General features: G+C 41.6%; 1 protein-coding gene and 5 long non-coding RNA genes across 8 annotated transcripts in view; 2 read left to right on the top strand and 4 right to left on the bottom strand.

Annotated features, from left to right (window-relative positions):
• Nucleotides 1-228, bottom strand: part of LOC111769751 (uncharacterized) — a 21329-nt gene extending 21101 nt beyond the window's left edge. Inside the window, exon 1 of the long non-coding RNA XR_002802560.2 lies at nt 148-228. This is a non-coding gene — a long non-coding RNA (uncharacterized lncRNA). The remainder of the gene's footprint in view (nt 1-147) is intronic.
• A 3192-nt stretch (nt 229-3420) lies between these two features.
• Nucleotides 3421-19361, top strand: LOC138919949 (uncharacterized). Of its 2 annotated transcripts, none has more exons than XR_011430545.1 (3): nt 3421-3515; nt 12716-12928; nt 18109-19361. It is a non-coding gene; the product is annotated as an uncharacterized lncRNA (long non-coding RNA). The 2 variants fall into 2 exon arrangements; XR_011430544.1 differs by lacking the exon at nt 3421-3515 and adding an exon at nt 11362-11495.
• ANKRD55 (ankyrin repeat domain 55) lies at nt 19280-115839 on the bottom strand. The gene is made up of 12 exons (XM_070246824.1): nt 115656-115839; nt 115267-115357; nt 88805-88927; nt 83258-83388; nt 79145-79254; nt 69187-69247; nt 57149-57277; nt 39577-39761; nt 34208-34375; nt 30398-31059; nt 22083-22175; nt 19280-19859 (listed from the first exon to the last, which is right to left on the bottom strand). The coding sequence occupies exons 2-12, from the start codon at nt 115322-115324 to the stop codon at nt 19738-19740; spliced, it is 1842 nt and encodes a 613-aa protein (XP_070102925.1). The 5' UTR covers nt 115325-115357; nt 115656-115839; the 3' UTR covers nt 19280-19737.
• Nucleotides 87790-141807, top strand: LOC138919950 (uncharacterized). 2 transcript variants are annotated; one of them, XR_011430546.1, is made up of 5 exons: nt 87790-87988; nt 131434-131572; nt 133158-133331; nt 140512-140553; nt 141140-141807. It is a non-coding gene; the product is annotated as an uncharacterized lncRNA (long non-coding RNA). The 2 variants fall into 2 exon arrangements; XR_011430547.1 differs by lacking the exons at nt 87790-87988; nt 131434-131572; nt 133158-133331 and adding exons at nt 136772-136902; nt 136991-137106.
• A 62135-nt stretch (nt 141808-203942) lies between these two features.
• On the bottom strand, nt 203943-207373 carry LOC138919947 (uncharacterized). Its single transcript, XR_011430542.1, has 2 exons — nt 207237-207373; nt 203943-204200 (listed from the first exon to the last, which is right to left on the bottom strand). It is a non-coding gene; the product is annotated as an uncharacterized lncRNA (long non-coding RNA).
• A 34611-nt stretch (nt 207374-241984) lies between these two features.
• LOC138919948 (uncharacterized) overlaps nt 241985-245757 on the bottom strand; it is a 5677-nt gene continuing 1904 nt past the window's right edge. Inside the window, exons 2-3 of the long non-coding RNA XR_011430543.1 lie at nt 243151-243226; nt 241985-242297 (exon numbers count right to left, since the gene is read on the bottom strand). This is a non-coding gene — a long non-coding RNA (uncharacterized lncRNA). The remainder of the gene's footprint in view (nt 242298-243150; nt 243227-245757) is intronic.

The raw sequence follows: 245757 nt of genomic DNA, 5'->3' as shown, positions 1-245757 counted from the left end.
CACATTTAACTTTTAAAAAATCAATTATCTGTACACTAGAAAACGTGAAAGAGGAAAAAGGGCAACTTAGCACGGTGATTCTGTCTGTCGTTGCTCTCCCAGCGATCCTGCCTCCGGGTGGGCGTATCCCAGAAGTCTGGGACTCACCTTCACTGGAGGGGTCTCCATTCTAAGGGCTTCTCAGAGTGATGTACCTGCTCTTTGAATGTGGCTCTGCTGTTTCCTTGTGCTTTTTTTTGGTTTTTGTTTTTTAAATACAACCCAGCCTCTAAATACAAGTTAACTATTTTATCTGGTGTTCAACTGAGGACATTGACCTGGGTTCAATGCTGGAAGATAATTCAACGACATGTCCTACTTTTAGAGAAATTAAGGGATTTTAATTTGAGCATACACAGTTTCTATTTTTGGAACCTAACCCCAATCTGAGATGTGACTACCTTGTACTTACAGTTAAAGGATGGTCCCTAGCCAGAAAAACTTCAGATCCCTCAAGTTTACACACTAACAATGGGGCAAATAAACTTGAAAACTACTTTCCACAGTGAAAAAAGATCTGTTTGTGAAATGGAGTTGTTTTTGTTTGTTTTTTCTGTCTCCAGTACATGATCTCAACTTGCAAACTAACCCTAATCCTAGGTGTGGCCTCTCCTTCAGAGGAAGACAGCAGCACACTCCGATGATGGGTCAATTTAGCGTTAACTTTGAGGTAGGGGGCTCCTGCTGGTTGGAAGACTGAATTAGAAGTTCCCCAACTTTCCTCCCAAACCTCACACTCTATGAAGTATTCCAGCAGCCCTAAGGCCCTGGTTAAAAAGGTCTTTTGAATAATTTATGGCTCTTCTTTCCTTTACCCAGGCACATGAGCTGCTCTCCAGAGGACTGGCTCTTTCGGTCCTTTTGGAAGTGACAGGGTGCTGCATCATTAGCGACACTGGGCTGTGGGGACCACTGCCTGACCCTAACCTGCGAGGACAGACTTAACTTGCTTATTCAGGAGGGGCCCCAGCACTTACTGCTCTTGTCTGCCTCTTGTTAGGTCAATGTATCCACAGGAGTGGATTAGTTAAAGTGAAGGATAGAGTGTTGTTTGAAAATATTTGAACCCTGGAACCCGAAGCAGAGTAAAGATTTACTTTGGAGCCCTCTCTGAAAGCAGAACAGACATCTGGAGCTCAAGAACATGGCCTCTTGGTTAAGAAAGCCAGACACTGGGATGGGTGATGAAGATTTGCTGGGGAAGGCTACCAACCCCTGCCTCGACCCTTGGGGCTGCCTGATAGTCTCTGTGTCCCTTTAAAGCTGTCTTTGCCTTGTCACCCATTTTTGACTTTTCTAAGAAACGGCTTTCTTGGCCTGTGACCCCCTACCTAGAGACCCTCGGTTAAACTTTCTCTCCTCTTCTCAGGGGCGTATTAAGCTAGGTTGCCAGGAATGAGCTTAAAAAGCCGTTTCCTCTAACAACCTCTTCCCTACAGCCCCCCTTTCCACTCACTCTTTCAACCTTACCCCCCAAGTCTTAGAGTGCTTCCCCGCTGGAGGAGGAAGTCCAATCCTGCCACTTCTCCACCCAGTAAGCCTTCACGGTTATCAAGCCTCAGCCCAGGTATCATTTCCTTCGGGAAGCACCCCTCCACCCCCTGCCCCAAGACGGGTCCTCAATTCCCAGTCCACCTGGGACCATACTCCCCCCTTGCTCCCATAGCCCCTGACACATTGCTCTGTTTGGGACACGGTCTGTCTGTTTGTCTGCCTTTCACACTGGGCTGTTACCTCAGCAACTGGATTTTATTCATCTTTGCCCGTTCTCCCACAAACAATGTTTCGGAGAATAATTGATCTGCATGAGGAGTTTTCTCTTCCCACCTTCCTAGACTTTTTTATGCTTTTAAACTTTTTAAATCATCCATTTTCATATACTCAGAAAAATGGAATAATACGTAATGAGCACTCATTTGCCCAGAATTACCTAGATTTACTAATTGCTTACATCTTGCCATAGTTACTTCACCTGTTCCTTTTGCCTAACTATTTCAAAGTAAATTTCAGATATAATAACATTTCACCCTCAAATACTCAGGTATGCATCTCTAAAAATAAGGACATTTTCTGACAGAACCATGATACCATTATCAGACCCATATTCATATTAAAAAACCCAATAAAATAAACCATAGTTCCCAAATATCACCATTGATCCCAGAAGGTTTTTTGCAGCTGGTTTATTCAAACTAGAATCCACTCAGGGATCACACCTTGGTTGGTCCCTGACCAGTCAATTGGAAACATTCGGTTGTCATGACTCTAAATCTCTTTGAACTTAAAACAGTCCCTTCCCTGATTTCCCATCTTATTGACTTGAAGAAATCCTGCCAATTCTGCTGGAAGTCCCACTTTCACGGTGCTGTTTGACTTCCTCAGACTTCTGACATGGAGCTGACCTAAGGAAGACCCACAGCCACCACTGAGGGAGTCTCCTCCTCGTGAGGGGCCCTCCACTTCTCGCTTCTTCTTTGTTTGCGTCATCCAAGCACAAATCCTCAGGGCACTAAGACTCAAGACTTGCCCTGTGCTCTCACATCTTCTGCTTGCATATCCCTTTCCTGGCCTTGCCGTCCACGGGTGTGAAATTTCCAGTAAAGCAGGGACTCGCATAGCTCTCCCTACAGCCGCCAGCAACAACCACATGAAGCCCGAGCACCCTTAAAACACGCTGGGGAGAAAGGCTTTGAATTTGGTGCTCTGAGTCTTCATTGTGGGTGGCAGCAACCAGCAGCCCCCGTTTTTGAATGAAGTTAAAACTCTGTCCTCCTAACTTCCATGGACTCAATAAACCTCTTAAATTTATCCCAGAAAAACAACCTGTTTTCTAAATGATGTCAGATCCAGCAGTGACACCTTGCCCCAGACATAGGATCTATTTCCAGGCAGAAAATCATTCACATTGGATGGTCCTGCAGGCAAAAAAGAAAAAAAAAAACCAAGATGTTTCCATTGATTTGACTGAGAAATGTGAGGGCTTTGGGCCATAATCTCTGCGGTAATGTCAATAGGGAATTGTCTTGGCTGAGATGCTCCAGCAATCAGCCAGGAAGAGCAGAATCTACTTTTCATTTCAGGAGGAGGGGTGGGAGTGGGCACTGGACAGGGAGAGAGCGGAGTTGGCGGGGAGGTTCAGAACAGCCATGAGTTTAGATTGGAGGCCCTGGGGCAAAGGCAGGCAGAGAACATGAAAATTATGGGCACAGAGAGGATTCCTAAAAGTGTTGGTCCCCCTTTAGGTCAAGAGAGAACTGGAGGAATGGAGTCAGGGCAGCAGCGGGTGTGGGCTGGAAACTCTGAGCGGACAGTCTCCCAGCCTGATATGAATATCTAACTGTTGACTTTGGCTCATTGGATTTCTATTTGTGTTTATTTATTTATTTTTATGAGGAAAAAACTCTCCAACAGCTACATTTCTAGTGGTGGAGTAGGCCCTGTTTTTTTCTTGCTGGACGTGGGAAGATGCTCAGAAGGTAATGAAGGGGAGAAAAGAGAGAACTTTACGATTTTACATGAAATTCTCAATGTACGGGTCAGTTAAACCTTTTCACTTTCTGGCTCTTCCTCTTAATAAGTCTGTTTCCTGTTTTCCCTTTTTTCTGTGATGCTGCCCTCCTTCCCCCACCCACTCCACTCTCTTTCCCTACTTTGATTTAAGCGGCTGGCAAAATCAGAACGTTATTTGGTTTTGAAATAGTCACTGCAGAAGTTTATGAAATCTTGTTCTCCAGAGATTTTACTAAAGTAGGTCTTACTGAGCCTCTCTTTTTCACAACAGCTTAAGGAGAGTGTGGCTGTGTTGGGAGTTGGGGTGGGGGTGCTGATGACAGATGGATCCGGTGACCTCTCAAGGACTCCCCTCTTTGTGGTACACAAAACTCCTAGACCGAGTCGGGGCAGAAGGGCGGGGTGGAAGCAGCGTCTGTGTTTCCTCCTCAAGATCCAGTGGGAGGCCTGGCCCTTTCAGCAAATAACTTGGCCACCAGTGTGTTATGTGCTTGATTTGGAAAGCAGATTGCTGAGAATGACAAGGAAAGCCAGAACCTTGAAAACTGCTCTTAAGTGAGGGCCCTCCTAAGGCACACTCTGGGATGGGGTCTGGATCACCTTGCATGCAGAGGTACCTACAGCCTTCTGGTGTCAACTATGTGGGGTGGGCATTCCCCTTCCTGTGTAAAGCCACAATGGGAAGTAGAGCCTGGGAGTCTGAAACAGCTTCAACTTTCTGAGAGTATGTCATGAGGCCAACTAAATAACAGGAAATAATCACTTGGGCTTTAAAGCAGATTAGTGCTTTATTGAAGCCAGTGAATACAGAAACTGGTCTAAAGAATCATAAAACAAACATGCAACTCAGAGAGAGAGAGAGAGGAGATGAGTTAGCATCTTTAAATTCTGGATACCCTGTGGTGGGGGTTTCAGGAAGTTGATTGGGGTCTAAGAGTGGATTCCACTGGCCCTTTCTGGACTTCTACCTTCAGAAGTATCTCTATCTTGTTTCCTTCTCTTTAGCTTTTGCTTTTCTGAGGTCAGCCCCTACATTTTCAATAATCCTTTCCTAGGGCCACCAAATCCTCTTGGGCTTCAGAAAGCCCTCTTCTCTGTCCTTCTCAATGTTCCAGTGATTGAAGTCTCACAGCCATCACACCTATGATCTGGGGTGGCGCCCAAGCTTCATCAAAAGCTGTTGTGGTCCCCACACTGCTCACTGGAGTTTGGCAAAGGCATCTCCGGGGCCTACAATTGGTGGCTGGGAGTTAACACCTACCTTAAAGGAAGAAAAGAGAATAACTGAATGACAAGTTTTGTTTTGTCTTGTTTTCTACTTGTAAGTGAAACCACAATCAGAGAAAACTTGTGACCATAAAATTGGCATCTCTCTCACTCTATTTTTAATCAATCTTCCACTAGGGAATTTTTCTTCTACTTTGTAAGAGAAAAAGCCATCGGAGAGAAACTCCCTCAAATTCTTGCACAAGCTTGCCTGCAGACATGCGCATCCTTTCCTCCTCTCCCTCCATTGTAGTGGAAGAGATTGCTCATTGCCAAGGTCAGCTCTAAGGCTCTGTATTTCTCTTGCAGTCTGATAGACTTTGCTCTGTTGTAGGTCCCTTCTCTCTCCTGCTGCCTCCCTTGATACCACTTCCTTTCATCAACATTTAAACAACCCCAAGTTTCTCTCCTAAAAATAATGCCCTCCCTTGCTTCCACATTCCTTTCCCACGTATTAACTATATTTTCATAATTCTGTATTTTTGATGCTCTGGCATTTGAGGCCTTACTGACCAGCGAGGGACTGCCCCTCCCAGGGTTAGCTAATTCCTAGAGATAAGAAACCACTCACCTGAAAGTCTATCTTTCCTCTGTAAACTAACCAGCAGAGCCCAGACCCCATGCACCACTTAATGGCCTCTCACAGGGCTCTTATATTTGAAGCACTGTCCTCTTGCCCTGATTACCCCAAGGCTGGGTCCCAGATAGCTAGAGACAGCCCCTATGCTCCGCAGCCTGCTGAAATTATTCCAACTAGCCAATCCCAAGCCTGCTTACTCTGCCTTGCCTTGCCTTCCTGTGAAAACCACAATAAGGTCTCTGTCCATGTTTCCCCTCTCTCCCTCTGCCTCCTGAGGGATCATGGCGCTTCCCCCATGTGACCCTGCATGCCCTGGCGTGCCCACTCCTCTGGGGAACTGTGAGTAACAAACTATTTCTTCAATGGCAGTTGTCTCCTGATCTGTTGGCCTCATATTACTAGTGTAATAGTGAAACCTACATTTTAAAACATCCACCCATTTGCTTATCTGGTTCCTTTTGGCTTCAGTCAAGTATATTGAAACAGGTGTCTATATTCACCATCACCACTGCCTCACCTTCCACTCTGAAATTCTCCTGGAAATCTGGTTTCTGTCCCAACATTCCTCTGATACTGCTGCTGCCAAGATCACTAATAATCTTGTTGCTAAATTTTAAGGCTGCTTTTCCAGCATTATCTGATTTGAGCTCTAAGCAGCATCTGACACTGGTGGTCACTGTCTTTTTGAAATTATCTTCCCTTGGTTTTAGTGATTCCATCTTTTTCACCCCAACTTCTTAGAGTCCTTGGTGGGTTTCATTTCTGTTTATCTGTTCATTGTAGAATCCATAGAAAATTCAATCGTGCACTTGTCATCTCCACATGGATATCCTACTGGCATTTTAGAATGGGCACTTCCTAAATTGAGCTCATTATCTCTGTCCCCTGAGCCCACTCCCCCGTTGTATTCCGTTTCTCAGTAAATGGCACCATCATCCCTCTAGGTGTCCTCCTCAGAATCCTGATGTCATCTTTGGCTCCTCCCTCTGCCACATCTAGTCAATCCTCCCTCTGGATTCCCCACATCCAGTCAATCACCAAGACCCATCACTTTTACCTCTTAAATTATTTCAAATTCGTTTGTTTCTCTCTACCCTCATTGCCCCATGTTAGTTCGAGTTACTGTCGTTCTCACCTGGTTAATGCAATAGCCTCCTAACTAGTCTCTGACTCCATTTTTGTCCTTTTCCGTCCATTCTTCACACTGCAGCCAGTGCTCTTTCTACACAATCACATCAGAACCCTCGGCCCCCTTTCCTCACTTTACACCCCTTTGATGGTGTCTCCTTACCTTTAGGACAAAGTTCAGATTTATCCACATGACCTTCAGGGACTTTCCTCTTGTGTTCTTTGCTTGCCTCTCTGTTCTCTTTTCTCATCACCCCTATCCCCACCCCATCATACTGAACTGTTTGCAGTGTCCTGAATGCCCTTTCTCATCTCCTAGTCTTTGTCTGTGCAGTTCCTAGGACTCTCCTCCCTTCTCCTCTTCCTGGATAACTTGAGCTCATTTCTTAGATCCCAGGTGAGAGACATGAATCCTTCCTTAAAGGCTTTTCTGATTTTTAGGTGCTCCCAGAGCCAACGGAGAACCTCCATCAAAAGTCTTACCACACTCTCTTCTCAGTGCCTGCCTCCTTGCTTGTTTTCCTAACAGTTATAAGTCTCTGTAGGGCAGGACTGTGTCTGGTTGACTGTACCATTTCCAACACTTTGCATGGTGCTGGCGCAAATAGTTGCTGACTAAATGACTGTGATGCCAACTAAGGCTTGTGGGCAATAGTGGCTCAATGACATGGCCTGTCCTGAGAACACTAAAATGATTGTCTTCATGCTCCTTTTGTCATCAAGAATAGTATTCGTTGAACACTTACTGTGTGTCATGCTATTTTTCCAGGGGGAGGGAAAGAAGCCAAACCACTTCCTTATTTCTTCCATTAAACGCTATTTAAGTAAAATCACTTTCTTGTTTCTTTTCTTTTATTTCAGTGATGATTAACACTGAGATCATTCTTGCAGGGGTTGGTGTATAAAAGCCCCAAAGACTTATCACTGTCTTTAAGCAATGCTGACCTCAGGGTGATAGATTTCCTGGTTATCCATGATATACACTGACCATATGCATCTAGCCATTCATTAGATATCTGGAAATGTTGATGTCAGAACACCACCGCTTTAATATGTACTTGTTTAGGGATTGTTGTTAAACTTGTTAAGCTGGACCACATGTTTCCCATCTCTGGTAATTAAATGAGTAATAAACTAATGAGCCATCTTTTGGTTTGTTTGTAGGAATGCAATTGCTAATGTGTACTTGGAAAAAGGGGGTCATCATGGGGCACAACAAAGTCATTATTTATGAGTTGGTGGAATTTTTGATGGCTTCCTGAAGCAAACAGATGTTTACATGTCTGAAATTTTGAGCATGTCTGGCAGAGGCTGTAAATAACAATGTATTAACATATATGACATTTGTAGTTACCATCTCAGGACTCCATGCTCACATTTGTTATAAAGTAGTTTACAAAGACTTAGCAGGAACAGCCAGGCACTCCTGGATTAAAGTAATCCATTTCATCTTCATAGAGAAGTTGTACCATTTAATGCTTCCTCAGACCACCATTCAGACTGGGGAGACAAAGCGTTGTCTTAGTCCATTCAGGCTGCTGTGACAAGTACCATAGACTGGGTGGCTTATAACAACAGAAATTTGTTTCTCACAGTTCTGAAGGCTGAGAAGTTCAAGATCAAGGTGCTGGCAGTTTTGGTGTATGGTAAAGCCCTGCTTCCTGGTCATAGACAGCTGTCTTCTTCCTGTGTCCTCATATGATGGATGGGGCAAGGGAGCTCTCTGGAGTCTCTTTTATAAGGGCACTAATCCCTTTAATGAGGGCTCCCCCCTTGACCTAGTAAAAGGAGATGGTTTTAGTAGGTAGGGCCTTTGGGAGGTGATTAGCGATTAGGTCAGGAGAGTGAAGCCCTCAAGAATGGGTTTAGTGTTCTTATAAAAGAGATCCCACAGAGCTTCCTGGCTCCTTCCATCATGTGAGGACACAATGAGAGGTCTGCAGTCTGCAACTCAGAAGAGGGCCCTCACCCAACCATGCTGGCACCCTGATCTCAGACTTCCATCCTCCAGAACTATGAAAAATAAATTTGTTGTTTATAAGCTACCTAGAGTGTGGCATTTTGTTATAGCAGCCCGAACGGACTAAGACAAATGGATCTTGTCCAAGAGAACTGCCTCAAATAGAGAAAGGACCCCAATAGAAAGATGGGCAGTCAGAATCTCAGGGCTGGTGGGAAGACATAAGCTGCCGGCCAGAGGAGAGTTGTTCCCTGCAAGGGAGATTGAGGGAGATCAACCCTAAGAAGTCCCACTGGAGAAAGAGGTATCTATGCCACAGCTAGCACTTGGAGGGCAGAGGCCAGAGTGCAACTCTATTAACCTTGGAAGACTGCATCTTTGCTCCTTCATCCCTCTCTCCAGGGGTCTGACTCTGAGGGGTCTAAAACATTTGCCAGGGAGTTGGAAAAGAGGTGGAGAAAGGAGGAGAGTAAAAGCCAACCACACCCAGTTCTCCACTGCAGGCTTCCAAGCCCAAAGCCAACTCAAGCTAGAAGTTTAGATGAGAATCAGGTTGGAGTTTTGAAATTAAACTGTTCTGAACTTTTAAAACGACAGACTGATCTTGGGCCTGGAAACGCTGTGGGACCTGCCTGAGATTTCATCTAGGGCTTGGAAAACCGGTCTATGTTTGCTCTAAAGTGGTGGGCGAGATTAAAATTGCTTTCATGTTCACACTTTTTTTTTTTTGAGGAAGATTAGCCCTGAGCTAACATCTGTTGCCAATCCTCCTCTTTTTGCTGAGGAAGACTGGTCCTGAGCTAACGTCCGTGTCCATCTTCCTTTACTTTATATGTGGGACGCCTACCACAGCATGGCCTGCCAAGTGGTGCCATGTCTATACCCAGGATCCAAACCGGCAAACCCCAGGCCACCGAAGCAGAATGTGTGCACTTAATCGCTGCACCACCCGGCTGGCTCCTATGTTCACACTCTTTAGAGACTTACTCTTCGAAAAATGGGTCACATATACATTTTGGAATGTTTGCTAAAAAAAATTCAGCTTGACGCTTAATAACCTCTTTTTGTGTGTATCGTATATATATAATTATAGAACTTTAACATTGGAAGAATATTTAAAGATATTCTCGTCTAACATACTTACTTCATAAATGAGGAAAGTTTCTTTAAGATCTCTTCCAGTTCCAAAGTTCTATGATTTTACGGTATTGACAGTTACTCATAGAAGATATTGAAATAAGTCACACTTTTCTCTTAGGGTTATGCATTAGACTACCTTAAAACAGGGTGCAGGAACCTCTGATGTTGAGGAGGCACTCAAGATACTAGTTGGCTCATTGCTTCTTCAGAAGACACAAGATGATTACTTTTGTTTTCTTTTTTCAAAATTAGACTGGGGATCTGCCAGCCTAAACACTGCAGTACTTAACCAAGAGCCAAGCCTGGAAGGCCGAAGACAGAGTCTAAAAATTGCCCTTGTTTTAGACAAGGTCATTTCTATTCACCTTCAGAGAACGTTTGGGTCCTATCCTGTCCAGGGATTTGGGCTTGCAGGCTTCCAAGATGTCAGTTTTTCCATAGAACCTTGGCTCTGCATCCCTGAGTTTTTCTCCCCAACCCAATGACAGAGGCAAATCCAGAAGGATCTTTCAAAGACTTTTAGGCAGGAAAACAGAGGAGTAGGCAATGGCTATACTCCATTAAACTCATTTCCTTCTGAGTTGTCCATTTAACATCACCAAATTGCCTTTCTCTTACGACTCATGAACCACTTATCATGTGTATTATGGTGATCGGCAGGATGTGGGAAGAGAGAAGTATCTCTCTTGCAGCTTGCCGAACATTCCACGGTTGATAGCGTACCAAAGATCCCAATCCCATGCCCCTTCTCTTCTTAGGCCCCCAATGGTCTAGAAATGGCAGCAGTGATTGAGTGGTTCAAATAACAAGGTAAAGAGGCAATTGTCTAGAGCTGCCAGTGTGTCAGGGCCTTGAATAAGTCAGACAAACACTGAAAGCAGTGAGAGAGCGTGTAACTTTCCTGGAGCAATTCCTTGGGTGATATGTAATCCCAGGAGTCCAGTGTCTTAATGACCTGGGAGACTGAAGGAGAAGGAGGCCTGAACACAAAGATCTCTGTTTCAGCCTTGGGGCTTCCCCAGCACGGTTTCAGGTTGACTCTGCTAAGAGACTCAACTTGTACCAGCTCTGGGCTAATAAACCTCCTTGGCCTCCAGGAGTGCACAGGTTCCCAGTTGCCCAGGTTGCTGGTCACTAAGAATTCTGCAGAAGTGTGAGCTCTACAAGCAAAGTCAATAACTACTTTTGCTGAGATTTTCCTATATACTTAGTGGCTATTGTTTCTCCTTTCTCTTGCTGTGACTTCAACCACAAATGTTATTTTCTAATGTTCAAGGTCCTCCACTGACCTGTACCTGCTTCTCCTTTTCTGTCCTGTTCTCTTCTTTGCTGCAAGTTGGATGGCTCTTTCTGTTCCTGATTTTTATTTCCCTCTCCATCATGCACCCTCCAGCTGTAAAAGTCTTCTTTATTTATGCTCCACCCCGTAGCCTCCAGTTCCCGCCCCAGCATCAAATACCTCCTGAAAACTTCCTCCTAATGAAACATTGTCTTTATTGCCCATTTAAAGAATCTATCTATATTAATTGGAATGGTCCCCTCTGGTTTTTTATTTTTTCCTTCTACTATTGCATCAATTCTCACAGGAAATAAAACCCAGAAGAATCAGGGCTATTAGCAGCAGCAATGCCAGTAATTGAGAATCAGATTTTATGGGGTTTCTGCGATATTGATGGGACAGAGTCAGAAAATAGAACCTGAGATAATGAACAGGTTTTTTTTTTTTTTTTTTTTTTGAGGAAGACGAGCCCTGAGCTAACATCTGCCTCCAATTCTCTTTTTGCTGAGGAAGACTGGCCCTGAGCTAACATATGTGCCCGTCTTCCTCGACTTTATATGTGGGACGCCTACCACAGCATGGCTTGACAAATGGTACGTAGGTCTGCACCCGGGATCCGAACCAGAGAACCCCAGGCCACTGAAGCGGAACATGTGAACTTAACCGCTGTGCCATGGGCTGGCCCCTATAGACAGGTTTTGTAATTGCTTTACCTGTATAAATGCAATCTGGAGAATTTGGGTTGGCATCCTTGTAGACAATGAGCTTTATGAGAGTAGGCATTTTGCTTTATTCATAACTGTAGCTCCCTCACCAGGAACAGTGCACATAATGGATGTTCACAACTTTTTTGCTTAAATAATCAATCTTTATCTGGAGAAAGGAGAGTTAGCAGTAAAAGTGAACTGGTAAATGGGAACAAGGGAACATTTATTAAACACTACTTAGTTTCTTCTGATTTTCTCCACTGCTACTTTTTATGGTTTTTTTTTTTTTTTGGGAGGAAGACTAGCCCTGAGCTAACATCTGCTGCCAATCCTCCTCTTTTTGCTGAGGAAGACTGGCCCTGAGCTAACATCCATGCCCATCTTCCTCTACTTTATATGTGGGACGCCTACCACAGCATGGCTTGTCAAGCAGTGCCACGTCCGCACCCGGGATCTGAACCAGCGAACCCCGGGCCACAGAAGGGGAATGTGTGCACTTAACTGCTGTGCCACCACCCGCCCCGGTATTTTTAATTAAAGGATTACAGTCATTATTAACAGTATTTTTCTTTGCATTAAAAAGGACACCAGTGGGGCTGGCCGGTGGTGCAGTGGTTACATGAACACATTCCCTCTTTAGCAGCCCTGGGTTTGCCGGTTCAGATCCTGGTGCAGACCTACGCACCACTTGGCAAGCCATACTGTGGTAGGTGTCCCACATATAAAGTAGAGGAGGATGGGCACGCATGTCAGCTCAGGGCCAGTCTTCCTCAAAAAAAAAAAAAAAAAGGACATTAGCAGTGTTGGAAGGGCTAGCATATTTTATAAAAACATGTGTCTTCAGGATCTAAATGATCGTTCTTATTTATCACATTATTCATTTTCTCTTAAAAATTATCAAGAAGACACATTCTCCAGATTGAGTTTAATTGAAAAAAGACCATTACTCATATGGTCATATTGGTGAAATTTTAAGGTAACGAAAAATCGGAGCAAAGCATTACTTTTTATTAAATTAATCCTGATTTTAAAATGGTCTGTAAAGTTAACTTTCAAATGCCAAAGATAAAATACACTTAAGATGCTTCTTTATGTTTTGTTTTCAGCTTCTTATAAGAACCAGCATTATGCTGAAAACACTGTAAGAGACTGATTCTTTTTCTCTTGTGCTCGATGTCTGTACGTGCACGTATTTGGGTCTGCGTTACATGCAGCCAATTCTCGATCGTCGGGGGACAGCTATGAAAGTTGACAGTTCTTCTAGGCCCCTTTGCTTCCCTCTCCGTCTTCTGGAGTTCGTGAGCACCCCTGCACGATGGGTAAGTGGTTAAGAGAAATGGGAACATGCGAATCAGTTTGTTTTGCTTCTTGTGAGCAGTTGTGTTAAAAGGTTTGAGTGAAGAGAGAGAAAGTAGTAGGTAATCCATTAAAACACTGTGCCTCAGGAGTACCATAAACGCCTCTCTACTTTCTGCTGGGGTGATTACCCTGGAGGGAAATTGCTGGATCGTGCTGCTCCTGCCTCTCCACCCTGAGAAACTTAATCTTGGCTCCTGGGCTGGGCTGAGAATGGCTCCCGCTGGGTGTGGGACTGACTGGCTGGTGAAAGGATTAGTTTGCGCATCCCTCTTCTTCTCTTCCCCGCTTCCTGCAGAGTCCCTGAGATCAGCTCTCCTCTCCCAAATAGATCTACTGATGAAGAAATGAGGTCAAATTAGCATGAAGTATCACTTTGAGAAAGAAGTAGTCAGTGAGGCCCACACTTTTGAGACCAGGGCAGCTTTGTCAAATAGGTTAAGATTTCCTTTTTGTGTAACCAATAGAGTTACCACTTCATAGAACCAGTCCAGATTTCCCCATACTCTGACCTTGAACCAGCTACAAAAAGACTCTGGCTTAGAGCTTTAGGATCTTTGTTCATGTCTAGAGTCTATTTTTTTTTTAGGCTCTGAGACTGTGACTTTGGGAGTCTGTGGACTTATAATGGAAGGGTAAAAGTAGAGAAACAATTTTGAGACTTAATATTTGGTTTTATTAAAAGATAATTTATTGGCTTCAAATCACAAAAAAATAAAGAACCAAACCAGAGTAAATAGCTTAAATAACGAGTTTTTTCCTCTAATAAATATAGAAAGTCCTTATCACTTAACCTCATATAAATTTGTTATATCCTTTATACTGTATATATTCTTTATCCTACAGCACCTACCATAGTGCGAGCAGTCAATAAATGTTTGTTGGAAGAATGAGTGAATGTATAAATGCATTACAATCGTCTGCTGCTGATCCAGAGCAAGCCAAGGCAAGGACAGAAGCAGGTGCCAGAAAAGGAGATAATTTCTAGATCTTGGCATTAGAACTGAATACCTAAGGGGCCGTCCTGCCTATCTGAGTGATGTCTGAGTCCTGGGCCCCGTGCTTTAAACTGACCTTTCTCCTTGGTAACAAATTGTGAAAGGTTATGCATCTAGTTGAATAATTCAGACCCATATACATCCATTTTTGCACAAAATATCTAGACTTTGCCTGGCTTGTAAACAGAAGTAGAACCCTTGTTCGTCTCCTTGATTCCGGGAGAGCTGGCCTAAAGAAAGTTATTGTCATGTCCATTTCCTAACTTTCACCCCTTACCACGAGTTAGTGTTTATTTCTTAGCTCCCAGGGCAGTTAAGGGGGAACATGTGCATTTCCTGAGCGTTATGGGGTGTGAGTGTGGTAACAAGAGCAGACATGAGGTCACAGATAGTGCTGCCTACATTAAAACCGGACTACACATCTTGAAAAGAACTGACTAATAGGCTCAGAAGGTAACAGGGAAAAACACCGTTCACCCATGAATACTCATTAAGCTGTGATTTGGCTCATGAGGAGCTCTGAGGGGAGATCCCATTCTGGGTGCAGTCTTGAGGCATGCAGGCATGCATGCCACCCATACTATGTGCATTTCATTAACCCTTGGATTAAATCATTTCCCATGAAATGTTACAACTTAATACAGTAAAACCTAGGCATGTCATGATTACTCTTGAGACAAGAGTCCTGTTCTCCAGCATCAGTGTTAGCAAAGGCACATTTAAAAGAAAATGTTATTTAATTTAAAGTGTTCTTAATTCTGAAAGACTTCCAAAAAAATTTTATATATGGTGTTAGCTTGTAAACCAGATCCCAAATAAAAGAAAGCCTTGATTTGTAATGTTTGCCAAATTCCATGGTGTAAATATTTCCACCGTGGCTGATTTCAAGCTACCAATGGTTGAACAACCGGTTCACAAAATTCCTGAATGCTGGATTTAACAATCCATTTTTTCAAGTGGCTAAGAGCTGGTTCCAGCACATCCATGGAAACAAACTATTATTCACTTTATAAGCCTTGACTGGAATAATTCAAGGGGCTTTATGGAAGTTTGAATCTTCGTTCTGTGCTGATAGGATGTGGCAAAGAGGAAGTGGTGCTCAATAAACTTCCTGCTGTGGAGATTTGATGGGCTAGATCTCAGGGACTAGAGATTCAAGGGAGGGGAGAGTCCTTAGATATTTTCAATTTGTTTTTTCTTCGTATTTCTGTTTTTTTCTCCTTCAAAGTCACTTGTTCAGAAAACGCTGGGATAGATGTCTTAGAGCAAGCTACTTAGGCACATGAGAACATCGCCTTGGTTTTTAGCTTTTCTCAAATTCAAAGTCTTGCTTGGCTGTCATATGGATCTGAGAAAACTTCTCTAGTAGCCTCCTCCTAACTGTAAAACATAATGCTGATTGGCCTCACCTTCTGTTCGTTGTTTTTCTCTTACATACTTTCAGAAACTCTGCTCTTCTCACCTAGCTCAGCAGCTTGAATAAGTTATACTTTCAAATTCAGTTAATGTTTGGCTTGAAAGTGATGCACCTGAAGTCCAATTATGGTCTTGAGCTCCTTTTTGAACTTGAAGGAGCATAATGCTTGTAGCTCTGCCTCTCATCAATAGGCAGGATTCAATTCAATCTAACTCTTGAGCCCTGATGCAGTAAAGAAGTTATGGTTGGTATCATGGGTGAGCCACGTCTCAAGTGTTAGTCATGGAAAATGGTTCTTAGCCTCTTGAGGGTGAGGCCAGGCCTTGGTTTGCTCATTGCAGAGGAAAATTCTTTGGGCTTTTAGATGTGCCTTTGCTTCCTCATGATCTGTCTTTTTATTATCAGTGTTTATATAGTCTGTAAATATAGTTGTATTTATATAAATATAAAAAAAGCTTTTAAAAAGCTTTTTGGTGTACCTTTATACGTTAGATGAATACAAATGACAGAGATAATTTCTTCCTTCATTCCTTTATGTTAACCTTAGTGCGCCAAATATTGTTCATGGCCACCTGTTTGTATCTGGGCTCAGTTCTGGGATTCCTGCCCATGTGGGGCCACCCACAGTCTCCTCCACCCTCCACCCCACCTTCTCGTCTTACAGCTGGCTCCACATCTCCAAGTCTCCAAAACTTCAGCTTCTTTTTGTTCAAGTCAACAAGTTAGATTCTACCTTGCCCTCCTAAGGGAACTGTCAGTCTTTGTTTTGCTCTCAGTTTTCCTAGTCTGTGGATTACTAGCAATTGCAAGATGATTTACCATTCACCATTAATAAAATTTTTACTGGGGATTTAATAACGAACAAGTTATTTCCTGTTTTTCACATATCGATGTGAAAACTATCTTTGTCCTTCTGTTGACAACTGTGCTAGTATAACATGCTGACTGGAAACTCAATTTTTGAGACAATTTACTCATTGACTTCCCAGATTTGGCCTCTCAGGATGTCTTGGGACTCATTCAACTGCCCAAAAGACCAAGGTTGGACTAAAACAGTGGTCAGAATGGGAAGACATTTGCTTTGGAAAAACAATAGCTTTGATAGAAACATAGTTTGTTGACAATCCTCATCTACCAGTACTAATATTTCTATGTCAACGTCTAGGGAATATGTGGTTCTGATAAAATTTCCTGATTTTAAAATATCATTTCCCCCCGAAAGCAATAAAGTCTAACTGCTACATGTGAGAGCTGCTATCATGTTCCTTTATTAATTTAGTTTTTGGCTTGAGTGAAATATTTCATGCTAAGGTCAAATATGTTCCTTCTTAATTACTCTATTTAAGCCAGAGGTGGATTCCAAAGGGTTGTTGTCAAAAGTCCACCTTCAAAATGCAGGATGCACTTGCTTAGAGGTATGCACCAGTAAATTTCAAAGAGTAGGGGCAAAAGCAAAATCAAGGGTTATGTTTGTCTTTTTGGGAGGCACCGTATGTCAAATCAGTGACTTGGTGGGGTTTTCTAAAATCATATTGTGTGTCAAGCTGTGATCTAGTAGAGCTGGAAGGGACAATAACCTGGAGTTGCAGAAATCTATTTATATTGGCTTAATTCTAGGAAGATGAGAGCATTGGAGTTCAGTGTTTACTGAAAGAAATAACACCTGTGTTAAACCAGGTGACTACCAAAGGGAACCAAGAACTCTGGGGTGGAAAGACCCTAACTTTCAACAACTCTAACAGGTTTAGCACAAATTACTGGGTTGGTTGACTCTTCTCACAAATATTAATAGTAGTTCCACTTTGCCTGGTTAGTGTATAGGCTGAGTAAATAAATTCAGAAAGGAGGCTTTGCCAAAGGTATACCACACCTATGAAATTTCTGGAACAGGAAAATGATGATTTGGGAATTATGTGTGTGGACTAGGGAACAAGAGAGAGACATCACTTCCAAGCCCTGCTCTGTCATTTACTAGGTGTGTGACTTTGGGCAAATTATTTAACTTCTCTCTCTACCTTGCATTCCTTGTCTGTACTTGGAGGTTGATGCAATGATCCAAATGAAATAACGTATGCAAGGTTATGATTTTTATATGTGTAAATAAATATATCCTTAGCAATGAAGGGAAACACAAGTGGTAAAATAAGAAATAAAATCCTTTTAGAAGAAAAAGTTGCTTGAAATTTTTGAAAGTTGGTGATTACCTAATATCTGATTTGGTTAGTAAAATATTTGCTGAAGATGAATTTACCCCAATAAGCAACTTTACCTGGTAGCACAAGGACAATTTCATTTAAAGAAGTGGTAGCGGACAGCATATTGCTTCTCCATAGCTAACAAAAGATTCTTAAATCAACTTGGATGGAAAGGCCCAACATTAGAAAATTCTGTATGTGTGTGTGTGTGTGTGTATAAGTGCAGATGTTGGGGGATGGTGACTTTTTTCCATAGCTGTATACACGTTTTTTAAAAAATTGCTTTGACCTCTTGGCTATCTACTTAGTGGAGGAGCATACCAGTGTAGTTAAATGAGCACTTAGGGCCTGAGGCTTGGTTCATGTGATAATCTTTTGGATAATTCATAAATATTCCAATTCTCTCCTTTCCTGACACATGGAAGGATTGCATTTCTCACCTCCTTTGAAGTTAGGCATATCCATGTGAATTGATTTGGCAAATGAAATGTAAGAGGAAGTGATAAGACTCACCTCTCATTTCCTTTGTTTAGGTCACAAAGGAAGTACATGTTGAAATGGAATCTACATTGCCAACTCTGCCAGCTGCTGTGGGACATGTATTGTGAACGAGAAAAAAATTGTGTTAACCAATGAGATTTTGGGGTTGTTTATTATCGAAGCACACGCTAGCCTATCCTGACTAATCTACTCACTGTAGGGCCAGGTATTCACTCATGGAGGGACATGGATTCAGAAGTAGCCAGCGACACAACTGAACAGCCCAATTGATGCATACAAAGAATGACTCTTCAAAGACAAAAACAGCCCACAAACAAAACAGAAAAGAAAACCCTTCAGAATCTATACTTCTGAGAGTTCTTCCATTTGTACCAGGATTTGTCCTCCCTCTAGGCTCTGTCTAGCTCAGGAGGTTGATCCATACTATCATGTGGATACTATGATCCATATGATAATCTCTGATTCAGACAAGTATCATTGTCCAAATGAGATTGTGGACTAATAACCTCTTTCATTACCACTTCCTGCATCTCTCTACCATGGAACTTCCTCTCTGCTTCCCTACTTCTTTCCCTTCCTTCTTTTCCTGAAAAAAATTAAATGATTGAGTGCCCATTATGTACTGTAACAAATTTCTAGAAGTGCAAAGCCACTGCTTCTATTTGGTTGGTGGCAGAGTCTGACATCATTTAGAGAGCTAAACAATTAATACTGATATAAAATGGTAAATGTTATACTTGAGATATTTACAAAATAACATGCAGGCTTGGAAATAACATGGAGTGACTATGAGCTTATATGGCTAAGCCTTGAACTTTATATCAATCCAAACAACACGCAAACATCTTAGTAAGAAGATCTTTCATTCTTTGCTAAGTCATAAATTTGGGAATGTCTTGAGTAGGCAGAGGCCGTTATTTTGAAACAGGAAAAAGAATGATTACATCCATAGAGTATTTGAGGAATGTGTGAGAAATGTTTATTCTATTCTGTTAGGCCAGGATGTGGACCTTTCCAATTCACATGATCTTCTTACTGTTGGAACAATCAATCGTATCTGAAAATGACAATAGGTGGAAATAATTAAATAACAAGGAAGACAGATAAACACTGTCAAGTGATTTGGGCTGCAGCCAAGAACTGACAATGTTAGAAAGTATTTTGCAGAAGATGGTGCATTTAAAAGACTTAAACGGTGGCTGATTAAAGGAATTTGTTATTTTCATTTTAATTGTTTCATCAATCCACAGCAGAATTACAATAAATGTGAAGAACAAGTACAGAATGTGCTTTTTTTGCTTTTTATTCAGCAAAACATTTTTTGAAAACACAAAATCATTCAGCCAAAAAAAAAAAAAAGGCAAACGTCCCACAAAGCAAACCAAAGAGCTAAGTTTCCCTGCTGATAACACGTTTTGACTTTTTATTTTGGCATGTAGAGGTCACAGAAACTCACAAACTTACAATATATGCACAAAGTTTCTAAGTGCTTATTTGGGCAATATCTTTATTTGGAATACAGAATTTTGAGTTATAAAACTGTGAATGGCTTATAGAATGCAATTTACTAAATTAGTCTTTGTTCTTACAAACCAGAGTAATCTCATCCTTTGACAGTGAAAATATAGATTAAATATATTTCCGCAGTCTGCGACCCATGGTTAATTTTCATCCTTGGTAGGACCGGCAGAGTTGGCGCTCTCCTTGGCTGGTGTGCTGTGCCCCCGTTGGCTTGGAATAGCAGGAAGCACTCGGTTTGTCCGTAGAGGTTCTCCTGATAGAACTGGGGAGAAAGAACAGAATGAGAGACTTTCAGGATGTGCTTCTCTCCCAGTCTCACGAATAATGATGGCAGAACTGTGTTATTTCTTAAGGAATGCAGGCATTTCTGAGAAGCTTGTCTTGGTGAGAGCCAGACTGCAGGAGAGAGCAGTGTCTATAAATCTATTCAGGCTTTCCACATGTAGTCAGGGATGTCAAATATGCACGAATGCAAGATTGGGCCAAGATTGATCAAAACACGATTGGGCTGTGCGTGCCTGGCAGAGCTCTCTCTTCCTTGGGTGGAGTAGCCATTGATGGCCAAGTCAGCACAAGGCTCTAAACAAGTCCCAAGACATTTATACTGTGCTTTTATGCAAACCTCAGAAGGTTCTCAGGTTTCTTATAGGAAAAGCAATGTGTACCTTTCCATTTCTTTTTCATAGAGCTAAAGTTGATCAATGATCTTTATCTTCCCTTCTCTCCTTAACTTTAACTGTGAAAAGCAAAGCTCCTGGGCTCTGCCAAAGAAAATCCTCTCTCTTTGGCTCCCCCCACCCCAGGATGCAAGGCTGAGTGACTCTTTCCTTAACTAGATGTTCTTGTGACTATGTTTCTGCTTAAAGACAGATCAGGCTTGAATTTCACTCAATGACTAAATTCACACCATCCAAAACTCTCACTTTACACAAATCAGTAGAGGCAGAGGCACTGATCTGTCAAGGAAGAGACCTTGGTTTCTGCTACTAACTCTTTGTGTGACTGAATATCTCTTTCCTCCTCTCTGTTTCCTTATCTGCAAAAAGATGGGGTTATACTAAGACGTCATGGTTCATCATGTTTACCTAAAGAGTTCTAGAACTCTTGGTTGGTCTCCTCCAAACCACAGCCTGGGGGAGGAAGACACTGGATATTTACTCTGTGCAAGCAGTTGCCAAGAGTTTTACGTACATTATCTCATTTAATCCTCCCACTAATCTTATCAGGCTGGCGCCACTGTTAGATGCAAACTGAGGAAAAGCAGTATAAAAAGGTTAAGGAAGGGGCCGGCCCGGTGGCGCAGTGGTTAACTTTGCACGTTCTGCTTTGGTGGCCCAGGGTTCACTGGTTTGGATCCCAGGTGCGGACATGGCACTGCTTGGCAAGCCATGCTGTGGCAGGTGTCCCACATATAAAGTAGAGAAAGATGGGCATGGATGTTAGCTCAGGGCCAGTCTTCCTCAGCAAAAAGAGGAGGATTGGCAGCAGATGTAAGCTCAGGGCTAATCTTCCTCGAAAAAAAAAAAAGGTTAAGGAACTTGTCTGAAAAAGTTAGGGCTGCTCCTAAATCATCCAACCTGCAGATAAGAGGATGTGGAGGGTATGTGTGTGTGCGTGCACAAGCATGTGCACGCTTGTGCACATGTTATAAATGTGTGGGGTGGGATAAGAAGAAAAGGAAGGAAGGAAGTTAGAATCCACTTGGTACTGCTTGTTTCATGAAGTAGCTGACTCAGTATCCTGTAGTTTTGCTCCTGGCTCTGCTACTCACTGCCTAAGTGACGTCAGGTAAGTCATATGACCTCTCTGAACTCAGTGTTCTCATCTGTACAACAGGAATAATAATAGAATACGCCTCAGAGTACAGATAGGAGGATATACAAACGCCAAATTTCTGGGTGTGGGACTCAGGAATCTACTTTATAACAAGCATCCCAGGTAATAATGAGGCACACTCAAACTTGAAGATCACTGGCCAAATAGCATATATTAATATTTTATATTGTGAGACATTTTTGTATAAAATACAAAGTGAATCAATAATGCCAAAAGTAATACTAATGAACAGCATCGACTTGATTACTCCTTTCTGCTTAGGAATCTACAGCTTGTGAGCACAGAGGTGGCACACATTTCTATCCATCCGACATCGTAAGGAAACCAATGTCAAGAGGCCAGTCTTAACAGAAGAATTTTTAAAGCACCTTCTTAAAAACATGAAATAGTACATAGCAAAATAAACTTGTTATTGTTTTTATAGTCCAAGCACAAAAATTCCTCAAAGGGGGGGGCTATTTTTTTTAAAACAAACATTACCAAGTTGGATGAAGCTTTAAAGACTTTCTACTCTATTTTCCTGTAATTTTCAAGTTTTGGTGCCTGATGTTCCCTTCAAAAATGAAAGTAAACTGAAAAAATAACATTTAGTTGTGTCTAGACGTGTTAACACTTGCAAAGGAAGCTGAGGAAGATTCCCAATACTTACATTTTTGGTCCGGTAGAGGAGCTAGGTTGTTCCGGGTGAAAGGAAGGTCCCTGATTTTGGGTCTGTTTGGGGAAAGACGCTGAAAACTTTGTCCTGGAGACAAACATATTTGCATCAGTTATTTGAGACTCAAGTGCAAATATAAAATCCAATGGATAAGAGAATCGTAAAAGTCGTTAGAGATTACTAAATTTAAGACACTTACAACAAAAACAATAATAATAGCTGATGCGGGGTCGGTGAGCCGAGGAGTCGAAAGAAAGATTTCTTAGACTCTCAAGATCTGGCAGTAGTGCTCTTTTATTTAGAGAATAGTGTGGAATAGCATGGGGACAGGACCCATGGGCAGTCAGAGCTTCTGCTGTTGCCCCCGCTGGCATGGGGACAGGACCCATGGGCAGTCAGAGCTGGTGCGTGGGGACAAGACCCACGGGCAGTCAGAGCTCCTGCTGCTGCCCCGAGTTGAGGGTTAGGGCTAAATTTAAGGCATAGGTATATGATTCATCTCTTTACAAGACAAAGGAAAGAACATGAAAAAAGTTAAAATGGTATCAGTGCAGGTGGGGTCTGGTCATTGGGTGATCCCATGACTTTTAGACAAGAATCAAATAGGATTAAGTAAAGGTCAGAAGCCACCACCCTAAATCAGTTACATGAGATTGCCAGACAGCAACCAACTTAAGTTCTTGCTTTCCCCATTAAGAGCTTCTAGGGATAAGGTCTTCTCTCCTCTTCTTCCTGGCACAGAGAGGGAGGCATCTTCACAGATAGAGGTTTCTCTTAGAAATGTAAATGTTTCCCAACAAAGGGGTAAACAAATTCCACTCCTTGGAGCCTGAATCTCATCTGTAGTTTTAAAACTAACCAGCCTAAAAATCCTCATCATAAGCCATTTTAAAATTAAGCAGCCTAAAAATCCTCATCAATAGCTACACATTACTATTATTTCTATTATATGGCAGTCACTGTTTAAATGAAGGAAAAGATTTCAGAAGTCATTTCTTGGATGAACTAGTTTAAATAACATTTTATAAACAAGCACAGTTGGCCACCCACTCTATGAAACATAAAAGTTTGAAAAATTAAAATAGGGCATTAATGCATCACATAGTTGTCAAATCTGTGATGAATGAGCAGGTGATGAATAGGATGTATTCTTGCAGAGCAGTGTTTCTCAATCCTGGCTGCACATAGGAATTATGCGACGAGTTAAAAAAAAATGCTGCGCTGGCTAAACCCCAGATCAATTAAATGAGGATCTCCAGGGTTGGGATAGGGCATCAGAGTGTTATGAGCTCTCAGGTGATTCTAATATGCAGCCAGGACTGAGAATCAGTGACCCAGAAGATGGGAGCTGGGTGCAAGCACCTGGTAGATTGCCATTGTCTAATTTAGACTATAAGCCTCGCTGTGCTGGAGCCCCGCGTACCGGCCCTTGGGAGCCGTTGGGTTAAATTTTCAGGGGTTTTGTGAGCTGGTTGACAGCACACTGGTGGCTTGACATTGGCCATGGTGGAAGTATCTACACCATGGGAATCAGCAAGCACTGATTTTCTCCTGGGGAGCCAGCTATTAAATATTTACCAACACACTACTGATTACAAGAGATGAATGTTCCAAATATCTGAAAATAAAAGAGAGTACACAAAAGTGAAGTCCATTTAAAAAAGTGATCGAATGATATAAGGAACAGCTCAGGCTCCGGGATCTGACAGGATTAGGCTCCCGTGATTCTCAGCTCGGCATCAATTTCCTCATATATAAAATGGTGAAAAGAATTGTATCTGTGTTTTTCAGTGGTCATAAAGATTAAATAGGAGAACAAATGTAAAGCATTTAGCTTCCAGGGTAAACACTCAATAAACATTAGCAGTTATAGTTTTATTCTGTGGAGTACTTAACACAATCTCCTGGACATGGGGCAGGTATTCATTTGACCTTTTGCCTAGTCCCCTAGTGGAACCAGAATCACTATAGTAACACTCATTAAGGGTTTTAGTCTTCTGTTTGGGCGAAGGAATTCTTAACATAAGGGAAAATTTTCAAAAAGCATTAGCCAAGATCCACCTTCCACCTGCTTAGGCGAGTCCAACGGTAGACTTGTAGGGGCAGCCACCTGAGCAGCGTCATCTGATGAAGCTGGAGCAAAATTTCCAGTCTCCTTGGTGGACATTTTGCCATTATATTTTTATTCCTTTGAACTCTGAAGGTCAAATAACTTCCTGAGCCATTATTGTAAAAGGAAACATTCCTGAGTAGAATGACAGTAAACCTTTATCAGTTCAGCCCCTTTTCATCCCTGAATACTTGAGCAAAAATTTGCAAAACTAAGAAATGAGATAATGATAATTATGGATAACGTTTATTGAGCACTTACTATTGTCAAGGACACGGCTAAATGCTATAGGCATAATCTCATTGAATCCTAACAATCACCTTCTCTTGTGAATAGATACTGTTATCAGCCCCATTTTACAAATGAGGACACTGTGGTTTGGGGGAGTTCTCAAATGTGCTCCAGGTCACATAATGGGAAGCCCGAGAGCCTAGGCTCCCACTTAGGCCTGTTTGACCTTAACACCCATGTTATCCTGCCTCCCTAAGAGCCAAAGCAATATTGATAGGATGAGAGAAGTGGGCCCAGAGGGGCTGTGGCAGCGATTTGGGAGGTGGGAGGAGAGTTAAACTTCATTCTACATTGCACTTTGCTCAGGTTTGAAGGACAGGGTGGAGCTGTGCACAGCCCAAAGCTCTCTTATCTGCGCTGCAGGCACCTTTACAGTGTGTCCAGCCTGTGGGGACAGAGTTGAGGCCCACTCGCCTGGAATAAAAAGGCAGGAAAGGTTTTCACAGTTATAGGAAGGAACCAGAAGTGAATGAAAGATTAATAATAATAATAACAAATAAATAAATTCAGCATTCATCTACTGCGTACTCACTGTATTCCTGAGCCTAGGATACAAAGAGGAGGAGGCAAGGGGCTCAGGAGGGGCTCCCAGTATATGTTGGAAAGCAGACAGGTAAACTCGTACTTTTGAAACTCAAGAGTAGAGCTGTGAGGGCATCACAGAGGAGAGCGGGGTCCTGAGAGGTCAAGGTGTCTTGATTCCCATACACCTCGCTCCAATGTCTGCTCCACCACTTCCTAACTATCTCTGTGGCCTTAAGTAGGTGGGCTGACCTCTCTAAGCCTCAATTTCTTCATTTCTAGAATGGGGTAAAAACTCCTCTCCAGCAGTGTTGTTGAAGGGGAAGTACCTAGTTCACTGCCCTAGGAGAGGCTCAACGGGGTGGAGCTATTCTTTTATGATGAACGCTAGGAAAGAGCCACACCTCCTACAGAGGTCAGAGTGACTTTCACATAGAAGGTAAGTTTTGAGCTGGTTCTTAAAAGCTTGTAGGACAAGCACAGTGGATAGAACACAAATAACATGGGCAAAGGCGTCATAGAGTGAAAAGGTGTGGGGTTGTCAGGGAATTGAGAGCTATTCCAAGAACTGTTTAAAGGGGATGGGGGAAGAGGATTGAACATGGGAGGTGCAGAAACTGAGAATGGGAAGTGAGGCCAGGCCACGCTGAAGAATCCTGCCTTTGTCCCGGAAAGATGCAAAGCCTCTGCTGGGTTTAAATAGAGGGGTCATGGAATCAGACACACACAGGGAGGAGAGGGCATTGTTCCTAGGATAGTCTAGAAAATTCTGGAGAAGGAAGTTCTCTCTTGAGGGAGAGAGGAAGCCAGCACTTTCTTACTTTCCTTGTGATGGCTTGTAAATAACCAGGCTGGTAGAAAACACCACAGAGCTTTCTGTTCCATTTTCTCTGAAAGCTGCTGGCCATGAATTAAGCTGATGTGCTCCAAATTCCCTCATTAGGATAAGTGCCTCACCCCCCCATCTCTCTCCATCTAGCCCACTGACAGGTCTCAATAAATGTTAAGCAATAATCATTATAGCTAAATGTTCAGGGTTGCTGACGCAAGCACAGGATATCGGCTGCCAGGAATTCAAACAGTAGCACTGCTAGCCCCTATTATTTCTATTAAACCTAGGGCAGGAAAGCAGAAAATACAGAGTTAAGGGGCTATCTAGGTTCCAGTACAATTAACAGTATTCGATTGCTCTACCACGTTAGCTTTCACGTCAAATATGGAAGCTCAGTGTAGAAATCTGCTGAGTTTCAACCCACTTAGACTAACAACTTAAACCACTTAAAGGAACCTTCCCAACTGTGTCCAGAAGCCTCAGTAACTCGAAAAACAATACTTCAAAAAATGTCCACAGAAATAAATCCATAAAGGAGGGCAAATCTTTTTTATTTTTGGAAGGACAATATAGTTTCCAAGAAAATCGCATTGTAAGTAATTGGTAAGCATAGTGACAACTGGACTTTGAGATTTAAAGAGAGAAAGACATTGCCAGGGTGATGCCTTCCTCTTTAGAAGATCTTGATTTAAGTTCTAAATATGTCACTAATTAGCTGGGAGACTTTAAGCAAACCATTTTAACTTCTCTAGGCCACGTGAGCTAGAACTAGAAAGGGCCCCATGAGACAAAATGGTCCCAGCCTCTGTATCCAGAGGGTGAGAAAACTGTGGCCCAGAGAGATGACATGTTTTGCTTTATCAATCAGGGATGCTCCAGGAAAACAGAGACCTCTCTCAGTCTTTGAAACAGAGGGAATTTCATACAGAAAGTTGCTTATACTGGTGATAGAAAAGCAGAGAGGCCAGAGGACAAGGTAGAAGGACAATTTAGAGACAAGCCACAGCAGGAAGATGCAACCACATCTAGCCTGAAAGGATAAGGGGAAGAGGTGGTAAAACCAAGGCCCAGAAGCTGGTGGGAGCCAGAACCAGAGAGTAGGGGCTGTCTAGGAGGAGCTGGTGCCACTCTTGGAGACTCCACAGGAAGCAGAGGGACATTGTGTAGAACTACACCGTTTCCCTCTTTCTCCTGCCCTTACTCTTCTGTGTGCCTCCTAGTACTTGGCCCAAAGCACCTGGAAGCAGCTGCAAGGGAGCCTAGGAAGTGTAGTTCCCTGAGATTCAGCGTAGAGTGGAGGGAAAAGACTAGGTCTGAGAGCAAACAGGCAGTTGACTAGCACATTTACTTAAATTTCATCATCTTCAAAACAAAGGTCATCTCTAGCTTATCTCTAGGGCATAGGGCCTGGCATAGTTTTAAAAAGAAAACCAATGCGTGTGTGTGTGTGTGTGTGTGTGTTTAGTACGATGTTTAAATCACTGTTCTAAGTAGTTCGCCTGTATCAACTCATTTAATCTTAAAAGCAATCCACAGCCCTATGAATTAGGTATTCCCTCCCATTTTTCAGATGAGGAGACAAAGGCTTAGAGAGATTGAGCAACAGCAAGTAAGTGGCGGAGCCAGAATTTAAACCCAGACAGTGGGCTTTAGAACCCATTTCACCCACTGGAGTATGCCGCCTCCTGATAAATTAGGATGACAGACACTCAATAATCATTTAATAAATGAGTGAATGACTAAGGTGCTTTCCATTGAAAAACCCTATGATCTTGTATCTAAACCTGAGAAGAAAATCAATGCAAAGTCAGTTGCACAATCATTTTAGCAAATCCATATCCCTTAAAGCTCCTTTATAGGCTGAAGATTCTTGGGGGAGTTATCTTATCATGACTCAGTTGCCTAGAATGGCTCCTAGTTATTATCAGCACTCAAGAACATTGGCCAAAAAAAATAAATGCTTTGATAAAGACACAGCTGATTATTTAAGTTTCCCCATGGAGAATTTTGTTTCTGCTTTTCTGCCCCCCCCCAGGACCTTTCAAGTTACTTTTCACTGGAAAAGTGAAGCAAATCTTCAAACCAATTTTATTGAATTTCCTTTTATTTCAAATAATATAGGAAGTTTTAGGTGGCTCATGTGACAGAATCTACTAGCTCTCTATCCAATATCTCTTCTCTCCTCTCTCTTAGAAACAAAAATCCAATTTTGGAGGGACAGCCATGTGCCCAGATAAAAGAGTACAATGCTCAGGCTCCCTTGCAGATAGTCATGACCATGTGACTAAAGTTTTGGCCCATGAGATGTAAGCAGACATACGGGACTTATGGGAGATGACTTCTTAATGAGAGCTGATTCAGCTGAGAGCCATTCATCTCATTCCCTCTCTCCACTTCCTTTCTCCTGCTCTGTCAGCCATTATGGACTGTGAAATAACCTGAAGGATGGAAGCCATATGTTAAGCTGTGAAGCACACAGATGGGAGGAACCTGGCTCTTGGGTGATCATGGGGCCACCAAGCACCCGGGAACCAGCTACTTCCGACTTCTTTCATATGAGAGCAATAAACTTCTACATTGCTTAAACCTCTCTTACTTTGGATTTCTGCTACAGGCAGCTGAACCCAATCCTAACTGATAACAGAAATACAGCCAATGGTTGTCTTGGGAACAGAAAAAAACAAGACTTTCAAAAATTTCAAAAGATTTTCAAAAGAGAGGGTATTAGCCAGGACAGGACTAACTCCAGAAAGCAGACTGGGTCAAGGCCCTGGAGGCCACTAAAGTGACAAAAGATGGCAGACCAATATCTTTCCTTCCTTATCCTTCCGCGGAACAAAAGTGAAAACATTACCCATGCCGCCAACGAAATGGTTCAGTGTTTTGTGGAGGAAGTAAAATCTTGAGTGGAGTTTTTCTCAAGCACTAGGAAATAGCCTTCATGTGCTTATCCATATTTATCCTGTGCTTAAATGCATATGAATATGGAGGGAAGCCATACTCTACCTCACAGGCTTGAGACACCAGGCACACATGAGAGAGTGAGGAGAGCCAGACTCGTGCTGCATATTAAACAGGACAGAATGTTTCCTATTTCCAAAGATATATGGCCCTCCTCCACTTCTTAAAATACACATAGCCCTCTTCGTCTTTCATTCTTCTACTTTTGGCAGAAATATGAGTTCAAGAAATGTATCATTTTTTCCTCTTAACCCTAGCATAAGGAAAACAACAACACATTGATAAAGAACTGACACTCCACGGAGAGATGTTAGAGAGTGGTATGGACTGGGCTGGATGGGGGATAGTGATGTCTACGTGGTGTCCAAGGGGATAATGGTCACTCAGATCCGGGCAGTTATTGCCAAGTGGCATTTGGGTCCTGTGGTGCCAAACTTTTCAATTTCTCCAGAGAAGCTGGAATTTTATATTTTTGGGTAAAACTTTATGATTTTTAAATATTAGCAATTAATTCACTTAAAAATAAAGCAAGAGACGCAGTAATGAACTTATTTTGGAAGGCTGTTTTGTAGCCTCTGCTTTAGAACAATGGTTTCCAGTCTCTGGTGTGCATCAGAATCACTTGTGCACCATTTAAAAAAATAAAAATAAATTTTTCAGGGCGATGCATTTATTTTAAAAGGGGAGAAATAGATATATATTGCTTGTATGTGTATAAACATATAAATTCTTTAGTGTGATACATCTATCTAAAAGGGGACTATATATACATATGTATACATATTTCATGTATAGATATGTGTATAAAGTATTTTTGGAAGGATAAACAAAAAATCAATGCCATTGGTAGCTTTGGATGAGGGGCACTGGATAGCTGGGGGAAGAGGCAGGAAGGAGAGTTGCCATGTAGCCCTTTGGTGTGTGTGGAGACTTGAATCCTAAATGCTTGGTTGTCTTCTCTTCCTACACGTAGATAGAAGGCATTGCCATTTTCCCTCCTCCCTCACCAAGATTTTGCTTTGGTAGGTCTGGAGTGGAGATTGAACACCTGATTTAAGAACAAACAATAAAACAGACAAATCAACCCTTCATAGGTAATATTGCCACGCACTCCTGGTTAAGAATCCTTGCTAGTGGAAAAAGTAATATTTCTGCTCTAATCTGCCAGTTATCACACATATTTTCTGGGAAGATAAGGCACATACTTTTACTTGATGATTGCTCTCAGGATGAAAAAGCAGAATGCGTCCATAGCCCGGAAATCTTGAATCCAGTGGATTCAAGGAAAAAAGGGGGCCCATTTTGTTCTGGCCCTGTCATCCAGGCTATTGTCACTCCAGGTCCCAACCCAGAACTGTATGAGACTTTTTTTCCTGAGGAAGATTAGCCCTGATCTAATATTTATTGTCAATCTTCCTCTTTTTTAGCTTGAAGAATATTAGTCCCGAGCTAACATCTGATCCGAACCTGCGAATTCAGGCTGCTGAAGCAGATGCACCGAACATTACCACTATGCCAGGCCACAAGGCCAGCCAGAGACATTTCCTGTCTGGAGCCTGCCAGGAAAGAGGAAGAAGGAAGCAAGAACATTACCTGATGATGGATTATGTAGATAAGGAAGGTGTGGTGGCCCTGAGACCTCCTGGTGACTGGACCTGCTGGCGAGCAATCTGTCTAGCAGCTTATCAGAAGAAGACACAGTCCCAGTTTTGTAGAGCACCTGATTAGAATCACCTTTCCAGGGGTTATCTGGCAATGCCTGGCAGCCAGTTCTGTTATTCAATAAATCCTGCTCACTTCGACTTTTCTGAGATTGCTGGGCCATATGATGAGTACCAGAGCTCAGGCCGACATGGGAAGTGGCCCCCTGGGAGGTTGTTAGGAAGTTATTGCCCATGGTGATGGGTGGGAGACTCTGCGTTCTGATTGGTGGAAGCCCTTTCCGAGCCAAAGGCTTCTTTTCTGGCAAGAGATATTTTGAATTCTCTGAGGTCCTCTTCTTAAAGTCGACCATAGCCACCTGATTACCAGGCCGTTCTTGGCAGTTGGTATCCACGATGCTGTCAAAGGTGGTGATGATGTCATCAACTTCGAAGGTGTGCTCCCCACTGAGTCGGTCCCTGCTATGATCCTTCTGATAGGCTCTCTGCTCTTCTTTTTTGTTCTTGCAGAAGATTTGGTTGAGCATGCTGAACCGACCCTCCTTCTTCTGGGGTCTACCGTTCTCGGAAGGAAGGGGTTGAGCAGACTCTGTTCTGTGGGAATATAAAATAACAAGGATGCTATGTGAGCATAGGAAGTGGAGACAGCACCATGAACCCAACAAAATACTTCCCTCTACTCCATCTGCTTGAGCAAGTTGTCTTAGATCATCCAAAGACACCCCAAAGCCATCTCAAGTCAAAGGTGATGTGCAAGAACTCGCTACACCCTTGGCAATCCCCTTCCTTGCCATGGTCCGTCTCAGCCCAATAAGAACATTTCTTAGCCGGATTCCTCTTGCTTCCTCAGGAACCGTTCTTTCAAAATTTACCCCTAGATAATGTTTTCAGCAGGGGATAAACCAAGCTGAAAGTAGCTTAAAGCATTACTATTCTGACTTCTTAAGGACAATCAGTAGGAATGTAAACTTTAAGCAAAAGAGATGAAGGCCAAGGGTTGAGTTCAGTAGAAATGGTGGAGGTTGCAGAGGTGGGGGAGTGTGGCTTGAGGCTTTCTCTGAAAGGGATCCCAGGAGCCCCGGGCAGAGCGCTGACATTATCCACCTCAGGAAGCCTGCCACTTTAGGCTTCTTGTGTGTTCGTTGTTTCCTTTTCAGTTTTTACTAAATTTTCTATTGAAAAATATTTTAAAAATAGTATACTAAAGGAAGTCAAGGAAAGAAGCTTTTGTCTGGGCTCGAGCTGCAGAAGAGGAAGTGTGTATGCCAGAGGTCGGGTGTGGCTGCCGAAGAGAAGTGAGCGATGCCCAATGGGCAGGCAAATTCTAAAGCAAGAAAGGTCAGCAGTTGTCCGGCTGGCTCTTCTTTTGTGGAGAGTTTCCCTGAGGCACTAATCTGTTTTTGTTCCTTGGAAAATTCTGTTATTCTCTTTTGAGGCCACAATTGACTTAATGCTTTCTGTGGTATGAGTTAATGATGAAACCTGACCCATGTGTATGCCCTAAAAGCCAGACTGCAGCATTACTCTTTGGCGTGAGATATTGTACTCTGTAATTTGAAAAACATCACCACTTATTTTGGTTTCATATAATGAATGTTTTCTCTGCAGGTCACACAGTGCATAATTGAATCTTTATTCCTACGATGTATTTTTATCTTCCTTCTTTCACCTTCCAATAGGCTTTTTGAAATATTCAACAGAGCTTCTGAACTCCTAATACTACCAGACAGAACCCCTGGGGATCTCGAACATTCTGTCACGTTTCTCTACACAGAATACGCCCCTATGCTAATTCATGCTGCTTCAGCATCTTCTACACTCTATCTTCTGCTCTTGTTATAGGTTGTGATTTAGGCCAGTGGGTCTAAAGTGTGGTCCACTAAATCCCAGGGGCAGGGTCCCTGACAGTCTTTCAGGGGTTTCATGAGGTTAAAACTATGTTCATAATAATTACCAGGATGTTATTCATCTTTTTTGCTGAGCTGCCTTTTGTACCAACGTGTGCAATACAGATAGTGGGTGAAACTAGCACCAATCAAGGCAGTAGCATCAATGGACTTGCATTAAAAAATTGTCATTTGACTTAATAATGTCCAATGTTAACTTTATTAAATATTGAGCCTCAAATACACATTTTTTTTTACAAAATAGGAAGTACTCATAAGCAATTCTACTACATACTGAATTATGATGGTTGTCTTGAGGTAAACCACTTGTGCCAGCTGAACTAGATACTTTTTTTCACAGAACACCATTTTTATGACTTACAGACAGACTATGGTTATTTGGAGTTAGGAATTTGAAGAAATTTTCTCAAAAATGAACTAAGTGAGCCTGTCATTTCAAGGTAAACAATTGACAGTAATTGTTGCCAATGACAAAAGTTTAGCTTTCAAGTAAAAATTAGAATTTTATAGGGGCTGGCCCCGTGGCCGAGTGGTTAAGTTCATGCGCTCCGCTGCAGGCGGCCCAGTGTTTCGTTGGTTCGAATCCTGGGCGCGGACATGGCACTGCTCATTGAACCACGCTGAGGCAGTGTCCCACAGGCCACAACTAGAAGGACCCACAACAAAGAATATACAACTATGTACTGGGGGGCTTTGGGGAGAAAAAGGGAAAAAAAAAATTTAAAAAAAATTTGAATTTTACAAAGCTCATATGCACACTGTCAGCTTGACAGCTTCCTGATACACAAAGGTTTTTCTGATAAGATCAGTGGTGATATCAACAAATGTGATTTTTTGATATTGTATAATGAAATGCGTCATTTGGAAGATACTCATGACTAACTGAACCAATATTTTCCTAATGAGCAAAGCAAGATGTTACAAAATCATGCATGGATATAAGACCTATTTAAAGTGCAAGATTGACTAATGAATTTTAATGTAACAGAGTCCAAATATTTCATTGATATGGTGACAGAGTTCACATTGTAACTAACCTTTAGGAAACTACTACTTGTTAAGTTTGGTGTAATATCAAAGGAAAAGTATCACAATTTTCTGAAAAGGCTATTGAAATATTCCCTTTTCAACTACATATTTATGTGAGGCCAGATTGTTTTCATATACTTCAATCAGCACAACATATTACAATAGATTGAACGCAGAAGCAGAGGTGGGAATCCAGCTGTATTCTATTAAGCTTCTATTAAGATATCAAAGAGATTTGCAAACAATGTAGAACAATGCTGCTCTTCTCCTTAAATTTCCTTTCGGTTTTGAAGAATAGGTTATTTTTAACTAAAAATATAGTATTTATGTTAACATGTAAACGTAATGGGTTTATTATTAATTTAAATGAATAACTAAAATATTTTATTAAAAATTTCTTAGTTTTAGTTTCTAATGCCGTAAATATTGATGGGTGTAACTCACATGAACAAAAGGAGTTTGGGGTCCTCAATAATTTTCGAGAGTGTGCAAGAGTCCTGAGAAGAAAAAGTTTGAGAACTGCTGGTTTAGGCAAAAAGAAGATTAAGAGAACATGGTATAAAGGAAAGGGGAAAGGGAGAAAAAGGAAAGAAGGATTAAAATCCAGTAACTGTTAGGCTGATGGATTCAGGCTACTGCTATCATTTTGCTCCACAGAGTTGAGAACACATTACTACGTGTTAAATAATGGCAAACACAATTATTAAGTTATTGCTGGTTTTGCACATCAGCAATTAAAAAAATTTCACCCAATTTTATAAATCTCTGAGAGGAAGAAAAAAATGAGTGCCTCCTGGTGCGCTCACCTGCTCTCTTGGGAGAGGAGTTTGACACAGGCCGTGTGGCCGCAGTACAGGGCGTAGGCCAGGGGCGTGCTCTCATTGATGTCGCGCAGGTTGCTGTCGATGCCCAACTCCAGCAGTGACTGCACACAGTCTGCCTTCCCTGCAGCTGCGGCCCAGTGCAGGGGTGTCCTGGGGGACCATGTGGGAACAACACAAGTCTGAGCACATGAATGGTACAGGCTGCTTAGCTGGCAACAGCTCCTGCTCAAAGTCAGGTCATGGCAGGGAAAACTTGTTGCTATTTATAGCATGGAAAGAGTATAGACTAAATGGGGCTTGAGGGTGATGGTGTACATGTGGAGGGGTCTTTCCTCTAGCTCTGAGTATTCTCTGCCCTTTCGCTTTCTCTGGTCTTTCTGAGAATTTTCTAGAAGAGGAAGTGGTGGTAAAAGGTATGAAAAATTTTAGGTTCTTTATACATAGTGCCAAACCACCTTCTAAGACGATTGACTCCATTCATCCTCCTACCAGCTATGTCCCTATTCCTTTCCTAATATTGAGTGTCATTACCATCTTTAAAAGTCTTTGCCAAGTGGCAGTCAAAATGACACTTCGGTGTTGCTATCTTTTGCATTTCTTTAATTAATAGTGAGGTTGAACTTTTGAAATATATATTTGTTTGACATTTGAGTTTCCTTATTGAAATGACTCTTAATAAAGTGTACTTTCTCCATTTTTCTACTAGACTGATAATTTTTCTTACTAATCTATAGAGCTCTTTATATATTAAAGGTATCAATCTTTTATAGGTTATGTTTACACAAACATTTTCTCTCATTTGTTACTTGACTTTTAATTTTTAGTGATTTTCCATAAAATTAAAAAAAATAATCTCATTTAATTCCCACTTCATTTTTTGTTTCTTTCATGATTTTATGCTTACAAAGTTCTTCATCAGCCAGAGGGTAGATAAATATTCATCAGTATTTAAATCTTTATTACACTGTAAAATCAGTATTTTCTTATGAAAATGGAGGAAAAAAAATCACCAGAGACTGGGAGAAAATATTTGCAAATTGCATATCAAACAAAGGCCTTATGTTCAGAGTATGTAAAATCTTTCAAAATAGAACAATAAGAAAATCAAGCCAACTAAAAAAATTGGCACAAGCTCAGAACATACACTTCATCAAAGAAGATGTATGACTAGTAAATAAGCACATGAAAAGGTGCTCAATAACATTTGTCATCAGGGGAAAGCAAATTGAAACCACACTAAGATAGCACTACATACCTATCAAAGTGGCCAAGACTAAAAAACAAAACAAAGCAAAAATCCTAGCAATATCAAATGCCACTGAGGATAAGGAGCAACTAGAACTTTCATACATGGCTGGTGGGAATGCAAAATGGTATCAGCCACTCTGGAAAACAGTTTATCAGTTCCTTCTATAGTTAAACACATACTTACCATATGACCAAGCAATCTCACTTCTAGATGTTTAACTAGAAAAATGAAAACTTATGTTCACACAAAAAACTGTACATGAATGTTTATAGTAGCATTATTCATAATCACCCCAAAATTGGAAACAACCCAATGCCCTTCAAAAGGTGAATGAATAAACAAACTGTGGTTCATCCATACAGTGGAATACTACTCAGCAATAAAAAAGAACAGGCTACTGATATGTGGAACAACAGAGACGGATCTCAAATGCACTCTGCTAAGTGAAATAATTCAGCCTCAAAAGATTACACACTGCATATTTCCATTTCCATGGCATTCTGGAAAAGGCAAAACTGTAGAGAAGAGAACTAATCAGTGGTTGCCAGATCTTAGAGATGGGAAAGTACTGGACTACAAAGGGACAACCTGAGTTGACACCGGAGTTGATAGAATTGTTCTGAATCTTGTTTGTGGTGGTTACATAAATCTACGCACGTGTTAAAACTCATATAATTGTACACCCCCAAAAAGTAAGTTTTACTGAATGAAATAAAAAGAAAACCAGTGTTTTCTTCTAGATTTATTTGCATCAGAAAAAACCCCTGCATGCACATGTGTCTGTATGTGTATTTTGAAGTGTGTGGTGAGCTGTGGAGCCAAGGGGACTGTTTTTCCGATTACATAGCCAACTTTCTCGACACCATTTATTAACGTGGCAGGGCCATATTTTGAAATCCTGACCTATATGCATATTTTTCTGTCCTTCCTCTTTCCCCGTTTAATGAGGCAGCTGACATCGTGCTCAACCTCAGGGCAGTGATGTAGCAGAGCAGGTAAGAGAAATAGTGTTTTTCTGTCTCCGAAGAAAGCCAAGCCCAGAACCGAGAGCAGATTTGGAGCAAAGTAGTCCGCCAACAGTAGAAAGGGGCCCCTCTCAGCTGTCAAGGCAGACAAGATAAGTGGTGATAAAGGAGCAGAGAAGACCACTCGACGCAAGAGCCAAGGGGCCCAGAACTTTGCTTCCTTGGCAGAGCTGCTGGGAAGTGGGAGGCGGGGATGTCTGCATGATGTGTTTAGGCAATGGGACCAGAGGAAGTTAAGGAGGGGCGCAGGGCAAGATGACATACCTATAAATGGGGTTTCCCTTGAAGGGAATGGCTCTTCCATAGGATCAACACTGGCGTAGGAAAAGAGGACATGGAGGGCCTCTTCTTGGCCTCTTGCTGAGGCCTGAACCCTAGGAAGAAGGGCATTCCTGAGAGAGCCAAGTGGTCTCTCAGACATGGAGGCCACCTGTGGAATGGACAGAGAAGGGCTCAGTTGGGGCTATCTGTGAAGGAGCTTGGGCCTTAGTATTTGGAGTGGAGCCATGTGCACGATATGGCCAGAGTCCCCATGCCTAGATTGTGTCCTCTGTCAATCCAACCTTCTCCTCCTCATGTTATGCCATACGCAGCAATTTGAGAACACTTAATAGGACCATATATTTTTTTCAATCTAGTGATCAATCATATTGCTTCTTTGAATATGTGGCAGATATGATTTATTCCATCCCACATGAGAGAGGCCTTGCCAGACAATATTTATTATGAAACAAGATGAAGCACCAGCCAGATTATGGCCTCCTGTTGAGAAAATAAATTGCCAATAAATTAAGTAGATGGAGGGTTGGACATCAATCTAGTCAGGGTTACTAACACGTGACAATTCATTTTGGAGCATGGTGAAATACTTCTTTACAACGATTGCTAAGACTGTTTTAGTTCTTCTGACCATCAACATGGAAAAACAGGTCCAGAAGAACAGGGAGAAAACTTAAATTATCTTGCCAAGGAGCAAGGAGAGCATATAGATAACTTTTAATAACACACATGGAGCCTTTGTGGGCAATCTGTAGAATCCAGTTTCCAGTTACTGAAGCTGTAGTTCTTTTCTTATCTTTAAGCTCAGGATTTTCCTGCAAACACAGCAGACTGGTCTCAGCTATCACAGTGAGGGCTGGAGGGTCACGACCCATGAGCCGGAAGAATTCATCAGAGATGAGCAATGGTCTGAGGAGGTGATCTCTGGATGTCAGGAGATGATGGGTACCAGAATGCAGTGTTGGTTGAGGTATCAGTAGCCGAGGAATGATTTATGAACATGTAAATATTCCCTAGAGAATTCTCAGAAATATTTCGGGAGGAGAACTTGATAAAAGACTGTCCTTCCTGAAGACAAATGAGTTGGGTATTAAAAGAAAGTGTGTCCTCCTAACTGATGAAATTTGAGACATTTAAGCTGTGTAAGCTACTTCTGGGTTATATGTTCCATGCCATCAATCTTAGGCTTGTACCACCATGTTTTAAATACCACAGATTTACGAAGTGTTGTAATATCTAGGAGGATGATGAGTGCCCCCATATTTTCCCTCTCTCTCTCTCTCTTTTTTTTTTTTTTTAGCATTGCCTTATTTTTCTTCCCTTTCTCTCCACTCGGAAAAAGAAGAAGAAAAGGTAAGTCACAATTATTGTAAATGCTTAAAGCACTAAAATCTATGAAAATTTTGAAAAATTCTACTATAAACACAAGCTTATAGTCTCAACATGAAGGTACAGTTGCATAATGCAGAAAATATGAAACAAAATAGAGGGCGGGATTTGCTCCATGCCTGAAACATACGGGTTGAGCTTTGGAGCAGGAACTAGACTTTCTGTGAGACTTTGCTTCCCTGTGAACCCTCATAAGATCCTATCTTTTGCACTTTTTTTCTCCCCTTGGGTCTTTCTCCCCTGAGGCCTGGGGAACTGGATTTTCTTTGCTAAGTGTGTGATAATACAAAATGAGAAATATTCTATTCAGAGCTGGTTCTAGAAGTATTCTGAAGCAGGCAAACTTTTCTCCAGGCTTCCTTTCTTAAATGTGTTCCTTTCTTCTCTTTTTGGATCATTTACCTTTTCTCCTCATGTAACCGAAGTCCTTCTACTGTCTTACCTGGTCGGGTAACAACATCTGTTCTTTGGAAAAGGTCTGCTTTCAATGACACACTTCCATTTTAATGAAAGTTATCATTAACTGTCTCCAGCTTCTGAAACTTGTGTGGAACCCAAGAATTTTTTCCCATGTGTTACAATGACTTCAGGCATCAGGGAGTAGGAGATGCTTCTTGGGGTATCTAAAATCGTGAGAAGTGGATGGCTAATTTTGTACTTCAATAGAAGAGGGTGAAAAGACCATACATGGTGTACAAGGCTTATACCTATTCTCATTAGTCTTTGTTGTTATATTAGGCCTACATTTCCATTGAGTCAATGCCTAACCCAAGCAAAGGTTAGATAAGCATTGGAATTAAAAAGCTCTCAAAGTTTATTATGGATGAAGGGCATGATATGTGAAAAGCTTGATGTTTGGAAGAAAAGGGTACAAATCTTCCTTTAGTTGCCAACTCCCTCTGAGGTAAGTCTCTTCACCTTTCTGGACCCAGCTTCCTTTTCTATGCCAATACATCTTTAATGATTGAAAAAAACCAAACAAATCGATAAGGTCACATCTAGTTCTGAATACAAAGCCTCTGTTATGCTTTTGTCTGGATAACAAGAACTTGTTGACTTTGTGACATAATCCAGGAATGAAGAAAAAAATAAGACTTACTGTTAAGAACATAAGTGCATATAGCAGGAAGCTGATACACAGAAAGCCTTCTGAGAACCCTGGGGATGTTTAGCAAAAAGTGGAAAATCTGACAGTACTGCACAGTCACAGCGTGTCTCTCTACAACAATGATTTTTCCTGCCCTGACTAAAATAGAGCAGTTTTTATTGTCACAGCACACGTGTAAATATTACTGGCAGTAAGGATATAGTCATATAGGATAACTCCTTAAACATGTTCTTTATTTTGAGATTAACATTTGGAGGAGATATGTGGGAGTTCCCCCCACTTTCTGAGTTGCCATGGATACCTGTCGTCCACATCCAGAGCCTGCAGGTTACACTCAGGGACTCTTGCCAGTTCGTTAATAATGTCACAGAAACCTGCTGCCGCGGCGATGTGCACACATGTCTTCCCACTCTCATCATCGTAGTTGATTATGGCTGGACCCTGGTGATGGCTCAGAATGATGGAACACAGAATTCTATTTCCACTCTGGAAAACAGGGTCAAAGAAAGCTCATTATGTATAACCCAGTGCTCTTCCCTGTCTATGCATGCTAAGATAAAAATACAAAGTAGAACGATGCAAAAAAAAAAAAAAAAAAAAGAAAGAAAGAAAAGAAAATACATTCTCTAGAAATACTCCAACAAATTTCCACTTGTCTCAAGTGCCTGCAGGGATTTCTGTCTTCCATAAGAGCTAAATTGTCTTCTATAATTAGCGAACTAAGGAGGACTTCTATGAAATACAGGTAGAATTGACTGACATCAGAGCCAGCAGGACGCATGAGCCACCTAGACAACAACTTGCTCATTAAGTCTGTTTGTTCTGTTTCCTCTCTTGCTGAGAAACTGGCAGAGTTCATTTTAACGTTAACAAAATGACTATGATGAGTACTGACCGGTGGTGTGGCAACTAAAATGATCCAATAATGCTCATATTGCTATAAATTGCTTTCAATTTAATCACAGAAAATTCTTTGTGAAAGGAAATGGGTCATAATGAAGTAGCTGATCAATAAAGAGATAAAAAAGTATGAGAAGGAAAGAACTTCAGGCAATCATCTAAGTTGGGTCCATCTGTACAGGTCTACAATAAGCCTTTTTTTTTTTTTTGAGGAAGACTGGCCCTGAGCTAACATCCGTGCCCATCTTCCTCTACTTTGTATGTGGGACGCCTACCACAGCATGGCTTGATAAGTGGTGCCATGTCTGCACCCGGCATCCCAATCAGCGAACCCGGGCCGCAGAAGCGGAGTGCACAAACTTAACTGCTATGTCACCAGGCTGGCCCCTATAATAAGCTTTTTATCTTATCTTTGAAGGGAGGCTATTTTACACTCTTTTTGGTAACCTGTCCCAGCCTTAAAAGCCACCAGCTCCTCCCTGAGAGTGTCCTACATCTCTTCAGCGTGTATGAATAAGTAAATACGAAGCATATTATTGGTGTTGAATACCTTTCATTGGACTGAAAAATCAAGAAATGCTGCATAAATATTTGGACTTAAGATGACAATCAGTCTTCAATGGCCCATAAAAAAAATTCTGCCTTTATATTATACAATGGAAAGCCTTATCTTTCAGATTTCTCCTGCTATCTGTGGAAAGATTAGAAAACAATCCAAATAATTCATTAGCATTTTAATTTTCTCAACTTGTCCATAGAGAGACCTTATAACTCCACGAACACGGTCTTATGGGCAGAAAGGAGGTCCCTAGGAGGCTTGACGAGCAGAGTAAGGAAATAAGAGAGACCCTGTCATTCCGGGAACCAGCAGCTGGGCCATGTGCCAGGCTCAGGGACCCTGGGAAAGAGGAGAGAGCTGGATTTTTAAAAAGCTGCAATTCTGATATACTCCAAATGCTGTTCAAAAGTCACTTCATAATAAATTTTCCCATATCAAACTTCCTGTTGGTATGCTTCCCACTGTGTTGTCTCTAGTTGTTTGAGCCCAGGGCTGTCCTAGAACCTCTGAGTCAGTTTTCACAGTTCTGTGGAACAGCACCTGCTAGCTTTCCCTTTCCCTCTTCCTTTCCCTCCCTGCTGTCTGTTTGCACGTACGGCTCTCCGGATATCTCATTACTCAGCCTGCCACTGGATTCACAATGAACGCTTGCACAGTGAGCCCTCGAGTGTGCTCCTACTGTATCAGGGGACAGCAGCTGACGCCAGTCCTGAAACCTCTTGTGGGACCAAGGGCCAGGGGCATTTGAAGTTCTCAACTTTGAGCCCCGGAAGAATGTTGAGTGGGTGTTAAATGCTAAAACCAGGGCCAGCTACCTAATTTGTGGGGTCCAGGGCAAAATGAAAATGTGGAGCCCCCTGTTCATATGACAGGGAAAGAATTTATTCCTTTTTTCTGTGGTATCTCTCTCGACATGTCATGGTGATTTTTATTTGTTATTTAGTGTTGTGCTCCCTTAGGCTGGGGATTCTCACCTTGAACACAAACTCTCACAGGTTCCCAGGGCCCCTTCTTGCAATTTAGTACATGCTCGATCCTGACCCTTTCCCAGTCTGGGCCCAGGCCTCTGCCAGGGTGCAGAGAGTCTGTCCCAGGGAGGCAGGGAGGTGGGACTGTGTGAGCTGAGGCTCCAGTGTCCTAACAGACGTCATTTACAAAACACAAACTCAAAGATACAATTATTGAGAATTTCTGGATGGCAGCCATGGAGCATTATACCCCAAGAACAGGGCTCTCTTCTGAGCATGGGACCCTCTGTACCACTACTGGTTGCTTGCTCATAAAGCAGGCCTGCTACAACCTTTTTCCTTCTTTTCTTCTTACCTTCCCTCTTACCTCCCCTTCCTCTCTCTATCCTTCTCTTGTCTAACAATGACTTTTAAATAATCTGGATCAATTGGTTAAGTTCTATGGCATGCCTGTCAGTAGAAGTTGGCCACACTAAACACATCTAAGCTTTCATGCCTGCTTTATCAACTTTTCCAAGATTCTTTCACCTGGTGTTACTTACACATATTTTGAAGGGGGCTAAAACACATTTGAAGCAATCAACAGACTCCCTCCCTTTTAAAAAGCACTAGCCATTTGAGAAGAAAAGCAGAAGCAAAAAGAGTGTCAGCTCAATGAATTTATTTACAGTTTCCTGGAAGAGTAAAGAAATTCAGGTTGCCAAGGTTATTCAAAGGGCAAAATGCCCTGTCTTGGTTCTCCCTCTGTGGGAAGAAGGAGCATCAAGCACAAATGGAAAAAGCAAAACCCCTCTCCTCACTCTCTCTCTTCCTCTCCTCACTTGAGCCTCAGGGGGACCATTTTGGAAGTGGCAAACCGAGATAGGAGCTGCTGCCCAGGACCCCTGAGCCTGCCTCTTCTGGATCCCGACCAGCCAGTCCAACGGAGCAGTTACCTTGGGAGCTGGAGAATGACACAGCTTCTCTGGATAAATGAAGACACTCCCACCCCTTACACTTTCCCTCCAAAATGCCCTTTGTCCTGAATTTTCCAGACAATTCCTTTGCCTCTATACCTGGCCCTCAATTGTAACATTATCATTGTATCTTATTTTCCTTTCTAAGAAGATTCTCCCAGGAATAATGGTGATAGCTACATCTGCTGAGTGAATGTTCTGTGGCTAGCATCATTCTAAGCATTTCGATGTACTAACTCATTAAATTCTGAGAACAGTCCCAGGAAGTGGGTGTGCTTATCATCCCCATATTGTAGAGGAAAAGAGGGAGGCACAGAGGGATTAAGTAGCTTGCCCAAGATCATAGCCAAGAAGTGGCAGAGTCAGGACTGACCGTCTGCAGAGTCTTTGCATTTCACCACTACACCAATCTGTCTCTGATAAAAGGAATGGTCTATTTGTTGATCCTGCATGTTCATACTGGGGAATGAATGTGAAAACTGCCGTTTAGACCAGCAACATCAGTAGCAATGGTGTGTGTCTTGCCAACTGAGACCTTTAGAGTTAAAACATTAGGTGCTTTAAAAGCCTCTCCTGGGGGGTTGCCATGGTCTACTCCCACAAGAATTTGAGAGAGCTCTAGAGCGCACTAGTTTGCAAGCTGAGGCCCCAGCTCAGTGGTCTCTTGGTAACAGCATTCCCTTCTTGGCAAGCTGGGCTGAGTGTCAGCCAAAGGCAGGATCCAGGCCTGGGAGGCCAGGGAGGGTCACAGAGACCAAGAAGCACCAGAGAGAAGAAATGAGATGCTGCCCAGAAGGGCCCTTAGGAAGAATGGAGAGTGGTTTTCGTTTGGTGGGAATATCATTAATATGGGAAGTAAGAACATTACAAATCCTATTCTTACAGAGTGACGTCAGCAACATGGTGGAGTGAGCAGTTTTCTCTATCTCTCCCCCTTTGAACTACAACTAATTGGACATTCACCGGTCAACTAAGGATATCCACACAGCATCTCAGGATGCCAGAGAGACCCGCGCTGCTATACACTGGAAGGTGGACGGACTTCTCCCTGGGAGGAGGTGGAGATAAGCGAAAACTCTCTGACCCCTGGACAGCCTAGTATCTGCAAGTGACTTTCTACTGGTTGACACACTAATAGCATCATCACAGCACCAAGGGCGGGCATCTGCGCACATCAGTGGCGTGATGGTAGAAACAGGTGACTACAGCCCTACCTAAGTCCCCCGCGATTGCTCCGTACCCCAGTGGGAAAATCCATGGTCCCACGGCAGCTGCAGGGAAAGCCTCTACTCAGCATTAGCAGAGAGGCCCCAACCAGCATTCAGAATGCTGGGAGGCCCTGGGGCAAAAGGAGCCCAGCGTGAGCAGCAACCCACCAGCCAGCCGCCTCTAACACTCAAAGTCCTGCTGTAGCCCTGAGGGGGCAAGGGAGACCCAGAGAGACTGTGTGAGTGGGCAGCGGCAGGTTGGAGTCCCAGTGAATGTGCTCCATGGTCCAGGGGGAATATCCATGGCCCCACAGCAACCGCAGGGAAAGCCCCTACTCGGCATTAGCAGAGAGACCCCACCTGGCAATCACAAAGCTGGAAGGCCCTGGGGCAGAAGCAGCACAGCTGGGTGAGCTAGCCACAGACTGCAGTAGATACCCATAGCTCTGCTGTGGCCCATAGTGGACAAATGAGGTCTTGAGGGCCCTGACGGTGGCAGAGCTGCAAGTCTAGGTGAACCTGCTCTTGGCCACTGTGAAAGCCCATAACACCACTGCAGACCCTAAGGAGGGAGCATGTCTAGCTGGTTTGTGACAGCAGGCACCAGCAACCTGAAGGCCCCCTTGCGACTGTCCCCACAGCTGACGAGAGACCCCACAGGACCACTGTGATCACGAGGAGGGGCCCAGGTCTGGTCAGCAACAGCTGACAGGGATCCTGGTCAGTGCAGACTACACAGCTGCTGCTCTGCTGCTCCCCTCGCCTGCCCCAGTAGAAGCAAGGGGAAGCAGTAACTAAACTCTATCTATATGTGGAGGCACAAGTCCACACCATCAAGCACTGTGAAAAAATATATTAAATCTCCAGAACAGAAGGAAAATGACACGTACCCATAAAAAAAATCCCAAAGACACTGAAATCTATAACCTAAATGACAATGAATTCAAAATAGCCATCATTAAAGAACTCAATGAGATGAAAGAGAATACAGATAGACAACTCAATGAGTTCAGGAGCTGTGTCACAAAAGAGCTTGATACTATAAAGAAGAACCAATCAGAAATGTTGGAGATGAAGAACACAATGGAAGAGATTAAGAAAAATCTGGACTCTTGGAACAGTAGGGTTGATAATATGGAAGACAGAATTAGCAATTTGTAAGATAGGAATATAGAAATGCTGCAGATAGAGGAGGAGAGAGAACTAAGACTAAAAAGAAATGAAGAAACTCTCTGAGAAATATCTGACTCAATTAGGAGATGCAACATAAGGATTATAGGTATCCAAGAGGGCGAAGAGAAGAAGGGGGCAGAAAGCCTGTTCAAATAAAATAATGGCTGAGAAATTCCCAAACCTGGGGAGAGAGATGGAACTCCAGGTGACAGAAGCTAATAGATCTCCAAACTTTATCAATGTAAGAAGACCAACCCCAAGGCATATAGTAGCGAAGCTTGCAAAAGTCAATGACAAAGAGAAAATACTAAGGACAGCAAGGCAGAAGAAAATAACCTATAAAAGAACCCCCATAAAGCTGTCAGCAGATTTCTCAGCAGATACCTTACAGGCTAGAAGCAAGTGGAATGATATATTCAGAACTCTGAAGGACAAAAACTTGTAGCCAAGAATACCCTATCCAGTGAAAATATCCTTCAAATATGACGGAGAAATAGAAACTTTCCCAGATAAACAAAAGTTAAAGGAGTTCATCGCCACAATACCTCCTCTACAAGAAATGCTCAGGAAGACACTCATCCCTGAAAAAACAAACAAAGGAAAGGAGTTACAAAACCCACAGCAAAGGAAATAAGTAGAAAGACAAAATCAGAAAGTTGCAGCTCTCCATCAGAACAGGTTAGCAAAGGCTAAGTATAATATTAAAGATAAAAGGAAAGGAAACACCAAGAATAAATATAATCTTGTCATTTTAACCACAAACTCACAACACAAGAAGGAAAAAAAAAATCTGACAATAACAACCTAGAAGGGGAAGAGGAAAGGGATGGAATGGCTTAATTAAAGGAAATAAGAGGTTATCAGAAAATGGACTATCTCATCTATGAGATGTTTTATGCAAACCACATGGTAGCCACTAAACAAATATCAAGAATAAAGACACAAATTACAAATAAGAAGAAAGCCAATATAGAAAACTACCTACCTGAATTGGTAGTCCAAAAATCATGGGATGAGAAACAAAGGAAATGCAAGTGATAGAATGGCAGCATTAGGCCTCCACGTTTCAATAATCACTCTAAATGTAAATGGACTGAACTCTCCAATCAAAAGACACAGAGTAGCAGGATGGATCAAAGAACGAGACCCAACAATATGCTGCCTCCAGGAAACACACCTCAGCCCCAAAGACAAACACAGACTCAGGGTGAAGGGTTGGAAGACAATACTTGAAGCTAATAACGAACATAAGAAAGCAGGTGTCACTATACTTATATCAGACAAAGTAGACTTCAAAGCAAAACAGATAAAGAGAGACAAAGAGGGGCAGTTTATAATGATAAAAGGGACACTCCACTAAGAAGACATAACACTTATAAATATACATGCACCCAACAGAGGAGCACCAAAGTATTAAAGCAACTATTAACAAAACTAAAATGAGATATCAACAACAATGCAATAATAGTAGGGGACCTCAACACCCCACTAACACCAATGGACAGATTATCCAGACAGAAAGTCAACAAGGAAATTATAGAATTAAATGAAAAACTAGACCAGATGGACTTAATAGATATATTTAGAACACTCCATCCAAAACCAGCAGGTTACACATTCTTCTCAAGTGTGCATGGAACATTCTCAAGGATAGACCATATCTTGGGAAACAAAGCAAGCCTCAACAAATTCAAGAGCGTTGAAATAATATCAAGCATCTTTTCCAACCATTATGCTATGAAACTAGAAATCAACTACAAGAATAAACCTGGGACGGGGCAAAAATGTGGAGACTAAACAACATGCTACTGAAGAAACAATGGATCACTGAAGAAATTAAAGAAGAAATCAAATATTATCTGGAGACAAATGAAAATGAAAGCATGCCACACCAACTCATTTGGGACGCAGCAAAAGTGGTCCTAAGAGGGAAATTCATTGCAATACAGGCTCACCTCAATAAACAAGAAAAATCTCAGATAAGTAATCTCAAATGACACCTAACAGAATTAGAAAAAGAAGAACAAACAAAGCCCAAAGTCAGTAGAAGGAGGGAAATAATAAAAATTAGAGCAGAAATAAATGAAACTGAAACAAAATGATAGTAGAAAAGATCAATGAAACAAAGAGTTGGTTCTTTGAAAAAATAAACAAAATTGACAAACCCTTAGCCAGTCTCACTAAGAAAAAAAGAGAGAAGACTCAAATAAATAAAATTAGAAATGAGAGAGGAGAAATCACACTGGATACTACAAAAATACAAAAGATCATAAGAGAATACTATGAAAAACTACATGCCAACAAATTGGACAACCTACAAGAAATGGATAAATTCTTAGACTCTTACAACCTCCCAAAACTGAAGCAGGAAGAAATAGAGAATCTGAATAGACCAATAACAAGTAAAGACATCGAAACAGTAATCAAAAACCTCCCCAAAAATAAAAGTCCAGGACCAGATGGTTTCTCTGGAGAATTCTACCAAACATTCAAAGATTAATACCTATGCTTCTCAAATTATTCCAGAAAATTGAGGAAGATGGAGCACTCCCTAACACATTCTATGAAGCCAACATCACCCTGATCCCAAAACCAGACAAGGACAACACAAAGAAGGAAAACTACAGGCCATTATCACTGATGAACATAGATGCAAAAATCTTCAACAAAATTTTAGCAAACTGAATGCAGCAATACGTTAAAAAGATTATACACCATGATCAAGTGGGATTTATACCAGGGATACAGGGATGGTTCAACATCCACAAGTCAATCAATGTGATATACTACATTAACAAAATGAGAAACAAAAACCACATGATCATCTCAATAGTTGCAGAGAAAGCATTCGACAAGATCCAACACCCGTTTATGACAAAAACTCTCAATAAAATGGGTATAGAAGGAAAGACCTCAACATAATAAAGGCCATATATGACAAACCCACAGCCAACATCATACTCAATGGGCAAAAACTGAAAGCCATCCCTCTGAGAACAGGAACAAGACAAGGGTGCCCACTCTCACCACTCTTATTCAACATAGTACTGGAGGTTTTGGCCAGAGCAATTCAGCAGGAAAAAGAAATAAAAGGAATCCAAATAAGCAATGAAGCTCTTGCTGTTTGCAGACAACATGATCTTATATATAGAAAACCCCAAAGAATCCATTGGAAAACTATTAGAAATAATCAACAACTACAGCAAAGTTGCAGGGTATAAAATCAACATACATAAATCAGTAGCATTTCTATACTCTAACAATGAACTAACAGAAAAAGAACTCAAGAACTCAATCCCATTCACAATTGCAACAAAAAGAATGAAATAACTTGGGGTAAATTTAACCAAGGTAAGTGAAAAACCTATACAACGAAAGCTACAAGACTTTCCTGAAGGAAATTGATGACGACATAAAGAGACGGAAAGACATTCCATGCACATGGATTGGAAGAATAAACATAGTTAAAATGTCCATACTACCTAAAGTAATCTACAGATTCAACGCCATCCCAATCAGAATCCCAATGACATTCTTTACAGAAATAGAACAAAGAACCCAAAAATTCACATGGGGCAACAAAAGACCCCGAATTGCTAAAGCAATCCTGAGAAAAAACAACAAAGCTGCAGGCATCACAATCCCTGACTTCAAAGCATACTACAAAGCTACAGTAATCAAAACAGCATGGTACTGGTACAAAAACAGGTGCACAGATCAATGGAACAGGATAGAAAGCCCAGAAATAAAACCACACATCTATGGACAGCTAATCTTCGACAAAGGAGCTCAGGGCCTACAATGGAGAAAAGAAAGTCTCTTCAACAAATGGTGCTGGGAAAACTGGAAAGCCACATGTAAAAGAATGAAAATTGACCATTCTTTCTCACTATTCACCAAAATAAACTCAAAATGGATCAAAGACCTAAAGATTAGACCTGAAACCATAAAGCTTCTAGAAGAAAATATAGGCAGTACACACTTTGACGTCAGTATCAAAAGGATCTTTTTGGACACAATGTCTTCTCAGAGAAGGGAAACAATAGAAAGAATAAACAAATGGGACTTCATCAGACTAAAGAGCTTCTTCAAGGCAAGGGAAAACAGGATTGAAACAAAAAAACAACCCACTAACTGGGAAAAAATATTTACAAGTTATATATCTGACAAAGGGTTAATCTCCACAATATATAGAGAACTCACACAACTCAACAACAAAAAAATCAAACAACCCGATCAAAAAATGGGCAGCGGACATGAATAGACATTTCTCCAAAGAAGATATACAGATGGCCAATAGACACATGAAAAGATGCTCATCATCACTAATCATCAGGGAAATGCAAATAAAAACTACACTAAGATATCACCTTGCACCTGTTAGAATGGCAAAAATAAACAAAACAAAAAGTGACAAATGTTGGCGAGGTTGTGGAGAAAAAGGAACCCTCATACACTGTTGGTGGGAATGCAAACTGGTGCAGCCACTATGGAAAACAGTATGGAGATTTCTCAAAAAATTAAAAATAGGAATACCATATGACTCAGGCATCCCACTACTGGGTATTTATCCAAAGAGCTTGAAATCAGCAATTCCAAAAGTCCCATGCACCCCTATGTTCATTGCAGCATTATTTACAATAGCCAAGACGTGGAAGCAACCTAAGTACCCATCAACTGATGATTGGATAAAGAAGATATTGTATATATATAGAATAGAATACTACTCAGCCATAAAAAAGGATAAAATTGTCCCATTCACAACAACATGGATGGACCTTGAGGGTATTATGTTAAGCAAAATAAGCCAGAGAGAGAAAGACGAACTCTGTATGACTCCACTCATAGGGGGAAGTTAAACATGTAGACAAAGAGAACTGATTGGTGGTTACCAGGGGAAGGGGGGGTGGGGCGGTGGGCACAAAGGGTAAAGTGGTGTACCCACAACATGACTGACAATAACGTACAACTGAAATTTCACAAGGTTGTAAACTATCGTAATCTTAATAAAAATTAAAAAACAAAACAAAACAAAAAAACAACAAATCCTATTCTCTACTGGAGCTCTCGAATTCTGCATTGAGTGGCCAGATGAGGAGTGTGGATTTATCTGTTTCTGTTGTACTTGTTTTGTTCTTGTCACGGGTAATCCCCAAAGTTGCCTTCATGTACTCTGAAAACTTCTGGGAAATACTGAGTCATAGTCATTTTCTCTTTATACCTTGTGAGGAAGAGGAGTTCCTAAGAAGCCTTGCTGAGAAGAAAGTGGGATTAAGTACAGTAATTTTGGTATGGGCAGAGTGACAAAAAATGAGATTCCAATATCTTGATTGTGGATCCTCTTTATTCTAGGTGACCTTCCACGGAGTCTCAATGGGAGCTTTTGGACTAGTTGGTTATTTGTTAACATATGTCTGGAGTATTAGTTCTAGGTGGCTTCTTTTTGGAGGGAACTCCAATCTCCTTCCTTCTCTTGGAAGTAGGGGTCTGTTTGCATCACTTGCCCTTTGAAGGTGACTATATAAAGCAGAGGCTAGGGTTTTAGGTCACATGGCCCTCTTAAAGGGCTGGGTGGTTTTGCAACGTGAGAAGAAGAGTGACCCATCTGTTCAGCTGGAGCCAGATGCATTATGCTGGGATAGAGCTGGAGGGGAAGATCTTCTAGTCTACACAGCACGAACACTTGAGGATTGAGAGTTTGGGGCAAGCCAGGAGAGAGAGGTGCCCAATATCCTGGTTTAGAGTCTGGACCATCTTCCTGATTAGTCCCTTTGGACCAGGCTTTCTGCTTAGCCTGACTCCAGAGGCTGCTGTACCCCAAAGCCTGGGCTGACTCCCCTGGAGAGCAAGTGGAAGATAGAAATGGTTGTCGGGGGGCGCAGTGAGGCATGGTGACCCTTAGCTGCTGAACCAGTTCATTTCACGGGTCTTCTAATGTTTATATGAAAAAACAAAACCTTCTTTTCTTGCTGTGTTAGTGTGTAGAAAAGGTGTAGCTTCTGCTTCTAGCTGTCTGGCAAGATGAAGGTCTCCAGGATAACTCTGCCTTGTCCTTACCAAACCTATGACTGGAAATCTTTCTGCTGCAATGGAGCCTAGCAAAGAGTAACTCTTAGTAAATATTGCTGAACAGTGAATAAATAAATAAATGAGTAAAGCAAGCGTTATGAACTATACGCAAAGCCAAACAGAATAGAATTTCACCCATCCCCTTTAGCTTCTCTTTCTTTTTCTCATTATCTCCCTCCTTTCCCTGTCTTTTCACTTCTTTCTTTACTTGTATTTACTCCTTGGTGAGGCGCTGTTTTTCTCTTTCTATTCAACCCCCTTCCTCTCTATAACCAAGCACTGGGAGCTGGGACATGAAGGCCACTTTGACTTAGGTGACCCTTCAAGACTCCAGTTTTCTAAACAGGTCAGTCTTTGCTCCCAGGGTAATGGGGGTTGATGTTGCAAACTTGGCTTTATCTTTGTTTACTTTGGGCTTATGTGGCTTTGTAGCCTTCCTCTTATCAAGCACTGGGAGTCATGTGGCCTGGGTGCCTGCGTGGGCACTGGGTATACTTGGGCAAATGACAACCTCCCTGTGCACTAATTTTCCATCTGTGAACTAAGGGGTTGGACTAAATGACTTACACGGTCCCTTCCAGTTCTAAGCTTCTTTTACCTTGTGAACTGGATCCACTGGTATATGACATTTATAATTATCCTTTGGCATTCTGAATATATTTAGGGCTAAAGTATATTTATATAGTATTTTGACAAAATTCAAATAGTTGACCACAGATCTTGGCCACCACAGGAAGGAAGAGGATTCCATGCTGGACCAAACCAGTCTCAAGTCCTAGGGGCTTGAAGGTTATATTCTAGAGCTCCAAGGGTTTATGTGTGTGTGTGTGTGTGTTTAATTTCCTTAGTCACATAACCACAGACTGAATGAACAAACATGAATTAGTTGTTTTAAATTAGTTATTAGTTGTTTTAAATTAGTTCAGTTCTTTTCTTTCTTCTCTCCCTTGAAAAATGCACTGATAGAAAAATACTGCTGAGGAAGCTTCCAAATAAAGACATTTTCTAGGAAGAGGAGGAAGGGGGTAGTGGTGAGATTTGAGGGGCAGTAGATACTTGCCCCTCTCACTAACCCGCCATCATATCTATCCTAGAATTCCTTTCATTAGAAAAATATCCTTGGTATTAAGGAATTGCATTCCTAGAAGTCTCAGTTAAGCTGAAAATGGTATGCCACAGAAAGAACTCCATAAACCATAATTCCATTGGCTTGACATGGATGAGTTTATTAGACTGAATTCAGTGAACACCTCTTTGAGGACCTAAGATTCACAAAGATCTGTCTGGGTCTTGAGAGACATGTAGATGGATAAGGCACATTGCCCTTAAGCATGTAGTCTAGAAGGGAAGACATGGGCATCACACTGACTGTAACACCAGTCCTAGAAACAAGAAAGTGCTAGACGGACACCATGGAGGGAACAATTCTGAAAGAAGGCTCAACAAAGAGGGTGACATTTAGTTGGGCCTAGAGGAACAAGAAAGTATAAGTAGAAATTCTGCAGTTAGAAGGGATGAGGAGGCGATTGAAGAAGAAAGAAGTATTTCACCAAAAAGGAAGAGTGTGACCAAGGGGGGGACAGAATGAATCTCTATGGTGTATTGGGGGGATTATTAATATTCCAGTGTGATTGCAGTAGATCCTATATATGCTGAAGAGGAAAGGTCAGGGAGTCGGGGGGGAGGAAGGATGGGGAGTGGTTGTTCAAGCAGTAAGTGTTAGCCCAAGGAGTTTCTTCTTTACCACAAATGGAACTCATTGAAGGTTTATGACCCAAGAACTTACAGTGACCATAATTGCTTTGGTGTAATAACAACTACGTTCATACATTTCTTTGTGATTTGTAGAAGGAGGATTGGTGGCAATGTGAGAATAGATTGGAGAAGAAAAAGGCTGAAAGTAGAAAAGCAGATATGGAACTGTTCAGGTGAGTGATGGTGGGAGGTGAATCTAAGGAAGAGATGGTAGGTGTGCTAAATTGTCTCCATTTGTTCTTCCAGGTTTATTCTCCATCTTTTTCCATCCAGCTCTCCACCCTTTAGGATGGATCAATTGCTTCAAATGGGCTCGCTTGCCCTTTGGCTTCATTGGGTTTGGCCAATGAGTGGCACTGACAGGAGACAATGTGGTAAGAAAGAGAGGTCAGAGTATTTATCCTTCAGTTCTCTACCTGCTGGGCCACAGTTTGTTTTTTCCATTAAAGGCTACAGTTTCTGTCCTGGGCCCTTTCCTTGAGATATTGTATTTGCTATGTCTCAATAACCACTCCCTCCCATGACATTTTAGTTCCAGATGCTCAAATGACAACTTGCTGTTGTGTGTAAACAGCCTCTTTATGAATCTCTCCTCACTTACTACCATCTGAGTGAGCTGTTTCCTTCTGGGACCCTGACCTGCCCAGTGAGGACAGAAAGGAGGCAACAGAGAAGTGAGACCTGAGGAGGAAGGAGTGTTCATGGACCACATGGAGGTCTTTGGCTTTGGCTACTGGGAGGATGGGAGTTTGATGGGAAGGAGAGACCAAGGATTCAGTTTCAGTTTGAAGTGTCTGTGCAATATGGGAATAAGCCTAGTAGAGCTGGAAATGTGAGTCTAGTGTTCAAGAGAGAGATCAGAGCTGGAGTTATTGAACTGAGAATCTTCAGAGTAGAATGATAGTTGAAGCCCTAGGCATGGACAGGCTTTCTGAGGAAGAGAGAGAGTGAGGAAAAGATTGCTGACTAAACTCCTGGCAGAGTTGACGACTGAAAGGGAGATGAGGCCCAGAGAGATAGAGCAAGAACATGCCTCTAAGTGACTGAGATGCCATCGAGGGAGATTGTATGGGGGCAGGGCTCTACTCAGTGTTAGCCCACATAGAGACACACACTGGGGTCTCTTGAGCAGATGGGGGAGGGTAATGAGGGCAATGGCCCACTGGAGGCCACCACCAGCTAACAGGCGACCTGAGAAATGGGAGCAAAATTTGAACTTAGTTTACTTCATGTGCCCAGTGTTTCAAATCTTTCCTGCTTTGGTTATGTGGGTCAAATATGGAGGCTTTATGATTTCAAATTCCCATAGCATCTTTTTTTTTTAAGATTGGCACCTGAGCTAACAACTGTTGACAATCTTCTTTTTTTTTTTTTTGCTTTTTCTCTTCAAATCCCCCCAGTACATAGTTGTATATTTTTTAGTTGTGGGTCCTTCTAGTTGTGGCTTGTGGGACGCTGCCTCAACATGGCCTGATGAGCCATGTCTGCACCCAGGATCCGAACCCGCGAAACTCTGGGCGGTGGAAGTGGAGCACGTGAACTTAACCACTTGGCCACAGATGGGGCTGGCCCCCTCGAAGTGCTATAGCTTTAAATGTGGTCTCATATGGTCCAAGAAAAAAGCAGGAAGTTCAGTGAAAGAAATAAATGGCAACGGGAAATATACTCATTCATGTGGAAAAACTCTAAAAGGAGCACAATGCTGGTCCTGTATTATAAATGAGAGAGAAGTCTAAAGGAAGCAAGTGTAATCATGGTTTCAGCTGACATTTGGAATTACCCGTAGTCTTCTTTGTAATGTAAAGGGCAGAACACACCACTTCTGAATTTTACTGCTAACCACAGGCAGGGAGAGTGTGCACAGTTCCCTAGAGTTGTGGTTCTTGACCTTTTGAGGATAGTCACCGATCTTCATTGAAGAATTGAGGAAAGTTGTGGACTCCTTCCTTAGAAAAATGTATACTAACATACACACTTACACATACAACATACAATTGTAGGGGTTCTAGAAGGGACCTATGTTGTTAATTTTTTTACCCCCCGTGCCAGATACACAGTAGGTGCTCCAGAAATATTTATTAAGCAATTGAGTAAATAAATGAGTGAGACATTATGCTTACCCAAAATCATGGTCAAAATGCAAATATCTTAGGTAGGAGTAGATAAGCTTTTAGCACCCATTAATATGAATTCATTTACCATAGTGGTTTTCAACCCTGGCTGCATACAATCTTCTGGAGGAGGGAAAGCTTTAAAAAATGGTGGTGCCTGGGCCCCACCCAAGAACAATTGGCTGAAAACCTAAGGGTGTGGGGCCTGGGTCTCAGTATTGTTTAAAAGCTCTTCAGATGATTCTAAGGTGCAGAGAGGACTAAAGGCAATGTAGCAGGTTAAAAGCTGTATCATTTAGAGAGAGAAAGAATATGAAGATGGAGGGTATAGTAACTAAGCTGTCATGGAGGAATCAGGAACCATAATAAAAATGAAAATCTCTTGCAATTACACAGTACATTACATCTCGCGTCATATGCACGATCTCATTCATTCCCCAAAGATACACTGACTGTTAAGCCAAGCAGGCACTGGGGACCTTTCTGAGATCAAAGCCAGGTTTGTCTATGCAAACTCAGATTTTCTGAGTTGAGTACATTGTTTTTTTAAATTTTGCCAAACTGCCTCATCGAGGAAGAGAACAGGGGTTCCCAGCCGTGAAGAGCACAACGCAGAAGGTCTGGCGTGGGGTCTGGGAGTCTATTCTTTTACAGGCGCTGCTGCTGATTCCATTGCAAGGCCAGGTCTAGAGCAACAGCTCTGAACTGGGGGTGGGGTGGAGGAAGGGGGAGCAGAGGAGGCACCTCAGTCAGAATTACCTGGGGAGATTTTTCAAAAGGGACATACATGAGTCCCACCCCAGACCCATGGAATCAGAAGGCAGGGGTGATGAGAGTGAATACACAGAAAATGCTTGATTCTGATACCACTTTCACCTCCCCTCAGAACCAACACACGTGAAACACTTCTTGGTTGTCCAGCCAGGTTGTCACCGGGGTCATTGCTATGATCGCGACCCTTGACCAGCCAGAGGACTGAGTCCTGCGCAGGGACTGGCTTGAGGGGGACAGGGCGTGGATTAGATACTGAAAGTATGTAGGAGGTTGTTAGGGCAGGTGGAGATGACAAAAACAAGCTTCGCTCGCTTCACAGTTTTGCCCAGGGCTGGCACTGGTACAGAGTTACTAAAGCTAAGCTTGGAGGGACAAAAACAGAGCAGTTTCCAAATCACTTCTGTTTTCCCCTTACCTCAGGCACATATGTCAACCCTGAAAGTGCCAGGTGCCCGTCTCTGCCGTGTGTGGCACGTGAAAACACCTGAGTGAAACCACGGTCAGGGCAGACAGAAACCCCTCTCGCAAGGATGCTGCAGCAGTTCAGCAAGGGGGCCCCTATTGGGCTGATGGGAATAAACAGCAGGGATGTCTGTGTTGGGCATCCAAAGACAGAATGGGCCAGCAAGCTTGTGGAAAGGATGCCCAACACCACTCGCCTCTTAAGGACGGAACAGATCGCTCTGAGTTAATCAGTCCCCTTGAAAAGAGAAAGCACCTAATAAATGAGAGCTACGGTCAATATTTCTCCTTCTTCTCAGCCTCCCCCTCTTTAGACGATCGATTTCTGGGGCCCATTCTGATTTCTTTGTCTGTGTGTGCTGATACAGATTCCTTTTTGGGATCGTGAGGCAGGGTCATGAGCCACTATTTTCACTGTTCGGCGCAGAATTCAGGGTCACCTGCAATTACTCTGCTTTGGAGGATTTAGAAGGAAAAAGAGAGTCATGGTCCAGAGACTTTGAAGGGATTTTCCTAGTAAGTCTTTGAAAGTTTATCCCGGTGCACTGTGAGCCAGTAGCAAGCACTGAGATAGAGAGAGAAAGAGAGAGAGGGGGAGAGGTGTGTCTTTGTGTGTGTGTGTGTGTGTGTGTGTGTGTGTGTGACAGCCAAGGCAGGTTCTCCCTGATATTCTATCACTCCTCCCCCTCTTCATCTTGGCAGGGTTTCTTCTCTACAACTAATGCCCCCAAGTCCTCTGAAGTGACAGTTTTCCTGTTGCCCCTGTGGACGTGAACGTAGGGGAGGAGGGCAGCATGAATCTTACCTGCTCTGTCATACATATAAACCCCTTACCAGTGCTGGGGTTGTACCTTTTTTAATCTCTCCCTTCAGGTCTGACATACTCAGAGAATTGTTAACATTGCTTTACACCATTAAAACTTGAGACAAGTCCTCACCTGGACTGCCCAGTGGAGAGCTGTTTTAAAGTCTTTATCCACCAGGGTGGGGTTTGCCCCCTTCTTCAGCAGCATTTGGGTGTGTTGAGGCCGGTTGTGGAAAGCTGCCCAGTGGAGTGGTGTCATCCCCTACAAAACCATAAGCAGAGGGGGTGGAGATGAGCACGGTCTATTAAAAAGGAAAATGCAGCACACACTTTCTCCTCAGGCCCAAGGGCCACCACCAGATACGTCAGTTGCTGCCTGTCAGTTCATTTATTCCTCAAGCCATTCATTCAACCGACATTTACTGAGCTTCTGCTTTGTGCCGGAAAACAGGTGTTAAGGATACCATAGTGAGTGAGATAAACCAGATCTTTACCCTCATGGGAATTGCACTGTGGTAGAGGAAGACAGACAATAAATGCTCACAAACAAGCCAAAGGATTTTCCAGATTGCTGAATGCTATAATGAACGCACATGGGTGCTGTGAGAAAGTCACCGCCGGGGAGGAACTGTTCCACTTGGGCCTCTGCTAGCCAGGCTGGGGGAAGAGAACAGTAAGTACCAAGTCACAGAGGCAGGCACCTGTGCCTGGAGTCATACCAGGATGCCATCTCCCATCATGAGGGCAGGGACACTGTCTGTTTTAGTGCAGTATCCCCAGTGACTACATCAGAGTCTAGGTAAATAGCTGTTGAATGAATGCATGAATGAATGGACAGAGGAGAGCCATGACTGAAGGGGTTGTAGAGGGAGGCAGGGCTGATCCTTGGGAATGTGGGATGGGGGATACCGACCCTGCATAAGGCATTTAGATCTTATTCTAAAGTCAATGGAAGGACAGTAAAGGTTTTAAGCAGATGCTGACATGATCTGATTTACACTGTTTAGAGGAAATCACTCTGTGGCAGCTCGGAGAGCAGATCTGGATGAGTCAGCCTGTTGAGTCCCAGCTTCTTTCAGAGCTTAACATCACAAAGTTTAGGCACACTTTCATAACAAAATGAGTTTATGCTGGGAAATGGTAGCCAAAAAGAACTGGTATTATTTGGGAGTTACTGTGAAAAGATGGCCTCCTCTGTTGCCCACACCTCTCAGTTACATGAAATGTATCTAAAATGACTCTGGATTAAGACGCCTGGTAAAGGGGCGAAGGGCATAGGCAGCTTTAAAGCTTCTCTTTTTAGAGTCATCTCTGCAGATAACATAAAGATGGGAGTCACTAGCTTGGCCTTCTCTGCTCCATCCATGATGAGCTGAGTGGAGGAGCAGGGCCTCAGCCTAGTTAGGAGAGCACAGCTAATAACAGCCCAGAGCTAATATTTATTAATCAGGAGAACTTTATCAGTTTTTACGTATATTATCTCACTTACTCCTCCAGACAACATGCTGGGTTAAGTATTATGAAGAAGTCTGCTATGTGTTCACCAAACTTTATTTCCTCTTCCTCCAGGGCACATAGCTGGCTACATTCCCCAGCCTCCCAGCAGATAGATGTGGCCACGAGACTGAGTCCTGACCATTGCAACATGGACAGAAAGGACGGAAGGGACGGAAGCCCCCTCCAGGCCTCCTAGAAAAGAAAACCTATGTGGTCTACCACATCTTCTCTCTTTGCTCATCTGAAAATGAACGCAGAAGACAAGGCTTAAGAAGGTGCTGGAACCAGCTGATTCAAAGGCCCAGTACCCTGATTCATGAGGTCCAGCATTGGACTATGTTACAGGCAAGAAATAAGCATCTATTGTGTCAGTCCACTAAGATTTTGAGTTGTTTGCTACGGTAGTTAGTCAACTCTGACAGGTGCCAGTGTCCTTCTCATTTCACAGAAGAGGAAGCTGAGCTCTAGAGAAGTTCCCAAGTCTGTGAGTGAGCATGGAACCGAATCTAGGGTTTGAGGTTTGTGGGGCCCTGGGATTAGAATGCTAAATCCCCTCGACCAGTTCCATATTCTAAATCACTAAATTACGGTCTGCTTCCAAGTTTCAAGTGTCTTATAACACCGAGCATCCAGAGATATTCTTGAAGATATTTCAAAAAATTGATTCCACATGGAAAAGAATGCTAGTCTAAAAGCAGTGGAACTTCCTATTCTTATTCCAACAGCTGAGTATTTACTTGGGATTCAGAATAGCTCAATGCATTTCAGTGGGTCCTTTTCATTTTGAATTTGACCCACTGGAATTTGACATCTGAACTCATGGGAATCAGAATCTTTTTATTATGCATGGACTTCCCCATTCTAGTGCTGAGCCCCCTTTGCTTCAGAGTCATTGACTTCATCATGAAGTGCCAACAGTATCCACGGGTAAAGACATCAAAGACAATTTTGAAGTCACTGGAGTGTAAGCTCCATGAAGGCAGGGCCCTTGTTTGCCTGTCTGAATCCCTGGAGCCTAGAACAGTGCCAGGCATGTTGTAGATGATAAGTAAATACTTGGTGAATAAATGAGTGACTTCTCACTGTTCTTGATTGAATTTTTTTCTTTTGTAAAATTTGGCTTTGCTTTTTTTTTTTTTTTTTTTTTTAAATTTTATTTTTTCCTTTTTCTCCCCAAAGCCCCCCAGTACATAGTTGTGTATTCTTCGTTGTGGGTTCTTCTAGTTGTGGCATGTGGGACGCTGCCTCAGCGTGGTCTGATGAGCAGTGCCATGTCCGCGCCCAGGATTCGAACTGACGAAACACTGGGCCGCCTGCAGCGGAGCGCGCGAACTTAACCACTCGGCCACGAGGCCAGCCCCAATTTGGCTTTGCTTTTTAAAATCATACACACAAGAAAGAAAAGCAGAATGTGACTTCTTTATAGAAAATGAACTTGTCTGATACGGTCATTGTTACCAACTTGACAATTGAAACCTGTTAAAATTCTTGATGAGTGCTCCAAATGAGGTAGGTGGCAATCACCATATGCAGAGATATGATTTAACGATATGATAATTCAGTGTGAAAGTGTAGTTGTGAACTAGACCGTGAGCATGCCATGTTATTCCTTGTCTCCTAAACACAGTTGCTAGGCTTCAGGAGTTATTCTCTTAAAACAAAAACAAGCCTCCCTCCTCCCCCACCAAAAAACACCCTAACACTAGCATGCTTTGGTAAAAGATGGGGTGGGGAGGAGCACTATCATTTTTTGTATACCTACTGGGTGCCAAGAGCTTTATATATGTTACCTTCTCGAATCTTTACAACAATCCTAAGGGGTAGGTATTTTTAGGACCATTTTACAGGTGAGGAAACTGAAACACAGACAGGTTAAGTAATTTGCTTAAGGCCATTGACTGGGGACATGGCAGAGTTGGGAGTCAGATCCAGGTTTCTCCAACTCTGGAGAAAAATGCTCTCCATACATTATGCTGGTAGACTTTCATTTTGGAAATGAGGTCAGGTGCTGGAAAATTCTTTTCTTTGTGATTTTAACTGGATTCAAGGTCTTCTCACTTTCTAGAATGGTGGTTTTCACTAGGGTAAGGGTTGCCACCCTATATTGTTCTTTGTTTCATTTGGCATCACCTCTAGGCTCCTCTTAAAAGAAGAGCTGGCAAGTATTTATTTTTGTAAGGTATTGAAATATATCGACTCCCACCCTGGAGTTTGGAATCACTGTTAGAAATAACTGTTGATCCTCTGAATGACCCCAGATCAAGACTTGAATTGCTCCATTACTTCTCTAAATAATAATATATATTACTATATATATTACATATAAGTATATCATATATTTATATTACAATATAAACATGTTGCAAACATTCAGTCAAATCAAGGGAAACTTCCTGTTGCTATTTTTCTCAATTGGGCTAATGAGGAATAAAAATAAATTCTCTTAGAGTTAGTAATATGAAAACCAAAGTTTCAAAATCAGCTCAAGTGCAGCTCTTGGTATTGCACAACACACTTAGTTTAGGAACTTTTTCCTGCAACTGCCTCCTTCTCCTTCCTGCGGATTCTGTTGGGCCGGCAGTCATTGTAGTTGTGTTATGTTAAGGCTCGTGTGGCCTCTTAAGGGGCAGACTTCAGGCTTGGCACTGAGAGTTGACAGAGATCATGATTAAGCTGTGATGCACTGAAACACAGAGGCTGCGGCTTATTCACTGAGGTATGCCCAATGCGCAGAGCACACAGTAGGTGTTCAAGAAATGTTTACAGGAAGAACTATCTAGTGAATTGCAGGTTGTCAAAGCTCCGTTGGACTCATGGGGAGTATAAAATACCAGAATCTGTCAAATGCAAGCCAGTCCTCTGTGTCCAAACTGTGGTGACCTTTCCTACCAGTTCCTTCTTGAGTTTCATTGAGGGCTCAGTGGGGCCTTCAAAGCATCTTGGGGCTGAAAATCTAGAAGTCACTTGCAGACATATTGCAACAAATATCTAGATGTCCCTGGTGATAGAAGAATTCCCTTTTTTGTTGAAAAACAAGAAGTATTGACTCAAAGACTGAAGTGTAACTCACATTCATTTAAGAACACATCTCTTCAGAATGTTTTGAAGGGAAATGTTTACTTTTAGTTGACTTAGGATCCATTTCTAGACTGCTGATAGGCCCAGCTGTATGTCATAGCTGTTGGGTGCACAGCAGCCTTGCTTTGGAAGAGCGCTCTTGTACAGATGAGTAATTCCTTGCCTTGGGCCCGAGCCACCGAAATTTCAGTTAAGGGCTTACAAGTCCTATCAGCATCTCAGAACTTTTTTTCCAAAACCACTGTAACTTTTGTGTTTTATGAACCAGAAATCTGATTAAGTGCTTAGCAGTTTCTGTGTTTCAGACCGGCACTTGCAGCCCAGATCTAGCAGACCCTGAAAGGCACAGAGAGAAAAATGTGTGATGTGGCTGGGGGGTTGGTGCCTCCTTCGTCTTAGTGCACTGGGGGAGAGAATTATAGCAGGTGGCTGAGAGATCAGCAAAACAATTCTAAATCCTCTGAAGGATCTGGAATTTCGCAGAAGTCCAGTTTGGCTCTGGTGGACATTTTAAACATATGACCACCTCTCACAAAAGTTATAGAGGGTCTCCTGCGGACAAAAAATTGGAATAAATAATGGGCTTTAAAAGATTCTTTAAAAAGTAGAACGTATTAGAAGTGCAATAATGAAAGCCATTTTCTTTAATTTTTATTTGGAAAAAATCTTACAGTTATAGATCACGAAGATTAGTAAATTAACTCATTGTCTTTGTTTTGGAGTTTTCTAACCTGGATAAACAGTGCACATCATAATCATAGCCAAAGGTTTTAGTTAAAGACTACGAATCATCTGAGGTTGGATTTTAAGATACTGGGAATGGCTACTAACAACGACCTTCTTTAAATACTCTCACAGTCTCCTTATAATAATGACAAAAATAACGTACCGACAAAAAATTTAGAAGTGGAGATTTTCATAATTTAAATGAGACACTAATGCAAGAAAAACAATGTAAGTTAACTAGGTCATGGAAGTATGACAGCAAATTCTAACAAGGACAAATTCATAAAACACAGCCTCTAGAATAGAGGCCGAGGTTGTTACACTTATTTTTCAACAAAACAGAGCATCTATATCCTTCTACACCAAATTGTGAACTCTGCTGTGATCAAGCCTGCAATGAGATGTCACAGGTACTTAAGTATTTGTTGAATGAATAAAAGACTGTGCTCCCATTCCAAGCAGATCACCTTGGGAGGCTCTGCAATCATTCCACTTATTGCTCAAAATGTGTTTGGAAGGTCTTTTTTGGAATTACCACTACAGCAGGGATTCTCTCTCTAGATAGAAATCAGGCTTTGTGTGAGCTTAGATTAGAGAAATAAATTATATCTCTATTTCCACTAACTTCTAATTGAAATTTAGCATCTTCTTCAATTATGAATATAGGCAACAATCCACAGTAGTGTCAACCATACCTGTGACTTTGCCAATAATACGAATTGCAGATACTTTTGTATCACATTAGCTATTGCATATATCTCAAAATATCTTTTACATGCATCACAACTTCAAAATTGCAGTAGTCATTGGTCCCACCACTAAATCTTACTTAATGCATTAAAAGAAAAGCTTGCATATTACTATTACCAAGTTGTTCTTTAAAATATTTTGATAACTGTATTGCAATATCATTGGTTTCTTATGCAATCCTGTGTATTTTATTTCACGTAATTTCAAACACTTTTCTGAGAAGGGATCCACAGGTGTCCATGTCATAGAAACAGAGAGGACTCCCGCCCTAGAGTCTACAGAACATTTTTAAAAAGAATTTTTTTTTGAGGAAGATTAGCCCTAAGCTAACTGCTGCCAATCCTCCTCTTTTCACTGAGGAAGGCTGGCCCTGAGCTAACATCCGTGTCCCTCTTCCTCTACTTTATACGTGGGACGCCTGCCCACAGCATGGCTTGACAAGTGGTGCCATGTCCACACCCGGTGTCAGAACTGGTGAACCCTGGGCCCCCAAAGCGGAATGTGCACACTTAACCACTGCACCACCAGGCCAGCCCCTACAGGACATTTTTTGAAGACCTCAAATGATATAAAATCTTAATTTTTGGGGGCTGGCCGCGTGGCTGAGTGGTTAAGTTCGTGCGCTCCACTGCAGGCGGCCCACTGTTTCGTTGGTTTGAATCCTGGGCGCGGACATGGCACTGCTCATCAAACCACGCTGAGGCAGTGTCCCACATGCCACAACTAGAAGGACCCACAACAAAGAATATACAACTATGTACTGGGGGGCTTTGGGGAGAAAAAGGAAAAAAAAATAAAATCCTTTAAAAAAAAAATCTTAATTTTTTTGAAAGTAGATTTTGGAAATAATTAAAAGTCACCTGGAGTCAAGCCTGGTAGATAAATGGTAATTGACTTGGGTCAACAAAACAGAGAGAAAGGGCCATGAAATAAAATAATATGACTTTTTCTTGAGTTTAATTAATTCCTTATCTATCTATTAATTATATATGGATATATATTTTGGGGGGCCTCTACTTTGTGCAAGTTACTGAACTATATTCTAGGGATACAAAGATGAGAAAGACGTGGTCTGCCTCTAGCAACTGATCGGGAGTGGGGATGGGAGAGAGACTGAAGTGAGGGCACCTAAGTAGTAGAGACTCCATTTTTTCAAGGTGTTTGTTTTTAGGGTAAAAATTCTGGTGCATTTAAAAAAAATTTGCTTTATTATTTTACCTTTTGCTAACTGTAGAGTAAAAAGTCTTCTAGAGTTGGGGACTGTTTCTTTGATTTTGCGTTTATAGTGCAAAATGTCTGCTTGTGGTTATATTTTAGGAATGCTGTGAGTAGATTTAGTGCTGAGAATTATACCCAAGGATCACAACTATTTCTGCCACTTGGATTTATTTGCTCAGAATGCTGTTATAATGAAAGTTTGGATTGTCAGGCCACTCACAAAAATCCACTTCAATCAGAACATGCCTTAATCTAGGATGAACAATATATCCTAAATACCACGCATAACAGTGCTTCTCTGGATAAATGCATTAGTTCTAACCCAGATGCCAATAGCTCATAGCCCCTCTTGATGGGGCACTCTTCCTGTCAAAGCTAGAATGAGAGCAGGAGAGGTTAGATTCTAGGCGTTTAGCAACTTGTTAACTCCCTGTAGCTGCAAAAGATAAGTCTTTCTCTGTGTCCATGATTCCCCCAAGGTCCAGAAGAACAAAGGCACAAAGGCCAACCTGACCCATCTTGTCTTTCCCACAGTGTTCAACTCTGCAGGGCGGATAGCTTCTAAATAAGTCACTTTATAATTAGGCAGTGGGGTTAATGAAGCAGGAAAACCAACAGATCATTGGAATGGAACAAAGAGTTCAGAAATGAAACCACATATTAAAAAAAAAAATCTTGTAACAAACTAAAAGAAAATTGAGCAAAATGTAGTTCTGTCCCTGGGAGTAGGGAAGGCCTTTTTTAAGAAGACACCAAAAGCAAAAGCAATAATGGACAAGAATGATCTTTTGACTATATCATATTTTAAATTTTCTGTAAAAGAAAATACGTCATGAACAGTACTAAAATAAGCAAGAGATTGTGAAAAAATATTTGCAATCCAACAGCAGACAGAGGATTAATGTTCAGAATATATAACAAACTCCTCTGAATCCATACAAAAATGACAAGTAATCCAACAGATGAATGGACAAAGGAAGTAAACAGGTAATTCACAAAAGAAGATATAAAAATGAGCATCTACCTATGAAATGGTGCTCAATCTCATTGGTTATCAAGGAAATACAAAGCAAAACAACAAGAAGAAATCCAACTATGGGAAAACAACAAGCACACTTTTATACTGTAGGTAAAGCTATACATTGATATAGCCATTTTAGAGAACAATCAGGCATGTGTATTAAAAATAAAAATGTACACTCTCTACTATCCAGCAATTCTTCTATAGAAACGCTTGTTTAAAACACAAGGCTTGGGGGCTGGCCCCGTGGCCGAGTGGTTAGGTTCGTGCGCTCCGCTGCAGGCGGCCCAGTGTTTCGTTGGTTCGAATCCTGGGCGCGGACATGGCACTGCTCATCGGACCACGCTGAGGCAGCGTCCCACATGCCACAGCTAGAGGGATCCACAACGGAGAATATACAACTATGTACTGGGGGGCTTTGGGGAGAAAGAGGAAAAAATAAAATCTTTAAAAAAAAAAAAAAAAAAAAAAAAAAAAAAAAAAAAAAAAAACACAAGGCTTGTACAAGAGCACTCTTTGGAGTAGTGTTTGCGATAGTGAAAAATTGGAGAAAACCTAAAGATCCATTCATAGAGGAATAGAAAATAAATGGAGGTATTTTCACAGTATAGAACACATTGAAACCATTAAAAGGAATGATGAGCCAGATCTATAAGCATCAACATGGATAGAGCTGTAAGACACTTCTTGAGGGAAAAAACAAAGTTGCAGAACAGCAACATCGAGTGTGACACCTTTTATGTAATACTCCACAGTGTCTATGAATATATATAAAAGATTGGGAAAGAGATACATGAAACAGCGATTGCTTCGGGATAAAGGGGTGAGGTGGATGTAATCAGGGACTTCCTGGTATTACTTGTAATATTTAAATTTTTAATAATAAATGTGTTCGTTATTACTTACACAAGTAAAAACTAATACAAAAAGATTGTTTTAAGTTACTGAGCTCAGATCAGGACAGCCTCTAAAGTGATATTCACCTCGCTAATAGAAAGCAGTATTACGTTTTGTTTTACTTGAGCAGCTACAGAGAGAATTGTCTTCAGAAATGGACTTTTTTCTTCCTCTCTCCACTCTTTAATTTCAGTTTATAACCTAATATATCTCTTAATGAAGTTAGATTTCCACTGATTGATCCTTTAGACTTGAACAATTATTGTGGTAAGCTTGGTAAGCCTTCAGTTATTCTTGGAAAATAAGTTCATTCAAACTATGTAGGGGTACACTTTGCTCTTTCTTGTTGTCATTAGGAAATTGTAATGCGCTAACTTTCCTTTTCCCTCTTTTGTCTTTGCTGTTTTTTGCTTCCCGTTATTTAGCAGACTTAGGTTGTGCATGCACCTATGCTTTAACTGTTACCCCCTCATATATAATGGAGACTGCACTTGCTTGGAGCTCACTGGAAAAATGATTGAGGAGGAGCAAGAGTAGGCGATTGCTTGTTCAGAACACTGAGAAGCCAAATGCCGGAACTCCACCAAGGCAATGAATGAAAAAGAAAGCCTGGCTGCACTTTCCATTTCAGAATTGTCCTTATTTCCCAATGGCAAAGAGCTTCTAGCCCTTGCAAATTTATATGGATTAGCTCACACTAGCAATGACATATATATATATATATATATATATATATATAAAACAAAAACCACCGGCAAGCATTAGCAGGTGGCTTCAGACAGGTTGCAGGCATGCTGCAACATGGCCCAAAGAGGAAGCTGTGACATTGGGTGGGAATGTCCTGTTCGAGCCCCCTACTCTCTGCACTTAAAAGCCAATGGGTCACAATGCTGCTCTAACAGCAGGAGGAACCTTCTCTGAGAGGTCACTTTGCGTGAGAAGGAACCGGAGACTTTTCCAATATTGACCACATCTCATCTGAAAAGTGTTACACTGACCACTGTGTCTATTTTCATTGTCTCCACCAGCCAGGACCCTCCCAGGGTGAGGAAGAATAGAAAGCCATCACTTTGCTGGGGGATATTCGTTCAGCTGAGGGGTAGACACAGTTGGAGTCTACGAGGGGAATTTAGCTTTAGGGCATGAATGACTGAATTTGCCCCCTTTCTAATAAGCCTGAGTTTGGGGGTAGGAGGTGGAGGTGGAGGAAGTGGTTGGCCACTTGCCCAAAGTCTAGAAGTTCATGATCAGCTGACACGAACTGCAACCACTCAAGCTCCCTGCTTTCACAACACGGGCAGAGTGACAGGAGTGTGCTTTCCAGTCGCCGGTTCTTGTTTTTAAAGCAGAAGTTTGAAACAGTGCAATCCTCTTTCTTCTGGGGTTTTGCTTTACACCACTGAAGACATGGGGAGTGAAAGCAGCGTGTGACCACCAAATCTGGGATGTGTCCAACCTCAGACACAGGCTGCGAAGCAGGGGCTTTTTGGTGTGCTCATCAATGCCAAGCCAGCTGGAAGGAGGCCTTTAATCAGAAGGCTCGAAAAGGACAAGGGTGGGGAACCAGGAGAAAAATGTGGTCCCAGCCCTGTCAGGCAGCTCCCTCTCACTCCGTTGTCTATGGCCCCCTGGCTTCCTTGAAAACAACGTAATTTAGCATTTTGGGGCATATGCATTTTCAGTGCTATCAGATTTTCTTACAGACATTCTTAGTAGAATGTAGCCAAACCAAGCATATATTTAGAAAAAAATCCATCAAAAACCAGGTATTAGGGGCCAGCCTGGTTGGCACAGAGGTTAAGTGTGCACATTCTGCTTTGATGGCCTGGGGTTCGCCGGGTTCGGATCCCAGCTGTGGACATGGCACTGCTTGGCAAGCCATGCTGTGGCAGGTGTCCCATGTATAAAGTAGAGGAAGATGGGCATGGATGTTAGCCCAGGGCCAGTCTTCCTCAGCAAAAAAGAAGAGGATTGGCAGTAGTTAGCTCAGGGCTAATCTTCCTCAAAAAAAAAAGGACAAAAAAACCCCAGGTATTTAAATTGATGTTAAGAAGTTTGTTAAAGAAATCAGCCTAGGGCCTGCCCCGTGGCTGAGTGGTTAAGTTCACACGCTGGGCTTTGGCGGTCCAGGGTTTCACTGGTTTGGATCCTGGGCGCAGACATGGCAACACTCATCAAGCCATGCTGGGGTGGCATCCCACATAGCAGGACTAGAAGACCTACAAGTAGAACATATACAACTATGTACTGGGGAGCTTTGGGGAGAAGAAGAAGAAGAAGAAGAAAAAAAGATTGACAACAGATGTTAGCTCAGATGCCAATCTTTAAAAGAAAGATTCAAGCTGGCTTGTGAAAATGTGCTCTGCTTTTTAAAAGAGGTAAGTAGATGATACAACGAGACCCTAAGCTACTCGGGGGCAGCTCTGCCTGGGTCTGATCCACCCTCCCTCAGGAATTTTGCTCAAGAGGGCTGCACCGTCTTCTTAGAAGCCTTGGACAGGACAGCATTTGCAACATGAAGGAAATGGCAATTGTCATCATTGGCATTAATAATGTGGCTGCTGGAGGAGGGAGCCTGGCATTATTATCTGTCATCTTTCACTCAAAGAGAGACCGTCGGCAGCCAGAGCTTGCCATTGAAGTTTCTGGGACTCGAGAAGACAGGAAAGAGTAATATTTATTTCTCAATGTCCAGACGGAAATTACAAAATTTCAGTGGTGTGATAAATGCTTAAGTACTTAAGCAACACATCCTTCCCTATTAGAAGCCATCCACAACCACGTGGTGGGTGGCGGGGTGGGGGTTTATAAATTTCTGCCTGAGGATTAATAGTGGAGATTAATACCTCTTAGGGTAGGAACACAAAAACGTGCTCCATCCCCTCCTTGCACCTTTCTGAGAGGAAGCACAGTGGTTCAGAAAAGCCCTTCCTCGCACCCTAACATGCACAATGGCCAACTCTACCTTGAGAGGGCAAGCTCACCTCATTGTCCTGGTGATTAATCTCGCTGAGATTTGACTGTTGCACCAAAACTGTTAGGAGCCTGTAAAGAAAAACAGGAGAAGTGGCTCAAACGAACAAAATCTGTATGAACACATTGGAAATGTGGTCCGTTGAAGGCTTCCAGATGAAGATGGGTGCTCTCCATCTATCTAGGGGAAAGATCCATGGAAGGAAACCAGCATGATAAGTAAGAAGGTACCGGGGAGGAGGAGTACCTCTGTCTCCTCTTCTCCCACCTCCTCTCCAGCTTAGTGCTTCTGGAGGAGCCAAACGGAGTGGAGAAAGTGAATCTTGGCTCATCTTATTCACCAGATCTGTGTTCCTATGCATACTCTTTAAGAACCAAAGTGATTATTTTTTATTCATTTTACATAAACTTTCATTTTACTCATTTTTATTCATTTTACATAAGCTTTCAGGCTGCCTCACCACTAGGTACACGAGTCATGCCTTTTAAATGTACAGATTATACCAGGAGGAAGTCAGGATTTACAACTTTGCTTATTCTTTGTAAAACATGCAAATATCTAAACATGAAATGACAGCAATCAGTGTGAAACAACTATCAATGATTCTCAAGTTCAAGTTCTTATCCCACTTGGGTCCCATACTTGGTGGACTGAGGTCAACACTCCATCTGTGGAAGAGAGACAGTTGAGTGTAGTGGTTAGGGGCCTAGACTCTGGAGTCAGATGGCCTGGGTTCACATCCCAGTCCCGCCACTGACCAGCTCTGTGATCGCAGGCAAGTAACTTAACCTCTCTGTACCTAAGCTTCCTCATCTATAAAATAAGGGTAATAAAACGTGCCTACCTTACAGGTCAGTGTGAGGAGTAAACGAGTTACTAGGCATACAGCATTTAAAGCATGCCTGGCACACAGGAAGTGTTATTTCTATAAGACTTAACCTGAGAAGTTTTAACCCTGGCTCTATCTCAGAATGCCCTGGGAGAGTTTTTTAAAAACACAGATACCTGGGCACTGTGTTTGGGGTTTCTGACTCAGTACGTCTGGAGGGAAGCCCAACTTCTATAGTTTAAAAAAGCTGTTCAGCAAATTCTGGTGAACAGTCAGGTTTGGAAACCACTGAGAAACTTAGCGACTGAATTAGTCAATGGGCACTCATTGTTATGGACTGAATTGTGTTCCCCCTCCAAATTCGTATGTTGAAGCTCTAATACGCAGTGTCTCAGAAGGTGACTATATTTGGAGAATGGGCCTCTAAAGAGGTAATTAAGTTACAATGAAGCCTTGAGGGCGGGCCCTAATTCAATTCAACTGGTGCTCTTGTAAGAAGAGGAGATTAGGACATACAGAAACCCCAGGGGTGCGTGCTCACAGAGGAAAGACCACTTGAAGAGGCAGCAAGTGGGTGGCCATCTGCCAGCCAGAGAGGCCTCAGAGGACACCAACCCTGCAGGCACCTTGGTCTTGGACTTTCCAGCCTCTGGAACCATGAAAAAATAATTTCTGTTGTATATGCCGCCCAGTCTGTGGCATTTTGTTATGGCAGCCCCAGCAAACTAATATACTCTTTGAGATGACAAAGGATTGTCTACGGGAAGACACTGAAGGAAATTTAGAAATTATTTTTGGGAGAGTTATCTGAAAAACGAAACGATTTAGCCTCCTCCCCAATCAGATTTTCATTTCCTCTCAGCTTAGATGACATCTAAAGTCCTAAGTATTAAATTACTACCTGCAGTGGAAGAAAAGAAAGAGGAACTAAGCATATTGGGTTAGCGGTAAATGTAATACAAGGGGAGCATAAATGGGCATGGCCTTCTAGTTATTTGCTGTGGAAGTGAAATAACCAGGAAGCCTAGGTTTAACTCTAGTCTTATCACTGCCTTTGGGGAGCCAGGATAATGCTGTGGTTTAATTCTGGCCTCACCGCTGCATGAGCTCTCTGAGCTTCTGTAATGGGGACCATAACAGCGGCAGTGGGGAGGACTGAATAAATATCAGATGTAAAGCTGTTCAAACATGGACTGTAAAGGACCAGTGCCTATAACCGCAAGGGGCACATCTCTTTTGTCCTTTCTGAATTCTAGAGTCCTTCCATCTGGTGGAATGATGCTACAAAAATAATTGCAATTTGGGTGACACTGTTTTTAATATTTAATATTTTCCCTTATAGCTGCTTTATGGGGGAAGGGTAATTGGTGACTGTCTTTCTTCTTTCTCTCTTTCCTCCCCCATGTCATCTTTCTCTCTCTTTCTCTGTCTCTATCTCATTACTGGCCATTGTTTCATCCCTACAGCTCATTTGGTCTGATGTGATGGGGGAGAGTGGGAGGGAAAGGCAAGAGGTCAGTTGTGGGCCACTCTGGTTATCCTCAGCTAACCCTGAGCAGACTGAGATCATCTGTAGTTAGACAGGATCTTTTGGGGGAGTTCCAGAGCAGAGTGACCACTCTGAGGGATGCCAGGCTCTGACCAGATACAAATAGGGGTGGGGAGAGCAAGACCTCTTGTCACATTCTGAATGGGCCTCCAAAGGTCATGGGATGAACCCTGTGCAAGATATTTCTCCATTTGTCTCTCAAATCCATTCTCTGCCCTGCAATGTCCTGCTCTGAGGCTGGCCTCCAAGAACATCATCACCCAGGCTTCCTGGCCCTCTGACTTCCCATTGGGTTTGGCCAGTGGGAGAACTGGCAGGAGGAAGGAGGGAAGCTACTTTCCTTTCTGACAATGACTTTTTCCTCCACCAAAGGCCTCGGCTCCTGCCAGGTGGCCGTTCTCTGACAGCTACAGCTACAACTACAGCTATCTCCACAGCTCTCAGCAGGTTCCAATAACAGCACCCTCCTTGACCCTTGTGGCCTAGGGGTGGAACACTTTCCTTCTCGTTGGTGAGGGTGCAGGATTATATTACCATCTCTTGTTGGTTAATTTAAAATGGTCTATCATTCAACTTTCTTTAGTTACTTTTTAAAATATTCCATGTCTTCCCTATTATGACCCTAATTGATATATGCCAATCTATGTATTGCTTGATTCCACTTGATTCTTCAGTCTCTAAGACTCATCGATCTTCAAAGCTGGATACAAATTTATACAGAAATATTCCCTCTCTCTTTCTCTCTTATTTTATGACCACAAACGACCTGAGGTACTGCATTGCTTGCCAAGGCCATCACACATCGCCTTGGTGGTCCAGCCTGGACTAGCAGTCAGGTGTCTGGTTTCCAACCTGGTCCTCCATGCTATTTTGTCGTTTAGAGGTAATCCACAAGACACTTGTCCCACATCTGTCTTAATTACCAGAGGACTTGCAGACCTCTTAGTTTTGTTTTCTCAGAGTTCTTGTTTTGTGCTAAGGTGGCCCAGGAGTATAGTCATGTGTTGCTTAATGACAGTGCTACGTTCTGAAAACTCGTTAGGTGATTTTGCCATTGTATGAACATCATAGAGTATACTGAAGGGTAACAAAATTTGTGAGCTCAAAATCTCTCTCTTTAACAAAAGGATTATTTTAGGCTGATTATTTTTAAGAAACAAAAGCCTCAAAAAGCTTTTCTTGTTACCTCCCCTTTAACTCACTAAAAGAATTCAGACAAAAAAACCTGTCTCAGGAAGTGTCATCACCTTAGCATAACATGAACTAGGTGGTAGACAGGCAGGAACTGAGAAAAGCCTGTCTGTGGGGCTCCCTGTGTTCTTCTGTTTCTATGTGGCCAAACACTTGTTTTCCAAACGTTTGTTCCTTTTCACCTACCTGTGAATTGCCTTCCTTCCCTTTGAAGTCCCTGATTCTCCCCATCCCCAACATTTTCTTTTGTCTTTAGCTGAGGAGGGTATTTAAGGTGAGGGCTTTGGCCATTTTGTTGAGTTACTCAGTTTTCCTGAGTTTATCCCATGTATACATGTTATTAAACTTTTTGTTTGTTTTTCTTCTGTTAATCTATCTCATATCAATTTAATTTTTAGACCAGCCAGAAGAACCTAGAAGGGTGAAGGAAAATTTCTTCCTCTCCTACAGTATTTACACAAACTTGGATGGTATAGCCTACTACACACCTAGGCTATATGGTACCAATCTTACAGACCACCACTGTACATGTGGTCTGTTGTTGATGGAAATGTGATCATGTAGTTCATGACTGTATTTCTCTCAAAACCCCAGCCCAATCTCCTATTAGCACCAGTTCAAACCATCCTGCTCTCAGATGCCCAGGCAGCAGCATAAGGCCCACCTCACCCCTGGTCCCAGGACAGTAGGCACAGCAGGAACATTTCTAGACAGGGAGCGTGGTGAATGAGAAGAACACCGATGCTGGGCCGGACTGCCTCCTTTGGAATCTCTGCTCCATCACCAACCAGCCAGTGACCTTGGGCAAGCTATGAAACTCTAAGTACCTACATTTTCTTATCTGCAAAATAGAGATAACAATAACACCTATTTCTTAAAAGATTCATCATGACTTTGAGTCAATGCATCCAAAGCAGTTAGAATGGACTTTATATGCCATAATAAATTCTATATAATGATTTTTTTAAAAGCTCCTACACTTTATATTTTGGGGTCCCCTGATTGCCATTAGGTGATTGGTAGGTCAGAGAGAGAACAGCTAGATGTATCTTGGCGAGCAGCTTATTTCCTTGAGCTTCTCTGCTTAGCTGGCCCCTTGGGCTCACAGCTCTGGAACTGGCCAGCCCAGGGATGAGTAGGAAAAAGGATCCCCAAGCCAGCCTCCTGTCCTCCTATCCCTGAAGCTGCCTGGATGTGAGAGTACGCTGTAGTGAAACATCCACCCACAGGTTAGAACGCATCACCTAATAACTAGAGAACAGGACCGCAGAGAAATGATTTCCTTCCTCCCTCTGGCTGTAGTCTAGGGTGATAAAAAGAGGCAGAGCTGCTGGCACTCTGGCAGGAAAAAAAAAAAATCTGCTGGTAACCATGGAGACCATGAAAAAGACCTTCAGAGAGCCCTGTGGCTGCTTTCAGAGGAAATCGCTGCTTGCCTTCCAACTCTAGCATGTGCAGCGTTGTACAAACACAACTCTGTGCTCTTTGGAGCTTTGTCTTAATGATTATGCCCCCTCTTTCACACGGGCACACTCTGAATGTTCCAGCCAAGGAAGCAAGAAAACCCATGGGGAGCTGAAAGAGAGAAAATTTGGACCTGCTGAGAAGCTGAGGGATCAAAGCAGGAAGGGGAATCGTGAGATGAAACTGCGCTTCTTTACTTTTGTCCATCCAACTTGCCTTCATGTTTATAATTATAAATCCCTCGTCCCTGCAGCAGCTTGCAGCCCCACTGTGCTGCAGCTTAGCCAAGACTGTATATTGGCACTGATTGGTTTGCTATTGAGTTGTTTCCATCAGAGAACAAAATTCCTCTGGAGACAAAGGGCTAACTGAAGTGTCCCTTTGGCTTATTTATAAGCAGCTTCAGTTTGAGGCTTCCCTCTGAATAGGCTCCAGTGAGCACAAATTGGAAGAAGCATGCTGTTTGGAAACCTAAGGGTTAATGGATTTTACAAGGAGTATGAATACCTGAGCAAAAGGCCAAAAAGCGGTCCAGTCCGTACAAGTGCTTACGATTAGGGGGAAATACAGATGTGTGTGCAAAGATAGGGAAGGGAGTTTCAGGGGAACTGAATGGCTGAGTTTGATGTTCACTGGGTTCTAAAGTCTAGCAGTGCTCTATGTCCCAGGGCCAATACAAAAGGAGCACTGCTCATACCCTGACGACCTTTGCAATAAAGGTGTGCGCAGGTCGGTGGGTGCAGGACTACATGTGCAGGCGCCTGTATGTGTGGACACACTTTTTGTGGACCTGTGTGTTCTAAGGTAAAGAAGGCCAGGGTGAGAGCTGGTGGGGTGGCAGTAGCAGGGTTTCATTCTTCAGCGCTGATCTATGGTGTTTCTTTATTTCTTTCTATCTTCCATCGTCATCACCATCAACACTATCACCAGCACTTACTGAACACTGACAATTGACAGTGTTCAGTGCTCTCTACACATTTTCTCATTTACTTCTATGTAATTGCCAGTGAGGCAAGTGCTGTATTATCCCTACTTTCTAGAAGAGAGAGCTAGCTGAGCCTTGACATGTTAACTTGCCAAAGACAATAAAGTAGGCAAGAGATGGAGCCAAATTCAAACTCAGTCAGTCTGACTCCTGAGCTGGCACTCATGGCCACCCTTTATCACAATCCAAAAGGGATTTTAGGTAGTTTTCAGATACATATAGTAAAACAAGATTACAAGTGAAGAACCTAGGTAAAAAGAAAACAAGGGCAAGGTAAAGAAGGTGTAATCGTGGTCCTACATGTATGCTGGAGGTGGGACACAATTTGTGCTTTGAGTTTTCTAAACATGCAAAGAAAGAAACACAATCATATGCCACACTGTCCACATAGTAAAAATGAAAAATAACTTCTTAGGAGAAGCACAGCATGCCTCCTTTAGAAGTTTTTCTTGTGGTTTCTCATAAAGGATTTTTGGATGCTGTAATGAACAAAATATTTCCTGACAATGAGACAATAAGGAGTTTTGTAAGGCTGTTTCTCATAAGGCCTCTCAGTGTAGGCCAAGGGCTTAATGACAAAATGTAGCCATTAAAATAAATTCTATGAGGTCCACAATGGTGAGAGCACAGCAGACCCATTGGGCAAGTTACTTATCTTCACACATGTATTAGGCAATTAATTATCTTCCTGGTGCCTCCATCTCCTCATCTATAAAATGGAGATAGAAATATTACCTACCACATGGAGGTGTGGTCAGGATTAGATGAGACAGTACATGGAAAGCATGCAGAACACGGTAAATAATCAGCACTGTTTGTCATCATGATTATTTTTGTAAGTGTAGACCTACATGCTTTAGTGGTCAGCAAAGCTGGCCGAAAATTGCGTCCACTTAGGAAAATGAAGCAGTCAAATAGGTTTGCATGGCCTAATAGAAAGTCACTCCCTTCTGCATTGTGGTTGTAAGATTAGGAAGTACCCACAAGTGGGACCAAGATTTTTTTCCCCAGAAAACAATTCTGAGTTCATGCTGACACACAAACCAATGGGCGACTGAAGCCCAACGTCTCTGCTACAGAGTACGACTTGGCTAGTTTCTGCTTGAAACAGTGAATGCAGATGTCGTCAAAGTCTGCCATGGCCATAAAACTTCTCAATCAGGCAATGATAAAATCCCTAATTTTAAGCACTGCAATTCCATAGGGAATCCTTTAAGGTAAGCCAGTTTTGAAATGTTCTCTAAGTAACCAAACCAGATGATTTGCTATATGGTTATTAAGGTTTAACCAATTCACTTTTGGAGAACATTTATCAGAACCAATGATTTTGGTTTTAGAACAGTTAATCTTAACCTTTGGGTTTTACTAGTTACAGCAGCTTGCATTACCGTAACTAAAGCACGATTTTATCTTCCAGAATCAGCTAGGTTTCCTCTCAGGACAATAAAATGATAGCATCAGCACACAGAAGGATGTTTATTTTTCTGGCTCCAGCTCTTCCGAAGGTGGTGTCTGGGTCATTACATACAATTTCTAGAGAAGGAGAAGCCACAACTCTGTTATCTCAGTTACAGTGATGTAATGTAGACACTAGTCTAGTGGCACTGCTGGGCATAATAAGAAATAGACTAAGTCCACAAAAGGGGAAGTACACTTGGATTGGTTTTCAATTTACTACTGCATTGATTTCAGATGATGAGCCTAAGTGACTGACTAAATTGACCTTCAGTGTGATTTTGACTGACAAGGCTTAGTTCACCCTTCAGGTGCAATGGCTTGTTGACAGAGTCAGTTTTCACCAAATTCATGCCCCTCTTTCTTGGATTAGATTCATTGCTAGGAGGCGAATTCTTGGTCATGGACTATATTCCCTAGCGCTCCTTATACCCAAGTGTGGCCAAATGACTAGTGCTTTTTATGGAATGTGAGCAGAAGTGAATTTTGTCATTTGCAGGCTGAGATTTTAAAGAAATAAGTGGGCTTCTCTACACTCTTTCCCCATCTGCAGGCTGAACAAAGAGGATTCTGTGATCCTAGAGGATGGTGGAACCATAATACAGAAGAAGCTTGGGTCCATGAATCACCATATGAAGCAGAGTTCCCATCCAGGACCACCTACATTGGACTAAACTTCTAATGTGTTCAAACATTGAAGTTTTGGGTTTTAATTGTTTTTTGGGGGGGAAGATTAGCCCTGAGATAACTACTGCCAGTCCTCCTCTTTTTGCTGAGGAAGCCTGGTCCTGAGCTAACATCCGTGCCCATCTTCCTCTACTTTATATGTGGGACGCCTACCACAGCATGGCGTGCCAAGCAGTGCCATGTCTGTACCCAGGATCCGAACCGGCAAACTGTGGGCCACCGAGAAGTGGAACGTGTGCATTTAACCACTGTGCCACCAGGTCGGCTCCAAGGGTTTTAATTGTTACAACAGCTATAATTACCCTAGTAACTACAGCAGGCATTTATATTCCAGAATCAGGTAGACTTTGAAATGACCACCGAGGCAGGTAAATCAAGGGAGAACAGTCTTAAAAGGCACATTTTAAACATATTTTCTAAAGATTACTCTTGGGAAACCAGTATGATTTTGTGACTAAATATTTTTGTGGGCTATCTAGAAAAGTCATTCTTTTTTTCCCCTAATACGTCAAAAGAGAGTCATCGCTTTATGATGTCTATTGATTGTTAGCTCTGGGCTTGCTGTTTCTTCTCTAAACTTCCTTGTTTTGTTGGGCTTTGAGTAAATCCTAGCTTTCTATTATTCCTGGATAGGATCCAATGATAATAAGAGGCCACACTCAGCTGGGAACAGTCCTGGAATTTCCCAAGCCCTTTTCTTTTAGTCTGAAACAGAATGAAATGAAGAAACCCTGTTACCTGTCAACCTGAAAGAGGCCCTGGTCTCCTCCAACCCCACAGATCTTTAGTTTTGTCCTGGATGCAGGGTATAGAGGACGAGGCACCAGAATGCACCTCCTGTGGTGCCGGCCTGCAGCCTGGCCCTGGGGAATGCTAAATTCCTGGCCAAGGCATGTTCTGGCCTGGCCCTGGGGAATACTAAATTCCTGTCTGAGGCATGTTCTGTGCAGCAGAGGTTAAGGAAGGGTCCAGAATGTTGCTGATTCCACAGTGGGAAATGCTGTTATCAGTTGCTCTGAGAGGTTTTCAAAAGATTGGAGACTGAGGCCATTTAGACACAGACGCTTGGTCTGGGCAAAACTTTTTCCTTTGTTGCTCAATGGTCTTACAAAAATGTGACCTTCTTGATCATCCAACTTATTTGAATATACTTTTCCCATTGCTTCTTGCAGCACACAGTCCCGGTTTTCCTTCAAACCCACTGGTCTCTCTGTCTCAGTCTTCTTGGTTTGGTCTTTTGCCTCTTTCCAACCCATAAATGTTGGCATGACTCTAGTTCAGACATTAACCATTCTGCCTACTCAGTGGTCTTTTACCTTGTTTGATTTTTCTTCACAGCAATCATCACTCTTTGGAATCATCCAGTTTATTTGTTCACTCGTGTGCCACTTAACTCCTTCACTAGAGTGTTAGCTCTGGGAGGTCAGAGACGCTGTCTTGCTTACTGTTGAACTGCCAGGGCCGAAAACAGTGCTTGGTCCATAATAAACACTCAATAAACAGTTATTGAATTAATAATTGACTGACTAATTGAATGAATGAATATATGAATTTAGATGACAAACAGCATTTCTTCTTAAATCAGAGACTAAGAGAAAACGGTTTTATCAAAGTAGGAAGGGAAAGAGATTAGAGTTTAAGATTCTTCCAGGATATTTTGATTTACTGAGATATGGTCCTGTCTGCTGCAACTTCAAAAAAAATGGATGGGTTTTGTTTTTATTTGCCACCGAGGCTTGGATTAGATGACCTTCTAATCCAAGTTGGGTTCCTCCCAATTTGAGCGTCGTGTGAACCTGGCTCCTTACCTCACATCGGGCTCAGCAGTGGCGGCGTGCAGTGGCAGACGGCCATTTTTATCTGGGATATTGTGCTTGGCACCATTTCTGAGCAGACTCACACAGCCTTCCAGCCAACCCTGAAATACAAGAGCAACTGCGTCATTATGTAACACAAGCTCGTATAACACAGTCCAATAAACTTTCTCCAATTTTCTTTCCCTTTCTTCTTTGGTTTGGCTAAAAACATGTTTTATTTGCCTTGAAATGATTAAGGACCACAACTCCAATTTAGACGCCTCAACAGAGGGTGAAGGTCTTGAGGGGTGGATTCCTGAGTTTTTTTGGGGACATTTACCACGTCCAACGCAGACTAATTCCTAGACTTTCTCTTCTGCTTCTCCCCCTCCCCATGTCTAGGGCCACTTGCTGGTATTCCAGTATCATACTCAGTTCCTAGGGACAAATGTGGCAAATGATAGGGGGTGATTAACAAGCTTTAGCCTCTCATTCTGTGGGTTTTGCTCCAATTCATGCTTGTCAATGGTCTGACCTAGATGCTGTGGTCCAATTTAAAAAATTGGGCTCCTGTGTCACTCTTGAGTCTCAGCCTCCATTCTATGCCTCAGTTTATCTATATCTGATAACCAAAGCCTCATCCTCTTTTTCAAGTTCCCTTTCTAGTAACCACAAGGACAACATCCGGCTTATTCTAGTCAGCCCCCCTCCCAATGCCTAGAATCCTAACCTAAGCCCTACTCCAATGGCTGGGACCCTGCCACCTTGTTGACTTATTTTTCTGATGTTGAATATGAGGTATCACTAGCATCCTCTAAGGGTTCTCCATGGCTGTGTTTTACCCACCTATGAATTCCCCAAGAAACTTTGTGTGGCCTCTCTGCTGTCTAGTAACTCTCCAGATTGAGATTGATATTGCCACATCTCACGTGTGTCCACTCCTTGGTTAACACTTACAGCTGGGTCATTTCTCCCACTCTTTCTCTCATTTCAAAGGGCAGTTACAATTGCAGACTGGTTCTCCCTTTCTGTTCTATATTACTTTAAATAACTGACCCAACCATACTGATAACCACGACGAGAAGAATACCTCCTACATTCATCCAGAACCACTTAAGTTACTCACTCAGTTATAAGTAGACTTATAAATAGATGAAACTAGTATTATGAAGAATATATAACTCTCTCTCCTACCTTCCTCCATTCCTGTATAGGCAAGCCTCAAGATTACTCAGTTAGATGAGAAAGAAGACTGAAGATTTTCCCTCACAATATTGGAACACGGTAAAAATCAAAATGTTACTCAATGCATGCAGAAGAAGAAAGATAATGACAAGAAAAGAACCTTTTGGTCTGAACAGTCTGGAAAAAAATCTTTCAACAAAAGGACATCAAAATTCATAGGTTATAATATTGAATGTGGTTTTGTAGACTTGACCAATAATATCTAAGTCTTAAGTAAAAGGAATTATTTTTCAATCTTGAGTCATAGTTTACTAATGTATTAAATCTAGTTTTAGTTGCTAATAGCTTAGTCATCAAGTTCTCTGATTAAAAGGAAAAATATGACCAGGAGACCCAAAAGTAAGCTATGCTGGACAAATTTCAGAAATGCCAAAGTTTTTACAGTTTTGCAAAAACATATCTTCTGATGGGGGAGGGTTTGAAACATTTTTATCATTTTGCAACATTTCCTGGAACTCTGTGTGTATGTGGTTTTCTTTTTTTCTTCAGAAAAGAAATTGGCAAACCATTGAATACATCTGGAACCCATGGTCACTATTCAGAACCAACGAACACATTTTGTACCTACTAAGTGCTGGGTAATTCCTACTGTGTGCTCTTCTTCTCCTTCAATTGTGATGAACTTAGGGTATTATTTTTATTACATTTTACAAATGAGGAAAGAGGCACAAAGAGGTGAAGAGATTTTCCTAAGTCACACATCTATGGTAAGTTTGTTCATATGAGTTTAGAGCTATGACTGAGACTTAATTTCAAAGTGCTCTCTTTGCCAAGTTTCTCTTTAATACTTGAATTCAAACATTGCCAGAAGGGAGTGGTGGACTTCACAGTGCAATCTCTAGGACACCCTTGCCCCACCCTTCCCAGGGAGACTGGGTGAGCCAGGGAGGGGTGCTGCCTTGGATTGCCACACAGAGGTGGCTCATCACTAAGAGGGTGATGCCACATGCTGTCATGGAGGTGTACTTTCCTCATGTAGCTCCCCAGAATGTGTCCTAGAAAGAGCTATCTGCAAAAATGGCACATCTCCAGGCTTACTATTCACTGCGGTCCAGAGGAGTACTTCCTCCCAGCCCCTCACGCAGCTGTCTAGCCCAAGAAATGTGAAATTGTGAATTTTAGATTTTTTTTCTTTTTGCATTTTAGAATGCCTCCTTTGTTCCAGGCACTGTGTTAGGCATCAAGGCTACAAACGTTTTGGGTTTTTTTTTGTAAAGATTGGCACCTGAGCTAATATTGTTGCCAATCTTCCTCTTTTTTCCCCCTCCTTCTCCCCAAAGCCCCCCAGTACCTAGTCATATATTCTAGTTGTAGGTCCTTCTGGTTGTGGCATGTGGGACGCCGCCTCAGCATGGCTTAACAAGCGGCGCCAGGTCTGCGCCCAGGATCTGAACCGGTGAAAACCTGGGTCACCAAAGCAGAGCATGCGAACTTAACCACTTGGCCATGGTGCCGGCCCCTTGAATTTTAGAATTTTGAAAGAAATACAGCTTGGTTTTACTTTATTCTGCATGCTAGTAGCAGTCAATTTTAGAAATTATCTCTACTCCCTTCCTCCATCTCCTAATCCATATTTTTCTCTTTTCTGCAGCTCAGACACCAAAAAACTCCATAGCAAGAGCAGTTATCAGGGCATGTGCTAGAAAGGAGGGGGCCTGGGAGGGTCCTGTGTCTCTCTGAGATATTGGACTTCATCGAATACTCACAGACCAGTGGTTTTCAAACTGGAGTGGGCCTAAGAATTGCTGGGGAGGTTGGTTCAACACGCAGACACATCCCCGCTCCCACACCACCCCGGCCCTGCTCCAGCGTCTGATTCAGGAGGTCTAGGGTGTACTCCCGGAACCTGCATTTAAAACAAGCACTCCAACACTTGGAACAATTCTTCCCAGATTCAGCTGTGAGTCCCAGAGAAAGAGAGCATGCAAATAGAAATGAAAAAGTAGCTTCTAAAGAAAATCTCTGTGAGAATTGGGCAATGCCCCATTGCAATCTATGCTAGATCTTGGCAGGAAGGTGTGGTGTTTGGGGGAGGGAAGTGTTCTAATTCATGAAGGCAGCTTCAGGTCGTCCTGGGGCCAGCCCAGCGTGAATCCACCACTGTCAATAGGCAGCAACAGCAAATGTGAGCAGCTGCATTGGCAGCAACGGTGGTTATCGTGAAGATTTCCAGGAGCCTCATTGGAGAGGAAAGAGAATGATGACCCTTACATGGCACTAAGGAGGACTTGTTTGACACGGATGCACGGGAGCCGTGGGGTCTCCCAGAAGGGTTGCAGGGAGGATTTGAGAGAAGAGAGGCTTGGAGATTTTCAGTAAGGCCTACCAAACTTGCTCTAATGCTGGGAAATGTGATGAGGTCTGGATGTACACAATTTTTAAACTGAGCACTGATTGTGGGTTGAATCTTATGCTTGGTGGTGTCCCTTAAGAGCCTGGTATTTCTCCCCTACTCCCTAGCCTCCACTCATTCCAGTTCTCATCATTCCCCACCTTCCTCATCCTCCAGCTTCTACTCAACTAATCCTACCCCGTGTTAACTGCAGCTTCAAGTGCTATTACCTGCTCAGGGTGTTAATGGAGGGCATTCCTAGAAGGAGTATCAAGTGTGTCCAGAAATGTCACAAGGAAAATTCTGATGCAGTTGAGATAGAAAAGAATATTTCTCTAATGGTGATATCACCTCTATCTTAGAGAATTGTCAGGAAGAGCCAAATGACTTAAATCCATGAAACCAACTCTAAGTGGTGGCAAAGCTTCCAGTTCTATTTCCACTGGATGGCTGCATAAATCCAAGAACACTCCTCTGCAAGTGAGACCACATAATGATACATTTAGCCCACCCCACTCCCTAATGCCCATGACAGATGCAATTGGTACCAGATAGGTCGCCAGGCATAGACTTGTGCGGCCATATGCATCCTGCATGTTAATATTGGCTCCCATCTTCAACAGCAGCTTCACGGTGTCCACTTGACGCCCAGAAACCGCATGCATCAAGGGTGTACATCCTGGAATGAGATATTTCAACAGTCTTTAAAAATGTTTGACTTGTGAAATTTGTGAGCAGACTTTATTTCCCTGTTCATTTATTACGCTTTTCGCAGATAAATGAACTGCCCTCAACACAAACCCAGCTGTTGAGTTCTACGGGACTGAAGAGACATGAAGATGATCCTTGCTACAGTTATATAAACTATGTATTTTGCTGGCCAGGTTACATCTTCTGTAATTTTGAAGTAATTGGTTGATTAAAACATTTTGTGCTGCTGATAAAACTTGCTTATTACTACTTTGGGAATCAGCATAATTTGGGACACAACAGGCAGGTTTATCCTGACTTGGCTTGAACAATGAAGAATCTAGAAGGGTCTTTGGAAAGCAACTCCAGCCAGGCAGTCAGGTCCACCACACTTTCATTGGAGGTGGTGGGTGATACAGGGCAGTGGTAGTAGCTCAGCCTTGGGTTGCACAAATTCTTGCTAAAAGGAACTAACTTGGCTGAAATACTTCTCTGTTTTTGGAACCAATCTAGGCCAAGGCATTTGGTTTTTCATGTGTTTTCTTCCTGAATAAAAATGGAGATGAAATTACACAATCTGATTAACTTTGCAGAGCTTTTGGAACAAGCCAGCCTGGTGAGGTGGAATCCAGGGGCTTCACACTCCTTCAGGTGAAGAAACCAAACCTCAGACACGACCCCTTGCCCAGCTGAGACTTGTTAAGATGTCTTTTGATTGGAAATTCACATTGAGATTGCGATTCTTCTCCAAGTGAACTGAAGCTATGACTCTCAGAGATCCCTGAGAACGAATAAATTCCAGGGCTGCTGTTCTCACTGAAAGATTGCAGCCAGTGATCCAGTTTCTTGCCAAATTTCTCCTTTCTATTACTCTTTCAGACATCTGTACTGGATAAAAGAAACAATGAAGTGCTGTGTCCAAAATAGTGGCAACATTTCCTTTTTTCTTTCTCCCTCTCTCTCTATCTTCTCCTTGCTTCCTTCCTCCTTCCTCCCTTCCTCCCTCCCTCTCCCTCTTCCTACCTTCCTTCCCTTTTTCTTTCCTTCTTCCTTCCCTCCCTCCCACACTCTCACTCTCTCTCTTTCTTTGTTTTTTGCTTTTGGGCGTTGAATTGCTCCAGCACTTTGATGAAGAGGCTTTCTTTCACTGAGTTACATTCACACCTTTGTCAAAGATAGTTGAGCATATTCATGAGAGTCTATTTCTGAGTTCTCTGTTCTTTTCCATTGATCTGTGTGTCCATAATCCCTCAGCCAACACAACATAGTCTTGATTTCTGTAGCTATATAGTAAGTTTTGAAATTGGGTAGACTGATTCCTCCTACTTCATTCTTCTTTTTCAAAATTGTTTTTAACTATCTTAGTTCCTTTGCCTTTCTATATAAATTTTAGATAATAATCATCTATATCTACAAAAAAATCTTGCTGGGATATGATAGAAATTGCATTAAACCTGTATGTGAATTTGGGGAGCATTGCATATTTACTATATTGAGTCTTCTAATCCATGAACATGGTATGTCTCTCTATTTAGATCTTCTTTGATTTCTTTCACCAGCATTTTATAGTTTTCAGTGTACAAGTCTTGTACATATTTTGTCATATTCACACCTATTTTTTTATTGAGTGATTTTAAATAGCATTGTGGTTTCAATTTTGTTTATCATGTGTTTATTTCTAGTATATAGAAACACAATTTGTTTTTCTGGATTGATCTTGTACACTGTGACCTTGCTGAACTCACTTAGTTGTAGGAGTTTTTTGGTGGTTTTCATAGGATTTTCTATGTAGATAATCAAGCTGTGCAGAACGGGACAGTTTTATTTTTTTCTTTTCAGTAGTATGATTTTTCTTTCTTTCTTTTTTTTTTTTTTTGCCTTTTTGCACTGGCTAGAACTTTCAGCACTATGCTGAATATGAGTGAGAGTGGACATCTTTGCTTTGTTCCTGATCCTGGGGGCAAAGCATTCAGTCTTTCACCATTAAGTAAAATGTTAGCTCTAGGCTCCTTTTTTTTTTCCTCCTAGGGTCTTTTAAAATAGATACTCTTTATCAAACTGAGAAAGTTCCCCTCTATTCCTTTTTTTTTTTTTGAGAGTTTTTAATAATGAATGTGTGTAAAATTTTGTCAGATGTTTTTTCGGCATCAGTTGATATGATCATGCAATTTTTTTCTTTAGCTGTTCAATATAATGGATTACATTGATTGATTTTCAAATATTGAACCACATTTACATTCTTAGAACAAACTCCATTTGGTCATGGTGTATAATTCTTTTTATATATTATTGAATTCTATTTGTTAATATTTTGCTAAGGTTTTCTGTATCTATATTCACAAGGAGTATTGGTCTGTAGGTTTATTTTTTTATATCATCTTTTTCTGGTTTTGATATCAGAGTAACACTAGCTTCCTAAACATAACTGATAAGAGTTTTCTTCTCTTATCTTTTATGGAAGAGATTATATAGAATTGATTTTAATTATTATTTAAAAGTTTGTAGAAGTCTCCAGTAAAACCTTCTAGGCCTGAAGAGTTCTTTTTCTGGAAATTTTAAAATTATGAATTTAGTTTCCTTAATGGTTATAGGACTATTCAGATAATCTATTTCCTTTTGGATGAATTATGATAGTTTCTCTTTTTTGAGGAATTGATTCATTTTATGTAAACAGTCAAATTTGTGTGTGTAGAGTTGTTTGTTGTATTTCCTTATCATGTTTTAGATGTCTGCAGGGTCTACAGTGATATCTTCAGTTTGATTCCTGATAGTGGTAATTTGTGACTTCTTTCATTTTCTGTCACTAGTGCTAGAAGTTTGTCAATTTTATTTATCTTTTCAAAGAATCAGTTCCTTGCTTCATTGATTTTCTCTATTGCTTTTCTGTTCTCGATTTCATTGATTTCTACTCTTCTCTTTATTATTTCTTTCCTTCTGTTTGCCTTGGGTTTATTTTGCTATTCTTTTTCTAGGTTCTTGAGGTAAGAACTTAGATTATTGACTGATACTTTACCTCTTTTCTAATGAATATCTTTAGTGCTATACATTTCCCTCAGTGTTGCTTTAGCTGTGTCCCACAGATTTTGGTATGCTGTATCTTCATTTCCATTCACAGTCAGTCAGTACAAACCAGAATTGAACCCAATCAGTCTGAATCTTTCTTGTGCTTATCATGCAAGTGGTATTTAACCATTGACTCCCCTCATTTCCTTTCCAGCCTCAAGGCAGATGTACAAGTAAATCTGCCTTATTTAATTAATTAATTTATTTTTGAGGAAGATCAGCCCTGGGCTAACTGCTGCCAATCCTCCTCTTTTTGCTGAGGAAGACTGGCCCTGAGCTAACATCTGCGCCCATCTTCCTCCACTTTATACGTGGGACGCCTACCACAGCATGGCGTGCCAAGTGGTGCCATGTCTGCACCTGGGATCCAAACTGGCTAACCCTGGGCTGCCGAAGCGCAAGGTGTGCACTTAAGCACTGCGCCACTGGGCCGACCCTAAATCTGCTTTAAAAACAAACAAACAAACATAGTACATGGATAAATTAGGGAGCAACTACTCACTTCACAAAACATCTTGTAAACATTTACAAAATACTTTGTTGTCATGATAAGGGAATCTCAAGCTCTTCTTGGGACAGGTCGAGTAGTTAAAAATCATTAACGACTTCCCAGAAATACTGGGACAGAGAAACCAGTGAGAGATCTTTTGTTATAGTCCCATAGGTCCCTGAGTCTGTTTTGGCTTTTTTTTTTTAGAGCCTATTTTTTTTCAGTTGTTCAGACTGGCTCATTTCTATTGTTCTATTTTCAAGTTCATTGATCCTTTCCTCTGCTTCCTCATTCTGCTGCTGAGCTTATCCATTGAGTTTTTAATTATGATTCTTGTATTTTTCAGTTTTAATATTTTCCATTTTGGGTCTGGCCCAGTGGTGTAGTGGTTAAGTTCACGTGCTCCACTTCAGCAGTCTGGAGTTCACAATTTTGGACCTGCACACCACTCATCAAGTCATGCTGTGGCAGTGTCCCACGTACAAAAAAAAAGAGGAAGTCTGGCACAGATGTTAGCTCAGTGACAGTCTTCCTCACCAAAAAAAAAAAAAAAATTCCATTTGGTTCTTCTTTATATCTCTATTGGTTTGCTGGGGTTTTCTATTTTTCATTTGTTTCAAGCATGTTTATAATTACTCATTGAAGCATTTTTTTTTCCTGGCTACTTAAAAATATTTGTCAGATAATTCTAACATCTATCTTCTCGGTGTTTGCATCTATTGGTTGACTTTTTTCATTCAATTTGAGATCTTCCTGTTTCTTGGTATGACAAGTGATTTTCTATTGAAACTTGGACATTTGGGGGTTGTGTTATGAGTTGCCTAATCTTACTTCAGCCTTCCATTTTAGCTGGCTTCCTCTGACACTGCTCCACAGGGGAAGTGGGGGGATGCCACCTCTTTATCGCCAGACGGGATTAGAAGTCCAGGTTCCCTACATGGCCTCCATTGACATCTGAGGGAGAAGACTCTTCATCATTGGGTGGTGGTGAAAGTCCTAATTCTCAAGAAGGCCTCCTCTGACGCTACCCCAACAGGTAGGGGGAGGGGGCCTCGTTACCAGATGGGGGTGGAGGTCCAGAGTCACCACTTGGTCCTTGCTGGAATGGGGGATGCTGGGGCCCTAGTATTTTTTGTGGTATTTGGCTGGAGTAGATTCTTCATTGTCTAACAGTTTTCTGTCTTATGTGGTCCCTTTCCTGGTTCTTTGGCTAGAAGGCAGGCTTTTGTTGGGGCTTTTTTTGGTCTGTGCCTGTTGAACTCCAATTCTGGGATATGCAAGGCAAGAAGAATACCCAGGGAATTTACTGCCATGTCATTCCTTGGGTCCCAAGGCCCTAGCCAGTCTGTCCTTTTCTCTCCACCTTCCAGAGTATTCTTATGTTTATTTTACATACAATGTCAGAAGTTTTAGTTGTATTTAGCAGAAGGAATAGAGAAAAAAGCCCGCCTACTCCATCTTCCCAGAAGCAGAAGTCCTTGCTCTCTGGCTTTAACAGTCACACTTTCTCAATATCCATTGCTACCAAAAATAGCCTCCTCTTTCCATACCCTTTTTCTAACTACTTAATCTCTCTACTTAGTCATTCCTACAAAGAAGTTGAAAACAAACCCAAACCAACTGCTTCATTATAAGAGGTGATGTAAAAGAATTTGAATATTTGTCTTCAAGAACCTCATGTAGAGAAATACTGAGGGACCTGCACACAGTCACAGGCAGGGTATTCCTTGTCTGTCCAGTATCAAAGTGACCTGTCAGATACAATTTTGTTAACATCGCTCCCCTCTGAAGACCGTCTCTAAAAGGATAGAGCAGAACATTCTGCAGGATTCAACATGCACAAATAGCTCACCTTCACTGTCACAGCATTCTAGGATGGAGGGGTCTTCCCGAATCACTGAAGTCAGAGCATTGACATCTCCATTAGATGCTGCCTGATAAACCATGGTCAGATCAACTTCCTCTGATGAGTCACCTTCATGAATCAAACAGAGACACACTTAGTGTGTGGAGCAAATTCACTGAGCAAATAGCACTCAAAGCGTCACTCACATACAAGTGAGTCATGAAAACCTGTCTTGTGAATCCAGGCAGAAGGCTGAGTCATCCTGATCACGTGCACCCTCAGCACTTCTGAAGAAAGGTGGATCACTGTGGGCCATGTTGTAATGTCGCCATATACAGTAGTCCACCCTTATCTGGGGGGGATACATTCCAAGACCCCCAAGAGATGCCTGAAACCATGAATAGTACAAAACCCTATATATACTATGTTTTTTCCTTTACATACATACCTATGATGGAGTTTAATTTATAAATTAGGCACAGTAAGAGATTAACAACAATAACTAATAATAAAATAGAACAATTAATACACTGTAATAAAAGTTAACATAGATCTTAGTAATCTCAGCATACGGTTTTTTTCTTATTAAGTAGAGAACTTTCACCTTTTCGCTTAAAAGAAGCACTTTACAACTTCTCTTTGGCATATCTGAATTTACAGCGTCACCACTCTTGTGCTCTGGGGCCATTGTTAAGTAAAATAAGGGTTACTTGACCACAAGCACTGTGATACTGCAGGACAGTCGATCTGATAACCAAGTTGGCTATTAAGTGACTAACAGGCTGGTAGCATATACAGCGTGGATTCGCTGGGCAAACGGATGATTCACACCCCAGGCAGGATGGAGCAGGACGGCAGGAGATTTCATCATGCTCCTCAGAACAGTGTGCAATTTAAAACTTATGAATTATTTCTGGAACTTTCCATTTAATATTTTCAGACCGCAGTTGACCCTGGGTAACTGAAACCATAGAAAGCGAAACTGTGGATAAGGGCTAATTACTGTATAGGGAAGGAGCCTGAGGGATTAGATGTCTTCTAAGATTTTATGATTCTCTCCAGGCATTAGGCTTCTCGAAATCAGTGAGACTAGAGAGGGGAGTGGGGCCCTCATGTTGGCTCTGGGTTTCCCTTTTTGATCTGAAACATGTTACTTTTCCTTTCAATGACCCAGTTTACCCCCCTTCGAAAGAGACATTGTGCTCCTCATTTTCTGTCCTCCAGATGCACTCTTCACCCTTTTCCCCCTCTGCTCTGTACCCTGAAGGCCAACCCTTGCTGACTGCATCTCCCAGGCCGCCTTGTTCTCTGGTTGGGCTGTGGGAGGCACTGGCAGGAGACTGGTGGGAAGAAGAGAGAGATGGGCATTTCTTCTTGCCTTCCCCTGGTGCCGTATCTAGCAGTAGATGCTTCTCTCCCACCAGCAGGTTCCTCCTCGCCAACACCAGTTCTCACTGGGCTCCCTTTGGTAATAAACATTGTTCTTTCAACGCTGCCACATCTCTGTATGTAGTCTCTTCTGAAAGCCCCTTGATTTGAACCATCTGGGGTTTCATAACATGTTGCTTCCAGAAGGAACGGAGCTGTATGCAACTCCTTTGAGTTTGGTAGCACCCTGTATTATACCTCTGTGTGTGATTGAACCCACTAACAGTATTCCTAAAGGTGACAATAACACTTTGGGTCAAGTGAGCCCAGGGGAGCACTGGAAATGCTGGGAGGCAAGTTCTGTTTACAGGGGGCCCCACTGTGAGACACTGTGCCGAGCCCCTCTACCTATACAAATGCTTCAACGCGTGTTTTTTCCCTAAGCATAGCAAGCAATTGTTTAGGGAAAATATATGGATGTAAGAAAAGTTTTTGAAGTTGTGTTTTTCTACTGATGTGGACATTATGCCCGAGATACTTTACAGTTCTAATTAATCTGTGGTTGGCAGTGGTCCTAACACTTTGGCTTGGTTTATGTGTCCCAGTATTTCTGGGAAATCATTAATGATTTTTTAACCAGTTGACCTGTCCCAGAAGAAACTTGTTATTGAAAATGATTCACTTATGACAACAAACTGCTTTGTAAAGTGAGTGGTTGCTCCCTGATTTATTCTCGGTAGGTTTGTTGTTGTTTCCAACACATACTCACCGGTACATTGTCCTGAGGGCTGGAAGTGGGAGGTGAGGGACAACAAGGTCAAATGCCACTTCTGTGGAAGTGCAAGGACTCTGGAGCTGTACCCCTTGGGTTCAAGTCCTGGTTTGTATTAACCAGCTGTATAAATTTGGGCCAATGAGCCCCTCTGGGCCTTAGTTTCCTTGTCTTTAAAATGGAGATGATGCTGATTATGACAGCCACCTCTCTCATAATTTATTGTGAGTAATAAATGAGTTAATATTTTATCCTATGTGCCCTTAGAACAGGGCAAAGCACATAGTAAAGCCTGTATATACTTTGCTACTACTCCTGTTGCTTTTTTTTTTGCATGTTTAGAGAGCATTTGAAATCTGGGGCATGTAGAGAAAAAGGTTTCTCTGATGATGGCCAGATAAAGAATCCACACTTTGAATAGAACACTAACTCTCTATTAGAAACCTTCCCAGGAGTCTAGACATTTTGTTACAATTGCTCACAATATCTTTGGGCACAAGAAATAGGGCCCAGGCTCAAGGACAAAGATGGGCCTGGTATGTGGCTGTATGACCCCATCCAAAGATGCTGGTGGTGTCATCTTAGAAGGAAGATGCTGGTGGATGGCTGAGGAACTCTGTGTTTATAGCCTGTTTATATCTTATATAACCTGTTTATATATGTTATATGTATATAATATATAACATATATATGTTATATAAACATGTTTATAACCTGTCATCACTGGGTGCAATAAAATCTGTAAGGCACATTCATCATACTGTTGAGTACATGCAGCTGAGAGAAACAAGGAATACTGCCTGATAGAATTAGGATCCCCAAATAACTTTGTCAGAAGGATTCTAGTAAGAGTGTGTTTAATAGGGATAAACGTAGGGTAATGTCTCTTAGTCCATAAAATACCCAGTTGAACTAATTAAAGGGTGTTGAACCTGTAGTTTTTGTTGCCTAACATCCCCTCACCCTGCTGGGATCTTAACCTGACTATTCCGTAGGGAACGCCTCCTCTCCACTTTCAGCCTATGGGCTGAATTCAGTGGAGTTGACTACATCCCTGCTCAGGAGCAGAACATGTGACCTAGAACTAAGCCACCCAGCACTAGCGTTATCCTGGCCACAGAGATTGATTCAGGGATGTGCCCCAATCAGAGCCCATGAAAGGTAATGATACTTTGACTGGGATTGCTGAGAGCAATATTCTTTCTTTGTTCTACACCCACGAACTGGGAGCTACTAGGAGACATCTTATGGAGCCTAGGAATGAAGACAATACAAGGAGAAGCAGAGCTGGGCTATGAGAAGGAAATAACTGATACCTGCAGACATCATTTGAACTCCTGAATCAAGCCACACCTTAAACCAGCACCGTCTCTAGAATATTTACATGAGCCATTTAATTCCTTTTTTGCTTAAGTCAGTTTACATAGATTTTATGTGTTTGTTTTTCTTTTTAATCACTGAAAAAGTTCTAATTGATAAAAATTTTTAGCAGTGGCACGTTAGGAAAGAACTCAGGATTTTAGTTAGGCAGTTAGCTCTACAGGAATTAACAGTGTGACAATAAACTAGTAGGAACTCTGGCTGCATTAATAACAGTCTAGTAACCAGATTGAGGGAAGTAATAGATCTGTTCCAATGTTAACTGATCAGGGTCATGTTGAGGTCTATGGCCCATGAATTAAATGGGCTATAGGTGGCTGGAGAACATTCAGAGGAGAGTGACCAGAATGGGGTATGAATGGACTTCATTCATGTCACATGAGCAACAATTGAAGGAAATAGATGTTTACTCTCGAAATTATTACTTGGGGTTATGACAGTAGCCTTCAGATATTTGAAGATTTTTTTAAATTAAAAAATGTGGTAAAAAACATATAAAATTTGCATTTCAACCATTTTTAAGCGTACAGTTCAGTGGCATTATCTGTATTCACATTGTTGTGCAACCATCACCATCAATCATCTCCAGAACTCTTTTCAGCCTTCAAAACTCAAACTCTGACCCATTAAACAATAACTCCCCATTCATCCCTCCCCCCAGACCCTGGAAACCCCCATTCCACTTTCTGTCTCTATGAATCTGACTCCTCTCCGAATCTCATATAAGTGGAATCAACAGTATTTATGCTTTTGTGAGTGGTTTATTTCACTTAGCATAACGTCCTAAAAGGCTCATCCATGTTGTAGCATGTCTCAGAATTTTCTTCTTTTTTAAGGGTGAATAACATTCCATTACATGTATTTACCATATTTTGTTCATCTTTTCATCCAGTGATGAAGACTTGGGTTGTTTCCACCTTTTGGCTATTATGAATAATGCCGCCATGAACATGGGTGTACAAATATCTCTTCCAGATCCTGCTCTCAATTCTTTTGTTGAGAAGAAGAAGTAGTTCTTCTATGTGAGCCACCACCACAGCATGGCTACTGACAGACCAGAGGTGTGGCTCCACGCCCAGGAACTGAACTGGGGCTGCTGAAGCAGAGAGCACTGAACTTTAACCACTAGGCCATCAGGGCTGCCTCTGTGTGTTTGTCTTTTTAATAGTAGCTAGCCTAATGGGTGTGAAGTGAAATCTCATGGTTATTATTTACATTTCTTATAAGTAGTGATGCTGAGCATCTTTTCATATGCTTATTGGCCATTTGTATATATTCTTTGTAGAAATGTCTATTTAGGTCCTTTGCCCATTTTTTAATTGAGTTGTTTTTTTTTTGTTGTTAAGTTGTAGGAATTCTTTATATATTCTGAATATTAACCCTTTACCACATAGATAATTTGCACATATATTCTCCCATTCTGTGGGTTGCCTTTCACTCTGTTGATAGTATTCTTTGATGCACAAAGCTTTTAACTTCAATGTAGTTCAATTTGTCTATTTTTTCTTTTGTTGTCTGTGCTTTTGTCATCATATCCAAGAAATCATTGCCAAATTCAATATTGTAAAGGTTTCTCCCTATGGTTTCTTCTAAGAGTTTTATAGTTTTTGGTCTTATGTTCAGATCTTTGATCCATTTTGAGTTAATTTTTGTATATCATGTTAGGGTAAGGGTCTGAGTTCATTCTTTTGTGTGTGGCTGTCCAGTTGTTCCAGCACTATTTGTTGAAAGGACAATTCTTCCTCTCTGAATAGTTTGGCACCTTTGTTGAAAATCAGTTGACCATAAATATATGGGATTATTTCTAGACTCTCAGCTCTATCTCATGGATCCATAAGTCTGTCTTTATGCCAGTACTACACTGTTTTGTTTACTGTAACTTTATATTTTGAAATCAGGAAGTGTGAGACCTCTGACTTTGTTCTTCTTTTGTAAGATCGTTTTGGCTCACAGGGGTACCTTGAAATTTCATAAGAATTTTAGGATGAATTTTTATATTTCTGCAAAAACATCATTGGAATTTTGATGGGGATTGCATTGAATCTGTAGATTTCTTTAGGTAGTATTAACATCTTAACAATATTTTCTTCTACTCCATGAAACGCAAAATGTCTTTCCATTTATTGGTGTCTTTAATTTTTTTTCAGCAGTACTTTTAGTTTTCAGTGTACAAGTCTTTTGCCTCCTTGGTTAAGTTTATTCCTAAGTATTTTATTTTTTTTGACACAACTGAAAACAGAATCGTTTTTTGAAGAACTTTTAAGCAGACCATTTGATGGTTAAATTGTTCTGTGAAACCCCAGCTGTTAGAAGCAGCAGTGGGTGAGAGCAACAGAGAGACAGGTATTTGAATTGTTAGAACACTGTAAAAATGTCTGGGTCACCTCAAGAGGTAGTGAGCTTCCTGTCATTGAAGATGGCCAATCCTTGTTGGGTGGCCACCAAAGGAGTGTATCATAAAAGGAATTCAGACACAAAGTGAAGCACAAGGTAGCGGGAAGGGAAGATGTGTGAGGCAGAACAGAGTGTATTTCAGAGCTTCTCCCTGCCCTGAGATACCCTACTAAACTACAGAGCCACCAGGAAACAGAAAACATGAAGGGGTTTCTGTAGAAGTTGTGTAGAAACAGCCCATTTAAGTTATGGTCAATGCAAATAACTAGGCCTAAACTTAAGACTACACAAAGAATTTCCATGGAAATGAGGAAGAGGGATGTAGAAACAACAGCTCCAGGAAGGTGACTGATGGTCCCTGCGGAATCTAAAATGAGGTAAGAAAAATTTTGTCTACCAAAGCTCACAGAACCATTTAAGATATGTGAAAGATCTACATAAACAAACAATACACAAATGTTTCCTTCTCTCCTTCCTTCTTTCCTTATGCATCTATCTGTCTGTCTGTCTATCTACATATCTATCTAGTATCATCTATATACTTACCATCTATCTATTTACCACCTATCTATCTTTCTTTCCATTCACCTTAGGGGAGGATCAAGGTTTGAATGGTTCTTGCCTCTCTAACTTTGTGAAAATTAAACAGACTTATGTATAAGCACATAAAGAAAAATTCCAGAATTTACACAAGGGAAAAAGACTGAAAGTAGAGAAAATGGAAAAGAGACATAAAGAAATAGGAAGAAAGAAGCATGTGAACAGAGGTAGATTATATTTTATAAAAAATCATGTATGTATATGTATATATATGAGATATGTATAAGACTAGAAGAACATGCATGAAAAAGTTAATAGAGATGATCTCTGATTTTTTTAGAACTTTCGATATTTTCAAAATCCTCTACAATGAATTAATATTTTTTTATAACCATCAAAGTAAACTGTTCTTTTTTCCTTCAGTGGTGAGAGAGGAGTGTGTCTCACTAGCCTTACATTAATATGCTATTACTAAAAGGATAGAGAGCTTAGTGTGCTCCTAACTGAGAAAACAAGTCCTTAATATCTGACAGAGTTCTGAAAAAGAAAAAATATATTTTTCTAATTCTGACTTTTATAAATAACCTAGATTTTTTTTAAAAAGCTACAATATTTTAAATTTTTAATTACTTTTTACCTAAAAATTAGAAGGATAGACATTCTTGAAATCATCTATTTGCCTTATTTTTCATGGTTAAAACCCCTAGCAGATGTCTGGATGTGTCATAAATCATCCACCTAATCCCAAGGGCCTAGCTCTTTAATAGTGGGATTTCAGACGTAGGACACGAGACTAGAAATGCTTTGCAGTCGAAGACCTTCCTTAGAGCTTCTCACATTGGATACAAATGCAGGTTCCTCTTCTAGGGTTTCATATAGTCACTCTATCCTTGGTTTATTTTCTAGGGAAAGCCCTTGACTGCATCAGTTCCTGGGACCACTTTGTTGAAATTACCCAGAGGTCAGCTTGACGCTTGTTCTGCTTAAGCTGCGACTGCCTTGTGGAAGGGCCAGGTCAATGTAAGGATAGATCATATTGCAGTTGCCAGAGCCCGGACCATCATGGTCTTGAGACGCTTTCTCTGGTTCATTCTATTCTGACGATCCTTGGCTGGCTGAACCCACCCTAGAGTCAGTCCCCCATGAAGTCTGGATTCAGTTTGGTCAACTACAGAGGGCTCTGCAGATCTTTCTTACCTTGTTCCACGGCGTGGGACTGACTGCCTCTGAGGAACTGAAATTTAACTACTCATCCATTTCCTCAACATCTCCCACAGGCGACTGAAATTGCAAGTATAAAGGCTATAGAGTCTCTGTCCCTAAGAAAGACATGCCTTAGCAGGAAGTCACATGTGTAATTTATGACTGAGCTATACCAGGGATATTGTGGCAGGACAGAGGAAGAATCCCTTCGAGGAATCATTTCCTGGGTGTTCTCCTGATTCAGATTCCTCTCGATTCTGAAAGTGTGATCCTGGATGCTTTGCGGATGGTAGAGAAATTGCATTTTGGGGGTTGCCTGGAATGACCTATCCATAAGGCAGCCTTTCCACTTTTACGGAGGGTGCCAGGCCTTCACTGTACCCCAACGGCTCCATGTAACAATATTGCCACCCACTGGTGATAAAGAGTCTCTCTGGGCCTTGACCTCGGCCCTGAACCAGGATGGTGCCAGTTCTGCTGGGTAGAACTAAAAGCCAGTCTGGAACACTCTGGCCATGCAGGAACAAGTTTAAGTTCATTGATACAGATGGCTGGTCTTGAAACAAAATTAGTTTCATGTGACTCATCATATACATCGTGTGACACATAGCATTCACACAGGGAGGCAATATAGAAAAATGGTAAGCGCATAGGCACAGAGACCCAGCCTCCAGAGTTTGATTGCTGGCACTACCACTTACCTGCTAGCTGTGTGACTTGGGCGAGTTGCTTAACCTCTCTATTCTCATTCTTCACTTGTCAAATGGGCATAAGAATAGTATTTACCTCCTAGGGCTGTTGAGAGCTAAATGAATTGATCCATGTAAAGTGCTTAGAGCAATGCCCGGCACAAAGTATTCAGAGCATGTCAGTTATCAATATCACTACTGTGACATAGGTGGGACCCTCTGTCTTCTTTTCCATAATGAGACCCTCTGCCTTGCTCAGCAGGCTGTAGAGGTTTTGTGAGCTCAAACGTTTTGCTATCACTCCTATTTTCCCCTCTAGTCCCTTAGGGTGTATTGGCTGAGGCTTTAAGAGTGTTTTATAACGTGCCAGTCATACGGGAGGAGGAAAAAGTTTTCCTCCTAACATTTTAAAGAGGAAAATAGATTCAAGATTTCTGCATGTACCAGCTGAGAGAATAAATACTCAAAGTCCCCTTCATGCTGTAGGAGTGGAAAAGAAGGGATTTCATTCTGTGGGGAGGAAGTCTTGCAACAATATTATCTCAGGAGTAAATATCTCACCACAATCAGATCTTTCTTCATAACCAGAATTGTGATGCAACACATGTTGCATTTCTTTGAATCTCAGCATCACTGTGTTCCTCGGGGGTGAGTCTTCTGACCCGTGAGTGCCATTTCATGATTAGCATCTCTATTGGCCAGGGGTTCGGGGAGGTGGGGGTGGTGCTGGGAAAGGGAATTTGCTGTTTTAAGCAGCATGTCTGTGTTGAACTGCAGTAATGATGCCTCTCTAGAAGGCATTTTCGCAGAATGTACTTTCATTTTAATACTACTGATTCTTAAAAAGTAAGATCTCAATCTTTAATGCATAGAGCCTTTAGTATGTGTGTCATAAATGGATTGACTGATGTAGCATGCATGTTCAATGGGTTTTCTCACCCACTGGAATCTTGTGGAAATTTCCTTGATATTAAAATATTGTGTCAAGAATTTCCTTGGCAATTAGGCAGGTATAAATCTTATGTGGATTTTATGAAGGATTGTGCTGGCCTACCTGGTCTTTGGAAGTTGAAAAGCAAGCCAAGTATTGTTATTTTGACCACCTTCCCTCCAATCTCCCTTGCTTTCTTCTGAATCAAATGTTTTACTCCACTCACCTCTTTCATTTTCCAGAAATGACAAGTTGTTTGCAGTTTATTTGCCATTTTGTTGGGACTCCATAAGGTAAGGAATATATAAAGAAGCAGAGTTTGTTTAGTTTGGAGAAGAGCAAACTCAGTGGGACATGACAGCTGTTTTCAAATATTGGGAAAGTTAGAAATGAGTTTAGACTTCTTTTCTGTAGTTCCAGAGGGCAGCACTCATTCTGATGGGCGGAAATTGGAATAAATAAAACTTTTAAATGACTAGAGCTATTCCAAACTAGAAGGGGTTACCTTGCGAGCCAGTGTGCTCTTCATCACTACCCATGTTTAAACAGGTTCTGACCAAACATATCTCAGCATGCTCTTGAGGAGACAACCTGTACTGAGTAGAAGGTTGACCTCTAAGGTTTCTTTCATGATTGATAGTCTGTGTGTCTTTCTCATGTCTCTGGAGAACCAAATAATGAATCAACTATTGTTGATGAACAATGGCTATTGGGCTGGAGGAATTTGGAGAAGGGGGTCTTTCCTGGGTTCTTTAAAAGACATCCTCCTCGTGGCCCTCTACTGTGGCCATTCGTAAAACTGCCCCTAATGCCTTGATCTTCTGAAAATAGTTTAAGGAAATAAATGTAATTGGGGTGGTTGGTTGAGGCATCAGAGACTGATTGAGTCTATCTCTGTGTGGTCCTTTAGCTTTTCTTTGCTCCTGAAGCCCTGTTGCTGTCACAATCTGCCAGCTGCCCTTCCGTGGATGTCCTTGCTGTCTTGACTTTGCTTTCTCTCTATCAATAATTCATTCCCAGATTGGACATAATCTCTTCTTTCTTTAACTTTTCTTTAAAATTGCGCTGACCCTGAAACGTGTCCATGTGTGCTTTCTGTTCACAGTCACAGATTGACAGCAGTTCATAAATGACTGTCTCATGGGTTCCTAAATATGCTTGAAGGCAACTGGGGTTGTTGCTGGGTTCCTGCCTTGGCTTCGTTGTTGCTTTATAAACGGTACAGAATAAAACCCAACCTAGTGAATAATCACCCTTCACATGACCCCACTAGAATTTTGGCAGTATGGCTTTGCTTTTTTACAGAACAAACCCCAAAACCCTGAACATCAGATAGTAGAAGCTAGAGTAGTGTTAGATATGTTGTAGATACTTGACAAATATGTTTATTGATTTAATTAACATATTCTTATCCAATTGGCAAATTGAAGAGGTTTCTTCTCCATAATCCTTGGGAAAAGTGTTAGGAGAAGTAATGGAAGAAGGAGTCATCTGGAATTTTTTTTTTTAAAAGATTGTCACCTCAGCTAACAACTGTTGCCAATATTCTTTCTTTTTTCTGCCTTTTCTCCCCAAATCTCCCAAGTACATAGTTGCATATTTTAGTTGTGGGTCCTTCTAGTTGTGGCATGTGGGATGCCGCTTCAGTGTGTCCTGATGAGCGGTGCCATGTTTGTGCCCAGGATCGGAACCGGCGAAACCCTGGGCCGCTGAAGCGGAGCACGTGAGCTTAACCACTTGGCCACGGGGCCGGCCCCGTCTTCTGGAATTTTATGAGGCATATCACTAGCATTTTAAGTAGAGTTGAAGCAAGTGAACAGCTTCCCTCAACTCTCATATGTTATGGATATATGATTTAAGTAAGGCTGATTTAAACCACCAGATCAGGGCTCTGGGCATGTAATATTGTGAGATCTAAAAGAGCGACAATAGAAATGACTAAGAGATTTCACTTCTCAGTTAAATCTGAATCTCATAAAGAACTCTCTTTTTGAACAACAAACATATTGGCCCAGAGTGTTACTGTGAACCACTCTGGGTTCAGCTGTCTATTTTGTAAAATGAGAGGTTGACTACATCCCTGCATCTCAACACCCGCTATGCATTAGAATCACCTTGGAAGCTTAAAACAACTGATGCCTGAGTGCTATCCCCAGATGTTGTGATTCAATTCATCTGTCATTTTATATGTTATTTTACTTATAATACTCACTAATTATAAAAATTATGAAAATACAGATAAGAAGAAGAAAATATATACTCAAAGATAATCACCATTAAAATGTTGGTGTGTTGTGTGTACTTGATTTATGAGGCTGGATGGGCTTGCTTCCCACCCAGCTTCTTTCCTGGAGCCTCCGTTCCCCCCCGCCGGCTGTGTAACGGAATGTGGGAGTGGGGAGAAGTGCTGGCAGGAGGTAAGGCTTGGAAGCCTGAAGGATCCGGTTGCCTCGGAGTGTGCAGTCACGAACCTCTGCCCTTTCCATCTTCCTGCTCAAAATCTGAACTGTCTCCTGCCCCCTCTCCTGCACCCAAAATGGACATGGTGGAATTCGTGATAACTCAACACACTCTCCGTATAAAAGAGAAGGTATGTTCCCAAGAGCAAGGAAGGAGGTTAAAAAGTCCAAACAGCCTCAAGGCTAGGAGGCAAAGAACAGGCAGGAGAAAATTCTGGAAGGTGCTACAGCCTGAGGTGGGTAGCACCCTCAGGGATTACGACAGAGGCCTCATGCCTGTGGCTGAAGCTTGGAGGCAGTGGCTGCTGCTGGGGCAGGACTAGCTGACCCAGCTAGTGATACAAATCCCAGATGGTCCACATTGTGGTCTTTCTATGGATTGGAATACAGTGATGGAAGCTGAAGAGGGTGACTAAAATTTTCTGAGATCTAGTATGAGTTTGGCTAACACTAAAGCCATTTTATTGCTCACTTATTAAGCGGATCTTTGTCCCACTCCCCACTCCAAATTCCCCGTCCACAGTAAGGGACCAGGTCAAGGGTAACACTAAAACGATCCAACAACTGGCTTGTCAAGGCCCCCATCAGAATGGAGGCAGACCTAACAACAGCTGGAGTGGGGTGGAAAACTTTTGAGCTGCTAGATTGTGGGTAGTGTGTGTGTTCCTGGAGAATGGTCTGTGCAGCAAGGATGGGGCAATCCCTACTGATCTGAAGGTATAGAGATGTTTTAAGATTGTAACAGCCAAGGCTAATAGTTCTGAGCATAGTGCTGGAGTTATACATATATATTTGTTCTTTACAAAAATAAGATCATGCTATATATACAATTTTGATTTTTGCTCTTTTTCACTTAGTATTAGATCATAAATATTTTCCCATATCATAAGGTAAGATCTAAAAATGTTGTTTATAAAATGCGGCATTAAGTCCTATTGGCTAAACTTAACAGAACTAATTTAATCAATTTTTTATTATTGGACATTTAAATCATTTCTCTTTTTGGGGGAATTAGAAGATCTGTTGTTATTCCAACTATTGCTATAACATTCTTGCATATATGTCTTTTGTGTATCTTTGATTATTTCCTTTGGATACATTCCTAGAAGTGAACTTGGGAATCAATGGATTTGGCTCTGTCAAATCGCCCTCCAGAAAGGTTGAACCAAGACATCTGCCCCAAGCAGGGCTGGAGAGCAAACATTTCACCCTATTCTTAATGACACTGTGATTATTGTTTTTAAAAAATTAATGCTGGGCCAGCCCCAGTTGCCTAGTGGTTAAATTCGGTGCACACCGCTCCAGCAGACTGGGTTTGGTTCCAGGGTGCAGACCTACACCACTCATCTGTCAGTGGCCATGCTGTGGCAGCGGCTCACATACAAAAAGAGGAAGACTGGCAATAGATGTTAGCTCAGGGCGAATCTCCCTCAGGAAAAAAAAAATTAATGCTGATGTGAAAGAAGGTGAATAGCATATCATTTCCAATGGCCATTTCTTTTATTGTTCCTGAGAGAGAACTTTTTTCATACGTTTATGGCCATTTTATGAATCATTTATGGGTTTCTTTTATATCTTATTAGTGAAGGTCTTTGTCTTTATCTAATTGATTTAAAAGAGCTCTATATGCAGTAAGCACACTTAACTTTTCATCTGTTACCTATGCTGCAGTGACTTTTCCCTCCTGGCCACTTCAGTTCTCACTTTGTTTTTGGAAAATACATTTTTAGTGTTTGTATAGTCAAATCTATAGATATTGCATTTAAAAAATTTATTTCATTGTTTTTATGACTAGAAAAGTCATCCCTGTGGAACCTTATACTTATTTATTTGTTAACATTTAACTATAACTAATATGGAATTTTTAAACTTAGTTTTGTATCCACAATTTTTTTCAAAATAGCCCATTGCTAATTTTCAATGGCAACCTCATCATATACTAAATCATTATGAACACTGTAGGGCTGGCTCCTCCTACAACCCGTTCCCTGACACTGTGGCTTGAGGAGCAGGGACCCCAGAACTACCCTCTCTGCAGTGGTGTACTCATGAACTTGGGGATGCAGCCAAAGGGCACCTCAGTCACATTCCAGAGAGTCTTGTGGTCAGTCCACAGTCAAGGTCCTTAGCTTTTTGGTGTCTCCTGCACACTTTCAACTTCTGGAATTTTTAGTGGCACATTTGAAGGAATTAAAAGACTCAGAACAACCCTAAAGTTAGCAAAAACTGCCACACAATCACTTCCACGGCACCACGGTGTCTCCCAGCAGCTATGAAAGTGTCCACTGTTACTGCATGGTTTACGGGGGTCTCTTCAGCCCCATGTCACTGTCTGAATAACAATCGGTATGATAATCCACACTTAACATCATGCTTACTATGCACTGGGCACTGTGCTAAGCCCTTCCATAAATCAACTCATTTAATTCTATCAGGTAGGTTCTAGAATTGTTCCTATCTTAGGGATGGGGAAACTGAGGGCGAGAAAGTGAGCTTACCCAAACTCACATGGGCAGTAAGTGGTGAAACTCAGATAAGGCTGCAGGCCGTAGGCCTCAGAGGCCCCCTCCAACCAGGTGTGCTGTTGTCTATAACTGCCCGTTCGCTCTGGGAGCAAAGCCCTCACCTAGTCCAGTGAACCTGTGACCTTTCTTTGGTGCTGGACGGACATTCCACATTCCATTCTCTCTTACTCACAGCAGCCTGTACCCCACTCTCCACTCTGTTGCACAAGCTGTGTGACTCAGCATTCTGCCTGACAGACATCACTGTGTGAGAGTTTATACTCATTTGTAGCAAAAACAAAATTTATACACGAATCCAAAATTGGAAACACATCTGTGAAGAGTTGGTTGTACTCCAGGCAGAATTAAAGTCAGTGGTAATAGCATAAAGATTCTAAAGAGAGGTGGAGTGAATGCTTTAAAAATGTTCTTTAAAAAGCATGGGAAAAGAGTGAAGTTTTTCTAAATTATTTTCGAAGGCTAGCATAAATTGTAAAGACACACACACATACACACACAGAGGGACCTATAGACATGTTCAATTTGTGAACACAGAATTCTAAGTTTTAAGTGAAACGCCACCAGGTCACAAGGATGTTTTGATTTGGGGATATCCATTAATAAAATATATCACGACAATAGAACAAAGGGGATATATATGATTATACGAGAAAAGAATAGAAAGACATTTGATAAAATTTGATATCCATTCCTAAAAAAATGCTTAACACCTAATAATAAAAAATTATACTTTTAATATGATTAAGTAAATTTATTTCTAATCAATTGCAAACATCACACCTAGTAGTGGAACAATAGAGAAAGAAATAAGACAAACTTTATCTAATGTAATAAGATTTGAAGCAAAAAAGAAATGAGAGAATAATCATAAAGAAAGAGCAAAATTATCATAATTTAATAATAGTTAACTTTTACAGGTGACATGTTCTTGCACTGTCCTAATGGTTGCATTTGAATTAGGCTATTTACTTTAATAATTTTATGAAGTAGGTAGTATCTTTATCCTTATTTATAGATGAGGAAACTGAAGCACAGAGAGGTTTAATAATTTCCAAAAAGCTGCACAGCTATTAAGTGGCAGAGCAGGATTTGAAACTAGTCCATCTGACCAGGAGGGTACAAGAGAATTAACCACAGAACCATTAGAATTAATAAGATTTGATTAACTTAGTCTGATTTAAAAATAAATATAAAATTAGTTCTTTTATGTTAAATAGTATAAGGAGGAAAATGACATTATAAGGAAAATATAAAATAGTCAAGAATAAATATTCAGAATCTAAATGAGGAAAGCTAAAGCACTTTACTGAGGCATATAACAGAAGAGTTGAAATCAGCAAGATACACACCATGTTTCCAGATAGGAAGACTAAATAGTATAACCAATTTATGTTACTACATAGATTAATTTCTAAGTTGAATGTCATTTCAATCAAAGTTCCAACAATTTTTGAGGGGGAGGGGGTTTCTCAGGAAAATTATATTAACTTTCATTTGTAAAAAGAATGTCTAACTTTATACTTTAAAGAAGAAAAAGAGAATATATTTAAGTATTTGCTTATCTATACATAGACTGTCTCTGGAAGAATGCATAAGAAATTGCTTAAGCAGTTTTGTTTCCAGCGATGGGAACTGGGTGGCTGGAAGGGGTGAGGGGAGAGAGTTTTCATTGTACAGTGTTTTACACCGTGAAAGTGTGTGAATGTATTATCACTCCAAAAGCAGAAACAAACAAGAAGAGGAAACAAAGAATGGGTAAGAATATCCAGTAAAATTTTTTTAAAAAAAGGAGTATTGAAGGAGGTTTCCTTTCTCCATAGTAAAACATTATGAAACTATAATAATTTTAAAAGTGAGGTTCTGCCTCAAAACTAGGTAGATTCCTAGAACAGTGTGGAGAGGCCAGAAGCCTGCCTGGTACCGGCTAGGAAAGTGGAAGCTAACAGGTAGGCTGGCTTTTGAGCAAAGAAAAGAGTTTTATCTAGAAGGCAAGTCGCAGACTCGGGTTAGCGCACAGAAACGGAGGAAAGGGAAAGTAGACGCGCTCCAGGCCTAGGAGCTTCCCTGGACAATTCACTCCCTTCCAATGTGCTTTTCCTGCTCAGGTAAATTCTGCCCTTTCCAGTTTCCAAATAAAACCGTGGTGCCATGACAAGAATTCATAACAGAGGAGGAGCCAGCTCGAGCGGCCGGTGTTCCCTTGACCTGGAAGACCAGCTGTCCTTGCGAGCTTAGGTAGTCATTTATAGACTCACTAGCACTTGCTAAGTCAGGCATGGTTCCAACTGCTTTGTATGGATCACTTCATTAAATCTTTATAACAATCCTCTGAAGATTGGTGTAACCATCTTTATAACAATCCTGTAACTACCACTAGCACTATGGGTCAGGTGCTTTGTATGTATTCATTAATTCAGTCCTTATAAGCGATCCTTTGTGGTAGCACCATCTTAATTTACAAGGCAGGGAAGTGAGGTCTAGAGATGGTAAGCAGCTGGGCCACACAGTAAGTAGCGGCACTGGGACTTGAACCGTAAAGTTCATTATACCACACCACTGCCACACCCTCTGTTTCAGTTTTCACATAGAAAAAGTGAGGGAGTTGGGTTACATATTCACTGAGCTTCCTTCCAATTCTAAAAGTATTACTATTCTAAGGCAAAACACTTCCAGGATCCATCCTTAAATTGGTTTCTGCTGTGACCAGCTGAAACCAGACACCTACGAGTCCGTCTGGATTCCCCTTTATATTCAGTGGTCATGGAGTCAGCTGAGTTGTGGCCAAAACTCTAGGACACCATTTCTGAATAGCACTAAGTAATCAGAAGGGTAAGTGTCAATTGAGATGAATTTCAGGTGCTCTGTTCCTGGTTCTTAAAAATAAGATTTTTTTTTAAACACTTAGTGATTATTTATGTATTTATTTATTTTCAACTATTTTATTGAGGTCATATTGGTTTCTAACACTGTATAATTTCAGGTGTATATTATTACATATCAGTTTCTATATAGACGGCATCGTGCTCACCACCAATAGTCTAGTTTTTATCCATCATCATGCATATGCGTCCCTTTACCCCTTTTGCCCACCCCCCACACCTTCCCCTCTAGTAACCACTAATCTACTCTCTTTATCTATGTGTCTGATTATCTTCCACATGAGTGAAATCATATAGTGTTTGTCTTTCTCTGGCTTCTTTTGCTTAACATAATGCCCTGAAGGTCCATCCATGCTGTTGCAAATAGGACGATTTTCTCTTTCTTTATAGCTGAGTAGTATTCCACTGTATATATATATATACACCACATCTTTATCTAACCATCAGTTGATGGGTACTTGGCTTGCTTCCATGTCTTGGCTATTGTGAATAATGCTGCAATGAACATAGGAGTGCATAAATCTCAATCTCTTTGAGTTGTTTTTTTTTTAAAGATTTTATTTTTCCTTTTTCTCTCCAAAGCCCCCGGTATGTAGTTGTATATTTTTAGTTGTGGGTCCTTCCAGTTGTGGCATGTGGGATGCCACCTCAGCTTGGCTTGATGAGTGGTGCCATGTCCATGCCCAGGATTTGAACAGGCGAAACCCTGGGCCGCCGAAGTGGAGCGCGTGAACTTAACCACTCAGCCTCGGGGCTAGCCCCCAAAACATTTTTTTTCTTTTTTTGAGGAAGATTAGCCCTGACTAACATCTGCTGCCGATCCTCCTCTCTTTTTGTGCCGAGGAAGACTGGCCCTGAACTAACATCTGTGCCCATCTTCCTCTACTTTATATGTGGGATGCCTGCCACAACATGGCTTGACAAGTGTTGCCATGTCTGCACCAGGGATCTGAACTGGTGAATCCTGGGCTGCCGAAGTGGAACATGTGAACTTAACTGCTGCGCCATGGGGCTGGCCCCTGAATTGTTCATTTCATGTTCTTTGGATAAATACCCAGTAGTGGGATAGCTGGATCATATGGTATTTCTATTTAAAAATAAGATTTTTAAAAATAGCAGTCTGTGTGCTGATTTATGGTGGTGAGTTACAGAGCAAAGAAATGATCTCAAAGTTACCCACAATCAAAGCATAGGATGTCAAGGTTAAAATAATTATTTTTTCTTCTTATCCACTGCTGTTTATGTGTGACCTTGTTTACAAGGGCTCCCTGAACTGCCTCTTGGAGAAACATCAACCTGTTGCTGCACAGAACAGATGGGCTGAGTAGGAAAATGATAAGGAACCTGGCTTCAGAAGCTTCTGTGATGGAACCCAAGCTCTGACCTTGCAAATTGCCGGTTTCCATCACATCAGTTCCACAGGTCACATTCCAGTGTAACCCCCTTTAGCCTCTTCCTCCTCTTCTTAGGATGCTGGTGCCTTCTTTGCTCCAAAGGCAGGCAAGCTGCCATGGAGACTGGATCCATCCCTACCCTGGAAGAGGTTGGGCTGTCACACTGAGTTGAGCCCACTGGGCAGAGCTCATTGCAAATGGAAGTCCAGCCCAGGGAGCCACTGTGGTTGGTGGCTGTTGGCTCCTGCTGGCCTAGCTTGAGCAAATCTAAGCACTATTGCCTTTCTTATCCTTCTCGTGCTGGGGGTCACGAAGGGGTGGATGGGGTGGGCTGTCAGAATTCAGAAAGTATAACTTCGTGTTAAAAGGGAGTGTGAGGAGGATGTGGGGCCAGAAGCTGAAGTTAAAATGGCAGCTTTGCCCTTGGACTGTGTGGCCTTGGGCAAGTTGTGTAACCTCAGATGGACTTGAAATGGAACATATCTCTCAAGTTGTGTTGAGGTTCAAGTGAGATAATAGGAATAAAGAGTTTAGCACAGTCCCTGGCACATGGGAACTGCTTAATAAACCAGAGCTATTGCTCTTCTTCTGATTGGTGCTGGTTAATATTCTTGGCTCTGTCTCCTCTGTTTTACTTCCAAAGCTACTCCCCAGGCTCAGGATGGAGGGTGAGTTGACATGGGTCCATCTGGGTGGCTGAGAAGCTGGGAACAGGCTGGGGCTAAGAGACTGAGGAACAGAGACCTTGCTAGTTAAGGGAATACAACACTTTCTATACTGAATTCATTTTTGTATTGCTTGACTATTTTGAAGAAGGTGGTATTAATTGTACAATTAGGAAAAAAATCTCAGTATTTTAAAAACTCTGTGAGAACCAGTTGATATCTAATAGTGCAACACTTGTAACCTCAAATTACCATTTAAAGGATTTAACAACTTAGTGATAACCTGAAATGGATACACCACCCATGTGATATGCTGGCTGGGAATGCACAATCTAAGTCTAGTCGTGAGGGAGCGTCAGACAAACCTAAAAGGAGGAACTCAGTATTAAAAAGAGAGAGACTATAATCTCAAAAATGTCAATGTCATAAAAGAAAAAGAAAGTAACAGAAATGTTCCAGATTAAAAGAGACTAAAGAGACAGGACAGTTAAATGCAATACCTAATCCTAGACTAGATCAAGTACTGGGGGCAAAACAGGCTGAAAGAAATTATTGGGTCAATGCACAAAATTGGAATGCAGACAGATTAGATAAAAGTACACACATGCACATATATGCATATATAGGGAGATAGAGAGACACAGAAAGATAGATGGCGAGAGACAGACACGGTGAAAGTGCTAACAATAAGGCAAATGGGACAAAATGTTAACATTAGGTCAATCTGGGTAAAAAATATACAGGTGTTCTTTATGCTATTCTTACAACAATTCTCTAAGTTTGAAATTATTTTCAAACTAAAAGTTAAAAAAGGATGAGTATGCTATTAAACGTTATATACGTATATTTTAAAATTCTGAGGACATGTTTAGAAATGGAAATACTTCCTGTGTAGACCGGAATGCCTTCCCTTTTCGTCTTCACCCAATCGAACAAGAATAGCCTCACCCATGAGCAAGTGACATTTTAAAGTTTTACAAAGAGAAAAATGAAGGCCTCTTATTAAACACAAAAACTTATTTTTAGTTGAAAGTTAATATTAGGTAAAACCACCATGATTTTGAGATAAATCAGAAAATATGAGATGTAGATCATTCATGATATAAGTGAATTCTCAGAATCAGCAAAGACTTTGCATTGAATGATTGACAGGCTTCCTGAGCAGTACAAGTGTGCTAGACACAGGACTGCTGGTGGGATGTGGGCAGTGTCTAGCCACACATCTTCTACACCAGCCTTGGACCTCAGTGCATCTAGATCCTCACCTTCCCGCCTTGTCCCATATTTGAGGACGAGCGAGACGTTTGTTTCCTACTTGTTTGATAATAAAAACAGCTAGCGGTTTAGTGATTTTTCTTTAGGCTCCATTAAAATATCCTTGCATCGAAATGTTGTATCAAAGGGAAAAGCTATGGATATCAGTTACCCACACAGTTTCTTAATAATTGTTAAGGAAATTGAACATTAATAGAGATGGTAGGATAAATCTCAGTATAGTGACCCAGCTGATTTTTGGACCAGGGGCTGAGTTGAGGGTTTGCCTCCTGAAATTCATCTGGCTCAGCTATGGGACACAATCTCAGGGTTGATTCAGGAGATCTGGCTGACCAGGTGGACCTTGATTCCCCCTGGATACTACTCCGGGATCCTCCTTCTTGGGATACATACGTGGGCAAGAGGCCCCATTCCCCAGGAAAGTAGGGCTGTCCTGTGGCAGAGAATACTGACAATGAGACCACTCCCCTACCCCCCAACCCACTGAATCACTTGCACTTTCATGGCTTTCTAAGACCGTGAATGGTAATTTGGATAAAATCAGTCAAAGGCTTCCCTTCCCTCTAGCTAGGCCCATAGAAGGGGCCAGGAGTGGACTGGTCTGTCGCAACCTTTCCCAGGAGGTGGTTGATGGGAGGGAGGTTCCTGTGTGTGGAGAGGAGAACAAAGAAGGAGGTAGAGAAGGGAGGCGGGTAGGCTTCCAGCAAACATGTTTGCCTCGGCTTGGTCCTGAGTGTGCCAGAACATTGGAAAAAGAATTCTTCTCCTATCTCTTTTTCCCTCTGCTCCTCTTTCCTGCCCAAGAGCGAGAAGGCTGAGCATTTTCCCAGAGGCAACAGACAATCTGCTTCTAAACGTGTGGGTTGTTCATTTGCCAGCTAATCTTCCTTTATCTGGACCATCAATCTGAGAATCAGCACAGAATTCTCCTCAATCTTCCTGGGTTTCATTCCAGGCACTCATTCAAGGTCTGTCAGCCTAAAATCATCAACTGACCCCAAATCATTCCCTGTCTTTCCTGTCTCCTTTGCCTGCCTTTTCTCTGCTCTCATCCCAAACCCCTTTCAAAATTTGCTTATTCTTCCTTTGGAGGCATCTGGTTGTCACATCAGAATTTTAACTTCTGCTTTTTCAGCAAAGTGCAAATCTGTGCACTCTAAATTCTTTTGTTTAGCTTTCCTATTTTGGATGAGAATTTGGAAATAAAAACTAGCACATCTGCATTGGGGGGGGAGGTTTCAAAATCCACCACACAATGAGACAACAGCCTGACTATAAAAATATACGCTTCGTTCATTTGAATTTTCATTAATGTCTTATTTCTTCATTAAAATTTATGGTTGATCCAGGAAGAGTACTGTAGTAGAAAGAATCTGGGTTTTGAAGTCAAGCAGGTTTAGGCTAGAATCTTCGCTTTGCCATTTTGTCTTGAGGTAACTTTGGGTAAGTCACAACCTTTTCGAGATTCCTCATCTGTACAGGGGTGAAAATAATCGTGGGGCTGACGTGAAGATTAAAGGAGCTAATCTAGGTACAGTCCTTGGCACAGAGCCCGGCTTGGCTAAGAGCTCAGTAAACATTTGCCCTTATCCAGATGTAATCTACGCAGGGCGTCTGCACAGAGTCTACACCAAACAGATGCCCTTTCCACCCACCTCCCAAAGGTCAAATTTCCCTTTAGCTTAAATGAGAATGGATTTTACCAAAAACCCGGGCACGAGGCTGCATACTTCCTGAGAAAGGACTTAGGATTTGATATCTTCTCATGGCCCTGAAGATAGATCCACGTCTTAATCCCCAGAAACTGGGAATATTACCTTATGTGGCAAAAGACTGGATATCACCTTAAATGTCAAAAGATGAGATTAAGTTAAGGATCTTGAGAGTAGACGTTTAGCCTGGATTATCTGGATGGGCCCTAAATGTAATCACATGTATTTTATAAGAGAGAGGCAGAGGGAATTCCGAGACGGACGCACAGCAGAGAGACACACGTAAGGAGGCGGTCACGGGACGACGAGGCAGAGATTGGAAGGATGAGGCCGCAAGCAGCTGGAAACTGGAAGAGGCAAGCAAAGGTTCTTCCCCTGACACACCCCCTGCTGACATCTTAATTTCCTGCTCTGGTCTCCAGAACTGTGAGAGAATGTGTTTCTGTTGTTTAAAGCCACCTGGCTTGTGGTAATTTGTTTTGGCAGCCCTAGGCCACCAAGGCCCCGTATTGATCTGGGCAGGAGGGCTGAGGCCCTCCTCTCATTCTCTCAGCAGCTCTACCAGAGGAAAACCTGAGAAGGTGGGCCACAGCACCCACAGGTGCCCACAGACACACTGCTCAGCCTCACCCAATACATTTCCTCACAGAACCTGGGCAGGGCCTGGCGTGGGTAAGGCTCCTGGGACCACACTTCTTGCTCCCATTCTCTCTCTGAGACCTGGGTTCCTCCTTCAGGGATAGCAAAGCTTTCCTTTCCACAATTAGAAATAAAGCTTAAAATGCAAACATCTTCAGTTACATAATCTCTCAACTTCAATAGGAAACTCTGTGTTCTGTAGTAAATGATTCTACTATGGGTCCTTTCTGCTCTGAGAGGGAAGACAGCCAGGAAGAACACGTGGGACGGAAGAGAGGTTGCTATGGTGAAATGGAAAAGCACAAAACAGGAGTGGGGAGCTCCGAAGACCCGGGCTTCCTCCCTTGCAATTTCACGAAGCAGGCCAGAGACGTGGCCCTAATCTCCTTGGCCACTCACATAACCCCATCTTTAGGCCTCGCAGCAACCCCACGAATATATAGTATCATCCACCTTTTACAGATGAGGAGATCAATCAGTTTGTCCAAGTTCATGCAACTGGGAAGAGGACTGAGACAGGACATGAGCAAATGTCCCTCTGTCCCCAAGTCCCTACCACAGGGATGTCTTGTTACCTCTACTAAAGAGAAATGGAGAAAAATGCAGTTGGAGGTCAGACTCACCAAATCCACCTCATCTGAGCTCTGAAGGTCATCATGCATCGTATTTTTCAAGTGCACAATGCTAACCATTCTCTGGGTAAGCTTAAGTCAGAGCTGCTTGAGCCCTACCCTCACCCAGAGTAGCTGTTAGGGCCAGAGATTGCCTGTGAAAAGAGGCTGCCTGTTGTTGCTTCGGGATAGAGAACACCTGGGTCTCAGTCGCCTCTATTACTAATTAGCTGTGTGTTATTATTATAAAAAGGACCCATTTTTTAACCTCTCTGTGCTTCCCTTTTCCCACCTGAGATGTTAGGGGGATGGATTGGATGAGTAGTTTTCAATCTTTGTGCTACATTAGAACTTCCTGGCGAGCTTTTGTCAGGCTATACTCCACACCAATTAAACTGAAATCTCCAAGGGTAAAACGGAGGGATCAGCATTTTCAAAAGCTGTCCAGGGGATTCTTATATGTGGCCAAGTTTGAGAACCAGTGCGTTATGTGACTTCTAAGATCCTTCCAGATGTAATGTCTTTTGTCAACATCTACATATAAAAAGCCAGTGGCCACTAGAGTTTCGATTCCCCAGAAATTGGAATTCATGGAAAACCCTCTACTACAGCCTCACATTCAACTTTTCCAGAGGGAGCCATCTTGTGGTTTGCCCAACAATATCGTATTCAAAAATCTACATAATGGTCTAAACCTATTATGGCCCTTCATGCTTTTAAGAAGGTGGAAGGGTTAGTGAGATAACAGAGCCATTCAGATAACATTTAGTTAATAATTATTCTAGGGGTTGGTCTAAACGGTACCTTGGAGTCTTGAAAAATAATGTTATCCAGTCAACCAGCATTAACTAAACGCTCATTTATTCTGAGGACTGCTAAGTGCAAGCTGGAGATAGACAGGTGAATAGTCTTTCACATTTGAGGAACTTACAGTCCAGGGTGGTAATAATTATAAGAGCAATAACAATAACAAAATCAGGCACAATTTGAAAGTACTCATTGCACATAAGGCAATGTGGCAGGTGCTTTTTATATATTATTTTGGATCCTCACAACAACCTTGCTAGGCAAGCATCATTTCCTCCATTTTATTGCTGAGGAAACTAAGGCCCAGAAAGGCTGGGTAACTTGCTACGGTCACACAGCTAAGAAGTAGTTGATCTGCCATTCCAATCTATGTTGCCCATGCTATTTCCACTAAACCACCTCTAGAGAGAAAGGATTGAGAAATAGAGATAGAGTTGGCAGGGAGAGAGTTAACTTACAGGAGGGAGCATGAGGCCTAGCGTGGAGAAACTGCTGTGAATTGCTCACGTGAAAGGTGCTAGCAGAAAATAAATATTTTCCGTCTTTCTTTCTTTTTTTTTTTGGTGAGGAAGAGCGGCCCTGAGCTAACATCTGTGCCCATCTTCCTCCATTTTATATGTGGGATGCTGCCAGAGCATGGCTTGATGAGCCGTGTGTAGGTCTGCGCCCAGGATCTGAACCCACGAACCCCTGGCTGCTGAAGTGGAGCCTGCAAACTTAACCACTACACCACCAGGCCGGTCCCAAAAATCAATATTATAAATTAATATTTTAACTATGTTTTGGGCTCAGTCCTGTTAGGATACGACACTGGAACAGATGAATTCATTATGAAGGGCTAGTTCTCTGCAGTCAGTTCCAGCTCCCTCAGATTAGTCTTAAAAAATAAACTCATCATGTTCCTCTTTGGAGTGCACAGCTCAACAATATGAGGTCTTTGGATGTAAGCATATTTTCGCTTTTGCTGATTGCCATCAGTGATACAAAATGTACAAAGGGGAGGGGACGGTGGTGAGCACAGCTGTAGCAATCACTTTCTCTATGGTGTTCATATCCAAACGCAGCATGAACCAGCACATACACACACACTTCAAAATGAGTTAGGACGTGGATATCAAACTATATATATATGCACAAGTACACATAGTTATTCAGAAATCTAAACGTCAATCTATTATTTGAGAAAGCACTGAGCTAAGAGAATTCCCCCATGAAACCAGATGTAGCCTGAAGGGTGGTAAACACACTGTGGCCTAGAGCAGGAAAAGGGAAAAAAAAAGAAGCAATGAATTTTCTTAATGAGGCTTTCACAAACCACCATTTTTACATTGTAGCCAAAACAAGTAAATGACCAAAGGATCTTAGGATTCTGAAGAAAATTCAGAGACTAGAAAGACTATAGAAAGTGGTTTAGATGTCAGATATTTAAAAAAAAATCCTAAAAAAAATATTTATTACATTTACAAAGTGGGAAATTTCCTAAGCATACATAGAAAAGATGCCTAATTACACTTAGGTATTCCGTGTACGTATATATACACACTTCATAAACAAAATGTACACACATAGACCGTATGGCTGAATAAGTGTTTTTAATGAGGATGGGTTGTTTTCACAGCAATCTTTTCATGTGGAAAATTACCTCCACTCTGGAAATTATGAGTAAGAAAGATATATCCTGTCACTGCAAATAATAACATAGTGAGAAGTCATTACACAACCTCTGGTGAAATAGTCTATCAACGACAGCGTAAATGTGGGCAACATCTATTCCTGAAGGGAATCCAAACATATTTATGAAACTATAGCAATGACACATTGAGTTAATAGATAGTTAATAGATGGAGTTAATAGGTAGAAAAGAGACACATGATTTGTTCTTTTATATTACTTACTCCAATACATTTTTTTAAAGATTTGAAAAAAAACTAATGAGAATAAAGATGATACTACTTGCAATTGCTGGTGTGCTTGAAACAATTTTTAAAATTTGTATGTAGGAGCACTTTAACAAGACAAGCGGACCATAAGCTTATTTTCCCCTTCCAAATGCTTATCAAATCAGAAGTGAACATTTAGAACAGGTTTGTTTTCTATGTGAAATCCTCTTTCCACATCACACACACACACACACACACTACTCTCTTTCCCATTAGAACTGCAAATCCCTGCTGTTGGACTGAAGATGCAAAGAACGAAAGGATGCAGTAAAGCAGCGTTTTTACCTTTTTGCTGATCAAAGACAGATGGAGTGCTGAAATCCATGGTTGCCTGTCTCATCATTTACCATCAGAATGGCAAAAAGCATCCAGGGCCCTAGAGAAGAGAAAACACCATCTCACACGTTACAGTCAACACAAAAGTCAGATACAGCGTCATTTGCCAAGACCTCCGTTTGAGAATGAAGCATGCATTAGAGCTGCAGGTTGTTGTCAAGGCAAATAATGGAAGTAGGTGAATGTTATTCCTGTAATACCTGCCAGGAAAAGAGTTACTTCTTATGGCCTCATGCATCAGCTATACTTGTGTGTAAGTATTATACATCCTCCACCCCCAAACAAATACAAAGAAAAGCTCAAACCCTAAGAAACAGTATTTGTGGGGGGCCACCTGCCTTGGATCTGGACCAGGAAAACACTGGAGGTCACGGAGCTTCTGCAGCTGGAATGTTGCTTTAAACCCAAAGAAATCTCAATGGGTGAGTGAGGATTCACAGGGCCAGACGGAGCATGTGCAAAGCTGCCAATGCAGTGTGGATTCGGCTGTGTTCCTGATGGAGTGAGAACTGCATTTGGGTCATGTGAGCAGAGAGTGCCATCTCAATGGAATAGGACGTAAATATTGTAGCAGGAGGCTGCTGGCCATGTGCTGTATGGAGTAATTATCGGCTTTCACAGCTCATCTTCAGTCTCCCTTCAGCTCCGTTCTCCAAAAGACAGGGAGGATGAGGGGAAGGCAGTGGCATTTGAAAGGTTATATTTCAATGCTCAGCTATCCATGATGAGAAAATTAAAACAGTCTGCAGTCACAAGGGTGTTTAGTGCAGTATGATAGGTGGTGGCAAAAACCTGAAAATCGCCAGAATGTACATCATTTGGGGAGCAGTTGAACAAACGGTAGTAAATTCATACTCTAGATTTAAAAATCTGAGGTAAATCTATGTATATTTATCTGGTGGAATGTTTCTAATCTATTGTTAAATGAAAAAAAATGTTATATATTTCATTTGTTCACATTTTTATAAAACCAGCAACCACCCACTGTATATGTAAATATATTTGCATATGTTCATAAGAATGCTGAGGCAGATGTAGAAAGATACACACTAAACTGTTAATATTGGTTCTCAGGGGATTGCAATTAAAGTAAGAGATTTCTAACTTGTTCTTTATCTACCTCTGTATTTTTAGGCTTATTATAACAAGTGTCTATTATTTTATATTTGTCACTAAAAATCTGATATAATAAATTCAAAACAAACTAGCAAAGCTCTTCATTCAAGACACAATCAGATTTTTAGAAAGTCAAACAGCCATATAGCAGATGCTCTCATAAATGCTATTGATAATGGTAATAACTGTTTTCTTTTTAAATTTAATTAGTGTGTGAATGTGGAAACGAAAGCAGAAACCATTTTTCTTCATCTATGACCACATGTGTTTTAATATGGACTGATATAATTTATACTTTGTGTTCTTCAGTAGGCAAGCTTCTCTCTTATCTCTTGCCTCTCATTTTCTCCGTGCATCATCATTTATTTTCCATCAACACATCGTCTGGCCTCAGTTCCCTGTGACAACACTACTACCCACTTACCTTCCCCTCGTCAGCCCCTCCCCACAAGATGCCCTGTGCTCTTTTTATTTAAAACACAGGCAGAACCTACTTCTCATAAATCATTACCCAAAATGTGCTTCATAGGTAAATCTCAAATTTCCCAAGGCTGGATTTTTGCATTAACCGTGAAAGCCACACTGAGGGGCTGAGAGTGGATTGGTGAAGAAACTTCAATTGACACCAGCAGAGACTCAACTGACCAGAGACGGCTCGAGCTCACCCAACTGACTGAGGTAAAAAAAAGAGTTGTGGCCACTCGGTCCCAAACAAGAAAAAAACAAAGGATTTAGGTTAACTTCCTTTTCATTCATTTGTTCATTAATTCATCAACTGCTTGGAAGGATTACTATGCTCCAGTCATTTCTACGGGCAGTGATGATGCCACTGTGAGAAGACGGAAAAGTTCTCCCCACTCAATGAACTTAGACTCTTGGGTGCAACTTCTGCTCCTGGCCACGAAGGAGTAATGGGAACTGGATCAACCCTCCTGCTTAAATAACTAGAAAACTGGGCAAAATGTCTGAAACAATGGTTTTCAGACAGCAGGCAAGTGCAGGCCAGTGGCCTCTGGGAGAAAAGAAATGGACGAACTCAGCCTGACAAGTGTCCAGCTTACAGCCTGGGGAGAGTTTCCAGGCCGAAGCACAGGGAAGGTGGAGGGGCTTGATGGTGGTCCCCAAAAAGATGCATCCACCTTCTAATCTTCAGAACCTGTGAATGTGATCTTATTTGGAAAAGGAGTCTTGGCATGTGTAATTAAGGATCTTGAGTTGAAATCATCCCAGATTATCTGAGTGGGCCCTAAATCCAATGACAAGTGTCCTTATAAGAGACAAACTTAGAGAAGTGGAGGCCACGTGACCCAAGATTGGAATGATGCAGCCATGAGCCACGGAGCACTTGGAGCCACTAGAAGCTGGAATTGGCAAGCAACAGATTGTCCCCTAGAGCCTTCGCAGGGAGTGTGGCATTGTCGACTCCTTGATTTTGAACTTCTGGTCTCCAGAACTGTGAGAGAATAAATTTTTGTATTTTCAGCCACCAAGTTTGTGCTAATTTGCTACAGTGGCTTCAAGAAACTAAGACAGAGGAGGAATTCTCAAAATAAATGCAAAGTCTCTATAATTGTTACATTTTTGTGCCCATTTGTATCATTACTAAAACCAAATTAAAATGTAGAAAATTTCAGGTTTGTAAAAGGGCTGTTTTGGGCTCATTTTGAAGAAAGGCAGTCAAATAGAGTGGAAAGGACATAAGCTTGAGTTTATTTCTTGTTAGCCATGTGATTTGGGCAAGTTACATAACATTTTGAGCTTCAAAGTCTTAATCTGTGGCATGGGAACCCCACTCCCTAAATTCTTGTGAGAGTTATTATTGTCCACTTCCTGGGCTGCAAACATAGAGATAATTCTTTCTATACAACCAAAGCCAAATGTAAGATAACATTTGGTTGTTTCTTCAAGCACATTTTGAATAAAGCCTTTATTCAGACATATTCACACACTTGTTTATATATATCGGGTGCCTGTGGTTCTTGACTCTTATCTATAATGTGGGAGGGGAAGAGAGGAAGTCTGTAACACTGTGTAAAATCTGGCTCTTTGCTTCCTCTCCAGCTCATCTCTCACCCCTCTCCCTCCATTCTCATATCTGGCCACACTGGTCTCCTTTCTGTTCCCGGAACATGCCATGCCCTCCCCCAGTCTCCCCAAACTTTGTTATTCTGTCCCTCCACTTGGAGTGCTCTATCCCCCACCCAAACGTCACCATGTCAGAGAGGTTACCCTGACCACATTATCTAAAATAGGCCCCCACTCCTTCACCCCATCAGCCCTTCTCCAGAATGCCACTTTGTGGATTTACAAGGAAAAATACCCCAGCCAGGGAGACAGGGCCTTTGTCCATGTTATGACATCTGTCTAGCTCAGTGCTTCTCAGACTGTCTGTGGTGAAGGACCAGGTTTTTAAATTTCTAAAACATCATGGACTGATACATTAATAAAATATGATAAAAATTAATAGAAAAAAAAGAAAAAAGAAGATTTACAGAATGAAAGCCCCAATTTTTATTATTAAATTCAGCAGGCATAAAGTTACATGTCAATAAATGTAAGCAAAACATAGAATAAAAAATTATAAAAAATGTACACATTGTTCATTTAGTACATTTAGGCGGTAACATGCTGTGCTGTCCAATATGGTAGCCACTATCCACATATGGCTATTTAAATTTCATTAAAATTAAATAAAATTAAAAATTTATTTCCTCAATCACAATAGCTACTGTGATTTTATTTTGTCGTAATTAAAAACTTTTGCTCTTTGAGAGATGCTGGTAAGAAAATGGAAAGACAAACCACAGCAGAAAGAAAATATTTGAAAACACATCTTATAAAGGACTTGTATCCAGAATACCCAAAGAATTCTCAAAACTTAGTAAGTAACAAATAACTCAATTTTAAAAAGGGCAAAGATTTGAACAGAAATGCCATCAAAGAAGCGATCTAGATGGCAAATAAGTATATGACAAAATGCTCAGCATTATTAATCATTAGGAAAACGTAAATTAAAATCACAATGAAATACCACTACGCACCTATTGGAATGGTTTTTAAAAAGCTAAGAACAAAGTGCATGCTGGTGAGGATGCTAGAACTCTGACACATTGCTAATGGGAATGCAAAATGACACCGCCATTTTGGAAAAGAGTTTGGCAGTTTCTTATAAAGTTAAACATGAATATGGCCCAGCAAACCATCTCCCTGGCATTTACTTAAGAGAAATGAAAACATCTCTTTTCACAAATACCTGTATGTGAATGTTTATAGCAGCTTTATTATGACCCAAAACTGGAAACAACCCAAATGTTCATCAACTAGTGAATGAATTAACAAACTGGTCCATCTATGTGAGGGAATACTACTCAGCAATAAAAAGGAATGAAGTACTGATACATGCAACAAATGGGTGAATCTTAAATGCGTTATGCTCAGTGAAAGAAGCCAGACACGAAAGACCACATACCGCATGATTCCATGTGTAAGGCATTCCGGCAGAAGATGCAGAGACAGAAGTTGGAGGAGTGCTTTCCAGGGGAGAAAATGGACTACAGAGGGGCCAGAGAGAATTTTCCATGGAAATACTCTAAGTCATGGTCATGGTGATGGTTACTGTATTCATTTGTCAACCTCATAGAACTAAACACCTCAAAAGGGTGAATATTACTGCATGTAAATCACATCTCAATAAACCTGAAAGAAGAAACAATACAAATTTTACCTCTATAATTTAACTAATAATGTTATCCTAAATTTTAAAATGAAAATGATTGAAAATAGCAAGTTTTAAAAATAAGTGCCTACTTTCCTCGGATTTTTAGATTATAGTTGACAAACCAAACTTAAAATGTCATGTATTTAACACTATCCTGCCGTGCACGACTTTCCATGCAGGTTTGATAACACCCAAACTGGTCTACACCACATGCAAGAAGACAAGTTGGTCACTACAGGCTAGGAGGTTGTGGCAATGTCAAATTGCTGTAGCCATTTCTAAATGGTTACATTTAGAAATACTCTCAATTTTTGTGCTTACCTTGTCTCAAATGGGTCACAAGCAGCTCCTGGACTGGCCCCAGCTGTGGCCCGCACTTTGCACATGGCGGGTCTAAGTCTCTTCCCTTGACACTCACCATGGAGGGCCTTTTACCATCCTCACCCGACCTCCCTACTCCACCTAAGCAGCAGCCGCCTCCCTGCCCAATCCCAATTACAGTTAATCAAATGTCCTCATTTTTTCCTTCTTCTGGTTGTCATTCTCTGTAATTAACTTGTACTTCACTACATCTTCATTATCTGTCTCCCTGTAGCCAATGCTGTCAGTCCCCAGAGTTTTCAATCCGCTGCAGCTGGCTTTCAATGCCCATATCTGTATTTTGGTCTGAGGGCATTTTTCCAGGATGCAGAAGGCCACTTTGCCACCTCTGGGGGTAGGCCAGAAGCGCAGGGGATGAATTGCCTCCTGTCTCAACCCACAGCAGCCCTCAGCCAGTGACTCTTGGGCGATTGTCTATAGACACCAGCTGCCTTGCCTTTGGATGTAATGGTTCTGAAGCATGCTGTTTTTTTTATACCGTTTCCTAGATTTTCCCTTTCAGGATTCAGCTCCAATACTACCTGCAATAACTGGTTTAATAACAAACTTTTTATGAGCTGCGTTCCCTCTGCATGACTTGCACCCTTTCCTACTGGTATCTCCTGCACTTCTCAATAAGCTACCTGCATTGGAATCATTGTCCCAGGGTCTGCTTCTGGGGAAACCCAAATTCACACACTTCTCCAGTGGAGGGTAAACCTCATAAGGGCAGAGCCCTTGTCTGCTTTGTCCACTCTGTGTCCCTACAGTCTAGCACAGTGTGAGGCACAAAGGAGGTGCTCATAAATATTTAGTGAATGAAGGACTTCATTAATATTTTGTGAATGAAGGACATCATTGAAGGACTTTCCTTGCCAAAGCTGATGACTTGTTCATTGACAATGTTACATTAGAACCAAATTAACCATCGCTCATTGGGGTAATTCCATATTAAGAACTTTCTGGTAAGAACTTTCGAGAACCTTGAAATCTTCCCATGTAAACAAGAAACCCTATATTTGAGCATTTCAGATGTGCTGCCACGTTTTAATGATATTCTGATTGTGTTGTAAACCAAGGGTGAACTCACAGAAAGATTTTAGCTAGTCCTACATTTTATTCAGGTGAAACCAGAGCTTTCCCAGAAATGTGCTCCAATGAAGGAAGCGAGAGCTCTGATGGCGGCAGTGTAGTGGCAAAGGACCGGGCCACGAAACAGCAGGAAGTTCAAGCGTCAGCTCAAGTACAATTCTAGCTTTGTTATATTGAGCAAATTGCTTAACCACAGTTATAAATGAGCATAAAAAATACTTATCTCATAGAATTGTTGTAAGAATTAAAACCCAATAATGTATTGTGGGAAATTGACATTACGCATTGGTTTTAAAGAAATCTGTTGAAGTCACTTATCTATTTTACTGAAAAATGCTGTTAGGCTTGTTTCTGATTTTAGAAGTATATGCATAGTCTTTTTTCCTGGCTGGTTAATTAAAAACAGACCAAAGAAATCAGTTAGGTTAATTATTCATATGACTCATGAGAAAAATCAATCTCTTAAACAGGGTTACGACTTTAAGTGAACAAATATAGTTCTCTACCACAAAACTTTCTAAAACTTGTAAATTCTTGTAACAAACAAAAGGTTGTAAAGCCAAAAGTCCTTGGATCTATTAAAACAAAACTCAATATTATATCTCTTTTCCCCCTTTACTAAGCAGACTCAACTTTATAGTGCCAAGATGACACATAAATGTAGATTAAACTTATGTTTTATGGTAACTGGCACATAATTTTTTTTGAACCTTCTTATTTTAAAATCTGCTTCAAGGGTAATAACTAACAAGCACTTCGCATTCTCAAAGTACTTTGGTCAACACCTTCTTTATATAAAACTTTCCACTGAGATTCATGATGCATATTTTCAACTATAATTTTAATCGATACTGACTTAAATAATTCAGGTTTTCTCATAATTATTTCCACAGTGCTTCCTATAGACTGAATGTTTGTGTCACCCTAAAATTCATATGTTGAAACTTAATCCCCAATGTGATGGTATTAGGAGGTGGGGCCTTTGGGAGATGACTAGGTCATGAGGGTGGAGCCCTCATGAATAGGATCAGTGCTCTTATAAAGACATTTTTTTTGAGACTTTAATTGGATCCTTGTAAGTTGTCATTTAAGAGCTTCTGGAGCTGTACTGGTCAACATGGTAGCTATCAGTTAATATATGTGGCTACTGAGCATTTGAAATGTGGCTAGTCCAAATTGAGATGTGCTGGAAGTATAAAATACATACTCAATTTTGAAGACTTAGTATGAAAAAATAATAAAACATCTTAATAAATTTTATATTAATTATATGTTGTGATAACATTTTAGACATATTGGGTTAAATACAAAATATCATTAAGATTGGTTTCACCTGTTTCTTTTTACTTATTTTTTTTTATTGAGGTCATAATAGTTTATGAGTGTGAAATTTCAGGTGTACATTATTATTTATCAGTCACAATATATATCTGCCCCTTTACCCCTTTTCCCCTCCCCTAACCCCCTTTCCCTATGGTCAGTACTAACCTGTTCTCTTTGTCCATGTGTTTGTTTATCTTCCACATATGAGTGAAATCATGTGGTGTTTGTCTTTCTCTGTCTGGCTTATTTCACTTAACACAATACCCTCAGGGTCCATCCATGTTATTGCAAATGTTAAGATTCTGTCTTTTTTATGGCTGAGTAGTATTTCATTGTATATATATACCACATCTTCTTTATCCATTCATCAGTTGATGGGCACTTGGGTTACTTCCATGTCTAGGCTATTGTGAATAATGCTGCAGTGAACATAGGGGTGCATAAGTTTCTTTGAACTGTTGATTTCACGTTCTTTGGATAAATACCCAGTAGTGGGACAGTTGGGCAATATGGTATTTCTATTTTTAATTTTCAGAGAAATCTCCACACTGCTTTCCAAAGTGGCTGCACCAGTTTGCATTCCCACCAGCAGTGTATGAGGGTACCCTTTTCTCCACATCCTCTCCAACATTTGTTATTTTTTGTCTTGGAAATTATAGCCATTCTAATAGGTGTGAGGTGATATCTCATTGTAGTTTTGATTTGTATTTCCCTAATGATTAGTGATGTTGAACATCTTTTCATGTGCCTATTGGCCATCTGTATATCTTCTTTGGAAAAATGTCTGTTTATATCCTCTGTCCATTTTCTGATCGGGCTGTTTGTTTTTTTGTTGTTGAGTTGCATGTATTCTTTATATATTTTAGAGATTAACCCCTGGTTGGATATATGATTTGCAAATATTTTCTGGTGGGTTGTCTTTTTGTTTTGTTCATGGTTTCCTTTGCTTTGCAGAAGTAGACACGGTATTTGAAAAGATTCTGCTAAGACTGATATCAAAGAGTGTACTGCCTATATATTCTTCTAGGAGTTTTAGGGTTTCACGTCTTACCTTGAGCTCTTTAATCCATTTTGAGTTAACTTTTGTGTATAGTGTAAGATAATGGCTACTTTCACTCTTATGCATGTGGCTGTCCAGTTTTCCCAATACCATTTATTGACGAGACTTTCCTTTCTCCATTGTATGTTCTTGACTCATTTGTCGAAGATTAGCTGTCCATAGATGTGTGGTTTTATTTCTGGGATTTCAATTCTGTTCAATTGATCTGTGTGTCTGTTTTTGTACCAGTACCATGCTGTTTGGATTACTATAGCTTTGTAGTATATTTTGAAGTCAGGGATTGTCTCCAGGTCTGTTCTCTTTTCTCAGGGTTCCTTTACCTACTCGAGGTCTTTTGTTGTTCCATATGAATATTAGGATTCTTTGTTCTATTTCTGTGAAGAATGTCATTGGGACTCTAACTGGGGTTGCATTGAATCTGTAGATTACTTTAGGTAGTATGGACATTTTAACGATGTTTATTCTTCCAATCCATGTGCATGGGATATCTTCCCATTTATTTACATCATCATTGATTTCTTTCAACAATGTCTTATGGTTTTCATTGTATGGGTCTTTCACCTCCTTGGTTAAATTTATTCCTAGATATTTTATTCTTTTTGTTGCAATTGTAAATGGGATTGTATTCTTGAGTTCTCTTTCTGTTAGTTCCTTATTAGAGTATAGAAATGGAACTGATTTTTGCAGGTTGGTTTTATAACCTGCAACTTTGCTGTAGTTGTTGATTATTTCTAATAGTTTTATGATGGGTTCTTTAGGGTTTTCTATATTTAGAATCATGTCATCTGCAAACAGAGTTTCACTTCTTCCTTACAAATTTGGATAATTTTTATTTCTTTTCCTTGCCTAATTCCTCTGGCCCAAACTTCCCATACTATGTTGAAGAAGAGTGGTGAAAGTGGGCACCCTTGTCTTTTTTCTGTTCTCAGAGTTATGGCTTTCAGGTTTTCACCACTGAGTATGATGTTGGCTGTGGGTTTGTTGTATATGGCCTTTATTTATTTTATTTTTGTGAGGAAGATTGGCCCTGAGCTAACATCCATTGCCAATCTTCTTCATTTTGCTTGAGGAAGAATGTCACTGAGCTAACGTCTGTGCCAATCTTCCTCTATTTTATGTGGGATGCCGCCACAGCATGGCTTGATGAGTGGTGCTAGGTCCACACCTGGGATCCGAACCTGTGGACCCTTGGCCTCCGAAGTAGAGTGCGAAAACTTAACCACTATGCCACCGGGCCGGCTCCCTATATGGCCTTTATTATATTGAGGTAGTTTCCTTCTATACCCATTTTATTGAGAGTTTTTATCACAAATGGATGTTGTATCTTGTCAACTGCTTTCCCTTTATCTTTTGAGATGATTACGTGATTTTTATTCCTCATTTTGTTAATATGGTGTACCACATTGATTGATTTGTGGATGTTGAACCATCCCTGCCTGCCTGGTGTAAATCCCACTTGATCATGGTATATAATCCTTTTAATGTATTGCTGTATTGGGTTTGCCAATATTTTGTTATGGATTTTTGCATCTACATTCATCAGCAATATTAGGATGTAATTTTCCTGCTTTGTGTTGTCCTTGTCTGGCTTTGGGATCAGTGTGATGTTGGCCTCATAGAATGAGTTAGGAAGCGTTCTGTCTTAAAGTTTTTGGACTTGTTTGAGAAAGATAGGTATTAAATCTTCTTTGAATGTTTGATAGAATTCTCCAGAGAAGCCGTCTGGTCCTGGACTTTTATTTTTTGAGAGGCTTTTGTTTACTCTTTCTCAATATCTTTGCTTGTGATTGGTCTATTCAGATTCTCTATTTCTTTTTGATTCAGTTTTGGGAGGTTGTATGAGCCTAAGAATTTATCCATTTCATCTGGATTTTCCAATTTGTTGGCATATAGTTTTTCACAGTATTCTATTATAATCCTTTGTATTTTTGTGGTACCTGTTGTAATTTCTCCTCTTTAATTTCTAATTTTATTTATTTGAGTCTTTTCTCTTTTTTTCTTAGTGAGTCTGGCTTAGGGTTTGTCAATTTTGTTTATCTTCTCAAAGAACCAGCTTTTAGTTTCATTGATCCTTTCTATTGTTTTTTTAGTTTCTATTTCTGCTCTAATTTTTATTATTTCCCTCCTGCTGACTTTGGGCTTCTTTTTGTTTGTTCTTCTTTTTCTAGTTCTATTAGGTGTAGTTTAAGATTACTTATTTGAGATTTTTCTTGTTTGTTAAGGTGGGTCTGTATTGCTATGAATTTCTCTCTTAGGACCGCTTTTGCTGCATCTCATATGAGTTGGTATGATGTATTTTCATTTCATTTGTCTCCAGATATTTTTTATTTCTCCTTTAATTTCTTCATTGATTCATTGGTTGTTCAGTAGCATGTTGTTTAGTCACCACATATTTGTGACTTTTCCAGCTTTTTTCTTGTAGTTGATTTCTCATTTCATAGCATTATGGTTAGAAAAGATGCTTGATATAGTTTGAATCTTCTTAAATTTATTGAGGCTTGCCTTGTTTCCCAGCATATGATCTATCTTTGAGAATGTTCCATGTGCACTTTAGAAGAACGTGTATTCTTCTGTTTTTGGATGGAGTGTTCTATATATATATCTTAAGTCCATTTAGTCTAGTTTTTTGTTTAAATCCTCTATTTCCTTGTTGACTTTCTGTCTGAATGATCTATCCACTAATGTAAGTAGAGTGTTGAGGTCCTCTATTATTATTGTGTTGCTGTTAATTTGTCTCTTTAGGTCTGTTAATAGTTGCTTTCTGTACTTTGGCACTCCTGTGTTAGGTGCATATATGTTCCTAAGTGTTATGTCCTCTTGGTGGAATGTCCCTTTTTTTAAAAAAAAAGACTGGCACCTGAGCTAACAACTGTTGCCAATCTTCTTTTTTTTTCCTGGTTTTTCACCCCAAATCCCTCCCTCCAGTACATAGTTGTATATTTTAGTTGTGGGTCCTTCTAGTTGTGGCATGTGGGATGCCACCTCAACATGGCCTAATGAGAAGTGCCATGTCTGCGCCCAGGATCCAAACCAGCGAAACCCTGGGCCGCTGAAGTGGAGCACATGAACTTAATTACTCAGCCACAGGGCCAGCCCCTGGAATGTCCCTTTTATCATTATATTATCATTATATGCTGCCCCTCTTTTTCTCTCATTGCCTTTTTTAATCTTGAAGTCTACTTTGACTGATACAAGTATGGCAACACCTGCTTTCTTTTATTTACTATTTGCTTGGTGTTTCATCCCTTCACTCTGAGCCTGTTTTTGTCTTTAGAGCTGAGATGTATTTCCTGGGGGCAGCATATTGTTGGGTCTTGTTTTTTAATCTATCCAGCCACTCTGTGTCTTTTGGTTGGGGAATTCAATCCATTTACATTTAGAGTGATTATGCATATATGAGGGCTTAATACTTCCACTTTATCCCTTGTTTTCCAGTTGTTCTGTATTTCCTTTGTTTCTTGTCCCATGTATTTCTGACTGCCATTGAATTTTGGTGATTTTCTATGATGGTATTCTCCATTTTCTCTTTAGTTATTATTTGTCTCTGTTCTGATTTGTTGTTTAGTGGTTACCATGAGGTTTGTATAAAAGATCTCATAGAAGAGGTAGTCCATTTTCTGATAGCCTCTTATACGCTTTGCCTAAGCAGTTTCCACTCCCTCCTCTTCCCCTTCTAAGTTATTGTTATCACAACTTATTCCATTTTGTATCGTGAGTTTGTGACTAAAATGAAGTGATTATTGTCATTTTTGGTGCTTTTAGTCCCCTTATCTTTAATGTTATAATTAAGTGTTTGCTAACCTGTTCTGATAGACAGCTGAAATTCTCTGATTTTGTCTGTCCATTTATCACCTTGCTCAAGACTTTGTAAACCCTTTTTTTTCAGGTATGAGGGCCTTCTTGATAATTTCTTGTAGAATGGGGTCTTGTGGTGACGAACTCCCTCAGCTTTTGTTTATCTGGGAAAGTTTTTATTTCTTCATTGTATCTGAAGGATAGTTTCCCTGGATAGAGTATTCTTGGCTGAAAGTTTTTGTCTTTCAGTATTTTGAATATATCATTCCACTCTCTCCCGGCCTGCAAAGTTTCTGCTGAGAAATCCACTGAAAACTTGATATGAGTTTCTTTGTAGGTTATTTTCTCTACCTTGCTGCCATTAATATTTTTTCTTTGTCATTGACTTTTGCCAGTTTTGCTAATATGTGTCTTGGAGAAGGTCTTTTTACATTGATAAAATTAGGAGTTCTGTTAGCTTCATTTATTTGTAATTCCAGCTCCTTCCCCAGGTTTGAGAAGTTTCAGCTATTATTTCTTTGAACAAGCTCTGTGCTCCTTTCTCTCTCTCTTCTCCCTCTGGAATCCGTATAATCTTTATTTTGCATTTCCTAATTGAGTTGGATATTTCTCCGAGAATTTCTTCATTTCTTTTTAGTCTTAGTTCTCTCTCCTGCTTCACCTGAAGCATTTCTATATTTTTGTCCTCTAAATTACTAATTCTGTCCTCCATAATTTCAGCTCTGTTTTTTAAGGAGTCTAGATTGGTTTTTTAATCTCGTACATTGTGTCCTCCACCTCCACCATTTCTGTTTGTTTTTTGGTTTCTTTTTAGAGTTTCAATCTCTTTTATGAAGAATTCCCTCTGCTCAGTAATTTTATTCCTGAGTTCATTGAACTTTCTGAGTTTTCTTGTAACTCATTGAGTTTCTTTATGATAACTATTTTGAATTCTCTATCATTTAGAGTGTAAATTTCTGTGACTTCAGAATTAGTTTCTGGACATTTGTCATTATCCTTCTGGTCTGGAGTGTTAATGTATTTCTTCATGCTGTTTGATGGGGTGGACCTTTACTGGCATATAGTGGTAGTATCTGGTCGCAGATTCCACTGCCACCACTGTGGGGGGCAGGAGTTGTGTTTTCTGAGCCTGCACATCCACTGGCAGTTGTGCCCATCTCTTGGAAGCTGTGCCAACAGGGCCTGTCTGTGTTTGTCCACTGGACATGGGAGCTTCACACATGCAGGTGCAGGTGCTCTGGTGTGGATCCCCTGCCCTGGTTGACCAGCTGAGCTAGTGCACCAGGCAGAATGGGGGGAAGAGGGAATTTTCTTTCCCACCCACACACCCACTCTGCACTCACTGGTGGCCTGCCTGGGCTGCTCAGCTTGGTGGGAGTGCCCACCCAGTGACTGAGTTGCCTCAATGTGGAGCATTCCCGTGGGCTGGAACACAACTCTGAGAGTGAAAGCATTCCCACAGAGGGCTGCCTTTCCCCCCATCTCCTTTCAAAGTTTCATGCTGGCCACTGTGTGAGGTCCTGCCCCCTAGATCACTGCTGTTGGGAAGGGGGAGGAGATGTGCTTACTTCCCTCCACTGCTTCCTGGGGGATCCAGTACTCCACCTTCAGATGTATGGCTGCGTGGATCTCTCAGATGTCTGTTGTGTTGTGTGGATATCTTCTATTAGTTAATGCATTTCCTTTTCATTGTATCTTAGGAGGGAAAGACTAAGTGAACAGCTCACTTTGCCATGATGTTGATGTCACTTTCTTTTTACTTATTTTTGAATGAGCCTACTAGAAAACCTAACATTACATACGTGGCTTGCATTTTATTTCTACTGGACAGTGCTATTTTGTAGGATCTTGGAGTGATCTTAAGGAAAGGCTGTGCAATTGACTGGCTCAGCCATATTTCCAGGAGAACCAATGGGGCACAATTTGAAAGAGGGCAGAGGAGGATGGAAGGAATCATGGCTACACTGTGGAACTTGGAACACTGAAGAGCCCAGAGAAGCTGAAAGGTCATCATTATCATTATCATCATTTTCATTATTACCATCCTTATTATAACCTAAGAGTCAATCACCCACTCTTCAAGCACCACTGTCCCTTTGTGTCAATCTACAGGCTGCTTTAGCTTATGTTCCTGTGAACTGAAGTTGCTTCTTGGTGATGTATGTTTCTTCTTACCACTCCAAGTTGTTCCTCTCTTGCCTCATCCCCTCCCATCCAGCACTACCTCTCACCTTGATACTGCTCCCCACCTGATCCTTGATTGGATGCTTCTATGAGACCAATACAGGAGACATGACAAACTAGTCCTTGCTGCTACCCTTGGAGTCAAAGAGTTTCCAAGCTGCTAAGGATGTTCCTTTAAAATTAATGAATATTGTTTATAATTATCCTTAAGACAATTTTCATACTGCTTTGGTCTTACAGGCCTACTTTTTATCATTCATTCACTTATTTACTCATACAAATAAACAAACAAACATTTAGCACCTACTATGTGCCAGAGACTCTTATAGCTCAAAATATCATTCCTTTATAAAGGCTTCTTTGACCATCTCAACATTCATTACCCTATTTGGCACTTAATCATAAATTAGCTTTGGATGCTACTGGTATCCTACTGATATTTTGCACTGTGTTTTTTTTGTTGTTGTGTAATCTTGTTAGCCTTATATCCCCAACTAAATTCTAAGTTCTCAGAAGGCAGGAGCTGAATGATAGGTCTTCTGACTCTCATAGTGCCCAAACAATGCTGCACACATAGTCAGTAGCCGGTAATAGATAAAATTGGCTTGTTAAGTGGTAAATGTTAAATGCCCAAATGGACAAGTCCAACTCTTGGCAAAATGGTAAAGTAGATGATGGAAGCCTCTGACTCCACAGTGACTGTTCCTCTACTCCTCCCTTCCCAGTCTGTACAGTCTCATTCCTAGTTTGTGTAGACATCCCCATTGCTGACTTTGCCCTACGTTCTCCTTTTATTTTTAGTTTCCAGGCCACTATAAATTTTTATCTTCATGCATATCATGATGGGGGAAGTTGGTGAGTATTTATCAGGCATTTCTAGCATGCTGAGGTTAATTTAGAGCAATGACTCTATTCATTCATCAATCTGTATGATAAATATTTAATGAGCACCAGTTATGTGTCAGGCAATGGTCTTGGTGTTGGGGACATGGTGGTGACCAAAATAGGCATGTGGTCACTATGCACAAGAAACTTTCAGTTTAGGGATGATTTAGGAGGCTACCTTCTGTGGCCGCCTGTCATCTTGGAGTTGTTGGATACTATTCTTGGTCACCAGGAGCCTGAGGAAATATCTCTGAATGACCACCTTCTGCAGGAACACAGTAACCCTGCCCATAACTGGGCAGACAGAATGCTCTTCCTTCTATCTCTCTGCCTTGTTGAGAAATGCTGCTCTTCTGCTCTCTAATAGGCAGGTTTGCTGGCCTACCTTGCCCAGATGAAAAATGTGGATGAGTTTCTCACCCTGTTATCCCAGTTGGATGTATTTAGGCTCACCCTGGCTGGTAGGCATTGCTTTTACTATGGATGTCCACAGAACAGAATAATTTTGGCCTTTATTTTAAAATCCCAAATAGATAATTTTGAAATTTTTTCTTTCTCTGAACTGCATTTGTTTCATTTCTAGATTTCCACCGCAACTGGAAACCTTGGGGATTTACCTTCAATTGTATCTGGATTGTGGCCACTTCCTCAGCAATGCAATGGATTTTGGAAAATACAGAAAAGAAAATATAACACAAACCCAACTTGCAATGCTTTTAAATGTCTGTGTGGATGGTGAATTTGCTGAACATCTCAAAAGTGTTTTTAAAAAGTTCTAACTTTGGCCATATATCCTTTCCTTCTATTTTCAACTTGTGAATAATTGGCCAAGTTCAAATGAAGTCCTGTGGTTTGAATTAAGTTGGCATGTCACACAGGTCTGGCTCCAGCAATCTCACTCCTCCCCTTCCTGGCAGACTCTGGAGTATTTAGAAGATATTTTTCTTTGCATTAATTTTTCTGAGAGGAAATCCTTGTGAGGAATCCAGTTGAACTTGGCTCTCCAAAATTTCTTGTAGAGTTAGAAAAACAAAATTTGAGGTTACTAAGCAGGTTAATGGAGTAGAAGCCTGTGGCTGTTTGCTTAGAATAGTTGCTAATGAGGCCAAGTCTCACTCTGTAGAGTTGCTCTGTTTTGTGACCCCAGACTGTACCCCTAACAGCCACAAAGGGGACAGAACAAGATGGAGTGTGTTGTTGTATCACTGTCAGTCCCTGCCAATTGCAAGAAGAACAACATACAATGTTAGATACTCTTGGTGTGTGAGAGGCCCAATATGATGGTTGTAGGCTAAAGCAATGCTTCTTAAATTTTAACAGGCACACATGTCACTTGGGATCATCTTAAAGTGCGGATTCTGATTTAGTAGATTTGGGTAGGGGACAGAGATTCTGGATTTCTAGCAAGTTCCCAGATGATGCTGGTAGTTGGTCTATCCTTTGTGTAGCAAGGGGCTAGAATATTTTTCAAATACTAAGTAAAATATATACTTATGGGCTTTTACACAGAGGTTCTCTACTGAACAATAAAAACCTAGAAATATGAACTAAGCCCCCAAGGTGCCTCAGAAAATGCATCTGTAACAGAAATGAGCCAGGGGTGGAGATTGGTTAGTGCCTGGCAACCATCCACCTTGGATCTCTGGGGCTGTTTTTAGGGTAAAGAAGAAGTAGGCCTGTGGCTAGATGTTAATAGGATCATATAGTCTGAGCTTCCTTCAGAGCTCTGCCCCCATTCTAGTTCTTTGCATTTGGGCAAATTGTTAAACTCCTCTAAATATTTCTCCCAATATGTACACTGGAGATAATAATGGTACCCACCTTAAAAGGTTTTTGTGAGGATGAAATGGGATAACAAAATGGTGGTGTGCTAGAGCCAGCTCCTACTGGCTCTCTATAGCTGACTGATAAATATTCAAGAATTTTGTGAGGTGGTTTGGTAGCTTTAAACTGGCCAGAGTAGGAGTATTTACACCACGGAATTTGGCAAATGCTACTAGTCAGGGGTTTTTGTTTTTTTTTTTGAGCTCTGATTTACCAGCATACCACTTTATGTAAAGTACCTGGTGCCTTAAAGAACTCAATAAATGTGAATTACTACTATCTTAGCTACCTTTTGTGAATTCTTACAGCCCTTTAGTTTGAAACACATCATTTAGCACTGGATATTCTCTACTAGCTTCCTTCTTAATAAATTCTATAATTGGGCTTGTCTCAAGAGTTTGGGTCTCTTAGTGCCGCAAAGATGTGACTATATTCTGCCATATTCCATGATTGATCAATACCTTGCTCTTTCACCTCTCGAAGGAAACCACTGAACATAATTTCAGAAGTTTGGGAGTTCCTTGCTCCAACAGCTTTGATCCTCTCCACCGGCCACATCAGAGTCCAAGCTGAACAATCTCAGGATAGATCCTGCGATATTAATGCCTCTCCAGAGTTTGCCTAATGACAAGTATCCACTGATAAGTATCAGAACAGGTAAGAACAGAATATATATGAGTGCTATGGAATAGGCCTGTGGCCCAGTCACAGGTGTTCCCACATTTATCTAAATAATTGTAGCTGGTAGATTAATTGGAAAATGACACCTGCCATAGCAAGTATGGAGATAATCTCCCTGTCTTTTTGTGCTGACAACATGGTTTTGAACATAAGGGACCTTAAGAATCAGCCTAGCCATCCAATGTGAATGAATGCCTTCAACTTTTTTCTCCTATTCCTCTAAACTTCTCTGTTCCTTCACCTAGCCTCTCCTTATTCTATTCTGCTGGAAAGAAAGAAGTGTGTTTCTCCTTAAGAATTCTAAGCTACCCTTAGTGACCTCATCCTACACAAACACTTTCCCTAGAGAAGCGATTTGCACAAACATTAAGAGCACTGTCTCTGGAGCCTGACTGTCTAGGTTCAAATCCCATTCTTATAACTTGACACTGTTTAAGACATGCCTTATTTTCCTCATCTTCAAAATCAGAATAATGTAAGTGCCTTCCTCATAGGTGTTTGAGTGAATTAAATTGATTTAAATATGTCAAGCTCTTAGAGCAATGCTTACACATAATAATTCTTATATACATTTACTATTATTATTTCCATCAATTATTCCACCTCTTTTGCAACTTCATCCTTTTCCCTCCTCAAGATCTCCTTCCTTAGCCTCATGTATACTCACATCTTTCAATCCTTAAAAACAAAACAAAACAAAATAAAACGAAATGGTGATATTTCTTCAAATGGGTCTATCCTTCCTTTCCCAACATGCTTTTGGGGAAAAAATGTCCCCACCCAACCTCTCCTTGAGCCAGTACAATCTCAGCTTCACAGCTGCTGAGTGCAGGCACCACTGTGCAGATGCTCGATGGACACCTGTTCTGATGGAAATGTTGGGTTCCACTTCACCTATGGTCGCTCTTAGGCTTTTCATGGCTAAGGGAGTTGATTGGTAACACCTGCTTTGAAAAACACACAGCCTCAAAAAATATTTTCCATGAATCTCTGGGGTTCTACCACTTAAGCATCCAGCGTTATTTTGGGGGTAGAGGCGGATCCTTGGCAGATGAGCTTAGGGAGTGTGCTGTGGTAGAAGGAAAGGTGAACTTGATGTCACAGGACCTGGGCTCAAGTTCTCATCTGCTCGACGCGTGGTAGATGCTCAATCAATACTTGCTTAACTGAAATAAGCTGTTTGCCCAGCAAATCACTCAGAACTGTTGCCTTCTTATTTTTATGCTAATGCACCAGCTATCCAGCTTGGGTCTGACTCTGATGGGGCCTGGCCAGAGGTTGGGTGTCTGGCTCTGTAACTCAGGCTTCTATGTGTAGGGATGAATAAACTCAGGGACTATAAAAGAATTTTCTCTCTGAAGGAAGATGAAGGCGGGGAGATGAAGCATTGATGAAGTTGGCCACAGGACCCAGATCTGAGCCCTTAAACAGAGAAATGGGGCTCTGCGAAATTCTCACCTGCTTGAAGCTAGTCTAGTATTTCTCTGGTATCCTCTATCTGTCTTGTGTCTCTCAAGCCCTGCCCTCTAATCTCTTTTTCCTCTCAGGAGAATTTTAACCTCTAAATTCCTCCTGTCATATGTCTTGAAAAAGACTCCCAACGCCAACGTTCAGAGAATCATAAATCACATTAGAGCAAAAAGCTATCTTAACCATCCTCATTTTACAAACAGACCCGGAAATTGATAACTAAACCAATAGTCATCAGAGAAGATACTTTTCTTTTATTTGCAGGAAGAAAAATAAGGAAGTTTGGATTACTGCTTGGCTGGTTTAGGCGACATTCCCGTTGGGTGAATACAGCAGCAACGATTTAATCACATCAAGGCTTTGGGGGTTTCCTTTACACACTGTCCAAAAGGATGTTTTCACATGTGGTTGTGCCAGATAACAGTTTTGAAATACTGAGTGATACCCAGCAATCCCTTTTTTGATTCCACAATCTTTTTGTAAGACACAATTGAAAAAAAAAATCTATTTTCTTCCCCACTGAAAATGGTGTTGGAACAGACAGATTTATATTAAGTTTATAAAGCAGAAAATCAAAATTTTAGTAAACCCTCATTTATTTTATTTGGTACACATTATGCTAATCAACTGTCTAATAGGCTTTGGGTCCCTAAAGTGACCATCTTTTTGGTGTCATACAGACCCAGCCTGTATGTTTCTGGGTGAAGCAATGCCTGGATCCGTCTTTGGCCAGATAAGTCCTATTTGTCTGTGCGAGATTTGCTGTAGGAGATGTACGTTCAGCAGTATATCAGCCTCTAGGCAAGTTTAGCTTGATGGAATATTTCACCTATCTGCAGGATTTAAGCTTCCAGAACTTATATTCTGACATTTTCCCCTCCTTCCCTAAGGAAAAGAAATTCTATTGAAATCCAAATTGAGAAATGGGGAGAAAAATAAATCTCAATTTGCCCCGGGAGATTTTTGGCCTGACTAGGTTTAGAGAGACAAAACAATAATTTTCAAGAGCTAAATCTGGATTAATCTTTGAATCTCCAATCAGACAACAGGCCTAAGCTTTCTTTCATCTAGATAAACAAATAAACAAACTAAAACTCTATGGGCATAGAAACATAGCTGTCATGTTTTTATAATATTCTCTTTATTATAATTGAAGAAATAAAAAGCATACTGGGAAAGGTTTCAGCTATTTGCTTGATAGACCGAGATATGAGAGAAGTGATTTTCAATATCAGGCTACCAATAATATTTGATGGGAGCCAAACATGGCTGTGGTGATCTCTAAATCCCCTCTTGGTGATGATAGACTCCACAAGAAGAAATAAGCCTGTTTAAGTGCTTGAACAAATGCTCACATAATTGTTTGCATGTGACAGACTCCTGTGTATTAAATTCTGTGCTTACCAAGCATAAATAGGGATCCAAATCAGAATACTTAGTTTTTCTCTTTGTGAAAAACCAAAGAGCTGAGTTAGAATGGTGTATTAGATGAGATCATCCATTGACTACTAATCAAGAAGTACGTATTGGACACTGGTAGAGTGCCTGGCTTGATGCTTGGTGTCATTATTTACGATCCCAACATGCTTCGTAAATAAGCTGCCAATTCTCAGACCTACTGCACACCCCAGTAATCAGAGAAGAGAATTATTTTCTCTTTTTAAAAATCCAATTTCCTATGCATGGATAGGTACAAACTAAATATACATTTTGTCTAGGGTGGCCCCTGTCCATCGTTCCGCTTCTGATGTTCCATTTTCCTTTCCATCTACCTCTTCTGCTGGCTCATGAGTCTTACACTATGATCTCCTTAGACTACTTTCCAGAACAAGGCCCATGTGCTCAGAACTGTTCCTGCCACTTGATCAGTTATACTTACCCTTCAAGGCCAGTGTCTGTGAGTCAGCTGGCAAGGGTCAGCTATTCTAAGACCCAGCTCTGTGAACACAACATGATCATCCTCTCAAATAAACACAGATTCCTCCAGAGCACCACAGAGGTTTAGAGTAGAAGGGACTTTCAAGGACATCTGGTTCAACATCCTGATTTTACAAAGGAGAATATCAAGGCCACAGAGGTATGTTGTCCTAGCCCAGTGCTTTCTCCACTTCTCCATGCTGCCTCTTGCTCTGTGAGTGGAAATCAACATTGGTTTATTATCACAGGTGCCTTATGGGGATGATAACTTAGCCAAGGACCTGAGACTTTGAGAGTTGGGCAATCTGAAGGAGCAGGAATCATTTACTTCACTTTTCAACACAAGATCTGTCTACCACTATGTGTGAGTCAGTCCTATAAGGCTTGATTGCTCCTTTTGGCCCCCTAACTCTGAATACTTCTGAAGGAGCCAACCAAACCCCTTGCCTCTTCTCTGCTCTTTAATTTCCATGACCCCTGCTTGCTATCCTACCCTCAGTATTTCACTCAATACTCCCATGGAGGGGCCGGCCCCGTGGCCAAGTGATTAAGTTCACGCACTCTGCTGCGGTGGCCCAGGCCTTCCCTGGTTCGGATCCTGGGCATGGACATGGCCCTGCTTGTCAGGCCATGTTGAGGAGGCATCCCATATGCCACAACTAGAAGGACCCATAACTAAGATATACAACTATGTGCCGGGAGTGGTGGGGGGGTGGTTTGGGGAGATAAAGCAGGAAAAAAAAAAAAAGATTGGCAACAGTTGTTAGCTCTGGTGCCAATCTTGAAAAAAAAAATTTCTAAGATTAAAAACAAAAACAAAAAACTGCCATGGATAATAATATGTTCACAATTAACAGATAATTTGTATTAAGAGTTTACTATGGGGCGGATGCTATGCTAGGCTCTTTATGTGTATTTTTTCATTGAATTCTCCTAAGAGCCCCATGAGATAGGTAAGATTAATAGTTCCATTTGCAGACCAGGACATTAAGGCTTGGAGAGGTGAAGTCACTTGCCTAGATTTTACAAGAGCTAGATTTTGAACAGCAGTAGTCTAACTCCAGGCCTAAGTACTGAACATACAACGAATAAATCAACAGAAACACTCTGAGCAACAACTACATGCAAGACATTCAGCCAAGCTCTATGAAGGATGGGACTTCCAACCAAGATGAGTTATCCGGACATTTACATAACGCATGTTTAACAACACATTATATGATGAGCATGAAAGAATAATAAGTCAGTAATAGGTTAGGGTGGGAGTCAATCTTTTGTGTGTGTGTTCCAGGGCATTGGCAGACTAGTAAAACTTACAGACTCCTTATCAGGATAAATGCATAAAACAACAAGCATAGGATTGCAAAGGAAATTAATTACATAGTAATATAGAAAAAAAGGTTTTTAAATATTGTAATATAGTATTATATAAGCTTCTCTATTAACACACTATGTAGCAAGATTTAGTGGTAGCTTTGATAACTACAGTAATTTTGAGGTAGGGCTGAGCATAAACAGTATTTTGGGATATCTACAAGAAATATATAATATGAAAATATTTGTGATTTCTGTTGGTGACAAAGTCACATTACATCTAATGCCACTGTAATTTGTAATTGAAGTAAACGGTACATTCAGTTAGAGGCTAGTGAAGATAGAGACATAATTTTTTCCCATTCAAGTTTTATGTATCCCCTGAATGCCATCATCTTAGGTAGTCTTGAACCCCAAGTTAAGAGCTCAAGTAATTTAAAAGAAGGAAGAATCACTTGTGGTCTGGAGACCCCAGGGAGCTGATATTATTATTTTTTATCACATTTTTATTTTATTATTTATTGATTGAGTTATTTATTTTTGTGAGGAAGATTGGCCCTGAGCTAACATCTATTGCCAATCCTCCTCTTTTTGCTTGAGAAAGATGGTCCCTGAGCTAACATCTGTGCCAGTCTTCCTCTACTTTGTGTGTGGGACACCACCACGGCATGGCTTGATGAGCTGTGTGTAGGTCTGCACCCAGGATCCAAACCAGCAAACCCCAGGCCGCCGAAGTGGAACATGTGAACTTAACCACTATGCCACTTGGCTGACCCCTTTCTTTTATTTTTAATTGTGTTAAAAAACACATAACATAAAATTTACCATCTTAACCAATTTTAAGTGTAGAATTCAGTAGTGTTAAGTATATTCACATTGTTGTGTCACAGATCTCCAGGAATTTTCATCTTGCAAAACTGAAACGCTATAGCCATTAAACACTAATTCTGATTTCTCCCTCCCCTCAGCCCTTGGCAACCACCATTCTACTTTCTGTTTCTATGAATTTGCCTACTTTAAGTACCTCATATAAGTGGAATCATGCAGTATTTGTCTTTTGGTGACTGGCCTATTTCACTTAGCATAATGTCCTCAAAGTTTATCCATGTCGTAACATGCAACACGATAGAGCATATTTTATCAAGCCATTTTGCAGTTAGGCAGAGAGAGTAATGGCTTGCTACGTGATGTACCATTAATTAACCCATACTTCCACTGGTTCCTCAGTTTCTCAGTTCCATGTGTGTTCCCTTTTACAACACTAATGGGCTTGGAAAGTAGCTTTCAACCACATGGTAATGGAAAAATTCTCTTTTTCAAATAATCAAGACATAAGACATCATAAAGATCACTGTTTTGAGAACCAGGGACATGGAGGAGAAGAGCAGTTGCTACTGAGGGGCCAGAGCTGTAGGAAGCAAGTGGCTGTAGACTGACAGTGCTTCTCATATCTACAGCTCACCCAACGTCTCATTCCCAGGGAGTGCAAACCATACATATTTTCATTGTGCTATGCATTTCCATGTACTAGTTTTTCTCATTCCTCCGTAATAAATAGATTTTCTCATTGCCCACTAAATAGACACATTCTTGCAATGTTATCACATCTATTTGGGACTAAATTCCCCCATCTCAGAGAATTTATCTTGAAAGATTGTATAGCCTTTTGCTCTAATGTTTCCTCATGAAAAAGCAATTGTAAAACAGTTTTGAATATCAAGAAGTGAATTTGTAAAGATTTCAATAACTGTGAACAGTCATGTTTAATTTCAAGAGTGAGGTTTTTATTACAGCTTTCACTTTTGGTATTGGGCTGCCAAGAGTAACTTATGTAACTGCAAGGGGGAATTAAAATTCATTTCACTGCAAGATGAAAACCTTTAACAGAAACCTCACTCTTTAAATTAAACTAGGCTGTTTTAAATTATTGACACCTATTCTAATTCACTTTCTGGTATTCAGAGCTGTGGTTTTGCAATTGCTTTTTTAAGGAGCAATATTGGCGTTTCTGGACTATAAGCAACATATGGTATCAAGATGTGGTTTTAATTTGCATTTCCCTCATGAGTAATGATGTTGAGTATCTTTTCATTTGCTTATTAACCAATTTAATATTCTCTTTTGTGAAGTGTCTGCTTGGGATTCTTGCCCAATTTTTTAAATTGTGTTGTCTTATCTTTTTCTTATTGATTTATAGAATTTTTAAAGAGATACCCTAGATATAAATTCTTTGTTAGATGTGTTGGGGGGGGGGAGGGTGTGTGCCAGGGTAAGATTTGTTTTTTTCATTTTCTCAATAAAGTCATTTGTTGAGTAGAATTTCTTAATTTAATTAAATCCAATTTATTAATATTTCCTTGGGTCCTGTTTAAGAAACTGCGGCTTACCCTGAGGTCCTGAAGATATTTCCTGTGTTTTATTCTAGAAGTTTTATTGTTTTACTTTTCACCTTTAGGTATATGGTCCATCTTGAATGAATTTTTGTGTATGGTGTGAGGTAAGGGTCAAGATTCTTTTTTTTCCATATGAACCACCATAATTTACTGAAAAGGCCATCCTTCTTCCATTGAATTGCTGTGGTGTCTTTGTCATAAGTCAAGTGATTGATCATACAGGGGTGGAACTGTTTCTAAACTCAATTCTATTCCATTGTTTGTTGTCTATTCTTGTACCAATACCATGCTGTTTCAATTACTCTAGTTTTGATATCTGGTTTTGCTTTTCTTCTTCAAGATTGTCTTAGTTATTTTAGGTCCTTTGGATTTCCATATAAGTTTTACAGATAGCTTATCAATTTCCACCAATAAAAAAAGCTGCTGGGATTTTGATTGGGATTGCATTGAATCTATAGATGAATTTGGAGAGGATTGATAAAATGTTACATCTTTGAATTCCATGTTCATGGTATACTCCTTCATTTATTTATGTCTTCTTTTACCTCTCTCAGCAATTTTCTGTAGTGTTTTTTTTTTTTTTTTTAAGATTGGCACCTGAGCCTAACAACTGTTGCCGATCTTTTTTTTTCCTGCTTTTTATCCCCAATCCCTAGTATACAGTTGTATATTTTATTTTATCTTTTTTAGGAAGATTAGCCCTGAGCTAACTACTGCCAATCCTCCTCTTTTTGCTGAGGAAGACTGGCCCTGAGCTAACATCCATGCCCATCTTCCTCTACTTTATACGTGGGACTCCTACCACAGCATGGCTTTTTGCCAAGCAGTACCACATCTGCACCCAGGATCCGAACCGGCGAACCAGAGCTGCTGAGAAGAGGAACGTGGGAACTTAACTGCTGCACCACCGGCAAGCCCCAACAGTTGTATATGTTAGTTGTGGGTCCTTCTAGTTGTGGCATGTGGGATGCCACCTCAGCATGGCCTCATGAGCGGTGCCATGTCTGCACCCAGGATCCGAACCGGCGAAACCCTGGGCCGCCGAAGCGGAGCGTGCGAACTTAACCACTCAGCCATGGGGCCGGCCCCTTTTCTGTAGTTTTAAGTGTAGAGGTCTTGTACATCTTTCATTAGATTTACTCTATGAAATCGATGTTTTTAATGGTTTTAAAATTTTACTGTCTAATTGTTAGCTTGTTTTTAAAAATAGATTTATTTCTTTGTTGAAATTCTCCAACTTTTCTTCTATTTTGACTACCATTTCCTACATTTTCTTGAACATGTTAATTATTGGTATTTAAAACTCCCTGTCAATTAATGTCAATATCTGAATCACCCATAAATCTTTTTCTGTTAAACATATTTTCACTTGGATTTTGGTAATTTGGTCCTTTTCATTTTTCATTACATTTTTACATGCATCATAATTTTTTGATTAAGTGCCAGGTGTCATAAATGAAAAACTATAGAGACTTTAGATGATACTATCTTCTTCCAAAGTTAAGTTTTCCTCTGGCAGGCTGATAGTCAAGATCGTGTGAAAACTTTATTTTATGCTTTTTTTGGCTAGTCTATTTCAGTTTTTCCCTATTCCTATGGATTGGTCCTTATTCCTAGGGCATGGCTCTTACTCTTAGGGTGTGGCCCTTCTGAAGTTTCAATTCAAAGCCTGGGATATTTACCAAGCTACCTCCACCTTAGTAAGGCTTTAATTATGACTTCAGCCTCCCTTGTACTGCTGAAATCTCTGATCAGCTCTTTAGCTACCCAGCGGCTTTTTTCTTTTTCTTTTTTTTTCTGGTTTCACCCTGTGCCTGCTCAGCTTAGGAATTCAGGTTAGGGAAATGTGGATGCAGAATTTTAGTCTCCTTCTCTGTTGTCCTCCCTTCTCCAGGACTTAGCTCCCCAAGTAGCAAACTCCAAACTACTTCAAACTCTGACTTCTGCCTCTTCAGCCCAATAAGATCATTGTTTTATATATCTCCATTCTGCAATTTGTAAATGTCTTCAGGAAAATATCTGGGATGAATGTGGAACTCATGGCGTGGGCTTTCCTTCGAGTCTGTGTTTGTTGTCTCCTATGCCTTCAGACAATTGCTTTATGTATTTTGTCGCATATTTATAGCTGGTTTTGAAGTCAGACTTAGTATGATGCCAGCTATCCCATTGTGGCTATGTAGTGCAGAACTAGTTTTTGCAGGAAAATGAAGTGAAACTTGCCTAAAACCCCTTTCTCAGATGGTATCAACTCATCCAAGATCTGAGGTCAGGGTGGGGTATAGGGGGCAATAAGAAAAGATCAATTACTGCTCATTCAGGATAACCAGGCTGGAAGATGGAGCTTAGGCAATGCACAAATGACTTTCTAACCTTTGAAAATATTATGAAAATTATAGTTAAAGGGTTAACCCTGATAATTTAATGAATCAAACTCATGATGCTTGGTATTCATTTTCAAAGGAAATATGGCTCTACAACTTTCTCTGAAAATTATTTAAAAAAATAAGTTGTAATGATTTTAGTTGGGCATATCCACAGTGCTTAACAATGGTCAAAAGGAGAAACATATATAACAATAATTGTCCTAGAACTTTGAGATAAAAGTAATATAAAGCAATCAACTTAGAAGAATTCAGAGTTATGGCAAGAAAGTTTGTATGGGCAATGTAAGGAGGGTGAAGTGCAGAGAAAAGAGTCGATAAGAAATTGTAGGGAAGTGGGTTTCTCAGATCTGGAAGAGCATTGGTATAGGGAATGAGAATGGCTGCAGGAGTCACTCAGGGATGATCCAGTCTGATTTCCTGTGTCTTCTCCCTTCCAGTCCGTGACTCTCCAGAGGCACCCAGGATTCTGATGCTGTTCAGGGTTCCCACTCCTGTGCTCCCAGGCCAGTCAGAGGACATGGATTGGGGGTAGGGCTGGAGTGGGGCAGTAGGGAGAGTGATGCATCAGCTATTTGCTGGATGTGTGAACTTCACCAAGTTACTTAATCAATCTGTTAAGAAGCTTTTGATCGCAAGTAATAGAAAACCAGGCCTTAAAGGCCTAAACAGAAGAATTGGTTATCTCATATATTAAGAAGTCAAAGGTAGAACTTCTTCAGGGTTGGTTAATTCAATGGCTTGATAACATCATGAAGAACCCAGATTCTTTCTGTCTTTCTACTCTGCCATCTTACATATCAATATCACCTTTAGCTACTTTTCTTGGTTCCCTGAGTCACATACAGACACAATATGTGATGGAAGAAACAAAAATTTTTCTTCCCATGTATCTCTTTTTATTAGCTGGTAATCCTTTCCCAGAACCCCCTAGCAGACCTTGTCTCATGAATTATTGAACATAACTAGGTCACTTGTTTCCCCCTAAGCCAATCCCCAGAGAGGAGAATGGGATTCCTGTGATTGGCCTCCGGAATCTGTATATAAGCCAGAGCCACCTGGGGAGGGATGGATATTTGAATAAAATTGAACTGCCAACAAAGGAGGAGGGTATTGGGTAGACAACCATTGGTGTTTGCTACACTTAAATTTGCTGAGCTTCATTTTCTTTATCTGCAATATGAGGGAATAATAGTATCTGGCTTATAGGGTTGTTATAAGGATTATATGCAATAATCTATTGATCATTCCTCAAAAAACTCCTTCAAGACTTGTTTTTAAAATCTCTGAGTATCTCATAGACACACACAATAATGGACAGCAAGTCCTACTAAAGTGTATCCAGCCAAACAGGTAGAACAGCCTCTCTTCCTCTATATAACTTCTACTCCATTGATAATACCTCATAGCTACCATTTATTTCTTGACTTGGTGTCACAGGCTACAATAGGTGCTTTACATATATTTTTTCTAATAATCAACAAAAATGTATTCATGCATTCTCTTGATCCATTCATTCATTTAGTCGACATATATTTTATTTCCAGTAACCTCATTTTACAGACAATGAGACTAAGGCTTGGAAAGGTTGAATAACATGTTCAAAGTAACATAGCTAGTAAGTGGCCAAGTTAGATATGTGCTTAGCTCCATTTGACTCCACTGCTTGCAAATCCTTTATGACGTCCTTTCCTGAATGCTTCCTCAGTGTTCCAGTTCAACAAGCTTAACCTATGAAAAAGGGGCGATCGAGAACAGTTGCAGGGCGTCGCCTCACCTCACAGTCTAAGGTTCAAAGGAGAGAACAGTCTGTTAGATGGCCCACGATGGTCATTGCGCTTCCCTGGAACTTTGGGCTAGTTCTGCTCGGCTCCAGCAGGTGGCAGGCTGGTATCAGTCAGCGCTTGCCTCCTTTCTTGTAAGGAAGCGACTAAAGTTGTGGGAATGACTTTCTTGGCAAACTGTAGAAGTCAGACTTGTCACTCTTTGGTCTCACTCTGCAGAAGGGCAGCTGACCCTTTTCAGTTACTCTCATGCAGGAAGTGACAGAGGAAATAAACTACATTTAATTAACTTTTCTTTTGAAAAGTGCTCATATATTTTATACACATTCATCCCAATTGCAAATGTTGAGATACTTAGCACAGGTATTGTCACCTATTGTCATCAATTCGATCATTCTATTCGCTTAATCGCCATGAGCTCCCTAAAGCAGAAGGGATGTGGTACTTATCTTTGGGCACCTGACTTGGGGCACAGTGCTTGCTCTATTCTGACTGCTCAGTCAGTATTTGTAGAGTGTATTCATGAATACCTTAGAGTAAGATGATCTGGGTTTGAGCTTTGTCTTGTTCATTTTCTCTTCGGGAGGCTCTTATTAAGTTCTTTGCCTTCCGAGCCTCAGTTTCCTAATCAGTTACACGATGATGATGACGATGACGATGATGATGATGATGATGATGATAATTCCTAAGCTCACTTGTTGTGAGAATGACGGTTATATGAAAAGGACTTGGTACAATACCTATCAGAGATAGTCACTATTTTTAGATGACTGGGCCAAAGTTGCAAAATATATTGGTGGTTGATACTTCCTGACAGGGATTAGAATATAAAGCGCCTGGGGCTAGAATTTAGCTGGACCCCACTGGGGACATCTCACCTCTGGTTGTCATTTCCTGCCCACACCTCACATGGAGAATCATGGAAGTGATCTACTCACTGTCTGTCTTCACTCTAATTCTACCTTCTTTGTCCCTGGTTTCTAAAGGTGTTATTCAAGGAAGTCCTTCCATAATCTGGCTTCAGTCTGCTTTTCCCACCTCACCACCATTTTCCACCCACTCACATCCGTGCACAAAGTGTTGGCAGTAGGCGGACTCTTGGAACCCCAGCATGCCAAGCGCCTTCTCGCCTCTCGGCCTGTGTGTGCTCTCACTCCCTCTCCTTCCCCTTCTTCTCTTTATCCCTGAGCCACACTCACTCTTCACGACCCCTCTTCCAAGAAGGCCTCCTCCAGCCCACACTGATCCCCCACCTTAGAACTCCCGTGGCTCTCATGAGGCCGTATAGGCCACTGGGTATTGAAGGGCATGGTCTTTGGTGTCAGACAGGCTGGAATCAAATCCTGGCAAGCTATTTAAACTTTATGCACCTCAGTTTCTTTGTCCTTAAAATGAGAATAATAATAGTACCTACCTCATAACATTGTTTTGAGGATGTGCTGAGATAATGCATATAAAGCATTTAGCACAATGCCTGGAACAGAGTAAGCACTCAATGCAGGGCAGCTATTATTATTACCATTGTTATCACTAAATAGATTACCTGCTACTTCTTTATCGCTTTTTTTAGGTTATGCCTCCTCCTCCTAAGAAGACAGTCATCTTCCTGTTTTCAGGGACCATATTTTGTGTGTATCTATGGCCCCTGCATTGCCTTGTGCACTCCGTGAACCTGATGGGTATACCCCAACTTTTTATTGCTCAGTCTTACGTAGTATTAAGAAAGTAAAACTGATCCTCAAGTTAGTTTTTAGCAAAGCCACATAGACACTGGTTGAAGATGCCATTGCCACATGCCGAAAATCTTTACAAAGTTTTCTGATCATCAGACACTGGCCATTCAAAATTCACAGAATAGTCTGTATGACTGTAGTATTCATTTTATTAAGACAAAGAGATTATTTTCTACATAATTTGGGGATTATCTACAGGATAGGGAAGAAACAAAACAGGAGAAAAATGTGACAAGTGACAAACTAATATCGATGAAAAATAGGACATTAATAAAGTTTACCAACCAAGAGAGCATCACGAGCTTGCGTCGGTTGCCGATCTCCTGGATATCTCTTCGCCCCACACCCTAGCTCTGGGATTTTGTGATGTCAGTGACGAATAATGGCCCGGGTCCAGAATTCTGCTGCTCTTCTCCTTTAGATTCCATGATTCTCAAAAGAAGAACTAAACTGTTTTCTCTCTCCCTGCCAGGGGTGGATGTGGTTGCAAAGCTCTCCTTGGCCCCAAATAAAGATGATTGTACCTGTGGTCCCAGGAGCTTCGGCTCTATTTCTCAAGCCTTTTGTATGTGTGCTGGGAAACCCTAGGGTGAAATGTCGCTTCTCTGGAGAGTTGGGGATCTTTCATTACAACAAAGTAGCCTAATCTTGTGCTCTGTCTGAGCCTTACCCTGGGGGCCCTCTGCTGGCTGTGAGAAACAAGAGCAGAAAGGAGTTCCCTAGGATAAGAAAGCCTCAATTTTGTCTTTGACAGTAACGCATAGAAAGGCAAGAATGTTCCTCTTCAGTAGAAGTGGTCACACTCGGGTTATGCTATAAAATGGTGAGAGAAGACTAAGCTGGCAATAGTGATACAAGTCTCCCTCCATAAAGAGAATTAACAATCGGATTCAGGTATTGATCGAAAATTGAAATGAATTTAATGCAGGGTACTGAAAAAAAAATCTCTTTTGGGGAATACCTTCTTTTTTTCTTTGAGGAAGATTAGCCTTGAGCTAACTACTGCCAGTCCTCCTCTTTTTGCTGAGGAAGCCTGGCCCTGAGCTAAAATCCGTGCCCATCTTCCTCTACTTTCTATGTGGGATGCCTACCACCGCACCCAGGATCTGAACCAGTGAACCCTGGGCCACCAAGAAGCAAAACATGCACATTTAACTGCTGCACCACTGGGCCGGCCACTGGGCTGGCCCCTGGGGAATACCTTTAATGTACAACTGCTATTTTGTTTTCAGCACAAGGTCAGCATCACTGGGGTTTGCTAAATGTGTTCAAGTGAACCCAGTGGAAGGCATGCTCCTGACCCACAAGTACCCCACCTCGCACCCCCCCCCCCCCACCTCACCAGCTTGCTTTAGTCTAATTCATGAGTCTAATCTGACTCATGGTGAGAGATACCATAGAAATACCAAAATGAATGGATGGAATCAGACACTTGGGCTGCCCAATTGATGGAGCATTCTGATTACAGGCTGGGCTTTATGGCCCCCTGACCCGAGGTCTCATTAACTGCCCTGGCCCCCTGCAGAGATTTAGGGCCTGGCCTGTGCCTATTTCATTGCTGTGGCTGCTGCTTTTGCTCCACTGCAGGAACCGCAAGACAGCATGGGTTTCAGGTGCTGACTGAGAATAGGTAGCTGAAGGGCTTCTTATAAACAAACAAGCCTGGTGTTTGCCACCCAAAGAACCAGAACAAGAGAAATCAAAACCAACCACACATGTAACAACCTTAAACCTTCTCCCAGCTCATTTTCTAATGAAATGAAAAGGAAAATGAAATCCATACACAATACAATGACAGTAGAAATATCTACTACTTCAGAGGAGGGATAGATGAAGAGTTTAAAAAATTTAAAGAAAATCAATGAGAAATAGATGGCACAGGGTAGAAAATTCTGATAATATAGCAAAAGCGAAACTGGTTGGGCAACCCCTTAGGAGGACTCATATGCAGTTAGGGAAAGGGCAGTGCTCCGAAGGGGCCGTGGCCATCCCCGAGATGCAACACATCTCAGCAGCCAGTGGGGGTCAGAGGAGTTCTATGTCTTAGAGAGAGTCTAGGCTGCGTCTACTGCTTGGCACCTTTAACCCCAAGACCTACAAACCCTGCTAACAGGAACCCAGCTGGAACTCCCTTGGAGTTAGCACTTCTTTCCAGGAAGAGCAGAACCATGAAAACAGGAGGTGGCCGAACTCAGATGCTTTACCACAAAGGTTGGTTTTGACTTGAATACAATTTGCCCACTTTAAATTTTCTTTCACTTGTCGTCTTCCTAGCCCACTTGCTTCCAACAAAAACCCCTCTGTTGGTCATGGATGCAGGGCAGTCATGTCTAAGCATGTGAACTCTGAAGCAAGGACCCCAGGCTAGTTCCCCAACCCTTATCTCTTCAGACTGTGGGACTTTCTTTTTAAGTCAGTGGCGGTTTGAAAATAAAGCTCAAGTGGGGATGGGGTATGTGTGTGTGGGGGGGGTGTCTAATTGGTTTATAGGTGTAGACAGGCATCCAGGTTGGACGTGCTCATACAAACTCATGACAGCCAATTTTGTGCATCTCTTCTTGCCACCTAGTTAAGTGAAGTCATGTGGGTCGCTTGACATTAGTCATGATGGGAGTATTTATACCACAGAAATGGGCAAATACTGCAAATCAGGGCTTTTTCTCCTAAAAAACTGACTTTGTTAAACAGATAAGCACACCAGTGATTCCAGGGCAGGTTTAAGAGTAAATCATTTAGCACCATCGTGCTCAGACCAGAATGCATCGAGTGAAGGAACAATATCTGATTAGTCCAGAAGATCTTCCAGTATGAACCATTCCAGAAACTATAGTCAACAATTCCATAAAGATGTCTTTCCTATCAAGGGCTAGCAAGAAATTAAGTAGCATTTTCCCACATAACTTTTACTGTTGGATTGCAATACTAAGTGGACCATGAAGCCATGTACCCTTTCCCCTTTTGAACTTTGGGCCTTCAGAAAGATGTGAGCCTCCTTAGAATGTTTATAACATCCATTTTATTGTTTTTACAAAATGAAAATTTGGAAGAAAACAGTGGCCACCTTTCTTTCTTGTGGCACATCACAAGCTGTTGAACAGTGGCTCCTGTTATGTATTTGTTGTACAACTCATGGATTTAAGCCCATAAAGTAATTAAAAACACTTGTTCACAGCCATGGACTTTCTCCCTAGCCAATCCATCAAAATTGCTGGAAGACACACATTAAAAGTGTCTGCTATACCATAATATTAGGAGCATTTTCTACAAACGAAATGTGTTCAGGCTATTAGTTCACAGTTTATATTTTTATCGTTGTAATTAAATTTTTTTTTTTTTTGAGGACGATTAGCCCTGAGCTAACTACTGCCAGTTCTCCTTTTTTTGCTGAGGAAGCCTGGCCCTGAGGTAACATCCATGCCCATCTTCCCCTACTTTCTATGTGGGACGCCTACCACAGCATGGCTTGCCAAGCAGTGCCATGTCCGCACCTGGTATCCGACTCGGTGAACCCTGGGCCGCCGAGAAGTGGAACGTGTGCACTTAACTGCTGCACCACCGGGCCAGCCCCTGTAATTAAATGTTTTAAATAAGAGTATTGGCCTGGTGGGGTTCTGGCAACTCAAGGAAGATGGCCAGATGGGAGCGGCAGCTCATTAGGCTTGGGAGATCGATTGAAAGCAAGAGACAGGGTGAATTGAGGAACTAAGTCAATATAATCAGCTGATGGGAGCCAGGTTTCTCACCGTAAGAGAAGGGAGTAATGACTATAGAAAGGGAAAAAGCTGAAATGAATCATGTGGTGGTGGATTAGAATTGGAAGTTTTGTTGTAAACTTAGAGTTCTCAATATGTAAAGTTAGATCTAGAAATAAATATTGGGGGCTGGCCCCCTGGCGGAGTGGTTAAGTTCTTGCCCTCCACTTCGGAGGCTCAGGGTTTCACCAGTTCGGATCCTGAGTGCGGACATGGCACTGTTCATCAAGCCATGCTGAGGCGGTGTCCCACATGGCATAACCAGAGGCACTCACAACTAGGATATACAGCTATGTACTGGGGGTCTTTGGGGAGAAGAAGAAGAAGAAAAAGAAGATTGGCAGCAGATGTTAGCTCAGGTGCCAATCTTAAAAAAAAATAAATATTAACATATCTTTCTGTGTATATATGCAAAAACATATCCTCATATATATGCATATGCATTAACATGCACATTCATCCAAAAATATATATATTTCCTAGCTCTGTCCCTGAGAGAGATTGGGAGTAGTGAAACTCCAATACTGATGACCCTACCTAAAGTCCAGATCTTGGGTTCTAAGCACCATTCTCCACTAAAAGGAAACAGAGTTCTTTGGAAAAATAGTTTACTCCAGGGCTGGAATAGGGAAAATATAAGACAAGTTTAGAACATGTTGTTGTTCTAGAGGATAAGCAAGTAATCAAAGAATGATGGAGACACATCCAAAGGACACAGAAGACCGCTCTAAGGAGTGCCAACTGGCCCAGTCTGGGATAATTTGAGTACCAAAGTAAAGAAAGTATCAGCTTATAGCCCATTGACTAACACAGGCATCCATTAGTCTATGCTGATATAAAGAAGTAAATGAATGCATAATGGGAAGAGAATACTTTTCCCTATAGTATGATACCAGCTAATAAATGTTGAAGGAATTATGGAATTAGAAAAGCACAATTTGAGACACACAGCGTAATTATTTTAGGCAAAACATATCAATAGTTACTAAAATTAGTGAGTGAAAGTTGGACAAAGAATGAAATATTTAAGATAGTCTAAACGTATCTTCCCATAAACACTTATTAATTGCAAAGGAAAAAAGAGTAATCTATAGTAGAGAACCCTGGTAGACACCAGACTACTCATGAGGTCAAAGTTTACACCACCAGTGATAGGATAAACCAAGATCATGTGTCACATTATGAGAGGCAATGAAAAGACCACAGCATCACATCTGTGATACTCCTGCCAAAAACGCATAATCACACCTGAATCTAATCTTGAGGAAGCAGCAAACAAATCCAAATTGAGCCAATTCCTTGAAACGAATCTCTTAGGATTGTGTGTAGGTATATTATATGTATCTACATATTAGGTATATTACATGTATACACATATACCTACACATACACACACACACACCCGCATTGGTTCTGTTTCTCTGGAGAACCCCGACTGATACAGTAGCGATTTTGGATTAAGAAGCTTTTGGACATTCTGCTTGCTAATTCCAAGTCTTCGCTCAAACATCACATTCTCAGAGAGGCCTATTCTGATCACTCCATCAAAAATCAAAATTAATCATCTCTCCATTCCATATCCCTGGTCGCCTGACTCCACTCTACTTTTTCCTGTGGCAACGTCAGTTTTCACATCCTGTGTTACTATTTATTGTGCTTATTTTCTATGCCCCTCCTCCAGTGTATAAAGCTCATAATGGCAGGTGTCATAGGCTGAGTTCCCTGGGAAAAAACTGAGCCGGAGATTTGTGTGCAGGAGGCCCCTGGGTGATGGTGTGCTCTCAGGGACAGCAGCCACAAGGGACTGAGGAAGCAGGACTGGGCAGAGTGGAGTTGCAGTTGCAACAGAGGTCTCAGTTGATGCCAAGGGGAGCTCAGAAGCTGCAGCACTGCCTCAGCTATGGCCTGAATTGAGACAAAATTGGACCTTTGTACCCCACAATGACCAATCATGGGATGCAGGCTGCCCCAGAGAAGGGGCATTACCTTGGGTGACACAGTTGCATTTGGCCAAGGGCAGTTCCTGAACAGAGGTCTAGGCGTTGTACCCAGCAGCAGCCACAAAAGCAGGATCTTTGTCTGTTGTGGTATTCCCAGCTTCCAGAACAGGGTCAGAATTGTTGACTGGATGGGTGGATAAATGAATGAATGAATGAATGAATGAATGAATTTCTTTCCAAAAAGGTCAGCAGGCACAGAAAGGATGTGGCCACTGTTCTCAGTTGAGAAGCAGAATGACAAGAGTGTAAAAATAGAAAACAGGCCAATGTGATCAGAGAAACCTTTAAGACAGTTGCAGCATTGTGAAAAACAAAGAGTAGCAAATGAGAGAAGAGAGGCCCAGGCTGCTGTGGGGAGTGGCCAGGTTGGACAGGGCATTGAATAAATTTGTATTGCAGGGATTTCCAAGTCTTACAGGCAGATCCTGAGCAGCTCGTTGTGGGACCAGGGTGTGCTGTTAAAGACACCCGGGACCAAGGGGGCTGAGGGGCCCAGGGGTAAAGAAAGCATCCTGCTAACACAAGGAACAACTGGCTGCCGTGACGGAACTTTTAACAAGCCTTTTCTCATATCTGTTGACTTAACGCAGGCCAGGGAATTCTTTGAAAGGCAACATGGCTATAAATCAGCAAGTCCCGTACCGTGCATTCCAGGGTCTTGGAGGAAAAGGCCGCACAACAAAGGCACCTCTTCTAAGTCTTTAGGAATGCTGTGCTGAGTGGCCCTGGCGGTCCTGGGGTTAGACTCTAGGGCTGGGAATGGAAAACATCCAGAAGAGGTGAGCAGGGAAACACCAGCAAGAGCAGCACAGCATGACATGTTTCTATTAAAACACTGGGCACCCAGCACCCAGAATGGTGCCTAGCAGACAACCAGCACTCAAAGAATATCTGTTGAATGACTAAATAATAGTCAGACCCCCTCAATATGTCACTCATTGGCTGTGTGACCTTGATGAAGCCCCTTTACTTCTCTGAACTTTAGTCCCCTTGTCTGTAAAATGTTGGGCTTGAGCACAAATGGAATCTTTGGGAGTGGATGGCCCATAAGCCCCTGAATATTTTTAAGCACTTGAAGAGGTGCTTGAAGCTGTGAAAAGGAGAGAAATAGCAAAAGCCTGCATGGCAGAGAACACTGCAGCTTCCTGATCCAATGTGAGCACCTGAGATGGTCGGAACTTGCCAAGGGAAATGGAAGTGAACTACTCCTGCCGTGGCTGCCCCTCCCACCCCACCCCAGTGGGATTTGCAGGGGCAGCAGGAGGCTGTTGCGTCCACCATTACAGGGGAAATGCCTCTTCTACAGCTGCCTGAGACACAGCAGATCTCTCTGAAACACAGCAGATCCCCCTCTGGGGCAGCCTGACGCCAGGCTGAGGGGGAAGAGGCAAATGCTGTCTGGTGCCCATTGCCACTTCCATTGTATCTGGGCAGACCGTCTCCTAAAGGCCTGGAGGCAGGCAGAACAGCCATCAGTTGCAGTCAATTTCCTGCTCACTTCTGTCAATGGCCTGTTGCGGTGGAAAGGACAACAGGCTCCCACTAGGAATATGAGAGTTCAAATTTTAGCTTTTCTAACACTTGCAGACTTGGTGAGTGATCTGATTTCTCTGGACCTGTATAATGGGAATGATCATATCAACATCACAGGCATGATCAAATGGTAGATTTATGAAACCAGCACATGTTTGTTTCCTCTCCCTTCCTCTCTCCCTTCCTCTTCTTTCTCTTCTTCCCTTCTGTGCAAGTCAGCCCAGCTAGTTGGAACAGCATACAAGCAAAGCCAAGGGCAGGAGTTTGATGCCCATATAGGACCAGCGTCCTGCTCCTTGTCCTGGCCATGTCTCTCCTGAATAGTCAACTCGCAAATTGTGTGCTCACACCTCCTTGTCATCACAGAGCAAAGGCAATTTGCACAGACGAGTATCACTGTGGACAAATACTATTTACTCAGCAAGGATGCCAAGCATTTTTAATCCCTGACTCATCAGGAAGAGGAATTTGGCAAAAGGGGGAATGTGGGTGGGGAATGAATGGGATGAAAGTGAGTGAGGGAAGAATGTAATTATGAAGGTCAGATTCTGCCACTCTGGGGTGCAGACGAAGAGGGGAGGAATGGTCCTTTCCCTAGGAAAAGTTGACATGATGACCCCAATTCTCTCTTTGTAAAGCTGAAGAAGAGAGGCCTAGATGTGTGGGGTTTTCTTTTTCATGGAGTTGCTCCTTATGTTGAACCAGAGGTTCCAAATCCATGAGCTGGGATCCCTGCAGAGTGTGTACAACACTGAAAGGGGCCCTCGAAATCTGCATTGGCACTAAGCAGTAAGGGTGTGCCAGGCAACTTTAAGTTCAAGTACTTTCATGTAGAAGGCATGTCATTTAGACTTACATGTGGGTCCTTATATTCAAATCAGTTGGAATTTAGACCCACATTACAGCTAGCCCTGATAGTTGGAGTCTCCGTTTATCTAGATTCTCTCTTTTGCCCTATCTCCACACTTGGTGTTCAGCAGCCCAGCCATGGGAACAAACATCATAGCCACTCTTACCTCTCCTCCTGGAGCCAGGGGACCCATGGTAAGGGCTGCCTGGGTCTTCCCTGGCAGTGTGAGCTTTCTTGTGAGCTGAGTCTGAGGGGACCCTTGGCTCCCTCAGGGAGGAGAGGGATGGGTGACTCGTGTGGGGCGGCCCATTTGCTGTTTCCGCTGTGGTTGATTGCCTTGCTGGGTCTGCTTCTTTCTTTTCCTCCCAGCCCTTCTTCCTGTCACTGTGCTTTATCATCATCTCCTCCTTCCCTCTCCATCATGCTAAAGGTGGTCTTGTTGCACCTCTCCACCTCTCTTCCTTTCCCAAGATCCTTGCCTCCCCTTCTAAGTCTTTCACGCTGTATTTAAGCCATGAGGATTTCCTCCTCTGCAGTGTTGTAAGATGCTGTTCACACCAGATCTTACTCCAGTGGGCCCAGCAAATCACCCAGAGCAAGGTGGACATGGAGATGGACCTGAAAACTGAACAAGTCCAAAGGGGGAAAATGTGGCATTGATTGAGTCGTAACAAACTATGTGCCAGGGAATCTACATGCAATCTGTATTTAGTCCTCACAGCATTTTTCTGAGATCTTTTCACTCCCATTTTATGGATGAGCAAATTGAGGCACAGAGAAGTTAATTATCTAAACTGAGGTCTCAGTTAGCCAATGACGAGCATAACCCATTGCAGTTCTGTCTGACTCTGGAGCTCACTCTCGTTTCTACACTTCGGCTCCTCATTGACTCCACAGTAATCTTCACGTCCACCTCAGGCTAATGCAATTCTATCTTGATTGTCAGGAAAATCTGATGTGTCAGGTTCGAATTTAATCACAGCATTCTATAAGTCATAGCTGGAGAAGCAGAAATAAATGTGTCAAGATGATTTGTGGAATGATAATGAGACAGGCTCTGATAATTTGACTTGAGTTGAAAGATGCTAAGTTTATATGTGTTTTGTGTTGTGTTTGTATGTGTATGTGTGTGTGAGAGAGAGAGAGGGAGAGGGAAGGAGGGAGGGAGAGAGAACAAATCCTGCAAATTAATAAAAGCTTCAGTCCAGGGCCACTGGTCCCGAATGCTGGGGCACAATGAGAGAGCAGCTCAGGAAGTGACTTTAATGAACGGGGTCTCTGACCTGGGGAGGAGCTGTGACCTAGTATCAGGAAACCTTAAATTCTTCTCAGCTAGTGTTTTATTCTAAAGAAATACTGCATATAACTCACTATTTGCAAGAACAATGATCCAGCTAGTCGCTTCTTGAATAAACTTCTTACTTGTGGCTTCAGGCCTTAGGGAGGTGACAGTGAAGCAAAACATGGTGAGGTTCGTTAAGCTTCATGTATACGAGGAAAATGGAGATATTAATCTCACAAATCCAGACATCTATAGGATAGTTATCCCTTCCTCCACACGCATCACAAAGTCTAATAGATAAATTATTTGAAAGAAAGTTGAAAAAAACCCTTTACATATGTGGAAGTATGACGGAAGAAGCTCTGGGCTCAGAGTTAATGCATCCAAGTATTTGTCTTGGCTCTGTAGCTAACTATCCTTACGACACTGGGCAGGTTTACCACTTTGGGCCCCAGTTCTCTTAAATGCAAAATTGGGTAGGTTTTGATATCTAAGGTTACTTCTGGTTCTGAAAATCATAGCATTTTATGATTCTCTAAAGAAGTGGTACTTGGACCTGAATAGACATTTTTCCAAAGAAGACATGATGGTCAACAGGCACATGAAAAGGTGTTCAACATCACTAATCATCAGCAAAATGCAAATTGAAACCACAATGAGATATCACCTCACACCTGTTAGAATGGCTATTAACAAAAAGACAAGAGATAATAAGTGTTGGCGAGGATGTTGAGAAAAGGGAACTCTTGGACTCTGTTGGTGGGAATGTAAATTGGTACTGCCAGCATGGAAAATAGTATGGGGTCCCTCAAGAAACTAAAAATAGAACTACCTTATGATCCAGCCATCCCACTTCTGTGTCTATACCCAAAGGAAATTATATCAGTACCTCAAATTGATATCTGCACCCCCATGTTCATTGCAGTATTATTCACAATGGCCAAGATATAGAAAAAACCTAAGGTCTGTTGATGGATGAATGGATAAAGAAATTGTGGCATATATACACAATGGAATATTATTTAGCCTTGAAAAAGAAAGAGATTCTGCCATTAGCAACAACATGGATGAACCTAGAGTATATACATTAAGTAAAATAAGCCAGACACAGAAAGAAAAAAACTGTATGATCTCACTTACATGTGGAATCTTAAAAAAGTGGAATAAAGAGAAGCAGAGAGTAGAATGGTGGTTACGAGGGGAGGTGGGGGAAATGGGGAGATGTTGGTCAAAGGTACAAAGTTGCAGTTATGTAGGATGAATACATCTAGAGCTCTAATGTCCAGCATGATGACTAGAGTATAATACTGTATTGCATCCTTGGAATTTGCTAAGAGAGTAGATTTCAGGTGTTCTCATCACACACAGAAGAATGGTAACTGTGATGAGACGCTGTGTTAATTAGCTTGACAATAGTAATCATTTCACTATGTATATGAATATCAAATCATGTTGTGTACCTTTAATATGTACAATTTTTATTACAAATAATAAAATAATTTTAAAAACTAAGTGGTACCTGATGGAGGCCAGAAACAGAACCTTGTGGGCTGATGGCCCAGGAGCTCAGCCTGAGATGAAATGATTCTAGATGATTGAAGGCGGGTGTTTACAGGTGGTTGCTCTTCAAGACTAGCGGTCTCTTGGTGTCCCCGACTCTGGCCTCCCCAGCACACTCCAGGACCTCAGCCCCTCAATTATCCCCTCCTCCTTGTGGCCCCTTTCCTGCAGTCTGAAAAAAATGCCCAAGTCTGCGTCATGCAAAAATTGCCTTTTCTTGACATCTCCTTTCCTTCTATCCCTCCAGTTCTCTTCTTGTCTAATACACCAGTTTCCGAGAAAGAGAAACCCACACACTTCCTGCCTCTAGCTCTGTTCCTCCCAGTCTCTCTTTGTAGCCCTCTGTGCTCAGGTTTTCATCCCCAGCACACTGTTCCTGCCCCTTTGAGGATAACTACAAGGTCCAGTCTAGTGGCTTCTGATCTGTTCTTTATCTTGCAGGGGATTTATGTCTTTATTTTCAGCTCTGACCTTTGTCCCTTGCTTTAGTCTAAATTTCCAAATGCCTATTGGAAATCTCTGCCAAAACATCAAATTCCTTATGTGCAAAAGAATACAAAATTTTTCCTTCTTCTCCCACTGTGTTCCATATTTCTGTCCGTTGTATCATCCCTGTCACTCAAGGTATTTTCTCTTCCTTGTAACAGTTACTCAAAAAGAATCATAGGACCTTGGGGTCTTTGATCAGGAATGGAGCTGGAGGGGGTATCTCATAGTGGGAGGCATTGTGGCTAAGAGCATGTGTGGCCTTTGGACTTGAGTCAAGCTGGATTTGAATGTGGCTTAGTCTCTTGCTTGTTGAGTGACCTTTGGAAATTTACTTAACTTCTCTATGCCTCAGTTCCACATCTGTAAAATAGAGATAGTATCTGAGAAGGTTATAGTCAGCATCAACTAGACGATGTGTGTAAGGTTCTTAGTAGAGGGCCTAGCATTTATTACATGCTCAGTGAATGATACTTGTTATCAAGGATTCCACTCCTTGATTTTTCAGATGGTCAAACTAAGAACTAAAGTGATGAAGTAATAGTGAGAGCTGGGACTAGAATCCAGCCTGATGACTTCCAGACCTATGTGCCTTCCTAAATCTTGAAGGCCCTTTATACAGAGCTAAGGGAGTAATGACCGGAAATAGTAAGAAAACCATCTTTGGAGAAGTTTATTTTTAGATTGTAAGTTACTGGGAGAAGGGACTGTGTCTCTTTAACTTGCTGTTGAGTCTTAATTATCTATGCTAATTGGGGCCAAGAAAACTTGGTTAGATGAAAGGTACACAGAATCTCCAAATGCCATTTAAATAACAGCTTCAACCTTTTCCTCGATTATGGCTTATCAATTTGTTGGAGGTACTGTATTCAATGCAGAAATAGAACATGAAAAATGGAGAACTGCTTGAATCACAGGTTTCTAACTAGGTTTCAAAACAGAGTCATAATATCAAAAATAAGCTCATCTCAAAAGAAATCAAGAAAATTGTGAAAAATAGAAATGCAATGGGGGCACTGTGGTAAATAAAAATAGACAAATGAAATTCCATATCTATTGTTATCAATGTCTGAAAGAGCTCTATGTTTGGGAGGAAATTATTTCCTGCTTCCTAATGCTGTTTTTCATATTTACTTATCTTGTTAACTTTATTAAACCCAACAGGAAATAATTTCAGCATCACAGCTAATTTGTTTTGACGTGTCGCAAGGGAGCTATTTTTTTCTTTTAAATAGTGCCTGCTGCTTTCTATCAAACCATGCCCCAATTGAAGGGGCATCTGTTATTGGAATGCCTTTTCAAAAATAACAGTGGAGTCTGAACGTCTGGAAGGTTTACAATAAAATCTTCTATTTGGAGCCCACATTTGCAATGGGATGCTTGGGTATATTTTATTTTAGTTTTTAAGTCTTTCCAGACTTTTGAGAAAGTCATCACATGTGATCATGTTTCTTCAGCTGAACTTCATCGATTAAGTCTGGCTCACTGAGGGTCGAATAAGGGGTATCCCCACAGGAGGCATGAGGTAAACGGCATGTTCTGGATGTGTCTAAAACCTGCAGAGCAGGGGTGCAAGTTGAGTTCCACGATTTTTAAAGGAAACTCCTCACTTCTACCTAGAGTCAATTTCCAGTGCCATCTGTTTCGAATAAACTTAGGCAAATTTGGGTCATTCAGCAAATACCTAATGTTCTTTTGATACTCATGAATATTATAATAGCATCCCATGATGAGAGTAGGTGTGGGAAGGACTATATGATCCCTTATTCACAACCTCACTACCAGAGAGTATGGTATGTTAAAATGAAAGTGAGTATTGGGTCAAATTTTGGCAGATGTATTAATATTGATTCATGAGCATGAAAAACAAATGTAAAGATATTTCAAAGGCAGAATGGGCCAACCTAGTAAGAGGGTCATGTTATTCATGAAGTTAAAAGGTGCAGGACCAATGGGACTTGAAATTTGAAGCTGGACACACGCGGTTCTTACTGCTAACTCCTCAACTATCCCTTATACTGAGTAACAAACCCGCTAGGGTAGATTTAGACAAACTATTTGAAGTGCTAAGTAACACCTCAGAAGGGTATTGGTTTCTGATTGGGATTCCCAATTGCTAATTCACTACCCCTGAAGGGTAGATTCCTAATTAGGACACTTTGAATGTTAACTAACTGCTGCTAGATTGGAGTTAATTTGTATACATATGTCATACTGCTTATAGCCAAAGACAGCATCGTTTCCTCCCAATCTCCCAAGCTCGACTCCGTAGCGGCACACTTGTCATGGCTAACTGCCTTGCCCGTCAACAGATTCTGACAAGTCTAACTGAGTGATCATCTCTCAAATTTGGCTTCTCCTCTTATCTCCAGAGCCACTGGCTTATTAGGAACTCTCCTTGAATTACTGTAACAGCCTCCTAAGTGCTCATCTTAACCTTCTTCTCTAACTATGGTTCATTTTCTCCTCCAGAGCTCTTGCTCTAAAAACAAGTCTGTCCTTGTCACCTCCCAGAATAAAATCTTCTGAGGATCCCCATGGCCTCCTGTATAATATCCAACCTCTTTAGCTGACCTCAAACCACTTATCCATATGAACACCTGTGCTCCAGCTTTCATAAAATTTTCACAGTTTCCCAAACATTATGATCTGGTTTATCCTTCAGGTCATTGGTAGATGCAGGTAACTTCCTGGTTCCCTTAGCTGGGGAACGCTGTTCTTTATTTTAAGACCTCCTCTATGTTGCCTCCTCTGTGGGGGGGACGAGTGCTGTTCATTCAGGTCTTTGTGCTCCCACAGCTCTTTCTTTTATATTCATTGAGAGTAGCTACTGTGTTGTGTAAATTAGGATCCTCGGATACAATACAGGATGGCCAGTTACTTCGGAATTTCAGATAAATAATGAATAATTTTTGTTATATGTAGGTCCCGAGCAATATTTGGAACATATTTATACTAAACAATTATTTGCTATTTATCTAAATTTCAAATGTAACTCAGCATCCTAATTTCTATTTGCTAAGCCTGGCTGTGCCATAATTCCACCATGCACATGCCTGTCACTTACACTTTCCTGTGAGTGAGCTCTTGAAGCCTCTGTAGCCACGTGAGCAATTAGAGTCCAGGCCTGGCACCAGGCTCTTATTGAATAAATGTTTCCTGAATGGAAGAAGAAAAACAAGAAAGAAAGATCAAAGATATAAATGAATGTCACTGCTTGTCTTTTCCCACTTGGGAATGTTAAAAAATAGACTTTGGGCTACTTGATAGGTACAGGTCATAGTGCTCCCTATACCTAACAATATTTTGGAAGTCAAAAAACTCTTCCAAAATGAGGGGCAGAGTCGATGGGTATTTTCCGGTGTGGAAACCAAAAGTTATGAGTAATATATAGAAGTAATGATAATATGAAATAATGTTAGTTCTGTGGAACCCCCATCAATATACTTTCAGGGCATCTCCATTAAACCCTCACAAAACCGGTTGAGGCAGGTGCTCATTGCAAGGGGCGGCACTCTTTCCCTACCCAGTTTTGTGCCATGTTAGCTCTGGTTCCAAACATTATTCCACTTCCTTCCCAAAGACCCCCGGGGGAGCTGACTCCATCGGAGAATTGTTCAAGCCCCACCTTGTAAACGGAAAATAATGCATGAAGTTGCCAGGTTTCTGTGAGGGATTTGGACTCAGTCCCATTTCTTCTTTGGGAAGTGTTCTTTGCCTATAAGGGATTCTCAGACTTCCACTTTTGTCCCGGTCTTGTGGTCATAAAACTGCCTTGATGAAAAGTTTGTTTTAAGGGCTTATGACTGTGGGACATAAAGAGATGTTTGAAGAAGGGAAAGGGGATAACAGGGGGCAAGATTCTGTATGGCATGGACCACATAGCGCCCCCTCCACTTCCTTTCCTTGAGCCCCTGGTGGGAGGCCATTCAAAAAGCCAACAACTTGGGTAACAGCCCTTAAATTGACACTGTTTGGATGTGAATGGATCCAATTGGTTTTAAATGTTTTGTTCTCCACATAATTCTAATTTTAGGCAGATTGGTTACTATAGAGACTAGAGCCGCCTTCATTATGGATGGTCAAGAGAGGACACGTTGACTAACAGTTAGAACAGAGGTCTGAGGTCCAAGGTCCTAGTCTTTGCCCAACCACAGACTCACTGTGAACCCGTCCATAACTTACTCCCTGTGCTGCAGTCCTGCCTTCACTAAACAAGAGTGAAAAATACCTTTGCTGGAGCTCTTTGGGGAGTTATATTCATATATTTTGTTTTGGGGAGTAAGATGGAAGGAATGGGAAGGAGGGAGAGAAAGACTGTAACATAAAGTGAATTGAAGAAAATAGTGACCTTAGAAGGCTGTTGTTGACTTGCTAAGTAATCAACTGGCAATGGGAAGTGACTACTCATCATAGCATTACCTCTGGGGCTGGGATGTGGACAATAGTGCCTTGAGGTACTTAAAAAGAAATGTGTGTGTGCGTGTGTGTGTGTGTGTGTGTGTGTGTGTGCATGCATGTGTACGCCAAACCTCAGACTCCTAAAGGTAAGATACAAAGGCTACAATTTCAAATCTATATAAATGATTTATCCCTATCCCTTAGAAAGAATGATTTTATTCTCTGGCACCCCTCGGCGTGTCTTTTAAACAACTTTTTATTATGAAGATTTTTGGACACAAAGCTGAGATGTTAACAGTGTAAAGAACTTTCATATATCCATTACCCAGCTTCAACAATTATCCAGATTCTGTCATTGATCTTTCATCTCATTTATTTTTTTTCTCCTCTGGACTATGTTAGAGACAACATATCATTTTACTTGTAAAATATGATAGGTTTACTTTCTTTAACAGATAAAGGCTTTTTTTCCACAACCACAATACATCATTATCACACTCAACAGAATTAACAATTCCTTAATATTATCTAATACCTAATCCATGTTCAATTTTCCCAGATAATCTCAAAAATATCCTTTTTATAGTTGATTTGTTCCACTTAGGATGCAGATATGGCCCAGGCATTACATTTGTTTATGTCTCTTAAGTATGTTTTTTTTTCTTTTTATTAAGATTATGATAGTTTACACCTTAAGTATCTTTTGATCTATAACAATTCCCCTTTCCTCTCCCTCCTTATTTTATTTGGAAATATTTGAAACATTTAAAGAAAAGTTGCAAGACAAGTGCAATGAACGCCCATTTACCTTCGTGTTTTACATATTTACTTAATTCTTTCTCTGTGTGTATGTGTTTAGCTTACCATCATCATCATCATCATTACTTTTTGCTGAATCATTTGAAAGTTAGTTGCAGACATTGTGACATTTTACCCTTAAATATTTCGACACATTTCCCCTAAGAACAAGGGCATTCTCCTACAAAGTCACATTATAAATATCACATTGAGGAAATTTAATACTAATACAGTACTACTATCTATTATTCATTGTATATTCAAATTTCCCCATTTGTCCTAATAATGCCCTTTGTAGCTTTTTTTTTTTTAATCCAGGAGCGAATACAGAATCAAATATTGCTTTTAGTTGTCATGTCTCTTCAGTTTCCTTTAATCTAGAATACTCCTCAGCTGTTTTGGTTCTTCATGGCATTGAAATTTTTAAGTGTCTAGGCCAATTGTTGGGCAGAATGACCCTCAGTTTGATAGGCCTTATTATTTCTATGTTTTAGCTCTTAAAAGAACTGATTAAACAATTCTACGATTAGCATACTTTGATCTAATTTAGAGCAAAGATTCCACATGTTGAGGCTGAGTTTCGTTCCTTCTCTTACCATTTTGCATTCCCTAGTCACTATTTGACTTTGGAGATGTTTGTCCTCAGAGTAGCATTTAGGTCTTGTATTTTTTGTGTCCCTAAGTGGACTAAGACTAAAGTTTACTTTCAGCGGCTTCTGCTTGGTCTTAAGGATGCCTCTGAAGCATTTATTCTTGATCTTGTTCTTGAGATTCTCTCTTGTTTCAATACAGAGAACAGCAGAAAATGTATCCCAATTTCCATGAAGAAGAGACAGGAGGTAGGCACCAGATGCTACTCTCTCTCCTTGAAGCACAGCCTGGCCTCTCCTACCTGGAAATTTGGAGCTTCCCCTACTTCTCACATTGTGGGAACAGATCACACAACAGTCCTGTGTGGACTTCCAGCCAACAGTGCTGTCTGTGTCCGCATGTGTCCTCTGGTCCCTAGAGTCAACCCTGGCTTGCATTGGTCCCTAGTAGCTACACATGGCTTGTGTGGATGAACCATGGAGGAGCTTATTGTGTACTTTCTGGCCAGATGTCTTAGAGCCACTTAGCAGATGTTGAATTAGGATTCCCTAGAAGTGTGCTGGAGGTTGGCAACAGGACACACCCTGGTAAGGTCTGCCTTCTCCACAAGGGCCCTGCTGTCTATCCAGCAGCCTTCATTCCTTTGCCATGGGTGTGGATTCTGTTGGACCCCCTCCCTATCACCAAGGAGACTGCTAGGCTGGGTTTGAGGAGGTCCGATGGTGCCTCAAGCTCAGTTCCTAATACAAGTCCATTTGTTTCTTGCTCCTAGAGCTGTATCTCACCTACCAGGCCGTTTAGTGGAATGATATGGGAAGGAGAAGGATGATATAGGAAAAAATGCTCTCTGATAGTATAAACAGTGAACTGTTTTTAACCACTAGGACATACCTTCTCATCCACTCTGTCTCAAATATCCCATGCCAAACTCTGACAACAACTATGCAGGTAGGGCTTTGCTTGCCCAAAGGAAAACAGGGCACTTGCCATGGGACCCAAGGGCAAATTTGCACTGTTTGTGCTTTTCAGAGGTTTACAGGGGAAGTGGAAAGAACAATAGGTGCAGGACAATAGTGACCTGGCATGAAATATTCATCATTATAATAACGACCATAGCTGCATACAATGGTTATTCTGTTTAATTCTCCCAACATAGCGTCAAGTCGAGATTGCAGGTCCCATTTAAAAGGTGAGGGCGCTAAAGCTCAGAGAGTTTAAGGAGCTTGTCCACAGCCATTTGGATGGTCAGTGGTGGGATAGGATTCTGACCCAGTTTTCTTCAACTTAAGAGTAGCTGCTTCTACCTTTACGCTCCCCTGCTTCCTCGAGGGGCTTGCTCTGCTGACTTGATGAGTGTCACAATGAGTTTTCTATAATTTCTGTACCTGATCTCCCCACCACCTCCAACCTCATTATATCAATTGAGACTTCACAGCCAAAGGGCTTCTTCAGACGGCAGAGTGTTCACTCGGCCTAGGATTGTTGATACACACATAAATACAAGGAAATATATCTCCATATAAAATTGGACTGTGTGTGTGCGCATGTGTGTGTGTAAATTCAGCATAGTGCCTAACACAGGGTGAGGGCTCAGTAAGTGGTATAAACCTATGCATATAAGATGTGTGTATGTGTGTGTGTGTATAATACAGATATATACTTCATGCTAATGAGTCTAGATGATACGATGAGAGTACAGAAAGGTAAAACACAGCAATAATTGTTTTCAGCATCAATGCTTTTCTCAAATAACTCATTTCTAAGAGCTGGCTCTGCTGAATAGCTTCAGCTGCTGGTAAATTGAAGGTTGTACCCACATAGAGTCAGAAGATAGAATTGAAAGGGAGGTAACATAAGAAGTGAGAAGGATGCTCCCAAGTATGCAAGGGACAGCCAGAAAGGCCAGGGCTGCCTCTCTTTCCAGTTTTGTGACTCCCAGCCCAGCTGAGCTCGGGCTCTGGGCCTGTAAATAGGAGGAGAGAGCCAGGGCCAGGGGTCTGGCCAGATCAAAGACTGAGTCCCTCAACTGCTAAGGGATATTACGCTGCTATGCTCGAATCTTTGTAGTCAAAGGATTAAAAAGCCATGTCTTGACTTTCCACAGCATGTTGGAGCAGTGCTTTTACCATCATGATCATCATCTACATGTTATTGCTGGAGACACTGAGACAATTTGAAATCTATAGAAGAAGTAGTAGGATAGAGTCTCCATTTTCCATTTTGTAAACAGTGTCCTAGGCAGCCCAAACACCAAATTTTTATGGAAAGAGGCTCTGGGCTTAGAGAGACTACTCAAATGCCAGATTTTCCATTGATAAACTAGGTGTACTTGGCCAAATTTCACAGCCTCTCTGGGCCTCAACATTCTCATATGTCAAATGTAAAAATAGTGCTTCCTTCCCTGGCTTGTGAGGATGAAATGACATAATGTAGACACAATGCCTAGACCTGTTCCTACCACATAGTGAGCACTGGTTTCCTTCCTTTCTCTACCTCCTCATCCTCATCCTTCCTTTTTTCCTTTTGCTATAGCTCATATCTGCACTATAGAAAAGGTATTATCTGCTTTTTATTTCTCCTGAAAAGGTTGTGCAAATCTAGCACCTCGATTTGATGATGTTTATGAGATAAATGTTTATGAGAACTGTGCCAAGGAGTGCGACATTCTCATCCTATTCAAAAACTTGCTGCAGCTCAGAAAAGGGAAAAGAAAGTCTGGCCCAGGTATCCGCAGGCCAAGGAGACCAACAGCACCAACAGAAGCCAAGCAATTTCCCCACCAGGCAGAACCAAGGGACCCCAAGTTAAAATAACACTACATGTTTCTCATGCTTCTGTTTCTCTTGGGGTTCACAGCACTGATCCTTTACTCAGTGATCTGGATGCCGAATTGCTGGAGGCAACTCAAAAGCAATTTAATCAATGGGGGAAGAAACAAATCAGTAGACAAGCTGACCCAAATGAGGTTCCCTCTGCTAGAATTCTGTAATTGCGTGAGTTGGAGTTCCATCAGACAAGATGCCCTACGAGATGGTGGAAAGCTTTTCATATCTGGTGTAAAGAGGGATCTGGGGTAGGAAAATTACAAGAAAATTGACGAAGGCATAGATAATGCTGCAAATTTTAATGTAGCCCTCCAGTGAATTTTTGTTTCTGTTCCCCAGTTCCGTGTTTCCCTCAATAAACCTGTAATGATTTTGTAAGAGGAGGATGATAACAATGACTGGTGGAGCAGAATCAGGGGTAAATAGGAGAAGTAAAACGTGTTCCAAGTTAGAGCTGTGTGTTTGATGACGTAGATCTGGAATTTCATAGTTCTGAGATGTAGCTGTCTTAAAAGAAACAGAGCTCGCTCGCTCTCTCTCTGTGGTTCTGTGTGTGTGCAGCCAGTATGCAGGCTTGAAGGCAATCACAAAAAAATGGATGTGAAGACTTTTTCAGCAAAGCAGAGCCCCTGAAGAAGTGTATAAAACCCACTCTGAGCAAGACCTTCGCCTGAATGTGTAAGTTTTGGTGTGAGGGTACATAGCTTTGGAATCAGAAAGTCCACTGAAATCCCAAATCTTCCAATTACAAACCATGTGGCTTGGAGGAAGATTCTTAGTTCCTCTGAGTTCTGATCTGTAAAATGTAGAAAATAATCCTTACCTCATAGGATTGTTTTGAGGTGTAAATAAGGTAACATTAGTAGAAGCTTTTTTTAAAAAAAAATTTTGAGGAAGATTAGCCCTGAGCTAACATCAACTGCCAATCCTCCTCTTTTTGCTGAGGAAGACTGGCCCTGCGCTAACATCCATGCCCATCTTTCTCTACTTTATACGCGGGTCACCTACCACCGGATGGCTTGCCAAGCAGTGCCGTGTCCACACCAGGGATCCGAACTGGCGAACCTCAGGCCACTGAAGCGGAATGTGTGAACTTACCCGCTGTGCCACCAGGCCAGCGCCCTGATTAGAAGCTTTTTTCATTCAAAGAACTAGACCCATTACTTCTGAATGTCTTTCTCCATGTTTCTCAACATCTCAAATCACTTTTTTGATCACTCCTTTTCGATCAGTCAGCAAATATTGACTAAGCATCCATTGTACATTCTACCCCCACACAGTCTTCCCAAACTCATGGTAAACATCAAATCATTGTTCCTGTTCTAAGTGAAGGAGTCATGGAGAGAGATCAGGAAGCGGGTGGTGGGGCTGGGCCCAGCTCCAATTGAGGCATAGGTGAAACTAGGCTTTGGCATTCTGCTGCCTCCCTTACAAGTATGAACTGGTTTCTTCCTGGGGTAGGCACTGTTCATGGTTTACTCAATGCCGTTCACCCCACATTTGACTCCCTGATTTTGTAATAGGTGGATTTGCCTTGTTATTGGGAAGGGTAAGCCCTCCCCTAACCTCAGGAGAGTGAGTCACTCTAAGCCCAGGGGAACTCCAGTTCCTCTTTGCCAGTGATTGGTTTAAGGGAAGGCATGTTACCCAGTCCTGACAATCAGACCCACGGAGGAGTCTGCTGGAAGCTTCTGCTGAGAATTTCACTTTCCTTGTCAAAGGCACAGACGTGGCTTGCAGAGCTCCTTCCTTTTCCCTCCATTTTCAAAGTGGAAACGATGCCTGAAACTGCAGCAGCTATTCTGGAGCCGTGAGGCAACAAGCACAAGGATAAAAAGCTGATAACCAAAAATGGAGAATCTGGGGGATGGAGGATAGAGCCTGGATTCTTGACGGTATGATAGAGCCCTGAACTGCTAAACTCCTTATTAGGTGACATAAGTAAATGTCGTATTGCTTAAATCACTCTTGATTGGATTTTCTGTTACTTGCAACTAAAAGCATTCTTACCTGATATTCCTTCCTTTGAACAGCATCCCTTTCTGAAGGGTTGTACTGCAACCTTCCTCATAGCCCAACTGCTATCTTTATTTCCAGCTGGCTGCAAGGGATCCCTGATAAGGTATTCCTGGAGATCCCAGTATTAGCTGGACTTAAGTTGTGATTTCATCAAAGAGGATTTGCATTTTTTTTTTTTGAGGACATTAGCCCTGAGCTAACTGCTGCCAATCCTCCTCTTTTTGCTGAGGAAGACTGGCCTTGAGCTAATATCCATGCCCGTCTTCCTCTACTTTATATGTGGGACGCCTACCACAGCATGACTTGCCAAGCAGTGCCATGTCCACACCCGGAATCCGAACCGTTGAACCCTGGGCCGCCGAAGCAGAACGTGCATACTTAACGGCTGTGCCACCAGGCCGGCCCCAGTATTTGCATTTTAACAAAGGATCCCTGGGACCAGAAAAATTTCCTAGAGACAAAGGTATAAAACCATGATGGTGAAATGACAGGTTGAGGCATAGGTTCTTTGCAGAGGACTGAGAGCCTTAATTTCTACCCCTTCAAGCCCAGCATACACATGACCACCTGGTTTACTTATGCATGTTCCCCAGAGCCTTGCTATTTTAAATGTGGTCCACCAGTAGTACTAGCATCATTTGAGGACCTTTAAAAATGCAAAATCTCATGCCTCAGCTCAGACCTACTGAATTAGAACCTGCACTTTAACAAAGATCTTCAAGAGACTCATATGCACATTAAAGTTTGAGAAGCACTGCCCTAGAGAACACAGAATTGTTAGAGTTAGAAAAAAAGCTCAATTTCCTAGTACCAGGTGAACAGTTGGCAAGGCACAATGTCACAAGGAAAAACGCTCATGTTGTCTTTTTATCTGGTTGTAGAGACCTGGGGTAGACCAGATTTGTTGAATAAATGAATATAATTCTTTTGGAGTCATCTGAACATGGAAACCAGAACCACCCAGCACAACTAACTTGTTTCAAGACTATATCTTATTTCTAAAAGAGACAGGAGTTATGCAGAAATTGAGAGACAGAGGTGGAAACAGTGTTGTTGTGGTCTCAGAAGGGCCCCCTGGAGATGGACACATCATCATATTACAGGCCCTCAATTAGGTCGCTTCATGTGAGGGTCTACCCTTTCCCTTAAAGACTCAGAATCTCATTATTGGCAGTGCCTAGTGATCAGGACACAGGAGTTATCCATGCCAAGAAAAACAAACAATAGTTTTCATGAGACTCAAGGACGTCAAAAAATTAATTCACATGAAATATATTGCTATCACATGGACAGGAAGGCTCTCCTTGGCCTGGTCCAGAGAACTTTCTCCCTGCGAGAAGCTTCATGGGAAGCCAAGTCATAATCAAAAGTCATCTAACTGATTTATCAGGAGACATCTCTCTCTCAGGGACCAGAACACTTGAAAGTTCCTACAATCAGTTCATTATTTTTTTTTTCCAAAGACAGACTTACATGGGAGATGAAATCAAAATGAGAAGGATTCTTTGTGTGCATGGAATCAAGATAAGGAGTTTTAGAGGAACGTGTACTAATAGCCCCAGGACAAGATAGCTGGGCATATCCATATCACCATTCAAAGAGTCTTAACAAAGAGAGAAATTGAACGCTTATAGCAAAGGCTCCCCATGCCTGAATAGTCTCAGCTGATATCCTTCCCAGCATTTTCTGGATTTTTATGCTGATGACTCATTATTTCTTTACATATTCTATGCTTTTAGTCAAGTTACAATCAACAATGTTTCCTAGGCAACAAGCTTTTTCAAGTGAGTTGAATATCCCTGTTCCAGCCTACTATGTATTGATCATTTAAGGTGGAGAAGGCAACATCATTTCACTCATTTCCCAGTTCTTAGTAGGCATCTCATAGTCACCCTCAAGTACTAGTATAGTGTAGAAAATGTATAGTCACAGTTCTACCTATTGCCTTTAATGGATGCCGTGGGGTCCAGCATCATGGTCCCCAATCTATGTGCCTTGATAGGAGTGGGTTACAGGTATGACCAAGTAAAAGATCCCCTTAACCCTTGGGAACACAGGCAGGTTCTGGGTGGCTGGAGCCTTTGGGTTGTTCCCTCCCCACAACAGTGTGTTGTAAACTATTATAACTTCCATGCATGACAGAATATGAAAAAGGCTGGGAATTCCTAGTACAGTGAAATTGCCCTGGAAAGCAGGGTACCCCTAGCTCCGTGGGCAACCCTGGGCAGGACACTACACTCTCCGAATCCCAATATCTAAGACACGTGGACCAAATCTTACTTGATGCTGAACTAACAAGGTTACTTACATTCAGTTGGTGTCAGTCCATTCAGGCTGCTGTAACAAAAACACCATAAACTGGGTGGCTTATAAACAACAGAAATTTGTTTCTCATGGTTCTGGAGGCTGGAAAGTCCAAGATCAAGCCATTGGCAGATTTGGATTCTGGTGAGGGTCTGCTTCCTGGTTCATAGACTTCAACTTTTCCCTGCAACTTCAAATGGGGGAAAGCGCTTAGGGAGATCTGTGGGGTCTTTCATAAAAGCACTAATCACATATATGAGGGCTCACTCTCATGACATAATCACCTCCCAAAGGCCCTACTTCCTAATACCATCACACTGAGCATTAGGTTTCAACATATGAATTTGGCGGGAGATGCAAATATTCAGACCATAGCACCTGGGCTTAAAATAAGCTTCATCTCTGAGTGAGGGTGTAGGCTGTAGGTGGAAGCTAAGGGGTCCCAGCTGTAGGCTTGCTAGCTGCAGAGGCCGAGGCCCAGTGGGTCACAATGTGGGTGGCTTGTGAAATTCCTCAGTGCTTTCCTCTCTTGCTGTCAAAAAACTTCCTGGAAAGTCTTATTTTCATATAACTGTATTGGTTTGCTAGGGCTGCCATAACAAAGTATCATATACTAGGTGGATTAACAACGGAAATTTATTTATTTTCTCACAGTTCTGGAAGCTAGACATCTGAGATCAAGGTGTTGGCAGGGTTGGGTTATTCTGAGGCTATTCTCCTTGGCTTGCAGATGGCCATCTTCTCACTGGGTCCTCACACACTCATCCCTCAGTCTGTGTGTTTGTGCGAGTCCTAATCTCTTCCTCTTATAAGGACGCCTGTCATAATGGATCGAGGTCCACCCATATGACCTTATTTTACCTTACTCACCTCTTTAAACGTCCTATCTCCAAATAAGTCCCATTCTGAGGTACTGGGTGTTAGGGCTCCAACATATGAATTTGGAGGCGGGGCACAATTCAGCCCATAACATTCACCAGTAATACTAAGATTAAGCTGAAATATTGGCTGGCTCAGTCCTGTAGGGAAAAAAAAAAAAAAAAAAAAAAAAAAAAGAAAATGGATTTAGCAGATCCCTGGTTTTAATTACACTAATAGCTCACAGGATTTTAGAACAGAACAGACACTTAGGAAGGTCATCTTATCTTATGCTGTCAGACAGATTAAGAAACTGAGACGCAAAGATGTGATATGACATCCACAAACCTAAAAAACTATGAGACATAATAATAACCTGAGAGTGAGGCATATAGTCAGAACTTCATCAGAAACAGGTGACTTTGCCTACATATTCTTGCATATAAAGTCAGGATGAAAACATGACTGTCTTCCCTGGGGCCAGGAAATATACTCATGGAAGAAAGCCTACTTATGGTCCTGCAAATTGGTGATTTGCTTCTGGTGACTTATCTCCCCGCATCCTGCAGCTCTTATCTGGAATATTCCCATGCTGCATTTCTAGCACTGATGCAGCTGTCTGCTGAGATGCCCTCTGCCTGCTCCAGGGCCAGCAGTAGCTTCCTGATCCTGGCTTTCTGGTACCAGCATGGCAGCCACAACTACCTCTTGATACCTACAAAGCTGGTGACAAAATCACAAATGCTGAATCCAGCTGTCTCAACTACTGTGACACATCTCCATGACCTGCTTGCCAGCAGAAGTGGCAGCTTGGAGAAAGCTTCGGTGGTCCAGATCTTGTCCAAGTGTATCCACAGTTGGTAGAAGATAGTTTGCATGTAGGAACTTAGAGGTGAGAGTCTTGGAAATGCAGTTTTTAGCTTTCCAGGCTCTGCAGTACAGGAAGCCACATAGAAAGGTGTGGAATGAATGGAGAGTCCCACTCAGCCATATCCAGCACAGTTATGCCTTGGGTTTCACAGATTTTAACAAGCATAATGAATTAACTGAAGACCACTGGGAATGCTGAACAGAGAGGGCTGTCAAGTTTCTTTAGCATGGAGCCAAACTCAGGCCTATGGCAGACTATTTTTAAAAAATGGTAAATGGATCAATTTTTCCAACACATACGACTTCTGCAACAAGAGTGAGCATACAATACACACCAACTAATACATCAGGAATGAGGACAACCATTCTCAAGACTTGCCTGGGCATAAAAAGTATTTATGTCAGAGACTGACCACTCCCCATCCCATATTCATTTTCTTTTCTCTTTTCTATTAATGACAGGAACACTCAGAGTTTAAGATAGACACATGGCCATCCAGCTAATGAAGGAGTTGGCTAATGATGGCCTGTGGGCCTAACAGGCCCATCGCCTCTTTTCGTAAATACAATTTTATTGGAACACAGCCAAGCTCATTTATTTACATATTGTCTATGACTTCTTTTATGCCACATTGGCAGAGTTGAGAATTGTGACAGAGACTATGCAGACTTCAAAGCCGAAAATATTTCCCATCTGGCCCTTTACAGAAAAAGCTTGATGACTCCAGAGCTGAACATGACACTTTCCAGCCTCCCTTGCAGCTAGGTGTGATCATGTGATTAGCTGTGGTCCAAGGAGATGTGAGTGAAAGTGACATATGCCACTGTTATGCCTTGGCCTTAAAATGTTGGATGTGTATTTTTCCACTCCTCTTCCTTCTTCCTGCCAGCTTAGCAAACTTTTTCTGTGAAGGGCATGTAGTAAATATTTTAGACTTTGTGGGCCATAGAGTTTCTGTTGCAACTACGCAACTCTGCTCTTGGAGCACAAAAGCGGCCATAGACAATACATAAACAAATGAGCATGGCCGTGTTCCAATAAGACTATTTATAAAAGCAGGTGGTAGGACAGATTTGTCCTGTGGGCTGTAGGTTGCTGACCTCTGCCCTAAGAGATGGCTAAGTAACACAGGGAAGGAAATTGAGTTCTTGAATGACCACATGGGAAAAAACCACCAATCCAGACTGTTTCTCTCAAGACTGGTTCATGAGGAAAACAAATAAACAAGCGAAAATTCTGAGTTATTTAAGCCTCTGCATATTTGGGTCTCTTTGTTATGTAGGTTAGCCTTATTCAGTGCTTCTTGGGCGTGTGAATGACACTCAAACTAGGGAGATATTTTCTAATATTTGCTCAACATCTTGCTTCTAATACTTATAACTGAATGTTACCTGAGAACCTGCTGTGAACCAGTCTCTGTGCAAAGCATAGCAGGGGATGAAAAGATGAGAAAGACATATTCCCTTCCCTCACAAAGTAAAATCCATGAGTTAGGACTCACTGGTGGGTTGTCACTAGTTGTGAAGTTGTCACTAGCAATTTATAACTTTAATATTAAAGTTTCGTGGTTTGTGATTGATGTGCTGTGCTGGGGGTCCCTAAGACCACCCTCAGGCTCGATGATTTGCTAGTACTCACGAGACTCAGAAACTGTTATGCCCACAGTTGTAGTTTATTAAAGTGAAAGGATACAGATCAGAATCAGCAAAGGGAAAGGCGCATGGGGTGAAGTCCAGGAGAACCAGATCCAAGCTGCCCGGTGTCCCCTCCCAGTGGAGTTGCATGGGGATGTGCTTCATTTGCCAGCAATGAAGTGTGACAACACAAGTGAAGTGTTGCCAGCCAGGGAAGCTCCCCTGAGCCTTGGTATCTTTAAGGTTTTTAAACATGAAGGTGTTTGAAGTAGGATCATCAGTAACAAGGCTATTGTGATACAAAAAACAGTGAGAGCCTGAACAATGGTTGTGGATGTGGAAAGGAGAAGAGATTTACTAGAAACAATTCAGACACAGAATTATAGGACTGAACTCTAAGAATTTGGTAAATAGTGACGTGTCAGGGAGAGGAATGGAAAAGAGCTTGGGAGTCATACATGTTCCAGGATTTAGAGGACAGGGTGACTGGGATGATTGTGGTGGAAATAGGGAAAACAGAAAATAGTCACTGAAGCTTATTTGAAGAGGGATGGGGGTGGGGTGGTTCAGAAAGAATCCATTAGATTTGGAAATGGTGAGTGAAATACCAGTAAAATGTCCAAGTGATGTCCATCAGGGCGTTTAAGAAATGAGTCTGTAGTTTGGGAGAGGGCTGTAGGCTTGAGAGCCCATGGCATTGAGGTGTTGTGGAAATAAATGACATTGTCAAGGAGGAGAATGTAGAGGGGAAAGAGAGGCTGATTTGAGAAAGAAATTTGGAGCAGCCAATCTTTAAGTATCAGGCAAGGAAGAATCACCAGAGAAAGTAAGAGAGGAGAAGCAGGGGTGAATCAGGTTGGAAGCCAAGGCAGCAAAGGGAATGCAGAAGTCTGACCTGCCCTTGGGAAGTCAAGCAGGATGCAGGAGAGAGAGACTGCTGAGCCTGGCTGGCAGCAAAGAAAGGCAATGCTTCATGACCTTGGGGGTAGCATTGGCCCAATTTCAGGGATTAGAGAATAAGTGAATACTGGGAAAGGAGAAGACAGAATCTCTCTCCCCCATGCCTGGCGAGAAGTGGGGATTCCTGTGGATGGGGGTGGTTGGGTGGGAGGTGCCTGGATATGACACAGGGGTAGGCAACCAAGAGCAAAATGCTGACTGAGTGGACATCCTAAACCTTTGAAGCAAGCTTAGAAGAACAAGTACCCCAAAGGCCTCAGATGACAACAAGCTGTTTTTCTTATGAAGCTGGGGCAGCTACATTGATAAGGCCCCTGTAAATGCTGGTGATACTGTGCATCAGTATCACCACAGGGACCACAGGGAAAATGATCCCACCATCAATTATCATCTGAGGACTCTTCACTCTTCAGAGAATTTGGCGGGTCCTTGGGTGCTGCATTCCAAGAGTAGATCTCTACTCTTTCAATTAAGGAGTCATTACAACTCTGTTTATTTTAGAAAAGATTAATGGTTCCCCCTTCTCATTTCTCAAGAAGAAACTTTCGTCTTTCTAGAGAGTCATTAAATATATCGGCACAACTGCTCTGGTTGCAAGATTACAGATATACAATCATCCGATTTTGACAAAAAACAGCTGCAACTTTTCTTACTATTTTGAGTTCACAATCACATGTGGTTAGAGACAGACAGGGAATGTGACTAGTAAAGGTTTCATGATAGAGAGACACAAGCCTTCAACCCTAATCAGCCGTCTTCCCAAGCCCCTCCAACTCATCACCTTCACCAAGATGCCTCTTGATTAATTAATGTCAAATCAAGTTAATTCAATTCAACCAACTCTCACAAGCTACTCCCATGAATAACGTGGAATATGAAAGATGAACAAGAAGGAATATTTATGCTCACGAAGTTTACAGTCCATCAGTAATGAGTTAAACAAAATCCACCAAGAACTAAGACTGATTGTGGTAAGTGCTACGGGAGAGGTGTTTGAAGAAGGAACATGGAAAGGCAAGCTCAGCCCTCAGGGAAGAGTTTCTGGAGGAGGTGGTATTGGAGCTAATCTTGAAGGACCTTGACTTGTGTGTGCGCACATGCGCAAGTACACACAAGTGTGCAGGGGTTACTAGAGGGAAAGTAAAACATTCCAGGAAAAGGCACTTTATTAAGTAAACACCCAGAGGCAGAGAATTGCAGTGCATGGATAATGTGTGGGAAAACCAGAGCTGGAGGAGGTTTTAGGGCGAGACATTCACAGACTTTGATGTGTGTTAGATCCACCTGGGCAGTTTGTGAAAAATTCATCAGCCTGGGCCTCACCCCTGGGTTTTACAAGCTAGACGGCTGGGACTTGGAGATGTTAATGATTAGCCAAGGTCACACTGCTCATTAATTAGCAGCTGAACCAGCTGGAGAACCTGTTTTCAGGGAAAGACAAGTTGTTGTTGTTGTTGTTGTTTTAAGGGATCTGAAGTATAGAATTTGTGAAGAAGTTAGAGAAGGCTAAAAAAGTAGGTTGGACTCAAATTATGGATAGATTAGATGAAAGGCTAAGGAATTGGAATATTTCTATGGGCATATAGAGTCATTGAAGGTTTCAGAGGGAGAAGTGACTTGTCAAAGTAATCAGAGATGTGCTCTAGGAACAAAATTTATGGTTCAGCCTGTTGACTGGAGATAGAATTACAACTGGCTTACAGGTGCCATATCCTCTTGGCCAGCTAGGCCCTCCCACTCTTATGTGAAGCACGTTCCTTTTTAAGCCTATAGAGGCAGAATTTTTTTCCCTTCATATAAATGACAAAATATCTATGAGAAAAAAATCACCTCATCAAGCATCTTCCAAAACAGCTTATTAAACCCCAAGGATGCAGTCAGTGAGAGGAATGCAAATGCTCATCTAGCTCCATGGACAATATATGCCAATGCTCTCAATTCTGCCTCTTGTGGTCCACCTCTACAATAGGAGTAGCAGCCCCAAGTCTACACCTGAGGATGAAGGGAGAGTGTAGATGGCTGACCACAGTGCTTCACCACAGCCAGGACAACAAATCAGGAGTCTGGTCTACAGATGTGAGGCCTCTCAACAGCTTCACGGGCAGATGGAGAGCCAGAGAATCAGAACTGTGTTGCTCATGGAGGTCTAGGGGTCCAGGGGCATGGGAGCCTGGGTGTCTGGTGGTCTGGGCCCTATTTAGGTCTACCTTGCCTATTGCCAACTGAGGGGGAGGGATGGGAAATATGCTTGAAACCTGACCTGCCTTTAACTCAACAGTTATTTATGCCAGGTAATGCTGGCCTTGGGAAGACAGCTACTGTGCTCTGAAGAGTTGCTTACTGCTTCCTTGTACCTTCACCATGTGGAAAATTCCCCCAGCCTTTATCCCATAATTTGTCCTCCTTCTTTTTGTCTTCTGGAGGGTAAAATACAGTTTCAACTGAAAGATTGAACAAAGATACCCTAAATGGAAGCACTCCTTATAGGAGGAAGCTCAAGATTATAATTAAAACCTTGGCAGCAGTATCAGATGCCAGAGAAACTATCACCTTGGAACAAAGATTGGGCTAAAATAATCCAGAATGAGGAAAATCTTTTTAAAGAATTATCTTCACCATGTAGAAATGCATCTGCATTTTGTGTGATGGGCAGAAGGTCAGAGGTAACATACTTTTCTTTTATCCTGTGCTCAAATGCAGAGTTTTTCCATGGGGATGCCGTTGGTGATCCGGCAGTTCTGTGTTTGTAGAATCGCCCCACATTGTAGGACATCTGCATCCCTAAACGGCAGCAGCACTCGTTAGTCATGGTAAAGCTAAAATGTCCTGAGAAGCATTGCTCTAACGTTTCAGAGTGCATCGCATAAATTATTTCCTTGTATCTGCATAACGATTCAAAATAATAGAAACATCTTCACTCTTTAAATGATGAACTGAGGCTCAAAATGGATTGCTGGCTTTTTCATGGCCACTGAAGGGTGCTGCTGGCTCTAAATCCCAATAAGCTGACTCCGAATTCAGCTGTTTTTCTAAAATATTGTACTGCCTTTCAATGGAGGCAGAGACTCAGACCTGGTTTTAATCAAGTAATAAATAAATACATGCAACCGAATTGTTGTTGTTGTTGTTGTTTATATTTCTAGCTATCTTCTAAGGAGCATAGGTTTTGTTAAATAGAGGACACTTTGTTCTGTGATGTCCTTGATGGAAGGGTAGCGGTGGGAGCTAAGGGGAACTGGGTTAATTTACCTTACAGAAGGAGATCATGGAGCTCCCAGGGACATAAGGTAGGGAGGGAAAGAGGAGAGAGAGCCACTAGGACCTTGTGAGGCCTTGAGTTATGTGACATAACTCACCCACACCTCTGACCCATGAGTCCCAAACCTTCAACACAATGTATTACTCCCGAAATGCTTAGAGAGTGATTTTTTTTTGTATAAAACAGCAAAGGGCTGAGTATTATATCTGGGTTGAGAGAGGCTGAGGCAGAGACGACACATATGGACCCGGGAGCCAGAGGTAGGAGGGACCATGAAAGTGTAAGCCCCCTGAGAATTAGCAGAAATCAATCAAGGGCAAAGCCTGGGGTTTCATAGTTGTGAACCTGGTGAATGTCCCCAGACATTTGAGACTGCAGGAGCCCCAGTCCATATTTGAATCATAGGCAAATCAAGTGATGGCCAAAACATTGCTGGGTTCTAGAATACTCTCCAGGTATTGAAGGGAAGAAAACCACTTTGTGTCAGAGATAACCCAGCTGAAACTTCCCCAAAGGCAATCTAAAGATTTGTCTCCTTATTTAAGAAAATTCACACAATATTTGAAGCGATAGATCATTCACTTTTCAGCCTGGTCAGGATGTAAGAGCAATTCTCTGAAGAGAATTAAAAGTGGTGAGTGTGGGACATGATGAAGACCCAGAAATAAATGCCCTACAGTTATTTTCAGCTACTGCCCTCAGAACTGTCACTTCCATAAGCAGGGAGAAGCCAACCCTTCCAGATCATTCTCTGTAATAAACTCAGGATGGTTATATAACTCCAGATTTCATGAAAACAACAAAATGACAGAGAATGACTGAATCCACTTATGGAATGAGGACTAAATGTTAAGCATAATTATTATCCAATTATGATTATTGCACACTAGGATTCTCATATAAATATCTAGTTTGTTCTCAGTAAAAACCTGGTGAAACCTGACTTGTGTTTCTTCAGACACCAGTCTGTTCTTGTTTTCTTGCTGGTCTGCTGCTTTCCTGTATTCAAGGTCTTATTCCTGCTTGGAAAACGTTTCTTATCTTTGTGTGTGCACTAATCATGGTGTGAGAAGCCGGAGATGGTGCCCCCTGGGTGCCTGCCCAGCTGCAGCTGGGAGTCTCACTGAGACCTGCGCCTGAGTGCTGCCCCCTAGGGGTTCTCTGAGGCACTGCCCTGCAGCTCTGGGGAGGACACTCATCCACTCTAACTGGTTCCTCCAAGGCTCCCAGTGTTCCAAACAATTCGGAGAGGAGAATAAAAGAAAAACCACCACTGATGCCAAATTTTGTGTTACCTCCTTCCACCCTGATGCTTCCACAGGAGGCATCTCAATTCCCCCTCACCGTACAATCATCTTCTCCCACCTCTTGCCCCAAGGCAGGCTTCGGCCTGACATGTCCCAGACACAATTAGTCAGTGGTTGACTCTCATTCAAATAATGATAAAAAATCAGAAGGGCATTGTGTTCTTTGAAGATGAACTTGATGGGCATGAAATCTCAAAAGAAATACTGCAGGCACAAAGCCTGGGGTCCTTGGTGGGCCTCTCCCTGATCCTGTCACAGCCAGCCCAGAAGGAGGAACACTCTATCCACCTTTCACTCTTCCCTCGGTGGCTCTGGATTTCTACTGCCACCCTTTTAGAATCCAGTGTTTTTAAGAAAACACCACTGAAAAGGAGCACAGTTATTACTCAAGCAGGCAACTCTCAGCGTCCCAGAATTTAAAGAGATTCAGAAAATATCCTGTAAATCACAGTAACAGGGTGTTCAGGGACAAGTGTAAGGCCCACTAAAGACTTCTATTAATTGAGTAAGGGATGTTTACGGAATGCAATCAGTGTCCCAAAATTTCAAGAAAAAAACACAACCTTAAACTAAACATCTTTATCTAAATAAACCTTCCATATTTGCAAGTGAGTCCTTTCCAGACTTTGAAGCATGGATTTGAAATGTACATGCATGGCAATCCACCCAAGCCAGTTTGGCGTTTTGGCAAATAGGAAGTTTTCCTGGTGAATGTCAATAGCCTCCAACCACCAGAAGTCGGGGCGGGCTGGCCTGGTGGCGCAGCGGTTAAGTTCGCATGTTCCGCTTCTTGGTGGACCCGGGTTCACTGGTCCGGATCTCGGGTGCGGACATGGCACTACTTGGCAATAAGACATGCTGTGGTAGGTGTCCCATGTATAAAATAGAGGAAGATGGGCACGGATGTTAGCTCAGGGCCAGTCTTCCTCAGCAAAAAGAGGGGGATTGGCAGTAGTTAGCTTAGGGCTAATCTTCCTCAAAACAAAACAAAACAAAAAAGAAGTTGAGGAGACTGAGGGAGCCTATATGTTCCTTTCTCCACAATCTTGCTACCAGGAGTCGTATTATGACGAAAACAAGTTTTAGACAATACACTGACAACACCTAGATATTTATTCACATTAAGGTTCAAAAACAGTCTTGAGGGGCTGGCCCAGTGGTATAGTGGTTAAGTTCGTGTGCTCTGCTTTGGCGGCCCGGGGGTTTGCAGGTTCAGATCCTGGGTGTGGACCTAACACCACTCATCAAGCCATGCTGTGGTGGCATCCCATACACAAAACAGAGGAAGATCAGCGCAGATGTTAGCTCAGGTCCAATCTTCCTCAGCAAAAATAAATAAATGAATAAATAAAAAGATCTATACAAGCATTATTAAAAAAAAAGTCTTGAGCCTGCTCTGTGGCTGGGAGTCCTACCTTTTACCCCCTCTCTTACCCAGTGGCCTTTGATTTAGCCTTTCCCACAAAAGGCTTGACTGAACTTGAGGCAAGCGTATTCTGACGGCAGGTGTGGGAGCTTTGTGCTGTGTCAGGCACAGGGTGCTCGGCAAAGTGGAGGAATGGAGGGCCAGTGCAGAGGTCTAGACGCAAGCTTGAACCATTTGTATTCGGCAAGCTGGGCCTGCCAGGGGCTTTGCTTCAGTCAGGGAAGGGCAGTGGCTCCTGTATGGCACTACAACCAATCGCCTGTTTTGAATACCACTCATCTCACCAATTAAAAGTTATTTTTAACATCCCTTATGCTAACCAGTAGGCCTTCTGGTGCAGGTTTAGTTAATTACATTTAAAACACTAAATGACCATCTTAGAAGATGTTGACTCTGGCTAGGGTATTTCATCTGACAGTTAACCAACTCTGGAGGGTAGAGCCCCAAACGGGGTATTCTAAATGCTAGCTAACTGCTCTTAGAGGATAGAGTTAACTTGTATGTACAAATACATCACACTGTTCATATTGAAGTATTTTAAAAGAAAGTGCCACACAGACAATGTAACACACAGGAACAGTGAGAAGGCAGCAGAGAGTAAGTAGTGTTGGAAGCAAAAGAAACAGTCTCAATCAGCTGACTTTCTGCTTCGTCTTCAGGAGCATGAATATTGTGTCAGCAGGGGCTGAATCCCATGCAAGGACAGGTTCTCTTTGCTGGAGACTGAGTTATTTTACAAGAAATAAATCTTGATTGGGCTTTTTCTAAAACTTTTTATTTTGAGGACAAGAATTTCACTGGCCCAGAAGTATCCAGAATAAATCAGACAACTGTATTCAGAGCTTTTAGAACCTTAAAAAGAGAATTGGAGGCCAGGGTCACAGAAACGAGTCTGTTCTATCCAATTCTGCATCTCTGCTCTCCTCTGTCGCTGCTGAAAGGCAATTAAAAAAAATTCTAGTCGAGAAACATCTGAAGGTGAAGAAGCATATTTTGAATGTGTTATTCAAATTCCATTGGTGAGCAGAAAAATGTCACTGGTGAATCCTGGTTGAAAGATAAAACTTTACCAGTAATTTAGACACCTCCCTAAAGTGTAAAACTATAGTTCTTGCTGCCTCGAATCCTTTGTGAGGCGCTTCAAATCCTTTATAAAACAGTATGGGATAGAAATGAAAAATACACACACAGGCACGTGCGTGCACACACACACACACACACACAAAACTGTAACTCTCATTGATATTTTATTATAATGAAGGTTTAAAATTAAAATCAGGCAATTGAAATCTTAAAATAATTTCACATTAAACCTTGATAGTTTTGAAATGATGTCATTCATCAAACATCAAGCAACCTAAACTTTGAGATTAAATGTCTTCTGCAGAACACACTTTCCCATTTTGAGTCATTTTTGGAACAAAGCGGGGTGGAAATACGTATAAGAATAGCAACAAAATCAGATAATACTAATAGTAAGTAAACCAATCTCGCCATCTTATGAAATGGCTCAGCCAACCTACAAGCACTTCATTTTGCTAGACTTTCTTTCAGCAGCTTTGATCTCCTCGATGTTTCATGGCTTCTGAAAAATGGTGGAAATAAATCAAGATACAATACAAAAGGTGGCAGGCAGGAACGGTGATGGTGTTTTTGGTTTCGCTGAGCTGAGACACTGGCAGGCTCTGCATCAAGCTACCTGGTGTTAGGAGAACTTTTTCAAGCATCAGATACTTTAAAGAAACAAAACCCCTTTAGCCGGAGGGGCAGGATGCGCCCAGATTGTGTGCAGCATCTGTACAGAGAAGACTATATTGCCTGAATGATACGGTGGAAGGCACCAGAAAACCCCTCTGTCCTCAGAATATCTCCCTCACTACTCGTCATGGTTGCCCGAGCTTCTACTATTAAAGATTTTATTTGTTGGATTTAAGATAGTGATTTTCTAATTCCTTTAAACTGTAACACGCTTCCTTCTAATAAAAGTTTATTCAGAGGTCTAATAAATAAACAGATAAAAGCAGAATGCTGTAGCTGACGGACGTGACCCATTGGGTCAGCCCCTCACTCCCTCTGAGGTACATCCGCAGACTGCTACGGCTCACTGAAGTATGTTTAAAAACCGTGGGGTTAAGATGAGCTTCCCAAGGGCCACCGTGACCAAGTGGTTAAATTCGTGTGCTCCACTTCAGCGGCCCAGGGTTTTGCTGGTTCAGATCCTGGGCGCGGACATGGCACTGCTCATCAGGCCATGCTGAGGCAGCGTCCCACATGCCACAACTAGAAGGACCCACAACTAAAATATACAACTATGTACTCGGGGGCTCTAGGGAGAAAAGGGAAAAATAAAATCTTTAAAAAAAAAAAAAAAGGGTGAGCTTCCCAATTTATGTGGACATAGGGTTATAGAAGCTGGGAGCTATCGATCCCTTCAGCACTCAGTGATGGGGACTGAGGGGCCTGGATAGGGTTGTGGCCAAGCCCTCTGTGGTCCATTGTCTCTCATTTTCATTTATCACAGTTTATGGTAAAGTCATTCTCTTCTTCTATGTGTGTTGCACGTGAAAAAAGGTTGGGGAACATTACTAGACTAGGGAATTATACTTGACAGAGGTTATCAAACTAAATTATTGCTGGTTATTAACACCTTAGCATGAACTTTTCTGATGAACTTTTTCTCTTTGGGAAGGAAATCTACTACGCAAATCTTGGTAGAGGAGACAATGGAAATATGGGTCATAAGCCAGCCCTCTCAGGAAGGAAAAAATTGAGTGGGAGGCCACAGGAGAAGGCCGGAAGTGGGATTTTGGATGGCCTGGAGCCAACAGGTACAACACTGAGACAAGAGAAAAAGGACACTCCAAGAAGGTTCCGGAGGCTCTGAAGTGAAGGCCCTGCTCTCCCGCCTGATGAGGATCAGCCCTGCTCCCAGGAGTCAGCTCGGCCTGTGTCCAGATCACGTGTGCAAACAGATTTTATTTCTGAGAGAGATTTCACAGTGTAGCTGTGCATTTGGGAGACCCAGATAAGTGGCTTATTCACCTGGAAGAAGGCAGAGTTGAGTTTCGAAAGGGTGGATGAGTCATTTCAAGTGGGGACTCGTACAGAAGGAGACAGGCCCTGACAGTCCCCCCTGAAGAAACAAAGCTGCTTCCCACCACCTCCCTCCCCAGCGTCCAGTCCCTCCGCCTCTGTTTCTCAACGTCTTTTCCCATCGTTCTGACTCACAAGTGTCAGCCCCGCAGCGCCTCCCCTTCTCCCAGCCCTTAGAGATCTCATTGTGTGCGGTTTCTTCTCATCCCCGTCCACTTAGTGCTGGGCACCCATCCAGACACGATCCACTTTTCCAAAGGCGCCCCCTGAGGTGCAGCTTCCTGGCAGGCACCTTCCACAGGCAAAAATGATTTGCCTCTGAGGACTGATGCGCCAGACGGACAATCTGAGGTTTATGGTTTTCCAGCAAGGGGTTTCACAAAGCCTTGCCAATTCTCCTTTTGCCATTGGCCAATTCCCTTTCACTGGCTCTCTCTGCCTGTCATCTGCTTTGTCAGCCAAATCCCTTTTCATTTTTCTCAGCTCCATTTTGGACTCAGGCCTAGTAAGGCCTGTCAAGAAGATTCCTGACGTACGAAGTTTTATGTCTCTACCCCCACCATCCTGAGAAGCACTGCTCTTCTTCACCGCCGTGATATGTTTCAGAGGAGTGCCTTCTCACGTCCTAAGTAGAGCATATTCGACCAGTACACCGAGTAAATAATAGCGTGTATAATTATTTTCAAATGAGAATTTAAATCCAAAGACAGAATGGAGCAATGGAAATAGAATTCTCAGGAGAGGGCTGGAGGAAGGGAGAAACAAGTGGAGGGAAAACTGAAATAGAGAATGTCCTCGTACAAAGCTGAAAATCTTTAGGGAGAGTAAAAAATGACACTCGAAATGGCATAGTCGTTTTGGACTTAGGATGCCTTGTTTCTTGTCTAAATCAACTCATCATCTGAGTCCTCCTTCTGAATATTCTGGGCCAGTCCCAAACTCATTGGCCTTTTTCTTATCAAATCGCTCATTATTTCTCAGCACTCTCTCTCAGCGTTAGTGAAGTCCACTGCTGGCCATTGCTCACCTACAACTTGCCATATCCATCCCAGGGGCTTGCCAGGCGCAGTTCTCTTCCCATGGAATGACGCTGGGGACTATTTGGGTTTGTATTTGTTTGTTTAATCTAATGTTTATGCAGGCTTACTAGGCGCCAAGCACTTTACATGCATTATCTCATTTAATTCTCATGACGACCCTACAGACAGGTATCATTATCATCCCCATTTCAGGATGATAACAGATGAGGACATGAGCTGAGAACATTCAAGCCATTTGTTCTAGGACACACAGCTATTACTGAGCAACAGAAACAGAATTCTAATCCAGGTATGTCTGACCACAGAGCCCAAGTTCTAAACCACAAGGCTCTCATCATCTCCTCCTTTGTTGAATGAGTTTAACATTTAAACTACTTTGCCGTTTGGGGATAGAAATGCCTGCCACTTAGCTGGCCTCGGAAAACACAGGTCTCAAGCCCACTCCTGTCCAGATCAGCAGGCAAACCACTCTCTGTCTTAGCGGAGCCCCTTGAGGCAGGGACTCCCCCAGCTGTCAGGCCCCGGTGCTTCTGTGGACCCTGGAAGCAGCTGAAGCCCAGAGGGGCTGCAGAGGTTCTCTCGCTGCACAGCCGAGAGTGCTCCCTGTTGTGGTGTGGCTGGGCTGGGCCTCCAGGCAGCCCTCATCCCATGCAGATACCTCTTGGGGCTGCCACCATTCTTCAGGAGGAAGGGACGCTGACCCCTCCCCCGACCCTTTGGTGCTGCTCGAAGTCAGGAGGGTTCCACCCCAACCCTGGCCTGACTCACATGGTCAAATTCCGAGGCCCCAGACTGCCCCCCAGAGCAAGATTCCTTTGCTGTTCTCTTTGCAACCAGGTGGCTCGGAGCAGGACCCCGTCCTCGCTCCTGTCTGTCCCATTCTTCCCTCACAGTAGTTTTCTGTCAGGGTCTTCCTTGCCTTTCTCCCCCAGGTCGTGACTGTGGTCACCTACTGACCCTGGGTTCCCCTCATGAGACACCCCAGGGTTCTCAGACAGGTTTGCTCCCGCCTCTCAGAAAAGTTTGAGCTGCACTTTTCAATGGTCTCTAAAAAAATCCAAGCTTCATCCCACTCGGCTACAATCATAACGCAGTTCTCAGAGGAGCCTCACTACTCCACTGTCCCTTTGCTTCTGTCACTTAGCTCTTAGATTTATTTTAGCCCCACAAGCAACTTGGAGGCTTGAAATCTGTGAGCCGCTCCACGGCTGTTAGTACTCCTTAGAGCCCCATAACTGGTGTTCACAGACTGGGACCCTGGAACAGTCTCTCAGTTCCTTTTGTCCCTTTTCCTTTCCTTAGCAATGTTGGGAACAAGGATGAGTATTATTGGCAAGGCTGTTTGGACTCTTCAGATGAGAGATGTCAAAGGCAGGATCCTGTGGGGGTTGTAATTATTTTATTCTCAACCACCCTGCAGCCTTTCTGTACCAGATGTCTAATCTGCAATATTATGTAGCTGAGTCATATTCCCAACTATTCTATCTTCATCTGCATGCCCAAGGGACACAGGGAGTGTAGACTGGAGATCAGGGTGAGCCTGGGAAGGTTCAGAGGCTTTAAAGGAGCTGATTAGCATAGCATTTGGGAGAGATTCTCTTCCCCTCTCTGCTCTCCTTTTATCTGATCCCAACTGGCCTGAGGAGGCCAGCCAGCTCCCAGGCTCCTGGCCCAGCTGCTGCTCCCTGCCTGGGCAAGTAGGGGCATCACGTTGGGGAGGGGGATGGACTATTTCTCTCCACCCTCTGTGTTCATCCTGCTCTTCCCACATCCACCGTGATAGGTTTTGCATTGCCAATGCTAGAAGTTAGGAGGATGCTCTCTCCTCTTTGGGTACTGTGTTTTGAACTCAATAAACCATCACGAGGAGGCACAGATAATAAAAGTTACTATTTCCTAACTGACTTCTGTTGCCAGGTACTTTATATACAGTGTCTTATTTAATCCTCACAAAAGCACTGCAAAGGAGGTTTTATTCCATTTCCCTATTTAGGAAATTAAGGATGAACAAGGAGCGCCTAGTAAATAACTTACCTAGCAAATGATAGAGCAGGAATGTGAATATGAAGTCCAGGTCTTCCCGCTTTTTGACTCGGCTGTGGGCTTCCCTTAGGGAAATCAGCCGCAGCAAAATTAGCATGCTTTTCTATCTGATTATTCCTTATATCAATAAAAAAATATGAAAAAAGATAAACCTAAGTATTATATAATATTATAATGCTACTTCAATGGATGATACTAATTTTAAAGTAAAGCTAAGCACTTCTCAATGTAATTAATTCACTCATTTTCTCTAAGTGTAGTAACACCTCACACTTGAGTAAAACCTGAATTTCTAACTCACTCTCAGATTTTCAGTTTGGAACTTCCTCCAGTCTGTCTATAGCACTAGAATGTTCTGCAGCTTCAGAATCACTCTCATGCTGTCAGCATCTCTATAGGAGTTCTTCTATGGGGGTGAGAGGCACAGACTACAGAGCCAGGCTGTGGGCTCAAAGCCTGACTCTGCCACCTATTGAGGGCAAATCTCCCCATTGGATTATTCTACGGATTAAATGAGTTACTAGATTCAGAATATTTAGAACAGTAAGACCTCAATGAACTTTATTGTTATTAATAATGTTTTCAACTGTCCTAGAAAAAGAAACTTATCCATGACTGCTTTCTAATATTGTTACTCGGCTGCAAGTAGAAGACAGCCCACGTGTCGTCCACCTGAGGGGCCTGTGCCAGACCTGGGACAGCAGGTGAACAGTTCCGTCCTTGGGCAGAGGACAGAATTACTATGGATAACGGATGGGTATCGCTTAGCATTGTAATGAGATAGGACTCAAAGGAGAGGGAGACCCTTTTGATCCATTTCTGTCTTTTTAACAAAAGTTATCATCTTGTTAAAAAAGAATCAAAGTACTACCTTTCTAGAGAGAGGAGACATTTCTAATTTCAGCAGCATGGTCCCAACCATGGAAAGAAAACTGTATTTTATATTGGAAGAAGAGAAATACAAATATTAACAGTGGTTAATTCTGGATAGTAAGACTGCTATAAAGAATTTTACTTAGTTTTTTTTTTGGCTCTTTTCCATCATTTCCAAAATCTTTGATGAATATACTTTACTTTTACAATAAAAAAGTTATAAAAAATAAAGTTATAGGAACTGTATAAATTGATACCCAAGGTTCCTTCCAGCTGGTCTATTCTCTGTCAACATTTATTTCGACGGCAGTCTTGGTGTTTTCTTATCATTTTCTTTTAGATACACTAATGGGATTGCCAAACGTAATGCTTATCTTAATGAATCTAATTTCAGGAGCAAGAGTCATCACCCTTCACTTCGCTTCTGACATTATGCCTCAGGCTGAGACTAAAGCGGGGGATATCGAACGAAGTCTAGGGAAAACATAGAGTTTAAAGTAAATAAAACCCAAAAAGAAACACAATAGTACCCAGTCTAGCCCAGGCAACCTAATATTACCTGTTTGTGTTGAAGCTACACAAGTGACTTGATCTGACATCATCCTAATTTGTAACGTTTTGCTTAAACACCCAGTCCTTTCTAAAAACCACTGCATTCTATGAACATTTCTCCACCTAATATTTTAAATACTTTCCAGCCTTCAGAACTCTTCGAAATATCATGAGACAAACTGAAATTTTAGATTGGACAACGAGCTTGAAAGACTTCAGAAGTTTCAGGATCAAGTGGGAAGCTAATGGCAGATTTTAAACAATGGTCCCTTCTCACTGCATTTAGTTCTGGTTTTTTTTTTTTTTCTACACACAATTTAGAAGATCAACTTTTAGAAAACATTCCTGGAAATGCTTAGAATTAGTGAATGATTCGGGAGTGCCCCTCCAGAGAAGAAAATCCGTTCTCTGTTTATCCAAGTTATTATTGAATGATAAACAGGCAAAGTGAGAGGACTTGGCCTTAGTCACGGTGCCACCCAAGGAATAATTACAATTAACATTTCTGTAGTGTAGACACTGGTCTAAGCACTTTACACATAATTAAATTATTTGATCCTTCCAACGACTTTATGAGAGAGGGCTTTTTTAACTTCATGTTGTAGGGGAAGAAATGAAGATCCAGGGGCTTGAACGACTTCCTGAAGGAAGTTGTTCATTCTCACACAGTCATCAAAGTGGCAGAAGTAGGATATGAACCTTAGGAAGGCTGATTCTAAGAGTCTGTGTTCTTAACTACTAGGCTATGTTGCCCCAACTTGATTGCTAGACCTAGAAGAAAGGGAGTTGTGTGGACTAGTGGACAGTGCCAGGGCTCTGCCACACCCACAGCAGTATCATGGTCACCATCAGCCCCAGCAATAGACTTAAACACTGTAGATATGTCCACGTCCTCATCCCTGAACTACGAATGTTACCCTATTTGGAAAAAATGTCTTTGCAGATGTAATGAAACTCAGGACTTGAGACAGGGAGATCATTCTGGATTAGACAGGTAGACTCTAAATCCAATGACAAGTATCATTCAAAGAGAAAGGCAGAGGGAGATTTGAGACAGACAGAAGAGGAGAACACAGAGAGAAGAGGAAGAGGCAACATGACCGTGGAGGTGGAGATTGGAGAGATGTGGCCTCAAGGAAAGAAAATGGTAACAACCACCAGAAATGGGAAGAGGCAAAGAAGAGGTTTCCCCTCTAAAGCTCCCCTGAGGGAGAGCGGCCCTGCTGGATTTCAGACTTCTGGCCTCCAGGACTATAAGAGAGTAAGTCTGTTATTGCAAGCCACTCACTTTGTGGTAATTTGTTACTGCAGCCTCAGGAAACTAATACAAATAGCATACATTGGAATAGTACTTTCCAGCTTTCAAAATGCTTTAGCAAACACGATTTCATTTGATCCACATGCCCCTTTACCCCCTGATAGTTCAGTTTGGGGACCCAGCTCCACCATGAAATGACTGTAGGACCTTGTGCAACTCATCAGCCTCTCTGGCCTCTCTCCCTTTATCTGTAAAATGGGGCTAATAACAGTGTCTGCCCTGTGCCCCTCACGAAGGTGTCAACGGGGAGCCAAGGGAAAGAACACATGTGAATGTACTTTCTACACTGAAAACTGTCTTTGACCCTGAGCTGTTTTTACTTCTTATCTTGGGTGACAGCTAAATCGTTGCCTGGATAAGGATGTGGGCCCAGTGAACACACACTGGGAGGGGCATGGGCATGCCCCTGCCACCTCCTTTACCTTCACCAGGACGGTCTGCAGTTTGAATCCTCTTGGGGCTGGGTGCATTCTTGTAGGATAACTAACTTCCACCTGTTTGCCTGGGACTTTCCTGGTGTTAGGGGTTTAAGAAGGGGGAGATAGAGCTGTCTGCTCACACAGTTGTAGTGAAGGTTAAATGAGCTGATATATGCAAGTCCCAGGCAAGAACCCTGGCACATAGTAGAGATCAGTTACTGTTAGCTTTTAAAATGATGCTGGAGTCTTCAGAAACAGGCGACTAAGGCAGAAACTCTTTCCTTCCTCCTTCCTTCCTTCCTCTTTTCCTTCCTTTCTTTCTCTTTCTCTCCCTCTCTCTCTTTCTTTCTTTCCTTCCTTCCTTCTCTCTGTCCTTCTTTCCTTCTGTCTCTCCACCTCTTTTTCTTTTGGCTTTGTCCTTTTTTTCTTTTTTAATACCGGTGAAAATATAGAATGGAGATGTGTCTCGGAAGGTCTAGCAATTGCTAGAGCACTAAAATCTCTCTCTCTCTTTTTTTTTAACCAGCACTCATTACTGTCTGTCAACTTTAAATGCCACCCAGACATCTCTAGGTAGTGTAATTTCTCCCTGACAAGTGAAAGCATTTCCTGGTGCTCAATCATTTAGCAGCTACTTAAAACAACTCTTCTTTCAGGGCTTCTCCTTCCCTTGGGCAGAGTGCTTATAAATCTGTCAACATGCCTGTTTCCTGGAATCTGGCTTCAGCAGACTTCCCAGATGTGGGCATGCCAGACTGATCATTTCTCTAAAGCAGAACTGGAGTCCTCAGGACACCGATTGAATTTGATCCATATGGTAGCTCTGGGGATGGCAAAATACTAATTATGTGGAATTTTGGTCATTGATATTTATTTTTTTTTTTGGTGGTTTATCATCTGCACAGGCCAACCAAAAGAAGAATTTGGGGACAACTTCAAACCTAGTAACAACAGTGTTCATTTAGTTTTGCCTCACTAATACTTGCTATCTTTACGTCTTTAGCAAATCCATGTTAGAAATGATGGTTCATTTGTGGAATCATGAACTAAGCAGAAATTCAGCAAATGAGAGACTTTTTGAAGATGGAACTTTGAACATTACCTCATCCAATCCCCTTGAGAGTATTGCTCATTTAATATTCTGTTATTGTAACATTTTGCAATCCACCATCCACCAGGAAGTCTCTCTAATATTATCATTGCCCATCAGATGATGACAAGAAGATTGAGGAAAGGAACACAGCTGCAGATTTTGACGTGGGAGGACAGTGGGTAGATGAGAGAGGACTAAATCTCGTGTGGTGACATGCCACGGACAGGCGCAGCACGGAAGGGACAGTCCAGGGCGATTGGCAATCAACAAGACTTATTCTACAAAGCCATAAAAAAGAATGAACTATTTTTACATACAACAATAGGGATGACTATCAAATAATTATGTTGAGAGAAAGAAGCCAGACAAAAAGAGTACATATTGCATTCCGTTAATATACAATTCTAGAAAAGGAACACTAATCTATAGTGACAGAAAGCAGACTAGTATTGCCTGTGACTGAACAACTCCCATTCAACTGGTTCCTCAACTAAGTAACTTGGCATCACCCTTGGACCTGTTTCTCCCACTCCTCCCTGTCCCATGACTCAGTCACCAGGTCCTATAGATTCCATCCTTTAATGTGGCTCCTTATCATCCTTTTCTCTCTATTCTCATGGTCACCCTCGTAGGTCAGACCCTCAAACATCTTATCCATACGTTATTTTTAGTGGCCTCCAACTGGTCTCCTTACCTCTATTTCCTGCCTGTTCTAATTTATCCTCCACACTGTTTTCAGAGTAACTATTAAGTGTTTTCTACTTTTTTAATATAAAAAAACTATAAACGTTTAAAAATATTTTTAAAACATACATAGAATCACAAATATCTCTGTATCCAGAATTAAAAACTTTTCACCTTTGGAATTTCTACTTGGCATATTTTTTTTTTTCCAACTGTTTAATAGTACAGAAAATAAAAACAGGCTCCTCAACCCACAACCTACAAAAGGGAACTTTCTCTAGAAAATGTACAATATATACAATAAATGAGGTTCATCCAGGAAGTGTAATACAAGGCCAGTAAGAAAATCACAACAAATAGAAACTGTCACTTTTCAATAGCCCCCTAACACAGAATGATTAAAACATTATTAAAAAACTAAAGATAAAATATTATTAACTGATTTCAGGGAAATGCACTACCTATGAATCTTATTTACTATTTATGAAGGATGACTAGCAGAATCATCTCAACTCAATATTCGTATCTGCAGTAATTAATAGAAATCCACAGTCCAATGTTGCACTTTAGGAAAGAGGCTTGATAAATACAATCTATTTATTACTTATATAAAAACTCTGTCATGTTGAAAGTTTTCCACAACCTCATATACAAATTAATTTCCATGAAGCTTTCTCACATGACTTAGATTTTCATTTCTTTTTGGTGGGAGTTTCACATAGAAGGATGTAGGTAAATTGAAGAATTTCTCATGCTGTTTACATTCAAGACGTTTTTATCAAGTGAGTCCTTTCAAGACTTCAGGAAGAACAGGGATGACAAAAGTCTTTCCCAAATTGTTTACATATATCTACGTGGTATTTCCTCTAGTGTGCACATCATCAAAAGGTTGCACGAGAAGTAAAGCCTGTCTCACTTTCCTGACATTCATGAGGTTTTCTCTCCACTGTGACTTCTTTCATGGACCCGAAGATAACTGGAAGCAGTGAAGACTTTATTGCATATTTTACATTCATAGGGTTTCACTGCTGTGTGACTTCTTTCATGTTTTGAAAGAGAAGCAGTATAACCGAAGGCTTTGCCACATATTTTACATTCAAAGGGTTTCTCTCTAGTGTGAGTTCTTCCATGGAGTCTAAGAGACATGGAAAAAGTGAATGCTTTACTGCATCTTTTACATTCATACGGTTTCTCTCCAGTATGAATTCTTCCATGTACTCGAACATAACTGGAAGAACTGAATGCTTTACTGCATTTTTCACATTTGTAGGGTTTCGCTCCTGTGTGAGTTCTTTCACATCTTGAGAGACAAGTAGTAAACTGAACGCTTTACCACATATTTTACATTCAAAGGGCTTCTCTCCAGTGTGAGATCTTTCATGTATTTGAAGATAACTGGAAGAACTGAACGCTTTACTGCATTTCTTCCATACATAGGGTTTCTCTCCAGTATGATTTCTTCCATGTCTTTGAAGAGAACTGGAACAAGTGAAAGCTTTACTGCATTTTTTACATTTGTAGGGCTTCTCTCCAGTGTGAGTTCTTTCATGTATTCGAAGATAACTGGACAAAGTGAATGCTTTACTGTACTTCTTACATCCATACGGTTTCTCTCCCATATGAATTCTTTCATGTACTCAAAGATAACTGGAACAAGTGAATGCTTTACTGCATTGTTTACATTCATAGGGTTTCTCTCCAGTATGAGTTCTTTCACGTGATTGAACTAAAGTGAGATAAGTGAAGGCTTTCCCACATTCCTTACATTGATATGGTTTCTCTCCATATTTTCGATACTCATGTTTTATGTTCAGTGTGACATCTAATGTGCGTTTTAAGCGATGAATGATGCGTGAAGACTCTTCCACATGCACTGCATCCCCATGGTTTAGCTCCTGTAGTTTTCTTGTTCAGACTGAGATTTGCAAGAAGGCTGACGTTTTCTCCACACTGACTACCCTCTTCGCTTTCTCAGAGTCTCCCTACCCTATGATTTCTACTGAGGCCAGGTGCCTGAAGGTTTCCCACATCACATCTCTGTAGTTTCTTCCGTGAAGGATCCAGTAAAGCCCACTCCTCTGGGGTGAAGTTCACAACCACGTCCTCAATGACCACTGACTCCATTGCTGTTTCCCGGGGACCCGGGGTCCTTCCCACGATTCAGCACACGTCACAACGCGACAGAGTCGGCGGCTGAACACCGTGGGGTCTTTAACGGCCTCTACTTGGCATATTTTTTAAAAAAGAAAACTTATAATGAAATCATCTTTGTTCTTCCCATCTTCGACCCCACTGATGCTTCCCAGTCTCTAACACTGTCATCTATCTGTATGTATCTGTTCAGCTCACGGTTTTATACTTTTACCAAATAAATGTACTCCAGTGTTAAAAATTAATAAATGGTACCTACAACTTGCTTCATTACAAGTCTTTGAGATCTATGTGTTTTGATAGATATAAAGATGAAATTGACTCTATACTGCCATATAGAATTCTATCATACGAACTAATCATTTCCTGCATTATCTTATGGCTTGGGCATTTATGTTGTTTTCGCTATTAATAGTAATTCTTAATAAACATCATTGTATATGTTCCTGTGGTGGGATGAGTGGTGGCCCCCAAATACATGTCCATGTCCCAATCCCTTGCATCTGTGAATATTACCTTATTTGGCAAAAGATGCGATTAAGTTAAAGATCTTGAGAGAAGGCACTTATCCTGGATTATCTGGGTGGGCTCTAAATGCAATTACATGTATCCTGGCAAGAAAGGGGCAGAGGGAGATTCAACACCACACATACAGAAGAGAAGGCAATGTGAAACGGAGCGGAGAGAGAGAGAGGCAGCCACAAGCTGAGGAACGCCAACAGCCACTAGAACCTGGAAGAGGCAAGGAACAAATTACCCCCAGGGCCTCTGGAGAGAGCACAATGCTGCCTATCCCTTGATTTCCAAACTCTGGCCTCCAGACCTGTGAGAGAGTAAGTTTCTGTTGTTTTAGTTACCCATTTGTGGTAACTTATTATGGCAGCCACAGGAAACTCATACATTGTATAATGTACTAAGTATATTACATTGTACAGTCATTCTCCAGGATTTAAACTTAGGAGTCACAGGATATGTACATGTTCTACTTTATTTAGACATTTAGAGAGCTTTCTAATTTACACTCCCCACAGCAGCCTAGGATGTTTTCCATTTCCTACATCCTTGCCAGTTGTTGATATTGTTGGACTTTAAAATCTTTGCCAATCCAAAATGTGTGAAATGTATTTCATTGTTATTTTATGTGCATTTCCGTGATTACTTGTGAGGTTGAGAATATTTTTGCATGATTCTTGGCCATTTGGATTTCCACCTTGGTGAGGTTCCTGTTCACATTTCCATGCATGTTTATTGGGTTGTTTATATTTTTCTTTTTTATTTCAGTAGTTCTTTACATTTCTGAATACTAGTTCTCAGTCTGTTACCTATGGTTCAAATATATTCTACAAGTCTTTGGATCTTTTAACCATGGTATATTTTGAAGGAGAGAAACTTTAAATTTTAAAGATTTATCAAATTTCAAAGATTTATCAAATTTATTCTTTATGAGTTATACTTTTTGTGTCTTACCTAAGAAATCTTTCCCTACGTCCAAGTCACAAAGACTCTCTTATACATTTTTTTTACAATTATCTTAAAGTTCTATTTTTCACATTTGATCTTTAATCTATTTAGAACTCGTTTTTGAGAATAGTACAAAGTTGGAATATACCTTCATTTTTCCCAGATGAAAGTCACTTGGACAATTTCCCCACTGATTCATAATATGGCCTCAATCACATATGAATTTTATAACCTGGGTCTCTATTTGGTTTCCCACTCTACAGATCTATATGTCCGTGTCACTGCCAGACTGCTGGAGTCCTAAGGGCTCAGGAGGGAATTGCAAATGACCATCAGAATAGAGACACGGCTGCGTGAATCAAGAAAGCACAGGGACGGATGCCCAGAGACGTAAATCTCTAAGGGACCCATGAAAACGGCCCATCAGGGAGAGTTAGCTTTAACCTTCTGCTGAGCCCAAAAGTGCAACTCTACCTGGCAAACTAAGAATCGCCCTCTCCTTTGACTTCTCTGCCTCACGCCCTGTTCAATCCTGGCTGGGCCAGAACCAGCAGGTAGTAAATGGGAGAGAGTGTGGGGAGCAGAGAGCGCTGAAGTCAATCACATCCATATCGCCAGAGGCAGGCGGCCACGAACCAGGGCTCAGCATGGTGCATGGAGAGAACTCCCACCTTCCAACGAATTTTAAAACCTTTGAACTGTAGCTTGGACTAGACATTGTAATTTCCTAATAGAAACTGTAATTGGGAACTTACCGTGGGTTTAAGACTATCCTTTGCCTAGGAATGAGCAGGCAATGAAATCATGAATTTAGACCTTATGTCCTTCATAAGCAGGAGAAAATTACCCCATTAAATAAATCTGGAAGGGTCATTGGTAGGGAAAAACAAGGTTGCATCTAATCACCTTCCATAAGTCATGCAGTCAGTACACCAGTTCCGTGTTATCCTCATCTCCTGCCACTTTTCTTTTTTTCCTTGTGAGGAAGATTGGTTCTAAGCTAACATCTGTTGCCAATTTTTCCTCTTTTTGCTTGAGGAACATTGCTGCTGAACTAACATCTGTGCCAATCCTCCTCTATTTTATGTGGGATGCCACCACAGTGTGGCTTGAGGAACGATGCTAGGTCCACACCTGGGATCCAAACCTGCAAACCCCATGCCACCAAAGTGGAGTGTGCCAACTTAACCACTATGCCACCAGGCCAGCCCCTCCGTCTACTTCTTAAATCTCTCTCCGTTCAGTCATTCAGCGTTACTTACGGTTCCTCACACAGCCCCACTGGTTGATACCTCCAGGCTTTTGCACATGCTGTTCTCCCAGCCTGTAATGTTCTTCCTTCTTCCTCTCCTCTAGCTGACTAATTCCTAATTCTCTTTCAAAACACTGTCTCTCAAACATCGCCTTCTCTGAGACGCATTCCTTTAACCTCTTCCTTCACAGCTATATTTAGACATGCACTCCTACATAATAAACCTCATGAAACTGTTATAATTGTTGATTTCCTGTGTGCCTCCCCCACCCCCAAATATGTCTTATCAAATCCTTGGTGCTTAGCATAATGCCTCCAACATAGCAGGCATTTAGTAAATACCTGCCTGTGGTGGGCGGTAGGGGTAGAGCATAGATTAGGAGCCAACTCCCAGGATTCTTCTGGGAAGGCCCCAAGTTTCTGGAGGAGAGTAAAGGAACTCTGGAAGGTGTAGAGCAGCCTATGAGTCAGGAGAAAGAGCACTGGGTAGCAGAGAATGGCAGAAGGTGGAGCTACTCACAGACTATGTGGGCATGGCATGCTCAGAAGCGCCATCTTTGAATCCTGAAGGATTTTTCCCGTCATGACAGGCTCAAAGATTACCATCAATCTTTTTTTAGGTTATCTGGAAGTTTGAGTTGAGGGGTGGAAAGAGCTAGAATTTTGTATTCATTGTCAAGATTTTGTTGACTTGAACTTGAGTATGTGTGAGATGAAATGATTTGGATATCAAAAGGATATTTTCCCCTGGTTTCTAGAGAGATGCTCAAGTCAACATAATTAGATGAAAGAAAATTTAAATAAATGTGAAGGATATGTTGGGCACTGTGCTTGGCACACTACTTGACTCAGGAAAGGATTCTGAGAGTTCTGAAGAAATGACAAGCATCTCCAATAGAAATCCTACACAAGGAGATCCATTAACCTAGAACATGCAAAGGCAGACAAAGGATGTGAAAACCTGCACGCGCACACAGACACACAGACACACACACAAAGTTTATATCAGCATTTCATCACTGCCTCTCACGAGTAAGTGCTACTTTCTTGACTCTTTTCCTCTGTAAATGATCCTGCTCATAATGTTTATAATAAAATGTAGCAGTATTAAAACATGATGAAAGATAAATGGACATATTTAAAAAAGTAGTTGTATAACAAATTGTTATATTGCATGGCAGGCCATTTTTTGTACTAAAAGTGGCTAAATTTATCTACATAAAACATGATCTTGCTCACTGCTTTTCCTATAAAGACTTTATTGAAAACGCATCACCTTCCTTAAACTCTCAGAGTTTAACCCCTAGTCTTCGTATTATGTGAACAGGGAGAAGCGGCTCACCTTCAGCTGAGACCAACAGTAAGGCTTCTCCCTGGGGGAATCCCAATTCCTGGGAAGCCTACTGAGCTGCATTTTTAAGGAATATCTTAGGCTGCATTTTGGGCCTTGACATAAAACAGAGAATAGTGGATTTGGGATCCAGAAGACCAGAAGACGAAACCCTTAAGTCTCATTCTGTTTCTTCCTGTTGTTGTGGAGTAGAAGGAGTCTCAGGACTGGCCTTTTGTTGCTCTTTTCTGGGCCTTCTTTTCTCAGTTTGAAGCCCAATAAGGAAGAATTATTGTTTGTTTGCTTCCACACCATCAATCTCCCATCTCCACACTCCACCCCCTCCAGCTGACTACTGAAATCTAAAGACATTTATCAGCTGCTTTTCTTGTTTGTATTAAGGTCTTTGGTGGGAGAAGTCAGAACAAACTCGTCATATATATAAGCTTTATAACAATCATCATCATCACCAATTTCAGCATCTTCAGAAAGAAAAACATTATGATACTTTCTATTTCTTATTCATCATTTACTATGTTCCTGGCACTGTCTGAAGAACTTTTCACACATTATCTCATTCAATACTGACCACAACTTTATTGAGTAGGTAATAAAACTGTTTTCATTTTACACATGAGAAGGCTGGAAATTAGAAGGCTTAAATGACTTGCCCAAGGTCTCAGAGAGTGACAGCAGCAGAGCCAGGACTTAAATTAGGGCTCTCTGACTCCAAAATCATGTTACGGACCTGGCACAAAGTGCTTGTCATTGTTTATGTCTTTCTACTTTGGGAATTTTTGTGGCAACATCTTAATCTCAGACCTAGTTTCATGGCCATCCAGAAGCAGATACATATCCTACAAACTCATCTTAAGGTTATTCTAAGCAAAATATAATTACGATGATCTGTTAGGTTTTTTTAAAGTATGCCATTCAAAACAAAACATGCAGTAGTTCTTGTCCTCCCCGAGAACGACGTGTGGAGAGCTGATTCTTCGTAATTTTAATTCTGTATTTTCTGTTCCTTGGTTTCTTTTCTAAAAAGCCTTTATTTTGGGGACTGGCCTGGTGGCACAGCAGTTAAATTTGCATGCTCTGCTTCGGTGGTCCAGGGCTCATGAGTTTGGATCCTGGGCGAGGACCTACACACTACTCACCAAGCCATGCAGTGGCAGTGTCCTGCATACAAAATCGAGAAAGATGGCACAGACGTTAGCTCAGCAGCTAATCTTCCTCAAGCAAAAAGAGGAAGGTGGGCAATAGATGTTAGCGCAGGGCCAATCTTCCTCACCCTTCCCTGCCCCCAAAACGTCGTTATTTGGAAGCATTAAATCAAAGAGGGAAAAATCAATGTGATTTTTAAATGTAGATTGGTCCAGATTGATTTTTAATTTTATTCTAATTCTATTTTTGAACATTGTTTAGTAACCAAAATATTCTTCTTAACAATAAGGAACAAATTATGAAGTCCTATACTCCTGAAAAAAGACTTTATAGAAAGAAACTTCATTGATACAAAGTCAGTTTGAATCCATTTACAATAGCAAAAAAAAAAATCCATGAAGTATGCATCTATTTAACAAAAATGTATACTTGTACACTGAAAACAACAAAACGTTGCTCAGTTAAAATAAAGAAGACCTAAATCAATAGGAGAGATATACTATGTTTATAGATTGGAAAATTCAACATTGTTCGATGTCAATTGATCGATAGTAGAGGTTGAAGAGGTTCAGGGTATGCCACCCCAAAGTATGCCACTCTGGCATAAGGATTATTTTGAGCTGAAGGCAGTTATGAAAAAGCAGAAACAGGAGGAGCTCTCTGTCCTCCCCCTATCTGCCTGAAAACAACATAAATTCCCCTTGTGAAGGTGACCTTCTCCCCACTTCTTGTACCAGGAAGGGGACAACAACCTTATCCCCAGAGATGAGATGGCACTGAGAAAGAGTCTACATAAACCAGTCGTACTAACTAGCCCTTATCATCCACTAGTTGCCCCATATATTTACCTTCCCACAGTTTGCCACCCGTGAAGCCTAAAATCCTTTTCCCTTGTCTTGTCACTTCTCTACAAATTTATTGTCCCTTGTTAAAATGCTATATAAGCCCTAAGTTCTAACCACCCCTTTGAGTTACTCATCATTGAATTTCTCCCATGTGTGTGTGTGCTGTACATGTTTATAATCTTCTGTTGGTTTTTCTCTTGTTATCTGTCTCCTGTCAGTCTGATTTCCAGGGCTCCAGATGTAGAACCTAGGAGAGTAGATGGAAAAAGTTTTTTCTCCCCAATAGGGTCAGAAAACTATGGCTCATGGGCCAAATCTGACCTGCTCTTTGCTTTTGTAAATAAAGTTTTATTGGAATGCAGTCAAAACCTATTCATTTACTTATTGTCTATGGCTATTTTTTCCCTCAACACCTAAAATATTTACTATCTGATCTTATAGCAAAAAAGTTCGCTTGCTCCTGATCTATAGATTTAGCATAGCCTCAATCAGAATCCATCAGACATTTCTTGTACGTAGAAATTGACAAGCTGATTCTAGAATTCACATGGAAATGCAAAGGACCTAGAATAGTTGCAATCTTGAAAAATGACATTAGAGGACTAACATCACCTGATTTTAAAGTCAACTTGGACTCTTAGGGCCTTGTCATCCAGTTGGTGTTTTGTCTAGACTTTGAGTCTTCTTTTCCTTGATCCTGACCTTTGAGGAAGTCATTGCTTGGGAGGACCCATCTCCCTGATGCGTTTGTACAGGGAGGGGAGATGGATCTTCATTTCCTCTCTCCTGTGACATAATTCAGTTGTGATGAAAGGCTGAGTGTGGGTGAAAGTAAAAGGGAACAACTTTCTCTACCAACATTCAGGGCCCTCCAAGGCCTGCACAGCTGAGTGCCACTCCAGGGGGAAGTCTTTCATGGGATGATGTGTGGGTAAGCAGTCCCTGACTTGAGTGTCTCCCACCCTTGGGATTCTTCCACTTTGACCTCCTCTGCTACTTATGAACCCCCTGCTTCTCTTTTCCCTCTAGGGCTCAGGCGTGGGCAAAACCAACGTCCCCTTGTTATTCTTGTTCCTTTTATCCCCTGCATCATCCAGGATTCTCTACCCTCTAGCCTCAAAACAAGCCAGTTAATTGAGGAAATTTCTGATTTTCTATTGGCAAAAGGCTTCTTCCAAGAGCTATGAAAACCAAAAGCGGAATAACTGAGGAAATAATAAAATCCACAATTATCTGATTTATGAAGCTTGGCTTTTTGATCTGATAGTATCAAAATTATTTATGAGACATTCAATTTCTGTTTGGTGCCATGCTTTGTTGCTGTCTGTGGCATCCCCAGATAATTTCCCAGTACTTAGAAACTGATCTAGATCTTCCTGGACATTTCTTGATATTTCGCCCAGTTCAAGTACAGGTGACGAATGCCTTAAAAACCAAACCTTTTCATGATTCAGCCTCCTGTATACCCCAGGGGTCTCCCATTCCAGGTTTGTCTGCGGAGACAAACCTAGTTCACAAATGACTTAAAGTACAGCGGTGGTTGATGCTTTCCAGTCTCAGTAATTGTGTAGCATCGTCAACATAGTATAGTAGTTAAGATGATTTTAAAATCACTCTGCTGGGGCCAGCCTGGTGGTGGTGGCTGTTTGCATGCTCCGCTTTGGTGGCCTGGGGTTTGCCAGTTCTGATCCTGGGTAGGGACTTACACACTGCTCATCAAGCCATGCTGTGGTGGCATCCCACATAGAAGAACTAGAAGGACTTACAACTAGGATATACAGCTATGGACTGGGGGTATTGGGGAGAAAAAAATAAAAAATAATGAAATCACTCTGTCCAGTTTTAACTCCTAACTTCACCTTTGCTAGTTCTATAACTTTAGGCAAGTTACTTAACCTCTCTGTGCCTCAGTTTCCTCATCAGGAAAGTGAGGATAATAATGCTTACCTTGAAGCCCTACCTTGTAAGGTCATGCTGAGCATCCACTGGGATGATAAACAAAATATAGTTAGAAATCACGAAATATTTGCCACTGTTTTGATTACCATTAATTCTTTTCAGGTCTAGGGTATCAGTTCTGGCCACCTCTGAGTTAACACTGAATAGTGAGGAAGCAACTCACTTCTGATAACACTCAACCCTCTAGGGAGATGGGCGTATCCCGAGAAGTAGGGAGTAATATGAATTAGGAGGTGGGCAGCATGACGAGCAGAGAACAGTACGGTCACATTGCTAGAGACACACTATTCAGAGATGTGTCTCTAACAGGATTTGCTACAGGACTGCTGTAGGAATGCTCCCCCAGCACTCGCTGGCCCACTGTCTAACTCAAGTCTCCAAAGAGTTGGAGTTGAGTCCATTTTTTCTTGTATGTCTTTTTTTCTCTCCAAAGAAAGGAAGCAAAGCCTTTATATACTTGGAAACTGTGGTTTAGTTACTTTACAGGTTTTCTTTCTCCAAGTAGATCTTGTCGTCGTTCTCTTTAAGCACGTCTGTGATTCTCCTCTAAACTTTCTTCAAGTACTACACGTTCTTCGGCATCATGGACCACAGCAGGATGTGCTGTTCTACCAAGGGTCTGACAGACAGTGATCATAAGATTCTCACAACTCTATGCTCCTCTTTTAACATCCCATTTAGTGCCCAAGCTAACTATAAGACTACGTGACTGCTGAGTTTCAAACTGTATTTTCTGATTCTGCAAGTATTTTATTTAGATATGTAGGTACATGGCCACTATGTTAGTTCATTTGAAAAATGTCTATCATTTTTACAAAGGCTGCTCTGCCACGTTCTTTTATTTTACTATGCTCCGATGGACTTATCCACTGCTGAGAATGGAATTCTCCATCCTGAGAATGAACCAGAGGGGCCAGAAAACTGCATTCTGCAGTATTTTCCCTATTCGCTATGCATGCCTGCCTTACTGATTTAGAAATTACTCAAGTTTCCAAAAGAGGAAATGCTTTTCAAGAGGAATACTCAAAGCCTTCTAATGCACTAGTATTTCTCTCTGGGTTGAATGTTAAAAAAAAAGGAGCTTTAAGCTTCTAAAAGTTATGAAGGTAGAGACAGAAAAACTAAATGTGGGAGGGAGGAAGCACTATAATTCCTACTCCACACACGGCCGTTCAGGCTATTCAAGAGGGGATGGGATTTTAGGTCAACCGCACATACGAGAGAGAACCTGATGAAGAAAAGGGCCTGAGGATATGGCTGTGGAATGCCAGCATCTCTAACTCAGCCTGTCTTTGCTGTTGGAGCGCTTCAGACAGAGGAAAGGCTTATTTTCTCCAGCAGTAAAGCTTCTTAATGAGAGCAGTTTCACTACGAAAACATATGCCCATTTGTGATGTCAAAAAAAAAAAAATGTGGACTTAAAATATCAGTATTATTTTGTGTCTACCACCTCAGCGTGAAAAAAATTGTCTTGTTACTTTTGAAGTTTCACTGCTTAAAGATCAAATTGGGCTAACAAACACCACTATTGAAACAATGGAGGAATTCTTAACCTATATTAACCAAGAACGGCTAAGCGTTGTAATACATGACCCCAATATCTCAGGGGCTTTTAAAAAGGTTTATTTCTCACTCTCATTACAGTCCTGTGCAAGTCTCTTCGAGGTGTGGGCTGGGGAGGGAGGAACTCCTGCATGCTGTCACTTGGGCTCCTTACGTCTGGAGGTACTGCCATCTTCTAGTGCCCTGAGTCCTCCTGGATGCTGTGCATTCACTGGCAGAGAAGAGAAGGGAGGGAGGGCAAGGAAGATGCAGGCTGGCAGTGATGTCTATTGCTTCCATCACAATTTTTTGGGCTAACTGCAAGGGAGATGGGAAAATATAATTTAGCTGTGTGCTCAAGAAAGAAGAGGAAACAGGTTTGGTGCACATCTGGCCAGTCTCTGACATATAATTAAAATTAAAGATCACAGGGGCCGGCCCCATGGCCGAGTGGTTAAGTTCACGCGCTCCGCTTTGGTGGCCCAGGGTTTCACTGGTTCGGATCCTGGTGCAGACATGGCACCGCTCGTCAGGCCATGCTGAGGCGGTGTCCCACATAGCACAACCAGAAGGACCTACAACTAGAATACACAACTACGTACTGGGGGACTTTCGGGAGAAGAAGAAAAAAATACATATTGGCAATAGATCTTAGCTCAGGTGCCAATCTTTAAAAAAAAAATAAAGATCACATATTAGTGGCCGGCAAGCTGAATGTCACCCCCAGTTGTGGTTCTTTTTGGCCTGCAGCAAATCCTTTAAAAATTCAAATTAGTTTGAAAATTTGAATATAGGAAGAATTTACACTAAAAAAAAAATCTAATATTTTTGGCTTCTCTCAAAAAATCAGGAGATCGAACAGATCTTCTGGACTTGCATTCCCACTCGACATTAGATGGCTGGAATGAAGCAGCAGCCGTCCCTCCAGCCAGGGGCCAGCTCTCCAGCTGACCCTCCAGCCCGCTTCACTCACTGATCTGCCCCGCCCTCCAAGGAGCTTACACTTGTCTTCTCTGGTCTGAGTGATGATTTAATCTTTTCTGTATTTTATACCTCGTCATTAAGACATTAATAACAGCAATTGACTACACCGGATTGATTTGGGTCTGCAGTTAGATTATGCTTTACATCATGGAGAAAACTACTAGCTGACTCCATCTGAAGCTCCCTTTCTCCGTGGAAGGAATGGCCGATGTCCCATTATGAATTAATGCAGATATTTGGTTTTTAGCCTAATCATTTTTTTAGTTATAATTCACGTTCTGAATAGGGATGGTAATCTATGAGGAACACTATTTGTTGAATGTACAAACTTTGTTTTTCTATTTCTTCCAAGGACTGATGCTTGCTGGGCTAGTAATTTTTTTTTTTATTTTAAAGATTTTATTTTTTCCTTTTTCTCCCCAAAGCTCCCCAGTACATAGTTGTATATTTCTCATTGTGGGTTCTTCTAGTTGTGGTATGTGGGATGCCGCCTCAGCGTGGCTTGATGAGCAGTGCCATGTCCGCGCCCAGGATTTGAACCAAAAAAACATTGGGACGCCTGCAGCAGAGCGCGCGAACTTAACCACTCGGCCACAGGGCCAGCTCCTACTGGGCTAGTAATTTTAAGATCCTTTTTATGGACTAAGAGCCCTTCACAGAAAAGTCCTTCACACTCAAGCAACAGAACGGTCCTCAGGTTGACAGCAGAACAGTTTACAGAAACCCAATCTACTTCATGGTTATTCATCTTCGGCTATTTCGGGGAGGGGGTGGGGTAGGGTAGATTTGGTATGGTTATATATAAAAAAAAACCCACCTTAAATAAAAGAGAGATCCCAATATAGCTCCCTTGTGGTTTTTTTTAGCTGAACTTGAAATTTTCCCACAATTGAAACTTGGAAAATCAAGTTATATTGAAGGGGGTGCTGGGTGAATTTTAAGTGACAGATATAATTGCTTTGTTCCTTTGGAGAACTCTGCCTATAAATATCTAAGAGTTGAGAGTTAGCAGTTTGTATGTCATTCTAAAAAGAAAGAAATAGATTATCAAGCCTAAAATTGACAAACTGCAGGGGTTCTGGCCCAGTGGCGTAGCAGTTAAGTTTACACACTCTGCTTTAGCGGCCTGGGGTTCACGGGTTCAGATCCTGGGCATGCACCTACATACCACTCATCAAGCTATGCTGTGGTGGTATCCCATATACAAAAAATAGAGGAAGATTGGCACAGAGGTTAGCTCAGGGACAATCTTTCTCACCAAAAAAAAAAAAAATTGAACAAACTGCAAAGAAAACACCTCTTAACACCCTAGACAGGTGAAAAAAAATAAACACACCGAAGGGCACTTAACACTTATAGAATGAAAGTACAACATTATATTGAGAGCTTTATCCTTTTTGTTTGCTGTTTTCTTAACTGAGCAGAGATTAAAGCATTATTTTTAAAAATCACTTGAGGGTATTTTGTTTCTTAGGTGCACAATGGCAGCCTTTCTACCACTTTTCAGTTCACTTGCCTCGATATATACAGAAGTTACATAAGTTCTGTGGAGAGACATTTTAAGTGGATTTGTAAAAAAGATGGAAAGAAGAACTGACTTTGTTTTTATTATGGATTTGGGTGAGGGGAATAGACCGCCAGTGTGCTTTTGCAGATGAATCAGCCCTGGATATCAGGGAAGAAAGAAGCAGCAGAAGTACAAATCCTTGTGAAGACAGAGGGGAAAAAAGTTCTCCTATGAGAGAAAACACAAGCGGAAATTTTTCTAAAAATCACTTGAGTAGGGGGCCGGAGGACTGTCCCTGGAGCAAAAAAGGTTATTGGACGATGTGGGCTGAGAGAGGCCTGAGGAGGAAGACCACCACGCTCTCAAATTACTCACCCAGCTCTAAATCCTCACTCAACGCTAGGAAACGGGAATTACTATCCCCTCGTCCCAGATCAGGAAACTGAGGCTCAGATGGACTGGTCAATTTCCCCAAAGTCCATAAGCTAAATAAGTGGGGCTGCAGGAATTCAAGTTCAAGGCCCCCAGGTACCAAAGTCTGAGCTGAGAAAAATGAGGGGTGAACACAGAGAAACAGCGCACCGGGAGAGAGTCAGATTAGAAGGAAATCAACAGCGAGCTTAGGTTTTAAATGCGGTTCACTGACTAGATGACTAAAAGGAGGAAGTTTCAAAAGGTCTGTGGCAAAGTGAGCTGAGGAATGCAGCAATTCTCCCCCCAACTCTCAGAGACTGAGTCCGCAAGTGTGGGCCAAGGGCACTTTGGTACCAGAAGGATCCACGCTGGACAGATTCCAATAGAGCACTCAAAACAATAAAGGGAACAGAGATTTATCTGTTGGAAAGATACACAAATCTGAGTACCTTTAGCTTCCTTGAATGGGGAGGAGGATACCACGGTCGGCAACTCTTTGAAGTGTGTGAAGCACTTAAGGAGTGATTAGCCTGCAGCGGCGGCGTATACCCAGGAGTTGAAAGTGCTGAAATGTGGACAAGAAATCTCGAAGCTGATAGCAGAAATGCTTTTTGGAAAAGTTACAGGGTAACTCCTAGAGGCTCGCACATTCCTGACTCACTCCTTTCCCAGGAGTCCTAACGTCTCCTGGAGAAACCCCTTTCCTATGCAGCCCACTGCAGCAGGTGGGACTGGCCGGGCTGGCCCTCTGGGATGCTGCTCCCAGAAGCAGGCGACCGGAGATCCAAATGGGCTGGGCAAGGTGACTCATTTGCTTTTCCTCCCTTGGTCATTTCTATGAGTCATACACTTTCATCCAGTCCAAGCAACACCAAAAAGCCTCTTGACGATGTTATCAAATATTTAATGAAAAAGAAAAATCCCCTCTCATATGATTCTTACAGAAAATATTTATTTAGTCTTTTCAGTTTGTTGCCATTTCTTTGATTTATCAACATCCAGAAGGTGGGGTGAGGAGAAGGGAGACTGTGAGCAAGACAGAGAAGATTAGGGTGGCTCAGCACTGCTGCTCCGAGGCGGTGATCCAAGCCGCCCACCAGCGAAAAGAAAGGGCCCATGGTCCAGCTCCCTTTCAATAAGCAAGGAGTTCTAGTCAAGCAGTTATTCTTCAGCTCAGTGTTTGTAAGAGCACGGTGCCCATGTCTAGATGGCTGGAGGCAGGATAAGGTGCTGGGTAAGGTAAGAGCATGGACTTTGACAGCAGACGGATCTGGATTTGCATCCTGGATCTGATCACTGCTATGTGATTTTAGGCAGGATCCTTGATTGCTCTGAGACTTAGCATTCAGATCAATTATAATAAAAATAAATAGTAATGCTAATGCTAACATGTCTATCATTGATTGAGCTTCTACTCTGACCAGATACTGTTCAACAGACTTTACACAAGTTATCTCATGTAACTTTCACAACAACCCTAGATTTAGGTACTAACATTGTCCCCATCTTACAGGTGTGGAACCTGAGGCACAGAGAGTTAAGGAATTTGCCAGGGCCATATGATTAGAAAGGGCAGAGGCAGCATAATATCTGCCTCCTCAGGTTGTTGTGGGGCTTACTAGAGGTAAAGCAGCTAAGAGTATTAGGGCCCAGCAAATAAAATATATATGCTTATTTTTTTAACTAAAGGCAAGGAAGGGAGAACTTTCTCTCCAATTGCCCCAATCATCATCTCTTTCTTTTTCCAGTAAATGAATGATTCTCTCTACTGTCAACATCCTGCGTAAGAGTAATCCACAGTATTCCTTATTTTTTAACCCAAATTATCTAAAGTTCATAGAGATTATTTGCAAAAGAGCTATGAACCGTACCTTATCCTAGGCTAGTACCTTTTTCCCATCTCTATTCAAGAAACTGCTCTGTTCTGCCAATCAAAAAAAATAAACCTGCAGAAACCACTAAAAGTTTACTTTCAGTAAACATGCTTACAAATCCAGAAGCGCACTTCAGAGCAAAATAAAATGTCTTCTCTACACACACACACCACACAGACATGCACACACACACACAACTCTAGTTTTGATGTTCAAGACCATCTTCAAAGATGACACTGAGCAAAGCTTTCTTACCTAGCATCTTGGTTGGTGTATTAGTCTGTATGGCTGCCATAAAATACCGCAGACTAGATGACTTACACAACAGAAATTTATTTTCTCACAGTTTTGGAGGCGGAAAAGTCCAAGATCAAGGTTCTGGCAGGGTTTGGTTTCTGGTGAGGACTATCTTCCCGGCTTGCAGATGGCCACCTTCTCACCATGTCCCCACATGGCCTCTCCTGGGTGCATGTGGAGGAAAGAGAGCTCTCTCTCTCTTCCTCTTCTTATAAGGCTACCAGTCCTACTGGATTAGGACCCCACCCTCACCACCTCATTTAATGTTAATCATCTAAAAGCCATATTCCCAATAACAGTTACATTCAGAGGTAGGGCTTCAACATGAATTTTGGGGGGATGTGATTCAGTCCATAACAGTTGGCTAGCCTGGACTGAATTTTACTCTGAGGCCCAGGTATCTCAGAGATTCACTCACGATTCATTCAAATTTTCTGTGGATTGTGGTCATCCCTAGACCAGTAATGGCCAAAGGGCTGCAATTCAGGTGTTTATGTAGCTCATGAGCAGATAAACATAACAGATAAGATCTCTTGGTAAAGCAGAGTGAAAAGAGTCTTGGAATACAGGGTGGTGGTGTTCTTTCTAAAAATAAGTCTTGGTGGCTATTGTGCTCCTAATACCCAAGGCATTTCAGAACATAAACAAGGCCCTAAAAGTAAAAGATCTGGAAAGGAAAGGGCCCATTCTGCAGAAGGAACATGTTCTTTCCAAATGGTTTGCATAATTTCCTATGTTACTTTCATGTTACAGAAAACAAACACTTAGGTGTTTCGGATGACTAGTTTCCACATAATCTCCGAAATCTCATTGGGGCTGGGTTAGTTAATTTAAGAAGGCTTGTCAACTTTCTTTCCATATGTCATTTAAAATTTTGGAAAATATGAATGCACTATTTTTTTTGCTTTTGGACTTCATTGCTTTCTCCCTTTGGGCCACGGGTATGCTCAAATAGTGATGATATCTTTGTATGTGGGTGGCGATGGGGGAATGGGGAAATGGGAGGGGTTGGATAAAAACTGGACTTTTGTCGATTACAAAAGCCCAGATAATATTCAACTTCTGGTGTTCAAAATAGGACCTATTTATAAGGCTGTTGTCTTGATAGAAGATTTTCAAGAAAAAATTTAAATTTCTCCTTTAAGAAACCAAGACTAGAGACCCTACTGGTTCTTCCCAGAGGGTAGAATAGACTCCCTCTTTCAGGACAGTAAGGCCATGGATTTGCTGCTTTAAGGTGGAAGGTGATAGGATGCAGGGGACATGAGTAAGAGTCTTGCTCCTTATAGGGGGTCAGGAGGGCAGGAAAGAGCCAGATAAAAAGACCTTTGTGGCCTAGGAGGTGTTTGAATAGGTGGAGGGAACACAGAGGGCAGAGAAGGGAGGTTCCCACTTGCTCAGGACTCCAGAAAGAAACTAACTTCCTGGCTGCCACTAAGCCAGTCTGCAGGAGAGAGTGTTCAGGCGGGGGAGGCTCTGAGGTTTTGTGCCTCAGTTTCTGGGTGGTAAGGAAAGCCTGTGAGCCTCCTGGGTCCCTTTGTTGCGGCATGAGGGGCCCTCGCAGCAGAGGCTAGGCTTGGATGGAAGATGCGATGGAGATGGGGGGCTCTGGGTAGGCAGGCAGTGCTCGCTGAGGTGAGTCTGGGCCAGCCTTGGAGTGCACGAGGCCCTAGCCAACCTGAGAGAGAGACCAGATTACCAGTGCACTGGCCACAGAGCCCCAGGTGGACAAGGGGCCTGGGCCAGAGACCAGAGCAGCTGGGGGACCCCCATCACTAGGCTCTGTCTTTTCTTCTCCACCTCAAGGTCATGTAAGCCACGGCAGAGTGAGAACAGGAAGGGAAGGAGGAAACCTTCTGGAAGACTGAGAATTTGTGTCCAAGAATAACCAAGTGTTACTCCAGGCACTGTTTAAAAGATAGGTTAATACTAAGTCCTAAATCAGATAGGACTAAATGTTAAATTTTAACTATGCAATAGGAAGGGTATCGAGTCAGACTAGCTATAGACAGAGTAAAGGAGCGACACCTTACATTCTGTCTGGACTACAGTGTGAATGGATTTTGTTTCATTTGCTTTTTTATCCTGGATGGCTGTGTGTGTGTTTGTGTATGTGTGTGTGTCTTGGGTGTGGCAGGAAAGGAGTTTCATTGGGAACATGCTGGGTGACACATTCATCCCATTCAAAAGAAATTTCAGGAAACATCCAAAACCAAAACACTGCAGAAGGTCCAAAACAAACTGATAAATATATATATTGGCAATCATGTCAGACATTTCAACACTGCATATCCTTCTTCTCATTGGATCCTAATGGCAGAGTCAAACTAAAGCTCCCTGATCTGTGCTCTTTTGAATATAGCAGCCTACCTCCCCAAATGAGATTTGCAAGTGTAGGGTAAGGCAAACCTCTCCCCCACCATCAGAACCACTACCGCTACTCACAGCCAGTTCCTCTCACTCCGCACCAAGGATTCACTATTCTCTGCTAAATGCTTTACATGACTGTGTTAGTCAGTTTCTGCAGCAACCCTAGGAGATGGTGCTAATATCATCCTCACTTTAAAGATGAAGAAACAGAGGCGCACAGATGAACTAAGGATTTAAGCCAAGACTCAAGACCATGTGTCGCTAGCCCCAAAGCCCATGCATGTTTTTTCCACTACACCATCCTTTTTTCAAGCTTCTTTTGAAGACAACACTTTTAGGAAATTTTCCAGTATTTCTGAAGTTCAATTTTTGTGCTTTATGTTCTCGGGGCTCCACGCTGATGTGACTCACAGCCAATGGCGTGGGATGCAGATGAAACCATGTTCACTTCACTTTCCATGATATTTCATCAAAGTGTTGCAAAGCATCAGGGTGTTTAATGTACTTGTTGGAAGAAAAGTGAAGTGGCTCATTAGATCCAACATTCGTTGAGTATTTACCACACACCAGGCCCTGGGCTAAGCCAGTTAGATGTGTTATTTTCTTTACTCACCCTGACAACCCCGTGAGGTATGAACTATTCTCATTCCCATTTTATAGATCAGAAAATTGAGGCACAAATTTCCTCAACCTTACCCAAGGACATTTCTTACATTTAACTGTTCCAATGCCACCACTTAGACATCATTTATACATAAGAATTATGCCTGGTCACCTACAGTGATGCCTGGATGAGCAAATCCCTCCGGGATAAGTTCCTTTTAAAATGTTTAGCTCTACTCAAGACCAAAGCCAGATCTTCCCCACTCTGGGGCTGACTGCTTGCCTTTGCCTAGTGAGATGGCACACTTTAGTCCCTACCTGGGTGTGAGGGCAAATGTGACCCGGATTCACCCCCAGGAAGAGTTGTGAAGTTTCCTCTTCCTCAGCCTCCTCTTCCCACAGGCTTTTGAGTTCCTTGTGGGCCTTCCTTCCTCCCCTTCAGACGCTCAGACACCCTCTCGTCGTCATCACCCTCCTCCTGCAGAGGACAGGCAGTTTGTGGGGATTGCTTATACTTTGCCTGGAACTTATTCACACTGAAAGACCTCAGACATTACATACTCATATTTTGTGCGTTTTTTTTAGTAATTGTATTGTAAAAGGAAATCTGACATTCACGAATACCTGGGAGATCCCCAGGAGAGGGGAGACGGAGCAGGGAATCTGTAGTCCTGCTTGAGATTTCATCAGATTTGACCTGTTGAGGTAAAGTCACGGCTTTGCGCCATAGCCCCAGGCACTTCCAGCGCAGTGACCAAGGCTGTGGAGGCTTTGTTCCAGGGGACACAAGCTCTCCGTTTGCCCAGGACACCTGTTGGAGGCACCTCTCTGACCTGCTTCTACTTAGCACAGGTCTGGTCCTCTCTCCTGGTGGGCCTATCTCAATCCAGCATCTCTCATCTCTTCCCCTCTGCTTCAAGATCCAAGGAGGCACATTTTAATATTTTCTGGCATATTCATCCTTATATTGGTTGGTAAAGTATTGAATTAATTTTCTCATCTAACATCCTGAAATGTCTCTATACCTCTATCTTATTTTTTTCCATCTCTAGGTATAAATTCTCTGATAAATATCAGTGTCATTAGGTACTAACTCTTCATTAGCAAAGGTTCTCCAGGACTTTAACAAAGTTTCTCTCTGGAAGTATTTTACAAATTTTAAATTTGATGATCAATTTCGAATATATTCAACCCAACGAAGAGACAGCAAATGTCATCAAGTCTCTTCGTCTGGTCTCACCAAGTCTCTCAGACATGTAAAGCACGCATGTACCAAAATACATTCAGAAAAATGCCTGCTGGCTTCTGTGACCCAGTGTGGCACTTCCAGCCAAACACTGACAGCTTTGAGCTTCTCCTCCTACCAAGGAAATGATTTTGCTTTTGAATCTCAGCTTTACATGTTTATTTTTCTTTCTCAACCTAAGTTATCCAAATTTTGCTTAGTCTGCTGTAAAGACATGGTATACTCAGTAGCCCTTCCTGGCGGTCTGCTCCCCAGCTCACCATGGAAGTCTTCAGCATTCTTTAAACCCCAGATCTTAGTCCGCTCTTCCGTGAATCTTCCCAGACCTCTTCGGCTCCTCTTCATTTCCCTTTCTTGGGAACCTCACAGCATCCATTAGTGAGCCACTGGTTTTGAGATTTTATCATGTACTGCCTGGAACTATTATTTCTACATATGGATCTTTTCTCTTTTCAGTGACACTGCAAGTTTCTTACCTGAAGGTACTTTTATTTTCCCACGTGTAAGTTCCTATATGAAGCAGACATTTAATAAATGCAAATTGAATGGGTGAAGGCACTTGAACTGTCTCAAAATGATGACTCCAGAGTTGATTTGATTCAGAAGAAAGTACAGCTCAAAAGAATGCTTATTGTTCCACCATTTCCTCGTAGTGGAAAGTCCCAGCCAGTTATCAATTAATAGTGAGTATCAACAACGATTTATCTGGCATTTAAAAGGGGGCGACTTCTGGAGATAACTCCACAGACAGGGCCTATCGTGACACAGGTTGAATTCTGCCACAATTTACTCCCTCTCTGATCTCAGACTAATCACTTAACTCCAGCAATGCCACATGTGGGAAATATATTCTGTCACCCGTCTTGTATGAGTTAACAAGCCTGTGTTCCACATTCTAGAGGCACAGCAGGTCGATATTGATGTCACTGGGCTCCTAGCTTTGTGAGTTTGTGTTTGAAGGCTCTTTGGGTGAAAAGCAGTGATATAAACACAAAGGAACCATTAGTAGGGTCATCATATTGACATTCCCATGTTGTATCAGGTCAGGGGAGGATGAGACAAGGGCAGCACTTGGGCAAGTGACAAGACATATTAGCAGTGGGAGCAACAGCGCTGGGTAAACAGTTGTAAATCCCCAACGCTGAACCTTGTTAACATTTTACAGAATGCTTTGTCCCTTTTAAGCAAACTACAAAGCAAGAGTGAATTCATACAGCCTCCTTGGAGGTCAGCGCGATTTCTCTGTTTCTGGGAAGATCACTAATTAATCACAAGCTAATTTGTAGCTTGATGCTCACCAAGCTGGATTTAGAAACCACACGCCAATTTGCTTAGCAGCTAGGAGGAGACGGCTATAGGTAGAGGCAACACACACACAAATGCCTGGTGTTCCCAGTACTTGAAGGGAAACCCTGCAGTTGGGCTCAGGGAAGGTACTCATCTCTCTTTCTGGTGTCCTTTTGGTGATTTATTTTTGTTCTTCCCGCCCCATTTGGCACCCCAGCACCCTTGGTTTCCAAGGCTCTGATGGTGTCTTCCCACGAGAGCAGCATGTTGTGGGTCATTTCTCCACGGGGATAATTGAGGAAGGAAGCTTATTCTCAAAGGATATGCAGCGAGGATAGGATTTGGGGGCAGAATCCAAGAATTTTAACATTTTGTTGAACATAAATGGCCAAAGAGCTGATTTCAGTAAGAAGTTTCGGGGAGAAGTTTCAAACTGTCATGACTGCCAAGTATTAAGGGGCAAGATGCCACTAATTCCCCATGGATTAAAAGAACTGCTAATTTTTCTCAGGGATATTTCAATTCTGGAAAGGGTGTCAATTTAGAAACACAAATTAAATGCTGTTTTTGAGATAAAATGAAGGCTCAAGGAATTAAACAATTGGCTGTTGTGGGATTTTTCCCAAATAATCCTTGAACTATGCATTCTAGAAAGGACTGTGTGTATGGGGTGGAAGGAGAGGAAGAAGCAGGAGAGGAATTGAGGAGGAGGACACATCTTTGAGGAATGTGGCCTCAGGATACTCAGATAAATTGCTACAAAGGAGGAATCTGACAGAGGAACTGAAGAAATGAACTCAATCTCTTGAGGTGTCTGGGCCAAAACACCGGTTATGACTTTGATGATAAAAAAAAACTATATATTTTGAATGTTAAGATAATGAAGATCAAAGCTGCAAAATTAGCATGAAAAGAACATCACTGTCATGTTTCAAGTTTTGGAAAAGAAATGATGGAATGACCTTTGGATCACATGGCTGAAAGTGGGTTTTTGGGTGCCTCGAACAAAAAAAAAAAAACAGAATCTTGCAAACCTACGCATACAAAATCCATCATAATAATGTAGAAAAGGCACATGAATTCATGTCGCATGAAAAGAAGTTTAAAGTAGGAGTCTACCATTAATGAAATAGCCACTGTAAGTAGGAATCTTCATCCGTTGTTTACAAATCCATAATTATTAGATGAAAAATATACCACCATATAAATATATAGGACTCTTTTTCCTCCATTTACTTAAAGAATTATTTTAATGTCTATTGTTTATATGTTCACATGGCTCCTGAGAAATTAGTTAGAGCAGGTTTTACCCCCATTTTATAGGGGAAGGTTAGATAGCTTCATAAGGTCAAGCGTAGTTGACAGCATTCCCAGGACCTTGGCCTTTGGAATCCCTAACTGAGACTTTCCACTAGACCATGAGTTGCCCCTAAACCAACTCCTTCGAAGTACGCAAACCTACCAATGAAAGAATATCAAAACGAAACTTGAAAGAGCCTCAAGTGCAAAAGGAACTAAGAAATACAATCTATAGCCATTTTCAAGTCTTCCCCAGACTGGCCTCAGAACGTTCAAATGAATTTCTATGAACAGAGAAGAATTCCCATGAATAGCTAGGGGTCTGAGAGGGATAGCACATTAGTTCATCATCTGCTGGAAGCCTTTTCATGCCTTCATTCGGCTTCAGAAAGCAAGGCCTTGAGGGCGAGGGATGAGGACTCCGGAGAGCTGTGGGTAAGACCCCCCAGCAGCCAGACCACTGACACAAGCACTTGAGTGGGATTCTAGAGAGCCCGAGGCCTCCTGTGGTGCTGCTCAGAGTTTGGTGGGGAGAGGCCCCCCAAAATGGGGGTGGGTGCAGAAAGAGGGGGTTAGAGAAATCCTGAAAAGCATTTTTGCTTTGTTTTGTTTTACTCTTGCCAGTCTTTGGAGATCACGAGAATATAACAGTACAAGTGCTTGAGGACAAGCTGTGCTGAGATTTGGAAGATCTGTGTGACTTTAGACAGGATATGTAACCTCCCTGAGCATGCATATCCTCATATACAAAATGAAGAGGTTGGACTCAGTGAGGTCCTTCCCACTCTAACATGTTACGGTTTCATGAAGGAAGTCTTAATTTAGCACCTAGAAGGATCCTCAGCCCCCACAAAGGGGCCCCATCCAGAAGAAAATTGCCTTTACTGTCTCTTTCAGGACTTGTTTAGGGATTTACCACCACAGTTAGTGATGGCCTTTGTTGGTTGCCAACTGTCTGGAGAGTCCTAGAGTAGATGTGGCATTGTCCTCTGCAGAGGCAAAGGACAGACACTGTGGGGGAAAAGTGACTCAGAAATGAGACTGTTCTCTCCATTCAACTCTCAGTCCCCAAACTCAGCTCCTATTGTGGAAATCAGACCTTTGAGCAATGTTCCATGTGTTTATTCTACTTGTATCAAAGAGGCTTTCATCTCCCTGGAGCAAATTATTAACACATTCCACCAAAGATGTGAGGGTGGAGGCCTGGCCTTGGAGAAAAAAATAATCACATCATAATAAAGAGCTGCCCGAAATGTGAACTTAAGAAAAACTAACATAAAAGCCCCCACTCTTAATGACAGTGGTTGGCCAGACGCCAAGGTCCTTGTGCCCAGGGGAGCACGGCTGGCCGATTCCTTGTCCGTAGGCTGACCCTTCTGTGCCCAGGAATTTTCCATTCTAAGGCTGGTGGTGTGGGAGGTGGCGGGGGGGTGGGGAGGGACCTTTGCAGGTTCAGCAGGTTGAGGCACTCACAGCCACTTGCCTTCACCCTTAGCTGGAGACCAGATTTTGTCGGCTGAATGAACAGTGACTCTTGGTTCCAGGCAGTAAATCTTTGCTTCTCAAGATTATTTGGTTGGGGAGAGGGGAGAGCAAAATAAAGAGAGAGAGAGAGAGGAAAAAACCCAAACCCCAAAACTCTCAGATATATTCAAGAGGAGAAACAGATATAAAATAAGCAGAACAATGTTTCAGTTTCACTAATGGATTACTCCCCGAGGCAAAAGGCTGCGTGGAATAGTTTCTAGATAGAGCTTACGCCATTTTCTACAGCAAGTTCACTTGATTTACAGGAGCCGTTTGGGGCTCAGGCACCTCCTTTGCGATCTAGCTTGAGTATACTGGTACAAGGGCCTAGTGCAAAACAGAACACAGAGAATTAAGTATTGCTGTTGAAAACCAGGACCCAGGGTCTGACTTGGCTTTTGCTTGCCTTTTTAAAAATGTTTCCAAGTAACACCAAAATATATGATACCACAAATCTCATGTTCAGCAATTGTGACAGCCAACACACTTCAGCAATTCATGCACAGCCACGAATATGTTGTTTGACATTAGTGTCAATTTTCTCCTTTTGGGGACGGAAGAGGAGCAGAAAGAACGGAGAAACTGAGAATGCAAGTGAGACTTGAAATACTTCATCCAGATAAACAGCCAGAGGATCCTTGTGTAAAAACCCTTGAAGGGTTTTGGCCCTCTGCTTTGCCATCTGAAATCGAGCCTTTGCCTGTGATGTGAGGAGTGACTGCTGACACTAGCGAAGGTGGATGAACATCTTCTGTGATGACCAAAAACACTCTCATAATGAGAAGGGGGTCTCAAAAGTCTCACCATTTCACCTATTTCACATATAGATTTTAAAACTTTGGCTAATCATGATAGATACCATTTGTTCAGCACTTGACTACTTCGGAAGGCTTCTCACAACAGTATCTGTGCTGTTGCTATAATGATTTGTAATTAATGTATTCAGAAATGGAGGCTCAGCATGTGTATAATTTGCCCACAGTTCTTTATCTACCACCCTTACCTTATACCTGTGCTTCTCAACAGGGGGCCATTCTCTACCCCCTACTACCCCTGGAGACATTCTTTGGTGTCTCAACTAAGCAGGAAACTGCCACTGGCATCTAGTGGTTAGAGGCCAGGGATCCTGCTAAACATCCTAGTATGTACAGGACAGCCCACCTCCTATCGTCACAAAGAATTATCCATCCCAAAATGTCACTAGCACCAAGGCTGAGAAAACCTGCTCCACATATTCTCATTTTAAGGTTCTTCTTTGACCTCAACTGCCATTTCTACACTGACAACTCTCAAATCCATTATTTTTGTTATTTCTGAAACTCCATACTCTTATTACTAATTACCTAAGAGAGACCTCTACCTGGTTGCTATGTGGGAACCTTAGACATAACATGACCAGAATAGATATTCTCCACCTCCTGTATTCTGATCTTTATCATAGGCCCTACTATCTAAGGTTTGTCAAGCTGGAAACATGGTTGCCATTTTTGGCCTCTTCCTTCCTGTTCTCTTCCTACTCACCCCAATCCAAACACTTGACAAGCCTTTTAAACACACCTGAGAAACATCTCTTGCAATCGGCCTCTCTTCTCCTTATAGCTCATGTCATTTTAGCACTGGTCCTCATCACCTCAGGATAAACACCTACTGCCTTAATTTGGCAAACCACGCCAGGCACTGTTCTTAGCACCCATGAGATATTATCATCATCCCCATTTTAGAGACGAAGAAATAAGGTGCACAGAGATTAAGTGGCTAGTCAATGAAGGAGTCAGGGTTTGAACCCAGGCCAGACTCTGTGCTGTCAACCACTACACTCTGCTTCTTCTCAAGTTATCATCAAGACTCAACCTCCATCTTTTCCTACCTGAGTCATGTGTTCCAATTACTCTAAAGAGCTCTTCACTCCTGGGAGTTTTCAGAGCTTTTCACATTTCTGTGCCATTGAAAATGATGTTTCCCCCATCCCGAACACCCTTTCTTCCTTGCTTGCTGACTACCCCTACCCAGCCTCCAAGACCTAGCTCAGATAAGAGCTCTTCGAGGGCAGGAATCATGTCTTATTCATTATTTTTTAATCTCTAGCACTGTATCTGTTTCATAATAGGTACCCAAATATTTACTAAATAAAATGACTGTATCTCTTTCTATTACTTCCAAAGCAAAGTTACTTTGTAAATATTTTCCAGTGAAAGCAGCTCCATCAATATCTCATTCCTACCTCAAGGCAACTGATCAGAAGGTAATGCCTGCATATGACTATATACGAAGGTGAGCTTCTTTAAAATATATTGACTATATGAGTTCAATATAAACATTGTATTGACTATATGAACTCAAAGAGGTGTCATCAGCAGTGTTCTAAAGAGCACTGAACACTTATAAGGGTTGTTTATGGCCCCAAATTCTGCTTCAATTTGAAAATAAATCTCTTCTCTTTGTCCTGGTCAGACAAAAATTTGCTATAGCAGAGTGATTTGTTTCAAATAATTCATTTCAGAGTGTAGAAGAAATTCAAAAGATGTTTACATTGGAAAGTCTACCCCAAGTTCACATTATTTTAACAACTTTCCTCTCCCACTGGCCTAACCCCTGATAGCATGTGTTGTTGAAGTAAAGACACAATGTGGTGAAAGGATTTAAGGTCATTCTAATTTCTATTCTACCATGACTACTATAAAACATACGAAAAGACAAATATTTCCTGGCAAGCATCATTTTTGTCATCAGCAAAAGATGGAAATACATAGTGCAGGAAAAAAAAATTCTTTGGAAAGACCATAAATTCTTTTTTTTTTTTTTAAAGATTGGCACCTGAGCTAACAACCTTTGCCAATCTTCTCTTTTTTTTATTCTTCTCCCCAAAGACCCCCCAGTACATAGTTGTAGATTCTAGTCATGAGTGCCTCTAGTTGTGGCATGTGGGATGCCGCCTCGGTATGGCCTGATGAGCGGTGCCGTGTCTGCACCCAGGATCTGAACTGGCAAAACCCTGGGCCATGGAAGCAGAGTGCGGGAGCCTAACCACTTGGCCACGGCGCCAGCCCCAAGGCCATAAATTCTTTATGCTCAGAAACAAAATCTGTTTATCCCCTGCTCCATTAACTCCCCCATACTATTAGCAATTGGAAGACAAGGACAAAGGCTGAAGATAAGCAAATAATGTTTGGAACTAGGGGATTGGAGATGTGAGCACCAGTCAAAGTGGGCCCCAGAGATGATGATACTATGAACAAAGCCCTGCTCAGAGGCTGTGAGGGTTACATGAGTACTGAGATACGGCCCCTGATCCTCAGAAGATGGGGAAAGTGTAATAAAGCCGTTCTTTCCTGTAAGTTTTTGGTAACATGAAGGTCAAATCTTGCATTTTTTTGTTAACATGACATTTTCTATCTCTTTTCTCACCAAATAGGGTAACTGTTCACAATGAACACATTGCTATGTGATAGTTCCAGCATCCTTTCTCCAGAGAATCTTAGGTTTATCTCTGAAAACCCATACAGTCAGGCAGAATTATATTCATTGGTATTCTTTCTGAGGGGTACCAAGGTATGGATAAATTTAGTCCCAAACACAGTGCAAAAACTGCAAACCAAATCTGTATCTACCCAGCGGAGTGAAAAGACCTATTTCTTTTGCTATCTACATTCCCAACCATTCCCACCACAGTGCCTGCTCTCTTGATGGTGCGTTTTCTTTAGATCATTTCCCATATGGCTTTGTGGGAAATTAAGAAGCAAATGTTCTTTTGGGCATGACTCCTCCACCTTAAAGAACAGCTCAAATGGTTACAGAAGCTGCTCCTGGCTTTCCAAGGCCAGGACTTCTTCTATTGGCGTGTCTTTCAAGGCTATTCCGCTCACCTGGAGTACTCCCTCCGCTCATCTCTCTACAGCCCACTTCATCTAGCTATTGCTTCAGTCTCAATTTCAAAGCACTGCATTTCAGCTGCCTAACAGATAGACCGGGTTAGAGTTTTTGGTTAGACCATTCATTCTTAACCCTGGTACACATTAGAACCACCTGGAGGAGTTTCTAAAAAACACTAATAACCAGGCCTACCCTGGATCAATGAAATCTGATTATCTAGCGTGGGTATGGACATCAGTGCTTTTTTTTTTTTTTGAGGAAGATTAGCCCTGAGCTAACATCTGCCGTCAATCCTCCCCTTTTTGCTGAGGAAGATTGGCCCTGAGGTAACATCTGTGCCCATCTTTCTCTACTTTATATGTGGGATGCCTGCCACAGCATGGCTTGATAAGCGGTGAGTAGGTCTGCGCCCGGGATCAGAACTGGTGAACCCCTGGCCACCGAAGCGGAGCACATGAACTTAACCTGTATGCCACTGGGCAGGCCCCTCAGTACATTTTAAAATATCCCTGGGTGATGCTAAGTTGTAGCCAGTGTTGAGGACCTCTGTTTTAGAGTGTAACTCTACATATCTCCATAATGGTTCTGAGCTACTTGTAAACGTTGGTTCATTGTCTCTCTTTATCACTATATCACATAAGAAAGTGGGCAATTTTATTCACTGGGAAATCTCCATGTGAGAGAAAGAAAAATTCATTTTCCAAGTATGTGTTCTCCTCCTTAGGAGCAAGAGACGGAATTGGGGCGGGGGGCTACATGGATCTTCTGGGCCTTCTTTTCTAATCAAAAGTAAAGATTGGCTCATTTTTAAGTTTAGTTTTGTTGCTAACCTGTGCTTGTTTGAAAGTGACTCCATGAAGAGATTGGACCACATGGATATTAAGTGAGTAAATGAATGAAAGAGGGAGGGAGTAATTGAGAAACAGTTTTTACACCTGATTCAACCTCTAATTCCTGTGTATAGTCTCTCGTCATTAAGACTATTTTTCACAGACAATTTTGTCATTCCTCACAGGCACTGGCACATATATCTAACTGCCTTTTGAACCTCTCGGAAGTTTAAAAGATGTTTCAGATTCAAAGTCCAAAACTGAGCTTCTGATCCTCCCCCTCCCCAAACCTGCTCCTCCCAGATGTCTCCCCACCTCAGCTGCTCAGACTAGAGACTTGGGGCCAACCTTGATTCTCTCTCTCTCTCTCTCTCACCTCTTGTCTAATCCAGCTGCTAATGCTGTCAGCTCCATCTTCAAAACGTATCCCACATCCAACCACTTCTGGACACTTCATTGAGAGTAACTATCATCTCTCATCTGCTATTGCAACAGCCTCGCCATTGATCTTTCTGCTCCTCCCCAATTCAGTCAATTCTCGACTTCGCAGCCAGAGTGATCCCATTAAAATGTAAATCAGGTCACATCACTCTTCCACTTAAAACCCTCAGAGGCCCCCTATTTCACTCAGAGTAGGAGCCGAGCACCTTCAAATGCTTGTGTGCATGTGTATGTGTGTGTATGAGGAAGATTGTCCCTGAGCTAAGATCTGTGCCAATATTCCTCCATTTTGTATGTGGGATGCCAACTCAACATGGCATGATGAGTGGTGAGTAGGTCTGTGCCCAGGATCCGAATTGGGGAACCCCAGCCCACTGAAGCAGAGTGCATGAACTTAACCACTACACCACCAGGCTAGCCCTCAAAAGCTTTTAAGACTCTACCTACACTAGTTCCTCATGATTTCTCTGTACTCATCACTCCCCAGCTCCCCCTTGATTCCCTGTGCCCTGCCCTAGCCACACTGGTCTCCTTGCTGATCCTCAAGTGTAGTCATGCACTTGCCTCAGGGCCTCTGCACTTGCTGTTTTTTCTGCCTGGATACTTCATCCCACATGTCCACACAACTCAATCCCTCACCTCCCTTGGGGATTTATTCAACTGTCACCTTCTCACTAGGCCTGCCCTGACAATCCTACTTAAAATGGCAGTCCCCCAACACTCCCTATGCCTTATCCCTGTTTTATTTCTTCCATATTACTTCCACCACACTATATATTTTATTTAATTGCTATGTTAATTTTCTACCTTAGAATGTTTGATCAATGAAGGGAGGGATTTTTGTTTGCATTTTTGCTGCTGTATCCCCACTGCTTAGAACAGAGTCTGGCACTTGGAAGCCTCTCAGAAATGCTTGTTAACTTGATGAATGGAACGAGGAGTAGCAGGTTCTTTCTTGCATGGAAATACAGAGGTATAGAGCATCAGATGCTTTCCTTCCCCCATTCATCACCCTCATCCCCTTCTCAGCTGACATTTGCTCCTTATTTCTTAAACCTGATATTTCTTGGAAGCGGCATGACTAGGGACCATGTTCCAGTTGTGGTCTGCATTGCTAGTTCCCAGGCTAGAAGTACACCTAGTGGTGCAGAACACTGCCATTTCACTAGTGGCAAATCCACTCCAGCTTCGTTTCTGTGTCTTGAACATATTTGTGTGGCTGGCATTTTTAGCTCGAAATTCTTTTTTTTTTTTTTTAAAGATTGGCACCTGAACTAACAACTGTTGCCAGTCTTCTTTTTTTTCTTTTTTCCCTTCTTCTCCCCAAAGCCCCGCAGCACATAGGCGTATATTTTAGTTGTATGTCCCTCTAGTTGTGGCATGTGGGACGCTGCCTCAACACGGCCTGATGAGTGGTGCCATGTCCGCGCCCAGGATCCGAACCAGTGAAACCCTGGTCCGCCAAAGCAGAGCGCGCGAACTTAACCATTTGGCCACAGGGCCAGCTCCATAGCTGGAAATTCTTTGTTTGAGAAACCATAATTGAGATTTGGGATTCAGTAATCTGAAGGTCCAAGACAAATACTCAAGTAAATCTATCTAGATTTTTCGAAGCATTTTTAAGTTACTGCTATTCGGTCAGAGAAGCACTGTGGTCATAACGTAGGTGCGTAGTTCTGATTTGCTTCTTGTCTGGACAACCCACTGATAGGCACCATAGGATGGAAAAGGCATGGATACCAGGTAAGCGGAATGGCTTGAATAAGACCCTGAAGCAATGGGACACAGGGTGAATAAATTTTGAAGGGAAAGGAGGGGCTGGTCAGAAAGTCTGGGTGGAAATCAAGCCTGTTGGAGCAGCCAGGCAATAGTTGGCTCCAGATGCCAAGCCAGGTACTTTCCAAATGTCATGAGACACATGATGTGCAAAGAACTTCACAACCAACATAGGCCAACCTCTTCACTGAGGAAACTGAGGGCCTAAAAAGGGGAAGTAGCTGGACGAGGACTGAAATCAAACTTTGGAGTTCTGCTCAGGGCCAATTGGTCCAGAGTAGAGGCAACACGCTGCCTGAGGTGAGCATAGGGTCAGCAGATGCTGTGGTGTTGGGACCATCGGAGCCTGGCAGGCAAACTGCTTAGGGAAAGAAAGCAGCCCAGATTTCAGAGGGCTTTGAGCAAGTCTTCCCCAGGCGAAGCTGTCAGGCCATGTCCTGGGCTGCAGCTCTCCTCCTTAAGGCTGGGAGGAAGGATGAGTATGTGATGGTGCAGTTCTGGGTTGGGAAGGTTGAGGATCTTTAGGTGAAACAATGGATTGGGTGGAAACTCTCCCAAAGTCAGAGCTGCTTGTTTTTATTGCTCCTGCTGCAGCTGTTCTAGACAAAGGTACCAAAGGGCTGAGTGGGTGTGTTCTGCCTTCACACTGACTATGATAATGGCCCTGTTTTTAAACGTTTTGGACTTTATCATCACTCCTTGCATATTAGGTTTCTTACATCTTCTATTTTTGGTGACCTCCAGCCAACAACAAACCCTCCCATTTCTGCACAATTGCCTCATGGCTTGGGTTGGGATACAACATAGAAGAGGCAGGGTGGAGAACTGCTTCATAAGGACTAATTTTCTGTCTTTGCAGCTCCCTTCAGTCCTCTCCTCTGGGCTTGTCTCTCTGCTACTCCAGCCTCCTGGTGAGGCACACTGCTATGTCTTGGGGCCTCTGCCAGCACAGGACAGACAAAGGACCCTGGGGTTTTATGGGTGAGTGAAGGTCAAAGGCTTCATTAAGAGAATGTCTCCACAAGTCCAGGTCTACTTGTCTCACCATTCCCCTTTGCAGCCCAAGTATTTTCAAGTCTCAAAGTTGTCAAGAAGCTTCCCCAGGGAGACACAGTAAGCCTGTGCAAGGCCAGCATTACCACACATAGGTTTGGCATTCTCAGGATGCTCTTGAGTAACATAACAGAATCTGAGCTGGATTTGCAATAGCTCTTCCCACATTGTCCTTATCTTCAAAGGTCTCAAATCAAGGCAACACAGCAACGAAGAAGAAACACTGGCAGTGGGCTTCAGAGCCATATATTAACATTTTCTTTTCTGATCTATTGCGGCAGATTCCAAGGGAAACCTAAAAGTGACTAAAAGTATAAGGCTTGGTTTTTAATGAAATATGAAAGTAACTGAGATAAATCATGTCAAACAAGAAAGCTAAAAGTCAATTTAGGAAAGTCCTTTAAGTCAGTGAAGGAGATTAACCAGAGTTTAGGGACACAGTGAAAAGACAATGGCTTGTATTAGCCAAATGATCAAATGTGAAAGGACATGTTTATTATTTGGAGAGGTTTCTGGGAGAGACTGTTGGATTTCTGTCTTTGATGATTTATTGCTACATGGACGGAATGAAATCCCAGAATAAGTAGCAATCTTGAAAAAGAAGAACAAAGTTGGAGGACTCATACTTTGCGATTTCAAAACTTACTACAGAGATACAGGAATCAAAACAGTGTGGGACTGGCATAAGGATAGACTTATAAATCAGTGGAACAGAATTGAGAGTCCAGAAATAACCCTTACATTTATAAGCAATTTGTTTATCCATCCATCTGTTCATGGATATTTGGGTTGTTTCTGGTTTCTGGCTATTACAAATAAGGCTGCTATGAACATTTGTATACAGGTCTTTGTATGGACATGTGCTCTCATTTCTCACGAGTAAATCCCTAGGAGTGGAATGGTTTTATCATGTAATAAGTATACGTTTAATTTTTTTTTCATTTTCTTATTGTGGTACATAAAATATAACATAAAATTTACCATCTTAACTATTTTTAAGTGTACAGTTCAATAGTATTAAGAATATTCACATTATTGTGAAACAGATCTCCAGAACTTTTTCATCTTGCAAATCTGAAAGTCTATATCTATTAACCAATAATTCCTTTTTCCCCCTCCCCCCAACCTCTGGTAACTACCATTCTACTTTTTGTTTCTACGAATTTGACTACTTTAGATACCTCATACAAGCGAAATCATAAAGTATTTCTCTTTTTGCGACTGGGTTATTTTACTTAGCACAATGTCCTCAGTTTTCATTCATGTTGTAGCATGTGACAAGATTTCCTTCCCTTTTAAGGTTGAATAATATTCCATTGTATGTATACACCACACTTTGTTTATGCATTGATCTGTCCATGGAAATTTGGGTTGCTTCCACCTTTTGGCTATCATGAATAATGCTGCTATGAACACAGGTGTGCAAATATCTCTTAGTATTTGTTTAGCATTTTTTTTCCTTAAAGATTGGCACCTGAGCTAACATCTACTGCCAATCTTCTCTTTTTTTTCTTCTTCTTCTCCTCCCCAAAGCCCCCCAGTACATAGTTGTATATTCTAGTTGTAGGTCCTTCCGGTTGTGCTATGTGGGAATCTGCCTCAGCATGGCTTGATGAGTCGTGCCATGTCCGTGCCCAGGATCCAAACCGGCAAAATCCTAGGCCACCAAAGCAGAGTGTGCAAACCTAACCACTTGGCCACAGGGCCGTTTCCTTGTTTAGCTTTTTAAGAAACTGCCAAACTGTTTCCTGAAGTGGTTATACTAAGCTACATTCTAAACAGTAGTGCATGAAAGTTTGAGTTCTTTCACATCCTCATCAACACTTGGTATGGCCAGTCTTATTAATTTTAGCTACTTTTATTGGCATGCAGTGGTATCTCATTGTGGTTTTAATTTGCGCTTTGCTAATGACTAATGATGTCGAGCATTTTCCATGTGCTTATTGCTATCTTCATTGGGAAGGTTGAGGACCTTCAGGTGAAACAACGGATTGGGTGGAAACTCTCCCAAAGTCAGAGCTGCTTGTTGTTACTGCTCCTGCTGCTGCTGTTCTAGACAAAGGGACTACAGCGCTGAGTGTGGGTGTGCTTTTTCTTAACACTATGATAATAGGTTTCTTTTTAAATGTTTTGGACTTCATCATCTATTCAAATCTTCTGTGCATTTTTGAAATTGTGTTGCTTATTTTCTTATTATTCTGTTTGAGAGTTTTTATATATTTTTGATATAAATCCTTTACTAGATACATGATATCTGATATGATTTCAAATATTTTCTCCCAGTTTGTGGCTTATCTATTCATTTTTTTTTAAAGATTTTATTTTTCATTTTTCTCCCCAAAGCCCCCTGGTACATAGTTGTGTATTTTTAGTTGTGGGTCCTTCTAGTTGTGGCATGTGGGATGCCGCCTCAGCGTGGCTTGATGAGTGGTACCATGTCAGCGCCCAGGATTCGAACCGGCGAAACCCCGGGCCACTGAAGCGGAGGGCGCAAACTTAACCACTCGATCATGGGGCCGGCCCCCTATTCATTTTCTTAATGGTGTCTTTAAAGAGCACAAGTTTTAAATGTATGAAGTTCAAGTTACCGATGTTTTCTTCTATTGATATCCTTGGTGTCACATTCAAGAAATCTTTGCCTAATCCAAAGTTACAAAGATTTTTCCTGTGTTTTCTTCTAGAAATTTTGTACTTGTAGGTTTTACCTTTAAGTTGATAATCCACTTACATTAACTTTTATATATTGTGCAAAATGTGGATCAAAGTTCATATTTTTGCATGTGGATATCCAATTATTCCAGCACTTTTTTGTTGAAAAAACTACCCCTTCTCCACTGAATTGTCTGTGTGTCTTTGTCAGAAGTCAGTTGTCCCTTTGCGCGTGGGTCTATTTCTGGACTCCATTCTGTTCTACTGGTCTGTCTTCACAGCACTGCCGCAATGTCTTCATACTCTAGCCTTGTGAGTCTTGAAATCAGGTAGCATTGGTCCTCCAACTTTGTTCTTTTTCAAAGTTGTTTGGGTTATTCTAGGTCCTTTACACTTCCATATGACTTTCAGAATCAAATCGTCAACTTCTACAAAAAAGTCCACTGGGATTTTGATTAGGATTGCATCGAATCTATAAATCATTTTAGGGAGAACTGTCATCTCAACTATATTGACTCATCTGAAGCATGATGTATCTCTCCATTTATTTTCATCTTCTTTATTTTCTCTCAGTGATGTCTTGCAGTTTTTATTGCACAGGTCTTCCACATCTTTTGTCAGACATCCCTATTATTTCATATTTTTTGAATAGTATTTTTAAAAATTCCAATCTCCAATTATTCATTGCTAAGCTAGTCTGGTTTTTAACATTTAGATTTATCATGTTGGATACTTCTGTCCCCTCTCTCACTGCTGAGTGGGTGAGCACCTCAAAGGTGCTTGTTTATTTTGAGAAACTTGGCCAAATCCTACTCATGCAGGTTTGGGAAGGGAAAGATTCACTCTGAGCTTCTTTTCCTACCTTCATGCAGGCAGAATCCCTTCCTTGTCTCTCGGCTAAGAACACTTCTCTGTGGTTCTTTTCTGGAGCTTCCTGATTCTCTGCCGGCGGCAAACAAAACCCCCAGAGACCAAGCTCCTGGCACGAATGCTACCAGTTTTCTAATCACTTGGCTTTGGCGGCTGAAGGTCACAGAGCTTCCTGGCAGGAAGTGGGGCACAGACGGCAGGTGGCCCTGCCAGAGCAGCTGAAAAAGAGCTCTGTTCATGGCAGATTGTATATCACCAACTAGCTGTGACAGCACTGCATACCTGCCAGCCTCAGTGCGGGCTGATTAGGGTAATTTAGGTTTTGTCTTCAAGCATAATCATTAGAGCTGTCAGCAGCCTCTGTGATGCTAAAATGAAGAATCATGTCCAGGGAATGATGGAGAAGACCCAAATGGGTGCCCATGCAGGCATGGCAGGCTAAGAGGCTATGTATTCGTTTCAATCCCAAGACAACCTGGTTCAGGAATATTGAAAAAGAAAATGTGATCATGTTCAGAGGAGTTCATGAAGACATACAAGGAAGAGAGCTCAGAGGTGATCTTAGGGTCCCAGAGGTGAGTTTCAAGGAAATGGTCCATTTTCCAAAAGCATCTGAAACACAGACTCTTTAAGAACAGAATACACTGAGATTTAATTATTAATGTTTTGGCACAGTGGCTGCCCACAAGGGCCCCAGAGGCTTAGTAGAAAGTTTCACAGGGGGCATCACTGGCTTTTGTAAAATCTTAGACTAGAATCTTTGTTTTAAGTAGAATTGGAGGTGTTAACTTAGTGTGATCTCAGGAGCAACAGAAAGGCATCTCGAGATCCCAGCCCACTGTGCTCATCAATGCCTGAGATTTAGTGAATTCCTTTGCTTTCTTTTTGCCTGCTGAGACGCCGATACCTTTGGTGGGAGTGTAAGTCATTAGATCTTATCAGTCATTTAAACCCCAGTATGAATGAATTTACCAGAAAGCATTTTTTTTCTGGTCCTTGGAGAGTCTAGTATAAGAGAAATGAAGCAATTGGAAATGAGTAAAGAAAAGTGAAAAGGGGCAAAGGCATGAAGTGGGGAGAGAGACTGACTACAGACTACTTCAAATTTCACATAGGGTCAGCTCTGTAACAGTCACACAGAAGCATCAAAGGATGCTATCAAAAAAGTGAAAAGACAGCCCACAGAATGGGAGAAAATATTTGCAAATTATATAGCTGATAAGAGTCTAATATCTGGAATATATAAAGAATTCTTACCACTCAACAACAAAAACAGTTAAAAAACACACAGAAGGACTTGAATAGACATTTCTCCAAAGAAGGTATACAAATGGTCAATAAACACATGAAAAAAATATTTAGCATTGTTAATCATTAGGGAAATGCAAGTCAAAAGCAGAATAAGATATCACTTTATATCCACTAGGATGGCTATAATTGAAAATATTGAAATTAACAAAGTGTTGGCGAGCATGTGAAGAAATTGGAACCCTCATATGTTGCTGGTAGGAATGTAAAACAGTGCAGCTGTTGTGGAAAACAGTTTGGAGGTTCCTCAGAAAGTTAGCATAGAATTACCATATGACACAGCAATTCCACTCCTAGGTATACACACAAAAGAATTGAAAAGAGATGCTCAAACAAAAACTTGTACATGAATGTTCACAGCAGCACTATTCACAGTAGCCAAAAGGTCTAAACAGCCCGTGTCAATCAACTGATGAATGAATAAACACAACGTAGTATATCCATACAATAAAATATTATACTTCCATAAAAAGGAATGAAGTACCGACGCATGCTACAACATGGACGCACTTGCAAACATTATGCTAAGTGAAAGAAGACACATATTGTATGATTCCATCTGTATGAAATATCTAGAATAGGCCAGTCCATAGAGAGAGAAAGCAGATTAGTAGTGCCAGGGGCTGGGGTAAATGGAGAATGGGAAGTAACTGCTTAAGGGACTTGGGGTTTCCCTATGGAGTGATGAAAATGTTCTGGAACTAGATAGTGGTGAGGGTTGCACAATGTTGTGAATGTACTAAAAGCCACTGAATTGAACACTTTCAGATGGTTAAAATGGTGAATTTTATGTATATGAAATTTACCCAAATAAAAAAAATAAGCTACATAGAAACCTCCATGCATCTTTTGGCTAAAACTAGGCAAACCCATCTCTGCAAGTAGCCATTCATGACGAGACCATCCTGTGTTTTGGGTGGTGTCTAGAGAACATGTCACCAACCCAGTTTGTGCAAAGCCTAGTTAGGCAACAGAGCTTCAAAAGTGTAATTCTTTTTACTCTTCCTGCTGTACTGTCAGACTGCAACATAGGAATTAGAACCAGAGTGAAGGAAAACGGCAAGAGAAACAGACTTTTCAACACACGAACCGTAAAAGCTCAGAAGCCTAATCGAAGTCTGAGCCACTGGAATTTGTCACAGTCAAGGGAAATGCCAGGAACTGGACCACACAGGACAAACAAAGAGAGCCTGCTGTCCACCCCTGGAACAAATGCTTTCTTTTCTGTCATCTCCAGCTCCAAGTCCTCAGGCTTTAAAGTATATACACACCTACTTACACAGAAATCAAGCCAGCTATACATATATTTTATAATCTGAAAAGTCCTTTGAGGTTTGTCCAGATATTAGAAAGATCCAGTGGTTGGTTTCCCCCTCTCTCCTTTTCTAGTCATGCTTGAGACATTTTTTTTTTTAATTGGAAAAAATAAAATGGAATTCAGTACTACTGAATCAGAGAGAGTTCACTGTAAGTGCTTTGACTAAATTTGGTGATATAGCTAGTGGTTCCATAATTTAATCTCTACCAATAAACCACAGTTAAAGGCACTGTATAAAAGGCTTGTGTTTTTTCCAAGAAAATTCATTTGGCCAGACCACGATGAGTGAAAGGTCATGGGTTTGGTGGTTGTATGGATCACTCAGTTTCTCTCTTTCGTGGCTTCAAACGCTGCCTTCCTAGGCAGCAATCTTGAAAATAGTACTAGGTGCTACCGTTGAGGCTAGAAGAAAAAACATTTTAATCTTGATGATGGACTAATAACTGTTCGTCACCTTTATATGTTAAGAAAAGCATAAATTTCCAGGAAGTAATTGTTAGGTACTCAATATATTGCAGTAAACGAATGATTCAGGCTGGGAAGAAGACACGGAGAATGTTACAAGTTTTGCCTCAGGGATAAAACTATTTTTCCCTCAAATCAGCCTGGCACTTTAGTCTGCTTCTGACATAAAGACATTCTGAATAGCAATAGGACCAATTTACAGTTGAGATTACAAATTGAACCTAATGGAAGTTGAAAAAGCAGCAGGCAAACATTGGCTTAAAAGATCATCCATGTTGGAAAAATTTCTCCCCAAATCATTCCAGTCCAAAGGACAATTAAAATATGTTGTCTTGATGATCAAAGGAAGAATAAAATTGTACAAATTTAGGTATATACCTACTTAGGTAAATATAGCTAATTTTACAAATAAAGTTAAAAAGAATTCTATCTCATGACACAATTTTTAAAATGCCCAAGTCTTCTCAAGATCACCCTTAACTAGGTGACTTCTAATTCTTTAGGGTATTACAATAACACAAGATCAATTTCCAAAAGTCATTGAGGCAGTCCACTATTTACCAGGTAGGTACACTTAGCCGTAAGGTTTCTCACCCTTACTTGAATTCATCAGCCTGCAACCTTCACGGATGAAGCCCTCTTTGTTGGACGTGAACCAAAAGTCTGGGTGGGAAACTGTGTGGCTCTAGGTCCTGCTGATGTTAGTTTCCATTAAAGCTGTGATTTTAGCTCTGGGCCCAGTGGATAGTTCTGGTTATGTAATACCTGAGCCCGAGTTTTTTCATCAATCAAGCAGGCTTCAAATTTACTCTTCCTTCTCAGGCTGTGCTTTTTGATATTTGCAAAAATAAAAAATACAGCATAGTTGTGAATTATTTCCATAAATGGGAACCACATTTGCCAAATGAGTTCTAAACCAGGACATTTAGCAAGAGGACTCCTGGGAGTCCTCAGTGTCCAGCCCACCTGGCACCACACCTGAAGAATGCAAGGCTGTGGCTTCCTCCCAGAGGGAGCTGAGTCCAGTCACTAGGCAAGAAAATTCTTCTGGTCTTTGCAAAACTTTTTCACAGACAATGCACATGGGTCAACTCATCGTGAAGTTGAATTTATATGTAAGTCTGTATGTAATCAAATCTCAAAATAAATTTCTTAGAATCATGTTTATTTGCTTATTGTTGATTTGATGGTCAACAAGAAAGCCCAATGGATCCTAGGAAAACCTTTGAATTTTTCTTTAAGCTGCAAATAGTCTAACTTAAAAGGTTGCACTTTCCAAACAAAACAAATAAAACATTTAAAGAGGGGTCGGCCCCATGGCCAAGAGGTTAAATTTGTGCATTCCACTTCAGTGGCCCTGGGTTCCACGGGTTTGGATCCTGGGTGTGGACCTAGCACCACTCATCAGGCCATGCTGAGGTGGCGTCCCATGTAGCAGAATTAGAAGGACCTACAACTAGAATATACAGCTATGTACTGGAGGGCTTTGGGGAGAATAAGAGGAAGGAAAAAAAAGACAAACATTTAAAGAGCCATATATGGTGATTTCAGAGAGGACTAGGTATTGAGGTCATAAACACAGCAATGCATTGCTAACAAGTTTGTCTTCCCACTCCAGGCAGGAGGACTACGGAAGTGTCTTAGCATCCTCAGGTATTTGTTGAATGAATGGCGGTATCCAGGAGTACAGAAACCTTGGGCTGAATGATGCTAAGGCAATCTCAGGAGTTTCTTAGGTGAGCATAGTGCTGCTATTTGAGAAGATTTGAGAATATGATGGTTCTAAAAATGTAAACACAACCACAGAGACTCTTTAGAGTCAACTCTTAAAATGGGAGGAAAAGAGTATTTATAATAAGCCCCGTTGGAAAAATAAAAACAGGAAAGATGGTCTTGGGTGTTCTCACCTCCCCTTGCTGGGAGTTCCTCAGCATTCACTGCTCTAAAGATCACTCTACTGTCCCCTGGCAAAGGCTGATTGCAGGAAAGGATCTGGCAAATTCATTCTCCCTGAGTTTCAATAACTGAAGAGTTTACTGCAACACATTGACCTATTTTCCAGTTGTCAGAAATGATTTAATGCACTGCAATAGCTCTCCTGTTTACTCTTTAATAGAGACTGATGTCTTAACCCAAGGTAACATATTTCTAATTGTAGAATTAAACACATCAGCCAGAACATGGGAAGAGGTACTTTTGTAGAAGAAGAAATACTTTCTGGCAGAATTACACTGTTTACTTCAACTAGTTTTACTTAAGGCCTGGTAACTAATCATCCAGCATTTTTTGGCCTTCCTACATATTGAGAATAGCTAGTACAAATAAAACAAAGGGATGCCTGTCATCGAAATAGACAATCCCAACAGACCCATGAATTTCGCCCTGAAAATCTCTCATCAGCTTGCTCAGTACTCACGCTAACCCAGGTACTCAAATACTAATCTACGTTTGCAAAGATGCAAAGTTTAATTGCTTTTGTCTTTGTTGAAACAAAAATAGCCATTCTCCACTCATGGGACTAAATACATAGATTCATTCTGATAGTCAATATAAGTTCTCTACTTTTACAATAATCCCTGGGCTGTATTAATATTTCCAATAAATCATTACCTATCAGAGATCAAAAAGGTCATTTGTACTGTTTAGAACTGTGTTTACAGATATGTTCTCCATGCTTCTCTTTTCTCATTTCTCTCTAATTTGCTTGTATCTAAGCAATTTAATATCCTGTCAATGTATGTTTAATTCATTTCAAGATATGTGTCCAGAAATGTGTGGGTCGGGGACAGACTGGCCATTTGAATACTGCGAACGGGTCCCATTCCTGCCAATTTTCCCCTTCAGGGCCTTGTGCATAAACTGTGCTGTGGACTTACAAGACGCCTGCCATATACAAGCCCGATCTCCTGGTTTGTTTTAGAATCAGAATTCCCAACAGGAAAGTAACTATTACAGTCACCAATCTTGGAGGTTTGTTTACTTTGCTTTATAAATTCCTAACCTTTTCCTGACGTAGCAGAAAGTATGCGAGGCTCAGGTTAGGTCAACAACAGAGTCAAGGTTAACTGTGGGAGAGTGACATGGGAAAGAAGCAAACTAGTCCAAACATTAAAACATCAATAGGCAACTTAGGCCAACTTTCACATTAGCTATCACCTCAGTACATGTGCACTTAATATATTTTGTTAATAGATTCTGAGACTCTTAATATCTGCTTTTTCCTTTTGCTACAGAGAGGGAATTTCACTGCTCTTAAAGCACTGTATCTTCTGCTGGAGACAATTCTGTTTTTGGCCTCTGGAACAGCTCATAAATTATATCTCCTGAGTTATAGAGCACAACAGTTAACAAAATGGTTTCTTATTCCCCTGGGAAGCCCAGGTAGGAATAGCTACTTACAAAAGTGATGAAGTGTAGAACTTTTGCATTAGGCACAGAGCAGCAGTAGGCGAGTTTTTTCATTTACGTTTAGAGTGTTATTTATCTTGGCTTTGTCAATTCATACATCTGTGAAAAATGTAGCCCTAAGATTACGTCTGCAAGGTTAACTGTGGAAGAGAGAGAGAGGGGTAAGCTTTAGGGGCCACAGCGTCTCTTGACCATCTATCCATCTGACAGAGCCACTCTGCTATTCCATGTCTACCCCTGTGCTTGAATGAAGATGCCTTCACACGTGAGATAGAATCCCGTAAGAACACACTTGGCAGCACTTCCACATATGGTTCTGACTCAGGGTTTGTCAGGTTAATTTAACCTCAGGGGATTCCAGTGCTTCTAAAGTAGGACAAAAATTTTTATAATCAAACAATTTTGGGAATAGTTGGACTGAACAAAAATGTAAATAATTTTCTTTATTGAAGAGCCATTAACAAATATTAACAAATAGTGTCCATTGTGATTCTTCAAGAGTGGAGGATCATTTTCCAAAGATATCTCACCTTGGAAGACTTTTCTTTATTCAGAATATCTCTAATAATCTCATGTTCTGCAACGAATCATGCCACAGTCAAATTTTAACTGACAGCTTGTGTCAGTCATTCACACTCGCTCCAGCACAAATCAGAACCTTAATTTTGCTGACTCGATTGAATTCCATGAGTGATGTCACTTTGGACCAGATCCATGGCCAGTTCCAGTATCCTATCATCAAAAGACTTTCATGAGTCTGTGAGATAAGGTGTGCACATATGCTTTTTAAAATCTAGGGTTCATAAAGTACCTAGAAAGAGTTATTGTTATTTGATTATTAAGAGCTTCATAAGGTCCCAGCAGAACTGAGGATTCACGGGAGAAAGAGAAGTGTGTGGGAAAGCATAGCAGTTGGCAACAGTGACGAATTCCTTGAAATATTAAGGGTGCAGCTCTTATTCCCTGGCTTTCCTGAAGTGCCTCTTATGAACTATCACTCAGGAATTTACCTAAGTTTTTGTACCATATCTCGGGGGTACTATAGTGTTATTACTATGATGTTAAAAAACGTATTCTGCTTATTTGAACAAAAATGGTATTTTTAAATCTTCAAGGGATGCTAGAATTTTTCGGTTGATTTTTTCTGGTATAAGGAGGTTCAAACCAGAAGAGAATAATTGATATCTGGTGATTTGACTCTGGTCTGGCAAAACTTTTTTTGACAGGACTTAGAGACTGCGTCCTATTCTGTATCCCCAGGGCTAGAGGAAAAAAGAGGTAATAGAAGGATGGGACCACTCACCAGTCTAAGACCAGGTCAGGCCAGTTCTAGCCACAGGTCCAGCCAAATCAGAAGTAGGGCGACTTAAAGAGCAACAGCATGCACTGCTTTGGTCAATTTTATTGACTCAGTCATTTGAAACTCTTAAGAGGATCTAGAGCTGCCTGTATCTCAGATTTAGACCCGGAAGATCTTTAGAGATCATTTAGTGCAAACCTCATATTAGAAACCAGGAGACTGAGGCCTCGAAAGGTTTTGTGAGATGTCCTAAGGGCGACTTCAGGCTCAGAGTACAGTATTTTTGAGAAGCAGACATTCAACCTGTTTTTCCACCACAGCAATAAGCATCTGTTTCTGATAGAGCAGAAACACAGCTCTGCAGATTTCCCCTGGGCTTTTACAGTTAGATAAACCTACATACTTACTACAAATCATCTTGCTTTAAAAATCAGAGACTGGCTAGATGAAGGGAAAACATGGAAAGATACAAGGGGTAGCTTTGGCCAGAGATGCAAACCAGACAGGAGAAAGCTTGAGGTAATATTCCAATCTCTACACAAATAAAATAGCTCCCTACTGAGAGTAGACAGTCTTCCCAAATGAGTACCTCTCAGACACCGGGGTCACACAGTGATGCGCCAGTCCAGAGCATTGTGTTTACGTAACAATCCTCTTCCTTTGAGACTTCTGCTTCTGGTCAGGATGTAGAAGGATGCTAAAGACTGTCACTCCTTTATTAACAACAAAAAACCCCAGATAAAACAAAAATTATACTTTTCTATAGAGCACGGGAAGATGGATGGATCCAATCAAGCCTTGATGAGCTTAATTCCAAGAGAAATAAGCTTTTTATAAGTGAGCAAGGAGCTATGACAGCTTCCATACCTCGGGTACGCACCTGGTACGGGTACAGGCAGAAACTGGGTACAGATGGAGAGACTTTTCAGGGATGGAGGGAAATTGGCTAAGCTCTGCAGAACAATGTGGTCTGGCTAGAAGGACTGGAGTCTGGAGGAGCAAGGACAGAGCACTTGGACCAACAATTCTCCTCCTGATAATGCCCCACCCCTTGAAGTTTGCTGAGGAAAATAGCAGTTGGGGGAATGAATGGTGAGCAGAGAGAACTTGTATAACTCTGCACATTCTGGAGCGCTGCCTAAATTTAATCCAAAGGTAAACTAGAAACATCTGAAACTTCAGCCAATTCTCACCCAGCTCCACTACTGACAAGGTTAAATAGCAGATGGGAGATGGGATGGCGGAGGTTGGGCTGAACACAGGTGTACTCTATATAGTTAAAGCTGTGACCCAACCCAGGCCCAGCCCAACACAAGAAGAAATCTGAATTATCAACTCCTCCCCGTGGTTACCACCACAGAAAGGAACGTCTTACAGTCTTTGGGAAATAAAAGCAAACAAAGTTTATACTTTGGTATCCACTGTTCATTCATATACAATATCCAAAAATAAATTTTAAAAATTACATTACATCCAAGAAGCCAAAGAATATAAACCATATTTAAGAAAAAAACCATCATTAGAAATAGATTTCTAGATGACACAGTTACTGGAATAAGCAGATAATGACTTTAAAACAACTATTATAAACATTAAATCATTTACTGAGAAAGGTGATTATGTTGGGTAAAGAGGTAGAAACTCTAGAAATAGAAATAAAAATCTAAAAAAGAACCAAATGGAATTCTAGAGACAAAAAACTATAATCTCTAAAAAGTAAAGATCACTGGATGAAATTAACACTAAATGGGACACTGCCCAAGAAAGGATCAGTAAACTTGAAAACTAGTCAACAGAAATAATTCAAAGTAAAAATGAACGAGAGCAAAAAAACTGAAAAAAGAAGTCAATAACCTGTTGGATAATATCAACAGATCTAATATACATGTAATTGGTGTCCTAGCAGGAGTGGAGACAAAGAATTGAGCAGAAAAAACATTTCAAAAAATAATGGCTGAAAATTTTTAAAATTTTGAAAAATATCAACCCACAGATCCAAAAACGGAGTCCAAGAAACTCAACAACTCTCAAAGAAAACTATATCTAGGCATATTAAAGTCAAATTGCTGAAAACCAAAGACAAAGAAAAAATTTACAAAGCATTCAGAAAAAAGAGACATATTACACATAGGATAATATCAATATGACTGACAGTTAACTTCTCATGGCAAACAATGCAATTCAGAATGCAATGAAATAATATCTTTAAAGTGCTGAGAGGAAAAAATAAAACAAAACCTGTCAACCCGGAATCTTATATCCAGTGAACATACTGTTCAGACATGAGGGTGAAATTGAAGATATTTTCAGAAAATGAAACCTGAGATAATTTGTCATGGCACACCTGCACTATAAAAATAACACTAAAGAAAGGTCTTTAGGCTGAAGGGAAAAGATACCAGGTGAAAACTCAGATCTACAGAAAGGAATGAAAAGTGCCAGAAGTGATGATTATGTGTGTAAATATAACTGATTTTTTGCTCACTTCTTAGTTTATTTTGAAGACACTGTTTTTGAAAATAAAAATAATAAAAATGTATTGTGGGGTTTATAAAATATGAGGAAGCAAAATATATGTCAATAATAGCATAAAGAATGGGAAGGAATAAATGGAAGCATACTATTGTAAATCCTTATATGTGAAGTGGCATAATACGAATTCAAGGCAGACAGGGGACAGATGTTATTTTTTCTGCTATATACAGAGGAAAGCTGAAGCTCAAAGAGGCTCTTTGACTTGACCAAGGTAATGAAGCAAGTTGGTGGCCTGGCTTACCCTAGGAGCCAGGTCCTCAGACTCTGGTCTATTGCTCTTAAAGCAAAGTCGGGATTAAGTAAAATATATTGCATGGATGCCTGATGGTTAATGCAATGATTTACATAACTAAATAGATCTTATTTCTTAGCTACAAGGTTTTTCTCTCTAATGGCTCATTTTATTTATAAGATGCCTCTTCTTCCCATATGGGTTGGCATATTATTTATAAAATGTGTAAGAAAAAAAAAAAATGCATGGTTCTGCTTCCGTTACAGTTTCCCTTTCGTTCAGTATCTCCCTCAACCAATTTACCTCCTCCGTTCCTCCCCACCCCCGAAACTGTCTGGGTATCACTTCCCTTGTCAATCAACAACAAATGAAAACAGAGATGTGGAGATAGGGGAGATCAAGCAGAGGGTCTTTGGAGGGGTGTTCATTCAATAAGGTGGTATAAAAAGAATTGGAAGTCTCTTAAGGAAAAGAAAATTGGGGCTGGCCTGGTGGCATAGTGGTTAAATTCGAGCGCTCTGCTTTAGTGGTCTGGAGTTCACTGGTTTGGATCCTGGGTGCAGACCTAGCACCGCTCGTCAAGCCATGCTGGGGTGGCGTCCCACATAGAAGAACTAGAAGGACATAAAACTAGGATACACAATTATGTACTGGGGCTTTGGGGAGAAAAAAAAAAGAATAAGAAAATTTTAAGAAAAATTTTAGAAACTAGAAGAAAAAAAGAATAAGAAAAATGAGGGTGCCCCCTCATTTTTCATTAACTGTAACATGAGCTTTTAAATCTTAGTTTGCATGCAGTGTATCTTGATCACGAAGGTGGATTACGTCATCCAGTCTCATCAAGTCAGAGTTTAGCATAGAACAGGGTGACCTTCAATAATCAACAGCAGAGAGTAAGAAAAAGTGAAATTCATACCATCCCTGCTGCTATCCCAGCCTGTATGTTAACAAACAGCACTCCATCCAGTAGCCCATTTCCAAAACAAAGATCATGGTAGTGCCATTCTTATCAGTTCTCAGCTTTGCATGGGCCAGAGGAATCCTTTGAAAGCTAGGCTGCGAAAAAAGGAGACTGGGATCTCTAATCCACCCATATCAAATTGCAACCTGACATAACCAGGGCTTCTAGGGCAGAACAATTGTACATAGCTGCTCCACAAGCTTGAGGAAAAGCAGCTCCATTTTTGTGTTGGTGTACAGTGCACTTCCTTTGTGGGTCATTTAGAGGCAGCACAGCCTTGCAAACAAATCAGTCCTCCTAGTTGGGCCAACATAAGAATTCAGGAGACAATTGTGGGGAACCATTTCAGATGTCAAGGAACTGCACCCAAGAACTGGGGTTTAGGTAACTCCCCTGTCCAAAGAAGATCACGGGAAAGACCATACAGTTTTCCTGGCTCACCTTGATCTAGGAATCAGAGCATTATTCAAAAAAGGCTGTGATGGAGTAGTCAAATTCACAGAGGCAGAAAGTAGAATGGTGGTTGCCAGGGGTTGAGGCAGAGGCAAATGGGGAGCTATTGTTTAATGGGGATAGAGTTTTAGTTTGGGAAGATGAAAAAAGATCTGGAGACTGATGGTGGTGATAGTTGCACAACAATGTGAATGTAATTAATGCCACTGAACTGTATACTTAAAAAATGGTTAAAATGGTAAATTTTATGTTAGATATATTTTATCACAATTTTTTTAAAAAAGAAAGAAAAAACACTGTGAATGAGTTAATTAGCAGTTGGCCCCAAATGGCTTGGAGAAGTTGATAGGAGGTCAATATTGTTCTAGCATCTGGCAAACCTTGTAGCTTGCCCAGTGCCCCGCCCACATTCTCTCAGCCACTATAAATATGGAGGACCCAGGTCTGCTCTGGAGAGAGGATAGGATTGGGGAATAAAGAGATGAACAATAAGACTAAATATGATATTAGCATTAATATTCTGTGCCAGGCATAATGACCTACCATTTGTCTATAGTTTATTCAGCCCAGGGCTGAAGAGACACTTACTGGTCTGACTTTAAAAAGAATTCTTACCTAATACCTGAAGTCCTTGCAGGTGACCTGAATAACCTGCCTCAGGAGTAGCAGATATGTATTGGTGAGACAGAGGGCCAGCTGCTGGCGAAACAGATGTTAATGTCCTTGGAGCTCTCTTTCTCAAACTTTGAACCATAAGGGTCTTTTTAAAGGAATAAAACTTTTCTCCTACCCCTGAGAATAAATTCATAGACCCTATTTGAGAAACTGAATTAAACAACGGAAGCCTTCTTCCATGAAACTGCCGTGCAGTTGCAAATTACCACTGCAGAAGTTGTGCCTTTCTAACTGAGAAAAATAAAATTTTAAAATATCACCGTAATGAAAACACCAAATTAAGAATTTTTAAAATTTCTTATAATTCATGGACACCCCCCTACCCCCATTCAAGACCATGCGCAGGGACCTACCTTAGTTTGAGAAATACTTCTCTTATAAAGTTTTGGGAGCCTCTGATGGGGAAAAAAAGCAGGAAAAAAAGAAAATGAAAGGTTTTGGTGGTGGTGGTGATGATTCGCAACGAAAGCAAATTACTTTAAAATAAATTTACATCCTTAAATGGGAAGTGGGGTTAGGAAATAAATATGTGTATATATGGAGGGAGAAATTGTTTTTAAGTAGTTATTTTATTTTCAGTAGATAGTAGGTAGCTTGATGTAGCACATTCAGCTATTTTAGAAAATGGTGCCTTGTGAAAAACATTCTTCAGCAACAAGACTTGGGGTGTTTCTATTTCAGCACCCCCATTCTTCTCAAGCAATTTGATTTGGGGTGACTTGTTTTGGAAATTTAGAGAAAACTGCCTTGTAAGTAGTTATACGAGCAGATTTTGTTTTCCCCTTGGGCTGTACAGCTGCCAGCCCTTTACTGCCTGCTTGGTCCATGGACAGGTTTTTTTTCCCTTTCCCCTCTTGAGGTTCCTGCAATAGAAATAATCATTTTTTAACATGGAAAGGAACCCACTCCCTTTTCATAATCTCAGCTACAGATCTGCTTTTAATTCTGCATGCTTCATTTTTTTCCCTGAAGGATAATTTGGAGATTTGAGTAATTAACCCAAGACTCATAGGAGGCTGTCTTTCGAAGGCGGGCAATTTTGCTGTGGTGGAGTCGGCCGCTGTCAAGCATTAACTTCTTCATAATGAAGCCTTTCAGACTCTCGGCTATCAGCACAAAGATGCACTTCAAGCTAGTGGCTTGGCGCAGTGTAAGCGGACCACTTCTATTCTTTCGTTGTACAAAATGGTCCTCTTGATCTCTGAGTTGGAGCTATTTTTATTTTAGTTCAGTTCTTTTTTGCTTTTTAACTTGGTGGGCAAGTCTTTCACTTATATTTTGATCCACTGCTTAATCTGTTGCCTTTTTTCTAAAAGACCAGCAACAAGACACCCTCCCCAGTATCCAGCACTAGCTCCCCCTTTCAATATATTTAGAATCCTCCCTTTTTAGAAGAGCAGTGACTCAACTCCTGGAATAAATGGGAGTTTGCTCCTCTGATCACAGCACACTTCCTGCTATTAACATGCGATGTCCCTGGTGCAGCACTGGGCACGATCACACCTGCAATTAACCACCAGATTAGGATGTACTTTTTCTTGGCAAGAGGGATCCACCAGAAACTCCAGGGCAGCTGCTGCCCTCCCTTCCCATCCCACTCTCCTGTTAATGCCCCCTCTCAAGCTCTTAGCAGAGAAATGAACTAGAAATCTTTGTTTTCTATTTGATAAATTGGTGTATTTTAACTGATTTGGCAAATACCTCCTGAGAACTTACTATGTAACAGACACTGAGGCAGGCGGTGATCTTTTATCCACTTTTCATCAGGGGTACCGTGCCCGGGACCTTTAGCCTTGAAAAGGATGATGAAAACACTAGACCTGATATATTTATATTATATTGTATATAGAAATTATATAGATACATATATATATCTTACAACCCTGTAAACACAAAATTAATAAACAGTTAATTAAATGTCAACCAGCAACATGACATCAACTTAACTAATTGCAGACATTTAAAAATCCCATTACATTTGGGAGCAATTTTTAGGCAGACTTTCTCACTTTTCAAAGATTCCCAAATATTCTACTTACAAATGAAATTAGTTTTCATAGCCAAATAATTTCAAAAGCAGGTTTATTTTATTTTAAAAACTATTTCATTTTTTTTCTAAAAATTATAGTTAATGTAAGACGTATAGGCATCAAAATGCTTAATATGGTAAAAGCCTCTGCAGGCGTTGAAGCAGCCCAGAGGGCGCAGATGAGGGGTGCAGGGCTGCCAAAGAGGAGGAGGCCCCTACCTTTCAGAAGCTTACAACCCCCGGTGGGCAGATGTGGCTGCCTGGAAAGCTAGCACACATGCAAAGGATATGTGTTAGGAACCTGCTGCTTTCCTGTGAACGCTCTGCTTTTATAGAGCACACATCGCTCTCAGATAGATCCTAGTATTATCTCTGCAACTCGATGCCCCTTGGAAAATCTGAAGACAACTCTTATGCCAACCCCAAAGTCCTTTCTTCTCTGCTTCTTTCTGTTCCTTATATAATATCATTCTGGTCACTTTCTTTTGATCGTACCTTGTGTCTCATAAAATGTGGTGTCTAAAAAGGAAAACCCCACTCCAGATGGGGTGTAACAAGCACAAAGTGTGCTAGAATCTTGCCACCTCACTAGAGTTTTATTCTTTTGTTAATTCAGCTGCTTCATGTTTTCTATGAATATTGGGCCGAAACACAAAGCCCTCAGGTCCTTTTCACATCAACGGTGCCAAACAGATTGCCCTCACCAGGAACTTGCAAATGTGGCTTTCTAAATGTCTTTGCATTTAAATTTGTTAAATGTAGTTTTGTAATTCCCTCTCCTCTCAAAAAATAAAACTTGATTTTGTTATCTGGCTTAGTTATTATTCCTTTCAGCTTTGGGCCAGGTTAAATTTGATAAGCTTGCCCTCTGTACTGGAGAGGACAGAGATTGGTGAGGACTGCACCCTCGGGACAACCCCCAAATTATGTCAGTCTCTGTGGGTAGCTTGTTTCATCAGCTACAAAATCCAACAACGGTACAATTCTCTATTTTGTCAACGGAGATACTACAAATTATTTCTTTAATGCTTTAATGAAATAATGGCATTCTGATTTTCAAAAACCATTCAGGTAGGAATAGTGCTTCTGTAGTTTCCATTTGCAGTTTAATATTATATGTCACATGTAATATGTACTAACTCATTATTACATATCGTGTAGAGACAAAATGTCTGAGTCTAGGGTAATGAAGTTAAATTCATGTGACACCAAAGGGTCAGTAAAGATAATGGCACTCCACCAGTCGTGGTATAGCTGTAAAGTTGGATGGACCTGAACGGGTCACTTCATTGTCCCTCCATCTCCAATTAAGTCACGCCACAAGTCTGTCTTCATTTCCCTTAGGTCTTCCTTTGACTACCTCCTTCAAAATCTTGCATAAATGACACCATTTCCTGAGTTGTCATAGCCATTCTAATTTTTAAACTTTCAAGAACAGTGTCCAATTCAATATTCCTTGTCTGGCTTTGCCTTTTGGCCGGATCTACAGTAATTGGATCTCTGATAAGTACTTAATGGCCTTGGGGACACGCAAAGAAGTGTGGGTCCTGCTCAGGATTAAAGGGTTCAGGAACCCAGGGAAGGCGCCTCATTCCCTGGCTGTGTTAATTAGCCATGCCTGTTGCTAATAAGTCTCTGGAGATATTTTACCAGGATCACAGAAGCAATTTGTGATGCCCAGAGTGGGAGGAAAAAAACCAACACCCCGGCTTTATGAATCTCACAGAAAAGAACTTTGCCTTCTCTATAAAATCATTCTCCTTATAATTTAGGCTTTTTTTTTTTTTTGAAACCAGAACAACAGAACATAGAAATCAAACCTCTGCAATTCAAAGTGAATTATGGAAATGCATTTCTCTTTCCCCAGTTGTGTAATTCAATTCAGTGTTCTTATCTTTCAACAAAACCCTTACTATTATTAGCTGAAAGCATGAGTTTACAATCATTTTTTAAAATTCTGTGGATCTCATCCATGGAATTTATTTGCTCTTCAATACTATCTTTCCCCCGAGGGACTCATTACTCATTTGCACATCTAGAAAGTAAATAATGTGCCATTAACTGGAAAAAAATGCAGCCTCCAATTCATGGCACCAGGATATGCTTTTTTCTCCTTTCTTTGTCCTTTTTTTTTTTTTTTAAACAAGACAAGCATTTGGAAACAGAATACTTTAAAAGGAAAAGATCAGAACTTGTTTTTCAATGAGTTGAGAACAACAGGCACCATTGTAGCTCAAAGCAAGGGTCTTACATACAGTTCAGGGGGAAAAACATCCATAACGGACTATTATATG

Source organism: Equus caballus, chromosome 21 (genome assembly GCF_041296265.1).
Source record: "Equus caballus isolate H_3958 breed thoroughbred chromosome 21, TB-T2T, whole genome shotgun sequence".
In the NCBI taxonomy this organism is placed as follows: domain Eukaryota; kingdom Metazoa; phylum Chordata; class Mammalia; order Perissodactyla; family Equidae; genus Equus; species Equus caballus.
This window is presented reverse-complemented; position numbering and strand designations above follow the sequence as displayed.

Bases quoted from the DNA above. Each gene is read 5' to 3' on its own strand.
- ANKRD55 (XM_070246824.1), bottom strand. From the start codon at position 115,324: ATGATGAGACAGGCAACCATGGATTTCAGCACTCCATCTGTCTTTGAT. The intron at 83,389-88,804 runs GTGAGCTATTTG...ATCTCATTCCAG, and splicing joins AGAATGCTGTGACAGTGAAG to GATGTACACCCTTGATGCAT. The intron at 34,376-39,576 runs GTATCCATGGCA...ATGGTCCCCCAG, and splicing joins GCTCTGGATGTGGACGACAG to GACACCCCTGCACTGGGCCG.